Below are 233,899 nucleotides of genomic sequence, written 5' to 3' on the forward strand. Positions count from 1 at the left end.
TCCCAGAAAGCCCCCCAAAAATATCCCCATTTGCTAAGCTGTGCTGGTGGCTGCTGTGCGCTAATACCGACCCAACCCATTCGCTTTGAACATTTTTCCTGCTCTCCACTGTTCTCGATACCCATTGCTCCATTTCTCCACAGATAGACGTTACCTACAATTGTTGATTGTTATTTCTACACACTCCCTTCCTGAAAAAGAATTGAGTCAGTACAGGAGGTCTAAACCACTAAGGGGGCCCTTATTATTAAGATGTACTAAGAAATGAGCTTAGCGTTTCCTAACACGGGACATTCCTGCACACTAAGCCCATTCTTACTGATCAAGAAAAAGGGCTTAAAAAAAAAAGTGCAGATCCCATATTAATTTGTCCATTGGTGCGCAGGACGTTAAAAATATTAGCACAGGAGTGCTAACTGCTTTCTATTTAGGAGGAGCTAAGGTGCTGTGCTCCTGTGTTAACCTGCAGCAATGTGGAAGCACTAGCCAGTTAGCACAGACATGCCCTCTCTCCGCTCATGATGCACCCCCTCAAAAAATATGGAAAAAAAACTGACTTCCTATCCGTTTCCACATACAGTTCAAACTCCTCTTATTGACCTATAAGTGCATTCACTCTGCAGCTCCTCAGTACCTCTCCACTCTCATCTCTCCCTACATTCCTCCACGGGAACTCCATTCACTGGGTAAATCTCTCTTATCTGCACACTTCTCCTCCACTGCTAACTCCAGACTCCGTTCCTTTTATCTTGCTGCACCATATGCCTGGAATAGACTTACTGAGCCGGTACGTCAAGCTCCATCTCTGGCCGTCTTCAAATCTAAGCTAAAAGCCCACCTTTTTGATGCTGCTTTTAACTCCTAACCCTTACTCACTAGTTCAGAACCCTTATTTCATCATCCTCACTTTAATATTCCCTTATCTCTTGTTTGTCCTGTTTGTCTGTCCTAATTAGATTGTAAGCTCTGTCGAGCAGGGACTGTCTCTTCATGTTCAAGTGTACAGCGCTGCGTACGTCTAGTAGCACTATAGAAATGATAAGTAGTAGTAGTAGTAGCATGCTTAGCATGTGCAAACAGGAAAATTACCACAGGATGTTTTAGCCACGTACTGTAGTAAGCATTTTTCCGCATGCTAAGACCACGTTAGGGTTTAGCGCACCATAGTAAAAGAGCCCCTAAGTAACGTGCTGGCAAGACCTTCACTAGTTCAGTGTCAAATGAGTTAAAAGCTCACTATATAATGCAAATCATTGACTCCCAGGCCTAGCCCTCCACTGCTGCAATGAATTTCCCATTTATTGCACACATACCCCCAAAAGTTGTGTATGCGTGCACAATTTAATTGGTTAAGAAGCAAATCGGTACCAATAACTGGCCACTAACAAGCAATTATCGGCACTAATTGGCACTAAGTAGAATTTATGCATGCAACTTTCTAAGCATATTCTATAACGTGGTGTGTATAAATTCTAATGTGCACATCTCAGAAGGGGAAGTGGCCATGGGAGGGGTCATAGGCATTCCTAAAACACACTGTTATAGAATAAGCCCAATCCTCACCTAAGTTAGATGCAGGCAATTTACACCTGGGTTAAGTAGGCGTAAATGGTCGTACTTAAAATTTTAGTCACAGGAACAGGCGCTATGCATATTCCATAAACTGTGCCTAACTTTAGGTGAGGTTTATAGAATAGCGCCGTGAGGTTTTTTTTTGGTGATAATCTTTTTTGGCAGCATATTTACAATTCATCCCATATAGAGTGAAGTTCATTTATCAGTTATCAAAGGATTATTACTACCATTATCGCAAGCTACACCACCATACCTGGCCCTTTAAGCTAGAAGGCTGGTAAAGGAACACAGCACAGCCAGACAAAACGCATCTGTCGGCAAGAATGCAGCGGTGTAGCACGCCTGTATTTTTTTTAAAGTGGATCCTCCAAAAGTATTTTTAAATGCATTCTACTACTATTTCTATAAATAGGGGCAGAAAACACCAGAACTGTTTGTATGTCTTAGCAAAAGGAACTTGAAAATCATTGCATGCCGTACGGAAATCAAATCAAAACCAGGCAACCAGCGTAGCACTATGGTTTTCACCTTTACATGTGGCACTCATAAGACATCGGCAAATGTTTACAAACAGGATTGAGCTGTGCGAATTTCAGAGGTCATAAAGTTAAGATATTGATGCTTCTCTTCACTTTGCAATTCATCTCAATTCAGCTTTGACAATGCAACCGGTTTTTAGCAAAAATGCAAAATTAGCGAATCCACAGCTGTTGATGTGGAACAGAGACAATGCCAGTGGGATTTGCTTTCACTGCATTCAGCAGTTTCTGCATTCATCACTTAGGGCTTGTCATTCCAGGAAATATTTTATAAAATGGTTTATTTGCTACAGAAAAAAAAATACAGTTGCTACCATTTTACTCATAAATTTCTTGAGGGCTGGAGAAAGGTGCCAGGACAGAGCAGGTGAAGCACAGACAATAGCTGCATGAGCTGTCCTCTCTGCTACAGCCCTACAAACATATGTGCATTAACTCCAGAGTTACCACTGCTAGTGGTAAGAAAATCATTTCACTTTTTGATCTTCGGTCTTTCTACCAAGACTGCCAATGAGAACAAAGTAAAGTCCATTAAGGTGTATGTTTCTCTGACTTGAATCCCGAGCCAAAAAGGCTGCCCAAAAGCTGGCAGATAGAAAAGGCTTTCAAACTTGAGCTTACAGTGCTCACAGGTAATCTACAAGTGAGCAGGCTCTGCGCTGTTGCACAGCGATAATGAACTTCCCTTTGTGAATATAGCTGCTAACAGTCAATGGTTCAAATGCAAGTCTAATTTTTATACAATTTATTCTTTTCTGTCACTGACAGATACTTTAAAAAATTTTAGGGGTCCTTTTACTAAACCTCATAAGCATCTAAGCGCACCCAACGTGCACCAAAATGGAGTTACCGCTCGACTACTGTGGTAATTTCATTTTTGGCACGCGTCCAATACGCGCATCTGAAAAATATTGTTTTATTTTCGGGCGTGTGTAACAGACGCACATCAAGTGGCATTTGGTGTGTGTCGGTCATTACCGCCCAGTTTCCACATGAGTCTTTACCGTTAGGTCAATGGCTGGTGGTAAGGTCTCAGACCCAAAATGGACGCGTGGCAATTTTAATTTTGCCACATGTCCATATTAGGCAAAAATTTTAAAAAGGCCTTTTTTTACAGGTGCGCTAAAAAAAGGATCGGAGCGCACCCAAAACTCAAGCCTACACTACCGCAAGCCATCTTTCAGCATGCCTTTGTAAAAGGACCCCTTAGTAATATTGTTCAGATGATATCCAAGACCATCTCTCTAACTCAGGGGAGAGCAACCTTGGTCTTCGAGGGCTGCAATTCAGTTGGGTTTCCATGATTTTCCCAATGATAAGCAAGGGATCTATTTGCATAAAATGGAGGCAGCTCATGCAAATAGAACTCATGCATATTCATTGGGGAAATCCTGAGAACCCAACTAGATTGTGGCCCTCAAAGACCAGGGTCCTGAGAACCCGACTAGATTGCAGCCCTCAAGGACTGAGGTTACCCACCCCTGCTCTAACAGGAGCTTAATGGAGGAAGAATAGGGATGGTCAGGAGCAGAATCAGTGTTAGAAACAATGGGCTCGATATTCAAAACAATTTAACCAGGAAGGAGAGGCTCTTGCCCAGTTAAATCATCATCGGCTGGCTGTATGCTGCTATTTAGTAGCACTTAATCAGACAGCTCAGCAAAAAAACAAGCATGCCCTGGTGAGGGGAAGGGGCTGGAGTGGCAGCCCATAGAAAGTGCCACCAACTCCCTGGCCACCAGAAGAGGAACCCCAGGCAGTGCCACAATTTTGGGGGCCTGAACCAAAAGTGGGGAGGTCCAGGCTCCCAGGTTCCCTGGCTATGCCACAGGTGCCTGTATAGCCAACTGGGCAAGTAGGACTGCTTAAATATCAGTACTAACTTTGCCCAGTTATCTACGTGGGCATGGCACTGAATATTGACCATACCCACATAACTTCTGAGCACTGCTGAGAACACAAAGATTCAGTAACACTGCCCAGAGCTGGCCTGACACTGAACCTCCAGGTTTAGTCTAGCTGGTGGTGGTCAACGTTTTAAAAAATGCTCACCGGCTGAATATAAACCCATATGATTTGATGTCTAGAAAAATCATAAAAGACCTACAGCTACTGCTCCTGAAGGATGATGAGTCACTATTAGAGAGATTCATTGCTCTGCCAGGACTTGCCTTCTGACAACTATCTAATATGAAGCAAAACTTAGTAAAAATCAGGCTGCTAACAGAAGTTGAAAAGAAGAAAACAGCACAAGTCTCTACAATATACTGTGCTGGCACATATTGTAAGACCTCACATTCATCTGAAAGATATTCAGCATAAGGGGATCTAGAGGCTGAATCCCTGGCCTAAATTTGCTGCTTGGCTTCGGCTGGAACCAGAACCAAAACTGAAAATGACACCTCGTGGGTCATCCTGTGCCAGCCGCCGTCGCCACATTCACCCTCACCCCTGGAAGAGGGCCGGCCTTCCAATCCCTCCGCTCTCCATCACCAAAAGGCCCTCCATGGGCCTACTTTCATTTAAATGGCCTGGTGGTCTAGTGGTTTCTTCATGGCAAGAGCAATCCCCAGTCACGTTTGCCCCCACAGTTTCCTCAGCCAAAATAGCTGCCGGGACTTCCCAATGCAGCTTCACAAGTTTACTGCGGGAGGTCCTGGCAGACATTTTGGGACTGGAAGCAGCATAAGCAAAGCAGGAGCAACTGGAGATTGCTCTTGCTTATGCTGCTTCCATTCCCAAGATGGCTCTGGGACGTCTAGTGGCAGCCTCGCGAGACTTGGGATTAGAAGCAGCATAAGCAGGAGCAATCTTCAGTCACTTCTGCTTATGCTGCTTCCAATCCCAAAATGGCCACCAGAACTTCCTGTGGCAGTCTCACGAGGCTGCCACAGGAAGTTCCAACAACCATCCTCTGCTATCATGGGCATGATTGTTCCTTTGAATCATTTGGGCCTCCCTTCTATACAGGTGAGAAATTCTGTGCAAATTCCGCATTGTGCAGCTGCACAGAATTCCCCCAGGAGTAAGGTGCATTAGACTGATCCAACACTTTGGAAGAGACAAGAGGGCTTGTGAACAAATGAATGATAAAAATTCTACCTTTGGAGCAATAATTACGTCCCCCACCCTTACCCCTTCAGGCAATCACTGGAATGCTTTTTTTATAATTCACTTATATTTTCTAGTATGGTAACCAGATGTCCTATATTTTGGGAGTTTCTTCACACATTTAAGAGCTTACTTCTGAAAACTCAGCCTCTGGGGAGGTGCAAGTGAGGAAGAGGAGAACAGTGGGTAAAAGAATGAGCAAGGAGGGATGAGGCAGGTGAGAGAATGAAGAGGGAAAAAGCAATCTGATCTCATCTCTCCAGTTTTGAAAATTTTACATTGGTTACATTCAAAATGATTGGGGGTGATAAACACAATACAAACTACCACCTCCCTGGACAAACTGAAAGAGTCTACTCAATATTGGGGGGGGGGGGTGATCAGCACCCACTGAGCTGGTTCCTATGAAATAGTGACCCCTTTGTTTAGTCATTTGAACTGGCTACTGGTAGAAGCAAAATCAATGTTTAAACTATGTGTTTTTATTTTGTTTATAATTAATAGTGAGATTCCAGAATATATGGTGAATTTGATTGTATAGTCATATAACAGACAAGGACTGCAAGGCGCTACCAAGCGTTATCGTATCCTAGCATGAAAGTACTATATAAATCAATGTTATCGGGTGCTTTTCAGTATCAAACGGCTAAAAGCTGGAATCAATTACCTGTTAAAATTAGGATGATCTCTAAATATTTTATTTTTCATAAAATTCTGAAGTCTTTTTTTTTTGTTACTTTCAAAGTATGTACTAGTTAAATACTGATGATTAGTGTAAACATTTATTGCTCCTAGGTATGCTTAATTTTATCTTTTTGTAAACAGTATAGAATCCTGATTGGGATAATTGCAGGATATAAGACAACTGAACGGAAAGGAATTGTTGATTCCATATGTATCTCCCTCAAAGGCAGCTCTGTTCTTCTCAGTGGACTTCTGTGAAAACTTCAGATTTCAGAAAATGAATAAAACATGTTTTTAAAATCTATTTATTATTATATGACCAGTTAATGATTTTAAGGGGTGGAGAGGGTCAGGATAAATATGGTAGTGGGGGAGGGGTAATGTAAAGTTATTGATTTTTGTACCATCCATGAAGTAAATTTTTATAGCAAAGCATGTAATTAAATGGAATGAATGAATGCATAGGGGGGCTGGTGTAACCATAATATGAGCAAAGGAGATTGGGGGTGAAAGAATGAGCAAGGGGGTTTAGAGGGCTGGGAAAATAAAACAATGAGTAAGGGGGCTGGGAATGAGAAAATAAACCAAGGGGAATAAGCAAGTGAGAGAACAGCAAGGGGAGACAGGAGCTGAGAGAGAAATAACAAGACTGCTGCCTGCTGGCAGAAGAGATGGCAAAATGTGCAGAGACCCAGAAAACTGGGAAGAACAGCAGCAGAGACCAGTAAATATATTAGCTGTTCTGGAAGGACAATAGAGCCAGGTGGGGGAAAGGGAGAGGGCACTGGGAGTATGGGGCGGATGCAAGGTGTTATACAAACTAATTTTCAAAGGATGTATTTATAAGCTTTTTGTATTTGATCCTAAACATTATTGTAGTAAATAATTTAAACAATATGCCTTTAGATATCTGAGAATTACATATTTTGATAGTACAGCTGAACAAAGCAGCTCCCTCTTCCATAGATGGGCCACTGGCTCAGAAAAGGGTACCAGGGGAAATAAGTGTCCCAGATTCACTCATCAAAAATCTGGTAGCCTTATTTTCTGGTCATTTTGTTCTGACTGGAAGGAGGCACAGACTCCTCAGCACTAATCAAGAAAAAGAAAGTAATGTTAGTCCAAAAAGTATTACCTTATACTATTTTGTTTTCTACTTGTTTATTTCTGTGCATTCAAGTGGACTAATATAGCATCCACAGGACTTGGTATTAAAAAAATAAATAAAAAGTTCTTACCAAAATCAGAACATTGTGTTACTCTGCTATGGGTTCCAGGACTACTTCTTGACACAAGTATCCTTGGCTATTTCAGTCAACCTATCATGGGGAAGAATTCAATGTCATTTCAACCAAACGTCTTGGGAAGTGTGTGTTGGGAAGGGGGAGGGGGGAATCTTACATCATTTGAAATTGCCAAAATACTCAGGTCCCCGCTGATTATGTATGCAAACCATTTCAAATACTAATACATTATAGATTCTGATCCTAAAGCATATCCTTTATAAGAACATTCATTCTGTATATGTTCTATATTAGTTAACTTATAGTTAACCTGTTCAGTCAATAAAGACAAAGCCTGAAAGAAAATAAATCCCAGCTAAGCCCTGCAGGACTGCCATAGTGCCTCCCCTCCCTTCAAGGTTAATCCTTTTCACATTAATGTGTGTCACAACTTACGCCACAACAGAAAACAGCTGAGAACAGAGACATGCAGTGTGGAAAAGGGCAACAGGCAGCAGTGATGCAAGAGCACCCCTCAGAGTCACGTCTGAACACAGCAAACGAGCTGCATATTAGTTTTACTACTAAATGAAGAGAGATGTCCTGAGATTCTCATTGAAAACCAGTGACTGGCTGGTTCCAGTCACCTTTACCCGGTAAGATTACCATATAGCTCCAGAAAAAAAAGAGGACAGATTGAGCCAGTCCGGATTTTGCTTTCAATGGAATTAAAATCTGGACTAGCTCAATCTGTCCTCTTTTTTACCTTGGTATAACTTGGTGTTCCTCTGATCAATCCAAAGTAAACACAATTGTCTACAGATAGGCACAGGGGTTAAAAAAACCCCCCAAAAAAACTATATTAAAGTTACTTACCTGTAATAGGGGTTCTCTGTGGACAGCAGGATGTCAACCACACACTAGGTGACATCATCCGATGAACCCGGAAGCGGAAAAAGGTCTCCCAGAGCTCAGAGGGAAGCCTTTGAAGAGACCCCCCTCTAAGCATGTTTAGGTTGCCCTCTATATGTCCCAGTGTGATCCCTTCCCTCTCAGGAGTCCCCAGCTAGACTTATGGGTTCATCCGTAGGGGAGGAGAGAGGGTTTGTGTGGCTGACTTATCCTGCTGTCCACGGAGAACCCCCATTACTGGTAACTTCATTTTCTCCATGGACAAGCAGGATGAGTCAGCCACACACTGGTGACTCTCCAGCTGAGGGGTGAGAAGGGGCCTGGTGAATGGATTTGCGGGGGCCCCTTCAAGTTGCACTACCCCACAAACACGGCCAATCGGCAGATAGTGCAAAGACTAGAATGTGATTAGTTTGGACAGGGCAATGTAACACAATAATGTGAACAAACTGTACCCATGCTGTTCAGTGACAGAATTTCTCACTTCACGGTTGGGTCTTTGCAGGTTCCACGTCCTTGCGCCCCACGGGCTCAGCATCCGTGGGTGTCATGGGTTCCCCTGGTGTGGTTGCCACCTGGAGGAGTGCTACGATGAACCTAATTGTGGTCTGTACCGGGCAGTCTAGGCAGTAGTGTCTCGTGAAGATGTGCACAGAGGACCAAGTTGCCACTTTGCAGGTGTCTTCTACTGAGGCTAAGTGAAGGTTGGCCAGTGTTGCAGCCATGGCCAGATCACGCCCTCTTCCGCATAGCAGAAGGCAATGCAGTCAGATATCCAGGTGGATAAAGTGTGCTTGCCAACAGGGGCTCCAGGTTTGTTGGTGTTGGAGACGAAAAGCTGTGAGGCTTTCCACCATGACTGCATGTGGCTGAGATAAAGGCACAGGGCATGGGTGCAGTCCAAGGTGTGGAGTAGTTGTTCCTTCTGGCTGGCATGTGGTGCCGGGTGGAAGGAGGGAAACATAATGACTTGGTTGATATGAAAAGGGGAGACCACCTTGGGCAGAAATTTGGGGTGAGTTCTGAGGAGTGCATGGTCATGGTAGAGCTGTTGTATGGTGAGTAAGTCATGAGGGTTTGAAGCTCATGGATAAGCCTAACTGATGTTATGGCAATGAGGAAGATGGTCTCCCAAGTGAGGAACTTGGCATCCGTGGTTTCCATTGGTTCAAAAAGATGGAGTAGGAGGCGGATGAGGACAATGTTAAGGTCCCAAGCTGGAGGTGGGCATCGGACTGGGGGATGAAGGTTTCTCAGTCCCTTCATTAACCTGCTCAAAAGGTGATAGGATGACACAGGTCCACTGTCCAGCCAGTCATAGAAGGCGGATATAACACTGATGTGGACTTTGATTGAAGCTGTCTCGAGACCTGCGTGTGACAGGCTGAGTAAGTACTGTAGGACATCTGGGATGGGACACGAAAAGAGGTCCACATGTACCCTGGAACACCAGGTCTGGAATCTTTTCCACTTGACAGCATAGGATTTTCTGGTAGATGGGTGCCTGGCCGCAAGTAAGATGTCTGTGACTTCTGGGGTCATTTGGAGTGGGGCTAAATCAGCCTTTGAACATCCACACTGATAGGGCAAGGGTCCTCAGGTTGGGGTGCAGTGATGAGGTCTGTCGGTTTGTTAGACGAACTGGCGGTATTGTTGCTAGACACTGTAGGAAGGGGAACCACAGTTGCCTGGGCCAGTATGGTGCAATGAGGATGACTGTGGCTTTGTCTTGGATGATTTTCAGCTGTGGTTTGTGGAGGCGTGGCATGGGGGGATATGCATAGAGCCCTCAGTGAATTGCAAAGGCATCGTGGCTCTGCCTGAGTTGTGAAGGCTGCTTGGAGCAGAACTGTGTGAACTTCACATTGGCTTTGCTGGTGAAAAGGTCTACCGCTATTGTGCCCCATCAGTGGAATAACTCCTGTATGACCTCCAGATGGAGGGACCATTCGTGGGGTTCAGCTTTCGGCTGAGGCTGTCCGCAAGTGTGTTGTGGAGTCCTGGCAGGTAGGTTGCCTGTAGGAGGCATCGCTTGGAGAGGGTGAACGCTCATATCTTGCTTGCCTCTCTGGAAAGGGAGCCTGTGAAGCCCTGTTTGTTGATGTAAAACATGGCGACTTGGTTGTCTGTTTGTATCAGGATGATTTTGTTGGAGATCCAGGGAGTGAAGGCTTGTAGTGCATTTCCAATGGCTCTGAGCTCCAGAAGGCTGATGTGGTGTTTGGTCTCACAGAGGGACCAAGTGCCCTTGTTTCTTACATGAAAGAGGTGTACTCCCCACCCAGTCGAGCTGGGAGGCGTCAGTGTTGACTGTAAGCTAGTGTTGAGATGGCTGGAGGGATTTCCCTTTGTAGATTTTGTGGTGACTCTGCCACCACCATGGGCAACCTGAGTAATGGGGATTTTTACGGACAGTGGTTGGCTGTGCTGGTTCCATCTTCTCCTTAGGTACTACTGGAGTGGCCACATGTGCAGCTTGGCAAAGGGGACAACATGGACCGAAGCAGCAAAGTGTTCCAGGAAGCACAGGAAGGTCCGTGCGGAAACCCTGTTCGTTTGTGGATGTGATGTACTGCACCAGGTGAGATATTGTGTGTCCACTCGGGAGCAAAGGAAGGCTTTGTAACGTTTCATGGAGATGTTGGCTCCGATGAACTCCAGAGATTGGGTCGGTCGTAGTAGGATTTCTTCTCGTTGATAAGAAAGCCGAGTGACTAAAGGACAGAGACTGTGGTGTTGACTGCAGCCACCGTCTCCAGGGAGGAAGGGCCAATGAGCAGTCAGTCATTGAGATAAGGGAAGACACATATCCTGGTCTTGCAAAGGTGGGCTGCTGCCGCTGCTATGCACTTGGCAAAAACCCTTGATGAAGAGGAGAGTCCGAATGGGAGGACCCGATACTAGTCTTGTTGGCCCAGAATGGAGAATTGTAGGAATTTCTTGTGAGACTTGTGAATTGGAATGTGAGTTTATGTATCCTGGAGGTCCAGAGAAGCTAGCCAGTCATTTCTCTGAATGAGAGGACGGATGGTTCCCAGCCAGTACATTTGTTGAGATGCCTGAGGTCCAGGATGGGTCGGAATCCCCCTGACGTCTTGGGGACTAGAAGTACTGAAAGTAGAACCCTTGGTTGAGTTCTGTTGGGGGGACAGGCTCTATGGCCCTCATCTGGAGGAGAGTCTGGATCTCTTGGCAAATGTGGTGGGTTAGAGGGTTCGGAATATTGTGCTTGAGGGGTGTCCTGGGTGATGGAAGGATGTGAAATTTGATGCAGTAACGGTGCTGGATAATCTCGAGGACCCATTTGTCTGTCATTATCTGTCTCCAGGAGTTGATAAAGGAGGAGAGGTGACCCACCACAGGTGGAGAGACTGGGGAGTTGGAGTCAAAAACTGCTGCCCGCCTGAAGTAGTGGCAGAGGGTTTTTTTTTGTGGTTTTGTTTCCTTAGGCGCTGCCTATGCTGGTAGGCTGTGCCATATGGTTGGGTCTTTTGACAATGGGGTTGCCACTTTGAGGGGCCATTGTACCACCTTAAGCCATGATGCTGTCTGCAGTAGTGGTTGGTCTGTTGTCTTCTAGATGAGGTGGGCCACACCATGCCATCAGTGGAAATTTGCAAGGTGGTGCAGTGGTCCTTCAGGGTGTTAACTGTCTCTTTAACTTTGTCTCTGAATAGGTGGAGGAGTGGCCTAATGCTTAGTGCAGCGGGCTTTGATCCTGGCAACCTTGGGCAAGTCACTTAACCCTCCACTGCCCCAGGTACAAAAAAAACAACAACCCAACTTGTGAGCCCTCTAGTGGCAGAAAAAGTACCTGCATGTAATGTGTACAGCGCTGCGTACATCTAGTAGTGCTATAGAAATGATTAGTAGTAATAGCAGGTTCTCCCCAGAGCAAGGGGCATCAGCAAGGCGTTCATGTGTGTCTTCATGAAGTTCCAAGGCCCTCAGCCATGCCATGCATCTTGCTGCTATGGTGACACTGGCTGTGTGGACAGAGGTATCGAAGACCGCTCTGATCATGTGTTTACTGCATTCTTCTTTGTCCCAGAGGACGGAAGTAATGAGGGGTATATTGTCCAGTGGCAGGAAGGACAGGAGCTCCTCAGTCTTCTTCCTGAGAGCATAATTCCTTTCCAGTGGTATCCAGGGATTTTAGTTCTTTTCCCCGGGGGGGGGGGGGGGAGTTATTGGCATGGGTCTTGGAGCTCTAGTCTTCCTTAGGGCAGATTCCACAATGATGGATTGGTGGGGAAGCTGCAGCTTGTCAAAACCAGGGCAGGCAAGGACTTGGTATTTGAGGTCCAGTCATTTTGAAATGGCCAATCCAGAGAGTGGTGTCTGCTAAATTTTTCACTACAGTCCAGGAGGAGCTTGTGGACTGGCATCGCCATGATGGATTTTGGCATGTCTATATATTTGAGAATGCTTCGCAACGCTGGTTAGGAATCTCAATTGGGGTGAGTCCGAGATAGGTTGAGACCTTTTGCAGGAACTCTGAGTAGGTCAAGTCCTCAAAGGGAGGTCTATAGAGGTGCTGATGGACTTGAGTCCGTGAGGATGCCCGATGAGTCTTGGGGTGTTGTAGAATGGAGGTCTCCGTTCAACACTATGTGGTCTGGGGTGGGTTCACTCTCCTGGTCTGAGGGATAGTCTTTCGAGGTAGATGGTAGGGATACCCCTCCCCCCCAACTGAGGGTCTTGGTGGAGCTGATGAGAGGTTTGGTAAGTTAGTGTCTCCCAAGTGAGTTGGTGGTGCTGTGGATGATATGGAGGAGCTGTGTAATGAGCTGACTGAAGAGGTCCAGAAGCTGCTTGTGTAGTGGCACCATCAAGGCCCCTTGGGAGCTGGTGCTTGATCTCGCAGTGCATGAAGGGGAAGGTTTCCGGGGAGCTTGCAGTGACGAGGTGACTTTCTTTCCCATTGAGGTGATTAGGAGGAGGAGGCAGTTGAGGAGGTTGTTCTGTAACATTTTCTGCATGCCTGGGGGGGGGGGGGGGCTTCTGTGGTCCGAGGGGGTTCGCTTCCTCTTTCCTCCATAGGTTTTAGCTGTGCAGATAGCCCGGATGTTTTCAGTGCACTGGCCTTTTTTAGGGGGTGGGGTCCATGGTGATCACAGCTCTGAAGGATATAGCAGAGCAGCAGGCAGTGTCCGGTAGTGGAGGGGAGTCGTGCAGCCTCAGAAACAGATTGTCTCTGGGTCTGCTTACCGTCACAGGAGCAAGATCTGCAGCGCCACTGATTTGTATCACCTCTGGCATGGGCACTGGTGTCGGGGCAGTATCTTGCCAGCTCAAAGCTGGAATCAGGGTCAGTGAGGGCATGAAGACTGTGGCCTGCATACCGGTCACAGGAGTCGCTGCCTGTGCCAGAGCTGCCTTAAGAGGGTGAAGAGCAGAAGTCGGAGGAGCCACTGCAGCATTCACATTTTCCTCCAGGTGAGCTCAGGTCAGGCACGGAGCATTCTGGGAGGGGTCTGAGCAGGCCTAAGTCCCAATTTTAGTCAGGGTGGGCGCCATGGCGGCTGCGGAGGTGGAAGGTTGCTGCTGGCCATGAGAGAGCGCCAGAGAGCTTTTCCCCTTCTTTTGATTTTTCACCGACAGTTCTTTAGTCTTCTGCAAGAGGAAATCCTTTAGTGCATGCAGGCATTTTTTCTGGCTGTCAGGGACATCTAGAGGCACAGGGGGCAGGTAGCCATGAGGTGAGCTATGCCCTGGCATCGGACGAACACCTCATGCGTGTCTACTATGCTCATCTTTTTCCTGCAGCTTGGGCATTTTTTAAAGCCCAGTTTAGATGCGTCTAGCGCTTTCAGTGCAGGGTCAGTCATGCTGGTTGCTGGTGATGAAGAGGAGAGCAAAAATCCATCTGTTGTGCAGGGCGGTTGAGATAAACTGAGGGGGAAGGGGTCACAATGGGACATATAGAGGGCAACCTATGCATGCTCAAGGGGGGGGGGGTCTCTTCAAAGGCTTCCCTGAGTTCTGGGAGAGCTTTATCCGCTTCCAGGTTTGTTGGATGATGTCACCAGGGTGTGGCTGACTCATCCTGCTTGTCCACGGAGAACCACCCCAAGTTCTCTAATTGCCAATGCTGTATTGGACATAATATAGAGCTACGGGCTCGGTGGCCCACCTGGTTCTACTGCCTATGTACAGGCAGCTTGAAGGAGATAGTAAATGAAGCGGGCTGGTACCCGCTTTCAGCTAGACTCTACCAGGAAAGATGCATGCCATGCTGTATCTTGCCTTAGGGAAGCAGCATGTACTGAAACTGGTTTCTAAGGCCTGAAAGTCCATTCATGAACCCAAATATAAGGACCTAAATTGAGGTTAAGAATGCCCAGCTCCCCTTAATGTGTTTATAGCAATGGCTCTTTCACAGACTTGTGGAGTCAGCTATTCTAAAGTCATTTTATAACTGGGGGGGAAATGTGCAATCTCATGCTATTCTACTTCCTCTCAGTTTTCTTTTTAAAATATATAGTTTGTAATCCATATAATTGTATATTGTAGCCCACCTTGAGCAAATACTGAGGATTGGTGGGCTATAAATTCAATAAAGATGCCAAAATCTGAAAGAATTTCACCCCCCCCCCCCCCCCCCCCCCCATCCGCATGTGATCCCTGTCATAGAGAAACAAACCTCCTCCATTTGGACAACCTAGGTTTCTAATGATGCATGGAGCCTGAATGACCCAGATTTAACACAAGGGAAAGGGCAATTTATTCTGGGACAAAGTATTTTTAAAAATGGGGATAGATATTCATGAAAAATATTTTGTAAATCTAAGAATTATGTATAAAGTTAAGGACTTCTTCTGCCTCTAGACCAGGAGGTTGATGCCAAACAGATCCTGCAGTGCTTCCCGAATTATTACGTTGCTTTCTGATTTGGTAACTCATAAATAGAAATAAACAAATCAATAACAAAATAAGGAAAATAAGGTGATCGTTTTTTGTTTTTTTTTAATTAGGGCTAAAGCAAGTCAGGTTGGTAACATTAGCAGAGGTACCTTTTCCCTTCAAGCACCTGCCAGCTAACTCCCCCTGGTGTCTCACTGGCAAATGAACAGATTTCTTTTTCCATAATGAGATTAACCTCTCCTCTCCAGCTACTGGAAGATGCCTAAGCCTTTATTAAATGCACCAAGGAGAACTCATGTGACAGTTCAGACATGTGGCAACAGCCACTCAATAGAGAACCATGCGGACAACAGTACTGAAAGGTGAAACAGAAGAGCATCAGATTCGCTGGCAGGCAGAGGAGTTTATTTATATCCTACCAAAGGACAAAGCATGAAAAGAAAGCATAAGTAATTCTCTTTATCCTTACCTTTTGTTAACTCTTAAGGGTGAAGGTCTCATGAGGACTAAAACATATTAAGGCTGCAAAATGAAGGTAGTCTTTGATTCACAATCTCAAGGAGACATCATGAAGATGTCATATTTTGGATATGCCCCCTATTGATATTCCTATATGCCACACACATATAACCCTGTGCAGTCCAGCAATGAAGTGTGTACTGTGTATACATAGGACACATATATCTGTGTAAGGGATAAGCTATGGAACGAAGCCTAAACCGGAGCACTGGGTAAGGGCGGGATGCACTACCCAGTGCTCCGGTTTAGCACATAAACTGGATTAGCTGCCTCTTTAATTGTGGGCAATGCAAAGGCAACTAGTGTTGCCTTTAACCCTGCCAACAAGGTCCTAGAACCTGCATATGACAAGCCCAGATATACATTATGTTCCCATTTATAGCGCAAACAACTGGCATAAGATCCATTGAACAGAAAGCTGTACTCTCTGTGCTGTTTCAAAAGTCCCCAGCATGACAAGCAATTAACTTTTTTGACGCATCATTTATTTTTGAAATTCTACAAGCAGCTTCCTTGTCATTTCCCAGAGGGAACAGCCAGAAGCCACAGCACACACAGCCCACCACTACTCCATTAGATGAGATAGGCAGCAAACTGGGGCGCTGGCTCCTTGGTGACTGCTCCCAGTTCAGTATAGATGACTTGAGACACCAAAGAAAATGAAAGAAGAGGTCCAGAAGAACAAGACCTGGCAGTAAAACATGAGCCTAAGCCAGGAAAAAGCAGCACGTGGCTGAGTTTGAACATGCCACCGCAGATGAAAGAAGGGATTTATAAAGTGACACTGGCCCCAATACAGAAAGAGAATGATATCACAGCATGTGACTCGTAAGTCTCTCACAGGTGGATAACTCGAGCCCAGGAGACAGATGATTGTGCACATTTTCCAGGACTTCGTACATCACCCTTTATAAATTTAAACAAATCTTTCATGTTAGGTTTCTAAGCTTTGAGAGAAAGGTCTCCTGCCTCTGTTATTTTACTGTTCCTAGACAAGATGCACACAGGTTTTTATTTATGCATTGAGCTGGACACAACACATCTTTGCCAGGCTTAGTAGCATTAAAAAAATAAAGTCACCTTTTCTCTTTTTTCCCCATGACTGTGCTTGCATAAGGGTGAACTAGGACCACTTTCTATTGCAGCTTTGTAAAAGGACTCCTAAGAGCACACACCATTAAGAATGTACGAGTACAAATGGTCTATCCAAATACAAGGGGCAGCCTGGTTGTGACAATGAAAAGGAAAATATACGCAACCTTCATTGTACTTACCCAACATACAAGACAAACCAGGGGAGGGGTGAAACAGTACATAAGAATAGCTATACTGGGTCAGACCAATGGTCCATCTAGCCCAGTATCCTGTTTCTAACAGTGGCCAATCCAGATCACAAGTACTTGGCAGAAACCCAAATCGTGGCAACATTTCATGCTTCCGAACCCAGGACAAGCAGTAGCTTCCCCATGTCTGTTTCAATAGCAGACTATGGTCTTTTCCTCCAAGAACTTGTGCAAGCCTTTTTTTTTAAACCTAGATATGCTGTCATTACTACATCCTCTAGCAAAGAGTTCCAGAGCTTAACTATTCACTGAGTGAAAAAATATTTCCTCCTATTTGTTTTAAAAGTATTTCCATGTAACTTCCTTGAGTGTCCCCTAGTCTTTGTACTTTTAGAACAAGTAAAAAAAAAAAAAATCGATTCACTTCTACTCATTCTACACCACTCAGGATTTTGTACACCTCAATCTTTTCTCCCCTCATCTGTCTCTTTTCCAAATTGAACAGCCCTAACCTCTTTAGCCTTTCCTCATATGAGAGGAGTTCCATCTCCTTTATCATTTTGGTCACTCTTCTTTGAACCTTCGCTGTATCTCAAAAAGATGTAGCAGAATTAGCAACCAGAACTGAATGCAATACTCAAGGTGAGGTTGCACCATGGAGCATTACAGAGGCATTATAGTACTTTCGGTCTTATTCACCATCCCTTTCCTAATAATTTGTAGCATCCTGTTTGCTTTTTTGGTCACCGCCGAACACTGAGCAGAAGATTTCAGAGTATTATCTATGATGACACCTAGATCTTTTCCTTGCGTGCTGATCCTCAAGGTGGACCCTAGCATCAGGTAAATTATTAGGGGAATAGTGTTTCAAGTGTTTATCCAATGATCACCTTCTTTTTCACTTTTTGTTTTTGCATGGGGGTTTTATCAATTACCATCTAAAATCAGAAGTCCTATGTATAAAGAATGCAGAGACTCCTGGTGTATAATAAGCACAGGGACCCAGTTCCCCTGGGCCTCCTGCTGAGTAAGTATAAGGATTTTGCTCCTGCTGCATAATAAGAGGAGAGCCTCAGCTCCCATGGATTTCTGTTTTACGTTAAGTACAGAGATTCAGCTCCTGTTCTATAATAATTAATGGAAAGGAGTACCGTGAGTATGAAGGAATGCAGTGAAGTTGCAGAACAATTCTAAGATGCAACATGCAAAATGATATGTGACCTGTATCCTTCTCAAAGCTATGGAACCCTGCCAAGGTTTAGACTGTGCAAATCTGTCTTTAATCAGGTCCCTGGAGGAGCAGGGAAGTACACTGAAGGCGGGTATAGTGGATCATTACAGGAAGCAGAGTTTCTAAGACTTTAAATCACACATAGAAAGCTCACAGATAGACAAAGACTAGGCAATAAACTATTACTAAACTTGTACAAATGGTCCAGCACAGCTAGTCACCACACCTAAACTCCAAAATTGAAAGAGTGAGGATCATTCTCCTCCTGCCATGCTGCAGGGAAAAGTCAGTGGGGAGTAGTTAACCTTCTACTTTTGTTGGTGAAATAGGTGGTCAATAGATGCAGAAAGTATTTGAAAATACACACACACTTCATTTAAGCAAAAACATACCAGAGCAGAAACGGAGTACCTTCAGAGATCCTTAACATTAAAGGCACAAATTGAAAAGAGAGAAAGTTAAGGCAAAATATATTTATTTTAAATGCATTCAAAAGAGAGATGCAGATTTTGCAATCCATGCATTAGACTTATTATATTTGTTTGCAATATAAAGGGTAAACATTATTAAGTTTGCAAGATGTCTCCCATCTCCTATTTGGGTAGACATGAAATGCTGCTGGACTGACTCTACTGAATGCTGAAATTATTTGCTTTATTGTTCTTCTCTGCCTGAGGGAGAGGATTTTTTTTTTCATGTTTCCCCAACATGTTTACCGTTATGCTTTGTGAGCTAAACATAACCTCATGCACGTTTCGACCTATGTATTGAGGATTCCTGACGCAGGCACTCCAGCTGAAACAAGGCCCATGTTGATTCCCTGTTGTTTGCCACTTTCTTTTCTAAATTAAATTTTGTCAAGAGACTCTTTTGGTTATCTCTGCTGTGTTTTGCTTATAGATCTTCTGTTTTTCTTCCCATCTCTTATTCCATGTAAAGGTCTCCTTGTACATGGCAAAAGACGTTTCCAAAACAGCCTGTTGATATGCAAAGTTCTGAAGACTTTGTACACATTTTCAAAGAGAAAGTTTGTGCATATTTTCCCTCTAAAAATAGCCCATGGTTATAAGCGGTTCACGGACTGTGATCCTGCTTTTTGTGTGAGCTGAATTTGGATGGGAATCAGCACACACACATTTGGAAAATGAAAGCGTAGTATTTCCTAATACTGTCCAAAATATCCCCCCCACACACACCCTTTAACCAGGCTTAAAGCTCATAGTTATAAAACTCTATGCTGAATTTTAGCTGCATATAAAAAACCATTTTATAAAGAATACAGAGAGTAGAATTGAAATGTTCAGATTGGGACATGCTCAATTCTGGCAGTATTTTACAAAAGGCTCTGCAGAATCTGGAACTTTTGTAAAATACACAAGGATACAGAGTGTCTGTTAAAACAATTTGCCATCACGCCAAGTCAGAGCAGCTATTTTATGAATATACATGTGCAAAAAGTGAGCAGCAGGAATTCAGCAGCTTCCAAGCAAAAGCAGTGAATTTGCAACTTCATGTGTAAACTGGTGCCACTTTCGTGTATACTTGTCCTATTTTACAAACCTATGTATAAATGCTGCCAATTAAGTAATGATACCACAGTATTTCTTTTCCATTTAGGAGGCAGAAATAAACAATGGAGAATTAAGCAGAATTATTTTCTTAATCCCCTGTAAAGCCTTGGTGAAAATGAGCACTTAAAAAAAATCGTCGCATGCTTCTGAGCTGATGCAAAAACCCGATCATGAATTTTCCCATATGCCTTTATTGCTTTTGAAAAATGGAGGACACCTATGTAGATTTCTGGCATGCCCAAACCATGCCCCCTCAACATCTGTGTGTTGTGGAACTCCATGTGCAAAACTGGCTTTCTGAAATCATCACTTACACATGTATGCAATCTTACATGGGTAAAATGCCATTGTTTACACAAGGAGATGGTTATGAAAGTAAACTTCTAACTGGAAATGTTCAGAAAAATCTTCTATCCCGATAAAAGACGTTTAAGACCTGACCGTTCTAAGAGTATCCAACTGCTATTGTGTTCACCATCAGAACTTCTTTTACCTCTTTGCTAAAATAAATGAGAAAACTAATTCCTGCTCCTCTCAAACAAAAATTTTATAAGATGGATGGGTTGATGCTAATGTGCATCTGGTTCTGTAGAAAGTATTATTTTCCCATAGAATTCAGTTTGTTTTGCATTTTATGCAAAAGGTTGCATATTAATCTCCTTGTAGAAGAAAGCTCTCGTGAAATGTGGTAATTTTTATTCCAAAAAACTGTTTCCAAAGCAAAGCTTGGAATTATCATGCCTAGTGCTTTTTAATTATTTTAAAAATGTAATGACAATTTACAGCATAAATACTGCAACAGGCGGAATGTGGCAGGAATATATACTGCATGGCTATTATGCCAAAAAAATCATACTGTATTTATAACCATTCAAAAAATATCAATTTACTATCTTGGAGTGAGACTAAAAGATAACAGAAAAACAATACAAAAAAGAAACAGAATACAACAGGATTTTTGCTTTTCCATAGAACCTCCTAAAAAGTTTAGGAACTTAGGGAAAACTAAGTGTCTGGTTAGTAATAAAAAGGGGTTTGGAGGGCCTTTATTGTGGTGTAGATCAATTGTACTTGCTCTTTGGCAGGGTAAGAACAGGTTGAAGAGGTAATTAACATTCAATCGGTGACAGACAGCATTTTATTTTAAACACTGGCCACTACTGGCTGAATTGTGCCTACATCAGAGGTTCCCAAACCTGGTCCTTGAGGCACCCCAGCCAGTCAGGTTTTCAGGATACCCACAATGAATATTCATGAAAGAGATCTGCATGCAGTGGAATGCAGTGCGTGGAAATCTCTCATGAATATTCATTGTGGGTATCCTGAAAATCTGACTGGCTGGGGTGCCTCAAGGACCAGGTTTGGGAACCTCTGATCTAGATCATTGGTGCTGGCATTGAGTATTCAGGCAGCCAGTGACCTGCTGGGAGTTAACCAGGCACCGTTAATATTCAACAGTGCTACTCAGATAGCTACCTGGTTAACTTAAAGCAGACTTTTTGCCATCCTAGGTTAAGCGGATAGTTATCCAGGTACCACCAGTGAACATCGGCACTGCCCGGTAACTCCCAGCTCTGCCCCTGGCCTGCACTGGCACTACCCAGATGTTTGATTGTTATTATTTATATATATCATCCTCATTCTCCATAACTGATGACCTAACATAGGTTACAATCCAATCTATTACTCAGGAACTTATATGCAATACCGTAACATATTCTTCACCACCATGTATGTATGCACCTTAATGCAATACCATTTGAAATTCTGTAAACCGGAAATGGCAACTGCCACTACGGCAAATGTAAGCCACATTGAGCCTGCAAATTGGTGGGAAAATGTGGGATACAAATGCTACAAATAAATATTTATTATTTTTTGGATTGTATATTTTAGATTATGTTGCTTATGTGACTTTCTTTCACCAAATTGGAACACAGAAGACTATTACATAGAGTTTTCTTACATGATTTTCCATCCATATTGTATTATCTCAGTGGGTTATTTATTATTATTGTTTTGTTAAATGCATGCTCTTAGGGCCCTATTTACTAAGCAGCCTTATAGGTGCATTAACGTTTAATGCATGTTAACCATGTATGTGCCTACAATATCCCTATAGGAGCCCACATGGTTAGCGCACACGCTAAGTGTAGGCGCACTAAAAACACTAATGCACCTTAGTAAACTGGACCCTTATATATATTTAATATGTATTTGGATACAATTTTATATATATATATGTTTGTTTAACGTATGTCCATTGTTTGTAGAGCCCTGATGTGTAGGTTTTACACCGAACCACAGTGCTGTGTCGGGTCCTGAAGAACAAAAGTTTTCATTTTTTAATATATTCCTCATCCTTCTGTTTCTTCACAGGAGAGCCTTACTGATCACACTACTCCTTTGCTGGTACTATGCGGATGGTGAAGAAGAGTAGAGACTGACCACAGACTGAATCAACTCGGGAGATAATGCTGAGAAAACGCTTTATTGATTATTCAAGGGACCTGACACGGTCCGTGTTTCGGTGCGATGAAACGCCTGCTTCAGGGGTCACAATAGTATTCATACAGTATGTCAACTAATAATATTACCACCGAGCATACACTCTATGAAGTTAAAAATCAACAAACTTCTCCACCGAACATAGACACGAGGGGTGCTAAAAAGACTGCGTTGCAAGTATACATTTACTAATCTTTTTAGCGCCCCTCGAGTCTATGCTCGGTGGGGAAATTTGTTGATTTCAACTTCATAAAGTGTATGCTCAGTGGTAATATTATTAGTTAATATACTCTATGAATACTGTTTGTGACGCCTGAAGCAGGCGTTTCATCGTGCCGAAACACGGACCGTGTCGAGTCCCTTGAATAATCAAAACGTTTTCTCAGCATTATCTTCCAAGCTGGTTCAGTCTGTGACCTCTACTCCTCTTGTGCTCTGTGGATTCGACATAGAGGTTCTTTCCCTGTTTGGTGTTTCTGACCACTACCCGGATGGTGCCATGGTGGTCTCCCTGGATTTTCAGTGGTGCTATCCAGTTATGTGCCACAGAAAATTTGGGGATCACCTGGTCAGCAGGAGATAACCAGGAAGAAGCCTCTTCTACTTAACTATCTCCTGCTGAAAAGGATGGGCTCCACCTTAACCAGGTGGGACCAGGCTGCTGGCATCGGCCTTTAAAAAGGAGATAGAGCAGCTTTTAAACTAGAGACTGGGGGAAGGCCGACATTGCTCAAAAGCACATGGTTCGGAATAAGGTATCTTTCAAAGATATCACCAAAACAGGGAAGATAGGGTATCCCGATAATGAGGTTGCAAAAGAGACCGTAGTAGATCAGCAAGCTTATTTTCAAAAGAGAAGGGCGCCCATCTTGTGACACAAATCGCACGATGGACGTCCTTCTCACAGGGTCACCCAAATCGACATAATCGAAAGCCGATTTTGGGCGTCCTCAACTGCTTTCCCTCACGGGGATGACCAAAGTTCACAGGGGCGTGTTGGAGGTGTAGCAAAAGCCGGACTGGGGCGTGCCTAACACATGGGCGTCCTCGACCGATAATGGAAAAAAGGACGTCCCTGACGAACACATGGACGGCTTTACCTGGTCCTTTTTTTCTTATGACCAAGTCACAAAAATGTGCCCTAAATGACCAGATGACCACTGGAGGGAATCGAGGATGACCTCCCGTTACTCCCCCAGTGGTCAGTAACCCCCTCCCACCCTCAAAAAAAATTTTTTTAATATTTTTTCCAGCCGCTATGCCAGCCTCAAATATCATACCCAGCTCCATAACAGCAGTATGCACACCCCTGGAGCAGTTTTACTGGGTGCAGTGCACTTCGGGCAGGCAGACCCAGGCCCATCCCCAGCCTACCTTTTACACTTGTGGTGGTAAATGTTAGCCCTTCAAAACCCACCACAAACCCATTGTACCCACATGCAGGTGCACCCCTTCACCCATAAGGATTATGGTAGTGGTATACAGTTGTGGGGAGTGGGATTTGGGGGGCTCAGCACACAAGGTAAGGGAGCTATGCACCTGGGAGCAATTTCTGAAGTCCACTGCAGTGCCCCCTAGGGTGCCCGGTTGGTGTCTTGGCATGTCAGGGGGACCAGTGCACTACGAATGCTGGCTCCTCCCACGACCAAAGGGCTTGGATTTGGTCTTATCTGAGATGGGCGTCCTCGTTTTCCATTATCGCCGAAAATCGGGGATGACCATCTCTAAGGATGACCTAAATTTCACGATTTGGGCATTTCTGACCGTATTATCGAAACGAAAGCTGGACACCCATCTTGTTTCGATAATACGGGTTTCCCCGCCACTTCACCGGAATGTCCTGCGAGGACATCCTCAGGAAAACGTGGGCGCCCCTTTCGATTATGCCCCTCCAGATGTCCATAAATAAAAATAAAAATCAGACAAAAGATTGCAATTTAATACAGTCAAGTACTGAGCATGATGTAAATAGGAACAACAAACACAGTTTGAAATGTCTATATGCAAATGCCAAAAGCCTAAAAAATTATAGATGGGAGAGTTAGACTATTTCAATTACCCCGATATTGACTGGGAAAATGTAACATCAGGGCACGCTAGGGAGGTAAAATTCCTTGACAAAATCAAGGATTGCTTTATGGAGCAGCTGGTACAGGAGCCGACAAGAGAAGGAAAAATTCTAGACCTAGTCCTTAGTGGATCGCATGTCTGGTGCGGGAGGTAATGGTGATGCGGCCCCTTGATAACAACGATCATAATATCATCAAATTTGATATTAGCTTTGAAGTATACATAGGAAATCAAATACGTTAGCATTTAACTTTAAAAAAGGAGACTATGATAAAATGAGAGGAAAGGTGAACAAAAAAACTTAGAGAAGCGGCTGGGAGGGTCAAAAATTTACATCATGTATGGGATGCTGTTCATAAATACCATCCTGGAAGCCCAGGCCAAATATATTTCGTGTATTAAAAAAGGAGGGAGGAAGACCAAACGACAGCCGGCATGGTTAAAAAGTGAGGTGAAGGAAGCTATTAGAGTTAAAAGAAAATCCTTCAGAAAATGGAAGTAGGAACCAACTGAAAATAATAAGAAACAGCATAAGGAATGTTAAGTCAAATGCAAAGCGCTGATAAGGAAGGCAAAGAGGGACGTTGAAAAAAAGATTGCGTTGGAGGCAAAAACACATATTAAGAATTTTTTTAGGTATATTAAAAGCAAGAAGCCGGCAAAAGAAGCAGTTGGACCACTAGATGACCAAGGGGTAAAAGGGGCGATCAGGGAAGCCAAAGCCACAGCGGAGAGATTAAATGAATTATTTGCTTCGGTCTTCACCGAGGAACATTTGGGAGTTATACCGGTGCCAGAAATGGTATTCGAAGCTGACGAGTAAGAAAAACTAAATGAAATCTCTATAAACATAGAGGATGTAATGGGGCAATTTGACAAATTGAAGAGTAGCGAATCTCTTGGACCGGATGGTATTCATCCCAGAGTACTGATAGAATTGAAAAATGAACTGGCGGAATTACTAATCAGGTAGAGACAATGTTTCAAGCAAACTATCCCAGAAAGGTAAAGGAGTTATTTGAAGAGTTAGACAGGTGGGAAGGTCTAAACATATCATGGATGGGCAGAGTTCATGCAATAAAAATGATGATACTCCCCAAACTACTATACCTGTTCTTGGCCCTTCCAATACCAATTCCCCGCTCATTTTTTCAACAATTAAATAGGAAAATGTTTGCGTACATTTGGCGGAAGAGGCCGCCCAGGGTGCGCAGGTCGGTGATGTTCCAGCTCCCGGCCATGGGAGGCATGGGTGTACCAAATTTCTATCTATATTATCAGGCTGCACAGCTGAGGATACTAGCGGAATGGTACCCTGAAAATAATAAGAAATGGTTACACTGGGAGAGAGCATGGCTAGGAACCCGATATTTAGGAGCTATATTATGGGCCCCGGGGAAGGACCTCTGGGCAGCTATCAGACGGGCACCGGAGGGGATAAGCCATCTCTTACACACCTGGCACCATATCCGAACGCAGACATTCCCAGACAGGAAATACTTCCTACAAATGGCTATTTGTGAAGCTCCGGGATTCCCACTGGGAAAGTCAGAGAGTGTGTATCAAAGGTGGGCTAAGCAGGGACTGCATAAAATAGATCAAATATGGGATAAGGGGACAATACGAGAATTTCAGGACATGCAGGAGGAGTATGGATTGGAGGAGAAGGATTTGGTATACTACCATTGCTTGAGAAATTATATACACAGACGAGCGAGGGAAGAGCTAGAGTTGGCTGAAACAGTGCTCGAAAGAGCGATCAGGGGGGGAGGTGGCAGGGGCGCTGTGACTAGGCTTTATGGGGCCCTGCTGCTGCTCTCAACTCCCCAGGAATATTATGTGAGGAGATGGGAGTCGGTGCTACAAACTAGCTTTACGGATGAGAGTTGGCGGAATGTGTATAGATATTTGTTAAAGCCATCTATAGCACAACCCCTAATTGAAAATGGGTATAAGATACTGTATTGGTGGTACTACACGCCGGACAAACTCCAGAGAATTTATACACACATGACTGCAGACTGTTGGAGAGGTTGTGGGATAAGAGGGACGTTTATGCATATTTGGTGGGAATGTCCAAAGGTCAAGGTATATTGGGCACAGGTGCTGGAGATGATTCATACAATGATCAAGGTGACATACCCTAGTCAGGCAGGATATTGCTTATTACACCTTCGGCCCCTGAAAGTTAGGATACGCTGGCATAAATTAGCGATCCAGTGTCTTGTAGCAGCTAAAATTATGCTAGCGAAGGCCTGGAAGCAGGTCGAACTACCTGGCATGCAGCTGGTGGCACGTAAATTAGATTATATATACCAGATGTCCAAGTTGACAGCAATTAGAAAAGGCCATGTTAATTTGTTTCAGAAGATATGGCTCCCATACGAACAGAAAAGAGAAGTGCTTTTGTCACCACCATAGTGCGGGAGGGATGGGGGGGGGGGGGGGGGGGAGGTTGCTTTATCCGTATGAGAAACCGTATGGTATGAGAAATCCTATGTATGAGACTTGGCAAATGTTGCTGTTTTTGTTTCTCTGTTTGTTGAAATTGAAAAAGCAATAAAAATATTTGGAAAAAAAAAAAAAATGAACTGGCGGAACTATTGTTAGTAATATGTAAATTATCTTTAAAATCAAGCGTGGTACCGGAAGATTGGCGGGTAGCCCATGTAACACCGATATTTAAAAAAAGTTCCAGAGGGGATCCGGGAAATTATAGACTGGTGAGTCTGACGTCAGTGCTGGGCAAAATGGTAGAGACTATTATAAAGAACAAAATTACAGAGCATATTCAAAAGAACAGATTAATGAGACAAAGCTAGCATGGATTTAGTGAAGGGATATCTTGCCTCACCAATCTATTACATTTCTTTGAAGGGGTGAACAAATGTGGATAAAAGCGAGACGGTTGATATTGTGTATCTGGATTTTCAAAAGGCGTTTGACAAAGTACATCATGAAAGACTCCAGCGGAAATTGGAGAGTCATGCGATAGGAGGTAGTGTACTATTGTGGATTAAAAACTGGTTAAAAGATAGAAAACAGTGTAGGGTTAAATGGTCAGTATTCTCAATGGAGAAGGGTAGATAGTGGGGTTCCTCAGGGGTCTGTGCTGGGACCACTGCTTTTTAATATATTTAAAATGATTTAGAGATGGGAGTAACTAATGAGGTAATTAAATTTGCTGATGACACAAAGTTATTCAAAGTTGTTAAATCACGAGAGGATTGTGAAAAATTACAGGAGGACCTTACGAGACTGGGCATCTAAATGGCAGATGACGTTTAATGTGAGCAAGTGCAAAGTGATGCACGTGGGAAAGAGGAACCCGAACTATAGCTACGTAATGCAAGGTTCCACATTAGGAGTCACCGACCAAGAAAGGGATCTCGGCGTCACTGTTGATGATACGTTGAAACGCTCTGCTCAGTGTGCTGCTGTGGCTAAGAAAGCAAATAAATCGGTTCATGGTGCAAATATTGTGTTCAATTCTGGTCGCCACATCTCAAAAAAGATATAGTGGAATTAGAAAAGGTGCAGAGGACGACGAAAATGATAAAGGGGATGGGACAACTTCCCTATGAGGAAAGGCTGAAGAATCTAGGGCTCTTCAGCTTGGAGAAGAGACGGCTGAGGGGAGATATGATAGAGGTCTATAAAATAATGAGTGGAATGGAACAGGTAGACGTGAATCGTCTGTTTACTCTTTCCAAAAATAGTAGGACTAGGGGACATACGATGAAGCTACAAAGTAGTAAATTTAATACGAATCGGAGAAAATGTTTCTTCACTTAACATGTAATTAAACTCTGGAATTTGTTGCCAGAGAATATGGTAAAGGTGGTTAAGCTTAGTGGGGTTTAAAAAGGGTCTGGATGGCTTCCTAAATGAAAAGTCCATAGACCATTATTAAATTGACTTGGAAAAATCCACTGCTCGTTTCTGGGATAAGCATCATAAAATGTATTGAGCTTTTCTGGAATCTTGCCAGGTATCTGTGACCTGGATTGACCACAATTGGAAACAGGATACTAGGCTTGATGAACCCTTGGTCTGTCCCAGTGTGGCAATACTTATGTACTTATGAATAAACAGCCCCGGAGTTTTCAAACATGGTTCTGCAAGCAATATCCTCAGTTCCAGCCTCTCTCTGTATATGTTGTTAGTTTAATAAAAACATACCACCTTATATTTCATTTGTTTATTTGTATTCCTCTCCCATAATTAACACTTATTTTCTGCCTGGGAGTTAGACAAATAGGGAAAAAAAATAAACAGTTTAATCAATATACTGATCTCCACCAATAAATATATAAAACAGATTCCTGAACAGGAGAAGATGTAAAAGATGCTGAAAACTCATGATTAAAAAACAAACAAACAGATATCAAAGATCCTTTAGGGCACACAAGGAATTCAGAGTGTACAACATGTCTCCAGGTACTCATGTCATTTTAGAATATACAATTGTAAACTTAAGTCCCATAAATAGAGGTTGGGGTAGCATGGATGGGACAGCATGGAAAGGGAGTACAAAACACATGACAGTTAATATCTTTGCTTTCTCTTTTTAAGGTCCCCAATATGCCAGTTTGCAACACTGAAGCAGAAAAAAAAACCCTGAGGGGTAAACAGATTCAATACAAAGTCAGTGGAGTCTGCTATATCTCGGCACCATTCAGGGTCACTTAAGGATTTAAAGCCAGGGCAGGGAATTCTAGGAGCAGGATTACTGAGCCTCAAATGCATCATCGAAATGTCAACTGGCAAACAAAGATTCTTTGCACAGCCCCAGAGATCCTTTTCAAGTGTATTTTTCCAAAGTAAGTACTTCAACCCTTCTTTCAGATTCCTTTAATGCAGAACTTTGGTCTGGTTGGACACAGTAATTGGTGGTGTAAATAGAACAAACCAAAGTAGCTAAGTAACTCTAGAGGAAAAGTTTCACCACTCAAAGGGTGGCATGACAGGTTCCAGGGAACTGTGCAGAGAACTCTATCGGGAATCAGGAAGGAATTTCTTTTTCACTTTCCTGCTGTATGAGCCATATAGATCCACAGTGATGTTTTTGTTTGCCTTCCTGGCAAACAGAGGTAATTGTAAAGTAAAGCAGGAGTTCAGTAGACCTCTGGGTCTTCTCTTGCCTGAACACATAATCCAGTCTGTTGACCTATTATTTGTAATCATTCATCACTAAACAGTTATCAAGTGCTTTGAGCTGAAAATACTTCTGCTTTCGCTGCTAGCTGCCATTAGAATCCAGAAGATGCAGCTGCAAAGAGAGAAGCTCTCGTAATTGAACATAATAAGGTTTGTGCCTCCCACCTTGCTGCTCACACTACCATGCTCTCCTATAAGAGGGATTTGAATTCAGAGGTTTGATTCAACTGTCAGTTCTGGAAAATTCTACAGGCTTCCATTTGCAAAAGGGTTTCTTTCTTTTGGATCGGAGTCCCAGAGTAAAATCAGAAAAGCTCCCAAATAAGTAGTGATACTGGAGATGGAAAGACAACTGTCCCCATTTCGGTCTCCTTGGGAAGTTCTAAGCTCTTTTCAATTACAATAATTTGCTCCACGGAAGAATGGGTATCATTATGTTATCAACACGGTGTGCGTGAAGAGCTGCTTCAACAACGGGACCCTATAAAGCAAGACTGGCCAACTTGGGTCCATGACTGCCACAACATGTACGATCTGACCAGGACTCTCAGCTCAAATTTATGCCAAATACTGTAAATATACTGAGAACCACATCCATCGCTGGTTTAGGAAGAATGGAGAAGGCCACCGCTGCTCTGAATTCAAGACAACTGCTCAGGTAAAGTTTTCCTCACGAAATCTGACAAAAGGCGGAAGGCATGAAGAAAGAGTGACTTCAGTAAGGAAGAACTTTGCAAATCAGTTTCAAGCTCAACTAGCTGCAAAGTTGCAGAACAGGAAGACAAGCAGTGTCATTCATGCTAACCCCCAAGGACACACAGATACACACACCAAGAGAAATACAAAGTGCAATTTATGTTTCAATTGCTTTCTAAATGGGATGCCTACAAAAATGAAGCTGCCAAAATGACTGATCAGCGATTGCAAGTTAAGTGTAGTATATATCCTAGCACTATTTTCACACCAACCTTGTGTTTTCTTTAGGTAACGGTAATCAGCTGTTATAGAATTTTAGGAACTAAAATGCAAAGTACAGATGGGTATGACTTGAAGAATCAGTGTACACAAAACCAGTGCCAGGATATCAGATGCTCTAGGTGAACCTTCAGGCTTGTACTCCCTCCTCGCCTCATTAACTGTCACACCTCTAGCCCCCACCCTAAGGGGCCCTTTTACTAAAAGGGTTGGCACGTGGCCACAGGCTTGCCGTGCACCAATCCATAACTACCCCCTAGTGTGCCATTTCTGGTGCTTCAAAAATATTTTCAATTCTGTAACGCTGGTGGCTTACTGCCTGGATAACGCGGGAGCCTGTACCGCCACTTCAATGTGCGGTGGTAAGTGCTCCCCCCTGAAATGGCCGCGCAGCAAGTAATTCATTTACTGCACAGTCATTTCTTTTCCTGAAAGAAAGACAGCTGCAGTAAAAGGGGGCCTCAGCATATGTCAAAAACACACGCTGACACTAGCGCAAGCGCCCTTTTACTGCAGCTTTGTAAAAGGACCCCTAAGCGTTTGATAATTAATGATCCTGATCAGATCCATCACTACCCCTCCCAAAACGATCCTATAAAAATGCCCAACTGAACACCACGTTTTTAAATATAAACCTTTTGTTTCGTGTATGTAGCGCACATGCATTTGAAAATACACATGTATATTTACATACATAAAACAAGTGCAATTTCCAAAACTTTCTATGAGTAAATGGGGCTATTTAAAAACTGCTCAACCTTCTGACAGTCAGTGTAGGAGCTAACGGTTCTTTCAGCTTGTGTGGCTATCAGGACCAACTGGAGTTTCTATTTGGCAACCTCCTAGTTTGCCTGAGTCCAACTATAATTTATTTGATATACTGCTTATATAATAAAAGTTTAAGCAGTTTACATAATCATCAATAACTATCATTAAAATGGGGAGGAAATACAAAATTACAAAATAAAACAGTAGACGTCAGACAACGATGAATGTATAAGAGAGGGGAGGGAGGAGAGAAAGGTTACAATCTAAAAGCAAGGCAAGATTGGGAGGGGAGAGGGGAATATAGGAAAGGGATAAATCACAAAAATCAGTTCTGTATCAACAGTTATGGGCCTGATTCTGTTAACCAAGGGAACCCTATTGCCCACATTATAAAGTATTGCCATGCAAAGGGAACAACTCTGTGGAAACTCTGTGCTCATAATTCAAGGAGAAGAGGGATGGAGCAATAAAAAACACTTCCATTCGTTCACTATTCAAACACTAATGTGGGACTCCCTCTTTCAGATTTATGATAGTAGATTTCTGGTGAATGTCTGTATAACAGGCATTAAAATCACATTTCCTTTGCTGACTAAGTTTTGCGGCGCTCTCCAATTAAAGTTGAAAGGCAGATACACAAGGGCAAGGTCAGAGCAGGTAAAGGACCCAAAGCAACACAAAGAATTTTCTCAACAGATTCCAGACAATCTGGAAGGGGATTCAGCCTTGGATACACCAAGCAGGATTGGGAAGAGCTGGGGCAGCACAGAGAGTGGAAGTGGATACAACCTGTAGCTGTAACATTGACATGTGCGTCAAAGATCTTGTATCACTTTTTTTTTTTTTAACTTTTTTTCAAAAAGGTCTGGAAGCATCTTTGGTTAGCAAGGAAGTCACAATTGGCATCAGGCAGCATGATACCCCAGTGGTTCACCAGATGTGAAGTCACATGGCTACTCCCATGAAACTGAAAGATTTGGGAATCAAGTTCAAAGGCAGCGGACAACATCTCTGTATATTTTTGCACATCTCTTGAATCAGCAAGTTAAAAAAAAAACCCAAAGTCATTCTGAAAATGCTGGCGATATAATTTCTAGTTACTTAATTTGGATTCAAACTGCTTTAAAAAAAGAAAAAAAAAACTCTGGTCAGTATCACCCATGGGTGCAGGATGATTTTTTTTTTTTTCTTTTTTAGTAAATCCTTTCAGCTTCCTGAGCTTGGTTTGCAGTTTCCTGCTTTGACAGTTCCTGATGCTCTGTCTCTGCCAAACCTGATGATGATGTTGCCATAGAGACAAACAAATCTACATAATTATGTCTTTAATCAGTGAAGTGTTCTATCACATCCTGTTACAGTAAGTTAAAAAATGCACTATTCTTGCATTTACAGATGAATATTTATCAGACGTGGCTTGCTGGGCACATCCAGCAAGTTGTTTACACTTGTGAGGGTTGATCTTTGTATAGATTTAGGAGTTAGCAGGCTAAATCAGCCAGTGTGAAGGACTCACTCCACCCGGCACAGCAGCTAACTATCCCTCCCTTTTACAACGCCGTGTTAGCGGCTGCCGGTGCGGAAATGCCGACACAGCCCATTCAAAGTGAATGGGCTATGTCGGCATTACCATGCGGTTTTGTAAAAGAAGGGGTATATATATCAGTATAGTTTCTATGGGTGACCAAGTGACTCTATTTACCTGCTCAAATTCTGGATGGCTTTGTGGAGGGGAAGGAAGTAACTTGAAGGCCTTTTTTTTTTTTTTAGGGCTAGCCTGCTCCTTTGAATGACCACTCCTATTCCAGTGGAATAGCTGGCTAGATGCAAGAATACTTTTCAGCCACAAATTTGTCAGCTAGGTTACTACGGCTTAGACCTTCTTAAAATTTAAACAACCACTCTGTGGCTTTCTGAACATCAGCCCCATGGTGTTTTGCTGGGAGCTGTGAATATCAATATGTGACCAACCGAAACAGGACTATGCCAAAAAAAATAAAAAAAACCTTGTTTTTTCTTTGTTGTAACTCAGGAACTTGGCAAGAAAAGAGCTGGAATTTGGTACTGGCTTCAAGCATTAAAGCCACACTTCAGTTAATTACACAAGATGATTTCCACCACATTTTTCTTAAGTACAATTACAGCGACTTGCAGAAGTTGCTATAGGAAAGGGGGTTTGGATTAGAGAGCTGTACGGGTACGGGGATAGCAGGGATCCCCTCCAGGTTCACAGGGAGGGATTCCATGGGGATGGCCCCGGTCCTGCGGTGTTCCCATGGAACTGTGCTTTGCTTTCCCTCCCCTGAGCCACAGGGTGCCCTCCACGCACATACCTCTAAGGTGCCCAGGTGATCCTCATCTCGCTGCTGCTGCTTGTTTAAAATGACCACTGAGACTTCAAGCGGCAGACTTGCGAGACAGGCTTAACAAACAATCAAAAAAAGAGCAGTTCTACCAAGTATTCACATTATTCTCTACTGCAAACACAGACAGCTTCATGGTACTGTATACTCTTAAGTAGGTGCTTGTCATAGTAATATATCTGCAGGAAGAACATTAAAAAAAAAATAAGCAGCACAAGAAAGACACAAAGGTTCACAAGGAATGACAGATTTGGAGGCACCTCTGAGCATGTTGATATCAAAGGATCTTGACTGCATAATCCTATCAGCATTTTAGTAAAGTCATAAAGGGGCCTGCCAGTTCGTTCTGCCTCCCTTTTGGCAGGCAGGTGTGCAGCTAAACTTTGTTTTTTTTCTTGGCTTGCTTCACTCTCCAGGGTTTTTGGATAGTGTAGTTTGAATACACTGTGTACCAATCAGACAGAAAGGGTACATAAAATGCACGGAACAGCTTTGATGATCTGAAACAGAAAGAAAAGGGGAAAAAACTATTTCAATCTCTTCCATCAATTTTTGGTGATAATTAACCCATCTGCTTGAAGTGACACCATCAGGAGGAGTCATGTGGACAAAACAGAACAGCAATGATGCACACATACCTGCTTTTCTTAGCAACACTGAACTTAATGGTTTACATATCAAGTTTCCAGCTACAGAACTGAATGCTAATAGAGCTGTCATGTGATATCACCATAATTCCTATATTGATACTACTGCAATGCTTTATACCTGGGTATGGCTACAACACGGTGTAAAGCTTTGCAGATAGTTCAGAACTCTGCAGCTAAATTGATTTTGGGGAATGGGAAATTTGAGCATGTCACTCCGAGGTTGAAGCAGCTCCACTGGCTAATCAATATAATATGGCCCAGAGTACTTGAAGAACAGGATCTCCCTCTACACACCTCCAATGTCACCAAGGTCTTCCCAAAGGAGTATCCCTAACCACAACCTCTCCAAAAGACATCACACAATGTGATACCCGAAAGCGAACCTTCTCCGGAGTAGCCTCCACACTCTGGAATGCGCTCCCTGAAAGGCTTTGCTTAACACAAGACTATCTCTACTTCAGGAAGCAGGTGAAAGCTTGGGTCTTCAACCAGACCTTTAATGGAAGAAGTAAATGACACGAGCTGCACAGACTGGACACTCCTACCCTAGCTAAGATAATGCTCAAGCACCTTTCTGACCACATCTGCAACTTTCTTTAATCACCTTATTTTCTTACTCCTGTTACTCTATCTTATCTATCCATATGTTCCATCTTGCTTACACCCTATGCTGTCTATGAAAATGTTTGTGTACTGTGTTGACATTGTAATATAGTATACTATGCCATACTTTGTACTGTTCTTTCAATATTTTTACTGCTATAATTGTCTATTGCTTATGTTTGACTTATTTTTGCTGTGCACCACCTTGAGTGAATTCCTTCAAATAAGGTGGTAAATAAATCTTAAAACCACTGGTATGTTTTTTTATTTCCACATTACTTTTTTAAATTATGCTTTCCAGTTTGCTCCTTAAAGACATTTTCTAATGATGCCTTCTGTAGTGTTTGCTTTGACACCACGCTATGTACGTACATCATCTTATGGGAAAATATGCAGAGCTTGGGCTGATTCTCATTCTGTTTTCAATTATCCAACTCCCATCATGCCCCTCCCAATGAACACAGCATTAAGTTTGCAGCTGGTGACTTGCAAGGTGCTTCCTTGAGCAGACTGTACAAATACAACTTTGGTTCACTTAATTATTTAATATAAAGAAGGCATCAAGACCAGCATCTTTCCCATCTGTAGATATAGTGGTTGACAGATCACATTATCCGACTTTATGGCTTGATGTCCTGCATAATTACATTACAATTGACACTTATAGGTCACACATATCACAAATTAGTTCAGTGCAGCTTACAGTCAAGTACAGCACAACCCTAGAACATACAATATGTTATCATCATAATACATTAACCATTTATGATCATACAAACTTCTCGAATAACCAACTCCCCTGTTTACTAAGCCGCGCTAGCAGCTGACATGCAGCAATGCCGACATAGCCATTCAAAGTGAATGGGCTGCACCGGCATTAGTGGATAGCAGCCACTAGCGCAGCTTAGTAAACGGGGGGGGGGGGGGGGGGGGGGCAAATGTATATTCCTTGGAAGCAAATTCCAACACTTTGCTGCCTGATATGGAATTGTCGAAGAGTAATTTGATTTATAGACCAACCCATTGAAATGAAGGCGGCTGAATCATCAAGTAACGTATGGATCTACTAACATAGTTTTTACTAAGTACAGAAATTAATGCTATCACATTGTGGAACTTGACCATATAGAATCAAAAACATAAAACAGCACTGTTTAAAAATTGCACGAGCTTCGGTGGAATTAACTATTTTATCTGTTGAAACTGTCCCCTATGATTTCCAAAGTGAAATCATAGGGGACAGCCATAGGGAAGCTAAGTAAGCTGCAGGAGAAAGGTAGAGCCAGCATCAGAGCACAGCAGGGGAAAGGAGGACACTAGAGACAGCAAGTACTGCAGGAGAAGGGCGAGAATACCACAGCGGGATTCCTGGGCATGCGCAGAACATGGACACTTACCAAGAGTCTGTTCTGTACATGTGTAGGTGCTTTCCCTACCGAGCTGCTTGCTGAATTCACATGAATCTCATTTGCATGCATTTTTCTTTGAGAATCACTCACTATTTCAAAAATCAGTAACTTCTACCATGGATATAAATGTACATGGTTTTTAACGGGGACTTTTGAGCACTGGCCTCTTAGTTTTGGGGGAAAACTTCCCCTAGACATCTCAACCAGCAAGGGAACAAGTGTGCTAAGGCACTAGCCCTTGGGACAGGAAGAGATTATAGGAAAGGGAAAGAAAAATAAACTCCCCCACCCCCCACACAAAGGACTGATATAGAGAATGGTGCAAGATTGGCAATTTCTGCTGTCCAGTTCATTTTAGAATCGTAATGACCTGCTTTAACCTGTAAATTAAAATGCTGGGTTAATCTAGTCACCTGGTGGCTTTTGTAATAAGACTCTGCATGTGTTCCACGTTGTATGTGCTATTTTTGTATTTTGTGAATACAATGGGCATGAAGTGCAACTGCAGGACTTTTCTCTCATGTGCTAAATCTATTCAGTGAAGACAATTATTTAAAACAGGGATTCAACACAGTCCTAGCTGGTCATTCTTTTTCTTCTAATTAGTCACACCTTCCTAACCTGATTTTGGCCATCCTGCACAGACTACCACATTTTCCTGTTTCCTCACATATACCTACCATAAATTATGCTACTGGTGTTCAAGCAACTCAGGAGTCTCAGAAAGTCCTGAAGGTGTCTCTCCAGGAACTACCCATCCAAGAAATTCACTTGTTTATAACTTTAGAAGTTTTAGGGAAGGGAGGGGGGATGTTGGCTTGGTAATTGTTGAATCTCAATGTAAAAGTTATTGTGAAGTGTTTACGGCTTACATCACTGGAACATCGCTGATTGTATGTATTGATAATAATAAAGAGGACTCAAACATAACTTTAGAAACTGGTTTTCAAAGTCAACTACAGATACTCATTTATCTAACAGCAAGAAAACCTAGTCATTAAAACACCAGGTCGCCTTCTACAGGCAGCTTTGCCCAACTGAAGCAGGATGATGGCAACAAAAAACTGTGCATAGCTGATAGATCCTTTATCCTTTGCAGGCGTCCTCGAGACTCAGACCACATCTGTGCAACTGGCCAATAACAGAATACAGCTTTATTAAATGTTCTCAGGCAGAAGCACCATTTGCCAACTAAAACACTAGCGAGTCTATTATCAAAGGTGAGTCAGGCTTCTCTTTGACTGTCTATAGCTTTCAAATAAGACACTTCAAGCAGACTCTTTAAAGGAGCAATGAGTAGTTTATAAACCCAGACCCACAGTAGCTAATTCAGTTAAAGGCTGTGCAATAGCAATCCAGTGGTCAAATGGACCACACTAATTATAACAACTGAAAAATAGGCCACATTGTGCGCTACTGCATGAGAAACCCGTATGTATGTTTGGGCTAAGACGACCCCATAACATCAGGAAGATGAAAGGAAGAGCAGCTGCTCTTGCTGCGATGAACCCCCTAATGCTACCATCAAACCAGCGCTGACAGGTCAGCCTTGTATAAAACCTTCCCACCAGCCCTTGGTAATGTCTTCCACTGCACTTAGCCTGTAATTCAAGCTGGATGAATACTGGGAGAGGGCTTTGGTTTTGAAAATGTGTATTTCTAAAACAAAGAAAACATTAAAAAAAATAACATTTTGATTTTTCTCAACTGCATCCTGGACAGAATCATCTTGATCTTAGTCATCCTGTGCCAATGAGCCAAGTGCCACATGCTGCTGCTGCAAGACAAAAAGAAGCACGTCCTACAGTCCAACTATGGCTTTAATACATCAATGAAAGCACTTTAATACATCAATGAAAGCATGGGTAAAAAGGGAGAAGGAAAGGCAGGAAGGCATTAAAAAGGAATGGCCATCACCATAAAGCAGAAATCCTGCAAGAGAAAACAGGAAATGCCCTGATACGAGGAGCAAAAGAAACTCCAACTGAGCTATATCCACATGCAGGGCCGAGGGGGTACAAACAGGGCAACTGTTATCTTATCTTTATCTTGCTGCACCTCAAACCTGGAATAAACTTCCCGAGCCTGTACATCTAGCCCCCTCTTTGGCCATTTTCAAGTCCAAACTTAAAGCTCACCTCTTTACCACTGCTTTTGACTCCTAACCACTGCTCACTGGCCCTGTCCTTTTATCCTCACCGCTTTATTCCCTTACCCTTAATTGTTCTGTCTGCCTGCCTGCCTGTCTTATCTAGATTGTAAGCTCTTTGAGCAGAGACTGTCTTTTTTGTGTATGGTGTACAGCATGGGCGTAGACTGGGGGGGGGGCGAGGGGGGGCAATGCCCCCCCAAACGCAGGGCCGGCAACAGGCAGCTCTCCCTTCACCCCACCCTCTCCCCGTTCCTTCTCCTCCCCCCCTGGCCCCCCCGTGAGCCAGCTCTCCTCCCTCCCTCCGTATCCGTCCCTCACCGACCTGATCTTCGAATCCTTTGCCTGCCCGCTAGGCGCTAGCGCTCTCTCCCCTGCTGGTTCGCGCTTTAAAAATGGCCGCCGAGACTTTCAGAGGCGGCCTCGCGAGAAGTCTCGGCGGCCATTTTGAAGCGTGAACCGGCAGTGGAGAGTCAGCGCTAGCGGGCCGGGCAGGTGAAAAATTCGAAGATCGTTGGTGAGGGACGGATCCGGAGGGAGGGAGGAGAACTGGCTCACTGGGGGAGGGGGGGAGAAGGAACGGGGAGAGGGCGGAATGAAGGGAGGGGAGAGGAGGGTCACTGCTGGACTAAGTGGATGGAGGGCAGGGGCAAGGAGGGCCACTGGGTATGGGGGCAGGGGAGAGGAGGGTCACTGCTGGACTGGGTGGATGGAGGGCAGGGGAAAGGAGGGCCACTGGGCATGGGGGCAGGGGAGAGGAGGGTCACTGCTGGACTGAGTGGATGGAGGGCAGGGGAAAAAAGGGCCACTGGGCATGGGGGCAGGGGAGAGGAGGGTCACTGTTGGACTGGGTGGATGGAGGGCAGGGGAGAGAAAAGAAATGCTGGACATGGATGGAGGGAAGGAAAGAGTGAGGAAGGAGATGAGATGAGGGAAAAGGAAGAGAGGAGAAAAACTGCACATGGATGAAGAAAATAGGCAGAAGCTGAGGACCAGAAATGAAGAAGAAAGGAAGAAAGAAATAAATGGAAAGGAAGCCCTGGAAACGGAGTTAAGAGGACAGATAGCAGCAGAATCGGATACTGCACCAGCATGATCAGAAAAACAGTCACCAGACAACAAAGGTAGAAAAAAATCATTTTATTTTCATTATAGTGTTTGCAATATGTTCACTTTGAGAATCAGGTGCTCAACATTAAAAGTTTATATTTACTTATTTATACCCCCCCAGGCTCTCTCCCCAGCTATAGCCAGCTCTGCAATTTGGGGGGGGGGGGCGCAGAGGGGGACTGGGGGGAGAGCCTGTTGTTAAACATTTGCCAGCACACCACTGCCTGTCGCCAAACCCGCTGCCTCTCTGATTCAGTGGCTATCCGTTGGCAAACGAACACTGGTTATTCCCAAAAAAGTCAGCTCTTGCTCCCTTCCTTCCTCCATATTAGCATAATTTGCATATACATATATGCAAATGAATATGCTAATATGCCCCGCCCCTTCCTTTGCCCCCCCAGATGAAACAGTCAAACTACGCCTATGGTGTACAGTGCTGCGTATGCCTTGTAGCGCTATAGAAATGATAAGTAGTAGTAGTAGTAACTGTAGGTTTGGGTGATCCCAAGCCTGCATGCAGATGCAGGAGATTCAATTTTCTGCTCTGGGCCCCAGCAGGTTTAACACCAGTCCTGTGTACTTACCTAAAAGAAAGTCATGTTGCCTGGTCAATACTGCAGGCGGTCAAGATTGTGTCTTTTTTTAAAACCACAAAACACAAGGCTACAGTACTGAGCTCCATTTCATTTTCCCTTTGCTGTAAGAAAGAAAATGTTGGCAAACATTTCTAAACACCTCCAGGAAAAATTGTTCCTAAATAGGGCAAAAGTTTCTCTCTCCCTTGTACGTCAAATCACAGCTCTGAAAATGTTAGCACAGAGCTTGTCACATGGCAGCTCCTGTGTTAAGAGCTTCTTTGAAACTGCCAGACCAAAGAACAAGGAGCAAGGCTACTCCTTATCCGGCAATCAGGTGGCATGGCATTAAAGGCTGTCAAATAAAAGTGCCTCAGCTGGGAGCTGTAATATTTCCCCTTAATACTCCAGAATCATTACACTCAGCGTATATATAATGAAATGGACCTTGACAAAGAAGCTGCCCGAGTGCAATAATTACTTGGAGACTTGGAGTGCTTTCTAATTCAATTAGCAGCACCATTTATCAGAGCTGGGGAGAATTCCACAGCTGAGATTCAAACCTGCACTTCCTGACGTCAGTGGGAGACTGTGAGTCTCAGAAGTCTTGGAATCAGCAGGACTGAATCTTGCTTGCTGAGGTACCTTTTCTTTTCTTCCCCCCCCCCCCCCCCCCCCCCCCCTTTCTCATACACAATAGGAATCTGTATGGTGTATCATGACATTCTCGGCTCTTTTAACATAGAGGCTATGGCATTTCTTTTTCTGTAGTTGAGGTTTGGTATGATTTTTCACACCTGCTTTGCTCATTAACTGAAAGCTCTCAGGAATCACTTGTGTGGAAATAGCTGCTAGGTTCTCTTAGGGGTCACTATGGTTTATGTTACAAAACATAATGAATTAGCATATACTGATACGGTTCTCATTAATATATTTAACAGGGACTAGGCGGCTCTAGGGGATTAACAAAGAGTTTCATTTTTGTCATATAGAGTCTAAAGGACACAAAAGATCACTCTTCTTTTCACTTAATAACCCCCCCCCCCCCCCCCAAAAACAAAACAAAAAAAACAACAACCTTTAAAGTCATGACAGCAGGAGCAATGAGTGAAGGAGTAACCTAGTGGCTAATGCAACGGACTTTGATCCTGGGGAACTGGGTTCGATTCCCACTGCAGCTCCTTGTGACTCTGGGCAAGTCACTTAACCCTCCATTGCCCCTGGTACAAAAATAAGTACCTGTATATATGTAAACCCTCACCTTATCCTCACTGCAACTGTCTCTTATCCCTTACCTGTCCTGTCTGTCCTAATTAGATTGTAAGCTCTGTCGAGCAGGGACTGTATCTCCATGTTCAAGTGTAAAGCGCTGCGTACGTCCAGTAGCGTTATAGAAATGATAAGTAGTAGTAGTAGTAAACCGCTTTGAATGCAGTTGCAAAATACCACAGAAAGGTGGTATATCAAGTCCCATTTCCCTTCCCTTAAGAAATTCTCTAATATCTGTACCAGGGTTTCGCAAACCTGTCAGGAGGACCCAACACCTAGTTAGATTTTAAAGATATCCACTGAAGACTGATGTTTGCAAACTGGTTTCAGGCATATATTCATTGTGGATATCCTGAAAACTTGACTAGCTGTGGGGTCCCCCCCCGCAATGATAGATTTGAGAAGCCCTTTATCTAGGTGATAATTTAAGCCTGTCCTGCTTTTTTTCAGGCTCATGTTGTCCTATTTTTCTCCCTTTCAAACAGGACTATATCTCCCTGCATACAAAGGGGGAAAATAGATCTAACTCTGCCAGACACCCTCCTCCCATAGAGCTCTCTGATCACTTTACCAATGTTCCATAAAGGAGAAGGCGCCAGCTGTGACATCAGCTCCTTCAAAAAGATTGCTGTGTGCTGGACAATGATCACGCAGGCTAAATAATTGAAAACCTACAGACTGTTCTGTTAAGTATGCAACATTCAAAGTCCCCTATAAATAGGAAAACATTGAGCGGCAAATGAAGTGGCCTGTTTAGTGACTGTTTTCTTCTGACGCAGCTCAATTAGCTTGCAAGGGCTTCCATTACAAAACTATACTGTTCATCAGTACATCTTTTCACAGTGCCAGTACGTTCCCTTTCTAACGCAGGCTGCACTTCCCTTTTTTACAGAACATTCAGCTGATAAAGAGTGCCATTAACCTAGTTCCCGATGACGTTTATAGATATGAAATCCAAGTAAGAGATGCCTCACCAACAGCCAACTCATTTGCTGTTTGGTGTGTTGTTGACAACATGTGGGTCACCTCCTAAGAACATCTGAAATTATCACTGCAATATCAAACATATCATGACTTCCTGTGACTAGTGTAATATATGCACAATTCAACCACAATAAATGACGCCAAACAGGAGAGAGTACAGTCAATCTGATTTTCAGAGATCTGTGAAGACGGAAAGAACAGAGAGGTCAAGCTATTTCTACTTAAGGGGTAAAAGGTACAAGCATTTCAAGAACCACAGTGCACTATGTACAAGTCCAGAGCAATTGCCCCTCTAATTCAGGAGTGGGCAACCATGGCCCTCAAGGGCCACAACCCAGTCAGGTTTTCAAGATTTCCACAATGAATATGCATGGCATTAATGTGCATTTACTGCTTCCATTGTATGCAAATACATCTCATGCATATTCATTGTGGAAACCTTGAACTCCCTGAATGTGAGTTTTAGCTGGATACAAATAAAAAGAAAAAAAATGTATCAGTAAATACGGAGTACAGCAGTGTTTCCCAAGTCCAGTCCTGGAGTACCCCTTGCCAGTCAGGTTTTCAGGATATCCACAATGAATATGCATGATATTGATTTGTAAACACTGCCTCCATTATATGCAAATCTTTCTCATGCATATTCATTGTGGATATCCTTAAAACCTGACTGGAAGGGGTACTTGTACTCAGGGGCGTATCTGCGTGGGGCCTCAGGGGCCTGGGCCCCGCAGATTTCGCCCTGGACCCCCCTACCACTGCCAACCCTCCCCCTCCGTTGCTGTCGCCTACCTTCGCTGGCGGGGGACCCCAACCCCCGCCAGCCGAGGTCCGCGTCCTCCTGCTGCTGCCGGCTGCCTTTAAAAGAATTCCGTCAGCTGGCGGGGGACCCCCAACCCCCGCCAGCCAAGCCGAGGTCCTTTCATTTCTTCCACTAAAGCTGGCGCCGAAAGTTTCTTCTGAGTCTGACGTCGCTGAAGAAACTTTCGGCGCCAGCTTTAGTAGAAGAAATGAAAGGATCTCGGCTTGGCTGGCGGGGGTTGGGGGTCCCCCGCCAGCTGACGGAATTCTTTTACAGGCAGCGGCAGGAGGACGCGGACCTCGGCTGGCGGGGGTTGGGGTCCCCCGCCAGCGAAGGTAGGCGACAGCAACGGCGGGGGGAGATTGGCAATGGCGGCGGCGGGGGGGGCTATAATGTGCCCCCTCACTCTGGCCCTGGCCCCCCCTACCGCCGCAGTTCAGATACGCCCCTGCTTGTACTCCAGGACCGGACTTGGGGAAACACTGGAGTTTAGTCCCCCGACTGTCCTTATAAATGCTGGTAAACGTATGATTTTCAATGGCACTATTTTTCTAGTCCAGTGGTTCCCAAACCTGTCCTGGGGGCTCCCCAGCCAGTCGGAATTTCAGGATATCGACAATGAATATTCATCAGAGAGATTTGCATGCAGTGGAGGCATGAATATTTATTGTGGGTATCCTGAAAACCTGACTGGAAGGACAGGTTTGGAAACCACTGCTCTAGTCACAATGAATGCAAGATTATATAACTAAGCTGTTTACTTGGCTCTATGTCCAGCTTCTGGCAGTCAGCAGCAAAGCCATATATTCAGTGCCACAACTATCCCTATAGTGGTGCTGAATATACAGATTTGTTTTAAATAGCACAACTAGCATTTAAATAACCCACCAACCATGGGAACCAAATACTGACCTGAAATTCTATATCATCATTTCTGGCTTATGAAGGTGATTAGAGCCACTGCCTGACCACATCAAGGTATACACTGTAACCTCATTAGACTAACCTGGGCTCAAAACATCACTATATACAGAAACTCCAACTTCCTCAAATCTCATCTCTCTTTAAAACAAAAAAAAATAATAAATATATATAAATATATATATGAAAGCAACTACATCAGCCCAATGTAATAAAGTGTTTTATGTTTTATAGAAAATAAAGAGTGCATATTCTAAGTAAGAAAGCACACACATACCATAGGTAATGGAATGGAGTGGGCCACAGGGGATATGGTCCTACCAATTTTTGTCCCCCACAAAACCAGATGCAGAGAGGGAGGGAGGTGGCAAGAGAGAACTTATTTTATTTGGCCCTCTCAAACAAAAACATGCTCCACTGCTCCTGACATACTCACACTCAGTGGCGTACCAAGTGGGGGCGGTCCGCCCCGGGTGCACGCCGCTGGGGGGGTGCCGCGCGCCTGTTGGCTCCGAGTCCGCTCATACCCTCCCTGCTGTTCCCTCTGCGTGGAACAGGTTACTTCCTGTTCCGGGGCAGAGGGAGCAGCAGGGAGGGAACGAGCGGACTCGGAGCTAACAGGCGCACGGCACCCCCCCAGCAGGTAAAAATACACCCGGGGGGGTCGCGCTGCACCCGTGGGGGGGGGGGGCACATCGACGATCCGCCCCGAGTGTCAGCCAGTCTAGGAACGCCACTGCTCACACTCATACCATATACCTTCATATTAATCACACAAAACCACAATACCCACATAAACACATATACAAAGAAAGTCCAACAGTAAATATATACTAGCCCAGACAGATATCAGGCAAATCCCCTTTCTGAACCCTTTCCCCCTTACCAACACAGGAGAAGAATGAAGATGCTTCATGAGACATCTGCCTCCTCTTCCAGTCCAGCCTAAAGTGAGGATCTGAACCACATGGAACCCTGTACATATGTACAGTGTCCTGGGTTCAGACCTTGAGTTGGGGAGAGTGGCTGCAGAAATATATGTGATCTGAAGTGTTGCCGTTCTCTTCCTGCTGGTGAGAGGGAAGGAGGGTACAGGGCAGAGAACACAACGTTCATGTGCAAAGGAGGAGGAAGAAAAGGGTCCTTATGTGAATACAAGGTGTTCCTTTTCTTACTTTCTCTGGTCAGTCCCTTGGCTTCCTATGATTTAACAGAAAACAGAAAATCTTGCAAGAAGAATTTGTGGCCCTTGCAGCAGAATGACAGAAAACCAGGAGCTGTGACTATACTTAACATATCACAATGATTTATCTTATAAAATGAAACAGGATAGACATTTAGGGGTATATTCAAGAAAGTGCACCAAAAGTTAGACATGAAAAATAAGAGAGCTAATTGCTAATTCTGTAACAGCAACTGCACACAAAATTGCGGTTACAGAATACAGCATGCGCATGCCTAACTTTAGACGCAAGCACTTATGCAATGTCAAAGGCGGATGTAAATAATCACGCCTAAAGTTATCAGTTGTGCGTATGATAGTATTCTACAACTTAAGTGAGCAAGTGCAAAACACGCCCCTGATCCACCCATGTGCATGCTCTCTTTGTAGTTGCAAGCTTAGGTACTAAGTTTATAGAACAGAGCCTAAATAAGAGCCAAATAATGCCATTTAAGGGGTATTATAGGTACTTAAGGCCAACTGGAGGAATCAAGGGAGTTGAGATTGTCCGTTTTTGTTTAGCGTGAAATGTGACCTTCAGAATCTATTCACATCCCAATGTCTATACGGATTAAAGGGACTGGGACCCCCTAGCCAATAGTGGGAAGAGGTAGTCATGGTTATTTCTGCAAGAGAAGTACTACGTTTTCTCCCTTTCCAGGGAAGAGCAGTAAGGTACCTTGGTCTTCTGTCCATTGCTAGGAGTTACAGAAGGTTTAGAATCACACTACCTCTGGTACACCATCACATTCTCTGACCATCATTTGTGACAACTATGCTGCCTTTCTTCTTACATTGAGAAAGCAAATATTATCCCATTTGAGCATGCCATGATATCATCAAGACTGGATTACTGTAATGCACTCTACACTTGTTTGACTAAAAAGGGTCTGTACACTGACGCAAGACTAACAGAAGGTTGCAAATGATGTGACCACATCACACCATTTTTGCAAAAACTTCACTGGCTACCAGTACAATACAGAGCTAAATTTAAAACTCTGTTTGATCTTCAGAGCCTTTAAAGGAAATGGCCCAGAGTACTTGAAGAACAGGATCACCCTCTACATACCTCCAAGGACACTAAAGTCCTCCCAAGGAGTATCCCTAACACCACCCTCTCCAAAAGACATTACATGATGTGATACCTACAAGCGATCCTTCTCTGCAGTAGCCCCCACACTCTGGAATGCACTCCCTGGAAGGCTCTGCATAACACAAGTCTATCTCTACTTCAGGAAGCAGGTGAAAGCTTGGCTCCTCAACCATTAATGGAAGAAGTAACTAACTTGTTTGTCTCAACCACACACACACAAGGAGTGACATGGGTTGCACATACTGAAACAGGACATGTTTATCCACTCCTACCCTAGCTGAGATTAAATATCACCTCTCTGACCTCATGTGCAACTTTCTTTAAATTAGTCCCCTTATTTTCTAACTCATCTTACTCTCTTACCTATCTATATGTTCCATCTTTGTGTATATCCTAAGCTGTCTATGAAAATGTTTTATTACATATTGTGTTTACATTGTAAGTAGTACATAATGCCATACATTGTACTGTTATTTAAATATATTTACTGCTGTAATTGTCTATTGCTTATGCTTGATTTATTCTTACTGTACACCGCTTTAAGTGAACTCCTTCAAAACAGCAGTAAATAAATCCTAATAAATAAATAAATGCATACATATTAATAATACATACAGAATGAAAATATACAGGGGTCTAAAATGCTGACTGGACTGGTACTTAACTACATGTTAAATACAGATACTCTCTACAATCTAGTTTTCAATCCACTGTAAAGCAGATTTTGCATTTGAATACCCTGCTCAAACTCAGCATTATGGTCTAAGGAAGCCATGTCTTCCAATGAAATATAAGCATGTGAAAAAAAACATCCAAATGCAAGAGAAGTGTGTGAATCACAGGACATTAAGGACTGCTCCTATGGATTAACAGAGCTATTTTAGTCAACCCAGGCATATGCACTTACTTGCAAAGCTGGCTAGTGATTCATAGTATATATCCAGAACTGAATTCAAGAAACCTGCCCTATGTGCTTTCAATGGGAAGCAGACTGCTAAAGCATCTAAAATCAGTGTTTTAGAGAAATGTGCATCTTCTACCCACATTTAATGCAGGTGACCTCGGGGGCAGGGTTAGGAGAGGGATTGCAACAATCCATAAACTGTACCTTTTAGATTTTCAAAGTAGACATGGTCAGAAAAAGCACCTGCAGGAAAAGGAAGTCCAGGTGGCTACAGGTCCTTTTTCCTTAGGTGACTTTTAGAAGAAAAGCATATAAAGAACTTCCCTTTGAAAACCGGAGCAAAGTGCAGAGGTAACAAAATACCCACGGAGTTTGCAATTATGAGGTGGTATGTTTTATATTACTAGTCTTTTTACTACCTCCCCAAATTAGTACTCACCAACCACCCGCAATTTAGAGAGATAAAAGACTAGGAAGGCCACGCGTATGAGAAAAGCAATTTTTTAATTTACTTACCAAGAGAAAGTTACAATTACAAATGCTAGTTTCTCATGAGGAGAGCAGGGGACACAAACATGTGGTCTGCCACTGCCTCTCCAATGTAATGCTCTGGTTCAATTGTTTATATACCTTTTGTGTTAAGCAATGCTTCACATTACTTCAGCACTTATCTTCCTCAGAGATCATTCTGTTGTCTGTTCTCATCATCTATTTTCCCTTAAGTTGCTAAATCACATTCTTCTGTCCATCCATAACTGCACCTTTCCCACGCCAGCTTGCCCGTAAGGGTATCATAATAGATCATAAATTCCTGAGTTTACACAGGCTCATGTTCTTTAATAAATTACAGGCTTCTCAATCTCTGATAGATTCCAGAGTCGCACCGGCTTGTTAGCCTCTGCCCTTTTTGACCTGTGCTCATGATTCTACAGGTATGAACATTGCCCTCTTCTCCTCTTACTACTTTTGCTACATTGCAGCCAAGCTTTTTCTTTAACATTTATTCCACCACTATTATTTACAAAAGAAAAACTACATAACTAGGGATGCAAGTTACTGAAAGTGAAATGTGGAAAACACAGTAAAGCTTTGTGGTTTGTTTCATTTTCTAGTCAAAATGACATAAAACAAACAAAATTTTGTTTGGTTTCACAGGAACACCCTCCTTCACGTGAGTATGTGCTGACACTCCGCCCTCCGATCTTCCTTCCCACAAGCCCCCCCACCCCCAACATCCCGAGCAGGAGAAGCTATCCCTTACTTCCTCCCAATCCAGATACTGGTTCCGATGGATGTAAACTTTCTCCTGTAGTGATCGCCAGTGGTGCCAGTAATTATAGCAGCCTATTACCATCATTATACATCAATACGGGAGCAAGAACTGCATCTAGAAGGACTAGATTACACGCAAGTAGGACTTAAGGATAACTCCTCTGGTTTGGGGAATAGGGGACTTGTGGTAAAAGTGTGATTGGCTGCCCGGCCCATGGGACTTATTCCTCCAATGATACTATACAACTAAACTCAAGAAACAAAATGACATGAAAATGGATTAAAAGAAAACAAGTGAGCAATAAAATGACAAAACATTTTTTTTATGCAGCTCCTTAACAACAACTTGATTTGATACCATGAGGATCAATACATGTCCATGGACATATTCTCAGATCCATGGCAACCGCTGGTGATAGAAGGACCACTGGGAAGGCCCACTCCCCAGTACTCAAGTCCTGCCTAGTGCTGTCGAATTCACGATTCGAATCTATTCATTGGTTCATTTTTGGCAAACTGATTCATTTTAAAAATCAATTTTTTAATAACTCACTATTAGCTGCTTCCTCTGCCACCAGCCACCTTCCTCTGCGGCTTCCATCTTCTTTGCGTAGGATGTGTGTCCTGTCCCCCCTCCATGCCACCACTTTCCCCCACAGCGCCCCCTCCTCCATCCTAAGCCTAAAATGTGGTGGCTCTCTGTGTGTAGAATTTTGACACACCGCTTCTTCAAAAGTCTGCAAACATCAATGAGTTTTTTTTGCCAAATCATAGTTATGTTCCCTGAGCCTAAGAGACACACTCTGCTGAAGGGAAACAGGGAAGAGTGCAGTTCACCGCACTCAGCTCTCAGTGTATGGCCAAGATGTGGCGGTGAGCAGACTGATGATTATATATATACGTAAACTCAGTACAAGCACATGGTGCATTTCTGTTGCTGAAGGCATGAGTCTCATCAAAAATTGAACTGCAAATCTTGACCACAGCAGGACAAAAGAGATTAAGGGCAGTAACATTTATGGTGTTTAGGGCAGTAACATGAAGCCACTACAGAAGAGCTGAAGGAGCACTTATTGTGTATTTCTGTTGCTGGAGGAACATGTCTCATCAAGTTGTTAAGAAGGTAAGCCCGAGAGTGAGAACAAGGCATGTTTTGGCTTTATTCAGATGTGGATGGCTAAACTAGGCTAAAAGTGGGGGAACTGTGTGATGAATGAGGTTGATTGAGGCACAGTGTGGTTGCAAGGGGAGAGCTAATTTCTAAAAATAATGTTTTTACTTTTTTACTCTCAGTTTAGCGGACAATGGATTTGACGGAGAAAGAGAAAAAAAATCCAAGCTCGGCATGCCCAGTTGGCCAGCGGTCACTAATATGGTCTGTATTTGCACAGTTGGATGATGAAACCATACAGAGTGGAGAATTTGTGAAATGTACACTTTGCAAAGTTAAACATAGTGGTGGCAGCATGTTGAAAGACATCATAAAGCAAAATTTGTTGATCGGCAAGCAGAAGACATTATAAGAAATCTGTTACGTCTTGACACTTTTGTAGCCACAAAGCCTAAAACAACAGTAGCCTCTTCTCAAGCCAAGGTTTCATGCTTTTTCCTGAAGCCACTTCCACCAGCAGATAAGAAAAAAATTGACACTGCCCTCATGTATTTTATTGTTAAAGATATGCAACCATTTAGTGTTATACAAATGAAGGCTTTTTGGCCTATTCTCAGTCTCTCAAAGGATGTTATGCCGTGCCATCGCGTCAAACTTTAGGTAGAATGATCAAAGCTAAATATGATATGTCCATCTACATTTTGAATCAGATTCAAAGTCTGAGATATGCAAGCATTACCACAGATCTCTGAACTAGTAGAATCATGGCGGCTTATATTACAATGACTGCATATGGCATAGATGATGACTTTCATACAATGAATATTGTGCTGGATAAGGTGACAATATGGCAGATGCCGTGGAAAGCGCAGTGAAGAAATGGTAGCTAGAAGGCAAAGTTTTTGCAGTTGTTACCAATAATGCTGCATCAATTAAAAAAGCTGTAGGGAAACTAACATTTGAAAAGGAATCTGTACCCACTCACCGTTGGTGCTTCGGACACACTCTGTAGTTATATTTGGAAAATGGGCTGTGGTCTCATCCAGAAATCTCCAATGTCATCAATAATTTCCGTGATATCATCAGAACTTTCCATCACAGTACTATACTTACAGAAAGCTTGAAAACTACTCAAAAAATGCTGGGAATGCCAGTGAAAAAACTGATTGGTGATGTGAAAACACGCTGGAACAGTACTTGCATTATGTTGCGATGTGCAGCTGAATTGAAGCAACCCATTGGTTTAGCTTTAAGCAGCAGCAGCAATAAAATCACAAAGAAAGGTGCACCTGCCGAACGTGACTATGATCTTGCTCAAAAACTTGTTGATGTTTTGCAGGTTTTGAGGAAGCCACAACAATTGCATCTGGAGAACAGTATATTACTGTGTCTATTGTTCATCCACTGGTTGAACACCTGATTAATTCAGTCGACACAACATAAGGGGAAGATTCAGGAAAGGAAGTTGGTATCAATGATGAAGATACAGAATCCGCAAACCTAAAAGTTATCTCTCGCTTGAAAGAAGAGCTAAAGAAAAGTTTACTCCACAGATTTCAAGATATATTATATGATATATTAAATGAGAACAAGTATTTACTTCAGTATGGCAACTACATGCACTAATAGAGGAAAAGACTTCAGACTCCCGGTCACAGCTGTTTGTATTCAATTTTAAACTAGCTGACCACTCTGCTCTGCGTGTCTGACCTTCAGTACACGCTGGCGAGAATCTTCATCAGTCATAAAAACCTCTAGTTCATTAATACATTTATTTGTTATGCAACTATTGCTCAAATAGTACTTAGCTGTGGTTTGTGCTAGGGCAAATTTAACTAGTCCAAGCCCGACGGAGAGCTCCCGCTTCACTCGTAGCTTCTAACGGAGCCGGAGAGAGTAGCCCTTCTTCGCACCTACAACCATATAACAGATAAACATTAAATCAGTTGTCATCTGAAAAAAGTAAATGGAAAAACTCACATTTTCACAGAACGAAGGAATACCTTAACAGACCACCAGCTTGCAACTACATAATTGTTTCTGCTGAACTGGAAGTATTTATATTCCTTCCCGTGCTTTCTACTTCCTGCTCCATACGGCAAGAATTTGAAGATCTGAGATGTTTAATATTGGATCATATTCCAATAAATGTTAGAGGAGGGGATCGTAATCACCAATTAATACAGAGAGAACAACGTTGGATCTATAGATTAAGATCCTTAATGCCAGAAGGTTTAAACAATCGAGTAGAGTGGAAAGCGTTTCTTTAAGATTAACAAGAACACAGAGAGAGCGCTGCCCTTTAAATTCTTGCCGTATGGAGCGAAGAAGGGCTACTCTGTCCGGCTCCGTTAGAAGCTACGAGCGAAGCGGGAGCTCGCCGTCGGGCTTGGACTAGTTAAATTTGCCCTAGCACAAACCACAGCTAAGTACTATTTGAGCAATAGTTGCATAACAAATAAATGTATTAATGAACTAGAGGTTTTTATGACTGATGAAGATTCTCGCCAGCGTGTACTGAAGGTCAGACACGCAGAGCAGAGCGGTCAGCTAGTTTAAAATTGAATACAAACAGCTGTGACCGGGAGTCTGAAGTCTTTTCCTCTATTAGTGCATGTAGTTGCCATACTGAAGTAAATACTTGTTCTCATTTAATATATTGTAGTAGTACATTGTAAGAATAAGTACCAAAGAGATTGAAGATATATTATATGATAATTTATATAGATTAAGCAGCTTCCTGGATCCGAGATTCAAGTCAACCTATGCTGAAATATCAGATGCCATTGCAGTTGCAACTCAAGAGATCGTAAAAATGCAAACCCACTGATGTACCATTGCCAGACAGCAGCAGCAACACAGCCATGGAGATTATTCAGAAATTACCAGCTGTTCCAGAGTTTGGAACACAGGATGTGGATAAGTCTAGACAGAAACACAGTTTCTTAGACACAGTGGGATATACAAATTTTTCAGCTAAGAAAGCCAGACTTCCATCACAATCAGACTATGACAGTGATATTCGAATCAGATGCCGTGCAGAAGTTGCTTGCTATAAACACGAAGATCCTTTGGAAAGTGGTGGTGATGTTTTTAGTTCTGGCAGCAAAGTCAAATGAAACTGCCACTACTGAACCAGCTTGCACAGAAGTTTCTGTGTAATACGCCAGCCAACTCTGTGCCCTCAGAAAGAATTTTTTCTGCTGCTGGACAAATTATAGCTGCAAGGCGCAGTTGTCTGAAGCCAGCCAAAGTGGACAAAATGATTTTTCTTAATAAAAACTGCTGCGTACAACTGGTAGCGCTATACAAGTGATTTATAGTAGTAGTAGTAAGATGTAGGACCTGACCAAACTTCACTTTTCACATGATGTTAACACTGCGTGGCGTGCTCACACTAAAACGTGCCTTTGTTCAATTGCTGCTGCTTGTTTTTTGTTGTTTTCTTTTTTACCTTGTGTTTTATATTATTAGCATGTGGGCCTCACTACTTCAATCAAGTCAAATCAAAAAACCAAATTTTTTGAATGAATCAAATCACATCGAAAAATTTGAAACTGAATCAGACAGCACTAGTACTGCCTTCTTAGCTCTACTTACTTCAAGTAACTAGTGTGATGGTTTGTTTAAAGAAGCTTACAAAAAATGCTCTGGGAAGACCATGAGATAAGGTGTTACAATGAATGGATGCTTAGGGCTGTACGTCTATCAGAGTTGTCATAGGAACCACGTTTTTTGCCACTGACAATTTGTTTCTGGTGGCAACTGCTTTCTTCTCCAGATCCCATTTTCTGACATCTCCTGTACCTTAATCACATCTCCTACAATTCCCTTAGGAAAGCAAGCTTTAAGAAAATGGTATTTAAAGACGGAAATGCTTTGTTCTAAATTACGAACAACCAGTTCATGGAAGACGAGGGGAAAAAAAGTTAATAATTAGAGGTGACCTTATAATAAAACTCCGAGGAGACGATGCTCAAAGCCGTGTGCAGATAGGCCAACACAACAACAACAAAAAAATTGACGCTCCAAGCAAATGATATGCAAATTTATGCAAAAGTAAAATTGTGCTATTAAACTGAAAGTGAGGGGAGGAATGTGCGCGGTGCATGCACACAAAGGTTTTCCTGTAAGCGCTGCTCTTGTACGCATGCTTGGACAAAAAAAAACATAAGTGTCAGCAGACCGGCGCTTTTTCTTCAGCGCATAAATATGGAACCTCTCATTACAAGCACATGGAATTTTTACGCTGCAGAACAGACACGGAGTTTGCTTTTACTTTTGGTTTTGCCCGGACATGCGCACATGCTTGTTACTTCTCATCTGCCTTTAAAACTTGCAAGAGCCTCCTTCTGCTTGTGAAAGAAGACAAAACTGGCAGTTCAGTCTGAAAAAATTGGCAAGAAATCCTCTTCTCAGAACCTTCAATGCTGCCCCTGACCTGGCAAAAACTATCCAGTGTTATAAGCCATCATTTCCTTTGCCCACTGCAGCGGAATACTTACTGACTTCAATAACATCCATTTAAATACATTTCAATACAATGTGTAGCCACACATGTTAACACCTGCATTTGAGCCCTCTGGGCATTTGGCGCACAACAACAACATGCAAACCAGGAGTTAATCGTACACTTACGTTCATGGCAGTTTTCAGCATCAGCCCCTGAGTAATTTATTCGGCAGGTATTTGGAAGCTATTACAGCCCACTTTTTTGATGCTGCTTTTAACTCCTAACCCTTATTCACTTGTTCAGAACCCTTATTTTATCATCCTCGCCTTAATATTCCCTTATCTCTTGTTTGTCCTGTTTGTCCTAATTAGATTGTAAGCTCTGTTAAGCAGGGACTGTCTCTTCATGTTCAAGTGTACAGCGCTGCGTACATCTAGTAGCACTTTAGAAATGATAAGTAGTAGTAGTAGTATAAACATAAAAGGATCATGGAGCATACTTTTCAGACTCAAACCTTGTTTTATTATGTTAAGTGATAACAGTTGTTCCTGAAAAATCACAATAGGGAAAAACAGTGAATCTACAAAACTAACAGCATCCTACAAAGTAGTTTTAAGGTTCTAAAAGAAACCCTGCCCTGAAAGAGCTAAACATGCTCTTTGAGTTGAAACAGCGGAAAAACTAGAAAACACAATGTTCCTACCTCACTGGGCATCAAGCCTGGAGTTCAGTGAGACAGAGAACATTTTATTCCCCTTAAGTGACACCCAACAGTGAAAAATAATACAAGAACACGGAGGTGCTAAGTGGCTCTGGCAGACCTAGGAAGATGGGCCTAACAAAGAGGCCTCCTCCATAAAAGTCCCAAGTAAGTTTAAATCGGTGGCCTAGCAATTCACACACACAAATTTAATTAGAAAGGAGTTGAGCTTCAGTTGATTTCTGGAGCATGGTAGTCAATCAAGTGTCCTGGACAGCATAATGCCTCAGCTAGCTTCCTGCAACCTTCAAATACTATCACTTTAGCAAGTACCTTTGGAGTGAGTTAATAATTTATTACTGCATGACTCTTTTGTTCCTCCTTGGGGAATTTCAGTCTGTTCTACGTCCACCCACTTGTCATGTTATTTAGTGCAACTAGCAATTATGTTAAGCTTCAATAAAATCTGGAGTCTTATTTTAGAAAAGATTTAATATTTTCTTCAAACCATGACAGCTGAAGAGCGACAAAGATAGTTTTCATGTTCTTTTTTTGGGGTAGCTTAGTACTACTCAGCATCAGCTATAGAGATCTCCTCCCACAATGGGTGTCTAAACATATCACCATCTGTATATTGAAATCTTTAATAAGAGGAAGCAATCAGCAATTACTTTGCCAATTGTTAGTCTAAATACATGTAAATCAAGAACTGCTGCAAATCTTCTCATAGCAACCCCCTGCGCTTCAGTCCCACCTGAATTCTACCCAGGCTTCTGTATATTGCTTCCCCTTTGTCAATCATTCCTTCCCTAATACTTTTAGCAGTTTCCTCTTCCCTGTTCCTGCTTTCTCCCACAATCCAGGCTCTCATCATTATTCACCCCTCAACACCCTAACATTCAAAATTCTTCACATCATAATAAAGGTCCTTGGTCTTCACACCCAGTCTCCTTCCAATGGGTCATGTTTTCAAGATATCCCTAATAAACATCCATTATTAAATACGACAAGTAACTGCTGGCACCGTGTGTGGCGACTGGCATTGGGAGCAGTGCCATCTTTTGAAGGGCCGGTGTGATCTCTAACCTGGCAGAGTCAAAAAAAAATGTTAAATTTGCTGTTTGAGAGTCAACGCCCCTGAAGACGCATGGTACGAAACACAACAGTGTTGAGCTTTGACAAATTCGCAAAAGAAATCAAACATTGAAAAGGATACAATTCTTTATAGAAGAAGATATCATTGAAAGTTTGGTGCTATGAAAGAGTAGGCGTCTCAGTTGTTTGTATGATAGTGGAACGATAGGAAGAAACATCACGATAAGCATAAAGGAATCCTGTTCAGAAGGAAAGGATCCTCAGGAGCTTAGTCAAGATCGGGAGGTGGGGCTGGTGATTGGGAGGCGGGGATAGTGCTGGGCAGACTTATGCGGTCTGTGCCAGAGCCGGTGGTGGGAAGCGGGACTGGTGGTTGGGAGGCAAGGATAGTGCTGGGCAGACTTATGCGGTCTGTGCCAGAGCCGGTGGTGGGAAGCGGGACTGGTGGTTGGGAGGCAAGGATAGTGCTGGGCAGACTTATGCGGTCTGTGCCAGAGCCAGTGGTGGGAAGCGGGACTGGTGGTTGGGAGGCAAGGATAGTGCTGGGCAGACTTATGCGGTCTGTGCCAGAGCCGGTGGTGGGAAGCGGGACTGGTGGTTGGGAGGCAAGGATAGTGCTGGCCAGACTTATACGGTCTGTGCCAGAGCCGGTGGTGGGAAGCGGGACTGGTGGTTGGGAGGCAAGGATAGTGCTGGGCAGACTTATGCGGTCTGTGCCAGAGCCGGTGGTGGGAAGCGGGACTGGTGGTTGGGAGGCAAGGATAGTGCTGGGCAGACTTATGCGGTCTGTGCCAGAGCCGGTGGTGGGAGGCAGGGATAGTGCTGGGCAGACTTATACAGTGTGTGTCAGAGCCGGTGGTGGGAGGCGGGGCTGGTGGTTGGGAGGCGGGGATAGTGCTGGGCAGACTTATACGGTCTGTGCCCTGAAGAATACAGGTACAAATCAAAGTAGGGTATACACAAAAAGTAGCACACATGAGTTATCTTGTTGGGCAGACTGGATGGACCGTGCAGGTCTTTTTCTGCCGTCATCTACTATGTTACTATGTAAACATTGGAATATTTTGTTATAGCCTATATAGTGGGCGGAGTCCCGGTTTAGGGAAAAGTTATGGACTATTTGAATGCATATTACATTTTGGGATAATGATATCTCTGTGCTTGAAGAAGGATTGCTATAAATATGTTCAACAATAGTCCTAATTTTTAGATTGAAGGAAAACCAGAAATAAGAGAAGGATAATTGTATTTAGAAATTAGGTAAGTTTTTTAAATTGATAGGTATGGTACATGGGAACATGTTTTGATTGACAGTGCAGGGTATGAATGAATTGAATGAGGAAGAATGAGGGGTGAGAGATGGTTTTTAAAAGAAATATTTTGCACATTTGTCATTTAAATTGTAATGAATAAAAGTTTGTAGAATAAATGATAATTGATAAAAACAATTTTCAGCAGTTACTTGTAGTATTTAATAAGAGAGGTTTGTAACTAGATAAAAAGACAATTTGTGATTACTAAATATCCATGAGAGAGATTTGCATGTCTACCAACTTCACTGTATGCAAGATCATGGATACTCATTAGGGATGTCCTGAAAACCTGACCCGTTGGTGACCCTCCAGGACTGGGAATGAAGACCAAGGCTTTACACTAATCTTTAAGTCCATCTAAGTAGTCTTTCACTGTCCTGAATAGCTTTCAATAGAAATGATCAAATCAGGGTATTTTTTTTTTAAAAATATCATATTAGGCCTTAAGTAATGAGTAGTTTGTTCTCCCTAGGCTCCAGATGGATTTGTGGCAGCAGAAGGATTTGACCAGCTTCAGTTTGGACATGCACAGATCCCTAAAGATACAGTTTTAAGCAAGGAAAGATTGTCACACAGGAAATAATTTTATAATGGCTTTTTTGCATATATATAACCATATTAAAGAGAGTAGTTTGTGCAGAGCCATGCATCACATGTGTACCCCATACTAATGTGAATACAGTGGCACCTACTCTGAAGCAGGTGTAAATGTACACGGGTTTATTTTATCCTCAAGGTTTTGTGCTGATATTTTATAAAGATGCATAGGTGCCAATCTTGCCTTCTCACCTAAGGTAACATATTATACAATTACCCTCACTGGGCCTTATTCTATAAAAGTTATGCTCCTAAATTTAAGCTCCTAAAATTGACACTCCTAAATTTATGAGCATAATTTATGCTCCTAAATATACGCAGGAACATAGATTGTGCTTGTAATTTAGGAGCATAACCTTTATAAAAGGCCCATTGTGAATAAATCATGTTTTACGTATACAACATGTTTTATATAAATCTGTGGGTGTATATGCACTTACAAATACACATGCTGATAAGAGAATGCCCAAAACTGGGCATGCAAATTTAGGTGTGAATCATAGACCTGCACATAAACTACTTAACTAATTGGGCGCTATCAATAATTGGTATTAACAAGCACTTAACTGGCAGTAATTAGGAGTTACAAGCAGATCTGTCCTACATCCTATCCTACAATATGCACACCTAAATTTCATAGTGCAGAATTCCAAATGGGGTGTGGCCATGGGAGGGGCTAGTCTGGGGCACTCCCAGAAATTAGGCAAGATGTTACAGAATACCTGCATTTGCGTGCCTAACTGCTAACAGTTGGGCACGAGCATTTATACAGCTTTTGGCAGGCGTAAATGCTCACTGCCAATGGTGTGCCTTGGCAATTACGAGCAGCCATTGGCGGGATCATCAGACTGGGAGAATCCTTTCTGCTCAGTCTAATACCACACACACTTCTTCCAATGTGGGTTATATAATCATTTGTCCATGTGAGTTAGTTTATGTGAGGTGGATGAGTTGAGCAGTAAAATTATGCTTGAATGAACACAAGTCACGTATATTAAATAAAAACCAACAGGCACCACTAGTTGATCATTGGTTGATGTGCTCATTCTGTTCAAGAACTTAAATGGTGGATTACAGATCAGATTAGAGTTGAGAGGGAGGGTGGCCATGCAACTATATGGAACAGAGGTGGATTTTTTCTTTAAATACAGTAAGTCCGCATGTGCTGAATGCTGAGACTGAGTGGAATTCTTTACTATAACTGTGCCATTCTACTACTACTACTACTACTATTTAGCATTTCTATAGCGCTACAAAGCATACGCAGCACTGCACAAACATAGAAGAAAGACAGTCCCTGCTCAAAGAGCTTACAATCTAATAGACAAAAAATAAATAAAGTAAGCAAATCAAATCAATTAACGTGAACGGGAAGGAAGAGAGGAGGGTAGGTGGAGGCGAGTGGTTACAAGTGGTTACGAGTCAAAAGCAATGTTAAAGAGGTGGGCTTTCAGTCTAGATTTAAAGGTGGCCAAGGATGGGGCAAGACATAGGGGCTCAGGAAGTTTATTCCAGGCGTAGGGTGCAGCGACACAAATGGCGCGGAGTCTGGAGTTGGCAGTAGTGGAGAAGGGAACAGATAAGAAGGATTTATCCATGGAGCGGAGTGCACGGGAAGGGGTGTAGGGATGGACGAGTGTGGAGAGATACTGGGGAGCAGCAGAGTGAGTACATTTATAGGTTAGTAGAAGAAGTTTGAACAGGATGCGAAAATGGATAGGGAGCCAGTGAAGGGTCTTGAGGAGAGGGGTAGTATGAGTAAAGCGACCCTGACGGAAGATGAGACGGGCAGCAGAGTTTTGAACCGACTGGAGAGGGGAGAGGTGACTAAGTGGGAGGCCAGCAAGAAGCAGATTGCAGTAGTCTAAACGAGAGGTGACAAGGGTGTGGATGAGGGTTTTGGTAGAGTGCTCGGAAAGAAAGGGGCGGATTTTACGGATGTTGTAAAGAAAGAAACGACAGGTCTTGGCAATCTGCTGGATATGAGCAGAGAAGGAGAGAGAAGAGTCAAAGATGACCCCAAGGTTTCGAGCTGAGGAGACAGGGAGAATGAGAGAGCCATTAACAGAAATAGAAAACGGGGAGAGCGGGGAGGTGGGTTTGGGGGGGAAAATGAGAAGCTAGGCAGCCATTCTGTGATTGGCTGCCACATGATAAGCTGATTCTGAACAGGTTTCTATAAAAGTACTTTCGATGACAACGCCATCTTGGTCATGAGAATACAGCGGCGACTTTGATGGCTGTGGCATAAGGTATTATTTTTTTTATTTATAATTTGATAAAGATAGTAGGTGATATTATTTTAGCAAGCTTTATAATGCAAGTTTTTTTGCAAGGGCATATCCCTGAAAAAGTCATGAGGCGAAACACGGTGCGTGTTGGATAACACAGCCCCCTTGCTGATTCGTTCTTCAGGAATGCTTTTTGAAAGCTAAGTGTATTATACCTAAAAGTTTATCATATCATATTATAGAAATATTATTGAATTTATTTGAACTCAATGAATATAACCTATACCTTTAAGAGCAATGAACATTTGAGAGCTTGGAGTGGTGTTGCTGAGGTCTGATAGTTAAGAGGTCAACAACTGATACAATGTATGTTTGAGACTTGCTATGTTAACTATTTAGGATTAGCAGTTGCTAATGTTAGGATTAGTTGCTATGTTAACTATTTAGGATTATGACATTGCACACTAAACTAGCATTCTGTTTACAGAATACTAGTTTAGTGCATCTATCTTTAGGTGTCAGAATCCAGCCCTACGCTTTATTCAGCACAAGTCATACATTAAAACGTTAATGCGCATTAATAAATTTAACTAAATTTAACGGAAGACAATGCCAGGAGATGCAGAAGCTGAAAACCAGGGGAACCCAGTTCAAATCCCATTGCAGCTCCTTATGATTCTGGGCAAGTCACTTAACCCATCCCATCGCTTCAACTATAAACTAAGGGGAACTTTTACAAAGCGGCGGTAAGCCCAACGCAGGCTTACTGAACGCTAAAACAGAACTACCACTGGCCGAATGCAGCCACTGGCGTTAGGTCCGGCTGGCGTACGCGCCATTTCCAGTGCTCCAGAACATTTTTTTCCCCTAGCTAACTGGGTATCACCATGCACTGCCCAGTTACCGCCAGGTTACTGTGGGACCACTTACCGCTACCTCAATGGGTGGCGGTAAGTGCATCCTGCCCCATGGCCACGCAGTAAGTTATCTTACCGCATGGACATTTTTTTTTTTGGGGGGGGGGGGGGGCATTTTACCAGCTGCAGTAAAAAGGCTCCTGCCGCTACTGCAGCCCTTTCCCCCAACAGCTTAGTAAAAGAACCCCTTAGATTGTGGAGGAGTGGCCTAGTGGTTAGGGTGGTGGACTTTGGTCCTGGGGAACTGAGGAACTGAGTTTGATTCCCACTTCAGGCACAGGCAGCTCCTTATGACTCTGGGCAAGTCACTTAACCCTCCATTGCCCCATGTATGCCGCATTGAGCCTGCCATGAGTGGGAAAGCACGGGATACAAATGTAATAAAATAAAAAAAAACTCTCTAGGAGCAGCAAAATACTTACTTGTACCTGAAAGTTTTAACATTTGTGCTTGCAATATTCTTATTTATCAACAGCAATTGAGGATACAGTCTCAAGACACTGGCATGCAATAGAGTTGTTACATGTTTTTCCAGATAAATCTATTTTTTAATTACAGAGGAGCAAGATTATTAGACAGTATGTGTCACAGAATAAATAGTTGTGCATTAAAAGAGACTTTTGAGGTTGGTCATGTCAAACGTGGTCTCTGCCAGGAGTGTGCTTCTACTCTGGAAAGAGTAGACTAGAAATCATTCAATATTCCAGAAGAGATATTTGGCTCATTCACTTATATCTTGCAGTGCTGTTTATGCTATTTATCTGATTAAATGCCTGAGTAGACTTATATGTGTAGGTAGAACTATCTGACATGTCAAGTTACGTTTAAATGACCTGAAGACAAGTCCAGAATCCACCAGGCAATGAGTCTGCACAATGGCGATTAAAACAGCATTTGATTTCACAGATGAACTGGCGTAACACTGATACTGTACTCAGAGGGTAAGAGGGGGTGATTATAAGCTAAGGTGATAGTATCTGAGGATCTGAAGGCGACGAAACAGTGCGACAAGGCGGTGGCCGTAGCTAGAAGATTGCTAGGCTGTATAGAGAGAGGTGTGACCAGCAGAAGAAAAGAGGTTTTAATACCCCTGTATAAGACGTTGGTGAGGCCCCACCTAGAGTATTGTGTTCAGTTTTGGAGGCCGTACCTTACGAAGGATGTTAAAAAAATGGAAGCAGTGCAAAGAAAAGCTACAAGAATGGTATGGGATTTGCATTCCAAGACGTATGAAGAGAGACTTGCCGACCTGAACATGTATACCCTGGAGGAAAGGAGGAACAGGGGTGATATGATACAGACGTTCAAATATTTGAAAGGTATTAATCCGCAAAAAAATCTTTTCCGGAGATGGGAAGGTGGTAGAACGAGAGGACATGAAATGAGATTGAAGGGGGGCAGACTCAGGAAAGGTGTCAGGAAGTATTTTTTCACAGAGAGGGTGGTGGATGCTTGGAATGCCCTCCCGCGGGAGGTGGTGGAGATGAAAACGGTAAAGGAATTCAAACATGCGTGGGATATACATAAAGGAATCCTGTGCAGAAGAAATAGATCCTCAGAAGCTTAGCCAAAATTGGATTGAGGAGCAGGTGGGGGGAAGAGGGGTTTGGTGGTTGGGAGGCGAGGATAGTAGATGGCAGACTTATACGGTCTGTACCAGAGCCAATGATGGGAGGCGGGTCTGGTGGTTGGGAGGCAGGGAATACTGCTGGGCAGATTATACGGTCTGAGATGGAGATGGGAGGCGGGACCAGTGGTTGGGAGGCGGGGAATACCGCTGGGCAGACTTATACGGTCTGTGCCCTGAAATAAAATAAAACAGGTACAAATCAAGGTAAGGTACAAATCAAGGGCAGACTTATACGGTCTATGCCCTGAAAAAGACAGGTACAAATCAAGGGCCGACTTATACGGTCTGTGAAGGAGAAGGGAGGTGGGACTGGTGGTTGGGAGGCGGGGAATACTGCTGGGAAGATTTATACGGTCTGTGCCCTGAAAAAGACAGGTACAAATCAAGGTAAGGTATACACATATGAGTTTATCTTGTTGGGCAGACTAGATGGACCGTGTGGGTCTTTTTCTGCCGTCATCTACTATGTTACTATGTTTTGGGCTTGATTCTGTAGCACCAAGGGGCTGAAAGAAGAATTGGAATGAATGACACTGGTCTGAATGGGCTGAAAATATGAGATCAGCCCATTCAGAATTGAGTATGAATAGAACAGACGCTGCCACCATTTTGAAATAAGAAAATATGAAGGAGAAACAAACTGTGAAATGGCCTGGATTGGCCGCTGTCGTGGACAGGATGCTGGGCTTGATGGACCCTTGGTCTTTTCCCAGTGTAGCATTACTTATGAGTACCCACAGAATGAGAAATGTTGAGCACTGTCAGATATCAACTGGCTTGTTGAATTATTGCGGGAGCCTTTACCCTTTAGAGTGAAACACAACATCTCACGGGTGAGCCTGAATTTAACCAAACTGGACTATGCTATTCAGATAAGTAATTTATGAGCTGCTTCTCATTTTGGTAACTAAAGTAAAAAAAAAAAAAAAAATAGTGCAAAAATAAGCACATAAGCTCTGCCATACTGGGAAAAGACCAAGGGTACACCAAGCCCAGCATCCTGTCTCCGACAGCAACCAATCCAGGCTTCAAGAACACGGCAAAACCCATTTAAAAAAAAAAAAAAACAGAACTGTAAAAAAAATGGATCTATGAGGGATTTATGTTGAAAATATCCACTGAATTATATTGCCAGATTCACCTTCCGATGATCAGACTGACTTCAAATAAAATTAGGTGGAAGGTTATTTACCGGATTGGCCTTTATAAAACAGGCACGTTTTTGGAAATGTTTATTAGTTGTCCTGAGTCTCACAATGGCTGCAACCATGATATGGTTGTGTTCGGGCAGACCTAAATGCTAACAGAAATGACTTAGAAAAATTACACGTAGACAAATGCTCATTTTCATGCAACTTCAGTATTATGCAATCCAGTCAAAATAAGGTCCCCTTGAATTCATCCATGCCCACAAACTTTGCTTTGTAGCACTTTGATTTCATGGCACAATCTCTAACATTATCTTGTGTCACTGTCATTAAGTGCAGGAACAGGTGAAAGCATAGTGCTATATTGTGACACCTTAAGTGAGTGTAGGTTCTTCAGCAGTGTGAACACTGCAAATAATTCCACATGATTATCTTGATTAGCAAGAAGCACTTGCCGCAAACACACTCTGACAGCGAAGGTCCACTCTAATTGATCCGGTGACAGAGAAAGTACGTCCCTGGCAGCTCAAGCTGTCTAGGTGCGCAGCAGGCGCGTGACTGAGCCTCGTTGCTACGGAAACCTGGTGCCCTCCTGCTGCGAGTCCTTTCTGCTTAAGCTACGGAAGGGTATAAAGAATTCCAGCATGGAAAGAGCTCACGGAAAAGCTTTTCAATTTATTTAAAAAGACAAAACAAACAAAACAATAAGGAAGGGGGTGGGGCATGCAAGGAAAGGCAAATCAAGATATAAAATCACTCAGGTTTGTTTGTTTTTTTGGGTTTTTACTCTTTGCTGTCACCTAAGACATAGTAAGACTGTCATGCCACCCCCCTCCCATGAGTTTTAAAAGCAAAGGCTACTCAGAGGAGTTTAGTGCATCTCACTAGACATCATATAATAGCAGAATAACCTTTCAATTTTATTTTCTCTGTGGATTATTGGGGCTTGCCGGGGGTTCTACCAAGTCTGCTCCCTGAGGCAAGAGATAAGATGGGGTTCCCTTCCCAAGCACCCAAAAGGGAGGGCAAGCTCAGAACTCCATTCAGAGAGCAAGGTGGGGAAGTCCTCAAGAAAAAAAAATTCCCAAACTAAAAAAAAAAAAAAAATGAAAACTTTGCAAACGCTGGTTATACTCCGCAAAGATTGTTACAATTAAATTATGTAGCTTCAGTGCTTTTTTTTGTGTCGGTACACGGCAGTACAGTGTACCGCCAACTTTTCTTTTTAACCTCCCTTTGCTGTCCCCGTTTCTTCTCGCTGCCTGACAGCCCAGACCCACAATCACTCAGTACAAGCAAGGCCTGGCACCAGCACACTCAGCCTTAGTTCCAGCCCATCCGTTCGTGGCAGGCCCTGTTGGTATCGCCCCTCTCATGCATACGTGTCAGAGAGGGCGGAACAGGGCCTTCCCGAGTGCATGGCATTGGGCTCAAAGGATCCTCGATGCTGGGCCTTGTATTGACTGATTACTGGCGGCCCAGACTCTCAAGCAAGCAAGCAGTGGGAAAAGGAGAAGGGCAGGGGGGAGAGGGAGAATCGCTGGACATGGATAGGAGGGTAGGGGAGAATCGCTGGACATGGATACAAAAGGAGGGCAGGAGAGAGAGGAGAATCGTTGGACATGGTTGGGGGAGGTCAGGGGAGAGAGGAAAATCGCTGGACATGGATGGAAACAAGAGGAGAGCAGGGGATAGAGGACAATCGCTGGACATGGATGGAAACAAGAGGAGAGCAGGGGATAGAGGACAATCGCTGGACATGGATGGAAACAAGAGGAGAGCAGGGGATAGAGGACAATCGCTGGACATAGATGGAAACAAGAGGAGAGCAGGGGAGAGAGGACAATTGCTAGACATGGATGAAGGGGAGGGCAGGGGAGAGGAGAACTGCTGGACATGGATAGATGGAGGGGAGGGCAGGAAAGAGGAGAACTGCTGGACATGGATAGATGGAGGGGAGGGCAGGGGAGAGGAGAACTGCTGGACATGGATAGATGGAGGGGAGGGCAGGGAAGAGAGGAGATGTATGGATGGATGGATGGGATGGAGGGGGAGAGAGGAGAACTGCTGGACATGGATAGAGAGGAGAGCAGGGGAGAGGAGAACTGCTGGACATGGATGGATGCAGGGGAGGATTTCTGGACATGGGTAGAGATAAGAGGAGAGAGAGGAGAATTTCTGGGCATGGATGGCAGGGAGGGCAGGGAAGAGAGGAAAATTGCTGGATATGGATGGAGGAGAGGGCAGGGCAGGGGAGAGAGGAGAATTGCTGGACATGGATGAAGGGGAGGGCAGGGGAGAGAGGAGAATTGCTGCAGATGGATGGAGGGGAGGGCAGGGGAGAGAGGAGAATTGCTGGGCTTGGTATGATAAAGATGATTTAAACAGTCTACACAATTTGGAAAATCAAGGAGCATCTGATCTCTAGTAGTGTGTGATGCATTACCCCTTAAGAACTGAAAGAATTTAGATAAGCAGGAGCACTGCCATAAAGTGATTTAAACATTAGGATACAAAGCTTGAACTGAACTCCTATTTCAATAGGCAGTCAGCATAATTTAAGAAAGAAAGGGGTAATAGATTCATATTTAAATGCTGAAAAGATCAGCCAAACAGCCACATTCTGAACCAAATGCAACCTATTCTTTAGACCCTTTGAAAAATCAGTATACATCACATTACAATAGTCAAGCTGCAGTAACAAAAGAGACAGAACAAGAAGACTAACCACCACTCGATCAAAATATTTTCACACAATTCTGAGTTTTTTCAGTATTGCTAAAAGCAATTCTTAACTCCAATCTCTAAACATAGGTTGTTATGTAAAATATCTGAGGGGCCAATCCTCAAAAACTTGGTTCTCTCTTTAATATTAGATTTGTGATGATAAACTCATGATTCTATTAAGTCCTAACAATCTTGAATACCAACTGGCCCATCACTACTGCTCGGAGGAAATGGAAAGAACACAGTGATGTCATCTGTGTAAATGAATGCTTTCACACTCACTTTATTCAGAGTCACAGGTAAAGACTGCATAAGAACATTGAAAAAACTGTAGGTGAAAGTGGCGAGCCTTGAGGACCAAATATCAAAGAAAAGCACCAGGAGCCTTCAAAATCGGGACACAATTTCTTTATTCATACACCTTGAACATCAATTCCTTCCTAAATGAGCCTTGAGGACCACCACATAATACCTTCCCAAAATTCTGATAGAGATCCCTGAATCTTCACAATATATGATCTGTTACACAGAAAACTCTAAAACCAGCTAAGAACCTTTCATCTCATTAACAGCAACATAAATCTTCTTCAGTATCTGGCATACTATGAAGTAATATAAAACCCTATAAAAGTCACTCAGGATAGAACAAATCTACCCATTCCATAACAGCATCAACAAGGACCTACCTAGGAAAAAGCAACAACACAAGCACTGAAGTAAGCCATAGAACATCAGTACATCTATTTACAAAAGTGAACAAGCCAGATTACTACAGATCCCTACAAAGACATTCAGTCCTATCAGAACACCTGGACTCAGTCACACTTGCTGAACAAAGACAGATCCTCGCCAAGTGCAGAATAAATTACCACAAACTAAGAATACAAGTACATAGACAAAAATGACACTGAAACACCACAAAGCCAGACTATGAATGTAATATAAAAACAGAGAAATAGTGAAGCAGTTCCTCCTGTACTAAGCAAAATATAAAGACAGCAGATGTAAATTACCAAAACTGATATGTTCCAATCACTATATTGAAAATAAACTTATTTTTTCTACCTTTTCTGTCTGGTGGTTTTATTTGTCTGATCATGCTATTCCTGGCCTCTGGTTCTGCTTTCCTTCATTTCTCCTCTAAATTTCATTTCCAGGGTCTCCAGTCCATTAACCATTTTTTCTCTCCTCCTGTCTTTTTCACTTCTTTCCCCTACATCTATCTCTGCCACTGACCCTTTTTCTTTTAGCTTTCTTCCATTTATTTTTCTGGTTCTCTATCTTCAGTTTTCACCATCCAGTATTCTTTTTGAACTTGGTCAGTTTGACTGCATCCCTGTTCGCGGACCCAGCACCCTTAGACTCGTGCTTTCCTAGCACTCAAAGTTTGGTCTGATATTCAGCAGAAGATTTATTGACCCCTGAAGAAGGCACTTCTGCCGAAACACGGACCGTGTAGGGTCCTAATAAAACTTTGTTTGGAGCTCTTACTCCTGTGTTTTGGCTGGTCACTTGGACTTAGTTTTCTTCCACCTTTTGTTTGGTGTGCTCGCGTTTTTGTGAAAGGAGTGGACCCCCTTTTTCTCTTAACAGGCAGTAGACTCAAAACACAAGTCTGCCATGTCACAGAGTGTACCACCATGATGTTAGCCTTGCCAAAAATAAATTTAAAAGTCTATTTCCTCCTTGTGAGACTCAACTAGCTATGTACTTTCGGGTAGCAGCATTACAACCTAGCTGATGTTTTAAATCAGGTAGGCTGACTTGCCAGTTTAATTTCAAAATTGTTAATTAAGTCACTTAATATTAGGCTTGCCTGATGCCACCAAGGTAACAGACTCCCGTGTCTAACATATTATGCAGCGTAATATAGATAACACCAGAGGATATAGTCTGAAATTTTTAAAAAGGAGTTTATTTATAGCATGATAAATCATGCAAGTTCCATCTCACTCTCCTACTACATAGACTAGGCAAGTCTAGATGTACTGCAAGAGTTCCTAAATGGGTTACAAATTCCAAGTTCTTAGCATAATATGACATGGTGCTGTAGCCCAAATCTCATTCTGATCACATCAGTCCACAGCTGTGGTGTCTGTGACATTGCAAGGTAGCCTGACTATCCACTATCAGTTCCTTGATATAATGCAGCTGTTTCAAACTTGCTCCAAATTGGCCACAAAGGGCTTGCCTGGTAAAATTGGACACTAATACAATCAAGGGCTCAGCTAAATAGTGCTTCTTAAATCAGTTCCAACTGCTATACCATTTATATATTTTACTAAGAAACAAGCTACTTTGCATATGTTGGTTACCCTGAAAACCACACAAGGGACTGTAGTGAATACCACTAAACAGAACATTTACATCAGGAGTGAGACAAAGTCCTTATTACACGAATCACAGTCAGGCTTTCGCCCTCTCCACAGCACGGAAACAGTATTACTCACTCTTCTAGCCAAATTCAAGCAGGAAATAGCAATAGGCAAAAACATCTTTCTCCTCCAATTCGACATGTCTAGTGCATTCGATATGGTAAACCATAATATATTAACAAGATTACTAGATAAGTTTGGGATTGGTGGAAACGTACTTAACTGGACCAAGGGCTTCCTAACCACAAGCACATATCAAGTAAAATCAAATTCAAACATATCATCATCGTGGAATGCAGACTGTGGAGTACCGCAAGAATCACCGCTATCACCGATCCTATTCAACTTAATGATGACCCCACTTGCCAAGTCCTTATCCAACCATGGCCTTAACCCTTTCATATATGCAGACGATGTCATAATATACATTCCTTACAAAACCAAACTGACAGAAATCACCAACAAAATCAAGCTTGGCCTGAACATCATGGATTCATGGGCAAATGCATTTCAACTAAACTCAATAAAGAAAAAAACTCATTGTCTCATCCTCTCATCCCAACACAGCGCAGACATCCCCACAAGTATCAACACCCCAGATCACACCCTTCCTATCTCAGACAGCTTGAAAATCCTCGGTGTTACAATGGACCGTAACTTAACACTAGAGAGCCAAGAGGCATCCACAACAAAGAAAATGTTCCACTCAATGTGGAAACTCAAACGTGTGAAGCAATTCTTCCCGAGGGAAACATTTCGCAACCTGATACAATCAATGGTACTAAGCCACTTAGATTACTGCAATGGAATTTATGCGGGATGTAAAGAACAAACCTTAAAGAAACTTCAGACCGCTCAAAACACGGCAGCTAGGTTTATATTTGGTAAAATGCGATTTGAAAGCACAAAACCCCTCCGCGAAAAACTACACTGGCTCCCAATCAAAGAACGCATCGCCTTCAAAATCTGCACCCTGGTTCACAAAATCATGTACGTAGTAGCCCCGAGTTACATGATAGACTTGATCGACTTACCAATTAGAAATACATCCCAATCAACATGATCTAAATCTGCACTACCCAAGCTGCAAAGGACTTAAATACAAAAGAACGTACGCATCTAGTTTTTCCTACGTAAGCACACAACTGTGGAACGCATTACCAAAAGTCTTGAAAACGACATACAACCACCTAAACTTCCGGAAATCACTAAAAACCAACCTGTTTAAAAAGGCATACCCTACCGATCCAACTTAAAAGCCTAATCTCTGCAACACAACCAAACTAAAGCACGTAATGGACATAACACAACTATTCCATTTTCCGATTCCCTAATGTGGCTGTGACACATCAACTTGATCTTACATCACCAACCTGTATTTGTTCACACCGGAGCCTGCAAAGGCCTCTCCAGTACTATGTAAGCCACATTGAGCCTACAAATAGGTGGGAAAATGTGGGATACAAATGTAACAAATAAATAAAAATAAATAAATAAATAAAGGTGAGTTCATATCTTCTCCATTATGGATGCTCTGTGGGAGCTTGGAAGAATGTTTCAGATCCCCTGGGTAAGAGTAGTACTAAGTTTGCTGACTCATAAGTACGTAAGTATTGTCACACTGGGGCAGACCAAAGGTCCATCAAGCCTAGTATCCTGTTTCCAAAAGTGGCCAATCCAGGTCACAAATACCTGGCAAGATCCCAAAAAAGTTCAATACATTTTATGCTGCTTATCCCAGAAATACAAAAAAACAAAACTGCAGAGGAGACGCTTCCGGGTTAGAAGCAGGAGGCAGCGTGTTTGAATCGCGACGCTACCGCTGCTGTTGAGAGTGAGACAGAGGGAGGAGGTAGATCGTGGCGGCGGAGGCAGCGTCTGGGAAGCGCTGCCGTCAGAGAGAAGGAGGCAGATGCAGGATCAGCGCTGCCTGCTCCCTCCGCTCCGCTGCTGGGTGGGCCTGAACCTAAACTGGGTGGGCCTAGGCCCACCCGTGGCTACGCCCCTGCTACCAACACCCATCCTGTTAGAGTATCAATGAAATGCTTTGATGTCCCCATGCATACCCCCACCCTCCCACTCTGTCAGACTGTCAAAGTAATGCTTTGATGTTTCTCTTATATATACTGTCTGCTACCACATTTGCTTATTTCCGATCTGACGAAGAAGGGCAACCTTCGAAAGCTAATCAAGAAATGTATTAAGTTATGTCCAATAAAAAAGGTATCAACTTATTTTCTTTTCCATGTTTTATTTTGTTTGATTTCTATTGATAACCAATCCCACCCGGAACATGCCTCCCTCAATTGTGATTAAAGTTTATACGTTGTAAAAAACACGTGCACTTTTCACCTAACTGAGGGAGGGCAATTTTCAGCCAGCCAATTTACAAACAAATGGTTTTAAAATCAAAAGCAGCCTGAAATGTTGGTATTGCAGCTTTCTGGAAAAAGCCAGTAGGAATGAGAGTTGCTCCATTTCATTTTGAACACCAATTGTAAGCCCTGGCATGCTGATATGCTACTCTAACTGGTTTCAAGCAGTAGATAAAACAGTAAACAGACCCCATCAGATTTCCTGGAGGATGGAGTTCTGTTATCACTGCAGGTCTTGTGTGTTACACCCTCAGCAAATACACACCAGGTCTCCTCATTGTCTGTTCAAACCTGGAAGGAGTTTAAGCCCAACAGTGTGAAAGAAAGAGCAATCCACAATATAATGGGATATCTAAGACCTGGGATCTATAACGACACTGACTGACGTCAATAGGGACTTACACAAGCCTCACGGATGCCTGCGCCCATTTGAAGGTAATCACAATACACTAAAGCCCTTGTTTCCCAGAAATTTAAACTGGAAATTACATTGGCTTTTATCTGTGAAATACAGGGGATGGTAGAGAGCAGTATTTGCTGGGAGTACTCCTGTGCAATGAATTTTAATGGGATGACCCACACCTATCAGGCAGTGAACAGTCAAGGCAGGCAAGTCAAACATTTCTCTCTCTGCCTCAGGGGCCCCCTGGGAGGTCTTGAATGACGCAAAAGTGCCATGAAAGAGGGGGGCAGAGAGGAAAGAAAACATAGAAAAGCTCTCACTTTATTAATTTCTCTCAGTGGTTACTTGTTTCAGCATGAAAACAGCATGCAAAGGTTTTCTCATCTATTACTGCATTGAACAAGAGGCTCTGCAAAACCACTAGGGCCTGGCAGCTAAGGTTGCCAGCTGCCTCCATTCTTTCCCCCTAGAAAGGCTGATAATAAGCCCTAGTTTTCCTCCTTCTACAGACACAAACATATAATTGGATGGGAGTTAAGGGTTGTAAGGCCTATCTGGTCTGTCCAATATCATTCTTGAGGCATAGCTTTTCCCTGTGCTTTGCATCCAGAGATTCCCTGTTCTGATTCCACTCTTCCTTCAATTATGTTAGCATTTTTTGTCTCCAGCACCTCCACGGACAGTCCATTCTCTGAATTCAACTTCCTTTCCACGAAGGTTTTGTAATGCAGCTTTTGAGCTCGTCCCTTACAGCCTCATGCCATGTCCCCATGTTCTAGACCATTTTCCTCCAAAAATGATTTTGATTCTTGCACATTATTACCACCTTTTAGGTATCTGAATGCCTAGCATAGTGAGTACATTTATAGGTTAGTAGAAGAAGTTTGAACAGGATGCGAAAACGGATAGGGAGCCAGTGAAGCGACTTGAGGAGAGGGGTAGTATGAGTAAAGCGACCCTGGCGGAAGACGAGACGAGCAGCTGAGTTTTGAACCGATTGGAGAGGGGAGAGGTGACTAAGTGGGAGGCCAGCAAGAAGCAGATTGCAGTAGTCTAAATGAGAGGTGACAAGGGTGTGAATGAGGGTTTTGGTAGAGTGCTCGGAAAGAAAGGGGCGGATTTTATGGATGTTGTAAAGAAAGAAACGACAGGTCTTGGCGATCTGCTGGATATGAGCAGAGAAGGAGAGAGGAGTCAAAGATGACCCCAAGGTTTCGAGCTGAGGAGTCAGGGAGAATGAGAGAGTCATCAACAGAAATAGAAAACGGGGGGAGTGGGGAGGTGGGTTTGGAGGGAAAAATGAGAAGCTCGGTTTTGGTCATGTTTAATTTCAGGTGGCGTTGAGACATCCAGACAGCAATGTCAGACAAGCACGCTGAAACTTTGGTTTGGATGCAAGGTGAGATATCAGGGTTAGAAAGGTAGATTTGGGAGTTATCAGCATAGAGATGGTAGGAAAAGCCATGGGATGAGATTAATGAACCAAGGGAAGAAGTGTAGATAGAAAAGAGGAGGGGACCAAGAACAGAACCCTGAGGTACGCCGACAGGCAGAGGGATAGAAGTAGAAGAGGATCCACCAGAGTGAACACTGAAGGTGTGGAGGGAGAGGTAGGAAGAGAACCAGGAAAGGACAGAGCCCTGGAATCCAAGTGAGGACAGGGTATCGAGGAGTATGCTGTGATCGACAGTGTCAAAAGCAGCGGAAAGATCAAGAAGAATGAGGATGGAATAGAGACCTCTGGATTTAGCCAGTAATAGGTCATTGGAGACTTTAGTAAGCACAGTTTCGGTTGAGTGGAGAGGGCGAAAACCAGATTGTAGTGGGTCAAGAATAGCATGTGAGGAGAGAAAATCAAGGCAGCGGTGGTGAATAGCACACTCAAGTAATTTGGAGAGAAAAGGGAGGAGGGAGATGGGTCGGTAATTAGAGGGACAAGTAGGGTCGAGTGAAGGCTTCTTAAGGAAAGGTGTGACCACAGCATGTTTAAAGGCAGTAGGGACAGTTGCAGTGGAAAGTGAGAGGTTGAGAATGTGACAGAGGAATAAGAGCAGGTGAGATGGCATTAAGAAGGTGGGTGGGAATGGGATCAGAGGAACAGGTGGTACATTTTGAGGAAGAAAGGAGAAGTGTAGTTTCCTCTATAGTAAATTCAGGAAAGGAGGAATAGAAATGAGGGGAAGGAGAGAGAGGGGAACGGACTAGTGGAGGGAGAGGTGGCGAGGTAGAGAATTCAAGGTTTATCTTTTGAACCTTGTCGTGAAAGAATTCAGCAAGGGTCTGAGGAGATAATGAAGGGGGAGTTGGGGGAGGGGCACCTTGAGGAGAGAGTTCAATGTGGTGAAGAGAAGTCGAGGGTTAGAGCCAAGAGAGTTGCTCAGTTGGATATAATAATCCTGTTTGGCGCGTAAAAGAGCAGTTTGGAAGGAGGTCAGCATGAACTTAAAGTGTAAGAAATCAGCAAGGGCCCGAGATTTCCGAGGCGTTCGGTGGAGCGGGTACAGGAACGTAGCTATCCCAGTATGTTTATGATATTGTATTGTAAAATTGGATTCTTACAACAAATTACTTTCTTATGCATTATTCTTTGTTTTGTATCCTATACTGTTTATTGTAAGCCACAATGAACTCAAACATGTTTGGGATAATGTGGGATATAAATGGCACAAATAAATAAATTTGTTTGGTCTGTGATGGTCCAATCTCTGAGCACATATAAAAATATTTTTATTCTGTGTAAATATAGCAGACGTTAAAGGCTTGAGATTTATGTTCACGATATGAGGATTATATGTTTTTGTTATATTATATAGAAACAGAGAAATATGACAGCAGATAAAAAGGCCCATCCAGTCTGCTCATCCTCAGTAACCACCAACTCTTTCTTTCCTAAGGGATCCCACATGCCTGTCCTGTGCTTTCTTAAACTCTGACACAGTCGTTGTCTCCACGATCTCCACCGGGAGACCATTCCACACATCCACCACCCTTTCCGTGAAAGAATATTTTCTTAGATTCCTCCTAAGCCACAACAGGCGCATAAATGTGAGTGCCTATTTTATAGAATTCTTTCATGATACTAACTGAGGCCTTCCCAATGCCCCATACAGAGACATCATTATCTCTTTTTCCCTATTGGTTATGTCTCTCTCTATATATTTTTACATCCCTCTGACTCTGGCCTCTGCCATAGCAGTGTTTCTTTACCTCGAGATCATCAGACATGAAATCTCTAGGTCCTCTCTTGGTTGATGTACATCAATTTCTCCATCGAGTAGTATTTCCCTGATCAACAATTAATTACATAGTAACGTAGTAAATGTCGGCAAACAGAGACTTGAACAGTCCATCCAGACTGCTCAACAGTCACACTCATTATCAATTCATGATTAAACCAACAATCAATGTGATATAAGATTCTTCATTATGGTCTTTATTTGCCATTTATGGGACACAGACCACAGAAGTCTGCCCAGCACCGTCCTCCTGTTCCAGCTATTGAAGTTGCTGTCAAAGCCCTCTCCAGCCCATCCTAAATAAGACTTGCACATATGGAACACAGACCATACAAGTCTGCCCAGCACTGGCCTTAGATCTTCACAGCCTGAGTTGCCATCTAAGCCCTGCTTGACACACCCACACACATGCAGCCATTTAAGTTTTATTATTTTTATATACCATCCATTTTCTAATTAGAGATCCTCTGTATTCATCCCATGCCTTTTTTGAATTCCATCGCCATTTTTGTCTCTACCAGCTACCTTGGGAGGGCATTCCAGGTATCGACCTCCCTCTCCGTGAAAAATCATTTCCTGACATTACTCCTATGTCTACCACCCAGCAACCTCAATTCATGTCATCTACTTTTAACATTTCCCCTTCTCTGGACAAGATTTTTTTCTATATTAATACTTTTCAAATGTTTAAATGTCTGTATCATATCTCCCTTGTCCCTTCCTTTCTCTAGGGAATACATATTAAAGTCTTCCAGTCTCTTCTGATATTTCTTTTGGCGCAAGCCCCATACCATTTTTGTTGCCTTCCTCTGGACGACTTTGAGTCTTTTTACATCCATTTATAATTAATTGTAATTAATTTTATCCATTTAAAACCTGCCCATCTAGAATTCTGAGGGACTAAAAACAGAACATATGAAATAATACAATCAAAATGCACTACATTTTCTATAATAAAACAAAACAATCAGTGGCGTAGGAAGGGGGGGCGGGAGGGGCGATCCGCCCCGCGTGCACGCGCTCGGGGGGTGCCGGCCCCGCTGGTTCCCTGCTCCCTCTGCCTCGGAACAGGTTACTTCCTGTTCCGGGGCAGAGAGAGCAGGGAACCAGCGGGGCCGACGCAGCTCCGAGTGACGTGCACTCGGGCCGGATCGGCCCTCCCGCAGGTAAGAATGCGGTCCGGGGGGGGGGGGGGGGCGCTGCAGCGACCCGCCCCGGGTGCCATTAGCCCTCACTACGGCACTGAAAACAATATATCATGTTTAAAATAAAAACACAGGAGAAATCCTTTAGACCAACAAAGTCATTTAAGTTGCAGCAGAGAAACTGCATACACAGAAAGGTATCAGATCTGTTTCTAAGGAGAGATCATGGGGCAGAGTGTTCCAACAACCTTGATCCAGGTATTGAAAAGGAAAGCGTAAGCCAGGGATTTGGTCAAACATTTGCCAAATAAAACTTTCAGCAGTTCCTGTGTCGCTAAGCACAGTCTACACACAAGGCTAGGTCAGCAGGAACTTCAGTGTCAACAAGGTCATATTATGCAGCAATTCTAACAGAAATATCAACATCTTGAATGGTGCATGTGCAGAAACAGGAAGCCAATGAAGAGCAATCAAATGGAGTAATATGATCTGTGCATTTACAATCAGTTAAAAGATGCATAGTAGCAACTTGCAACAGCTGAAGTGCCCACAGCGTTGCAGCAGGCAGACCATGGTATATGAAACTTCAAAGGTTTGAACTAGAGAGCTGCACAGGAACGGAGTTAGCAGGAATCCCACAAGGGATCCCCTCCAGGTCTGCGGGGATCCCACAGGGATGGACCCAGGTACTGAGGGGGTTCCTGCGAAAGTGAAGGTGAGCCTTCCCTCCCCGAACGTACCTCAATGCACCCTGGTAGTTTAGTGGCCTCTGTGGGGCAGGAAAGATCCCTACTCTTTCCTGTCCGCTTCCGCTGATCCACTCGCTACCACTGCTTCATCAAAATGGCTGCCAAGACTTCAAGCGGCGGCCTCGTGAGACTTCCACGGATAGAAGGGGATGGAGAGGAGATGAAAGGGGACATGCTGCGCATGGATGTTCGCTTTTTTTGAAAAATGTACAGCTTTTTAAATTTTGTATTTAGCAGCGTATGGAAGAAAATGCATATATGTTACTTTTATCAGTGTTTTTACTGCTTATAGAATCTGGCTTTCTTTGGGGGGGGGGGGAGGGTCAAGGTGACTCTGCGGCAGGGTGTGATGCAGCGTGGCAGGGCTGGGTGGGCCAGGGATGGAGGAGATTACTTGCGGTGGGGAAAGGTTTGATTCCCACGGGGACGGGTTACATTTCTGTCCCCATGCAACTCTCTATTTTGAACCCCAGCAAAACACAGGTTATAAAAAAAATCATCAATTTCATTACGAATCAAATATTGAGCTTAAAGGTCAACTGTGCATTAAGCACCACACCAAACTAGTACAATTGCAGTCTATCAAGGGGACTAGAAAGCACAGTCTTGTTAATGATCAAGGTCTCTGTTTTACGCAAATTAAGTGCCAGCTTGTTGTCAAAGCCTCCATGCAGCTAGACACTGCTGACACAGCCAACCCATTGGTCTCTATTGATGTATATATTTTTAAGTCGTGCTTTTGTTATATATATATGTGCAATTATTTTGGCATTCATCCATGGACTCAAATAATTGGATTAGTTGAATTAGTTGAATTAATATTTTATATGTTCATTTTCTTTACATATGTATTGATTCTTTATATATGTTTTTAACTCTTACATGTTTTCCTTTCAAAGATATGTTTTTTTTTATGGCATTGGCGATTTTCATTGATTTTCTTGTATGTTTTCAAACGCTTTGTTTCATAGACTCCTGAGGAAGGCGCATGATAGCGCCGAAACACAGCTGTGTTGAGTCGCATCTTTCTTGTTCTTGCAATAAAGAATTGATTCTCAACAGACGTCTCCTCCAGTTTTTCAGAAGAGCCTACCTTTCCTACTTCTTGCTTCCGCATCTTTTCATGTAGGAACCAGTATACCTCCACCCTCCTGGTGGTATCTTCTATTTTCATTAATTATGTACCCAAGTTCCTTTATTCTGGTTACTTTAATTACATTGACATTATTGAACGTTTTACATTGTCCTTGCTCTTATATACCTGTTATGAATTATTTATTTACTTCTAATTCACTTGATATTTTATCTTTAACATCTAATTTGCTTGATATTCTTATATACCTTAATTGTAACTCTTCTCTATACTTATCATTCTGTTAATGGTTATCGCCACTGCGGCATAATGTAAGCCACATTGAGCCTGCAAATGTGTGGGAAAATGTGGGATAAAAATGCAGCAAATAAATAAATAAATAAATAGTTACCTAAGGCCCAGTATAATGTTAACCTGGCCCTAGCCCTGACTTTGGAAAGAACTGGATTTATTGAAGGCCCCAAACACCTTTTCTTTTTAGATCAACATAGATCAGTCAACATACTATCGGTGTCTGCGTTTCATTTCAAAGAAGATGGCTTGGCTTACCTTGATGAGTCTAAAAATGGCTTGTAAGCTATGACTTTCCACTCATCTTTCTTGGCAGAATATCTCGGTTCTCGGAGAGTTTCAGTTGCACTGTCCAAATCAACTAAATAATGGCATTTGGAAAGATCTACCTGGAAAAAAATTAATTGGAACCTTTAAATTCTTTCCTGGCTTTCCCTTCAGTCTCCAAAACATTCCATAATTAACACTTTCCATATAACTGATGTTAACAGTTTGAAAAAACTAATGCAATTCAAGGAACCAGACAAGGACAGAGGACCCTTAACTCAGCGCTGCGTAACCCTAGTAGCGCTCTAGAAATGTTAAGTAGTAGTAGTAGTTATTCATTTCCACCATCCTTCCTTTATCATAGCAAAACAGGTTTAAAGGCAAACATCAGAGGCCGCATAGATTAAGATACAATGGAATTATACACATTTTACAAAGTACAATATAACAACAATGATAACAAAGATCACACTATGGCCAGCCCAGCTGTCAAGGAAATCTAGGCAAAAGCCTGAATCTTCCTCACTCTGCATTATCTGCCAAATGTTGACACGGCTTACAGTAGACACCTACCGAATTTTGGTTTCAGCACTGAAACCAGCTTCAAGCATTTTCAGCCAACCCCGCCCCCCCCCCCCCCCCCCCCCAATGATTACTCAATAAAGCCCACTCATTCTTACTCAATGTCACTCCTCTTTCAAAATAGCTTCCGGGACTTCCAGTGGCAGTCTTGCGAGACAGCCGTGGGTGATCCCGGCAACCATACCATGATTGGAACCAGCACAGGCAGGCCCTGGAGCGCTCATAATCTGTCACTCCTCCTTATGCTTGCTCCCATCTCAATATGGCCACTGGGACCTTGTGCAGTAGTCTCATGAGACCACATTGGGAGGTCTTGGTGGCCACCTTAAAATTGGAAGAAGCACAAGCATGAGTGACAGGAGACTGGAACCAGCATAAGCACGAGTAATCTCAACATGGCTGCCGTTGGAAGACCTGGAAGCCATTTTGAAGGAATAGCTGGCCGTGAGCAGGAGTGAGTGGGAATCGTTCCTGTGCCTGCTACCAAACAATATAGTAGACTGTTTATTTTCTCTGAATCTGCCTTTGCTAATCAAGCAGCGGAAGCAGTGGCCCGTCTCATCTCTCTCTGGGCAAAGTTACATATGCCCTCCAAATATCTAGCTTTCCCAACCTTGAATCTGCTCATGACAGGCTTACACCGTCAGGCAGTATGGACTCTTGTAATTAGAAAGGAACCCAGTATGCAGTAGATATAATAAGATAGTTTATTACAATCTTACCAATGGTAATACAGGTAGGTTAAGCATTCACATAATGGAACCGCATATCATGGCACGTCCTCTCTCTCTAGCCTTCTGGAGTCTCCCTTCTCTGTTCGTCTTCTCCTCTCATCTCCTTCTCGTCTCGTCTGACCTAATACTCCTCAAACTGCTGCTTATATACAATTTTGGCCCTATTCATTTCAATGGACCCCAGCTGTCTCAACAGGGCTCCTAGTCCTTATCAGTTGATCAGAATGACTTCACATGTTCCCAAACCTTCCTGTAGCCCCCCCTTTGGATGTTCTCACCCGGGGTGCAGCTGACCCAGCACTATCTCTACGTAACCATAGCAACTCTTGCTTATGACGTCTTGCAGGTGCCAATCTCAGGATTGTTTATTGAGTAGATTGCCCCCACCCTTGCCAGTTCAGCACTTGCCACAGTGAAATGTAACTGTGTCAAAGGTGATCTCTGATTTTTACAAGCTAGCTCTCTTTTGTATCAGAGATGATTCTGATTTTAAGAAGCCTAGCTCTTATTATGAGCCATTGGCCTGTACTTTACTGAGAGCAAGGGCTAGCATAACTCTTCAAGACCCAGGAAGGAGCTGCTCTCAGGTTGGGAGGGGGGGGACGCAAGTGGGGCTGCTGCCGAGGGTTGGGTTTAGAAGGGGACTGCTGCCAGCAGGTGGGTCCAGTTTTGATTTTATCTTCAGTTTTGGCTGAAACCAAGCAGCCAATTTCAGTCACAGATTTGATTTTGTCACCATGGAAACCAGGCTGTGGCGTACCGCAAGGATCACCACTATCACCGATCCTTTTCAACCTCATGATGACTCCACTAGCCAAGACCCTATCCACCCAAGGCCTCAACCCATTTATCTACGCTGATGACTTTATATTATACATCCCATACAAACATGATCTGGCGGAAATCACCAACAAAATCAAGTTAAGCCTAAACATCATGAACTCATGGGCAAATGCATTCCAACTAAAACTCAAATCAGAAAAAAAACAATGTCAAATCATCCCATCCCAATATAATACATACAAAACCACAAACATTAACACACCAGGATACACCCTCCCTGTCTCAGACAGCCTGAAAATTCTCGGAGTAACAATCGACCGTAACCTATCACTAGAGACCCAAGCGAAATCCACCATAAAGAAAATGTTTCTCTCAATGTGGAAACTCAAATGCATAAAACTGTTCTTCCCGAGGGAAATATTTCGTAGCCTGGTACAGTCCATTGTACTAAGCCACGCAGATGGATTCCACGTAATGGAATCTATGCGAGATGCAAGGATCAAATCATGAAGAAACTTCCAACCGCCCAAAACACAGCAGCCAGGCTTATATTTGGAAAAACACGTTTTGACAGCACCAAACCACTCGGAGAAAAACTGCACTGGCTACCAATCAAAGAATGTATCACTTTCAAAATCTGCACGACTGTTCGTAAAATTATTTACGGCGAGTCACAGGGATACATGACAGACCTTATCGACCTGCCAACCAGGAACACCACAAAATCTACACGATCATACCTAAACCTCCACTACCCAAACAGCAAAGGACTCAAATATAAATCCACCTATGCAACCAGCTTTTCCTACCTAAGCACACAACTATGGAACGCATTGCCAAAAGCAATAAAAACTACGCTCGACCACCTAAATTTTCGGAAAGCACTAAAGACAGACCTGTTCAGAAGAGCATACCCCACCAACCCAACATAAAAATGCCTGTTCACCTGCGACACAATGCAACCAAAGACAGTAACAAACATTACCCGACTCTTCTTCCCCCTTTTCCTCTCTAAGTTCCCCCAACTGTACCTACCATACATGTACCTCATTCTACTAAAATATCACTTTGTATTCATTCATACCATGTATTTGTTCAGACCGTAATCGGTAACGCCATTAACGGTTATATGTAAGCCACATTGAGCCTGCAAAAGGTGAGAAAATGTGGGATATAAATGTAACAGATAATAATAATTAGTGCTTTCTCTACATTTTTTCCTCTTCTCCTTTGAGTTTCAATTGGAATCAGCCTCAAAATGGTTCTATGCGCCTTTTGTTTGCAACTGCCCAAGAAAACTTCTACATTTTAAACATCTCCCCATTAATCCAGCCATTGTGATAGTCTGTGTGTAGCACTCTCCAGAACCTGGTACACATGCATTCTGAGAACAGCCATTAGGTGATGCGATTGTGAAGTGGCAGGGCTACCTTCCCCCCCCCCCCCCCTTTCTCCATAAAAGCTGTTAACACTAATTGCCCTGCAACCCCTGCCCCCCCCCCCCCCCCGAACGTCCCAAGAAAGGGAAACCAGGCTTAGGAATCTCAGGCCACTGCAATAACCATTAGGCTACTCCTTGGAGCTGAGTCAAACCAAGGTTCTTGTCTCGAACTGTGGCCAGTCCAGGTCACAAGTAAACAGCAGATCCCAAAAAGTTTCTCACAGCTCATTTCTGGGGATAAGTGATGGCTTCCAAAGTCTACTTGAGTAATAATTTTTATGGACTTTTCCTACAGGAACTTGGCCAAACCTCTTTTGAACTCAACCATGTAGGCCACACCTTGAACACATCCTCCAGTAAAGATTTTATAGCTTAATTACATAATGTGTGAAAAAATATTTTCTAACATTTGTTTTCAGTCTATTGGTTATTAATTTCATGGATTGCCTTCTTGTTTTACTGTTAGTTTTTATCCACTCCTACCCTAGCTGTGATAATATTTAACTATCTCTCTGACCTCATGTGCAACTTTCTTTAAATCAGTCACCTTACTTTCTAACTCTTCTTACTCTCTTACCTATCTGTATGTTCCATCTTTGCTTTACCCTTCACTATCAATTAAAATGTTCTACTACGTATTGTGTTGACATTGTAAGTAGTATACCATGCCATACTTTGTATTGTTATTTGAATATTTTTACTGCTGTAATTGCCTATTGCTCATGTTTGATCTATTATTACTGTATACCGCCTTGAGTGAATTTCTTCAAAAAGGCGGTAAATGAATCCTAATAAATAAATAAGCAACCGTCCTCACAACTTTATAAACTTATCATGGCTTCCCTTGGCAGTCTCTTTTCCAAGCTGAAGAGTCCTAACCTCTCTTTATAAGAAAAATGTTCCATGCCCTTTACCATTTTTGTCATTCTTCTATGAACTTTTTCTAGTTTTGATGTTATCTTTTTTTGAGATGAAGTGACCAGAAGTGCACACACTACTCAAGCTTCAGTCACACCATGGACCCACACAGAGGCATAGTGATATTCTCAGTTTTGTTCTCCATTCCCTAACATTCTACCTGACCTTTTACCAGTAGAGGCACACTGGGTTGGTGATTTCAAAGTATTGTCTACAATGACTCTTTCTTGGGTGGTGACACTAACTCAGAATCCAGATTATTTTTCCCTGTGCGCATCATTTTGCACTTGTACATATTAAACTTCACTTGTCATTTAGATGCCCAGTCTCCTGCTCTGCAGGATCCTTCTGCAATTCTTCATAACCCTCTGCTATTTTAACAACTTTGAATAATTATATGCTATCTGCAAACTGGTCACCTCACTCACTGCTTCTTTCCACGATCATTTGTGAATATCTTAAAGGTATTATCCTGCTCAGCAAATAATACCATCACATGAATTTTCTGCAGTCTTTAGCACTAATCAGCATGACTTGCTCCCGCTAATTATATTTGTCTTAAAAAATTTCAAAACCAATAGAAATAACAAAAAGATTGCATGGTACAGGATATCAACTATACACCGCACTCGAGAGCTGTTGTTAAGGCATAGTTATACATGTTTTCCTTTTTATGAGTCATTCTATTCACCTGTTGAGTAGGATGGTGCATACTAGACTGGCAGCAGAGGAGCAGAACTATTTCACTTAAATGAAATTCATTTAATTAAATAAAAAACATTTCTAAATGTTTCATGTGAGTAGCTCAAAATGGGAACATCAACAGATGCCTGCATGAGCCTTTAAATGGCACAAGCTTTCTTTGTCGGCATAGCCTAAGACACAGAAGGACCTCTGTTTCCTATCAAAGGAAGCATAATTAAAGGCTTATTAAGATTTCTTTCACTAACCAAATACTTGCAGAAAACAGCGACATTGAATCTCAAATGTTATCAGAAGTGAGAAAGTCTGATGAAAGAGTCTCCTTGTTTGTGCCTACAATAAACATCCTTTATTGAATAGGGTACTAATATAGTAAACTGAGCTTCATAGAAACAATAATTATCACTAACCTACTGAACTATTGCTCTGGGAGCACCAGATGTGCCAAACTGCCAATTAACAAAGCCTGCAATTTAGAAATATCTTTTAGTCATGCATTTGCTGTCAGATAATTGTATTTTAGCTATATATGCACTCAAGGAACATTGACAAGTTCAGTTTCATACAGACCTGCGAATCCCTGGAAATTCATATTATATCTTTATTTCAAGTGACTAAATAGGCTAGCAAGGGGAAACACAGGAACGGGACATCTCATTTACCTTTGTATGCTACAGTTCTTGAAGCCTGTATTTTTGAGTCATTGACTTCATAGAGGTAATCTGAAGATGATGCAAGAAAGATGGACATTCCTGATCTGTTTGATCTTTGAAATATTTTGATCATTGACTTTTGGCTTTTTTAATCATCGTCAACCTTTTGGTGATTCAATTTTTTTTCTGAGGGGCCACTGTTCGTGCTACCATTAACTTGACAGTAACATAGAAGAAAGGAAGAGTTTTAGATCTGGAAAATCTCTCTACCATTTATGCAAATTCTTCATAGATGTTTTGGCCTTTGATTACACACATTTCTTCAATAAGTATTCTTGAAGAGGGCTCCTAAACGTATTGAAAACAGTCTTCTACTCTGATTAGTCACAAAATCTTATCTGATCTTTTCTCCTAAATGTGGGAAATTATCAGCCATATGGTGCTCAGTGATCAGAGAAGACAACAGCATGTTTCATTTACTTCTATTACAAGTTTATGCAGAAATTCATTCCCAGATTGGCTTTATTTATATGTAAATGGGGTTAGCACTAGGCCATAACTGCAAATCTGTTTGTGCACATGGGATAGTTCTCCTGGGAAATTAAACTCACTGGGGATTGACGTCATTAGTCCTGCTCAGAAAATTTTTTTTTCAATAATATGTTTGTAAAAGTCAGAATGTCATTATTCGGAAACACATCTCAGATTCCTGGGATTTTTACCAAGCACTGCTTGTCTAATTAAATGCAAAGAGCCATTTTAATTGTAGTCTTCTTGCTGCTGAGAGCATTCACGCCATTGAAGGCTTTTGCCAAGCAAAAATTCCAGCCCCACACCTCCATAATCTAGCCATCCCACAATACACTTGCATCTTAAAGCCTTTGTAAGGAGTGTTGATGTACTAAGGTTCAGAACCTAACCTACAAGACCACTAAGTAGCACATATAACCAGAAGCCCTAATTGGTCACAAGAAACAAAACCTTTACCTCATTTTCAGCCAGCAGAACACTTTGAAGTTAGCAATTGATATTTAAGTGGATTGGTCTGAGATAATCCACCCTGAACATGAGATCACAGAAGGGTTTACTGCTTGTCTCTCACTGGCAGTAACATTTATTTATTTTAATTATTTATTTAGATTTTGCTCACACCTTTTTCAGTAGTAGCTCAAGGTGAGTTACATTCAGGTACACTGGATATTTCTCTGTCCCAGGAGGGCTCACAATCAAAGTTTGTACCTGGGGCAATGGAGGGTTAAGTGACTTGCCCAAGATCACAAAGAGCAGCAGCAGCGGAGATTTGAACTGGCCACCTCTGGATCGCAAGACCGGTGCTCTAACCACTAGGTCATCCCTCCACATGTCAGCTGTCGCAGTGGTGATTTTTAGGCCTGTAGCCCACCCATGTTGCATTTCCACATATGTGCATGTCACTTGTGGGTATGCTGAGATAAAGTTCTAGGAGGAACCTTAACAGTGTATGTGTGGAGGAACAGAAAACTGCACTGCAGCACTAACATTACATTAATTTATAGCACGATTACATCCACAAATGAACTACATAAACCAGGACTGCCATTAATTTGCAGAACTCTCATATACACAACTGCACTTTAGGACTAACGAAAATAATATTTATTATCCTAATTGACCAACAACTAACATACTACATAGTGATTATTATATTAATGCAGGACACTATTTTATCCACAAATGTACTGTATCACTAATGAATATTACAAAAATTTATAGAACTACCATAGTATAGTCCAACAGTATATTACATTAAGCACTGCTGCACCCACAGATACACAGTTATTGCTCAATTTTTTTAATCCATCTACATCACAGAAATTCTAGTGTAGATGCACTGAAGCACACACCACAGCCAGTACAAATCAGAGTGAAAACGCAGGAGGATTAAGAGAAAAACATTCGAAGCAAGAGAATAGGATGTGACAGCCTCCAATATTATTAGTCACAAAACTTGAAAGCAGGTTACGACAGCTTTGGATCCGGCTGACATCAAGTTAGTTTAATGAAAAAGTTTCACCTACACCTTGTTTAATGGCTTTAAGTTCTATTTAACTAAAGAACTGTCTCTAGCAAAAAATGAAGCACATTCAGGATCGAGATGGTAACATCTATTAATTATATATCTCACACCACTTTAAATTTGACTCTGAAGTAGATATCAAAATGAAGAAAGTATTACCCATGAATATCCAATTTTAAGTTTCCATGCTGCAGTTATAATTTTGTGGAGAATAACTTTTAAAAAGTCTTTCCTGCCTCATTTCGTGGTAGAATCTGTGAAATACAATATTTTTTCCAGGGTAAACTTGTAATAGAGTGGGAAAATTTTAGGAATCTGCTTGATCACTAGGTCACTGTCCAAGGATAAACCTGTCTAAATAATGTGCTGGTATGGTATTCTCTAATAAGTCCATTATATACATTTCAAATACTGTGGAAGTGTTCCACAACCTATACTCCAGGTGGCCCTAAGCAACTCAAATGTTTTAATTCCACCTTCTCCTCCCATGGGTCCGGGACAGGAGAGGGTCCGTCCATCCACTAGATCAAAGCTAATCTGAGGTGAAGTGCCTCAAAGCAAGCTGTAGGCCTCTTCAAACTTGACGTTACAGCCCCAACATTACACTCAGCCTGTCTTTCTATCAGCACAGTTTAGTTAATTAACCACATTTCCATTAAATTTAAATATTGTGGGCGCTAATCTTTAAGTAGGCTTTGTGCAGCATTATCTTCTGTGTAAAATTCTTCTCTGCATTGCACAGCTAAAAAAATGCATGCAAACGTCTCGCTAACTGCACGCTACCTTTCTGTATTGGCCTCATAGTTTGAAACAGTAGAGGGAGGGAAAAGCAAAACCTCCAGACAGACAGCCTCCTGTACAGAGGGAGACGAGACTGCCTGATAAATGATAATGATAATGATAATGAAGACAGAAAAAGCTGAAGATTAACCTAAAATATACAGACTGCCACAGCACAGCTAACTGAATCCACAAACAGGCCAGATTTTTGGAATACCCCTAATGTATATGCATGAGATAGCATCTTATTTTTGTACAAAAGTAGAGGATTTACACTCCTTTTTCTCTTTTTGTAACCCCTCACCATACCTTATTTTGATAGCAGTTCAATAACCCCCTAAGGGTTTATTGGCACTACTATATGGACATCTTTTGAGTTACCTTCACTTACCTCGCTGTCTAAATCTCTTAGTTCAATGAGAACAACTATTCCATCATAACAGTTACAAGTTTCTAAACACTGACTTTTACCTTTAGCTGTTTCAGTGGTATCTACTAGTCTTGTTTCAGCTCAAGCTCCATCAGTTTGGAAGACAGCTCTAATTAAGCCTATTTTGGGGGGGGGGGGGGGGGAAGAACCTTCTTTAGATCCTACTGTACCAGCTCATTATCGTCCAGTAGCTCAATTATGTTTTCTGTCTAAACTTATTGAAAAGGTTGGGTTTACTCAATTATATTTCCATATCCTACAATCAAGACAATCTGAGTTTAGGAAGGGTCACAGTACTGCAGCACTACTCAATGAAGTCCATATTTACTTGCTGTGGGAAAATGGTCCTTGCAGTTTCCTTAGATCTTAGTGCAGCATTCGACTTCGTTGAACATCCACTTTTCACTCCTAACGGTTATACAACATCGGCATTTGAGGTCAGGTTTTTCAGTGGTTTCAATCATTTCTAACTGATAGACCTTTCAAAGTTGACTGCTTTGGACAGCAGTTCAACATCTGTAAAGTTATCTGTGGGGTCCCACAAGGCTTGATTTTATCACCAATCCTATTTAAAAAGTCCTTTTATAAGTCCTTTAGCTGAGTTGATCCAAGAATGTAGTATAAGTGCCTATTTCTATGCAGACTATATCATACTTGTTTTTCCAACCTCTTCTACTGTGATAGATCTGAGTTCTCTTTGGAAGTGTTTGAACAAAACAGCAGAATGGTTGAAAGAGCATAGGCTTGTTCTTAATACCACTAAGACCACTGCCTGTTGGCTATCAGGACATTTAAAGCCTCCTACTTTACCTTTGGGACTCCCCTGTACAGCCTGTGAATTCTTTTCAGTACTTGGGGGGGTTATGTTTGACTCAAGGTTATCTTTAACGATCATGTACCCTCAGTGATGCAGATGGGCTTTTCAGTCCTTAGGCAGCTTTGCAGAGTCCGGTTTTTGTTCAGTTTCAAGACTCTACATACTATTGTGATTGTTCTTATTTTTTCACAGATTACTGTAACATCATTTACACTGGTGTTCCTTTATATCAAATTAAGCATTTATAATTGTTGCAAAACACAGCTGCTAGATTTCTTTATAGAGTAAAAGGTTTGATCACGTCACTCCTATTCTCCAGAAACTGCGTTGGCTTTCAGTTCAATTTCATCTTCAGTGTAAGGTTCTTATGCTAACTCATCGTGCATTTTATGAAGGTACTCCCTCTTATTTGTCTGATTTGATTTTTTTATTGAGTTGTCCAATATTTTTTACATTCCAGTTTTGAGCAATGTTTAATTCTTCCCCCATCATCTCAGGCACATCTTGAATCTACAGATCAATCAGCTTTCTTTTTTTATTAACATAGTAACATAGTAGATGACAGCACAAAAAGACCTGCACGGTCCATCCAGTCTGCCCAACAAGACAAACAAATGTGTATACCTTACCTTGATTTGTACCTGCCTTATTCAGGGCACAGACCGTACAAGTCTGCCCAGCAGTACTTCCCGCCTCCCAACCACCAGCCCCGCCTCCCATCACTGGCTCTGGCACAGACCGTATAAGTCTGCCCTCCACTATCCTCGCCTCCCAACCACCAACCCCTCTTCCCCCCACCTGCTCCGCCACCCAATTTCGGCTAAACTTCTGAGGATCCATTCCTTCTGCACAGGATTCCTTTATGCATATCTCCCTTATGGTGGAATGCTCTACCTATACCCCTTCACAAGGAGTTATCATTGAGGAAATTTAACATTTTATTTAAAAACCATTGTACGTGCTTTTGAAATAGAGACAATAGGAAGGTGGGGGGGGGGGGGGGAGGTTTTGAGAACCAGTGATTATTAGCTGTTTTTATGTTGTAGTATGGTTGCTCTTTTCAGAAAAGGCAGTATAACAAGTTCTAATTAAATATTTGCATCTAGTGTAGGTCGTATGCATGCAAATCTATATCAGGCATATTTATTAGGGACATCAATCTGGCCTGTTTATGGTCTTCGAGGACTAAACCTGGACAAGCTTGCTTTAAAGTAATCATCTTTGTAACTCGTCTAGTCAGCGAAGTTCTAGTTCTTTTATGGAGGGAAGGCAACTTTGGTCTTCCAGGGTTCTAGAGCACTCAAGTACTCTTCAATCTGCAAAATAATCAATCTGCAAACAGTGAACATACACAGAGTTAAAAATAAGAAAAGTGCACCTGCAAAATTGGTCTTAAAAGCTGAAGGTTTTAATAAGACTTCTTGAGTAGAATTAAAGCAGTCCTAATCCTTTATTTGCCTTGTATTGTTTATGACTACAGCTTGAACACCCGATGTCTACTAGTAGTTGAAGTCTCCTTCTTGTGGGTTAACATACCGGAGGTCCCAGAATTTAATGCTAATTGAGAAAGCATCAGGCAATCACAGTCGAGCTGATTCTATGTTAAAAACATGCAGGCTAGATTTATACGTGTATGCATGTGAGTAAAAGGGAGGAAGGGTCATGCAAGTGAACAGCTATGATTGGACTGAATCAAGACAGTGAATTAAACTGAAGGGTAAAAGTCCTGTGGTTGAGGTGGCAGAGGGAAAATGCCAAGCTGGCAACTGAAGCACCTTATACAAACAGAAAAAAAAAGAGAATATATTTAAAATAATAACTTTAAACAACCCAGCTATTTGTGACTGGAAGGGGGGCACATGGGAGCTTCCAATGTGAAGGGGGAAATAAGAGAATCATCAGAAAGCCATTCAGGAAAAATTGGCATTTTCCACCAAAATATCAACAGCTCCTTTGTGTACTTCCACTATAATCAGCCCATGGGCGTGGAGACAGAAGAGAGACAGAGAAGAAGAGAGAGAGAAAAGAAACTAAAATGCTTCTTTCCCCCCTTTTTTTTTGTTCCATCGGATCTGTGCTGGGATTATATTAGCGAGACACAATGGCGTTGACAAGCTCTTCACAAAACGCAGCACGCAGGCAGCTGATTTCTGTTGAATGCCCCACTGATAGCTGTGCACTGCTCTTGCTGATCTCACAAAATTACATGAATAGACTGGGTAATAAGCAACAGGGATTTTTTTTCTCTTCCTCTAAATGAGGGCTCTTCTTCCATAGAATTTAAGCAATGTTATTACGCTTACAATGGGGAATGGCACAAAGGAGACAAAGTGTTTTTATAAGCTGATACTGGGAGGCCAAAATCTAAATTGGTACAAAGAGGCTAAGTACTTATTATCGCTACAACTTGTTAGAAGTCATTTAAAAAAAAAAAAAGTACACAAAACTTCAATCTTATCACCATAAAGTTCTCACTACTCTTGCCAGAGAAATAAGTGTTATTCTTCACGAGAGGATGCCTGGCTTAAAATCAGATAAGGATTGCCATGAGTAATTTTGAATATTTATACCAGTTTCACCTACAGACTCCAGAGCTTGAAGATGCATGGGGCAAACTATCTCATTCTTACACTTCCGAGCCAACAAAATTTAACAATTCACAAACTGGGCTATGGTTTATTAAATGTGATACACTGCTTTTCTTGGTGCACCCAGTAAAGCAGTTTAAAAATCAACACCACAAGGATTGTACCACTCTGTACACAGTAACCAAACTATTTGGACCCCTAATGCCACCAAGGGTTCCATGCCTTCAGGAAGGATCAGCTGATTGGTCATTTTCTGTCATCATCTACAGTGTCACTTTTGTTGCATTAAATCTATGGATTTGCATTTTCTGTAAACTACAAAAAATTGAAACTACACATCCACAGATGGAATGGGACAATATTAAGACAGCTCAGCCTGTTCTCCTGATCACATGCAGCACTTGAGTACAGGGTTTCCCCATAGCTATCTTGATGACTCCACAGTCAATGGATTTATGGAATATACACAATAAATATGCATGAGATAATCTACATGTACTTCAACCCTAGTGCATGCATATTCATTGTGGATATCCTTAAAACCTGCCAGACTATAGGATTTACCACTTTACCTGCTTTAGTACATACATGCTTTTCTCGTATTGTACGTCGTAGTTCTTTAACCCCTCTTTGCTTTTTGCTCTCTCTGTCCTGTCAAATTATTGGAGTTACTTTCAACCCATTTCCATTTTTAGATTGCAAAACACTTTTGTTATGCCTACATGAAAGGTGATATAGCAAATTCTAATAACGTCTTCATTTATAAAATGAGCTGTACTACATGGATAGTGCAAAATATACATGTTCATTGGTGGCGCTCTATATATTCTATAACATAACATAGTAGATGACGACAGAAAAAGGCCTGCACGGTCCATCCAGTCTGCCCAACAAGATAAACTCATATGTGCTACTTTTTGTGTATACCTTACCTTGATATGTATTTGCCATTTTCAGGTCACAGACCGTAGAAGTCTGCCCAGCACTAGCCCCGCCTCCCAACCACTAGCTTTGCCACCCAATCTCGGCTAAGCTTCTGAGGATCCATTCCTTCTGAAAAGGATTCCTTTATGTTTATCCCACGAATGTTTGAATTCCGTTACCGTTTTCATCTCCACCACCTCCCGCGGGAGGGCATTCCAAGTATCCACCACTCTCTCTGTGAAAAAATACTTCCTGACATTTTTCTTGAGTCTGCCCCCCTTCAATCTCATTTCATGTCCTCTAGTTCTACCGCCTTCCCATCTACGGAAAAGGTTCGTTTGCGGATTAATACCTTTCAAATATTTGAACGTCTGTATCATATCACCCCTGTTTCTCCTTTCCTCCAGTGTATACATGTTCAGGTCAGCAAGTCTCTCCTCATACGTCTTGTAACGCAAATCCCATACCATTCTCGTAGCTTTTCTTTGCACCGCTTCAATTCTTTTTACATCCTTAGCAAGATACAGCCTCCAAAACTGAACACAATACTCCAGGTGGGGCCTCACCAACGACTTATACAAGGCTGAGTTGTCAACTGTGCTTTTCATAAAATACTCAGATACGTGTGTGTCCATTTATAACTATGCATTTCCCCACCTAGTCAGTCTATACAAAATTAACCCCTTTACTGCTTGTTACTACCACCTATGTGTACTTCTGAAATACTGCACAGTACATGATGGATAGAAACTGTATACAAAATGGTGACCAAAGAACTTCTGAAATATCTGTTCACATGAAAACAAATAACTTAGCCATGATATCAAGCAGAAGTGAATGTATCAACAACTCAACTCTGAACCACTACTGACATCTTTAGGCAGTCCTTGTTTTTCAACGCTCAGTATGATACATATACTTACAGGAATAGGTAAACCATGTGCCTAAATGTCTTAACACTACCCTTAAACTTCCTATTATCTCCTCCCAAAGTCTCCCTGTTGATGTCCCATTGTGATATTCCTAATGATAATTTGATTATCATAACTTGTACAATGTAACCCATAACCAATTTGTATCAACTGTATTCTCTGTATTCATATCTTATTGTAAGCCACACTGAGCCCGCAAAGAGGTGGGAAAATGTGGGATACAAATGCAAACAATAAATAAATAAATAAATAAATAAACTGAGGTTTGATCCCCTTTGTTTAGTGTTCACAAAACTAAATTTAAAAAAAACAAACAAACCTAGAACATGATGAGAGCAGAGGTTTGAAATCCAGGATTGGAGCAACGTATTTCTGAAAGACTGAATTTAGTTGAGAAGCTTGGTTGTGAAAAAGGATGGAATCATTAATTGTCAGGCACACAGAGGCATATTTTCAAAGCACTTTGGGAGGCTAAGTTCCATAGGTTTCTATGGAACTTTGGGAGGCTAAGTGCTTTGAAAATGAGCTTGAAAGGCTTCAAAGCCTGACTTGTTTACGAGAGATCTTCCTTCCAAATTAAGGCAAAAAGCAACATACTTAAGAGAATTAAAACAAAGAAATGGAAACGAAGCCGAGAAAGAATCCAGAAGAAAGATGAATGCAGAACAGAAATCCTGCCTGCTTCTAACTCATTTGTCTGTATAATTGCCTGCTAGATTTAATACCTGGCGCTTAGTATAACAATGCCAATTTATTATGAAGAGGTAATTCAGTTTGGGGCTTTTAATGGCACAACCTACAAATGTGGTTTATAAATGCAAGAACAGCCTCAGAAACCAGATACTATCTTAGGATTCAGTTTCGGACCATGCACTGTTATGTATAATACATAAGAAATAATTATTGCCATTTTCTAGGTGATAAAGCAAAATTATAGACTCCAATTACAGAACATCTGTGATGCAGGACAAGCAAGTTAATCTCCGTAAATGGGAAAAATATTCTAATTGGTGTGTTGCCCTAGTAAAATAATGAATTGTTTCAATACTACAGCGCAGAATACAGAGAGCAGGTACGGGGGTGTAAATATATGTATTTTGTTTCAATTCAATCAATCTTCAGATTAATTTGCCATCAATTTATATAGTGGTTGCAGTTTAATCCAAGCACAGTGTCCCATAAAAGCCAAAGTTAGTGCCTGCAGTGTTAAAGGCAGCAGAACGAACAGCAGCTATTGGTCCATAACAGGACACCACATTGTGCCAACGAATTGATGCATCACAGTTTTAAGGGGCCAACTTTCACTCAGCTCACCTGGTTCCAAACTGTACAGACACACTTAAGGCTCCTTTTACCAAGCTGTGGTAAAAGGGCCCTGCGGCAGGGGCTTAGTCAGACTTCGGCGGGAGGGGGGTCCAAGACTAACAGAAACCAAATTCAGATCAGCAACGCGCCGGAGACTGGCGCTGAAGAGGACTTCGGCTGGCAGGGGTTGGGGACCCCCGCCAGCAAAGGTACCTGGCTGCGGCGGTGGCGGGAGGGGGGCGAATGTGGCGGGGAGGGTCAGCGGCAGGGGGGTTGAAAGCAGGAGGGCCAGGGCTAAATCTGCGGGGGCCCATGCCCCCGTGGCCCCACCTAGCTACGCCCCTGTCCTGCGGTAGTGTCAGTAAGTGGATTTGCTGCGCACCAAGGCCCCTTTTACCACAGCGGGTAAAAAGCCAAAAACAAGGAAATGGATGTGCGGTAAGTAAACACTTGCTGCTTGGCCATTTCCGAGGGGAGCCCTTACTGCCTCCTATTTAGGCAACGGTAAGGGTGGTAAAAATAAATAAATAATTTATTTTAAGTTTACAGATAACTTCAAGATACAACCTGAAAAAATAAATAAATAAATAAATAAATAAATAAATATTCCAATCGTACTGGAAATGGCAAGCGCTGGGGGGCAGCATTAGGCTGACAGCAGTGCCAGATTGGCATGCAACAAAGCGGTGGTAGCTCTACTAACGCATTGTAAAAAAGGGGCCCCTTAACGCGCTCACCTTCTGCGTATTTTCAAAGAGAAATTGTGTCTGTCCTTGAAAATTAGTAGATATAAATTATGCACTTTAAGAGCACCCAAGCACTAGGCACCTGCAGGAATGGCAGCATGATAGCTCATGCATTATTTTATTTACTTCTTGGAAAATATAATGCACATATTGGACCAGATTCAGTAAATGGTGCTCAAAAATCAGCGCTCAGAGCTATTCTATAAAAGATGCTCTGGGCTGAGCACCCTTTATAGAATACTGTGTGGTGCCAATTCCCACGCTAACTTTGGGCACTAAGTCACTTACTAAAACCTGGCACACATCCCTAGTATTCTGTAGCGGTGCTGCCAAAGTCCAGGCCTGGAGTACCCCCCCTCCCCTTGCCAGTCAGATTTTCCAGACATTTGCATACACGGCCTCCATTATAGGCAAATTTCGTTCAAGCATATTCATTGTGGATATTCTGGACTTGGGAAACACTATCTATACTACTGCATCCACATTTTCGGAACATACCTGACCCACTCATTCGCCTCCCGTGGCCACAACCCCTTGTGGGTTGCACGCTATGGGATTTAGGTGCCCAGTGTTATAGAACAGTGAGCAGGCAGATGCACATGCAAATCCTAATTAGTGCCAATTAATGTCAATAATTAACATCCAATTATTGATTTGTTAATGGCTTGTTGGAAACAAAGAAACATGACGATAGATAGATAAGGGCCATATGGCCCATCCAGTCTGCCCATCCTCAGTAACCACTAATTTCTCCTAATTAATTTGCAAGGGCATCTCAGGAACATGCCCACATTTATAGAATCCAGGGGATGATGTTTTACTCTCTCACCCCATCCCAAACATGCCCCCTTTTAATGCAGCAATGGAAGTCACATTATCCAACAGGCTATTTCACCCAGGTAAAAGTTATTATTCTATTATTTATTTTAGCGATGAGAGACTGCGGGGTGAGGATAAGCACCCAATCGGTAGATCAAACAAGACAAATTATTATTATTGCTTTGCTAAGTGGATTGTCTCCCTGGTTGAAACTGTTTTATAAAAATGGTGCCTACCTTTAAGCAATCTTCACAAAGGCATTTGTTCCCAGGGCAGAGTATGGGAACAGCTGCCATAATAAAATATACACCTACACAACACAGGGTAGAAGATTACATTTGCACCTTTTCCAGACTTGGTGTAAGAAAAGTTTTGCATTGAGGCCCCCTTTTACCACAGAGGGTAAAAGGCTGTCTTTTTTTTTTTCTTTTTAAAGAAATAGCTGTGCAGTAAGTGAACTGCTTACCAAGTGGTCATTTCAAGGGAAGCACTTACCGCCACCCATTGAGGTGGCGGCAAGGGCTCCTGTGCTAACCCAGTGGTACAAAAATAGAAAATATTTTTGTAGCACCAGAAATGGCATACTCTGGGGGTAGTTCCTGTTTGACGTGCAGTAAGCCAGCAGTGGGCTTACCGCTGCTTAGTAAAAGGGCCCCTGAAATATCTGATTTTATACGAAGGTACCTATGGTGCCTTTGTATAATTCTCACCAACAATGATGAACAAGGTTACTATGAATCGGCTGAAAAAATAAAAACCTACCTACCTAATTCCTCACTTATAGACCCTTCAACGGGGAGCAGAAATCTCACTATTTATTCAACAGACAAGAACAGCTCCTTCCAATTCCCCAAATCTACTTTTCTCATTGGTCCAACAACAATCAATGTTATACTTAATGCGCTATACAAAAAACATTTTGATTTTTAAAAACAACTTATCTGAATTGTATGTGACCATCTTCCACAGAGTTGGAAAATAAATCCACCAGACAGACTATGTTTCGAGCCTACGAATAACTTCAGGAACACATCATATAACCATAAGGATGCAACGATAAGATGACAGAGTTTACTGAATTGTTTACAGAATTTTTTTCCCCCCAAAATAAAAAAAAAACATTTTTTGATATATGGGGAAACATATATATATTTTCCTTTTCAAAGAGATTGTAGCTTGGTTCTCAATTTGCTATAAGTTGTTGGTAGTGAGGATAGTAAAATATCTGCTATCATGCCTTTTGTGGGGGGATTTTGAGTGCTGTATTTTAATCCTAGTTTATATTGTGATGGGTTATTAATAAAACAGAAACATGCTTCAGTTATTTCTACACAACAGCTATGCAGTATCAGTCTACTTGATACAAGAACCAAACACTCCAAAACTAACAAAAAAGTGGAGAAAAAATGTCTCAGCTATCAGAAAAGTGCACACAAAGCTCACTTCACAATCAAATGCCATCATAGGTCAGAAAAAAAACACCTCCACTTCAAAATATAATCTCAAACATATCCACGGAATCTTAGCAGAGATTGGATGGCAACACCGGTGACTGGGAAGCAAAACCAGTGCTGGGCAGACTTCTATGGTCTACGCCCTGATCGTGACTGAACAGATACGGATGGGCTGGAGTGTAAATTTTAAGGGGCTTCGACATTAACTACAAGAACAGTGCTGGGCAGACTTCTATGGTCTGTGCCCGGAGAATGGCAAGGACAAATCAAACCAAGGTATACATATAATGTATCGCACACCATGTAAATTGAGTTTATCTTGTTGGGCAGACTGGATGGACCATACAGGTCTTCATCTGCCGTTATTTACTATGTTAGTACGATATCTAAAAGAGTGAGAATTGCAATAGTATCCAAATGAACAGAACTCTAACACTCACAGCCCGATGCACAAAAGTCCCCGTTAAAAACCGCATGCGTTTACTTCCTCAGTAGAGCTGACCAATTCGGAAATAGCGAGCGATGCTCAAAGGAAATTGCATGCAAATGAGCTGCTCGCAATTTCAGCAAGCAGCTCGGTAGGGAAAGCGCTGTATAATTATATTACCATTGTTATTTGATCATCTCTTCGTAATGATTACCAATCTGTCTTGCACATTATGCAAGCCAGAAGTGGGGATATATTATGCAAATCCCAATTCCTAGTATTAAGAGGGTTGAAGTTGAAGCTCTGACCCCTACCAATCAGGAGATATAATTTCATATATACTATTGCTATTTATGTAAATTGGCTTTTCATTATTGAACCCTTATGGTTTCGCTTTTGCTTTTGCACTTAATTAGCACTGTTTTCTCCATGTTTACATTGTCTTTTATGTCTCTTGACATCTATATATTATTTTTGCTTATTCAATTCCCACTGATTATGCCCACCAAGATATAGCAATGTATCATTCAGGCATACAGTTATTTTGCTTATTCCTTTGCCAGCCTCTGACTCTTGATGGACTGATTATGATGGTGCATGCCTAGAATAAAGACATGGAAAGATCCAAGTTTGTACACCACAAGTACGTCTTCAAGATCTATCTAGGCCCAAATGATGTTAGATCCCCCAAGGTTGTGGCAATAATCTTTACACCTTGCAAACTACTGGACCACAAGTTTTGGGTCCATGTGAAAGATATACGGGTTTACTCAGCCGCAGAACCAGATGTTACCAGCCTAACCATCTCAAGACCGGCCACTTCCTTCAGCAGGCCAGCTTGCAAACCCAGCCCTGTTAGATCTTCCAGATCTCCGTCCAGATTCTTCAGCGCTTCCACCGCCTCAACCATGATCGATGAAAGAGAATTCAGAACTGATACTTCACTTGAGATTTACTGTTGCTGTTTATGGACATTATAGATTCATATTTTGTTTTATTTTCAGTTTAGCAGTAATCCTGTCTATATATTGAAAAGGTTTTATTTTTATTTTCCCTATTATTTCCTTTATTGTTCTAATTGTTTTTCTAAGAGTTTCCCCGTTATTTCTGTTTATGTAATTTAAATTGAAGTTGATATTGCTCAGACACAGGGGTAACATCAAACCCTAATACTGGCTATGATATCATAATGTAGGTGTAAACTCTGTTAGTATCAACCAGTTATGCAATTGTTTAACTTTGGTGTAGGCTTACTTGAGCTTACTTAAGCCGCATGTCTTTCTGTAGGTTTGACTAAGCTCCAAGTGGGGTAACGGATATATAAAATACTTCCCATACTTCCAGGTCATTATGCATATGTCAAAATCCATGCATGACCTTTGTTAATATAAATATTCCTAGGATTGACCATTTTTTTGCTGTATAAGGCAACCACATACTTGCTATCCACTTTTTAGTGCTCATGATTGGATGCCAATGATGAGTAATAGTAAGGTCCAGGAATTCCGACCTGTTTAAGGATTCTGAATACCTACGACCTAAAACAGCCTGCAATCTGAGTACCAACCATATATTTGTTGAGCCACCATAACAATGCTTAATCAAAACCACTATTCCTTCCGAGGACCACTGAGATAGATACATTAGATTATCTCTCCATGCGCTATGCAACAGATATAATAGACGCCATAGAAAGACCTGAAAGTGTTTATTAGTATGATCCACCTGAAATTGCTAGTACCCGCATACCTATACTTCATGAGATTTTGTAGATGAACTCATGGATTTGTCCCATTCATAAAACCTCAAGAGAGAGGACATCAGGATTAAGCCCAAGGGGTGGGGTAATATAAAGGGAATTCCATATGCCCAAAAATATACCACCTAAGAATGAAGTTTCCTGTCTTGCACCATACCTTCTAGCAATTTGTAAGACCAAAACTCCCCCTCTAGTTTGATAGCTTGCCACCTTCTGGAATGGATGATGACAAGCTTGACGAGCTTTGTGTCACCCCTCCTCAGAGGGGGTGACAAGTGGGGAATGTATAATTATACTACAGCAAGAGGCCCTCACTGGATGCCCACCGGAAGGGTGGTAGGCCAGATTTTAGGACTCAGGCTGTAAAAATACCAGCTAGGTTTAAAAATCTATGACTGGCTGAGCAAGGACTTGCTTTTCCTGCAGGTTAATATGTGTTCTACTTTGAGACCTATCCACTGGAATAGTGGTGGGCCAAGCTACATAGCTTTAAACAGCTGAAAAGCACTGACTAGGCCTGATAACAAGATGATGGCCTTATAGCAGAGAGCCTGCAAGAGCAAGGACTGCTTGGTGAGTTCTAATGAAACCTGGTGCTACTTCCAAATTGAGTGTAACACACATGATGTAGAAATTAAAGACAGAAATGATAAGAAGTTTGGTTCATAACACGGAGTCTGTCTTTAATAAGTTGGCACCCAGATCACAAGATGTTATGAAATTGATATATCCATATTTAGATATCTTCATAAGAACAAAGTGTTTACAAAAAAGGAAATTACACAATAGCTTGCAATAGCTAATGTTTGGATGTTTGGATGTCCGTATCTAGGGAAGTGTTTACAAAAAGGGAAATTGCACAATAACTTGCAATAGCTAAAACGGAAAGAGGGGCACCTGACCGGAGGGCATGACTCAAAGATTAAGCAAGATTAGAGAAAAAAAATCCCTCTCCATAGACTTGTATAGTGACCAAATTGTATAAAAGCAGGGTGCATGCAAGCCCTCGTTGGAACGATTTCCCCAACGCGTCCTAGAGGGCAGGGCTCTGGCCAGTTGAACTCAGAATCTATCTGCTGAATGTACCTGATTAAAGTCTGATTTGCAAATAAACTCTTCATTCCAAATGATGATTTGTGGGCTTCACTTAATGATGAAAGGCTGTAAGTATAAATGCTTTTGCTACATCAGGCTATCATTCGCTGCATTGTATAACCTGTAGTCTAAATCCAGTTTGTCATAAGGCTGATATCTTTTCCTTAGACCTAACGTCTCCCTTAGAGGCAATAACTCCTTGATTACCCCAGTACTAGTGTTATTTAGAGATGGAGTCAGATTAAGGTCACTCTAGCCTTCTTGGGGGGGGCTCGGGACCCCTAAATTCTCAACAGCGCCTAGCACATGCATAGAACAGTCTCTCGGTAAGTGTCTCGGTTCTGCGCATGTGCTAGGGCTGGTGTACTCTTTATTTTTCCCTGCAGTACTTGCTGGCTCCACAGTCCTCCTCTCCTTTTCCTTGCAGGGCGCTGGTGCTGGCTCCACCTTTCTCCTGCAGTTTACTTGCCTTCCCTCTGCCCCTGATGATTTTGCATGGGGATTTCCTCCTTGCTGAAAGCTCACACCCCCCCCCCCCCCCAGCTATCACAGGGGTTTTACCCATTGGCTGTCTACTTGTTTCTCCATCCTAAGCTGTTCTCTGCTCTTGGACACTGTTTGCCATTGAAAAAAAAAATCTCTTCCTTGCTGAAAGCCCCCCTCCTCCCCTAAGCTGTTTCTCTGCCCTTCTAAAGCTGTTCTCTGCTCGTCGAGAAGTTTTGATATTGAAAAATGCAAGCAGACTCTTCTTTCCAGAAGTCTCCCTCACACGATGACAGTTCCAGACCTGACGGAAAATTTTGCATATTAAAGGAAGACACTTCTTTCCCTGCATTGCTCAGAATGCTCATTTTAATACTAATCAGCTCTTTGCAATACATTTGCATATGATTATCGTTAGCTGCTACCCAAAACGGTAAAAACCATGCAAAACCCCTTTGTGCATTAGACGCTGAATAACATGATCACTAGACTGGCTAGAACCAGTTTTGAGCATCGGTTCCTCAGTCCGCTATGCTGGTAAATCACTTTCAACTTTCAACGAAGTGTAGCAACTCTGTATTGTACTTATCTCCAACAGGTATTCAGAGCCCAACGAATGCAGAACACAAGGAATCCCTGTTTCGCCACTGCTGCATCAGGGGAATTGTTGCTGTTCCATAACCACCACAAACTTCTCAAAGCCAAAAAATTGTGCAATTACATTCATCTATATTCCAAGACATTAGCTGCAAGAACAGTGAAAAAAATGTTGCTCCAGCTCCACGGTCTCAGAACAATATTTCGGTACACTGCAAACCACAGTTTTTCTTCCTTCCATGCCACCATTATTGTGTGCTCAAGTCTCTGCCAATGTGGAAGGCAGCTTTGCAAGGAAGCCCCTGGCCTCCTCCACATGATCATAAAAGCTAGGTTTGGCTGTCATGGCTGATCCTTAGTTTAGCTGGGTAGAGAAGGGCAAACAGTGTTGAACAAATCAGAGCAAGAGCTCTCCTCTGGACCTGAACCAGTGGGGAATAATCCTGAAAGAACAATACTTCTTTTGTACACAAGAAAACATACCATACAGGGACAGACCGAAGGTCCATCAAGACCAGTATCCTGTTTCCAACAGTGGCCAATCCAGGTCACAAGTACCTGGCAAGATCTCAGAACAGTAAAACAGATTTTATGCTGCTTATCCTACTCACCCCGATAACAAAAGACACCAAGAAAAAAACAAATGAAATCGCTAACTACCGTCCAGTAGCATCTATCCCGCTGGTAGTCAAACTGATGGAAAGCATGGTAACCAAACAACTTGAAGATTATATAAGCAAATTCTCAATATTACACGAATCACAGTCAGGATTTCGCCCCCTCCATAGCACCAAAACAGTACTACTCACTCTCCTAGCCAAATTCAAGTAGGAAATAGCAAAAACATCCTTCTCCTCCAATTCGACATGTCCAGCGCATTCGACATGGTAAACCATAATATACTAATAAGACTACTAGATAAGTTTGGGACTGGCGGAAACATATTTAGCTGGATCAAGGGTTTCCTAACCACAAGAACATATCAAGTAAAATCAAACTCAAACGTATCGTCACCGTGGAAAGCAGACTGTGGAGTACCAGAAGGATCACCGCTATCACCGATCCTCTTCAACTTAATAATGATCCCTCTAGCCAAGTCCTTATCCAACCAAGGCCTCAACTCTTTCATCTATGCAGACGATGTCACAATACACATTCCTTACAAAACTAAACTGACAGAAATCACCAACGAAATCAAGCTCTGCTTGAACATCATGGACTCATGGGCGAATGCATTTCAACTAAAACTCAATAAAGAAAAAACACACTGTCTCATCCTCTTATCCCAACATAGTGTGGACAACCCCACAAGTATCGACACCCCAGATCACACCCTTCCTATCTCAGACAGCCTGAAAATCCTTGGTGTTACAATGGACCGCAACTTAAAACTGGAGAGTCAAATGAAATCCAAAAAAAAAGAAAATGTTCCACTCAATGTACAAACTCAAACGCGTGAAACAATTCTTCCCAAGGGAAACATTTCGCAACCTGATACAATCAATGGTACCAAGCCACTTAGATTACTGCAATGGAATTTATGCGGGATGCAAAGAACAAACTCTAAACAAACTCCAGACTGCTCAAAACACGGCAGCTAGACTTATATTTGGAAAAACGTGATTCGAAAGTGCAAAACACCTCCGCAAAAAACTACACTGGCTCCCAATCAAAGAACGCATTGCTTTCAAAATCTGCACCCTGGTTCACAAAATTATCTACGGTGAAGCCCCAGAATACATGACAGACTTAATCGACCTACCAACTAGAAATCTGCACTACCCAAGCTGCAAAAATACAAATCAACCTATGCATCCAGCTTCTCCTACATAAGCACACAACTGTGGAACGCATTACCAAAAGCTTTGAAAACAATGTACAACCACCTAAACTTCCGGAAAACACTAAAAACTAACCTGTTTAAAAAGGCATACCCTACCGATCCAACTTAAATACCTGATCTCGGCAACACAACAATACTAAAGTACGTAATGGACATAACACCACTCTCCCACTGTTTTGATTCCCTAATGTGGCCGTGCCACATGAACTTTATCTTACCACAACATCACTTTGTATTTGTTAACACCGGAGTCTGCAAACGCCTCTCCGTACTATGTAAGCCACATCGAGCCTGCAAATAGGTGGGGAAATGTGGGATACAAATGTAACAAATAAATAAAATAAAATAATCTTAGAAATAAGCAGTGGACTTTCCCCAAGTCCACCTTAACAATGACTTATAGACTTTTCATTTAGGAAATTAGTCAAACCTTTTTTTAACCCTGCTAAGCTAACTGCTTTTACCACATTCTCTGGCAACGAATTCCAGAGTTTAATTACACATTGAGTGAAGAAATATTTTCTCCGGTTTGTTTTAAATTTATTATTTAGTAGCTTCGTTGCGTGCCCCCTAGTATTTTTGGCAAGAGCAAACAAGTGATTCACCTCTACCTGATCCACTCCTCTCAGTATTTTATAGACCTCTATCATATCACCCCTCAGCCGTCTCTTCTCCAAGCTGACGAGCCATAGCCACTTTAGTCTTTCATTATAGGGAAAGACTATCATTTTAGTCTCTCTTCTTTGTGCCTTTCCTAATTTGCTTTATCTTTTTCGAGATGCGGTCACCAGAACTGAACACAGTATTCGAGGAGCGGTCGGATCATGGAGCAATACAAAGGCATGATAACATTCTCATTTTTGGTTTTCCATTCCCTTCCTAATAATACCTAACATTCTATTGGCTTTCTTAGCCGCCATTGCACACTGAGTAGAGGGTTTCAATGTATTATCAACGATGGCACATAGATCCTTTTCCTGGTCAGTGACTCCTAATGTGGAACCTTGCAACATGCAGTTATCGTTCCTCTTTCCCACATGCATCACTTTGCACTTGCTCTCATTAAACGTCATCCACCATTTGGATGCCCAGTCTCAGAAGGAACAGCAGGGAGGATTTGAACCTGGTTCTCAACCTACTGCTCTAGCCATTAAGCAGCTACTTCACTGATGCAATGCATGCGCGAGGTGAAACAAAAGATAAATGCCCAAAAATTGGGGAAAATGTCATTTAAAATGATCAGAAAACAAACTTTTCTTAGCTGTATACACATCTATCACTTATAAATTTTTATCATTATTTTTGTCTCTTCTCCAGGCTGTTTAACCTTCCTTTACGAGGCCCATATTAGATAAACTCACCTGCACGTAACAAAAATACTTACTACTTCAATGAAGAAATGTAAATATTACTGCTGATTCTACCCTACTGTTCTATACCCAAAGAATATCTTCTGATTTCTCATTGGCTTCAGTGTTTAGCACTAATTTGCATTCTTGCCATCTGCTAAAAGCCAAATTTAAACATGAATCAAACTAACAAGCTAACATATTTTAAAGATAATTTTGCCAGGCAGTAGTCTGTTCTCTCTCTCTCTCGCTTTGTATATTACCTTCGTTCTGGCAACTGTTAATAAACAAGTGGGATGGCTCAATGGTCCTGTATCAACACTATCTAGCCATGTGAGAGTTACAGGTCTCATTCCTAGACCCGGTTCCTTGGGCTGCCAGGGCCCAGGGGTTCTATAAAGAAAGCACCCACAGTCTTTGGGAGAAAGGGAGAGGGATTTTAGCCCTATCACAGTTACAGCACCTACTGGCTGAGCTCAGAGTGCAAACATACCGTATTTTTCGGACTATAAGACGCACTTTTTTCCCCCAAAATTTGGGAGGAAAATGGGGGGTGCGTCTAGTCCGAAGGTAGCGTTTTTGGACCGCCATCCCGTACTTACACGATTCCATGTTCCCTGGTGGTCTAGTGACGTCGGGGCAGGAAAGAACCCCCTCTTTCCTGCCCATCGCGCTGCTCTCTGTGCTCCTCACTGCTTTCTGACGGTCTCGGCGATATTCAAAATGGCCGCCGAGAATTTTGAATCTCGCCGAGACCGTCAGAAAGCAGTGAGGAGCACGGAGAGCAGCGCGATGGGCAGGAAAGAGGGGGCTCTTTCCTGCCCCGACGTCACTAGACCACCAGGGAACATGGAATCGTGTAAGTACGGGACGGCGGTCCAAAACTCGGACAAGACGCACCGGAGCACCTAGGTTTTAGAGGAGGGAAAAAGGAAAATTTTTTTTTTCCTATTTCCCTCCTCTAAAACCTAGGTGCGTCTTATGGTCCGGTGCGTCTTATAGTCCGAAAAATACGGTACCAGATTTTAATAGAAGCTGCAGCCTGTGGTCTCTGGTCTGAAAGGGCTGAACTTGGGACCGAAAGTGGTGAACTGGATAAGTAACTGGTTGGCCGGCAGGTGGCAGAGGGTAGTGGTAAATGGAATCCGCTCGGATAGGAAGGCGAGCAGTGGAGTTCCTCAGGGGTCGGTGCTGGGGCCTATTCTGTTTAATATATTTGTGAGAGATATTGCTGAAGGGTTGGAAGGAAAGGTTTGCCTTTTTGTGGATGTCACGAAGATAGCCAATAGAGTGAATACCCTGGAGGGAGTAGAAACAATGAGAAGGGATCTCCAAAGGTTAGAAGAATGGTCGAGGGTCTGGCAGTTAACATTTAATGCCAAGAAGTGCAGAGTGATATACTTGAGGTGTAGAAACCCAAAAGAGAGATACCGAATAGGAGGAGAGAGATTAGTAAAATCGACTCAGGAGAGAGACCTTGGGGTGTTGGTGTCAGAGGATATGAAGGTGAAGAAACAATGTGACAACCGCGGAGGTGGTGGAAATGAAAACGGTAACGAAATTCAAACATGCATGGGATAAACATAAAGGAATCCTGTTCAGAAGGAATGGATCCTAAGGAGCTTAGCCGAGATTGGGTGGCAGACCCAGTGGCGGGAGGTGGGGATGGTGCTGGGCAGACTTATACGGTCTGTGCCAGAGCCGGTGGTGGGAGGCGGGACTGGTGGTTGGGAGGTGGGGATGGTGCTGGGCAGACTTATACGGTCTGTGCCAGAACCGGTGGTGGGAGGCGGGGCTGGTGGTTGGGAGGCAGAGATAGTGCTGGGCAGACTTATACGGTCTGTGCCCTGAAAAGGACAGGTACAAATCAAGGTAAGGTATACACAAAAAGTAGTATGAGTTTATCTTGTTGGGCAGACTGGATGGACCGTGCAGGTCTTTTCTGCCGTCATCTACTATGTTACTATGAGGCACATTTTCAAAGCACTTAGCCTTCCAAGTTCATTAGAAACCTATGGAACTTTGGAAGGCTAAGTGCTTTGAAAATATGCCTCTATGTAAGGCGACGGCCGTGGCCAGAAGGATGCTAGCCTGCACAGAGAGGGGTAATACCAGCAGAAGAAAGGAGGTGTTGATGCCCCTCTACAAGTCGTTGGTGAGGCCCCACTTAGAGTATTGTGTTCAGTTTTGGAGGCCGTATCTTGCAAAAGATGTAAAAAGACTGGAAGCGGTGCAAAGAAAAGCTACAAAAATGGTATGGGATTTGCATTGCAAACCGCACGAGGAGAGACTTTCCGACCAGAACATGTATACCTTGGAGGAAAGGAGAAACAGGGGTGACATGATACAGATGTTCAAATATTTGAAAGTCATTAATCTGCAAACAAACCTTTTCCGCAGATGGGAAGGCGTTAGAACTAGAGGACATGAATTCAGGTTGAGGGGGGGGGGGGGGGCAGACTCCGGAGTAATGTCAGGAAGTATTTTTTCATGGAAAGGGTGGTAGATACGTGGAATGCCCTCCCGCGGGGGGTGGTGAGATGCGTGGGATAAACACAAAGGAATCCTGTTCAGAAGGAATGGATCTACAAAATCATAGCAGAGATTGGGTGGTGATGCCGATAACTGGGAAGCAAAATTGGTGCTGGGCAGACTTCTACGGTCTACGCCCTGATCGTAACTGAATAGATATGGAAAGTTCAATAACAGTGCTGGGTAGACTTTTATGGTCTGTGCCCTGAGAAAGGCAATGAAAAATCAAACTCGGGTATACATATAAAGTATCACATACCATGTAAAATGAGTTTATGTTGTTGGGCAGACTGGATGGACTGTACTGGTCTTTATCTGCCGTCATTTACTATGCTATTATGTCTGAAGGGAAGTATGAAAAATTGGTGAAAAAATCTGGGTACAAATAGAAACATCATTAGAAAAAAATGTGTCTATAATAGTTATTCTAAAAATATAGTACACAGTGTTAATTTTAGACATCTTGATTTATCTGAGACATTAACAATTCCTGGAAAAAATAGGTCCTTTCATTACCTGTGTAGTTGCCTATTAATTGTCTGCCAGGAAAATCAAAGGCAATATAAGGCCTGAAAACAGGGCTGGCCCAACTATCAGGTTAGACTAGGTAGTTGCCTAGGGCAGCAGCTTCTTGGGAGCAGCAAACATCAGCTGCCCTCAAAGCAATAAAACACAAATTCAAACAGCCAGAGGCACATATTTTAACCTGGAGTTTTTTTGTGTGACGACTATGACTGGCGAGTTTAATTATCAAAATTTGTGGGGTGGCTGCAGGCTAAACACATGAAAGTTAATGGAAAAGGGTGTAGGTTGAAGGTTTGCCAAGGGCACCCACTACCCTTGTACTGGCTCTGCTTAGAAGGGGACGATCTCCCTTAAAATTCACAGCAAGGCTGTAGAAAAAAAAAACATTAGCACTTGAGAAATGAATCCAAATGAAAAACCTTTTTGTAAATATACTGTTTTGAAACATTCATTGTATATCCAGCAAACAATGGGCTCCTTTTACAACGCGGCGCTACCGATTAGCAGAGCACTGAATGCGAACAAGTCCATTCAATTTCCATAGGCTTCTTTACATTCAGTGCACGCTAATCGGTAGTGCTGCTTTGTAAAAGGAGCCCAAGATGAGTAGTTATAAGACAGTCATGCTTCAACCCTAAAGCAAATTTGTAATGCCATCTCTCTCATTGCTGAGAGCCTTACATAACAGATGAAGTGGACCATGAACAGAAAAAAAAAAAAGTCCCTTTTGCTTCAAGGATAAATAAGAAGAGATAGAAAGAAAAGGATCATTCTGTGATCTGAGATCGCCTAAAGGGGGATGACCTTGATACTGGCCATCATTTATTTATTTATGACATTTATATCCCACATTATCCCAAACAAGTTTGAGTTCAATGTGGCTTACAAGAAACAGTATAGGATACATAACAAAGAACAATGCATAAGAAAGTAATTTGTTGTAAGAATCCAATTTTGCAATACAATATCATAAACATACTGGGATAGCTATGGATATTTAACATTTAGAAAATCTATTACGAATGAGAAATTGTACATGAAGCGAAGAGAAAGTTAATGGTAAATAGAGTAATAACCAATTCAGGTAATAATTAATTGTTTGAGATATGGTTGTTCTTTGTGAGGGTTTGTTTGAATAGGAACGATTTTGAGGATTTTGTACCAGATCAGAAATAAGCAAATTTCTTGTTTCTTATACACTTATTTCTGATCTGACAAAGATGGGCTACCTTCGAAAGCTAATCAAAAAATGTATTGTTAGTCCAATAAAAAAGGTATCATCTTATTTTCTTTTCTATGTTTTATTTTATTCTATTTCTATTGACTGGCTTTAAAAGTGGACTAACATGGCTACCACATCTCTCTACTGAGGATTTTGCGGAATCTAGTATATTCCTGTACACTTCTTATTTTGGGTGGTAAGGAGTTCCACCATTTGGTTCCTAGGTAAGTGAAGTCTGCAGAGTGGACAGTTTTGTAGAATACGTTTTTGCAATTTGGGAGGTGTAGTAGTAGTAGTAGTTGAAAGATAGAAGAAAACATTTTTAAAACATGAATACAGCATGAAAAGCCCAGGATAATTCTACAGAATAGCGACTCATTCGGTGGTGTGAAACTGTAGGAATAGGCAACAAGGAGAGAAGGGAAAAGCGTCACCAACTTCATTAGAAAGGAAAATCCAAACAGGCCTTATGGTTCATGAGGAACACCTGGGTTTAATTCACAAGTCAGGTGTGGCCACTCTGAATGTAAGTAGTGAGGACCAGCAGTTAAATAATCTGGTTTCCAGGGCTGAAATTAAATGAAAACAAATTACAAAAATATGTTAGCTGTAACTGTCCCAAGCAAGTAGTTCTTTGGTGAGGGGCAATCACCAAGGTTCTCTCAGACTGAAGTCTACCTTTGAGCTACAAATTACAGATTCGAGGACATCCACACAAATGAATTTCAAGGAAATTCACTCAGGCAGAACTAGAGCCTAGGAAATTCTGAAATTTGCAGCTTATAGTATGCACCAAACCAACCCATACTTCAGAAGAATGCCTCTCCAACTCATGTTGCTATTAGGTTAGTTTAATTTAGTTTATTAATTTATATTCCACATAATTAACCAAGCACATAAAAGTCACATACACAGTCCTAAATCACATCCTATACAATAAAAACAAAACAATAAAACAAAAAACAATTCATCTTACACATTAAAATGAACCTTCTTAACAGAAATTCTGCCACTTGACTCATCTGTTCAATAAGCTGAAAAGACTTTACAAAGACCAACTCTAAAATGTTTCACAAGGTGTCTTCAACAGTTTTTTTTTTGAGTGGTATATTTCATTGTCCTAATTTGCACCAGTAAATTGTTCCACAAGATTGGGCCTGCTATAGAAAAAGTCCGTTGCCTAGTGTCTTCAAAATGAATCTCTCTCAATGCTGGAATAGTTAACTGAAAAGTACCTGCAGATCTTAAAGTTCTAGTAGGCTGATCTTAAATTGTCCCTAAATAAAAATTAGAATCTTGTTTCCAGGCTTTATGAATAAAGAGCAGGATCTTAAAATGGATTCTTTTTTCCCCAAAGGCAACCACTGAAAATGCTTCAATACCAGACTAATATGCTGAAAGCGCAAGTGACTGGAAATAGGTCATGCCACTGTATTCTGAACAATCTGCAATGCACTAATACTGGTTTTAGGTAAACCCAGGTGTAAGGCGTTGCAGTAATCCAAGCCACTCATAACCAAACTGTGAACTGTCAACCTAAAATTTTCTATCGAGATACACCCCTTCAGTCTACTCAACATTCTCAAAACATGAGCTCTGAACTACCTTTCTAATACATGATTTGAAATTTAAGTGAACATCTAAAATGGCACCTAAATTGTGAATCTGTTGGGTCAAGTGAACTTCAATCACAGAGCTTGATTGTATCTGGAATCTGTTCTCCATAAACCTCTCCAATAAGCATAATTTCTGTCTTACCACGTCCAAAGCTAACTTATTAATCTGTTAACCACTTTGCTATAACAGCAAAAATTGATTGCAACTGTACAACTGCATCTTTCACAGACGAATCCAAGGGAAAAAGAACTGGATATCATCTGCATATATTCAACAGTGTACATTCGGTGAACTCAAACAGCAAAATGGTAATCGATATTAAATAAAACCTTAGACAGTGATGAGCCCTGTGGCACTCCTGTTGTCAGCTACCTCTTTTCAGAAAATCAGTCTCCAATTCGCACCTTTAATTTTCGATTACTCAAAAATAAGGTGAACCATGTAAGGCCAGACCCTGTAATACTACAAGCTATAAGTTTATTTATCAAGATAGAATAGTTCACTGTATCAAATCTAACATAAGAAGAAAATAGCAAGATGAATTATCCAGACCCTGTCTTAAAATATCTAATGTTGTATAAGTAAAAATTCTGTACTATGGGCCCTATGGAACCCACTGAAAAGGGTCTAAAATCTTTGCTTCCTCTAAATAACTTTCTAGTTGTTTTAAAACTATTTTCTCCAAAATCTTCGTCATCATAGGTAAGGAAGCAACTGGTCTAAAATTATTCAAATGAGATTATTCAAAGAGGCCTTTTTAAATAACTGTCAAACTGTGGCAACTTTCAATGCATCCAGAACTTCCTCTTTAGCTAATGAAACATTTAACACTAATGAAACTACAGTCCCCAAACTTTCATCTGTAGCTTTAAGCACTATTACCCAAAGTAGGTTTCAGACCTTTAACAATTGACCAAACCTCAGAATCCTGTGATAACTCAAAACAAGACCAACTACTCAACAGTTGCCAACAGTCTCCTCTGGTAATTGAGAACCGAAACCGCTACCTAATTTCTCCACCTTTCCAAAAAATAAAAAAATCTCCAAATTGATCAGTTGTTATAGAATTGAAATTATCATTCAAAGGTACTTCTGGAGTCAGAATCCTAACCACACTAAACAATTATTTAGGTCTATTTAAAGCCCCATGAATTTTCCCTTAATAGTACAAATCCCTTGGTTGAGACATGGACTCCTTATATTCCTCCAAATTCAAATTAAACATTTGTTTAATGTCATCATTACTGAATCCAACTCCTCTCAATTTTCCTGAATTCTCTTCTCAAATTCCTACGTGAATTTTTCTATGACCAACCCCTCCTTTCATAACACTTTCTTTTTCAAAGGAGAAATCTCAACTGTTTGATCTAACATTTTATTCCACTGTCTCAAGGCTTCTGAGGCACTCATATCAGCTTCAACCCTAACTAAAGAAGTTAGTTTAGAAGATAACAATGGTGTGTCAATTTTAGGTCTAACCCTTTGAACAGATAAACCCTTTATAGTCTTCAGACTATCAATCAAAGGATAATCAAATTTAACCACAGAATGATCAGACTATGGTATTGAAATAATTTCACAATCCATAATTAAATAATATATTACTTGATTATTACATTAGCAAGAGGAAGCAGATTTCTATCCAATTCTGGTTAGCTGAACGGGTACAGACAGGGTCATCAAAAGGAGAAAATATTACATTTCTTTACAATGAAGGTACAGCAGAATAAGGCACAAGCAAATTAAGCATTCACCTAGGGCTCACATATTTAACAAAGGCCTTCTCAGATGTCCTAAGTCAATGGATCCTCAGGCAGATTTTTGCCTTGCTAAGTCACCAGCTGGCAGAAAGAAAGAAGTGTGAGGGCGGGGACCAGAGCTCCTTCTGACAGCATACATTTGCCTATTCTCCCTCCCCAAGTATGGTCCTCCAATCTATTCTATTCTCCCCACCCTCCTGTGCATTGTCCTCCACTTAGCTCTATTCCTCCCCATGCACTGTGCTGAAGTCAATTCTTTTCTCTTCTGCCTTTTCACCTTTGTCTTCTTCTGTGATGCAGTAGAAAAAAAAAAAGACAGTGATGACTTTTTGACAGGTCACTAAGATGGATTATCTCTGAACTCAGCGATAAGAAAAAAAAATTCAAGTCATCCCTGAAATCCTAGAATAGTACTCCACTAAGGTAAACAGCTCTTCTACAACGTCATAGATATATCGGGCCTCAGCTGGGAACAATGATAAGTGACTTGATTACTGGTGGACCACCATAGGCCATGGTTGTGATATTTAAAATTTCGCTATGGTTTTACTTTTATGGAGACTCCCTTCCTAGCTGTTTCAGTGACAAAGACATACTACAGAAACTGAGCCCTTAATGCCATAATTTATGAATAATTTAACTATCTAGAATAGTGGTCATCAGCTACAGGCCAAACAGCACTCATCTTCCACCTGAGGTGCTGCATGTCTCAATATTATGCCCCATTAACCTCTGTGTGCAGCTTGATAAATCTGTTCCCCGTCAACTTTCTCAGAAAGCCATGGTAGGACCATCTACATTGCAGCTGTGAAAATCCTTACTATTTAAAATAAGCATTCTCAGAAAAGGGTTTTCAGTTTGTTGTCGTCTGCCTGAGAAATAATGGCAAGCTTCTGTGCTATTCGCTATAGCAGGGTTCACCGCGAGAGGATTGTGCCGTATCATTAAGAACAATTACCGAGATGCTTTAATGAGATATGATTAACAAGACACAGCTGTATTTCTTTTTCTCTGAATAGAATATCAAAACAGCTCACCAAGATGGCAACTCACCAAAAACTCCCTGCAGGAAAAAGTACTGCAAACTTCTCAAGCATTTTGGAAGTCAGCAGGCACTGAAAGTGATCTTCTTTATGGCACAAAATTCTTATCTCACGTTGGATGGTCAAGAGAATTACAAAACGATTGGCTGTCTTGCTTACTCGAGCAGTAAGAGATGATGCATTTTTTTCCCCTCAAACCGGGCGTCTTCTCGATTGGTCTTATACAGCTGTAACAATTGGGCTTTCTGCAAATACTTGTGGAACTTTGCGATTAATACCCTCGGCCTCTCCACATTCAGCCTCGCTGGGCCCACTCTATGTACTCTATCCATGCAGATTTTCCCATGGTTAGCCACCTCAGGGTAGCGCGCCACCAACCATGTCTCCAGCGTGGCTGCCAATGTTGCCTCCGAAACTGATTCTGGAAAGCCCACAAATCTTAGGTTCTCACGCCTCGCTCTGTTCTCCAGGTCCTCCAGTTTTTCATGCTGAGACTGAGCCAGCGCTTCTAGGCACTCTATTTTCTCATTTTGGGCCTGTATCGTGTCTTCTGTGTCCGAGACTCTGACCTCCAATTCTCCTGTGCGGCGGTGCAACTCTGCTGTGTTCTGTGCGATTCCCGCTATTTGTTCCGAGAGTTGCTGAAAACGCGAGTCCAGAGCACTGACTACTGCCTCTGTTATCTCGGCCAGGAACTCCGCAGAAGCTGCTCGAGGCGGAGGGCTGGGCGCCATTTTGTCCTCGCTGGACTTGTTGCGGTCTGCTCCTTTGCGCGGCACTTTTACCGACATTCGGGTCGTCGGGGCAGATAAATATTTGTCCATGCGATGCTGCACACTTTCACCCCTTTTTTCCCCTGCGGGTAGTGCCGAGTTTCAGGTCTCACAGGCGTTAAAGTGGATCGGGTTCCCTCAGCGAGCTGACTTGCGTCCGCTGTCGTTCACAGCATCACGTGACAACCCTATGATGCATTTTTTTTAAATTGAGATTTTGAAAACCACATCAGAAAATAAGAAGAAAATTCACAATCAATATAAAATGTCATTAGCTACAAGCCCCTGTAATGAGAGGAAGGTCATCTAAGTAAGAACTGTGACGATGTATTTCATATGCAAAACGTCATTACTACAACAGATTTATCTTTCAAGCATCAGTTACCGCAGTGGCGTGTGCGTATGATAACATTACTGCGGGTAGAGAAGGTGGGAATTACAGATTTTAAAACGAAGACTGGAGTGCATTTCCAACTCACTTGGACTCCCTTTTGGAATACTCTGACTCCAACTGCCAGGAGTAGACTGTTAAACTTCTAGATATTGCCCTGTACCCTGCGTTATTATGTTCATTTGATGCCATAGCAAAGGAAAAAAAAGGGGGGGGGGGAGGTTAAGTTCTATTTGTTGGGGTAGAAGTACTATGTGTGTTTAGCCACATTGGGGGGAAAATATCAGACGTTCATACATGATGATGTTAACTTTTCTTCTTAAGTTTTGAATAAAAATGATTGAAACATCAAGCATCAGTTACTTTGTCAAAAACACTTCCGTGTGAATACCAGGACCATTCTTGGGTAAAGATGTAAGCACTGTGAGCTGGGGGGGGGGGGGGGGGGGAATGTCCTTTTCTAATCAAGCGGCTGGTCCAAAGTGGAGTACCCCCACTCTGATGATGTTCTTATTCCAGTCATGCAGCAACTCATGTTTGCTCCTTCCTACTCTCTATTTCCTCCTCCTTTTCTTATTCCCCCCCTTAGTCCATCTCCCCCCCACACATACTGTTTCACCAGATCACCTCCCCCAAAATACATTCTCTCCAGATCCTCTTTTCCTAATCCTATTCCAGTGAGTCTCAACCCCTTCTGCCTCTCCTACCAATCTGCCTTTAACATCGTGTCTCCACTTCCAGCCAACCCTTCCCCCTACTCAATTTATTAATCCCCCATCATCTTCTCTGAAGGCTTGCTGCTGGTAACTGCCCCTGGAATGGCAGCTCAGTTTTCCTGTGGCACTGTGCCACGCCCAGATTCCTGCACTGTTCTCACAGATTCAGGAGCAACGTTAGAGTTCAGGTATCACATGGTTCAAATGTACTGAGAGCCACACAATGTGGGAAGAAAGCAGAATAACTGGTCCAGAGAGATGGGGGGGGGGGGGGGGAAATCATATAAAATCATCAAGGAGCTGCATTTAGGGTCGATGGGGGCTGTTACTTGATCCTGAGCCTTACAAATAAAAAACACAGCTACAGAGAAATCCTACCTACAGATGAAATACTCAGAATTCCTTGCAGTCCACTCTAACTATGCAGCCCTGACAACTGCCACAGAATTCACCCCTTCCCCTGGAGTTGCTGCAAACTGCTTTCTTGCCCTTCACCGAGGCCTACTTGCTGCCACCACACCTAAGAACAGTTCTTTCTCTCCTCACCTCACTGTATGTATACAAGTTGCATCCAATCTGTTTTCTAATGGCTTTCAGCTGACTCAGAGCAGATTCTATAGACAACGCAGGCAGGTGATTGTAGCTGCCAGATGACATGTAGAAATCCTGATAACCCAAATACATTTTCATCTGCTAAATATCTGCAAGACAGGCTTGCTCACCAAACCCACATTTCAAATCAACTCCCCTTAGTTTCAGAATAATGTCTTGTCATTTCAAAGTGGGCCTTCATCAAAGCTAAAACCTTTGACTTAAAAAAAAAAAAAAAACCATCTGAATGCTGTGTGTGTGTGTCAGATTCCCTGTGAGCTGAAAGAAAAACCCCATACGAAAAGAACGACCCAAGGCCAAGTCATTAGCTCCTGAGGTAAAGAAATTGGTTTATTCCTTTTAAATTATTCTCTGGTTAATCCCCAGAGTCAACTAACACAATAAAATAAACTCTTCCACTGCTGAGGGGCAGCTATCACAGATTTATTTTTTGTGGTTGGGAGGGTGGGAAGGAGGCAGAGGTGGATTTGCACTGGTTTTCTTAAATTCAACAATGATGTTTACCAGCTTGGAACAGTTTGCTTCTTGTTAGAGGATCAAAGGGGAGAGGATATATATTTTTATTTATTCATTTATTAAGATTTATTTACCATCTTTTTGAAGGAATGCACTCAAGGTGGTGTACAGCAAGAATAAGTCAAACATAAGCAATGGACAATTACTGGCTAAATCCAGAGGTCAATATTCCATCCTCATTCTTCTTGATCTTTCCGCTGCTTTTGACACTGTCAATCACAGCATACTTCTCGATACCCTGTCCTCACTTGGATTCCAGGGCTCTGTCCTTTCCTGGTTCTCTTCCTACCTCTCCCTCCGCACCTTTAGTGTTCACTCTGGTGGATCCTCTTCTACTTCTATCCCTCTGCCTGTCGGCGTACTTCAGGGTTCTGTTCTTGGTCCCCTCCTCTTTTCTATCTACACTTCTTCCCTTGGTTCATTAATCTCATCCCATGGCTTTTCCTACCATCTCTATGCTGATAACTCCCAAATCTACCTTTCTACCCCTGATATCTCACCTTGCATCCAAACCAAAGTTTCAGCGTGCTTGTCTGACATTGCTGCCTGGATGTCTCAACGCCACCTGAAATTAAATATGACCAAAACCGAGCTTCTCATTTTCCCCCCCAAACCCACCTCCCCGCTCCCCCCGTTTTCTATTTCTGTTGATGGCTCTCTCATTCTCCCTGTCTCCTCAGCTCGAAACCTTGGGGTCATCTTTGACTCTTCTCTCTCCTTCTCTACTCATATCCAGCAGATTGCCAAGACCTGTCGTTTCTTTCTTTACAACATCCGTAAAATCCGCCCCTTTCTTTCCGAGCACTCTACCAAAACCCTCATCCACACCCTTATCACCTCTTGTTTAGACTACTGCAATCTGCTTCTTGCTGGCCTCCCACTTAGTCACCTCTCCCCTCTCCAGTCGGTTCAAAACTCTGCTGCCCGTCTCATCTTCCGCCAGGGTCGCTTTACTCATACTACCCCTCTCCTCAAGACCCTTCACTGGCTCCCTATTCATTTTCGCATCCTGTTCAAACTTCTTCTACTAACCTATAAATGTACTCACTCTGCTGCTCCCCAGTATCTCTCCACACTCGTCCTTCCCTACACCCCTTCCCGTGCACTCCGCTCCATGGATAAATCCTTCTTATCTGTTCCCTTCTCCACTACTGCCAACTCCAGACTTCGCGCCTTCTGTCTCGCTGCACCCTACGCCTGGAATAAACTTCCTGAGCCCCTACGTCTTGCCCCATCCTTGGCCACCTTTAAATCTAGACTGAAAGCCCACCTCTTTAACATTGCTTTTGACTCGTAACCACTCGCCTCCACCTACCCTCCTCTCTTCCTTCCCGTTCACATTAATTGATTTGATTTGCTTACTTTATTTATTTTTTGTCTATTAGATTGTAAGCTCTTTGAGCAGGGACTGTCTTTCTTCTATGTTTGTGCAGCGCTGCGTATGCCTTGTAGCGCTATAGAAATGCTAAATAGTAGTAGTAGTAGTACAGCAGTAAAATATTCAAACAATACAAAGTATGGCATAGTATGCTACATTATGTCAACACAGTACACAATAAAACATTTTTATAGACAGTACAAGTAAAGATGGAATACATAGATAGATAAGAGTAGCAGGACTAAGAAAATAAGGGGATTAATTTAAAGAAAGTTGCAAATGAGGTCAGAAAGGTGCTTGAGCATTATTTTAGCTAGGGTAGGAGTGGGTAAACATGTCCTGCTATAGTATATGCAGCCAGTGTCATTTACTTCTTCCATTAAAGGCCTGGCTGAAGAGTGAAGTCAAGTCTTGTGTTAAACGAAGTCTTTCAGGGAAAGGGAAATGGGACTTGATATACCGCCTTTCTGTGTTTTTTGCAACTACATTCAAAACGGTTTACATAGTATATACAGGTATTTATTTGTACCCGGGGCAATGGAGGGTTAAGTGACTTGCCCAGAGTCACAAGGAGCTGCAGTGGGAATATGCTTCAATTTTCATGCGGAAATTAAGGCGCGATAGAATTTCATGGAATGTGTGTGCCTAATGTTTGTGATCTGTGCTAAGGTGTTGCTGGGGTGTAGTTTCTTTTGTCACCCCAAACTGGATCTCCAGGGGCTATAGGAGGAGTAGCCTAGTAGTTAGTGCAGTGGACTTTGATCCTGGGGAACGGAGTTCGATTCCCACTGCAGCTCCTTGTCACTCTGGGCAAGTCACCTAACCCTCCATTGCCCCTGGTACAAAATAAGTACTTGAATATATGTAAACCGCTTTGAATGTAGTTGCAAAAACCTCAGAAAGGCAGTATATCAAGTCCCATTTCCCTATATTCAGGAACTATCCATGGTTTCCCCCAGAATTCCAAGGATACGTCCTCATTATTGTGCACATGTGTGAATGAGTCACACATGTCACCTGAGGATGAGTAACAGTGGGACAGTCATCCTTGTGCCCACATAAGTACAGTCTCCTATTAATCTTTATATGCACACACAATGCTTCTTAACAAATGACAGGTAACACTTTCTGCATTTCTACCACAAGCAGATTTTATAATTTTATCATGCCTTTGCTTATGCTCATTTATTTTATGGTTATTGCATTCTTATCACACTGGGGATTTATTAGAAAATAAAATATTTAGTGCTGGTGAATCAGCAACCCAGGCACCAGATGCTACATGACAATAAAAAAAATAGAACAACTTTAAAAATTAATAAAATTCAAACTGGTCTTTTTGTTGCATTTTCTACTAGCAGTAGTGCCCTGGACAACAGGCGTTATCAAATAATTGTTGCCCTGGCTTTTGTCTGAAGTCATCTAATTTCAGACACACACGACTATTTCCCGGTAACACCCAATGCTGTGGACTCCATTCTGGTCAAGTTATGGCTCTGGTTACATCACATGGTGTGATACCCGCAAGCGAGCCTTCCTCCGGAGTAGGCCCCACACTGGAGTAGAGGAGCAACCTAGTGGTTAGTGAAGCGGATTTTGATCCTGGGGAACTGGATTTGATTCCCACTTAAAAACATCATCAACTAATATTAATGAGCAGAAACTCCTCCCACAAACCTCCCTCTAAACTAACGTCATCCATTCCACTTCCTGATTCAAACCCCTAGGGACAACAGAGTTAAGAGAGAAAATCCATTTCTGCTCCCTAAAGTTCAACAACTTCTCAGCAGAACCACCATCCCACCCTACAGTAATAGTCTCAATCACACACCATTTTAAATCATAAATAGAATGAGATTTCTCTTCCCAGTGAACTACCAAAGGAGCCTGTTGGTTATGAGTCAGAACACAAGATTTGTGTTCAGTCAGTCTGGTTTTCACCGGACGACTACTGAACCCGATGTAAACCAAGCCACGTGGAAAGGTAATCACATATACTACATTTGCACTAAGGCTTTGCTCTGGCTCGAATCCTATAGTTGGTTTGAGGATCTCTCCATTCAGTGCCAGCTAACGTAGTCTGGCACCACTGACAGTGGCTACAAGGTTCATGAGAAAAACATGTCTGAGAATTGATGTCATTTTTAAGTGGGCGGTTTAAATAGTTTCCAAAAAACGACGAAGCTATCTTCTTTGATGTTTAAAATGGATGCCATCAGATAGCTGGCGGTTATCTATTAGGTATGACTCTTGAAAGGGTTTTTTTTTTTTGTATACTTATTGTAAGTATTTTAGGAGAATTTAGCATTCTTTCTCCTCTTCTTTTGTTTCAGGGGACATATCCTTGATACAGCAATAGCGAAACATGTCAGATGGTTAAGTCCTCGACCCGACACTTTCTTATTATTCAGATGAGTATATACAGGAAATACTTTAAGGACATTACCTAAATACTTAAAAAGTTTAAATATTTGAGTGAATACATGAATGGAACTTTAGGATCTTTTGGTTAGTGACGAGTGATGTGTTGTAAGTCTTTCGGTATGAATACATGATACTGAAACCTGAACTACTGAGACCATCTTGATCTAAATTTATTTTATGCTGATGAACACCAGCCTTTAAAAATAGCCTTAAACTAGGCAACCTTTTCCAACTTCAGCACAGAAATATGGAGGCTGGGGAGGCACAGGGGGAGGAAGGCAACAGTATTTATTATAAAAGTCTAAAAGCAAAATCTTAAGAAAAGTGAAAACTTAAAAGTGATCTTTTATACTCTAATCCAAGAGTGGGAGTAATACACAAGTGCACTAGTGTTCAAGGCATGCACTTGTGTCAGGTTCTGGACAGTGGCCACCTCTGAGCTCCTCTAAGTCACAGGTTGATGCAGTGATCTGAAGGTAGGTTGACGGTGGGGGTGGGGTGGGGTCATGCTGAGCTAAAAACACTGAAAAAGAATGCATATGAATATCAATGGCACCTCCAGTGCTGATGGCAGAATTAACAGTGCAAGATTACATTATCTGGTTCCAAATCCCTCTTAGCATGAGTTCAGCAGAGAAGAGCTTGTAGGTGTTTAACTTTCTTCACAAGCTTCCCAATAACCACCCACAAGACGACAAAAGAAATGTCAGATCCCAATGGAAGACCTGCTTTCCTGTTCGCCAAAACAGCATCTTCACAAACAGCAATTAAAGTTCATCCCAAACACTTGTCTTTTCCAGGATCTCATACAGCTTCCTTTTGGTCGTATGCTGAGTCTATGTGAACCCATCATTAAACCCTGGCAGAAACATTCTGGTTTATGATCAAAAAACTCAGAATAAGCATCCAGGATTCAACATTTGAAATAATACAATAAAAATAAGAACAAGACTGTGCCAAATCAAAGCAGAGCAACTGGAGGGAAATGTACAGATTTTTCATGGTCTAGGAACAGTTGAATGAGTGCAGGTATTTCTGAGTAACCACCAAAAGGCAAGCAAATTAAAGCACTATCAGAAGGGATGTACTTACATATCTGGACGGCTCTTCTCTGTTTTGGTCATTCATGTCTGCAGGAGTTATTCGAGTTGCCATTGGTCCTTTTGCAAAAGGCTTCGGAAGCTGACCTCTGAACTCTGACTGAATGAACTGGAGGTACCAACTGCAAAGGTAAACGAATGAGAAGTTTTAGAACTGGGGAACCTGTAACACTGTTTAATCACTTTATCAGCTAATATACTATGCCTCAATTTTGTAGACTTGTGCTTATTGGATAGATATTGCTAATGTGGAGGAGCATTTTCGAACGGGGACGACCATCTCTAAGGGCGCCCAACTCTAAGGACGGTGCCGTGAAGGGGCGGGGCAACGCGTATTATCGAAACAAGATGGACGTCCATATTTTGTTTCGATAATACAGTCGGGGACGCCCAAATCTTGACATTTAGGTTGACCTTAGAGATGGTTGTCCTCTGTTTTTGGCGATAAAGGAAACCAAAGACATCTATCTCAAAAACGTCCAAATCCAAGCCCTTTGGTCGTGGAAGGAGCCAGCATTTGTAGTGCACTGGTCCCCCTCACATGCCAGGACACCAACCGGGCACCCTAGGGGGCACTGCAGTGGACTTCAGAAATTGCTCCCAGGTACATAGCTCCCTTACCTTGGGTGCTGAGCCCCCCAACCCCCCCCCCCCCAGGTCCACCTGCCTGAAGTACATTGCACCCACTACAACTGCTCCAGGGACCTGTATATTGCTGCGATGGACCTGAGTATGGCACTTGAGGCTGGCATAGAGGCTGGCAAAGAAGTATTTTTAAACTTGTTTTTTATGGTGGGAGGGGGTTAATGACCACTGGGGGAGTAAGGGGAGGTCATCCCTGATTCCCTCTTGTGGTCATCTGGTCAGTTGGGGCACCTTTTTGAGTCTTGGCCGTGAAAAAAAATGGACCTAGTAAAGTCAGCCAAGTGCTCATCAGGGATGCCCTTCTTTTTTCTATTATCGGCCGAGGACGACCATCTCCTAATCACACCCCAGTCCCGCCTTCGCTACCCTGCCGACACGCCCCCGTGAACTTTGGTCGTCCCCGCAACAGAAAAGCAGTCAAGGGTGTCAAAAAATCCTCTTTCGATTATGCCGATTTGGAAGACCTTGCAAGAAGGACGCCCATCTCCCGATTTGTGTCAAAAGATGAGCGTCCTTCTCTTTCGAAAATAAGCGTGATTACTATAATACAAAAATCTCAAATGAGAAAAATAAAAATAAAAATATTTGAACCAAGACACTTCTAAACAAAACCTAACTGTGAAAGAAGTGGTCTATTTTAGGTAATAAATTCTTCAACTGCACAAATTTACAATATGGTCCTGTTTTTATTTGAACTTCTATAACTGGGAACATGTCATGCTCCACAATGCCCGAGGAAGTAGAATCCACAAGTTACTAGAGCAAACGTCAAATGGTAAACAGCAAACGCAAATGAAACAGACCCTCTGAGGGAAAAACAGCACACACAAAAAAAAAAGCAAATTCCAAAAAATATAACTTTTATAATAAATAGTTCTCTAGACTCAAGTAATTTGACACTGATGGAGTAAAGAATGCTATAGAACAATGTGCACTGAGGTGTAGCATTACAAAGTAGCATCTGTACGAGGTAATCACTTATAGGCTAATATTTAGCAAGAAAATATCCAGTTAAATGGATAAATATCCAGTGAACTTTAACCAGACAATCAGCTAACTTATCTGGTTAAGTTAAATGGGGTAGAGATTGGGGTTTGCTCCTGCCCCCTGATGGGTGCCACTTGACCTACGGTACAGGGTGAGGAGGAGAAGTGATAACATGTACAAGAGCTGGGGTGGAATGTGATTACCATCTGGGGATGGAGGAAGAAAACAAAAGGCATATTATTGGATAAAAGTTATTTGATTAACTTTAAGATGGCAATTTTTCTGACCACACTTAGACAGCTAAAATTAACCGAACCACACTAGATATTAATGCTCTCCAGAGAGAGGGCAATTTTATAATAGATTGCAAGGTCAAGTAGGCACCTCTTTTGAGGTTGTCACAGAAAAGCCTCATAAGTCCTGCAGAAGTCACACCTGAGATGTGGCTCGGGAGAAGGGAAATGTATGCAGTTTAGTACATGGCTAGGTGCATAATTTTAAACTATGGCTTCTGTTTTTAGGTGTTTATATATTACAAATTTGAGTGCTTATTGCCTGGTATGTTTCCAGTGAAATAAAAAAATGTACACTATCACTTAGAAGCCGAGTGCAAGATATGAGACAAGCTACAGAACCGGTCACAAAGTACAGGAGTAACTGGTGTTTTGCCAGAGTTTATCCAATAAAATCTATTTTAACTCTTTTGCAGTGGGGGTGCTTAATTCAGAAACAGAACGTGATGGTCTGGAAAATCTGTCTGAGAATAGAGACCCCCGGGTCCGAGTTGAAAACGATTATGATTAATGTAACAATTAAATCAGGGGAGACGAAAAGCTTGCAGCTAGATGATTCTGCTTACGACTGCTGAATAACAATTTACTGGACATTGAGCTAATGTTGAAATAACTTGAGATAGATGCTACACAACACCTATTTATCATTCTGCTAGCTTAGAAATAGGTGTTGAACCATGCCGTGTCCATGATCCCATTGCTTTTGGGAAACCATAGCTTTATCAGCATTAAGTGACTTGACATGAATTAAAAAGATAAAACATAGGTCAACTTGTTACTAATATGCTGGATGGACAACTGCTGGCATATTCTGATATTACAACAATTTTCCATGATTCTGCTGAACTTTCATAAGAAAGATAATGATGAGTGAGTAATGTTATCCATATGATGCTGATAACATGATTCCTGAATCTAATGATGATGTGGCTTTGATTGCTTACTAATAAAAAGAAGAGGGCTGAAGTATATCTCTGAGCTAGTCCTGTAGAATCTCTGCGGTTTAAGAGACTCAGGAGTTTGCTCCGCATTGGCCTTTGCTTTTATTTATATACATATAAATTTTGTGTATGTGCTTTATTTCAATTTCACTTGACCTCTTCAGAGGAATCTAGGATAAAGAACTGATAGGTCCCCTGGTGGGGAAAGGCATATAAAGATCAGCTTAGCCCTACACACTTTCAGCTTGTGCCGTGACTCGGATTCTAATTCCCCAGGAGACGTCAACAGAAGAAAGAAGACTCAGGTAATATCACTATCCCATATAATAAAACGCACCTCCAACATTCTGAAGCTGACTGCATGGCTGAGGCATTCCTGCTCTCTGTATCCATCTCCTGAATTGACATCACGTACTTCCGGGTTCGTCACAAGCAGAAGTGACCAACCACACAAGGTTTCTTGGCTTCAGAATGTTGGAGGTGCATTCTATTAAATAGGATTGGTCAGTTCCTTGAAGCACAGCCAGAGCTCAGCGTCCTGCACAGTAACGCTCAGACACCAGAGAGAGGGGGAGGGGCCTGACACCAGAGAGAGGGAGGGAGGGGGGGCAGTATCTCTGTCACACACACTCTCTCTCTGACAATCAATGTCTTTCTCTCTCTCACTCTCACACACTCTATGTCTCACACTGTACCACATTCACTCTCTATGTGTCACACAGTTACTCACACACTCTCTTGGTCTCATACACTAAGTCTCACAGAGAGTCTGTGTCTCACACACACTCTCTCTCTCTCACACACACTATCTGTGTGAAACACACTCTCTCTCTCACACTGTGTCTCACATACGCACTCGCACACACTCTCATTCTCACACACACACTTGCACCCAGACTCACTCTCTCACACACACACACTCGCACATTCACTCTCTCTCTCACACACAGTCACTCTCACATACACTCTCTCAAACATACACACTCCGAGGAAAACCTTGCTAGCGCCCGTTTGTGTCAGAAATGGGCCTTTTTTACTAGTACTTTAATATTATGGGGTCTAAGACATCTAATGATAAGGAAGTTCTGCAGAATATTATGGTATTATGTTAAAAAGTCATGGTAGAGCAGTTCACATTCCTATCCCTAGGTGGCACCGTATTACTGCCAGTCTACAAAGACTGCAGGTCCCCTTACAGAATTTTTGGTTTCTTCTGAAACTGAGTCTACGACTGCAACGGGCTGCCCTAGGAAGCTCTGGTGGTCTAGAGTGTCTTGGGGGGGGCGCAAGAACTCTACTTGTTCCTGCCTCGTGCCACTGCTCTAATAAAAATTGCTACCAAGACTGCCATGGGAGGTCCTGACAGCTATTTTGCAAGTGGAACCAGCCAGACAAGGGCGTTCCTGCCCGTGCTGGTTCCATCCACAAAATGGCTACCAGGACCTTCCACAGCAGTCTCACAAGGCTGCAAAGGGAAGTCTCAGCAACCATTTCCATTGGAGCAGCACGGGAAAGGAACAAATGGGGTTCGTTCCTACCCCAAAGAAGCCACTAGACCACCAGGGCTTCCTAAGATAGGCCCAAGGAGGGCCTAATGGGGGGGGGGGGGGGGGAGCAGGAGAGGCACTTTGTTTACAGTTTAGGTTTCTGCCAAAACCAAGCAGCCAATTTCAGTCACAAATTCAGTTTCGGCAGAAACCAAAAATTCTAGGTTTCTTCTGGCTCTGAATAAAGCACCCCCATTGCAAAAAAAGTTAAAATAGGTGTTTACTGGATAAACACTGGCAAATCACCACTTTCTCCCGGTTAAGCAGTTAACATGAGAAATAGCTCATTCTAATTGCTACTATAGCGGCTTGATATTTAGGGGGAAAGTCTATACATGGCGCCAATAAACATTGGCGCTTGACATTATTCTATAAAGGGCGCCATTCTGTAAAGACAGAATAGCACTGAGTGCCGAATTCCGTACTCAGCTTTGGGCGCGAGGACGTACGCCAGATGGAACCTGGCGTAAATCCTGGTGAGGAAGTTGGGCACACAGCCCCACTATCTTAACACTTCGTTCATCTTCTGTGAATGCCCCTGACCCGCCCATGCCCCTCCAATGGCCATGCTCCCTTTTGAGTTGCATGCGATCCAATTTAGATGCCAACTGTTGCAGAATAGTGCACAGGCAGCTAAATCATAATTAGTGCCAATTAAGTGATTAACTCCAATAACTGAATCATTGGAGCCAATTATTTTATAGAATCCAGGGGTTAGTGCATTGCAATTCCGATGTTAACTGACAAATGCGGAGAAGGTTGAGGGACTGGACTTTAAACTTGCAGTACAATACCACAAATTTACTATTAATACAGCAGGTACTGCAGAGCTGTTAACGCCAGCTCAAACAGGTAGCATTCAATGCATCCATATATTCTGTAATGCACTTACCCCTGGATTCTATATAGTGCGCCTAGAGATCCATGCCAAAATCCAGGCATATTTTATAACATGCGTAACTTAATTGACTTAACAAGTCAATCAGCATTTTTAACAGCTCCTAACAAGCACTAATGAGCACTAATTGGCAATAATTATAATTTACGAACACAATTCGATAAGCATATTCTGTAATGAACTGCGCCTAAATTCTAATGCAAGCAGTTCAAAAGGGGGCGTGGCTATGGGAGGAAAAGTGGGTTTTCCCAAATTTATGCGCATTGTTATAAAATATGGCCCAGTGCGTGTAAATCTACGCATACGGATTTACGCCACATTTTTCTTGGTGTAAATGGAGGTGCGTAGTTTTAGGCGCTGGGATATCAACTAAGCGTATTCTACACTCTGCGCCTAAATCTAGGCACCGCTTATAGAATACGCTTAGGTGGAAATGTTTACTCTGCGGATTTTTTAAGCGCCTTACATAGAATCGGGCCCTTAATGTGCAGTGAGTGTATGTCTCTTTTTAACTGCATAAGGTAATGCAGGGCACACCACCAACAGCTATCCCAGAGGCTTTACAATTACCATACATTGATTTTGGCCATTACCACAGCTGGAAGGAGTGGAGCTAGGAGGAGGCTATAAAACAGTCCAAGCCTCCCTCCCTTATTGAAAATGGATACTTCCTGACTTACTTGAAGGGAACCTTGTTCATATTTGTGAATTGCTATTTGTGGTTTTTATGTTTTGTTTTTATTTATTTTTTTAGTTTTATAGAGAACCCCAGAGAGGAGAAGGAAAAAAAAAAAACATAGCATACCAAGTTGTATTTTCATTGCTCAGTATTCTATCTCAAAAAACAACAACAACAAAAAACCCCTTTGCTTCCATTTGCTGTCTCTTTTTATCATCTTTATGTATTTTGCTTCAAAGAAAATATTTTACATCTGAGGTAACTATTCAGAAATGTCTACAAAATTCATTAAGGTATAAAATACAGGTTAGCCTTTCCTGGAACGATGGCTCTCATGATTTTGAATAAAACTGCTAAATACTGGGCATGAATAGCTATTAAATCCCAGCTCTCTTGCACTCATAGAAGCAGTTCTAATTCGATACTGGGTTATTACCTTAACCACATGGGGTAATTTTAAATGCTCTTTCTGTTGGTTAAAAAAACAAAACAGTGCTATATTCACAGAAACAGCCTTTCATAAAATTGCTTGGCATATATACATGTTGAATTATCAATATCAATATAATTCTTGTTGACCATAATTTTCCCACAATGGGTTCAATGTGGTGTACAAATGATAATATATATATATATATATATATATATATATACACATACACAAAATACAAAGAACAATAAAATACAGTAAAATATAAAATCTACATCAATTATGCACATACATGCCACATAAGTTATATTGTTTGTTATAGAATTACTCTTCCTATGCAGTACTTGCAAAATTAGCGCACACAGAAAAATCAAAACCATCGCAGACTTGGAGACACACAGAGAACAGCGAAGATGACTCAAAAAAATACACTGATGTCTCAAAGTTTATTGTACAACTCAAAGACTCGACACAGCCGTGTTTTGGCCCACTTGGCCTGCCTCAGGACTCTCCTAATGTTGTCTGTATCATCAAAACAGAATGCTGCTGGATAATATACTATGGAATCTTATTATCCGTCGCTAGTGTTAAACTTGGCGGGAAGAATCTTATTATCCGTCGCTAGTGTTAAACTTGGCGGGAACCACTGCACACCAGAGAATACACAACTATATCATCCATTGTTCACTTCACAAGATTAACAGCAAGATTCCATAATATATTACCCAGCAGCATTCTGTTTTGATGATACAGACAACATTAGGAGACTCCTGAGGCAGGCCAAGTGGGCCAAAACACAGCTGTGCTGAGTCTTTCTGTTGGACAATACATTTGCAAAAATGTCATAACAATAAAGTAATTTGAATCTTGTTAAGATTAAAGGGAGAAAAAAAGATCTATCAGCCCCATCACTGAACCGAATGTCTGTTAGGTTGCTGCTTTACCCTAATACTGTACAGAGAACTTCTCAGGTACTCTTTTTCAATGATTCTCAAAAAATTAAAAGCCCACAATTTTTATAACAGGTCCTGCAATGGACACGTATTGAAATAGTACTTCTATCACTGCATGGAGCAATGAACAACTTACTTGTCTGGCAGAAGAAAGCTGCTGGGAAACCTGTACCATTCCTTCCCTACACAGACATTCACTGGTCTCCCCTCGGGTACTGTGTGTATGGAAGGGTCAACAGCAATGTGGTGAAACTCTGGGTAAAGGTCTAGAGGCCCATGGTACCCTAAAATAAACAACAAAAAAAAAACACTGTCAGGGAAGCCTCCCCTCCATGTCCAGCGATTCTCCTCTGCACTCCCCTCCCCCATCCATGTCCAGCAATTCTCCTTTGCCCCTTTGCTCCCCTCCCATCCATGTCCAGTGATTTGCCCCAGCCCCCACCTGCCCCCCTTTTCAGCCCCCCGAGTTCCAGCCTTAACCACCTTCTCAGCTGCTGCTAGTTCCAGTTCCAATCCTAGCCTCCCCATCTGCCCGCCCTCTGCTCCCACGACAGCCCCCTTTTTGTTCCTGCTGCCCTCTGTTTAAATCTGTTTTACCTCAAAACGGCAGCTGAGGGCGGGCAGGTGTGGACTGGGGGCTGCGGCTGGAACTGTAAGCCGCCAGCAGCAGTAAGCATGGCTTGTCGTGCCTTCCAGAGGTCCGCACCCCCCTGCTATGCTTACCACACTTACCAGGTTGCGCCATGTCTATGGTCTTTGAAGCAGACCATTCGAAGCACTTGTTAAAACTGAGCATGCAATCTTAAAAGATCAGAGTTTTGGTACAGGCAGCTATTTACAGATTCAAACAAAACCTTTGAAATGAGACACCACCAACCTTTGAACAGTGCAATGGAACGGGAGAGTGAGAGGAGACCAAAGAGTGCCACTATGCCCAAAGCCAACCAGTTGGACGAGACTGTGTAATGCTCGAGGCGGTATCGCTGGAACAGGAAGTGGTAGCATTTCTGTGGAAAATCAAAGCGCTAAACTGAATTCAGGTCACAAGTGATTAAAAAGGTTCACTGTCCTCACCTCACATTTCTTTTCCTACCTCGTCAACCCAGCAGAATGAAGAGTGCACTCTTATTTGATTAACCAATATAATCCAAAACTAATAGACTAATTATAATTAAATCACTAAGAAAAAAAAAAAAAGACAGAAATAGCCCTCTGGGTTCTGTTCCCCAGTCAGGTCTTCCACTTTCCAAGCTGACTGGACCAGAAGATCTCGCAGCCTTAGGGGAGGAGGAGGAAGAGGGAGAAATCACTTTAGTTATCATACAACAGTGACCCCTAGTGGCCATATGCAGGCTCCATGAACTCTGTGTTCTGTTAGTAGCCCTGGCATGTGTTCGTTGCTGGCCTAAGGAAATTGGTAAGAAATATAAAATATGGGAAAAAAACTCCTTGGATGGTTGCAAATGAAAGCTTATGGCACCGTATCCTAATATACATAGATGCTAACTGAGCTGGAAGCACCAAGGAGCAGAAAACGTGCCCTATCCAAAAAAAAAAAAACCTCACTAACCCAGGTAAAAATCAATTCACTTTTATATTTGTGAATCTATATTTAGTATAGTAGTGAAGGAGTAATCTGCAACATCTGGAGCATGAGCACTACCAACCTGAGCTTGAAATATGGAGTTTCTGCTGTGGAAGCCTTATCTAGAGAACAGCTCCCCCCACCCCACCAGAGTAATCTTCCCCTCTCAGGAAGTGAGGACAATTCTAGCTGAAAAGGAGAAATTAAGTCTTATCTGATAATTTGCTTTCCATTAGTTCATCCCACTATTCCAGAACCTGTGGGACTGTTGTGCCCATCAACCAGTAGGTGGAGATAGAGAACTGAAAACTGAGCTGAGACATCTCTCTCTCTCTCTCTCTCTTGGAATCCAGTCCAGTCCCTCAATATTTACGTAGACAAGCAGTAAGGATAACTCAAAATAAACACAACCTTAAACAACTTGCTAACTACCACTAACCAGACGAACAAAAATGTGTGGACCTCTTATCTCTGGACAACTTGTTGAGAACAAGAGATACGAAGCACCATCAAGGTCACTGCCATTATATGGCACATTACTTTGCACAAACTAAACATCTCAGAAACCTTGTGCAAGCCTCGAATACTGGGAAGGACAAATGGAAAGAAAATCATCATGTAAGACCATTTCTCCTTCCATTATGTAGCTTACCACTATTCCAGAACCTATGGGCTGTATGAAAACAATCCCTACAGTAAGTGGGATCGTGGTGTCATTGTTCTGAGAACTGAAGCCCCAAAACAGGCTTCTGAGCGATGCTGCTGGCAACATTCTTCCTTTAGTGCTTGGCAAAGGTATGCAGCATCAACCATGTTGCCGCCTTGCAAATATTCACCGGACACAGTAAGTTAGTCACCGACCAGCATGTCGCTGTAAGCCTTGTAGAATGAGCCTGCAAGGACTGAGGAGGCTGCTTCCCTGCAAGAAAATAAGCTGACACAATAGTTTATCCATCTAGAAATTGTGGGCTTGGAAACCATGAGGCCAAGCCTCTTTACCAAAAAGCACTTTTAGAGAACCCAATGCCAATCCTTTCTGAAGGCCTTCCAGGAGAAATGCTAGGATGTACTTGATCAGAGCAAAAAAGGGAGAAAGTCTGCACTCAGAACACCAGCCTCAAACACCCTCCACACCCTTGCATATGCCATGGATGTAGAGCATTTCTGAACCTGAAGCAAGGTAGCAATGACCGAATCAGAATAACCTTTTCATCTCAACCAAGCCTTTTCAATGGGCAAGCTTTAAAACCAAAGGGGCACAAATACTCCGCGAGCACTGGACCTTGCTCCAGCAATCAAATCAGATCAGCGAACCACAGCATCTGTGGCCAATCTGGGGCTACAAGAATTATTTGACCCCGATGCAATGCAACACGCAGCCTACCATGGGCCAATGAGGGAAGACATACAGTACACATGTGTCTCCAGCCAGGACTGAGGTAAGGCACTGATACCCACTGAGCCCAGTTCTTTCCAACAGCTGAAGAATTTGGACACTTTGGCATTCCCTTTCATTGTCATCAAGTCCAGAAGCGGAGAACCCCTTCAGGCCACCATCAGTTAAAGGGTTTCCATTCTCCCAGGTCCAAGGGGTGCCTGCTAAAAAAGTACACATCCACATTCACAGACCTAACGATGTGAGCTGCTGACAAGCAGCAAAGATTTTTCTATACCCAACTCATGAGGGATGCCGCCTCCACAGCCATTGGATGGCTGCAGGTCCCATCTTGTTTGTTGATGTAAGTCATCACCATCGCACTGTCGGAAAAACCATGGATCGGGGCCCCCGCCATCCACCTGCTGGAAATACAAAATAACGAAGAGCTGGACTGGATGCTAAGAGAGATATGTCTCAGTTCAGTCTTCAGTTCTCTATCTCCACCTGCTGGTTGATGGACACAAGTATCTCACAGGTTCTGGAATAGTGGGAAGCTATGTAATGGAATGAAACATTTAAGGTCTTCACCCAAGAAGCAGAAGCTAGACTTTGGAATTGAACTCACATCTTACACATAGCAGCAAACAGTACAGAAATTTAACTATAGCAAACTAAAACCTGATCCAAATTAACAGATATCTGAAAATGCTCCCACCCCCGAAAAGCTAGAACAACATGGCAGCAGTTTCACAGATCTCAGAGAGAAGAAAATTTTAATAGCACTCCAGCAAACAAGAGAACACACACGTCACGTTTACTGGCTAATACATTTAACAGATGTTAAACCCTGCTGTTCAGCACAACCTTCACACTCACAATACAGCTGCTGCCTTAATACAAATAACTGTTAGGCAAGAGAAAAATTAAAGGGGAAATTTTCAAAAAGCTCACATAGTTGCAAAATACATACGGGTGGAGGGTGAGGTAATTCTCTACAGGTCACCTAAGCATAAATTCTGTATCTGTAATTATTCGTGTAACTGTCATTATAAATTACTAGCATAAGTCTGCATTTCTGCATGGGGGAGCATCTCAGCCCTGCCTCAGGTTGCATCTTGCCTTGGGCCACCCCCTGGGATAGATGCATAAATGCTAGTATTCTATAACAAAGTTTTCCAAGTCCAGTCCTGGAGTGCCCCTTGCCAGTCAGGTTTTCAGGATATCCACAATGAATATGCATGAACTAGATTTGCATACACTGCCTCTATTAGATGCATATCTCTGTCATGCATATTCATTGTGGATATCCTGAAAATCTGACTGGCAAGAATGAAGAGCATACTGGCAAGCAGTTTTAGAATGTTCTTAAAGTTTTTAGTATGGTTTTATATTTGTAAATTGAATATTATGCATGTGAAATCGTAAACCGCCAAGAAGTAGGATTGTGCAGTATAGAAAAGATTGAAATAAATATAATAAAAATACTCCAGGACCGGACTTAGGAAACACTGTCTTAGAAGTGGCCTAATGGTTAGTGTAGTGGGCTTTGATCCTGGTGACCTGGGTTCAATTCCCACTGCAGCTCCCTGTGGCCTTGGGCAAGCCACTAAATCTTCCTTTGCCCTAGGTACAAAAACTTGATTGTGAACCTTCTAGGGATAAAGAAACGTACCTACATATAATGTGTACAGCGCTGTGTACATCTAATAGCGATATAGAAATGATTAGTAATAGTAATATAATATGTGCCCATAAGTGCAAGGCACACCTCTGACCCACCCACACCCTCTTGCAGTTGTGCACTATGGTTTTTGCATGCTCAAATTGTAGAATACTGATTAACGGTAGTCAGGATTTCGGTCTAACCACAGTACAGAAACAGTACTAGTTACTCTCATGACCAAATTCAAACAAACGATTGCATTTGGAAAGAACATACTTCTCTTACAATTTGACATGTCAAGTGCTTTCGACATGGTTGATCATGGAATACTACTACATATCCTTGATTACTTTGGAATTGGAGGTAACGTTCTCAACTGGTTTAAGGGATTCCTAACCACACGTTCATACCAAGTGACATCTAACTCGACTACCTCAGCCCCATGGATACCTGAATGCGGAGTCCCACAGGGATCTCCCCTCTCGCCGACTCTATTCAATTTAATGATGATACCCTTGGCCAAGCTATTATCAAACCAAAACCTCAACCCATACATATATGCAGACGACGTAACGATCTACATCCCATTCAAACAAGATCTAAAGGAAATTTCCAACGACATCAACCAAAGCCTCCAGATCATGCATTCATGGGCGGATGCATTTCGGCTGAAACTTAATGCAGATAAAACTCAATGCCTAATACTCACATCTCAACATAACAAGAATAAATTCACCGCCATTAACACACCAAACTTGAACCTTCCAATTTCGGATACCCTAAAAATTCTCGGAGTTACCATCGATCAACACCTAACACTCGAGAGCCACGCAAAAAACACAACCTACTACTACTACTACTATTTAGCATTTCTATAGCGCTACAAGGCATACGCAGCGCTGCACAAACATAGAAGAAAGACAGTCCCTGCTCAAAGAGCTTACAATCTAATAGACAAAAAATAAATAAAGTAAGCAAATCAAATCAATTAATGTGAACGGAAAGGAAGAGAGGAGGGTAGGTGGAGGCGAGTGGTTACGAGTCAAAAGCAATGTTAAAGAGGTGGCCTTTCAGTCTAGATTTAAAGGTGGCCACGGATGGGGCAAGACGAAGGGGCTCAGGAAGTTTATTCCAGGCATAGGGTGCAGCGAGACAGAAGGCGCAAGGTCTGGAGTTGGCAGTAGTGGAGAAGGGAACAGATAAGAAGGATTTATCCATGGAGCGGAGTGCACGGGAAGGGGTGTAGGGAAGGACGAGTGTGGAGAGATACTGGGGAGCAGCAGAATGAGTACATTTATAGGTTAGTAGAAGAAGTTTGAACAGGATGCGAAAACGGATAGGGAGCCAGTGAAGGGTCTTGAGGAGAGGGGTAGTATGAGTAAAGCGACCCTGGCGGAAGATGAGACGGGCAGCAGAGTTTTGAACTGACTGGAGAGGGGAGAGGTGACTAAGTGGGAGGCCAGCAAAAAGCAGATTGCAGTAGTCTAAACGAGAGGTGACAAGGGTGTGGATGAGGGTTTTGGTAGAGTGCTCAGAAAGAAAAGGGCGGATTTTACGGATGTTGTAAAGAAAGAAACGACAGGTCTTGGCAATCTGCTGGATATGAGCAGAGAAGGAGAGAGAAGAGTTAAAGATGACCCCAAGGTTTCGAGCTGAGGAGACAGGGAGAATGAGAGAGCCATCAACAGAAATAGAAAACGGGGGGAGCGGGGAGGTGGGTTTGGGGGGGAAAATGAGAAGCTCGGTTTTGGTCATATTTAATTTCAGGTGGCGTTGAGACATCCAGACAGCAATGTCAGACAAGCACACTGAAACTTTGGTTTGGTTGCAAGGTGAGATATCAGTGGTAGAAAGGTAGATTTGGGAGTCATCAGCATAGAGATGGTAGGAAAAACCATGGGATGAGATTAATGAACCAAGGGAAGAAGTGTAGATAGAAAAGAGGAGGGGACCAAGAACAGAACCCTGAGGTACGCCGACAGGCAGAGGGATAGAAGTAGAAGAGGATCCACCAGAGTGAACACTAAAGGTGCGGAGGGAGAGGTAGGAAGAGAACCAGGAAAGGACAGAGCCCTGGAATCCAAGTGAGGCCAGGGTATCGTGAAGTATGCTGTGATCGACAGTGTCAAAAGCAGCGGAAAGATCAAGAAGAATGAGGATGGAATATTGACCTCTGGATTTAGCCAGTAATAGGTCATTGGAGACTTTAGTAAGCGCAGTTTCGGTTGAGTGGAGAGGGCGAAAACCAGATTGTAGTGGGTCAAGAATAGCATGTGAGGAGAAAAAATCAAGGCAGCGGCGGTGAACAGCACGCTCAAGTAATTTGGAGAGAAAAGGAAGGAGGGAGATGGGTCGGTAATTAGAGGGACAAGTAGGGTCGAGTGAAGGCTTCTTAAGGAGAGGTGTGACCACAGCATGTTTAAAGGCAGCAGGGACAGTCGCAGTGGAAAGTGAGAGGTTGAGAATGTGACAGATAAAAGGAATAAGAGCAGGAGAGATGGCATTAAGAAGGTGGGTGGGAATGGGATCAGAGGAACAGGTGGTACATTTTGAGGAAGAAAGGAGATGTTCTACTCAATGTGGAAATTAAAGAGTAAGACCCTTCTTCCCAAGGACTGTTTTCCGTAACCTGGTACAATCAATGGTGCTCAGTCATCTAGATTATTGCAACGCACTCTACGCCGGCTGTAAAGAGCAAATAATCAAGAAACTTCAGACAGCCCAGAACACTGCAGCTAGACTCATATTCGGTAAAACAAAATATGAAAATGCTAAACCCCTATGAGAAAAACTACACTGGCTCCCTCTTAAAGAACGCATCACGTTCAAAATATGCTCCCTAGTTCACAAAATCATTCACAGAAATGCACAAGCCTACATGGCAGATCTGATAGACTTACCACTCAGGAATGCCAAAAGATCATCCCGCACATTCCTCAATCTACACTTCCCTAACTGCAAAGGTCTAAAATACAAACTAATGCACGAGTCAAACTTTACCTACTTGAGCACACAGTTATGGAACGCATTGCCGCGCAACTTAAAAACGATCCACGAACTAACAAGCTTCCACAAACAACTGAAGACCCATCTCTTTAACAAGGCATACCACAAAAATCAACCAATGTGAATACACACAACTCCTCCACAGATATTCAGGACCGTCTTACAATATCTTCTTGTAATACTACTTTCATGTTTTATCATTATCATGTTGACCAAGACCCTCCTATAACACTAAATATGTATTTTCTAATATATTACCGCTATTCATGATGTATTGTAAGCCACATTGAGCCTGCAAAGAGGTGGGAAAATGTGGGATACAAATGCAATAAATAAATAAATAAAATACAGCAAATTTGTTCCAAACGGTGCTAACACCAATTACAGCCAATTATTGATTTTTAAATCCAATTAGCAGCTAATTTAACAATTAAGTTATGGACATAACCAATAGTATTCTATAACTTGTGTGTACATCTTTGCACACTAAGAATCAAAATTGTGTGCACAAGTTTATAGAATTGGGAGGACACTGGAGACTCAATCCAGACAGTTTCTCTTAAAAATGAACTCGTAAAATGAGTAAACGGAGTTCCACGTAATTTGCACCTATTTCGGAAGGCAAAGAAGAGGCGTATTGGGAAAGAAATAGTATGTTTTAAGCCTATAAAATGTATTAGATATTTTCCTGTTTTGATTGTCCTGAAGTGTATTTCTCCTATTTGGCCAACAGGTGGTATTTCTTTGAGGTAAAGCTGTTATAGGGAACTGAATGTTCCTTTCCTTAACACAAGCAGGAAGCAAGCAGCAGTATACTTTTAAAACTTGTTGACTGGGCTCTGATTGGCCTGGAGTTTGAAAAAATAACCCAGTAGTACTGGGTGTTGCTTCAGTCTTAGCCTGGGAGAAGAGAGAGACAGATCTCTGATCTCTTTGCTGAAACTCAACAGTTATATATCCTGATCTTCCCAGGTACTGTTGAGACAATATACAAATGTTTAGTTAATGTTATAATTGATCCATATTTCAGTAACCTGTTATTGTTCTGCTGATTGCACATTGTCCATTGTTCAATTTTTAAGACAATAATTTAGTTTATTGTCTCTCTGTCTGGACTGATAAAGAATCCTAGTGGTTTGTGTGTTGGTCTGTGAGTGCTTTCTGGGAACTGTGGGACCACTGACCATTGGCCAGATCTAAAGGTCTTTATTCTATCCTCATCCTTCTCGATCTAGCTGCTGCTTTTGACACTGTTGATCACAGCCTACTCCTTGATAAGCTGTCCTCACTTGGATTTCAGGGCTCTGTTCTTTCCTGGTTGTCTTCTTATCTCTCCCAGCGTACCTTTAGTGTATACTCTAGTGGATCCTCCTCTACTTCTATCCCACTGTCAGTTGGTGTACCTCTGGGATCTGTCCTGGGACCTCTTCTTTTCTACATCTATACTTCTTCCCTTGGTAGTCTGATCTCATCCCATAGTTTTCAGTATCAGCTTTACGCTGACGACACCCAGATCTACCTCTCAGCCTAAATCCAGGCCAAAGTATCAGCCTGCCTGTCTGACATTGCTGCCTGATGTCTCAGCGCCATCTGAAGTGTACAGCACTGGGTACGTCTAGTAGAGCTTTAGAAATGTTAAGTAGTAGTAGTGTGACCCCAGTTATCTAGAAATCACTAGGGATAATTCGAGAGTGGGAGACTCGCCCAAAGGCGGTTGTGACCCAGTCAGTGGGAGGAAGGTGCCAGTGTAGAGTACAAGCTGCAGGTGCAGGCAGACCTGAGTTGTGCTGGGGATAGACCCTCTAAGTGACCGCAGGGTAACCCCAGGCGAGTGGGCTAGGCATTTCGTGACAAGTATAACAGGGCAGATCTTGTGGGTGCAGGCCACTTTTTCCTCCCCCTTCCTCTGAACACGTTCCACTTTTAACACAGATAAATGCACATGCTAGAGATGCAAATAGGACAAAAATTTAGTTCACTTGTTCCTTTTAACTGATTTGGGGCCAGTTTTCTGTTAGTTTCACACATTTGTTTTGATTAAAAAAAAATTAACATGCACTAAAACCTTTTTTTTGTTTTTTTTAAACACATACGCTGACTTCATAGGTTAATGCACATTAAACTTGATTTTGCATGCACTAACTTTTTTTAAAAGGATGGCAACAAAATGGACATGGATCCCTAGTATATGTGCTGTTGAGATCTGTGCATATTTTTAGCTGTGCAGAGGAGGATGGTGTTCAGACAGGCCAGCCTTCCCAGCTTTGAAAATTACTTTTTACAAGCAATGCGAGTGTGTAGACCATCATTTTACATGATCAGGTAGGCACTTATAAAATTCCCCTGGGGTATACACACATAAAAGTTGGCACTGGGGTCCCATGGAGGACAATTTTGTAACAGGAATGAAGGATCACTCTATGATCTTGAGCAAGTCACAACCATCCCCTGCCTCAGATACAAATTTAGGGGTTCTTTTACAAAAGTCCATTAAATACTTAACACATGGTTAACGCCTGGAAACAGGCTTCCGCACAGCTGTGTTGCTTCTTTTTTGATGCTGCCGGCAGCCCACAGAAACACTGCTGAGGGGAAGGGGGAAAGACAAGAGAGATATTGAACCGGGCGAGAAGGCAGCGCCAGTTGAAGCAAGTGAGGGTGCGGTGGCAGAAGCATTGTTTGCCCCAGGCCCAGCTTTGTATCTCAGCGGCCCTGTGTACTTGTACAGCCCACATAGCATTCAATCCTCTAACTCTGGACCAGCATGAGAAGAGGTAGGGAGTAGTAGCGGACAGAAGCAGGGAAGGAAGGGGGTAGGAGTAGGAAAAAGAAAATGAGATGCAACTTGATGGGGTGTAGAGAGGAAGGGGAGATGCTAGCCCACTGGGGTAAGGGGATGCTGAATTATGAGGGGGGTGGGCGCACAGTTGAAGATCATCCTAGGGTATCCAATACCCTTCAGTTGTTTTCAGGGACCCAATTTTATAAAAGCTCATAGGAAAATCAGAGTACATTATACCAGAACTATTACTGCTACTATTTATCATTTCTATAGCGCTACAAGGAATACACAGCGCTGTACACCATACACAAAAAAGACAGGCCCTGCTCAAACAGCTTACAATCTAGAGCTTCAACCTTTTTGGTGGCTGGTCCACTGTTATGGAACATGCCAGGACAGTTGCACTTATGTGCAAGTAAGCCTGAATTTAAAAAGCTGTTAAAAACATATTCCTTTGTGCAGGCTTTTATTTAAAGGGTGTAATTTATGTTAATTAAGGCAAGGCAGCTTTATTTATGTGGGAAAGATCATTATTTAAGAAGTTATTAAATCTGCTTCTGAGGATTAGCATTTGAATGTCAGAAAATAGATTAACAAAGAATGATGTATTAGTAGCACCACTGATCGTGTTTGATATTTGTGTATTGTGTATGATTGTTTATTTTTAATGTGAATGTATTTGCTGTGAACCACTTAGGTTTTAAGCGGGTTATAACATAAATATGTGCTTATTGGTATTTTCTGCTTAAGCACTCTGGTGTAAAATTGCTTTCTATGCGTAGCATAAAATAAAGAGGTGGGGGGGGGGAGAATGGAAAGTAGTTCATCAAAAACATCCATAAAAGAAACGACCTTACACTGAACTAGGCTAAACAGCTTGTTCTGTTGTCAAGGTCACATGGATCAGGAAGAAGAGGAACAGAAGCAGAGCTACTGTGCTCAGAACAAAAAGGGGGGTTCCCTGCTGTTGACTGTGATGAAATGGCTCCTTTTTGTTTGAATTATCAGTGCATTTATGAGGGCTTCTAACCTTGAAGCAAACACCTAGGAAAGATCATAAATGGTCTAGATACATTTCTGTTAAATGTTATCACTACTGGGTTTACTCTTACCAGATAAAATGTTAATTTATACATCTCATGGTGTAGCCAGGACCAAGCACGGGCTGTGGCAATAGAGCTCTCCCCAGGGTATCTGGTGCCCTAGGCTGGGGCGAACTAACCATACAGGCAACTAGGCAGGGCCCAGAGGGTCTGGGGGCCCAGTGCTTCCCCCGCCTCCGCCCGTGCACACAAGAGCGCCTCCCTGGGCTTATTTTGAAGGGCCTTGGTGGTCTATAGGTCTCTCTTCGGGGCAGCAAAAAAGCTTACTCTTTCCTGCCCACTGTGCTGCTCTGTCCGACACAGCTGCATTTTCAAAATGGCTGCCGAGACCCGCAAGACAGCCACAGGAAGTCTCAGCAGCCATTAAGAAGTGGCGGTGCCGAGTAGAAAAGTGTGGGGTTCTTTCCTGCCCCCCCCAAAGAGGTCACTAGACCATCAAGGCCCTTCAAATTAAGCCCAGGGGGCTCCAGTGTGCGGGGGGGGGGGGGGGGGGGAGAGGCAGTGGACCCTCAGACCCAAGGTAGGCCCAGGGGGATATAGTGTACAGGGGGGGTGCTAGAAATAAGGGGGGGGCAGCAACTCGGGAGGGGCAATGACCCTTTCTGCCCAAGGCCCAGATCACTGTCAGTCTGCCCCTATCCTAGGCTAATGGTTCCTAAACCTGTCCTGGGGGAACCCCAGCCAGTAAAGTTTTCAGGATATCTACAATGAATATTCATGAGTTAGATTTGTATGCAATGGGGACAGTGCATACAAACCTAACTCATGAATATTCATTGTGGATATCTTGAAAATCTGACTGGCTGGGTTGCCCTAAAACAGGTTTGGGCCCCACTGCCCTAGGTGAAATCCTCACCCATGCTCAACCCCCCATCCCCCCCAGTTGACTCAAGGCCTGACACACTCTTCTGTAGGCCAGCATTTCCCCTTTCCTCCCCCTGGGTCCAGCACCTGCACTTCCCCCCTCCCCTAACAGCAACCCTTCTCTACCCACCCTCCCTTCCACAAGATTCAGCATCTCACGTCCCCTTTCCTATCATGTGTCAAGCATTTCCTCCCTACCCCTGCTGTGCTACTTCTTCTCATGCCAAAGGTATTGGCCTTTCAGTAGACACCTGCACTTGTGCTGCTGGGTCCTGCCTGCCTACAATGCAGGAATCTGTCGGCTGGGAGGGAGGGATATGGCAGTGCTTCAGTATGGAAGTCTACTGAAAATCTTTGTGCTAGCACAGAGTACCCTTTTGAGCTTTGGCCCTAGAAGAGAAAGGGTAACAGTAGCCATAATGCTCCAGAGTAGGGCATGCTTAGCCCCTTTCAGAAGCTGCACCAGGTGCTCCTTTGTAAGTATGAAGTAAGGCAAGACAAGCATTAGCTAATTTCTAGGCACATAACTACTATCTGCTGAGGCATGTAGGGCCTGATGCAGAGAACACTTGTTTGGAGCCGTGGGGAGGGGGGGAGTGCATTTAATTTGGACATCAATGTCAAACATGCACTACAGATTGAAGCTTGAGGGAGGTATCTTATCAATACCATCCAGGCTGGCTTCTAGGTTACTCAAACAAGTGCAATAGGGTGAGGTTGGGGGGGGGGGGGGGGGGGCTTGCAGGAAACATGGTTAAAAAAGCTCCGCACACAACCAGTTGAAAATGGATGGTTGCGATTTCATGTTTAATAAACTGAAGTCCGAGAAATAGCACATTCGAAAAAATGAAGCTACAATTTGCCAATACTACTGAGCATACAGAAAGAGAAAAAAAATAAACTATTGGGGGAGGGGGTACAAACCCTTAATTTTTTAAAGTGACAAATCTGTTTATATACTAGGTTATCAAAATGTTTCATTTTCTCTCCCCTGACCCTAGCTGGCTCATTTGTTCAGGCATGTGCAGCACCAATGATCCCTAGAAAACTTCCCCAAGAGCACATGGTACAAGCATCAGTGCCAGGTAGGTGGCAAGTCACATGAGCTCCCCCAGGAGGTTCTATTCCCACACCTGTTGGCTTTAAAATAAATTACCTTCTCTGTTTTTAATTGGCGAACAAGAGGCTCATTTCAGCTGGGAATCCAAGCGCGTGGAATTCATTCGGCTTTGCCTCATTGCCCACAATTACCATGTAAATTGCATAGATCCTGACAGTGAGTGACGCAGAGAGATGTCGGGGCTTGACAGTTACATGTTTAAAACCGTACAGAGTAATTTAAAGCAAATTCCAGTGCTCTGCAGAACAGAATGTCTCCAGCATTTCTTTCAGAGCAGAAGGGGCTGGGATTTGCACTCTGGAGCTGAAATGTATGGGGGTTTTTTTAATTCCTTTCACCAGACAGAAACCCTACTGTGCTCAACATTAGATGCATTGGAAGATATTGCTCCAGTTCATTTGGTCAACCTGCTGGCTGATGATAAAGGAAGATTCAATGTTATTGCAGACAACCTTGTGTGGAGGACTGGCCTAGTGGTTAGAGCACCGGTCTTGAAATCCAGAGGTGACCGGTTCAAATCCCACTGCTGCTCCTTGTGATCTTGGGCAAGTCACTTACCCCTCCATTGCCTCAGGTACAAACCTGGATTGTGAGCCCTCCTGGGACAGAGAAATATCCAGAGTACCTCAATGAAACTCACCTAGAGCTACTACTGAAAAAGGTGTGAGCTAAATCTAAATAATAAATAAATAAATAAAACAAACCTCTACAATAGGTAGAAATTATGTCGGTGACTGTGGGTGCCTGGGAATTGGAACACACTGAGGGAGTTAACAAGAGTTATGTGAGCTGACCTAGTGAAAGGTGAATCGTAAATAACAAATATATAAATAAAGTGATGGAGAAGATCATAAAAGTCAACACACCTGCTTTACAACAATGACGTTAGCCATAGAAGCACTAAGTTCCCCTAATTAGCACACAATGGACTATTGTTCTGGGCTTCACCTTGGGCATGTTGACCCCCACCTACTGGCCAATAGAGGATGACTGAATTTCGGTTTAGGCCAAAACAAAAAGGTGGTGACCACTCTCTGCCTCCCCCAACCCCTGATCAAAAGCATCGCCCTGTGGTCTAGTGGCCTAGTCAGGGCAGAAGCAATCTCCTGTCGTTTCTGTCCATGCCAAAAAGGCTGCCACTGGAAGTCTTAGCAGCCAGTTTGAGATTGGAGCCGACATGGACAGGAGCCACTGGGGATCACCTCTGCCCATGTCGTTTCCAATCTCGAAATCGTTGCCACAACCTCCAACAGGTGTCTTGTTTCAGCCAAAAATGAATAAACCCTGTTTTAGTCAACCTCTACTGGCCACTAACAACCCAGGAGACATCAGTGACCTATTATTTCCAGTACCATTACTGCAGGTTCTAGGTAGTATGAAACTCCAATGCCTCAAGCAGGCCTGTTTCAAATCAACTCTTAGCCAGGTCTACCTTTCAGGATACTCAAAATGAATAATCATGAGCTACTTTTATATACATTACGAATATGAGCTGGGGAACCTTGCATCTTCTACTTACTTTTATATTGTTTTATGTTATCTTTAACTATATGCTTATCTATTTATTTCACACATTCTTTATACAGCTGATCCAAATAATTTTTACACTCGGGGAGTAACTATCAAGATGGGTTACCAAGCTAACAGTAAAATAACGTCTTAACAGTAGCCCGTGTTGATAACTATGTCCTTCAGTGGTGCACAACGTTAATACCTAGTCTATTCACACTTTAAACAAGACATTCGTATACTGTTTTATTTTATGCCATACATTACCTTCAGCTTTGAATATATGACTTAAAATTAGAATTAGTAAATAAAATAAGATGTGGCTCAGGTTCTCTCAGACTAAGTTTAACAAATCCTGGTCTAGGTGAGACCTACCTGTAGTGCAGAAAGTGCAACAGCCCCGCAGAGGCAGATGAGGGGGTATATGGGAAACAAGAATCTTTCCTCTTTGTGGGGCTGAGTAAAGAAAATCAGGACCCAGATATACATAGGAGCCAGTGTCAGCCAGAAAGGCCTGCCCAGGTTCTGAACTGAAAGGAGAACAAACAACCTGTCAGGAATTTTTCTTTTCAGAAACTGCTGTGTAATACGTACATAGAGTTTTCCCACCTCTTTGAATGTTCCACTCTGGATGGCAGGCTCTGGTTTTAAACTCAGACCTTCTTTGTCTATGATCCTGTCACTAGAGAGTCCTTGCATATGAACAGCATTACTCTGACGCAAATGCTTCCAGGCTCCTATTGCCATCTGAATACTGTGGAGTGGTACCAGCACAGTCATAGCTATGTAAATACTGGGGCAGTGAATGGCAAAGAAGCTGATTTTTTTTTTCAAAAACATGCCAATTTTACCAGCAGCATTTTATATCTCTTCCATCCTAATAGGATCCTGTCTTCCAGGATAAGGAAAACGAATGGACCTTTCAAATTACAAGACTGAGACATATTGACACCATCATAGAAACATGACAGCAGATAAGAGCCAAATGGTCCATCCAGTCTGCCCATCCATGGCAACCACTATCTCCTCCTTTTCCTGAGAGATCCAGGTGCCTGTCCCATGCTTTCTTAAATTCAGACACAGTCCTCGAATCCACCACTTTCACTGGGAGACAGGCGATTCCACACATCCTCCACCCTTTTCCTTGAAAAGTACTTCCTTAGATTACTCCTGAGCCTATAGAAACATGACAGCATGGCATTTCAATGCAACATATGCTTCTTGCTCCAAATCTTATACCCTATGGCTCTGATTTTATAACAGAATACCCGTGTGAAAAATCTGCAAAGGCACTAAATTTTACGCCTATTTTATACTGGCACCCAGAACCAGCCCTAATAGCCTGCAATTGCCAATGTACACAGTTACATCTGCGCCAAAGCTAGTGTAAATATGAGTGGAAACTCTATCCCCCTAATTATATATTTTCGTGGGTGTACTTTTTGCATGCAAATGTGGTCAGAAAATTTTATAAAAACCCTTTTCTGCATTAAAAACAGCCTTCAGATGCTGAAAAACCTTTCAAAAATCCGCAATATTTATTTATTTATTTATTTGTTGCATTTGTATCCCACATTTTCCTACCTATTTGCAGGCTCAATGTGGCTTACATTACGCCGTAGTGGCGATCGCCATTACCGGAGTGAGAAATACAAAGTGGTAATGCATTACAGTTCATAAGTGATAGAGTAATTTAAGCAGTCAAGTATAGAGAGTTCATTTCCGGAATGAGAGATAAAGTGGTATTGCGTTAAAGTTCATTAAAATCAAAGTAGTTGAGGTAGTCAAGAGTAGAACTTCGGTTTCGTCCAGGTCTGGTATAAGTTTCAGTATTTAGGATGGATCATTGTGGTATGCCTTTTTAAGCAGGTGAGGTTTTAGTGATTTTCTGAAGATTGTTAGGTCGTGCATTGTTTTTATGACATTTGGTAGTGCATTCCATATTTGCGTGCTTATGTAAGAGAAGCTGGATGCATATGTTGATTTATATTTCAGTCCTTTGCAGCTGGTGTAGTGGAGATTCAGGAATGTGCGTGATGACCTTTTTGTGTTTCTGGTTGGTAGTTCTATGAGGTCTGACATGTAGACCGGGGCCTCGCTGTAAATGATTTTATGAACCAGGGTGCAAATTTTGAACACAATGCGTTAAGTGGGAGCCAGTGTAAGTTTTCTCTTAGGGGTTTGGCACTCTCATATTTCATTTTTCCAAATATGAGTCTAGCTGCTGTATTTTGGGCAGTTTGGAGTTTCTTCATGATTTGTTCTTTGCATCCAGAAAAGATTGCATTGCAGTAGTCTAAATGACTTAGTACCACTGATTGTACCAGGCTGCGGAATATTGCCCTTGGAAAAAAAGGTTTTAGTTTTTTGAGTTTCCACATTGAATGGAACATTTTCTTCATTGTATTTTTCACATGGCTTTCTAGTGTAAGATTTCGGTCAATTGTAACTCCAAGAATTTTCAGGCTATCTTAAACAGGAAGAATGTAGTCTGGGGTTTGTAGGTGTTATATTGTGATGAGAGGATGAGACGACGTGTTTTTTTCTGCGTTGAGTTTTAATTGAAATGCATCCGCCCAGGAATTCATGATATGGAGGCTGTGTTTGATTTCATTTGTGATTTCTGTTAGATTATATTTGAACGGGATGTAAATCGTGATGTCGTCTGCGTAGATGTAGGGGTTGAGGCCTTGGTTAGATAATGATTTGGCTAGGGGTGTCATCATTAGGTTGAAAAGGGTCGGTGAAAGCGGTGATTCTTGGGGTACTCCACAATTAGGTTTCCATGGTGCTGATGTGTTCGAATTTGATGTAACTTGGTATGCTCTTGCTGTTAGGAAGCCTTTGATCCAACTAAGTACACTTCCTCCGATCCCGAAGTATTCTAAGATATTTAATAGTATTTTATGGTTTACCATGTCGAACGCGCTGGACATGTCGAATTGTAAGAGAAGTATATTGTTGCCAGTTGCAATTGCTTGTTTGAATTTGGTTAGTAGAGTGATTAGTACTGTTTCGATGCTGTGATTGGATCAGAATCCTGATTATGATTTTTAGGTTATTGGGACATATGTCCAGTTTGCAATGGGATTTGGCGAACCTGTTGATTGCTTGGGAGACTGTTACGTCAGTTAGTAGAGCAAAGTTTGTCCAGAGTCGGTCTACTGGGTATTCATCGGGTTTTGGGTCCAAACAGACCAAGAATTTTTCGTGGTCAGAGCATTAGTTGGCAACGTGATTTGTAATTTTATAATTTTCTCTTTGAAGTATTTAGCAAGGTTGTCTGCTGATGGGGTGTCTGTGTTGGTTTTGGTTACCGGTGTGGTATCCATTAGTTTGTTCACGAGTTGGAATAGTTTATGCGTGTCTTTGTAGTCTGGCCCTATTTTGGTTTTGTAATATGATCTTTTAGTTTGTCTTATTGCATATTTGTATTTTCTTTGCAGTTGTTTCCAAACGTTCAGTGTGGGTTCGTCTTTTATTTTGTTCCATGCTCGTTCAAGTCTCCTAACTTGTGTTTTTAGTTTTTTCAGTTCTTCGTTAAACCATGGTATCGAATTATATCTTCGTGAGGTTCTAGTTTGTAGTGGTGCTATTTTGTCTAGTATGCTTCTGCATCTATTGTCCCAATGTTGGAGATAGTGTTTCAAGTCCGTATGTGCTATCCATTCGTTCTTGTAGATCTGTTGCCAGAATGTTGCTTGTGGTATGATCCTTTTTTTCGCCATTGTAGGGGAAGGTTTAATTTGTGGTGGTATGACCCTGGTACGTCTGTCCATTTTGTATTTGTTAGTGTTAGGTTTAAGTCTGAGGACAGTTTGTGTGTGATAAGGTCGAGCGTGTGTCCTTTGACATGGGTTGCTTGCACGTTTGGCCAGTTGAGGTCCCATAGTTGGAGGCAATCTTTGCATTCACATGCGTTGGTTGAGTTAGATACACAAGTGTTCAATATGAAGTCCATGAAGTGTGGTTGGGATTCATGCCAGTTGCCTGGTGGTCTGTAAAACGGGATAAAATTTAGGTTGTCAAGTAAGGTTGTATGATGGATTCTAACTGAGGCGATTTCAAGTTGGGGTGTTATGGATTCGGCTGTTGTTACAGTGAAGTTGGATCTATGAATGAGTGCTATACCTCCCCCTCTTTTTTCTTTCCTTGTCCAGTGAGTGATTTTGTAGCCTGGGGGGCATAGATCTAAAATTATAGGATCCTTGTGATCATGGATCCAGGTTTCACTGATAAACAATAAGTCGAGGTTTTCTATCGTGATCCAATCTGTTATTATTGTTGTTTTGTTGACTACAGATCTGGTGTTTATGTATCCCATTAGAATTGTTTGGTAGGGTTCAGTTGAGTTTGGGGGTGTGCTGATTTTTGTTAATTGTCTATTCTCTTGTGGTATGGAATGGATTATTGTGTCCTCTCTTTCCTTTGTGTTGATTTTGTTCGCGTAGAGTAATTCTTCCATAATTTTGATTATTGTTCTTTTGGTGAGGTGTATTGTATCTGGGTAGTCTGTTGAGGATGTGTATTGTGGGTATTTTGTTGATATCTGTGAGAGGGCTGATCAGTGTATGGTGAATTAAGGATAAAGAGTAGATTAGGAGTTCAGTGAAGTTCCGCCCTCGTCTGATGTAACATCCTGTTTCCACAAGAGCAGACACAGGGAGGGGCCCGAAGGGAGGCGATCTGCCGCTGTGCTTTCACATGGAGGCGAGTGCTGCTGATCTGAATGAAGGGGACCCGGTGGCGGACGAATGGGGGCTGTCGACGGGGCTGGGGTGGGGAAGTGGAGACTGGAGACTGCGGCACCGGCGGCCTGAATAGTGATGTGGGGGGTCGGAAACGGCGGCCTCGGGCCCGGCTCAGTCTCTCGGCGTCCCTGCACAGGCAAACTTTGACCCCACAAGCATCCTACTTCTATTTCACAGCAATGACATCACTTCCAGCAGCCTGAAGGGGAGGAAGGAATATCCCATGCACAAGATGAAGTAATGCCACTATTATACACTACTATCCATATGCCCACCACTCCTCAGCTGAAGCTCTCAGGGGACTCCACCACCACAGCAGCTTACTGTTTAGGCTGACCAAAGCCATCCAATGTGGCCTTCATGCCAAAACATTTAGCTGCTCTTGCTCTAAATGATACAGTAGCACTCAAAGGAGTGGAGGAGTGGCCTAGTGGTTAGGGTGGTGGACTTTGGTCCTGGGAAACTGAGGAACTGAGTTCGATTCCCGACACAGGCAGCTCCTTGTGACTCTGGGCAAGTCACTTAACCCTCCATTGCCTACCGCATTGAGCCTGCCATGAGTGGGAAAGCGCGGGGTACAAATGTAACAACAAAAAAAAAGTCATATTATAACCAGAATATACTGTTCTAAGTGGGAGGGGGGGGGGGTTATGAGGGGTTGGACTTTTTTTTTTTAGTCTGTTGGTTTCGGTTTGGTTCTCTCCCTTTTGTTCCTAATTTTAGTTGAAGGGTAGGGGTGAGGAAGGGATGGGGTATAGTGGGACTTTCATCTGTCTGAAGTCAGCATATGTACCCTCTCGTGGTTTCTCTGCTGTTTCTTATCTTCAACAAAACAATGATTTATACTAAAATTGCTAAACAGTTAAGATGCAAAGGGGGTTGGTGTGATAGGGCTGGAAGGTAATAAGTTAGAGATTGGAATTAAAAAATAAAGTAAAAAATGCAACACTGTATTGTTTCCTTGAATGTTTACTGACTTCTTCAATAAAAAAAAGATGTAATAGAATGTGCTGTTCTAATCCTTTTAATACATTTCTTTTCTTGCAGCTACTCAATCAGATTTGAGGCACAAACACAGTGCTCATTCACTGGTGTACTTCACCTTAAAAATAAATCTATCACAATTGCTCTGCCTTCATTTGTCTACACAGGAGATGAGGAAGCAAGGGACATGTCCATTTTTGATGGCTGAAAAGACATTTACCACCTCTATATATTTACAATACAAAAAGTGAATGGAGCACTGGACTTTGGCATTTGTATGTTACAAAACTAAAGTCTATGTCACAACCATTTGGCTGTCACTGCCAGTGGCTGGAATGATTAAGAATTGCTTCTACCCTACCAAGGAGCGCTATGTGCCCAGGGAAGAGAAAACAGTGGTGGATCGGTCAGGAAGTGATATGGAACCCTGGTGGAAGGGCAACGGGAAAAAAGACCACCAAAGTCATTCTTGTACATCATTATTTGACATGCCTTTCCTTTCAGAATTTAAGGGGAAATGATCAACATGTGATACTTTACTGTTAACCCCATCATCAATAAACTAAGTCTCATTGCATAAAATGAGACCTGTGCTGAAATAACACGAGTTAGTGGTAAAATAACACGTCTTAACCATAGGCCACATTGATAACCTCCCACCTTAGTGTGAAGACTCTCAGTAACCACAACTGATATTGTGATGTCATCATGCTTCATTCTACCAATGCCCAAGAGCCAACCTCATCAGTGATGTCATAATGGCTTGACTGCCCTATAATTGGTTCAGTTTTATTCCATATAGCAGTGATTTTGATTTCTAGAACCATTTCTTTTTTTTTCTTTAATTAAGGGGGAAGTTATCAATGTGGGCTACAGTTAAGACGTTATTTTACTGTTAATTCCAGTTATTAGTAACTAGTTTTCAGAGCATAAAATGGGGCAGTCAGTTAACAAAATGTCAAACATTTACTGTATTAAATCTAACTTCAGGTCAATGTACAATGGCCAAACATCCTTCAAATGACCCAATATTCTTCAATTTGGTTACACCCTATGCTATCTATGAAAATGTTTTATTGTGTATTGTGTTGACATTGTAATGTAGCATACTCTGTATCGTATGCCGTACTCTGTATTATATTTTGAATATTTTTACTACTGTAATTGTCTATTGCTTATGTTCAACTTATTCTTGCTGTTCACCGCCTTGAGTGAATTCCTTCAAGAAAACGATAAATAAATCAAGGAATAAATTTGGAAGTGTAGCCTGTTTTGAAGACATTACAAATTTACCCACTCCTTTCCCTTCTTCACAACAAAAAATATGCAACAATTCTTACAAGAAAAATACACAAGTTTGAAACCGTCTGTTTTATCACCTTTCCAGACCTGTTGACTTACCATTAAATTTCTGCAACAGGCTCTCCATGAGAGACGTCAGAGGCAGGGCTAGGAGTGCCAATATGAAAGCCACGTTAAAATTCAGAAAACCGTTAATGAAATAGAAAGGCCAGGGTTCAGTACCTAAAGGAGTAACAAAAAAGAGATACAAAAGGTAATTAAAACTATTAATAATAGTTTAGCACCCAGACAACATACCTAAGATGAAAGAGAGAAAAAAAACTTACTATATAGAATTAACAGGATATTTGTAGAATATTTTGATCTACAATTTAATACAATAAAATTTAACATATGTTGTACACTTTTACCTGAAAGATCAACCACCGGAGTACAGGAACGTGCAACACTAAGAATGGTGAACAGTAGAAGAGGACAGTTCCAAGGAAACACGAGGGATATTTAGATAATCAAACGCAAGATCGAGTCTTTTTTTTTTTTTATAAACCTTGAGTTTTGATTATCTACGTCTCCCTCATGTTTCCTTGAAAGTGTCCTGATGGCTACTCTACTCCTCTGCTACTGTACAATTTTACCTAGCATGTTTGTTTTCTATTAATGTTAGAAGTTTTACTATTACCCACCTAGCCATGTTTTGATACATAAACACCAAAAATAAATAGATGTGAATTAGCACTCATATACAAGAGAAAAGAAGGGTTTCCTTCCAGCTCAATTGGAATTGGCTTTGGTGACGTACCCTTTCATTTGCAAAGACAAAGGGGTTTTCTGTCATTTTTTTAGCCTCCTCCCAACTCAGTCCACCTATCAGTGACCGTCAAGGGCCACAAACTCTAGCTCCCTCCAAAACTAGAAAATTAAGGCGACAAAAATGGTAAAGGAGATGGGATGACTTCCCTATAAAAAAAATAAAAAGGATAAAGAGGTTGGAGCTCTCCAGCACGTCATGAAGTTACTAAGTAGTAAATTTAAAATAAATTGGAGAAAATATTTCCTCACTCAATGTGCAATTAATCTCTGGAATTCTTAGCAGGGTTTAAAAATGTTTGGCCAAGTTCCTAAAATAAAAGTCCATAAACCATTAAGATGGAATTGGGAAATCCATTGTTTACACATGGGATAAACAGCAGAAAACCTGTTTTACTCTTTTGGGATCTTGCCAGATGCTTGTAACCTCAATTGGCCACTGTTGGAAACAGGATACTGGGCTTGATGGACCTGGTCTGTCCCAGTATGGCAATTCTTATGCTTACGAAACTTAGCTAATACTAAATTACACATGTTCTTATATTCCGCTAAATTCAAAAAGATTCTAAGTGGATAACAACTTAAATTCCTTCAGTCAAAGAAAAGTACAAGGCTACTGAGTGAAATTCTAACTCTAATCTTATTAACTTTTATAGATGTCAATCTCACTAAACAGTAATGTTTTTAATGCTCTTCTAAAAGTATAGTAAAGCGTAATCTCCTAATCATTAATTGTAAATTATTCTACAGTTTAACACCTTGATGCGAAAAAGATGATTCCAGTATTGATTTTTTAAAAACACCTTTCAAAGTAAGATAGTTCAACTTCAAACAGAGCTCAGATCTTACTAAGGCAAAAGAAGAAGGGAAATCCAAACAATTAATCAACTTATTGGAGAACTCACCATATAATGATTTATACCCCATACAAATGTTAACCTGTATTCTAAGATTAACTGGAAGCCATTGTAATTCCTTCAATCAACGTGACACCCTATTACATTTTCCCCAGACCGTATAGCAGCCTAGCGGCCTTATTTTGCAAAAACGGTGTCCTGTATAGAAAGAAGCTTTTTACTACAACCCCCGAGCAATGAGTTACAGCAGTCAAGATATGGGAACAAAACTGCTTGCACTACTGCTCTAAAGCTATTAAAATGAAGCATAGAGCGAAAAAAGAATCTCTTGGACAAGGCCTTAACATGTAGCACAAGTTAAGGCAGAATCTATTATAACTCCTAAAACTTTAGAATAATTCTCTATTACTATTATCTGTCCTATATGGGCGTCACTATTGAGCAATAGTCAACTATCTCCCTGGGTCTCTGCACACTACCTATGCAGCATTCCCAACTGTATAGAGCCTGAGGAACAGAAGCCTGACCTGGGAATCATACCCAGGTCTCTTACACTGCAATATGCAGCACTACCACTGAGCCACATGGAAAAGGTGAGTCTTAATGTTGCTCTGAGTGAGACTATTAACTATATGAAGCCTCATTCTGAATAAAATGTTGAGATAGGAATCTGGATGTTCAGGTGAGGATGTTCACAATTTCCATAATATTCTATAAAAGGCTCTGCTGAATGCAGAACCTTTTGTAAAATACATGTGTCATTTGCCAGCATGTGCGGAAAGAATGGCATCTATTGGCAGGTTCTACTTATAAATGCTGGCATTTATATGTGGAAATTCCAAATCTTGCTACTTCCATGTGTAAATGCCAGCAACTACACATATGTGACCATGCCTGGGTAAAGGTGACTATTGTAGCGCTGCAGAAGTAGTAGTAGTAAGTTGTCCAGAAACAAAAAATGAGGTTTTAACGAATCCTGTTAGAGCAAACAATTTGTAATACAACAGTCCAAACCCCATCCTTGTATTTGAAAAAAAAAAACTTGTTTAAAAAAGTTACAGAAGTTCAAACACGTAACTGCTGCAGATTCTTTATGGACCCATGACATGAAAAAGTCAGTCAGTCTCAACATTTTGGATCCACTACTTCAGCCATCTTTTCCCAGAGATGGTCACATATAAGAATAATTTTCCAGAAACTTGTACAAATAAAGTAGACAATTAGGGAGTAAAGCTCCACAACATAACATTTTATATCACAAAGGACTGAACAATATACCGGAGGACAGGCCTGGATTTAAGCATGGGAAACAGAGGAGTAGAGTTGCTCACCTCGGGACTGGAACATAGACAGAAGGGGCCACCTCTCCCCCGTAGATCACCATAAGTTTTGAGAACCTTTTGCTCAATCATTCGCAGATAATCTAGGATGCCAAATACCCAAGCCAAAGAGAAGCCTGTTCCTGCTTACTTAGGTCCAAACACAAACAGGGAAATCTTCTACGTCAAAAAGACCAAACAAGAAGAAGTAGAGGCTGATTCAAGGACGAGTCCATCACCGGAGATGTTTATGGAGAAACACTATTGATGCAACTGTAAAAGCACCCGACACGGTCCATGTTTCGGCGTACAGCCCACATCGGGGGTCATATGGATAGTTCATCCAAAAGAGCCTATATATCACTTTTAAGCAAAAGTCGAACCAAGTGTCCGAGATAAAGACGGGCTAGTCGAAAAACATACGCGAATGAATCCCCACTGACAAGCTCCGTGAGGTCTGCTCATATACAGAAAAACTTACTTTAGGGCCATGTGCATGTGTTGCTTAAAGTGGTGGAGTGAAGGAGTAGCCTAGTGGTTAGTGCAGCAGGCTTTGCTCCTGAGGAACTGGGTTCGATTCCCACTGCAGTTCATTGTGACTTTGGGCAAGTCACCTAACCCTTCATTACCCCGAGGTACAAAATAAGTACATGTATATAATATGTAAACTGCTTTAATTGTAACCACAGAAAGGCGGTATATCAAGTCCCATCCCAAAGAGGCGCTACTGTGGCATTATGGCCTTCCTCTTATGGCACTCCCGTCTTTGACACTCTCTTGGCTCCTCACTCTCTAGGATCTGGTCTTGTCTTGCCTTCTGGACATCAAAATATTAAATCCAGTGTACATAATTACCCCCTCAATCACACATTTTAAACCCTGGCTAAAATGAGAACTTTGGAGAGTTTTATGCATGCCTGGAGGTGATGCAAAAGCAGAGGGGAAAATATTTTGACCCCCCCCCCCTCCCCCCAGTTCCTAAGCCATTTTCACCCAGTAGCACTTGGAAGTCCTATGAGAGGAGGTATGGCACTCAAGCATCATATTTTTACTAAGTGATTTTAATAGAATAAAAGATATTTCAAAGGCACCTATCTGCATTTTAATGAAACACGTGCTTCTCCTGTCTTGCAAGCCAGTGCTCTAAACACCAGATCACAACAACAACTTTCACCTCTTAAGGGCTGCCATTTGTATGACTTAAACTCCTTCTCCAGGAGGAGTACTCTGTAATTTAAGATCACTTCACACTTGTCAATTCCGGACCCCCCAATCACACTGGAAGAAAAATGCTCAGGCTGTAAAAATCCCTGAGGCATTCTGAACCACTTTAAGTTGCATGTGCTGGGACCCAGCTTGCCTGTAAATTAATGTCCTTTTAACCATTTACAGCTTTTCATTAACTTTAAATGGCTTGGCCCTGAATTCTACAGCTCTTCATGACACTTTCAGTAAGTGCTGGAAGTTAGCTGGCATTTTAGTGAGGAACATTAAATAAGCCAATTCAAACACACGGTGCTACAAACCAAAATCTTCCCCTCCAAAGAAGCAGTACCTGTTTTTTTTTTTTTAGCTAGGTCTATGAACCAAAACACTTTTAGAAACGTATACACCAAAATAAATAAATAAACAAATACCAGCCACAATAAAAATCAATATTATTTTCCTACTAGGAATTTTGCATATTATATAGGAATGTGTAGTCTTAAGTGCTGCCCCAGAGAAGGGAGGTATGATAATGTCTTACTGCTGTAATTACTGCAGTTTGATACTTACAAAACAGAAGTGCACAGAACCCCAGAACCCTGTGTTATTTCACACTGTATTTCTGCCTAAAATAGCATAGCAACATCTCTTTTCCTGGTTGTGCTTTTTTTTTTTTCCCCTGAGCTCCAGCAATACATTCTAAGGTAAACCTAGCTGACAACAGATTTTGTTATTTGCAGATCACTGTGTATGTTTCAGTGCCAGAGAGAATTGTTTTCAATGAAAGGCACTTTCATGGGATCATGTCTGGCACTTATCACTATGGATTGTGAATGTTGCAAAACTGATACCCAGGATCTGTTGCAGACATTAGCTAAGCCTTCAAACAAAAGGCAGAACTCTAAGATGGGGTCTGCAAAATATTGTGTGTGTGTCTTTTTTTTTCTTTTTTTTTTTTAACCTAAGCCAGTGTTTCCCAAATCGGTAAGTAACCCCTTGCCAGTCTGGTTTTCAGGATATCCACGACGAATGTGCATGAAAGATTTGCATACAGAGGAGGCAGTGTATGTAAATCAATCTCATGCAGATTCATTGTGGATATCCTGAAAACCTGACTGGCAAGGGGTATTCTAGGACCAACTTGAGAAACACTGATTTAAGCCTCTTCTACAATCTTAATCTTGCATTCTGTCCTGTTCCTTTCGTTTTTCTCTCACCATTCCTTCTACTATTTCTTCTGCTCTCTGCATCTCCCTTCCTTACTCTCTGATCAATCAGTGCACGGCAAACACAGTTGTCACAACACAACCACAATTAAAAACAATTAATGTATTTATTTTGTTGTATTTGTATCCCACGTTTTCCCACCTCTTTGCAGGCTCAATGTGGCTTACAATACATCATGAGTAACAGAAATACATGAGAAAGTATACATGTAGTGATAACGGCAGGATTTTGGGTATTATGATAATGATAAAACATGATATTGTTTCAACAACTAACATATTAAGAAGTATCTAAGAAATATATAAGACTTGTATAAGAAAGTATACATTTAGTAGTAGTTACAGGGTCTTGGGTATCATGATAGTGAAAAACATGGTAGTGTTTCGGCAATTTGATATAGTAAAGGTAATTTTGGATGTGCGTATAGGAGTTTATATTTGTTGATCATTGTTGTATGCCTTGTTAAAGAGATGAGTCTTCAGTAGAATTCGGAAGTCAGATAGTTCATATATCGTTTTTAATTTGCGCGGGAAGTGAGCCTTTTTCAACTGAAGGAAAACTCTGGAACGAGGCGGCATACGATGAAGTTAAGAGGGAGTAGGCTTAGGATTAATCTAGGAAATATTATTTCACGGAAAGGGTGCTGGAAGCGTGGAATGGCATCCCGGTGAAGGTTGTAGAGTCGAGAACTGTGTCAGAATTTAAAAAAGGCACAGGATGCGAATGTGGGATCACTTAGGAAAAGGAAGAGTTAGGGGTTACAGAGGATGGGCAGACTGGATGGGCTATTTGGACTTTATCTGCCGTCATGTTTCTATGTTTCTATTTATTTACCACCTTTAGGGGTATTTTTGATATGACACCCAAATCCGATTTTGGAAGTTTTACTGTTGGGAATGTAATTTTAGAGTACTGCAAAGGGCCTACGTCACCCAAGTACAGCTATTTAAAGCAGGCAGAACAATTATCCCCAGTGTGTGTTAAATGTAGCAGAGCAGAGAATACATTTCATCATTCATTGTGGGAACACTCAAAGATCAGGGGATTCTAGACAACAATAATACATTATGAGCTAGATTCTATATATGGCACCTGAAAATTCTGTGTGGGGAAAAAAAATACGCCTAGCCGTATCCGGTAAAGTACACCTAAAGTTCCACATGGTTTACAGAAAAACCTAAATTTAGTCGCAGCCAGTTACGTCAAGTAAAACTTGGTGTAAATGCAGATGCCTAAATTATACGCAGATCAGGGGTATGCTATAACAATACACACAGATTTTAGAAACGCCCACAACAAGCCTACTTTTCAACTATGCGACTCAGGATTTAGGGGAAGGGAAAATGGGACTTGATATACCGCCTTTCTGAGGTTTTTGCAACTACATTCAAAGCAGTTTACATATATTCAAGTACTTATTTTGGAGGGTTAAGTGACTTGCCCAGAGTCACAAGGAGCTGCAGTGGGAATTGAACTCAGTTCCCCAGGATCAAGGTCCACTGCACTAAGCACTAGGCTACTCCTCCACTAGCAACATTCTATGTAGAAGCCTGCCCTTGCAGATCAGCAATGCTTTTGCACAGGCTTCTGTTTCTGTGAGTCTGACAAAACAGGCCCTTTTCATGGGTTAGATAAAATGGGGAATATCATTGTTTTGTAAAATGATCCTCGTAACACACATGGTCGCTTGGGAGATGAGGGATGCCCAAGGTTCAACCAAATGTAAGTGTCATTTTTTGACTTATCTGCAAATCTTGACCCCCAAATCAGAAGAAGTTTAATTTTGAATAACTTATGATAAAAATTGGACAGAATTATATATTACTCAGATATACCTAGAAGCCATATTTCTGGAGGTAGAAGGAAGGGTTCTGTAGGAATCTTGGAAGCAGGGCCGGTCAAACCCGGTAAGCGGGGTAAGCACCGCAGGGGGGGGCGCCTGCCTTCAAGGGCGTCGCTGTGGCGCTGCACCGCCATACTGCGCCACCCTTGGGGGTTAAAAACCTTTAATTTACTTCCGTCCCAGTGGCCGCATCATTTCAAAGCCCTGCCCGTCTCTAGCCTTCCCTCCCTTTGTGAGTTCATTCCGCAGAGTCCCGCCTTCTGATGTCATTTCCTCGAGGGCGGGACTCTGAGGGAACGAACTCACGAAGGGAGGGAAGGCTAGAGACGGCAGGGCTTTGAAATGACGCAGCCGCTGGGACAGAGGTAAATTAAAAAAGACTTAAACCACGCAGGGTGGCAAGAAGAAAAAGGGGGATGTTGGGGGGAGAAGAAGGCGGGCAGGTGGCCATAAATGGGAGGGGGATGGGGGCGAAGGAGAATCGCTGGACGGGGGCGCCAACTCATAGTCTGCAGGGGGCACCAGAGACCCTAGGACCGGCCCTGCTTGGAAGGCTATCAGAGAAGGGTAGATGCCTTCTGAAATGTTGTTGTTCTGCTCTCTAAGGAAGGGGCTTGTGGGATGAGAGAAGGGAAAAGAGGGAGGAGGAAAGTAGGGGGTTTTATTGTTTCTCTGTGTTTGCAATATATGTTTCATGTCAGTTGTAAAAAAAAAACTTAATTAAAAATGCTGAAATACAGAAAAACCAACCAATTACTATTATTACAATAGAGGTTGTCTCACAAAGGTATGCTACATGCCAAAACATCACAAACGTTCAGGAAAGAACAGAAATGCTGACAACGCCACAGTCTCTACAACAACATTAAAAGCAAGGCTCATAATATCAAAGAAAGAACAGTATTTTACCAAAAAAACCAAGTTTCTAGCTAAGAAAAATGCATTACTACTTCTTTCTAATCCTACAGCTGCTGTGCCTAGGAGGTAAGGAGAAATGTACAAAAAACAGCTGTGTATACAACAGCCTGGTTTTGCCAATGTGGTATAAATTATCACCTTTGCTAGCAGATCTATTCAAAAAGTCTGAGCAGCATGAATCTGTATCGGTCTTTGCTAGACAATCTTGGCAAAATTTCTGCACATTTCTCACTCAGTACTGTCTTCTTCAGATGTCCCCTAGCACTTGTAAAAGTACTGTCCATTGCCAGGACCCCGCAGGAGGCGTCACTAGCAATGTCCAAAGTGGAGATGCACATTTCATATATGGCGTTCATAAAAAGCTGTGCAGGATAGCATTTCAAATAGTGCTTTAAAAATATGTATACATTTTTGGTTCAATTTCTAAGAGCTCCATGTTTGTAGCTACTACTCTTGACCTTGATGAAGGTTGCGGGCAACTATTTCACAGCAGATGACCATCAGTGCAATAGTGTAATAAGATTACACAGGCAAATAGATAGACCTATGGCTAGATCAGCCCTCTCAACTTCCTGTACTAGTGAGGTCAGCCTCATGTGACTATCACTCTTGATAAATTCCCTGTATGTTGAGTAATTAACATGTAGAGATGAGATTTCTTTCACCAGTGATAATTGGTTAAACTGTAGCAGATACAAGTAAAGTTCCAGAAGTAGATTGATTCAAATACTTGGCATGGATTGAGGCTGAGGCACTTAGCATGGAAGTTATGATCAATGCACCAAACACAATTAAGAAAAACGTTTTTGCTAGCAAAAAAAAATGAAGCTCCTGCCATTCTCAATTTTCTGTGGGATAGGTTCTGTGCTAAAACCCCATATGCAAAGAACTGGGTTAAGCATTTTTAAGTCTCACAGTGCACTAAGGCTACTTATTAATTTTACATTTCAGGTGAAGTTCCGCACAGCAGACTATTAATGTTCACTTGAATAAGCCTTCTAGCCAAGAAAAGATGAACCTTTTGTCTCGATCCAGGGACATAATCAGCACTCATTCTGGGAAGATGTCAAAGCAATGCCTGCAGGAACAATGCGTCACAGGGACAAGATAAGTGACCCAAGTGACGCAAGGTTTAGGTAAAAGCAAGCTTTGAGTGAGCTCTCCAAAGTGACTCACCCGGGCACAGGCATTTCTGGAACCTTACTCACTGGCAAAGCAGCCTAATTTTTCTTCAGTTACACAAGCTAAAGGCAGTTTAAAAATAAAAAAATAAAAAGGAAAAATATTCCCACAACTGCTTTTTCTGTAGTTATTCTAAACACAGCACGGGCTGTCAGTCTAGCACCATGTCTCAGCTCTGCATTCTTCCTAAAAATTCTAGAGGCGAGAGAAGCTTAGTTTTCAAGATAATGACACTGTTTCTTTTTCAGTCTTATATCAGTTCGGAAAGCTCTGATGGAGAGTTTAGTAGAATATTTAAAAAAGAAAAACCCAGACCTCCCACAGTACCACACATTGGCAAGCCAGGAGACCAGCATTATATTCAACTTTTAAACATTCTCACTAGATAGAGAAGCTCATGCACTAGTGGGGATACTGTTTTATAATCTTACTCATGATCTTATAATTAGTGGCCTCAGCACCTAATTATTCAAAGGAAATATTAGTTGACGACACTCTGTGTGTGTTTGTGTATATTTTCTAAATGGCTGCTCTCATTCTATATGCCGTGTTCTACTGCATGTCTTTGTATGTGTTTTGCGTACTGCTTATGTTCATCAGAGCCTTTTGTAAAATATAGGAGCAGTTTAGCACATCCTGACCTAGATGTCTCGGTTCTGATCGCAATGGCCTATGTAAAATGGGCCTCCATGGGTAGACTTTCCAACTACAACTTAGCTGGCTCAGTGGTGGGTCCAACTTCACTTAAATGTCCGTTACCTTTGAGTGACTTTTTCACAACTCATTTACAATATTTCCTTTGAAAAATTAGGTGCCGGGGCCACTAATTATAAGATCATGAGTAAGATTATAAAACAGGTGCTTCTGTCACAAAACGCCTAGCACCCACCTGGGGATAAACCTGAGGCCACTTGGAGGATCTGTCCCCAGTACTGCTCAGGCCCGCCTGCACCTGGGCACGTTCTCTATACTAGCACCCTCCTCCCACCAACTGGGTCCCACTCGTCTCTGGGCTGGTCTCCCACTCTCAGGTTTTTTACCAGTGCTTTCTAGAACACTAGGGCCACACTCCAGGGGTGTCACAGTTCCTAGAAAGCACCCACAGACCCCAAAACAGGATTCTTAGTCCAGGACAGCAGAGTCAATAAACTAATAATGTTTATTGTCACAGAACTTGAATAGTGAACAGAAAAAGGTGAAATCAGCAAGTAATAACAGGTAACTGAATATGGATCAATTATAAAACTATCTAAACATCTGTTTACTACCTGGGTAGTTCAGGAAATGTAGCTGCTCACAGGTTATAAAATATAACTGTTCACAGGGCCTCAGTAAAGAGATCTTTCTCTCTCCACTCCCTGGCTGAGACTGGGGAAAATCCAGTACCTTCAAGCTAGATTTGAAATCCAGGGCCAATCAGAGCCCAGGGCATCAATTTTGAAAGTACCTGCCCAATGGTACTGCAGATTGCCTTTCCATAAGCTGAAACTTGAGAAGAGAAATTTTCTGCAACAGCTATAAAACTCAAAACAAGTGCCACCTGCTGGCCAATTAGGAGAAATACACTTCATGAACTAATACAGTCTTCAGGCTCAGAAACCCACTGTTTTGTCACAGCTTCCAATTAACTAATGAGGATGCTTTAAAAAAAATGTTTAACATTTGGAGGCAGAAATAAAAAATCTTAAGGAGAATGATGCCCTTAATCCCTTCTATAAAACATTTTTTACAAATCTGTGAGTGCTTTGAACTGGTGCAAAACCTAATGGTGAATCAGTTTGCACATATGTGTATGCTCATTGCAAGATGGGGAATATACATATACAATTTTGGTCCACCTTATCCATGCCCATAACAGGCCCTCTTGAAATCGCTGCATCATAGGGATCGCCATGTGCAAACAGCAGCTTACTGAAATTGCCATCTACATATGCATATAATCTCCACATGTAAATGCTGTCATTTACATGTGGAAATGTTTCTAAAATTACCTTCTTAGCCAGCTACAATGCACATTACTCTAGTTCTACCTGCTATTTGTGCTCCCAACCCCAGCCAGCTAGAGCTGAAAACAAACTGGCCAGCTACGCTTTTCCTCTGGAAATGCCCACATTTCAAGTAAAATATGTGGCTATCATTTTGCCACTCTGTAGGACAAAACTTTCCATGGCCTTCCAGAGTTGGACCAACGTTCTCAGCTATATACTCTAGACAGTGTGTGTCCCAGTCTCTGGAAGCCGTGGCCTTTTGTTCCTACTTTTCCTCTCCTCTTGGACTAAATTTTCAGCCAGTCAGATCCAGCCACCCATCTCCACAGTTAAGTAGCAAAATTCTTTTGAAATTTTGACCTCTTCAATGCTTAATAAGCAACATGATCTTATAAAATCAAAGCATTCAAAATTGTCAATATTAAAAATACTTCCCAAGCGGCACAGTCCAGGTTTGTTAAGAATGCTCCATACTCCCAGCGAGGCATTAGCTGCTAGGACATGATAACTGTTACTTATATGAAAAGGAAGGGCTAGTAGAGAGCAGGGATGTGGAGTCAATAAAAATGTACAGACTCCAGTTGCATGGGGACAGAAATTTTACCCATTCCATTCATCCCCAATGGAATCTAACCCATACCCGCTAAGATCCAATCCATCTCCACAATAAATCTCCTCCATCCCCACCCGTACTCGCAAGAGTCAATGCTATTATTTACTTGCTTTCACCCCTCTGTTTCTTCCCAACCTCGCCTCCCGTGGTTTTTTGGATTGTAATCACTATTCAACCAATGAGTGTTCCAAGTGTCAGTACGGTGTTACAGCTACCTCTCTGGGCATTCCAAGCCTCATTCTGGCACTCCAATTGCCTGTCTCCATACGTTAAAAGCTTCATTCTGGTGCTCCAATTGCCTCTTTCAGTTCATTCCAAGCCTCATTCTAGAGTCAGCAGAGATTTTGACTACACTCCCATGGGAAACCCATGGCAACTTTTTCCAACCCCATAGGGACCCCCGTGGGTTCCATGAGATTCCCGTAATCCCCATTCCCATATAGCTCTCTTGACTCGAGCTTCAAAATAAAAGCTTACATTATAATATATAGTAACTTTATCATGGCATACTTACATTTTCTCGTTTAGGTTCTTTGCACAAACTTCAAATAAATATACTTTGTGGCCTATTAGCCCTAATTTTGTACATAAAAATATATCCTATGTTTCTGTAACTAAGCCAATCTCTCTTAGATTTACTATACATAATAGGAGTCGGAGTCGAAGGTTTGGTGTACCAACTCTACAGTCCTAGTAGAGAGGCAGAGCTGTGATTATGAAGGCTCAGCCTGATTCCCTTTATCAGCACCTGGGGCACTTTTACTAAAGTGCAGTATGGGGTAGATTCTGTAAAGAGCACCTAAAGTTAGTGCCCTGTGTCCTGCCGTCTCAGTGCAAGTTCCGCATGGAACTGCTGTTATAGAATACTAGCTTAAATCTATATTGTCACATTAAAATTTTGGTACAAGCATTTATGCCAGACAAATTCTGGTGTAAATGCTTGTGCCTAACTAGTGGCATTTAAAACTGTGCCTAAATGCTGGGCACAACCCTGACCCGCCCATGCTGCTCCCTTGGCCACGCCCCCTTTGGAGTTGCATTTTTTTTCTTTATAGAATAGAGGCACAGAACAGTTATATGCGTAACTGCTAATTATTACCAATTAGCGCTTAAGGCCAATTATTTATTAGTTATCACCAAGCAAGCACCAATTAGTTTATGCATGCAAATGACCTTATTCTATAATAATGAACACAACTGCACACCTACCTTTGGGCATCATTTATAGAACATGGGGGTAAGTGCCCAAATTATCACATCATGAATGCAAAGCCTGTGTAGTAATTGTTGGGGATTTTCCCAGCATCTTCCTATACAGTTACTGCACAGTAAATGCAGCGACAAATAGAAGGCAAGAAGTGCATCCATGTTTTCTACATTGGTGGTTGTTAGCATATGGGACCTTATCACATGTTAACAGCAAGGCACAATATATCCTTTCCATTCTATTCCAGGATATTTAGTAAATGTGTGAATTAGTGTCATGCCAGCACAGAACTGTTGCAGCATGCTAGTTCATATTATAACTGCTCACTGTGTGTTAGTCAAAGGCCACCTTAGTTATGCAACCTCCTTACAGTTTATAGTTTATTAAAATTTACCATACTGTCTTTACTGACAAAAACAGGTTAAGGCAGTATACAGTGAAAAATAAAATACAGAAGATCTACATCAACTTAAGATAGGACAGAATATCCGATCCAGATAACATTTACAACGGGAACAGAACAATCACACTTTGCACATCACAGGCTGATTTATCAGTGATGTTCATTCCTATCATGGTACGCGCAAAACTAACCCATTTGGAGAGATTGCCCCTGAGACAACCAGACAAAATGTACAAGTCAAATTCAGACCGCAGGAAAGTTAATAGACCCTAAAACTCACTAACTTTCCATAAGCTTGTTTAAAAAGTAGCGTCTTAATTAAGATTTTGACATTTTTAAAAGACAACTCTGCTGTAATAAAACTAGGAAGATTATTCCATTGAGTAGGCGCCACACAAAAAAAAAAAGAAAGTAGAATGGCAGATAAACTCAAACTGTGCATTCCTAGGGCCAGGAAGGACAGGTCGATGATTATCCAATGACAATAACCAAACAGGCAATATGGAATAGTCAAATTCGCTAAATACTGAGGACATACAAATTGCAAGACTTTAAAGGTGAGAACCAAAACTTAAAATTGTATCCTATACAGAATGGACAACCAACAAAATCTTTTCAACAGAAGAGTTACACAATCAAACTTCCGGGCTTTACATAAAAGATGTACAGCTGTGATCTGAAGAGTCTGACTCTGGAGTCTTCTCCAATTGCTACAAGAAGTTCCAACATAAATTTTATTACAATAGTCCAACCAAGAAATTAATAGTGTATGCAAGAGAGAATAAAATGTAGATTTAAAGAAGAGAGGAAAGTAGCGAGTCCAGTGTCACAGGCCACACATTCTGAAGAATACAACGAGGAATAAAAGGAATGGAATGCCTCTAGAATGTGAGAGGAGGAGGTCAGAGAAGCTCCTGTTGGCGCCCAAATCAGCGCTATGCGTTGCTTAATTCTCTTGCCCTTAAGATAGGATGCAAGCAACTTGCCAGCTTTATTGGACTCAGTATAATAGACAGCATTTTGCCGGAATGCGATGGCATTAGTGATGTTGGACAAGATGGAGTTATACTGCATTTTGAGAGCTCTGAGCTGTTGAGTTAAAACTCTAGATGAATCTGTATATAGAGGTGGTTAGCTTAGCAGAGTTTAAAAAGGGGTTGGACGGTTTCCTAAAGGACAAGTCCATAAACCGCTACTAAATGGACTTGGGAAAATCCACAATTCCAGGAATAACATGTATAGAATGTTTGTACGTTTGGGAAGCTTGCCAGGTGCCCTTGGCCTGGATTGGCCGCTGTCGTGGACAGGATGCTGGGCTCGATGGACCCTTGGTCTTTTCCCAGTATGGCATTACTTATGTACTTATATATCTGGTGGGGGGGGGGGGAAGCTTCATATTGAACAAAATTGTTGTAAATTGAAAAAACCTGTTTTCAGCAAAGATGATACTTGTGGATCAAAATAAAGTTGTAAATCCACCACCACTCTGAAATAGCAAAACAAATCCAGAGGCATGATCCGTGTAGCAAAGAAAAACAGATCTACTGAAGGTCAATAGGGTCACCTAGAGAGGCATAATCGAAAGGGACGCCCAAGTTTTGCTGGGAACCTCTTCGCAAAACGTCCCAGTGGAGGGGCAGGGAAACCCATATTATCGAAACAAGATGGACGTCCATCTTTCATTCGATAATACGGTCGGGGGCGCCCAAATCTTGAAATTTAGGTCGTCCTTAGAGATGGTCACCCCTAGACTTAGTCGTTTCTGATTTTCAGTGATAATGGAAACCAAGGACACCCATCTCAGAAACGACCAATGCAAGCCCTTTGGTTGTGGGAGGAGCCAGCATTCGTAGTGCACTGGTCCCCCTCACATGCCAGGACACCAACCGGGCACCCTAGGGGGCACTGCAGTGGACTTCACAAACTGCTCCCAGGTACATAGCTCCCTTACCTTGTGTGCTGAGCCCCCAACCCCCCCCCCCAAACCCACTACCCACAACTTTACACCACTACCATAGCCCTTACAGGTGAAGGAGGGCACCTACATGTGGGTACAGTGGGTTTCTAGTGGGTTTTGGAGGGCTCACATTTACCACCACAAGTGTAACAGGTAGGTGGGGATGGGGCTGGGTCCGCCTGCCTGAAGTGCACTGCACCCACTAAAACTGCTCCAGGGACCTGCATACTGCTGTGATGGACCTGAGTATGACATTTGAGGCTGGCACAAAATATTTTGAAAGATAATTTTTGAGGGTGGGAGGGAGTTAGTGACCACTAGGGAAGTAAGGGGAGGTCATCCCTGATTCTCTCCGGTGGGTATCTGGTCAGTTCGGGCACTTTTTTGTGCCTTGGTTGTAGGAAAAACAGGACCAGGAAAGTCGTCCAAGTGTTCGCCAGGGACGCCCTTTTTTTCCCCATTATGGGTCGAGGACGTCCATGTGTTAGGCACGCCCAAGTCCCGCCTTCGCTACGCCTCCGACACGCCCCCATGAACTTTGGTCGTCTCTGCGACGGAAAGCAGTTGGGGATGCCCAAAATCGGCTTTCGATTATACCCGATTTGGGTGACCCTGTGAGAAGGACACCCATCTTCCGATTTGTGTCGAAATATGGGCGTCCTTCTCTTTCGAAAATGAGCCTGCTAGTCAACCAATCTGCATCCTTCTGGCCACACTACAGACTGTAAACACTGTGAGAGGGACACAATAACCCCCTGAATTATCATGTAAGGTCTTAGGCGCACTAGTCTTGCCATATATTATCCTTACTGGTTCCACCAGCCAATCTTATTGGCAGATTTACAACCAGAATCCCTTATCAACCAGCCAAGAGAAGCTCTACATCAGCCATGAGTAGCTACGAGCCTTGGTTCCAGCTAGCCTGCCAGCCAGACAATAATTACTCAATTGGCTAGTCTCACTGACCAGTCAAAAGTATGAATTCTGTAACCTCTTACTCAAATGAGGTCACAGCTTTCAGTACAGCATGTTAACCAATCAGTCCTTTTTTAAAAAGTACAGAATGAATGGAATTCCTGCAGGGATATTACTCCAATGATGAAATCAAAAGCAACATTCCCACCAGTTCTGTACTAAATTAAAAGTGCATTTTGAAAATATACTGACTTTCAAAACAGGCACAGCTTCCAAGCTCAGACTCCTGTGGTAAGGGATTACAGTGTTCAATCAGTCCAGTTGTATTCTTGCCAAAAACATGTGTTAACTCACCTTTATTTTAAAGGTGAAAAAGTCATTACACTGCATTTATAAACCAGCTGACAAACCTTATGTATAGTACAGGTGTACATGCCAACAAGCAAGACATAGTGAGCAGCTGACGTGAATGGGATACTGCGTGCTGGTCAATCGCAATACATTTCACATCAGCATCTCAGCCTGCTCCCAGAAGGTTGCTAATAGAGGAAGTTAACGCTCAACACTATCCCCAAAAGCTAGCTGCACATCTCAAAGTCATCTCCCCACCCCCTCCTTTGTCCTCTGTAGCAAAAATGCATACTCAATCTTTGCAATTGTGGATGTACTGCACAGACTATTCCTTGCAGGATCATTAGGACAGATGTTAAGGCAATTGCTTCATAATGTAGTCACTCCTTACTCAAGAGAGACATCTGGTGGCTGAAGACCCAAACCATTCTCTTCTATGCCAAAATTAGGTAGCTACTGATTTATTCAAACGTGTAACAAAATCCATAGCAAGCCGTAGATAATATAACTGAAAGACTCAGGAGGTGATTTTAGAAGGGTTAGGTCATTTACAAGTGTAAAAAGCTGATTTACATATCACATATGGCACTTCCCTGTTCTTGATGGATACATTCACTCTCATAACTTGATGCCATGCTGGTTGCAGGAAAGCACATATCCTTTATGAAAGCCTGAACATCCGATAACTCTGCACCTTCCAGAACTCCGAAAATTCTCAGATTGGACATACCATCTATTTTCTTGATCGTCTGCCTTATCACAACCACAATTCACCAGCTTTTGCATCCTATTAAGTTCTCTGACCTCTGTCTGAGCATCTTCCACTGGATCAGTCCTTTCCTCCTTCTCAAACCATCTGTACGTCACTCCTTCACACTTCTCTTCCAAGCATTCCAGTACTTAAACTTCTGAATTTCTTTCAACAAGTGTTTGGGTCCACTTTTGCAGCCGAGACACCACAATATTGCCTGTGGCAATTCTACAAAAGGCCCTATTTTACATGCAAGAGGCAGAACACAGAAATTTTAAGGGAATGTGTCCTGCCTGTGTTATGGGTGGTCGTTCAATATATACACACTGCAGCAAGTAGGTTTCCTTCACCAATTCAGGTCCAGGCAGTAGTACAACATAAGGGCTCAACACTCCACCAAGAAAAGAATCTGCAACCCAAAACAAGCTATACCCTAATGACTGCTCCCAAGTCATGATTCTGGGCCGCTCTCCCACTCAAGGTGAGCAAACATGTTCAGCATCCAGTCAGATACAAGACATTGTACACTTTAAGATTAGTTTGTAAAGTCCACAAGATAAGTTCCAATCCTGGACTCCTTTCCCTAGCAACTTATAATATCGGGATTTTAATTGTCCACAAGTTGTATGCAAATCAGGTCTGGAAAAAATCCAGTATCTTCTTTAGTCTCTTCCCTGGTTTGGGCTCTCCCAGCTATGAGTTCTGGGGACCCCTGACAGCTCCTCCCCTTGGGATAGTTTTCTTACATAATAGGAACTAAATTGAAAGTTGTAGCAGGTATCTGGGAATCTCCTTTTCTCACTCACAATTCCATACATGGGATTCTACCCAACTGGCTGCGTTGGATCAGTGCATAAACTCTGCTTCTGACATTTGATCCTCCCCTTGTATCTCAGGTGGGTGTGGCTCTGGCCGCTTTGTTGGGCAGACTGGATGAATCGTGTGGGTCTTTATCTGCTGTCATTTACTGTGTTACCTGATGTGTGTGCCAAACACATATGTTCGTTTAGCATGGCGGCATTATATTATCTTATAAAAGGCTCCACGTTCTGGGACACAGAATTCCCTCTGTCCTAAATGCAGGCGGGACGCCATTTCTTTTTAACATTCATTTTGGATTTGCCCCAAGATTCAGTTTTCGGGAAAAATTAAAAGATATATTCTATCTGTTTTGGGTGGAGGTGTGACTGATACAGAAGAATAGATTTTATTAGATAAACTAGGGGTGTACCGAAGCTGGCATAAGGGTAACACTTTGCTATGCGTTCTACAATATTGGATTTCCCCTGAGCCTCCAAATTTCTGGCACTGGAGAAACCAGTTACACTTGTTGGCGGCATGGGAGGCTAGAGATGCAAGAGGATCACATAAGTGAAGGAAGCAATTTTTGCTGATTTGGGAACCTTACTTGCAAAATCTACATCACGGTGTCAAGGTTTGATCCTTAATAGCCTATAAGAATATGATTTGTCCAGTTTCTGCCTGTTCATGCAGTTCTGTTTTGGGGTTTTTTTGGTTGGTATGGGGGGGGGTTAGTAAGGTGTCTTAGTTCTTTTGATATTGGCTCAGAGAGTCATAAGAGTACAGGCCTTCTGATGCTGCTATGGTTACGCTAATGTGCATGGAGTAAGGGGGGTTGGGGAGAGAGGGGGTAATGGAAGGGTGGCTCTGTATTAGGGACTGTATCAATGATTGTAAGTTAACACAAAAACTCAATTACCATTTTTGTGTGTTCTCATTTGTTTATTTTTTTCAATAAAAAATTGTTTAAACATAAAAAGGCTCCACATTCAGTTAACATTTTATAAAATACTAGAGGTTATTTTGAGCACATGGACCTAATGTCTGAGTTCTCACCTAGATGCTCTACACAAAAAAGTTATCCTCTTAGGGCCCAATATTCAAAGCTACTTAGAGGCATATTTTCAAAGCACTTTGGGAGGCTAAGTTCCATAGGTTTCTATGGAACTTTGGGAGGCTAAGTGCTTTGAAAATGAGCTTGTTAGCCAAGCATCAGCACCTATTGTCCAGATAAGTATAGCTGACTAGGGCCATCCATGGATTGTCAGTGGCATTACGTGGATAATACCACTGAAAATCGCTACAAATAGTGCTGGAGCAGTCAGAGGACGAAACCTGGGAAAAGCCAGGATTTATCCAAAACCCAGCAATATTCACCAGTATCCAGCTAACTTTTCAGATAACAGAACACACAAACATGATTTAATTGGACAGAGTCAGCATGGGTTCAGCCAAGCAAAGTCTTGCCTAACCACATGAGGATAAAGGTGAGTCAGTTGATGTAGTGTATCTAGATTTTCAGAAAGCTTTTGATAAAGCTCCTCATGAGAGACTCCTGAGAAAATTAAAGAGCCATGGGATAGGAGGCAAGGTTCTGGTGTGGATGAGGAATTGGTTATTGGACAGAAAACAGAGGGTAGGGTTAAATGGTCATTTCTCTCAATGGAGGAGGGTGAACAGTAGAGTGCTGCAGGGATCAGTACTGGTGCTATTGATTGGTATTAAGCACTAATTAGTACTAATTTGCCACTGTGTGCCTAACAGACTTGTGCCCGTATTCTATAAACGTCTCTCGCATGTAAATGCAAAGGGGGTGTTAATGTGGGAGGGGCATGGGCGTGTCAGGGGCGTTCTATTCTTGCACTCACTTCACAGAATAGTTTCATTTAGGAATCACCATTTATGCCAGCCATAGACATGGTGTAAGTGGTTGTGCCTAAGGTTTGGCGCAAATCCGCGGACTTACGTTAGCTTTCTATATCAAATCTGGCGCTCAACTCTGCCATTACGGAACACTCGTTTTTTGGCACCTTTTAGTGACCTTTATTGAATTTGTCTCGTACTGTCCACCAATGTTACTAAGCCCATACAGACCCTCTTCTCAGGTCACTAGATCGAATAGCTTGCAGAAGAAGGTACTTCTCTCTCTAAACCCTTTATTGTGAATACGACCACCCTTATCTATGAATAAAATAGATTCACTGAGCTTTGGGGTTTCTTTTTTGTTTGTTTTTTAATTGGCTTTAGCTTACACATTTCAGTAGGAGCTCAAGGTAAGTTACATTCAGGTACACTAGATATCTGCCTGTCCTCAGAGGGCTTACAATCTAAGGGCTAAAATTATTAAAGTGAATTAATGTGTTAACATGCATTAATTCGATTTAATGCACATTATTTAACATAAGCACCGTTGTTGTCAATCAGACCTATTTACTATATGCATAACTTGCATCACTGCATGTTAATATCTGTTAACGCAAGTGAGTAAATCAGTACCTGCATTTGTTTTTGAGGCTACAGTGGTGAAGTGGCTTTCCCAGGCTTCTCTGGTTCTTTGTGCTCCACTCTAACCACCACACTATGCTTACAAAATGGTCTTCTTCAAAACAAGCCTAAAAATGAGGCTGCTTCTAAATCTTAACCCCTGGTTCTCCTAATCACAGCCCTGATGGTTATAATCATTCTCTTTATCAGTTACATTTTCAGAGTCTCTTATTTTTTTTGTATGCTTGTCTTGACTAGACTAGAGAGAAGGGACTTTATCTACAGAGCACTGTGTGTGTCTAGTATAGAAATAAGCAGTCACATTTTGTCACAGTTAAAACTCAGACTTACCATAAAGATCAGGTCCGTGAGGTGTGAAAACATTATACAGAACAATGTTGAGAGGAGCTATTACCAGCTTCCCATAATAGTAACTGTCAATAGCCACCTGAGGGATCTGAAAGAAAGCATTTCTATTTCAGAAAGTTTCTTGTATGATCTCACTACCTTTTTGAAAATGTTCCAAGTTTCTGGCACTGATATGGCTACTGCACCATTTTCATATTTATTTGATTCTTTTATATACTGCCCTTCTGTAGTACAATCAAAGCAGTTTTACATATTGCATTCAGACATTTTCTCTATCCCTAGGGAGCTCACAAAAGTTTTGTACCTAGGGCAACGGAGGGTTAAGTGACTTGCAATGGGAAAAATTGAACCCAGCTACCCAGGTTCTCAATCCACTCCACTCTGAGCTGTCTCTACTATGTCTATATCCCTTAAGAGTAATGAGTTCCAGAATTGGACACAGGGCTCTGGAAAAGGTCTCACCAAAGACCTGCATAGAATCATTGTCACCTCATTTTTTTCTCCTGCTAATAACTCAATGTACTCTAGCTGGCCCTTGGCACTGCCCTGTCACAATGGTTTGCAAAAATTGAATCATATGATCATACTGAAGACTATAGTTACAGTCTCCACTCACGTGATAAATCTCCCTAACATGAAACAGCACTCAAAACAAACAGAGCAAGACGGGGGGGGGGGGGGGGGGGGGGGGGGTTAAAAATGGAATGGAGGAGTAGTGGAGGAGAACAGCTGGCTGAGAACCAGAGGAACATAGTTCAAATCCCACTGTTGCTCCTTGTGATCTTGGGCAACTCACTTATCCCTCTATTGTTTGAGGTACAAACTCAGATTGTGAATCCTCTGGCAACAGAAAAATACCCACTTTACTTGAACGTACACTGCTTCAATAGCTTTTTGTAGGTGGTATATAAGAAATTAAAAAATAAAGGCTATAACAGGTAGAACAGTGTTTTATGTACTCAAGTAAGATCTTATAAAATTGCCAGGGACAGCCATGCACAGAAAGTAAGCATTAAGAAACAGTGCCCAGTTTTACGCAATATGGAAAAGCATGCAAATCTCTCTCATGAATATTCATCGTGAATATCCTGAAAACCTGTCCGTCTCCAGGACCAGGTTAAGGAATCACTGGAATATGGCAACAGGTGCTCTCAGTGGGATTAGCACTTCTGCGCCTATTCATATCAGAACATATATGCATACAATTATCCCATCTCGGAAAGGTGTGTTGTCTTCTTTCATTGGGGTGATTTTATAAAGGCAATAGGCAAATAGGTTGCCTTTATAAAATGGGCACAACAATATAATCCCAGAAACCTTGCATGTAACTTATATACAAAGTAAACTGCTCATATAAATAAGTACTATGTCCACCCCACATTAGCACAGTGGCGCTCCACAATGATTCATATGTGCTCGCTGGAGAGAAGAGCTTCCCTACATCCCTACACTCGTCCTTCCCTACACCCCTTCCCGTGCACTCCGCTCCATGGATAAATCCTTCTTATCTCTTCCCTTCTCCACTACTGCCAACTCCAGACTTCGCGCCTTCTGTCTCGCTGCACCCTACGCCTGGAATAAACTTCCTGAGCCCCTACGTCTTGCCCCATCCTTGGCCACCTTTAAATCTAGACTGAAAGCCCACCTCTTTAACATTGCTTTTGACTCGTAACCACTCGCCTCCACCTACCCTCCTCTCTTCCTTCCCGTTCACATTAATTGATTTGATTACTTTATTTTTTGTCTATTAGATTGTAAGCTCTTTGAGCAGGGACTGTCTTTCTTCTATGTTTGTGCAGCGCTGCGTACACCTTGTAGCGCTATAGAAATGCTAAATAGTAGTAGTAGTAGTAGTGATCTAGCTGCTAAGAAAGGAGACATTTTTTTGTAAAACATGGGCACCATTCTGGGACACATTAACTCCAGTGGCTCGGAGTAGAGTACTAAATTCCTGAAGGGAGGAGGGGAGGGGAAGGGGAGGGAGAAAATGTATGGAAAAATGACACAATCGAATCTGAATACGGATCTAGTAGCAAATGTATGTTAAAGAAATAATTGTTCAAGAACTGTTCCCATATTAATGTCATGTATTAATAAAGAAGAATTAAAAAAAATAAGTACTATGTTCACAAAACCTAATTTCACTATTTAAGGATTTTTTTGGATGACCTCAGCAGTGCCACTCATCAGATTATTTTTTTTTTACTGAAGAACTTTATGCACTTAATTCGTCATAGGTCAACATTTTAACACTTTAACACTTTGTATCTTCTCTTTCAATTCAAAAAAACCTCATAAAATTATAAACTCATCTGATTCAAAGAAGAAATCAGCTAGGGGACACTGTTCCAACATGACACGTTTCACAATAGCTGTATGAAGGAACCCCCTTATATAGCCGAACAGACAGAAGAAGGCTACATAAGGGGGTTCCTTCAAACAGCTATTGCAAACATGGGTCTATTTCTTCTTTGAATCAGATGAGTATATAATTGCATGAAGAATGTTTTTTTTTAATGTTTTTATTAACCATAACACAAGTAGAACAGCATTTGTCAATGCAGCCATCAGACTGCTCAATTTCACCAAACAAATACCAACTGAACTTCAATACCCAGTTTTTGAGAATTTTCTCCCTACCCACCCCCCTCCCCCCCATTCCAAACCCCCCCCCCCCCTCCCCTGCTCATATCATTCACCATCATGGCTGAATCCCCTGAATGTCCACAGCACTAGTCCATAGTCGCTCTAGTTGTGTCCACTCTTTCGCATCAGGCTTATATCTGCCCAATCTCCTATCAGTCAACTGTTCAAGGCCCACAATTCTCTTGATTCTCAATTTCCAGTCTATGATAGTGGGACCTATTCTCTGTTTCCACCCTCCCCAACACCCACCCACCCCTAGGACAACTCCTCATTTATAGTCAGTTATTGTAATTAGGGAAACAAGCAAGGAGTGCTCTTATAGGGTTTTAAATACATTTCATTACCATCTAAGAAGGAAATACTAAAATCATACAATACACTATATAAAGTAAAAGACACTTTTATATTAGGCTAATATCCTTAATACTGTAGCAAGTTTTAAAATATTGGAAAACTCAAAAACACTAAGATGGAGTCAGCAGTCCAGCAGCGAGAGGGGTGCTATCCAGTCTTTTGCATTGAGTGTCACATGTATGATTATCTCCCAGTTGGTGAGATGTCATATGTTTGCGCCCGATGCAAAGAGCTCCTAGCTCTTAGAGAACATGTCCGTTCTCTTGAGGCTAGAGTAGCAGACTACCTTGGAGGAGGGAGGTCTCCTAGAAGGAGAGCATCACCCTGGTGAAGTAGGAAGTACTCCTTTAGCCAGGACCTGCCCACCAGGGGATGTACTATCCTCTCGCACTGAGGATATGTCTCCAAGTGCTGCCCGGGAGGGAAAGGTTAGGACAGCTGTTGTAGTTGGTGATTCGATCATTAGGCATATAGATAGCTGGGTGGCTGGTGGACGTGAGGATCGCCTGGTGACTTGCCTGCCTGGTGCGAAGGTGGCGGACCTCACGCGTCACCTAGATAGGATTTTAGATAGTGCTGGGGAGGAGTCAGCTGTCTTGGTACATGTGGGTACCAATGACATAGGAAAATGTGGGAGAGAGGTTCTGGAAGCCAAATTTAGGCTCTTAGGTAGAAAGCTCAAATCCAGATCCTCTAGGGTAGCATTTTCTGAAATGCTACCTGTTCCACGTGCAGGGCCCAAGAGACAGGCAGAGCTCCAGAGTCTCAATGCGTGGATGAGACGATGGTGCAGGGAGGAGGGTTTTAGATTTATTAGGAACTGGGCAACATTCTGGGGAAGGGGGAGCCTATTCCGAAAGGATGGGCTCCACCTTAACCAGGGTGGGACCAGGCTGCTGGCGTTGGCATTTAAAAAGGAGATAGAGCAGCTTTTAAAATAGAAATGGGGGGAAGGCCGACAGTCGCTCAAAAGCGCATGGTTCGGGAAAAGGTATCTTGCAAAGATACCTCACAAACAGGGAAGATAGGGTTTCTGGATAGTGAGGTTGCACAACAGACCATGGTAGGCCAGGTGCCCTTAAATACAACTAAAGATCAGACAAAAGATGTTAAATCAATAGTGTCAGGTACTAAGCATCATGCAAAAAAGAACAACAAACATACTCTGAAATGTCTATATGCAAATGCTAGGAGTCTAAGAAATAAGATGGGAGAGTTGGAATATATTGCACTAAATGAAAAATTGGATATAATAGGCATTACTGAGACCTGGTGGAAGGAGGATAACCAGTGGGATACTGTCATACCGGGGTACAAAGTATATCGTAATGATAGGGTAGACCGGACTGGTGGAGGGGTAGCATTGTATATTAAAGAGAGCCTTGACTCAGATAGATTACAAATTCAGCAGGACACAAATCACACCTTTGAATCACTGTGGGTTGAAATTCCATGTATAAAAGGGAAAAAAATGGTGATAGGAGTGTACTACCATCCGCCTCGCCAGGATGAGCAGGTAGACACAGAAATGATAAAAGAAATCAGAGACGCGAACAAAATGGGCAATGTGATAATAATGGGTGACTTCAATTATCCAAATATAGACTGGGTAAATGTAACATCGGGACACGCTACAGAGATACAATTCCTTGATGAAATCAAGGACAGCTTTATAGAGCAACTGGTGCAGGAGCCGACGAGAGAAGGAAAATTCTAGACTTGGTCCTTAGTGGAGCGCATGATCTGGTGAGGGACGTTATGGTACTGGGGCCGCTTGATAACAGTGACCATAATATGATCAGTTTTGACATCAACCTTGAAGTAACTGTACACAGAAAGTCAAATACGTTAGCGTTTAACTTTAAAAAAGGAGACTATGATAAAATGAGAAGAACGGTAAAAAAAAAACTTAGGGGGGCAACTGAGAGAGTAAAAACTGTACAACAGGCGTGGACGCTGTTCAAAAATACCATCCTGGAGGCCCAGGCCATACATATTCCGCGAATTAGAAAAGAAAGACGGAAGTCCAAAAGACACCCGGCCTGGTTGAAAAGTGAGGTGAAGGAAGCTATTAGGGCTAAAAGAAACGCCTTCAGAAAATGGAAGAAGGAACCGTCTGAAAATAACAAGAAACAGCATAAGGAGTGTCAAAGCAAATGCAAGGCGCAGATTAAGAAGGCCAAGAGGGAGTATGAAAAAAAGATAGCATTAGAGGCAAAAAAACATAGTAAAAAATTTTTTCGGTATATTAAAAGCAGGAAGCCGGCAAAAGAATCGGTTGGGCCGCTGGATGACCGAGGGGTAAAAGGGGCGATCAAGGAAGACAAAGACGTAGCGGAGAGACTGAATGAATTCTTTGCTTCGGTCTTCACCGAGGAAGATTTGGGTGGGATACCGGTGTCGGAAATGGTATTTCAAGCGGACAAGTCGGAGAAACTTACTGACTTCACGGTAAACCTGGAGGACGTAAATGGGCAGTTCGGCAAACTGAAGAGTAGCAAATCTCCTGGACCGGATGGTATTCATCCTAGAGTACTGATAGAACTGAAAAACGAGCTTGTGGAGCTACTGCTAGTGATATGCAACTTATCCTTAAAATCGAGCGTGGTACCGGAAGATTGGAGGGTGGCCAATGTAACGCCCATTTTTAAAAAAGGCTCCAGGGGAGATCCGGGAAATTATAGACCGGTGAGTCTGACGTCGGTGCCGGGGAAAATGGTAGAGGCTATTATTAAAAACAAAATTACAGAGCACATCCGAGGACATGGATTACTGAGACCGAGTCAGCATGGCTTTTGTGTGGGGAAATCTTGCCTGACCAATTTACTTCAATTCTTTGAAGGAGTGAACAAACATGTGGACAAATGGGAGTCGGTTGATATTGTGTATCTGGATTTTCAAAAGGCGTTTGACAAGGTATCTCATGAAAGGCTACAGAGGAAATTGAAGGGTCATGGGATAGGAGGAAATGTCCTATTGTGGATTAAAAACTGGTTGAAGGATAGGAAACAGAGAGTGGGGTTAAATGGGCAGTATTCACAATGGAGAAGGGTAGTTAGTGGGGTTCCTCAGGAGTCCGTGCTAGGACCGCTGCTTTTTAATATATTTATAAATGATTTAGAGATGGGAGTAACTAGCGAGGTAATTAAATTTGCTGATGACACAAAGTTATTCAAAGTCGTTAAATCGCGACAGGATTGTGAAAAATTACAAGAGGACCTTACGAGACTGGGAGACTGGGCGGCTAAATGGCAGATGATGTTTAATGTGAGCAAGTGCAAGGTGATGCATGTGGGAAAAAAGAACCCGAATTATAGCTACGTCATGCAAGGTTCCACGTTAGGAGTTACAGACCAAGAAAGGGATCTGGGTGTCGTCGTCGATAACACACTGAAACCTTCTGCTCAGTGTGCTGCTGCGGCTAAGAAAGCAAATAGAATGTTGGGTATTATCAGGAAAGGTATGGAAAACAGGTGTGAGGATGTTATAATGCCGTTGTATCGCTCCATGGTGCGACCGCACCTTGAGTATTGTGTTCAATTCTGGTCACCGCATCTCAAGAAAGATATAGTAGAATTGGAAAAGGTGCAGCGAAGGGCGACTAAAATGATAGCGGGGATGGGACGACTTCCCTATGAAGAAAGACTAAGGAGGCTAGGGCTATACAGCTTGGAGAAGAGACGGCTGAGGGGAGACATGATAGAGGTATATAAAATAATGAGTGGAGTGGAACAGGTGGATGTGAAGCGTCTGTTCACGCTTTCCAAAAATACTAGGACTAGGGGGCATGCGATGAAACTACAGTGTAGTAAATTTAAAACAAATCGGAGAAAATTTTTCTTCACCCAACGTGTAATTAAACTCTGGAATTCGTTGCCGGAGAAAGTGGTGAAGGCGGTTAGCTTAGCAGAGTTTAAAAAGGGGTTGGATGGTTTCCTAAAGGACAAGTCCATAAACCGCTACTAAACGGACTTGGAAAACTCCAAAATTCCAGGAATAACATGTATAGAATGTTTGTACGTTTGGGAAGCTTGCCAGGTGCCCTTGGCCTGGATTGGCCGCTGTCGTGGACAGGATGCTGGGCTCGATGGACCCTTGGTCTTTTCCCAGTATGGCATTACTTATATACTTATGTACTTATGTAATGAGCCGCAATCTCCAACTTTGCAGCTGCCAGCCTCAGTCTTTTAAGCCGCTTTTGCCATTTCTGGCCCCTTTTATTTCCCTACCCTAACAAACACCATTTCGGTTCCGCCGGAAACTGAGTGTCCAGAATGCTTGTCCGATGTCTAGCAACATCCACCCAAAAAGATTGAACTAGTGAACATGCCCACCATACATGCATAAAATTTCCCTCTTCTGCTTCACACCGCCAGCATTGATCTGAAACCATAGGATACATTCATTCTAACCTGTCTGGGGTGTAATACCATCTGCTTAAAACTTTATAAGCATTTTCTTTAATTAACACACATACAGATGCCTTTTTCACCTCCAGACATACCCACTCCCACTCTTTCACACTCATTTCAATATTTAAATCTCTCTCCTACGCTGTCATATAGAGTAGTTTATGCATTTTGTCTCCCCTGATGTACTTGTATAATCTGGAAACACCTCTCCTCCCTCCTTCCAGAGTTTCCCATATGTTTTCCAATGTCTCCCGTTCCCTCGGGTCAGATTGTAGCCACCCCTGCCTCCTCATGTAATGCCTGACTTGCATGTATGCATAATAATCCGAATCTGGCAAGTCAAACTTCCTCTGTAAAGTTACAAACTCTCTTAATACCCCTTCGGACATAAGATTCCGGAATCTCCGCAGGCCTTTCCAATTCCATTCCCTAAATACCCCCCCCCCCCCCTCTTGTCCTGCAGGAAACTCTGCTTCGTGGGTAATATAAGCCAGGGTAGAGGTTTTCACTCCCTTCCTAAATTTGCCTTTTAATAAATCCCATGTACGTTGCAAGTGCGCTATAAAAAAGCTAATATTCCTCTGATGTGTAGAGTACATCCGTTCAGACCCCCACACCCCTTTCTCCAGACAGCACCAGGGCGCCAGATTTTGCTGATTTTACTCCATTCAGTCACCTGCTTTAGCTGTACTGCCTGATAATACCATGTTATGTTGGGTAGCCTTTCTCCCCCCTCCTCCACACTCCCCCACATAACTCTTTTCGAAATTCTCGCCCACCTTCCCCCCCCCAAGCAAAACGAGAATTTCTGATTGCAATTTATGCAGAGCCACTGGAGGGACTTCCACTGGTAGTGTTTGAAAGAGAAATAACATCCGCGGGATCAGGTTCATCTTGACCACCGCTATCCTGCCCCACCAGGACAACAGACCATTCTTCCACCTACTCATATCTGTGTGCAATTCCCTAAATAGAGGGGCATAATTTAATCCATATAGTTGTGCTAATGAAGAATGTTTTTTAATTGAAAGAGAAGATACAAAGTGTTAAAGTGTTGACCTATGACAAATTAAGTGAATACTACTACTACTACTACTACTATTTAGCATTTCTATAGCGCTGCTAGGGTTACGCAGCGCTGTACAAGTTTAGCATGGGGAAGGACAGTCCCTGCTCAAGAGAGCTTACAATCTAAAGGTTACAAACTATGTAGTCAGTGTAGGTAACTTACAACTTAGGTAGTCAATGTAGGTAGCTTACAATCTAAAGGTTATAAACTATGTAGTCAGTGGAGGTGACATGAATGGGGAAGCTCTTTACTAAAAAATAATCTGATGAGTGGCACTGCTGAAGTCATTAAAAAAAAAAATCCTTAAATAGGTGAAATAAGATTTTGTGAACATAGTACCTTATTTATATGGGCAGTTTACCTTGTATATAAGTCACATGCAAGGTTTCTGGGATTATATTGCTGTGCTTATTTTTAAAATATATTTTAAGTGCTATGAATGGCCTTATAAAACGGGCACGATACATGTGCTTAAGTGCCTTTCCTCGCTTGATGACCTGTAATAAAATTATACTCAAACTGTAAAGACGAACTAAGGGCTCTGTTTACTAAGGCTCGCTAGTGTTTTTAGCATGCGCTAATGCTAGACACACCCATATATTCCTGTGTCTCTAGCGTTAGCGCACGCTAAAAACATTAGCACGTCTATAGCGCAGCTCAGTAAACAGGGCCCTCATTTCATTAATCCCTTTTGGATTCCTTGGAGGCTGTGATAACGCTTATGGTGCCTCAGTAAGAACTATCCAGGTGACGCAGATAAGCTTTCGAGACCACACAGATATTTTCAGGTCTAGTTTTGTTTAGACCAACACGGCTACTAAAACACCACATTACTGAATAGCTAATCTCCACCTACGTGGGCAGTATGACTTCAAAGTCCACAACAGTCATTATTAAGTTTCAATTGAGCAGCAAAAATATATGTAATCTTACCAAAAATATTATTATTGCCAGAACAGACCAGCTGATGAAGCTTTTCCACCTCCGTTTCACTAGTAATAGATCATAAGCAATAGGAAGCCTAGAAAATATAAATCACCACAAGACTCATTAAAGCATGAGAATTCATTCTGCTGGCTAAGGCACCAGTCTGCAACATCTGTATCATCCTGGGGATTTCAAGTTCTTTTCCCTATAACGGTTAACTCAGCATTTCATCCTTTCAGGTTGACAAAACAACTGCCAACCAGAACTGGATAATGATAATTATTCAGCATACCTGAGGTAAGTGCAAAAATCAGACTACAGGAAAATATGAACCCCCCTCGGCAGTGTTAATGTTCAAAATGGCAAGATGGTGACAAAGGTTGCTGAGTTACCCTGAAACCGTGAGTGCTGCTGTACTGTGGCTTCTGGCTCAAATGGCTCAGTTTATTGACTAAAATAGTTTTAAACTTGGGTACTGCACAGATAAACTGGAATTCAAAGCACGGGATGTGTTATTCTATAGTAGAAGCAGACGTGATCAGTCAATAAGACTGAAAACCATGAGAATACAAGAACTGCCATGCTAAATCAGACCAAGATCTATAGACCACAGCATCCTGTCCAGGCGACATAAGGTCACAAGTACCCATCAGCTTCCAAAAAATAGATCTGTTTCTCATCTCACCCCCAGCAACAGATGGTGGCTCTCCCAAGTTTAATTCGTTAATAATCTTATATGGACTTTTCCTTCAGTAACTTGTCCAAACCTCATCTGCACTGCGCTGTTTTAATCACCTTGACCATATCATCCAACAGATTTCACATCTTAAATTATGGGTCACATGAAAAAAAAAAACTTCTACAATTTGTTTTCAATCTGCTGGATGCTAATTTCATGGAGTGCCCTCTAGTTTTACTGTTAAGAGTGGACTAACACGGCTACCACACTCCTCTACTGTTAAAACAAAAATCTCTGGTGCACCACCATCTATTATTTTTTTCATTTTTATCCATTAACAAATGATCTCTATTGTTATATTTGGCTTCGTATATTGCTCTTTTCACAACGTTTGGATGATGCCCTCGTGTCTTCAAATCTTTTGCCAATTCTTTTGCTTGTGATGTGAAGTCTTCCTTCTCCGTGCAAATTCTCCTGAACCTTAAGAATTGTGAGTATGGCGAGCTGTTTTTTAAAAATCGGGGATGACAACTCTGGTATTGTAACAAGGTATTTCTATCTGTAGGTTTCTTAAATACTTTAGTTCTCCATATATTATGATTGTATTGTATCTCAACAATCAAAAAAATGGATGGTAGATTTCGAGTATTCATAAGAAAATTGTATAACCTTGTTGCAGGTGTACAACCAGAAAACAAACTGTGTCAATGATGTCTTGTCTCCTTCCCAGATCATAAATACATCATCGATAAATCTCAACCATGTTAATATACTTTCTTTTTGAGGACAATTTTGTAACCATTTTACTTCTTATTCAGCCATAAATAAATTTGCCACTAATGAGGCAAAAGTGGCTCCCACGGCAATTCCCTCAGTTTGAAAAAATAATTTGTTTTGAAAAAGAAAATAATAATCTTTCAGGGCTAGAGTAGCTAATTGAATCAGAAATTCCGTGGGGGCTTCTAAAGGATAAGGTCTCTTATTTAATACTTTTTGTATTACTTGAAGGGCTTCCTCTTGTGGTATCGAGACATATAAAGCTTTGATATCCAAAGTTACCATTAAAATCTGCTTTGTAGACGGAATGCGTATATTTTCCAACTAGGTGAGAAAATGAATGGTGTCTTAAATACGAAGGAGTTTTAACCACCCATGGTTTGAAAAAATAATCAATGAATATAGATAGGGGTTCAAAAATTGATCCTCGTGAAGACAATATGGGTTGTTCCAGGGGTTTGTTTAATCGTTTATGAATCTTCGGTAAACTGTACATAACTGGAATTCGAGGATGTTCTGTATTCAAAAATATGAATTCTTTTTTGGTCAAAAACCCATTTTCTATTCCAGATATTGTAATTTCTTTGATTTTTGACTGTAAACCAGGAGTAGGATCACAATGTAATTCTTTATACACTCCCTCTTCTGTCAATTGTGATTCCAGTCTCTTGTACATAGTCATTTCGATTCTGTATAGTAACTGTCCCCCCCCCCCTTTGTTGGCCCGTTTTATAATAATTTGATCATTCTTCTGTAACGATCGTAAAGAGTCTCGCTCATCTTTGGATAACTTATCAATAAACCGTTGTCCTTGACATACGGCTAACACACCTCTCTTTACAACTTCTTTAAATATCCTCACTATAAGATCTAAGGGGGCCTGGATTGGCCACTGCTGGAAACAGGATAGTGGGCTAGGTGGACCACTGGTCTGAACCAGTATGGCTAGTCTTATGTTCTTAACCAATCTGAGCAGAGGCTCTCTCGGGGGTGGGGTTCAGGAGAGGTTAGTGTTTATACATATTATGGGTCATTTTTCAAATATCTGGCACACAGATAGCATCTGTACATCTATACTAATAATTTAGGACAGCCTTTCCAGTCCAGTGTGGAGAGCAGCCTAATGGTTAGCACAAAAGGCTAAGAACTGGGTTCCCCACTGTGGCTCCTTGTGACGCTGGTCAAGTCACTTAACCCTCCACTGCCTCAGGTACAAAACAAATTGAGGGACAGGGAAATTATCTACTGTGTGTGTATGTAATACGTAAACCACTTTGATTGCATTACAGAAAGGTGGTATATCTAACCCAAATTTATTCATATAGCTATCCAAAGGCAACCTCACTCCACCCTGGCAGTATCTGGATTGTGCCGGGGCAGTCTTGGAATTTTAAGCAGCAATAGATGGTTCATAAGTGACCACCACTAAATTTATAAACCATTTTGAATACTGGGCCAATACTTTCTAACACGCACATTCTTATATGTGTATAAAATAAATCTGAAAAGCTGGGCTTATTAAATATAAGGTATATACATGTGCACCTACTTCCCATGGGGTAATTTTCAAAGTATATGCACGCTTCTTCTTAGAAAACAGGCACAAATTACGTGCATAGATATCATACGTTATGTTGCTGTTTATAATATTCTTCATACATCTACTGCTTCCTTCAAGAGGAAATATGTCAAATAAGAAGCTGAATAGAGAAGAAAAAAAAATTACTTCTTTCATTAAACCTTACCCGAGAGCTGCACTGAATGGCCAGCCCCAGATGGCTCCAGCTGCGATGCCTAACACAGCCACAGAGGTTTTGTCCATGTACCAGCCTGTCATTGCTACAACTGTGGTGTACATACAAAAACTGCTGGGTAGGTAAGCTTGAAATAAAAAACAAGGAACATATGCAAAAAAATAAGACATATGATTTTATTTGAAAATACTTTAGATTTTTTTTTTATTTATACAAGGTGAAGTGATTATAGATCTAACAAAAAAAGAAATCAATTGAAAACACAAGTTGATCCCGTCACATAGAATATCTAATGACTAACACAAACCTAGAGGTTAAAGATAACCTAATACAAACTTCTATTTTTTTTCACAGTATCCTGGTGTGGACAGGATGCTTTTTGTGTGTATATTATTATCACATACCACCCCACCCCCCAGCAGTAAACAAAAAAAAAAGTGTACTTCAGATTTTTATCATCAAAACCTTTTCATTCTGGTCCAGCAGTGTCATCCTGCTCTTTGGACTTCCAGGCAACCAAAATAAAACCTATACATGGGTTACAACAATTCATACTTAGCCAAGGTTTTGCCCCCACTATTTTCAGTCCTCCTCCCATTTAGCTCAACCATAAAAGTGACTCAGTTACAGACATAGGCGGTCGGTGGCCCAACTGTTTGGGGAGGCTAAAGGGGGCGGGGTTAGGGGTGGGGCTTAAATCCATAATTGTCTGATAACACAGAAAAAAAAAAATAAAAGTCACAATACCTTTTATTAAATTTAGATATTAGATATGTATCATATGTCAAAGAATAAAGTGGTTGCTCAAAGCATATACTAACCACAATCGCTCAACTGCAAAACACTATGCACAACTTTGTGCAAAAACACACTCAGAATCTTACTGTACCATAAATATTACACTGGGCAGAACCTAATACACCAATATACCACCCACACAGAAAATGCAGACCATCAACAATATGAAACAAGGGATCATAATATCACAATTCTCATGTAGAGCCACAAAACACCCTAATTCATGTTTAATGTGGGATAAAATGCCATAAATAAGTAAATAAATTTAAACTTTTAATGTTGAGCACCTAATTCTCAAAGTGGACATACTCCAAACACTGCCCTCCCCTCCATCCACCCATGTCCAGCAACCCTCCTCTCCCCCCTGCCCTCCCCTCCATCCACCTATGTCCAGCAACCTTCCTCTCCCCTCCCCTCCATCCACCCTTATCCAGCCAGCAACTCTCCTCTCCCCTGCCCTTCCCTCCATCCACCCATGTCGAGCCAATAACTCTTCTCTCCCCTGCCCTCCCCTCCATCCTCCCATCTGTCCAGCAACCCTCCTCTCACCCCTGCCCTCCCCTCCAGCAATGTTAACTTCCAGCCCCCCACCCCAATTCCCGATCCCCCGCTCGTCCATCCCTTCTGCCCTCAGCTCCCCCCTAGCCCTCGTTTGCTTCCTGCCGCTGCCCTACCTTTAAATATTGCATTTTTCTTCCAGTCGCTGCGCCATTATTAAAAGCAGAAGCAGGCTCGGCTCCAGCCTTCCCTCGCATGGCTCCGCCTTCGCGCAAACAGGAAATACCTTCATCTATGCCCCCTCGTTCCAGAGCTTCCTTTCAATTTAAAGAGACTCGCTTCCTGTGCGTTTATGCCATTTAGGTATTTAAATATCTCTATCATTTCCCCCCCCCCCCCCAACTTTCTTCCAAAGTATATACATATTGAGATCTTTAAGTCTGTCCCCATACACTTTATGACAAAGACCACTGACCATTTTAGTAGCCACCCTCTGGACTGACTTCATCCTATTTATATCTCCAGAAACGAACAAAATATTCTAAATAAAGTCTCAACAAAGTCTTCTATATAGGCATCATCACCTCCTTTTCCCCCACTGACCATCCTTCTCCCTATGCACTCTTCTAGCTTTCGACTTTACCTTTTCTACCTGTTTGGCCACTTTAAGATCATCACATACGATCACAACCAAGTCCCGTTCTTTACCCCCTAAACTGTACCGTTCCCTCAGGTTTTTGAAGCCCAAATACATGATCCTGTTTTTTGTTAGCATTAAATCTTAGCTGCCAAATTCTAGACCATTCTTCAAGTTTTGCTAGGTTCTTCTTCATGTTATCCACACCATCAGGGGTGTCTACCCTATTGCAAATTTTGGAATCATCCACAAAGAGGCAAACCATAGAAACATGCAGAGCTTGACGAAAAAGGCATGTCTTGTTCTGAAGTTTGGTCCAAACAATAATGTGCAGCAAAGGTATAAAGAGAGCACCAGGTAGTTGCTTTGGAGATGGCACTCAGGGACGACAACTTTAAGAGGGCTACTGTCACTGTAGTATCTCTAATTTGATGAGACTTGACCTGGGAGCTGATAGGAATATCTGTTCTAGAAGTAAGACTTAAGCACTTGTATAAAAGTATAGTCAGCAGCCCTCCATCATACAATAGATTGGTATTAATTCAGTTTCAAAAGAGATCAGTGTTCTTAGACCACCAGTTGCATGTAAATGACTAGGTTTGAATTCCTTTGTCGTTTTCATCTCCACCACCTCCCGCAGGAATGCCCTCCCGCGGGAGGTGATGGAGATGAAGACGGTAACGGAATTCAAACATGCGTGGGATAAACATAAAGGAATCCTGTTCAGAAGGAAGGGATCCTCAGGAGCTTAGCGGAGATTGGATGGCAGAGCCTGTGCTGGGAGGCGGGGCTAGTGCTGGACAGACTTATACGGTCTGTGCCCTGAAAAAGACAGATACAAATCAAGGTAAGGTATACACAAAAAGTAGCACATATGAGTTATCTTGTTGGGCAGACTGGATGGACCGTGTAGGCCTTTTTCTACCGTCATCTACTATGAATATCTGCCTGTTCATAACAAAATTTTATAGAGAAGCCTGCTCGTTTGCTGGATCTGCCTTTGTAACTGGCGAGGAAAGGTTGAGTTGTTTTCTTGCACGATTCAGTTTTAAGTAACAAATGAGCCCCCATTTATATTCTAGAAAATGGAAGTCTCTCTTGCAAAGACCTGTTGGTGACTCCGGAGAAGGTGGAAGATACTATCTCAATATTCAAGTGAAACAGGTGGCACCACTTTAGGGAAGAACCTAGGATGTGTCCGAAAAACAGCCTTGTAATGATGGAATTGCATGTAGGGTTCCATATGTTACCAAAGCCTGATGTTCACTTATTGTCTTACATGAAGCGGAGTTTACTAGGAAGAGCAGTCTCCAAGCAGAAATGTCAAAGGCTCAAAGGAAAAAAATGCAAACGTGGATTTGTTTAGTCCTTAGAAAATGTAGCCATTACTACAGAAATACCACTGGTTATCTGTTCACCAACATATTTTTAAGCTCCTAACCCTCACATTTAAAGCTCAACAGACTTGGCTTCCCAGTATCTCTTTTCACTTACCATCCCGTATTCACCAACCCATCTACTTCGCTCTTTAAACAAATCATCGATTGGTCTTACGGCTCCCAAATTCGCCTAATTCGAGTCTACCAGACATCATGCTCTCTTATTCTACAGCTCCATCTTTCTGAAATTCACTCTTTACATATCCGTGCTGAGCCCTCATTTCAAAGTTTCAAAGCCAATCTAAAGGCTTGGTTTTTTTTACTCGAGCCTTTAATCCCTCATATGTTTCACCTGAGGAAGGTTTGTCGTTCCTGGTTCCCTTCTTCTATTCTCTTCTTCAATCTGTCCTCCCCTCTTCTACCTGCTTGACTTGATCCTTTCCTTTTTCTTCACCTATCTCCATTCCTACTCCCTTTAATCTTCTGGCCTTTTCCCTCCTCGCTTGTGTGTTGCTTCGGTATGACACATACTCTTTCCTGCCAAATTTTATTGTAGTTCCTTTCCTTTTCTGATGCTTCTTTTTTTTTCCCTAGATCTGCAAGTTAGGTATGGTGGTATACCAAGTTTTTATAAACTATAACTATAAACTGAAGCAAATACCAAATTTAGGTCTCAAAGCCCAGAGAGCTTCCAGTATGGAGGCTGTAGGTGAAGCAAGCCTTTCAAGAAATTAACCACCCATGCAATTGTGATGTTGGAAGGCTATCAAAAGGAGCATAAATCAACAGAACACAGAGATGTGTTTGCAGCAAAGAGGTACTAAAGTCAAGACATTATAAATGGAATATATACGGTAGTATCATAGTAGAAGGACCCTTGATAAGGTGACAACTGTTGATAAAGCGTCAGAATGAAAACTCTTTGCTTTGTATCAGAAATGCCCTGGATGGGCTGTGGAGCACCAAAAGCAGAAGTACAGACTTATCAATTACCAAGCTGTAAGGGCTAGAGACATTAGGGCAGAAATTAGGGCTGAATGAAGAACACAGCCCTCCAGTTAATCTGCTAGTGCTGTGAAGTAGTACTGCCTCATTCTTTTAAAGAAGGAACTAGTTCTATCAAGACGAGTAAGGAGGCAATGTCCTCAAATGGATGCATACCAAGATAGTAATGAACCTCATGTCTAAGCCAAGATATGTAAAGTATAACCTCAAGTTTACTACTAAGGCTTGCCATAGTACGTGCATCATGCCAAAGACAGCTTTCTTCTGGACTTTATAAGATGTAACATTTACATGCAACCTATCCAAGTGTGCTTGAAAATTCTTCTTAATCAAGCTTGCGGCTCCCAATAGAATGGGAAATATTTTTGTACCCGTCTGCCACATTTTCTTGGTCTGTGATTGCATTATCCAGAGTACTGAAAGAACTCAAAACATTAAATTGCTGATCCGTTATTAGTGATCTGTAACCTGTCAATAAAATGATCCGTAGCACCTGAAAATTGGATGGTGGCCAATGTAACGCCAATTTTTAAAAAGGGTTCCATGGGTGATCTGGGAAATTACAGACCGGTAAGCCTGATTTTAGTGCCAGGGAAAATAGTGGAAACCATTATAAAGAATAAAATTAAGGAGCACATAGTTTAATGGGACAGAGTCAAGTCTTGCCTCACCAATTTGCTTCATTTTTTGGAATTCATAAATAAAACATGTAGATAAAGGTGAGCCGGTTGAGGTAATGTATCAAGATTTTCAGAAATCTTTTCACAATGTTCCTCATGAGAGACTCCTGAGAAAATTAAAAAGTCTTGGGATAGGCAATATCTTTCTGAGGATTAGGAACTGGCTATTGGACAGAAAACAGAGGATAGGCTTAAATGGCCATTTTTCTCAATGGAGGAGGGTGAATGGTGGAGTGCCGCGGGGATCTCTACTGGGACCAGTGCTATTTAACATATATATAAATCAGTATATGGCACTTCTGATAAAAAACCTTTTGCTTATTTCTTAGTAAGGCTTATGATTTAGGGAAGAAGTGCATACTTAATCACTGGATGCAGAATGAGCCTCTCTCTTTTTGGGATTGGAGAAATGGATTACATGCCTTAATGTTATGGGAGGCTCAGGCTGCTCAAACTTCCCAAAGAAGGAAAAAGGCTTTTGTGTCTGTCTGGAACTGTTATTTACAAAATATATCAAACAAACCTAGAAGTGCAGTATTGAATAGGTTACAGAGGGGCTCATTTTCAAAGCACTTAGTCTCCCAAGGTTCCATAGAAACCTATGGAACTTAGCCTCCCAAAGTGCTTTGAAAATATGCCTCAGAGTGTATCATAATTTGGTTAGTGTTTCCCGGTCCTCTACCTGGGTTGTGTGTGTGGTGGGGAGGGGATTAGGAAATACTGGACATATCTATGTCAAAGATGGCCTAGGGTCATAAGAGTCCAGACAACGGGCCATCTCAGTTGTAGTTTTAAGAAAATGGGTTAAGGAGGCAATGTGGTTAAAAGGGGGGGGGGGAGGGTTCATAAACTGGGATCATAAGTTTTTCAGTTCTATATTGTAAGGTGTTTGTTTATTCTTCTCTTTTTCTTTGCTTATTCCTATGTAACACATTGATGCCTTGTATAGACTTGCTGCTCAGTGGTTTGATGTCTGGTCCTTTTCATCCTGAATAAAAGCCGCTACACCTTAACATATTTAAAATTATCTAGAAAATGGAATAATGAGTGAGGTGATTAAAATTTACAGATGATACAAAACTATTCAAAGTTGTCAAAATGTATGCGGATTGTAAAAAATTGCAGGAAGACCTTAGGAAACTGGAAGGCCTGGTCATCCAAATGGCAGATGAAATTTAATATGGACAAATACAAAGTGATGCATATTGGGAAGAATAATCCAAATCACAGTTATCCGATGTTAGGGTCCGCCTTAGGAATCGGCACTCAAGAAAAAGACATACAGTGGGGGAAATAAGTATTTGATCCCTTGCTGATTTTGTAAGTTTGCCCACTGACAAAGACATGAGCAGCCCATAATTGAAGGGTAGGTTATTGGTAACAGTGAGAGATAGCACATCACAAATTAAATCCGGAAAATCACATTGTGGAAAGTATATGAATTTATTTGCATTCTGCAGAGGGAAATAAGTATTTGATCCCCCACCAACCAGTAAGAGATCTGGCCCCTACAGACCAGGTAGATGCTCCAAATCAACTCGTTACCTACATGACAGACAGCTGTCGGCAATGGTCACCTGTATGAAAGACACCTGTCCACAGACTCAGTGAATCAGTCAGACTCTAACCTCTACAAAATGGCCAAGAGCAAGGAGCTGTCTAAGGATGTCAGGGACAAGATCATACACCTGCACAAGGCTGGAATGGGCTACAAAACCATCAGTAAGACGCTGGGCGAGAAGGAGACAACTGTTGGTGCCATAGTAAGAAAATGGAAGAAGTACAAAATGACTGTCAATCGACAAAGATCTGGGGCTCCACGCAAAATCTCACCTCGTGGGGTATCCTTGATCATGAGGAAGGTTAGAAATCAGCCTACAACTACAAGGGGGGAACTTGTCAATGATCTCAAGGCAGCTGGGACCACTGTCACCACGAAAACCATTGGTAACACATTACGACATAACGGATTGCAATCCTGCAGTGCCCGCAAGGTCCCCCTGCTCCGGAAGGCACATGTGACGGCCCGTCTGAAGTTTGCCAGTGAACACCTGGATGATGCCGAGAGTGATTGGGAGAAGGTGCTGTGGTCAGATGAGACAAAAATTGAGCTCTTTGGCATGAACTCAACTCGCCGTGTTTGGAGGAAGAGAAATGCTGCCTATGACCCAAAGAACACCGTCCCCACTGTCAAGCATGGAGGTGGAAATGTTATGTTTTGGGGGTGTTTCTCTGCTAAGGGCACAGGACTACTTCACCGCATCAATGGGAGAATGGATGGGGCCATGTACCGTACAATTCTGAGTGACAACCTCCTTCCCTCCGCCAGGGCCTTAAAAATGGGTCGTGGCTGGGTCTTCCAGCACGACAATGACCCAAAACATACAGCCAAGGCAACAAAGGAGTGGCTCAGGAAGAAGCACATTAGGGTCATGGAGTGGCCTAGCCAGTCACCAGACCTTAATCCCATTGAAAACTTATGGAGGGAGCTGAAGCTGCGAGTTGCCAAGCGACAGCCCAGAACTCTTAATGATTTAGAGATGATCTGCAAAGAGGAGTGGACCAAAATTCCTCCTGACATGTGTGCAAACCTCATCATCAACTACAGAAGACGTCTGACCGCTGTGCTTGCCAACAAGGGTTTTGCCACCAAGTATTAGGTCTTGTTTGCCAGAGGGATTAAATACTTATTTCCCTCTGCAGAATGCAAATAAATTCATATACTTTCCACAATGTGATTTTCCGGATTTAATTTGTGATGTGCTATCTCTCACTGTTACCAATAACCTACCCTTCAATTATGGGCTGCTCATGTCTTTGTCAGTGGGCAAACTTACAAAATCAGCAAGGGATCAAATACTTATTTCCCCCACTGTAGTTGTAGACAATATGCTGAAATCTTCTGCCCAATGTGCGGAGATGAAAGAAAAAGCAAACAGGATGCATATTTGTGAAGCCCCACCCAGCGTATCCCAAGGATGCGGCGCTGCTGGAAGAGGAGGGAGTGTACTACCTCCCTCCTGTAACAAAGTAACAGGGGGAGAGCTGGGAAGAGGACCGCTAGACCACCTGGTTGGGGGGGGCTTGATTTGCAGCCCACTGGGCCACCAGGGCTTTTTTGGGGAGGCAAGGGGGGTGTTGGGGGGGGGGGGCTGAAGATCCACTGGATCTCAAGCCCCCCCCCCCCCGTGAACTTGTGTTGGGGGGGACTGGAGGTCCAGTCCCATGTTGTTAGCTTGAGGTGGGGGAAGTTGGGGGTTCCTGCTCCTGCAGGGGGGCTGTATTGGGAGGCATGGGGGGCCTGCCAGCATGCTGGACAGGGCTCACCATCTCCTCCCCAATGGTCTGCTGATGTAGGGTTTGGCGATGCTCACTGATCTTTGGAGAAGGAATATGTTTAGCATGCATTTGAATGCTACTTGCGCTAAGAGCTCTGTTTAGCATGCATTTGCATGCTAGTTGCGATCAGAGCCCGTGAGTGCGTTGTTTCACATGCTCGGGGCTCTGATCATGGGGCGGTAGCAAACGCAGGCACTAGTATGGCACCAACAGCCTCTAGTGCCTGCGTTTCCTTCTCACCATTAGCCCATAAATACTGAGATGCCAGCACCAACTGATTTTTAGCGCAAACTAAAAATGCTAGTCCACCTTAGTAAAAGATCCCCCCTTTATGTATTCTATGTCAAAGCAGAAAAACATAAGAAAAAAAGTGACTTTTGTTTACAACTGTGATGCACAAGCAAAGATATGCAAATGAAAGCAAAAAGATTGGCCTATTCTGTTGTTTCCTGTTGCGCTGTACCAGCTCACTGTTGCCTCAGGACGCAAGATTTTGTTGCTGTCCCACATCCCTTCCCCAATGTAGGCTACAAGAAAAAAAAAGTCACAACTATATAAGCAAATGCTTCATCACTGAATTTCTGCCTGACCTGTTAAATGGCTTTTATGACACTTTCATGGGGATCCTTCCATTCAAATCAGTCAACAGAATTGTCACAGCATTACAGAGACGTCTGCCTCTGGAAATGTATTCAAATCCTGCTTAGGTCACTAGCTAATGTGGCCAATGTGAAATGAACTGTTTGCTTCTGTTGTACTCTCTAGGACTGGGCAGACACCTTCATAGTGTGGTTTCTGTCAGAATTCTACAAAATCTGAACTCTGATTTGATAATAACAGTCACTGTGCATGTCATTTCCACCCCCCCCCCCCAAAAAAAAAACCCCACTATCACCTACCAGCTGCTGAACAGAACATTCCAGTGCCGAGAACCAAGAAGGCCAGCATCAGGCGACCCACATGCAATCCAAACTTTTTGCACACTGCCCTAGAAAATCAGACAAGGTGCTGTAACAGAGGTATACAAAGAACTGATGTGTTAGCATTACAGAAAGACTCATATGGGTCACTTGTGGCGATTACATGCCGAGAGCTTCCAACCCAATTTAGCCAAACAACACAGGCCAAGAGGAACAGTGTCAGCAGCAGAAGGGCAGAGAAGGTTCTTTTCAAAGCAGCAAATTCCCCTTTTAAAGCTGCAGAGGCACACTTCTTACATGGATAACCTGTGAATGGGGGATTTGGTAAGCTGTACTTACTGACTGCAAACATACCCCCTCCCCCCTTTTTTGCAAAGCTGTGCTAGTGGCTGCCGCACGGCAATGCTGACGCAGCCCATTCAAAGCGAATGGACTGTGTCGACATTAACACACCGCAGCCGCCAGCGTGGCTTTGTAAGAGAGGAGGCTAATTTTTAATACTGCACAGTAAGGAAATTTTTTTTTAAACCTAGAACTAGAGAAAATCAGAATGAAACCACTTATACAAAGAGATATATGTCAATTATATTCAGCCTTTTTCTGAATGCACCCACTGTTTATACTGTGTGGCTCCTGGACACCTATATCCAACATTTCAGCACTAAACGTTTTGAGCAGTTAAAAGAAATGTGGCACAACAGCATTTGGCTGGTACCAGAAATCTAAAAAGGATATCATTCAAAAGCTGAATGCAGATATATTTAAAAAAAAAAAATAACTGGTATTTTCCCCACAGTCCATAAGGGTTAAGAGCCTACAGATCATATAGAAAACATTTTTTTTTCTTTTGGAAGACTGTGGCCGAGCTTATATCCAAACTTCCTAATGTAAAAATGAGACACTGGGTTTGAAAGTTGACCTTTCTGTACTTACTTATAAAAATATAGCTCACAAATACAGCTCAGGGAGGCCAAAAGACACCGCAGAAAGTAAAAGACAAGAACCTGACAAGGAAAACAGAAAAGAACAATTTATAAAAGTGTATCAAGGATGCAGTGCCACTGAATCTTTCTTCATCTCTTTTCTTAGATCAACCAGTAAGGCAACTGAGATCGATGGATACGACTTTTTTTATTTTTAACATGTTCTACCATTTCAACAGGTTTATTTGTCAGACTTGTAAGCAAGACTCTTCAGTTGAGAGGCCTAAATTATGTAATAATAATACTTCATGACACTTGTTTCCCACACTTACCACAAAAGTTCAGTGTAGCTCACAAAACTGGACCAAATCCAGGAATATTACACTTAAAGGTGTATTTTCAAAGCACAGACTTACAAAGTTGCATAGTAATCTAAGGAATTTTTTGTCTAAGTGCTTTGAAAATGAGACCCATGATGGTCAACTAACTGTCAAGAAAAATAACACAAGTCACATTAAATTTGCTTAAACAAGAAGATTTTCAACAGTTTTCAAAAAAACCATATAATCAGATTGCCACCTTAGATCAATAAGTAATTCATTCGAGTGGCTAGCTGCCAAACATGCATATGTGTCAGAGAAAACCTATTTATAAACCACCTGTTTTGGATCTGGATATTGTAAAAGTAGAAAACATCTAGATTCAGGCATAATATTTCTATGCGATATCAGACTTACCATATACTCCAGTACTTCACCATGCACAATTCGAAAACAAGGCAACAAAGCTTAAAGGCAACTCACACTTGCATTGGCAATCAATGCAACTGTATCAACAATGGGGAACATCTATTAAATCTAGAACCCCTAAATATTAACCGCGCAGTGGTATTTAATACAGTTTGAAGGTTTTTTTTTTTAAACACTACATCCTTACAACTCAGGTAAATGTTGTTACAACAATTATTATTACTATGTTCTGATGATATTATTATATAAGAATAGCCACACTGGGTCAAACCAATGGTCCATCTATCCCAGTATCCTTTTTTCCCAAACAGTGGACAAAGCCAGGTCACAAATACTTGGCAGAAACCCAAATAGTGGCAACACTCCATACTACAAATCCCGCAAGAACTGTGGGACCACTGGGAGTGTGACCCCAGTAACCTAGAAATCACCAGGGATAACTTGAGAGCGGGAGACTCGCCCAAAGGCAGTTGGAACCCAGTCAGTGGGAGGAGGGTACTACTGTACAGCACATGCCCATGTGCAGGCAGACCTGAGGTCTGCTAGGGATAGACCCTCTAAGTGGCCATAGGGTTAGCCCCAGGCGAGTAGCTAGGCGTTTCGTGACAGACCCCTGCCTTTTTTTGGTGGCAGCATGGTGGGATTGTCAGACTCAGTGCATGGAGTGAGGGTCCCACCCACTGGGTGGTTCAGAGTTTTTATCCGTAACCTCCAGAAACAGAGTATAATGAACAAGTGCAGCAGTAACAGGGTCCCTACCCCGTTCAGTTTTTTTTTGGTAGTGTTAGGAGATTAGCAGCATGCTGATGGTGAGACGCAGGACTGGCCTACGCAAAGTTCTCCTGAGGGGAGGCCAGACTCCTTGTGGACAACGGGGGAGGTTTTTGACTCATGATGTGCTATATGGTAGTTACGTTAAAACTGTAGCACTGTTTTTACTGAAGTCTTTCCTCCACCTAAAAGAGATTTTAAATAGGTGCAATTTGACAGTACACTTGGTGTTGATACATACATTGATCTGCAAGCCAGACAGAATTGAGGGTAATTTTATTACAAAATATCTATGTGAAAAATCTAAAAAGGCAACTCTGTTAAGCCTATTTTTATAAAACTCTCTCAATAAACAAGACAATCTGAGTATAACGTATCATATCATATAGTCTTAGGTCTTATTAATTCTTCGGACCTCAGTGGAGAAAGTCAACAGCTGTAAATTTCTCATTCCATCGAGAATCAATCTCTATTATAGTCATTGGTCTTGCGATAAAAAGAGAGCTTGTCAGCATGACAGGTTTGGCAAAAACAATGGGGCGCTTTCCTTGAAACAGCAGATCGCGAAACACGATTTCATATCGGAAGAGTGATCCCCCAGCCAACACGAACAGATAACTTTTATTAAAATTTATGAGATACAAGCGTTGAAGTAGAAAATATAGTGTTGTTGCACTAATTATGCACAAATTATGTACCAGTTACAAAAAGAGGGCCAATGGTGATAATGGAGATTGATTCTCAATGGAATGAGAAATTTACAGCTATTTTCTCCAGTGACGTCTGAAGAAATAATAAGACCTATGTGATATATGTTATATGGTGTTATATATATGTTATAAGACTATATGATATATGGTGGATATGTGGAATGCCCTCCCACGGGAGGTGGTGAAAATGAAAACGGTAATGGAATTCAAACGTGCCTGGGATAAACACAAAGGAATCCTGTTTAGAAGGAATGGATCCACAGAATCTTAGCGGAGATTGGGTGGCAACGCCGGTAATTGGGCAGCAAAACCGGTGTTGGGCAGAATTCTACAGTCTACACCCTGATTGTGACTGAATAGATATGGATGGGCACGAGTGTAAATTTTAAGGGGCTTTTGACGTTAGCTTCAGAACTTTTAGTACAAGAACAATGCTGGGCAGACTTTTATGGTCTGTGCCCTGAGAATTGCAAGGATAAATCAAACTCGGGTATAAAGTATCACATACCATGTAAAATGAGTTTATCTTGTTGGGCAGACTGGATGGACCGTACAGGTCTTTACCTGTCATCATTTACTATGTTAAGTTGTCTTGTTTATTGAGAGGGTTTTGAATTTTGACGCCTGTAAGAAACAGCTTATTGCCAGAATTATTTGTTATTTTATAAAAGACAACACAGGCACAAATATGCCTTTTATTTTCAATAATTTTTATTGATGATTAACAGTTTAAACAAAAACTGAACATTCTTTTTGCAGCTATTTAAACATTCTACCATAATTATATGCTTAAATACAAATCATTCAACTGTGTCATCAAGATTTTACATTCCCCCCTCCACCTCCCTTCCTATTATGCAACAATTTATAGTAATAACCAATCAGCATAACAAAATTAGCAAGAAATGAACACTGATTCCGAAATCCCAAACAAATATGCCTTTTATAAAATAGACAAGGCACCCCGAACTAGCCCAGTTGCACACAAATTTACATCTATTCTGAACATAAATGTAAATTTGTGTATTTGATGCATGTAGTCAATACGTTTTATAAAACACTCACGTACATTTCAACTGTGCCTCCACAATGCACAAAATTCACCTCTGGGAACACCTACATGCAGGTTGCGTAAAATGAAATGCACTCTTTCGGTGCACCTATTTTTCACACACGTAGGCAACTGTGCAGTTCTGTAAAAGCATGTTTCTGTGTGTAAAAATAAATTTTACACAGAGAAAATGTTTCATAAATTACTCCTGTAGGTCAAATAGATTAGAAGCAGCAGCAGCAACTCGGTCCTCATTTTTAAAAACCATTGTTGTAATTAATCAAAACATGAGCTCCCAGATTATTTTTGCAAACTAATGTCAAAAGTTGGAACACACTGTGTGCAAGTTCTGTTTTTTTTTTTACCTTATTGGTCTGCAAGACTTTAGCATGAAATAAAGCGGGCAAGGCGTGCAACCAGAGGTAGGCATAGGAGCGGACAGCGTGAGCAGGAGAGTATTCCCAGGTCTGAAATCCTTTCCCATAGACGAGGTAGTGAGTCTAGACAGCCCAGAAAGATATATTACTGATTAAAAGGTGGTTTCTTCCAGTGCTAGATACAAGTCATAAAACCATAATACAGGCCTCAACAAATTTAGCCAACCCAAAAACTTAGGAGCCAGCATCTAAGACCTTTCTCACTTTTCCTTTCCCACCCTTTCAACATTGTCCCCAGTGAAGCTGGGGGAAGGGCGGTTGGAATCCCCTCCCAGGTTAACAGTAGCTCTTTTAGAAATTGACTAAGATTTTTTTTCCTTATTTTGTGCCTGTGGGCTAAGACATTTTAATAAATCAGTTCCTTAAGATGTCTCTGCTAATCAACTGCAGAAGTCAATAGTCTCCCTTCCCAAAGCACGCTGTCAGCTGTGTGACAGCACCCTTTAGATAGGTGAGAAGTATGAGAGAGAGAGAGATAAACTTGGGTGAAAGCTTTGGGAAGAGGGTATGAAAGAGAAACTGGTGGGGACCCAGGCTATGATGATAGGTGAAACAAAGAGGTAATTGCCTCTTTGCTTCACCTATCATCATAGCCTGGGTCCCCACCAGTTTCTCTTTCATACCCTCTTCCCAAAGCTTTCACCCAAGTTTATCTCTCTCTCTCATATACTTCCTATATTCTTCACTCACTTCATCTTATTCACACCCCCTCCCACGTCCTTCACTCACTCCATCTTACACCCCCTCCCACGTCCTTCACTCACTCCATCTTACTCACACCCCCTCCCACGTCCTTCACTCACACCCCCTCCCATGTCCTTCACCCACTCCATCTTACACCCCCTCCCACGTCCTTCACTCACTCCATCTTACTCACACCCCCTCCCACGTCCTTCACCCACTCCATCTTACACACACCCCCCTCCCACATCCTTCATTGTCTGCCTCTTGTGCCCCGCTCCAAGCTTCCCCCAGTCTCTGCCCTCTCCAGTCTTCACTCGTTACTCACAGCGCATGGTGCAGGAAGTTGGGGAAGTTTGGCAGTTTCAAGTCCTGTGAGACTTCTCAAACCCCCTGCACCACGTGGCTCAAGTATATGGAGAGCCCGAGTGCCGTGCAGAGTGGAGAGAAACAGTTTCACGTTGCACTGCAGTAGGAAAAATATAAAGCTTTCGGTGGTATGAAATCCTGGATACCAGGATGCAATTTCTAGGTGCCATGGTGACCTGGTGTCCAAGATTTCTCGAGCCCTGCCATAATATTCAATGTAAACCCTTGGAAAGCAGAAGAGACCATAATATTATGCAAAACATTGTGAAGCAGCTGTCTTCAAGCATTAAAGTACCTAATATGTGAGGAAAACCATAGACAAATTATCTGCCGCAGTAAAGCTATTATAAAATTAGCATCTTCTTTATCATGAAAGCTTTATCTTGTAATATTAGAATAGCCTGATATGAAAAAAATGAAATTCAAAAAACTACACTAATGTGTACTCTAACATGAGTAAGACATACAATGTGGTCACAAAAACAGAAATATCAGATTACCTCAACAATACCAGAATAGAAAAATTGGTACCTCTGAATCTAATTATAAAATGACCATCTGAACATAAGCACAAACATCAATTTAGATCAACCAAACGGCTTACAGTAATGGCATAAATAAGGTTATGCCTTCATTACTCATCGGTCCAAAATGTAGAATTTTTAAAGTATTTATTATATATAAAACTCTTCAGGCCTCTTCTTCTTCTCAAAATACTAAATTACCAATTTTTTCTTTTTTTTCTTTTATAAAATGAATGAAACTTAACTGCAGTTTATGCTTTCCTGACGCTGCTTGAAGCGAAACATGGCACTATATCAGAGGCTCTATTGGGCTTGACCTGCATTAGACTGATAGTCCTTTTACCTATTTTTCTATACTCTAAAATGAGATCAGAAATTCTAGGTTTTGGATGAAATATAGACTTCTTCCCCCCTCTTACACACAGTTTGCTTGGAGGTGAAGTTTTCCCCATGTTTTTACTGCAGTTTTATGTTTCAAAAAAACGATTTATTCATGACCTGCTTCAAAAAGAGAAGTGCTCTCAAGACTCCCAGGTGCCAAAGGAAACAAAGCCTAAAGGTTAAGAAAAAGGGCTGGGAGAATGTCAGCCCTTCATAAATACTCACTGGTTCCTCATTGCTCTAAACTGTAAGCATCATCCCATGTCTTGGGAATATTTTGGCCAGAATGAGCAAGAACAAGATTTTTGGTCAGAGCTTAATTATTGCTGGGCCCACTCAGGAACTGAGAGCCAATCCTTCACCTTTGGACGATTCTGCTTCTTCTAATACTGAGTTCTTAATAGAAACAGTAGCTGCTTACAGCAACTGCCATTTTTGTCAACCCTCTTACAAGTAGGAGATTTTTGAGAATATTTTAAATCTGCAATCATAACAAAATTTTTTAAAAAGTAAAATATCTGTGCGCTTGTGGAGACCAGAATGATATGTTAATATATTTTACTTTTATGTACCAGATAGTCTCCTTTTTTCATATTTTTTTGGTTTGTCTTTCTGATTAGAATTCAATATTAGGAATTTGTAGGAAAAAAATCCAAAATGTAAAGTAGAGAAAGCTAGGTTTGATTCACAGGTCAGGGACTCCCCCTTCCCTAGCTCAGTTGGGACTCAGAAGTCACAGCTAATGTGACAGCAGGGTTCCAGAAGGCATTCTATTTCATGGCTCTTCAAGACTGTCATCATGACTAGAATAACATTGGAAGGGAATATAAAATAGGGGGGAAAACTCCAGGAAACTGAGAATGAAGGCTCTAATATACCTAATAAACTTAAGGTGCTTTATATTAGTTTAAGTATCCCTACTTCCTTAGCAACTGTAAACAACTCACCATTACTGAGATGCAGGCAACAGGTGAACAGCAACACAGAGACTAACCACATGTATGACTATATACCAGTTGATGACAGATTGAATTGTATTTGAATTTTGAGTGATATTGAATTGTCAGCTGATAGAAGAATGTTTGTGAGCTCATTGAAGAGTTCTTTTCTTTCTAAGTTATTGAGTATTGGACCTCATAAGAATACAAGCATTGCCATACTGGGACAGACTGAAGGTCCATCAGTAGCCAATCCAGGTCACAAGTACCTGGCAAGATCCCAAAACAATAAAACAGATTTTATGCTGCTTATCCTAGAAATAAACAGTGCATTTTCCTAAGTCCATCTTAATAATGGCTTATGGACTTTTCTTTTAGGAAATTATCCAAACCTTTTTTAAACATCACTAAGCTAACTGCTTTTACCACATTCCCTGGCAAAAAATTCCAGAGTTTAATTTTTCTTTGATTTGTTTTAAATGTACTACATAGTAGCTTCATTGCATGCTCCCTAGTCCTAGTATTTTTGGAAATAGTAAACAAGCGATTCATGTCTATCCATTACACTCCACTCAATATTTTATAGACCTCTATCATATCTCTTCCTCAGCTGTCTCTTCTCCAAGCTGAAGAGCCCTAGTCACGTTAGCCTTTCCTCATAGGACTTTAAGAATTGCTAGGGAGAAGCCTGCTGTCCTGGTATATTGGAAAGTAAGTGAGGAAGGTTCTGAAACCCAAATTTAGACTTTGGGGGTAGAAAGTTGAAATCCAGAACCTACAGGGTGGCATTCTCAGAAATGTTTCCTATTCTACACACAGGACCAAAGAGGTAGGCAGAGCTCGAACCTCAATGTGCAGATAAGACAATAGTGAGAAGAGGAGGCATTTACATTTAAGAACTAGGCAACATTTAGAGAGTGAGACAATTCTCAAAAGATGGGTTACACCTAAACCAAGGTGAAGTCAGGTTACTGGTGCTAACCTTGCACTACCCAAGCTGCAAAGGACTAAAACACAAATCAACATACGCATCCAGCTTCTCCTACTTAAGCACGCAGCTATGGAATGCATTACCACTCGCCGTGAAGAAAATACCTGACCTAACTAACTTTCGGAGATCACTGAAGACCAGCTTGTTCAACAAGGCATACCACAATGATCCATCCTAACTACCAGACAATGAAACCCAAGCCAGAACTGGATAAAACCTAACTCTCTATTCCTGACTACCAAGGTCTCCTCTACCACGAATGTACTTTAATGCAATACCACCCTACCTCTTATTCCGAATATTAACTCCTTATACTTGACTGCTAATCTACTATGTTAATCAAGTTCCCTAATGTAATACCACTTGCATCTCTCACTCCGGAAATGTCGATCGCCATGACAGAACAATGTAAGCCACATTGAGCCTGCAAATAGGTGGAAAAATGTGGGATACAAATACAGTAAGTAAAAAGGAGGGAAAGTGGCTTTTAAACTAGTACCTGGTGGAACGCTAACAATGACCCTGGGGTGCATGGTTTGGAGTAAGGTATCTTCAAAGATATTGGAAAAACACAATAAAAGCGGAAGTAGTCAGGTGTGTTTAAAGAACAGAGACAATCAATTTCAAATTACCCCTGAACTGCTATGCAGATTGTAAATATTTTCCTTAACTTGTCTAAAGATGGGAGAGCTAGAATGTATGACCATTATATGAAGAATTAGATACAACGGGCATCTCAGAGACCACATGGAGACACTAATACCAAATTGCAAATTATATCAAAACAACAGGATGGATCACACTGGTGGAGCTATATGGTAAAATAGTAAATGACAGCAGATCTGCACAGTCCATCCAGTCTGCCAATAAGGTGGCTGAAGCCACACCACCACTCCAAGCAGGTTTCAGTCCTTCATAATTCAACACTGGTATCACAACACAGGGCAGGTGCAATTTGCCACCATGTCAACCACATGCAATCTTGGAATCCAATACCACAACACCATGCCAATAGCCCGAAAAGTAGTTTTATTATGTTAATATGGCTTGGAGCCAAACAGGATAAAAATTCTGCAAGAAACAAAATGCAATGTGGAATCTTTTTAAAAAAATTATTCATTTATTTGGGGGCAGACTCAAGAAAAATGTCAGGAAGTATTTTTTCACAGAGAGAGTGGTGGATGCTTGGAATGCCCTGCCGCGGGAGGTGGTGGAGAGGAAAACGGTAACGGAATTCAAACATGCGTGGCATAAACATAAAGGAATCCTGCTCAGAAGGAAGGGATCTCCAGAAGCTTAGCCGGTGGTGGGAGGCAGGGCTGGTGGTTGGGAGGCGGGGATAGTGCTGGGCAGACTTATACGGTCTGTGCCAGAGCCGGTGGTGGGAGGCGGGGCAGACTTATACAGTCTGTGCCCTGAAAAAGACAGGTACAAATCAAGGTAAGGTATACACAAAAAATGGCACATGTGAGTTTATCTTGTTGGGCAGACTGGGTGGACCATGCAGGTCTTTTTCTGCCATCATCTACTATGTTACTATGTTTTTTTTTTTTTATCTGGCCCATGCCTTTCAGTTACATAAGTACATATAAGCTCTGTTGAACAGGGACTCTCTCTTCATGTTCAGGTGTACAGCGCTGCGTAAGTCTAGTAGCGCTATAGAAATGATGAGTAGTAGTAGTAATATAAGTACATAAGTATTGCCATACTGGGACAGACCAAAGGTCCATCAAGCCCCGCAACCTGTTTCCAACAGTGGCCAATCCAGGTCACAAATACCTGGCAAGATCCCCAAAAAAGTAAAAAACATTTTATGCTGCTAATCCCAGAAATATTTTTCCCAAGTCCAATTTAATAATGATCTATTGGCTTTTCCTTTAGGAAGCCGTCCAAACCTTTTTTTTAAACTCTGCTAGGCTAACTGCCTTTACTAAATTTTCTGGCAACGAATTCCAGAGTTAAATTACACGTTGAGTGAAGAAAAACCTTCTCCATTTGTTTTAAATTTACTACTTTGTAAATTCATCGCATGCCCCCTAGTCCTAGTATTTTTGGAAAGCGTAAACAGATGCTTCACGTCTACCCATTCCACTTCACTCATTATTTTATAGCCCTCTATCATATCTCCCCCCTCAGCCGTCTTTTTTCCAAGATGAAGAGCCCCAGCTCAAGGTAAGCTACTTTCAGGGCTCCCAACCTAAACTGAAACAACGGAGGGTTAATTAACTTGCCCAAGGTCACAATAAGCCACAGTGGGATTTAAACTGAGTTTCTCTGGTTCTCAGCCCACTGCTCTAACCATTAAGCTACTCCTCAATTCTATGTGTGATGGGAAAATAATTCTAGGGTAAGGTGGTAAGGGTGATGGGGTTACTAGACAGTAGTGATCACACTATGATAAAATCAGCATTTTCAATGTGGATGCAAATGGAACCGAAGAAATGTCTACTAGGACTACCCTCGAGGAAGGGGAAAAATGGGAAAGGATATTATGGAGGTTAGATATTAGCAGCTGCCTACTGCAAGATAAGAACAAAATGGAATAGAGCAGAAGAGCCTACTATAGACGATTAGAAAAACAGGTTGGGATGGATGGTGGGGGGGGGGGGGGAGATGAAAAAGCCGAGAGATGTGTAGAAGGTAAATATGACGGGAGAAGGGGGAAGAGTGGGAAAAACTAGGCATACAGGATTTATACCACCTGAAAGATTATGGGAGGAAGGTTGGTGACCTTCCAAACGCTGGAAGGATATCGATAAAAAGGGTCACATTTGGGTAGGGAAGTGAGAGAATAAAGGAGAAAGGAGTTGGTAAATTTTATGGGATACATATTGGTGTCCTGAAGGAACAATAATAGGTGAGAAAGAAAGAGAAGATTAATAGTATGAGTTGCTGTGTATACGGAATTGGGTTGAGAGGTGAGAGATGAAGAATGGGTTGGAGAAGAGTCTTATTAAAGAATTTACATGTTCACAGAAAAAAAAACAGAACCTCAGCTGTATGTTGAGAAATTATTAAACTGTGCATTTTCAACAAATAGAGAGAGAGATAAATAAGCACTTTGAAACATATAGACAAACTTACTGGCTCCCAATAGTTGAACGTCTCATCACAATCAGAGATATTACTCAGCAAAGCTGCACAGAAGCGAGCAGAAATGAGACACTTGAAAGCAGTGGATCCTTCAGGTGCCCAGACCTGACCTGCTTTACTGTTTGAGGGCCTGAAAAAAGGAGAGAGGCACCCAAAATTAGATTAGATTTATAGAAGAGGACAGGCATACATAAGTGAGGCAAAGTACTAATACCTTTAAAAGTTATTGTTTGAGCACTCTTCTTATAAATGATTAAATAAAGGCCAAGTGGCACATGTTTGGTGAACTAACCTAATATATTTTTCTAATACAAAAAAAAAGGTTGACAAGTAAAAAAATACATATATACAAGCCAGGTGGTTATCAATTGAACCAATGTAATATGAGTTTACAAAGGTGCGCAGGCGCGTTAGCATTTTTAATGTGTGTTAAATGCTAACATGCATCAAACACTAATGCGCCTATAGGAATGTATTGGCACATTAGCGTTTAACGAGCCTTAACTTTAAAGGTGCAATAAAAACGCTAACATACCTTAGTAAACATACCCCATAAGTTTTTTTTTTTTAACTCACTTAACACCTAAATCAGTATCTGATTTACCCCATAATGATACTGTATGGCACTGGACCCTACAAAACTTTAACCAAAAGCTGAAAAGAGAAATTGCACAGTAGCTGTAGTGAATGATCAGGACACAGGACTCTTAAAACAATGTAGTTAGCAAAAGGTACATACAGATATTAAATGTGTGTATTAGGGCTGTCCCACAGCTCAGTTCTAGTTTTGTGTCCCCCTTCCCCTTGTTTTTATTTTTCCACTGAGCACAAAGAAAATTGTAACTGTAAAACGGCCCATGCAATACGGCAAAATCCATGAGCAGACCAGCCTGCTACGTTGTCCAGAGGTTGGCAACTGTATAGGGGCATATTCACAGCATCATTCCAGAGACCGAGGACAGTAAACAAGACAACTACTGCTTTGTATCTCGGATGAATGCAGATGCAAGTTATGAAGCACAAGCGTGCCACTTTTCTCCTGTTCTCTGCCGAGCTGTCCCAAAATGCTGTAAAAGCCGATGTGACAGCGCACGGAACCCTGCACTCTGGCGCCGAACTTGAAAGCCGGAGCGTCAGGATAAAGCAGCCAAATGAGCGGTTCTCTTTCTTTTTTTTGCCTTTTACCTCGCTGCCGTTGCCGACGAGCCCCGGCTCCCCTCCTTTTTCCCTCCTTGTTTCTGCATTCAGCTCCCACTACCACCAGAACAAGAGAACGTGAGGCGCATGCAGCCTTCTTCCGCGCATGCGCCTCAAAACAGTAACGTCACACTGCAAAGCTACGACTGCTGCTTCCGCATCCGCAGTTCAGCTATTAGCCTATTATTCATACCAAGGAGGTTTAATAAGCAGGAGTGGAAGTGTGAGCCTATCTAGTCCACTGTAAGCAAGGAAGCCAATTAGGACAATCTATGTTTCCTCTTGCCAGCGCAGCCGTTATCCCCGTTCACTCAAAACAAAGCAAGCAAATGAGCTGCTGCATCTACATTGTCGTTTTTTTTTATTGTTGGTCCATCTGTAACAAGTCTAAAGCTGTTTCAATTGGATAGGCAGTGCCTTAAAAGGTAGAGGACAAAAGTTTGGGTTTTTTTTTTTTACTTATTAGACAGCTTTTTAATTTATTTGAAAGCTTCCCATATGTAGATATAAATATCATGAAATAACAATTGAATATCACTAAAACAGCAATTGCTGGTAGAAACAGCAATTTTAACCTCTGTATTTTGTGCTAATTTTTCTACACTAAAAACTAAATAAATACACAATACAGATGGCCAAATTTCAGTGAGGATATCCTGTTTCCTGATGGGCTTATCTTAAATGTTGCTGTAATTTGCCTTGGGAAGCCTGGTGTTATAAAGATGATGGAATATATTGAAATTAAATGGAAGTTGAATTAAACTCTCCTTTCATTGGGGTACACGTAATCATATCTTCATCTGTTTTGTAGAAGTTTACCTTTTAGATACACAAATGGATTATTCTGTTGTTTGAGCATGTTTCAGGGTCAAGTAGTTTATAAGTCAAAATAATAAGAATATTTTCTATCAAACAGCTCTCTCATTTGTTGAAACATAACTAAGAGCCCTGTTTACTAAGCCACGTCATAGTTGCGACTTGATCTGGGGCACTTAGAGGGGCATAATCGAACAGGGGCGCCCATCTATAAGGGCGGCCATCTCTAATGACGGCCCCGTTAAGCGGCATACCCGACTGTATTATCGAAACAAGATGACCGGCCATCTTTCATTTCAATAATACAGTCGGGATGGCCAAATCTCAACATTCAGGCCGCCCTTAGAGATTGCCAGCGTTAGAGATGGCCGCCATTGGTTTTCGCCGATAATAGAAACTAATGGCGGCCATCTCAAACCCGGCCAAATCCAAGCCATTTGGTCATGGGAGGAGCCAACATTTGTAGTGCACTGGTCCCCCTCACATGCCAGGATACCAACCGGGCACCCTAGGGGGCACTGCAGTGGACTTCACTAATTGATCCCAGGTGCATAGCTCCCTTACCTTGGGTGCTGAGCCCCCCAAAACCTACTACCCACAACTGTACAACACGGTGGGTTTTGGAGGGCTCCCATTTACCACCACAAGTGTAACAGGTAGGGGGGATGGGCCTGGGTCCGCCTGCCTAAAGTGCACTGCAGTACTCACTAAAAACTGCTCCAGCGACCTGCATAATGCTGTGATGGAACTGGGTATGACATTTGAGGCTGGCATAAAGGCTGGCAAAAAATGTTTTTTATTTTATTTTTTTGGATGGGAGGGGGTTGGTGACCACTGGGGGAGTAAGGGGAGGTGATCTCTGATTCCCTCCGGTGGTCATCTGGTCAGTTCGGGCACCTTTTCAAGGCTTGATCATGAACAAAAAGGGACCAAGTTGGCCAAATGTTCGTCAGCGCCGGCCTTCTTTTTTCCATTATCGGCCGAGGATGGCAATCTCTTAACCACACCCCCTTCCCACCTTCGGTACACTGCCGACATGCCCCCTTGAACTTTGGCCAGCCCTGCGATGGAAAGCAGTTGAAGCCAGCCAAAATTGGCTTTCGATTATAACGATTTGGCCGGCCTTATCTCCTGATTTGTGTCGGAAGATGGCCGCCCTTCTCCTTCGAAAATAAGCAGGTTAGTATTTTTCCAATCTCCTCAGCAGATGGTAGGTAGGGAAGTGTTTATGCAATCCTGCCCCTCCCCCCTTTGATTGGCATTTTCAAAAAAAACAATCTTCACGTGGTGCTTACTGAAGAATACAATTCGTCACTATTAAAGCAAGCTATACTCTCCAAAGTGCAGTTGTACTGCGTTATATTTACAGAGGAAAAGACTTCAGATGCTCCACATTCACTTTTGATTTTATCGGAGTGAAAGCTTCGCTTTCCACAATTCACAGCTTGAAGACAAATTTCTGAAATGTGAGCTTCTCCGTAAGTCAAAAAACCTCTTTTTATATTTAAATTTTATCTTATAAAGTATATTCTGTTTTAATTTATCCTTGATCAAACTCAAGATACAGAACACAAGGTACTTATCTTTTTTACTAGCATGGACTGTTGGGTACGCTCTACAGAGAGCCCTTGTTTCACCAGTGTTTCGTTAGGAACATTACCCCCTGTTTTCTGCGAGTATCCTTGTGTTGGGCCAATCTGACTGGGCTCAACACAAGGGTACTCGCAGAAAATGTCAGAGGTTTTGCGACTTATGAAGAAGCTCACCAGAAGTTCACATTTCAGAAAATTTGTCTTCAAGCTGTGAATTCTAGAAAGCGAAGCTTTCACTCTAATAAAATCAAAAGTGAATGTTGTGCATCGGAGTCTTTTCCTCTGCAAATATAACGCAGTATAACTGCACTTTGGAGAGTATAGCTTGCTTCAATAGTGACTTGAATCATTTAAAAAAAAAACACTAACTAAATAAATGTGCTAATTTTGTCTTTCTTTAAAAAAAAAAGGAAGATTAAAGGCACTGCCTTTTATTATCTAGTGGCAGAGCTGCTCGATTTGTTAACTCCTATATTCTAGCTTTTCCAAGTTTTATTCTTCTTTTAAATATCTTGCTGCCAAGATCCGGAATAAAATACCAAGTTGTATTAGGTCTGTGGACTCTTATTTTTTTTGTTTAGAAAATAATTTGAAGACTCTTTTGCTCTCAGGTATAGATACTGCTTGATTGACGAAAGGTTTTAAAATATATGTTTAAAGTCAAAAGATTTGATCTGTCCTATTTCATTTCATCCGGCTGGGATGTTTCACTTTTCTGTAAACTGCACTGAATCTGTACGGAGATACAAGGCATGTATAGTATAGTATGATGCTGGTTTTTAGTCCCAGGGGTGCACATTCCATTCTCAGGTCCCTTCACCCGACTTACAGTGTTGGAATTGTGCCTTGGCCTTCTCCTGTTATCCACTGGCAGGGGTTCCTAGAGTCCCTCTTCCCCTCAGGGAATGAAACAGTCCTTATCTGTTTCAGTTTAAAAAAAAAAAAAAGGAAGAAAACACCTGCAGCCTAGTTCTGTGCTGCTGCTGGTACCGCACTTTGGAGAGGGAGTGATTGACATCTTTGTCCTGGAGGAAGGCCATCGGCTGGGCTCTGCAGCAGGTGCACTATAAAGGATTGCTAGACATCATCAAATCTGGCTGCTTGTCCAAGGAAAGTGAAAATGTTATTTTAAACAAATAAGAAGACAAATTGTGGTAATTTTTTTATTATTAGGAATTATTTTGCAATGCTGTCTGCTGTTCCCTGACCCACTTACATCTTCATTCTTGTTTAATCTGCCTATTTTCTATGCATTTGAATATAGTGATTTTCCAGGAACCTGCTGCTGTTCTAGCAACTTTTATTTTTGATGGGAAGTACTAAGGAGTGAATTCTATATATGACGCCAAAAAAGCGCTATTCTATAAAAGCACCCAGGAATCGCGTCCAACTTCAGGCGTAACCATTTGCACCAACTGACATGTGGTGCAAATGTACACACCTAAATTAGGCACACATCCCCCCTTATTCTATAACATCACGTGTAAATGCTAGGAACGTCCCTATTCCACCCATGACCCTCCCATTTCTGTGCCCCTTACCTTACACACGTATATTCCAATTCAATCTAATTAGTACCAGTAATTACTTGTTAAAAAGCCAATTATTGGTGCTAATTATCTCGTTATTTAATTGCACACACAATTTTTGGCAACTTTTATAGAATTTGGGTGTAAGTGGCTTTAGTTCCCCAGTAACATGAAATGGACTAAAAGTTTGACCAATAAAAGTGAAATATAAGTCAGCTTCTTTTCAGCACAGTTGCTGGGGATCCCCTTAATTCAGAAAGCAAGCAAAAGCATTTGGGACAGACCAGAGCAAGAACTAATAGGGAACAGGCTAAGATAGAAAACAGATGACATGCTGCTTGTCAATGTAAAAATTACAGGTGATGTTTCAAGCAGAAAAACCTACAAAAGGAAAGCATTTATTTATTTAGATTTTGCTCACACCTTTTTCAGTAGTAGCTCAAGGTGAGTTACACTCAGGTATGGTGGATATTTCTCTGTCCCAAAAGGGCTCACAATCTAAGTTTGTACCTGAGGCAATGGACGGTTAAGTGACTGGCCCAAGAGCACAAGGAGCAGCAGTGGGATTTGAACCGGCCACCTATGGATTGCAAGACCGGTGCTCTAACCACTAGGCCATTCCTCCACTCCTGTTTACCATCCCTTCTTGATGTTTTCCAGGGGTACTTATCAAAATAAAATATTTATACATGTATTTTTGCTCTGATTATTGGTGCAAATCGCATGGGCAAAAAAAAAAACCCCAAACAAAAACCAGGGTTTACCCTCATCCTGGTGTCATATTTAACATTAAACACTACAGCCTACCGCAGAATGACCGGCAAGTGCTTTGGTAGCTCCACCCTGAGCTGCAGCTGCAGCTCTGCTGCTTGCTTACTAGACAGAGCTTTGTCACAAGAGTGATAGGTCATGCTATAGCAGAGGCCGCAGCGACCAGTTTCAGGCTGCTGGAAACTATCAAGCAACTGAATAGATGTCACCATTTCTTTACACACTTCTCGGACAACAGTATGAAACTCCACCTCATCAAATGACGTCTGCTCCTTCACCCAGAAACTGATATCATGGGTGTAGGATGGTGGGTAAATAGAAAAGTTGCGACAGTGTCTTAATTCTCCATGGCTGAACTGATTAAAGAAACGCTCATCAAATGTCCACAACAAGCGCCAGTCAGACACACCCAAAATGATCATGGTTAACAGATCTAAATTGAGGGTCAGCATTAGGAGGTCAAGCTCGCTGGAAAGATATCCATCTGGAGCTTCAGCAAAGGCAGCCACACGCAAATTGTTGCCATCACCCACATCAATGTGCATGAAATACAGTCCTTTACTGGGGTGCTGTTGAAAAGAGATAGAACAGGACTGCCAGTTACTCTCACGGTTCTCTGGCTCCTTATGTGAAGAGTTCAATACGTCCTTGAAATACAGTTCAATAACAGAGACCACAGCATTTTCAAAAGCCTTCATAAACAGCTGAGCAGGATTACCACTTATACCTTTAATCAACCCATAAAGTATAAAGGTCTCATGAAAAGCTGGCATTGAATAAGGAGAAATCAAACATTTTCTGAATACAGGACCACTGAGAGCATAGAGTGTACCGGGTATGAAATCTGACCTTTGTGAGATTTCTTGGCAGCAAACTGTATGTGAGGGCCGAAGATAATATTTGCTTGCTCTCTGCCCCTGTGCCCAGCAGCTCTTCTCCGTGACCTCACAGGAAGGAAGATCAGAACATAAGGCTGAAACATGGGACACTTCCACTGCTTCAGTAGCTCCAGGTTTTACCCTGGAGGTTCCATCTCTGGTGGGAATAATCCAAAACAGATCTGCTGTAGAGACATCAGAAGCCCAAGACAGGACTGCAGAGGAGCTGATATGATGCAGAAGGGGACAGGCATTCTCCAGCCTCTGCAGTGGAAACCTCTTGCCAATCTCTGCCATGAGCCTCTCATTGACCAGTCTTACTGGATGGGGAGCATCTGGAGCTAGAAAACCCCTGTTCAATAAAAAAGAGAAATCTTGCTATAACTTAAATTGGTCAGTCAAGTTTCTATGTATTTATTTAAAACCACATAATTATTTATTTCTCTAGGCTCTAGGATTTTATGAATTTATACAAAGTAAACGTCACACAAGGGAAAGGTGTCATCAGCATTTTTACTGAACCCACAAAACTACTAATAAAGTCCCCCCCCCCCCCCACTGCTAAAGAGCTCCTGTTTTATGTCTATGAGATAAAACCCTTTAATAAGTCAAGTCCACAGTCATAGTTTATGGCCTGCTATTCAAGAGGGTGTGTGTGTGCGCATAAATAGGTCAGTTTTTTTTCAGGATATCCCTACTGAATATGCATGAGAGAGCATGTAATGGATACAATATGCAAGATTTCTCAATACATACTACATCCACTGCATGCAGATGTCTCTCATGCGTATTCAGTAGGGATATCCTGAAAACCTGATGCCTGTGGCTCTTGAGGGATTGGACTTGTGCACTCTCTTCTAGAAAACTAGCATTACAAAATCATCATGTCTGTCTTATCCACATTCTGCGTCCCCCTCCATAATTTTCAAATTGTTCATCCAATCAGATTTCTGCCACAGGGAACAAAGCACCATGATCCCCAACCCAACTCATACTTTTCATATGCTTCCAACTTTCCTTCCGTACACATACTTAGAATGTCTTATTCCTTTTATGACCAACTGGGAAACAGGTTTGTTCTGTCTGGTACAAATATCAGAAAATCTAAGCACACTGTGATGTCATCGAGCATTTTTAAAACTGCCCTATCATAGCCCAGTACCTAAAACCATATGCAAATTTCTGTACCCAAGAAGAAAACCAGACGTCATGAAATGTTCACACACAGTTCCTTTATTAAGAAGAAAAAAAAACAAACAAACAAAACAGCACTGGGAACGTTTTCTCTTTTTCTGAAATGCATGTGTGGGTGCAGTTTGTGTTTATGCCCAATTTACTCAAACTAAAAGGTTACTGGTTCCTCTGCAGAATATCAATTTGTTCTTTAAAATTTATTCAGGAATATAGAGGCAGACATCTGCATGGCTCAATGCTATATTATGAACATTGGCAGGTACCATTCACAGCTTCTGATCTCTGAAATTAATTTGGTCATCATTTTTCTTTCATCTGGAAAAAAAAACAGCTACTCTGCCGAGTGCTGTACTTACTGGCCAGTGGTGAAACACTGACACAGGTGGCTTAACAATATCGTTTCTGGTTTGTCAGTTCTTTCTACTAGCCATCCAACACTTACCTGCCGTCGTTTCTTATTTATTGTCAGAGGCACAGCAGACTGGAGAGTATCAATGACATTTGTGGAGAATTCAACAAAGCTTTTAGTCAATGGGTACTGCATTTCCTAGTCGGATAAGAAGCTCTTACCTGTTCATTTTATCTGCCAATACCTCTGGAACCTGAAAGCATACAAATTTGTCTTCTAATTTTGTCTGGACGTCCAAAAGCCTGGGACACTGGAAAGGTAGACTCCTTGTAAAAACATGGGTCAAGGCACCTTCCACATGAAAGGGCTTCTCCTGGCTCCTGCCAAAATCAGAGTTGGAAAGTACAGAGGTCATCACCCTTGGCTTTCTTTATACAAACATGCAGTTATACAATATATGGTATACCATGATAAAGATGTTAGTGCAGCCTTGATTAGCAAGCAGAGTGAGCACTAAAGTCTGTTATATTTACAGGGTCATGCCTGTTAGCACAGGCCCCTCCCTGAACTACAGTGGTGTTCAATATCACCACCCTCTTCTCCATGTTCCCTGCCTCCATCTCCACCACCGATATAAAGTGTCTGAGAGCTACCCATCCCATTAAAGCGCTGTTTCAATAGAATTAACCTAAAAGTTCAAGAAAATTCTTAGGGTCTGTCAATTTCATGACTTCTGGTCTCTGTTGGGACTCTACAAGGAAACAGCTCTTGGACTGCGTGTGCCCCGGCAGGGCAGAAGCACATAACTTTAAAAATACAAAAAGTTTATGAATGTCTCAGTGGCACTGATATGAGAAAAAATTATATTCCATTCTTGGGCCAACCAGGGAAGCTGCAGAAATCGCATTCACAGCCCCTAAGGGCAGGGTATCTCAAACAGTGCATCAGTGACACTTAATAGCTGGATGTGTACACATGTAAGACAGCATCACAGTCTGTGGTCCCTGGTTAAAGACTGTTGTTGCAAAGCTTGAGTGGGAGTTGGGGGGAGGGGAGGACATAGAGGAAAACCCTGCCAGGTAGTAGTGAATGAAAGTTCATAGCATCACAGCATCCTGTTCTGATTGAGACAAAAGAAGTGATAGGAAACCACTGCTGGGGGGGGGGGGGGGGGAAGGAAATACAAAAAGAGAGCAATTCTGACATGCTACTTTACAAACAAAATCTGTAATCAGTTGCCTGTATCCGGTGCACTTATATCCAATGAAGTCCTTGGAGCAGAAGGGCTGCACATCACTCAGAATAAATCCTGCCCTAGCTGCCATATCCACCACTTGCCAACTATTCTGCCAGTCTCTCACTGGCTGATCAGCAGCAGTTCCACCCTGCCCCTTGCACAGTGTCACATGAATGTCTCCTCCATCTGCAAGAACCTCTGCAGCACTGAAAAGAGAATGTAGGACAATCAACACTGTCCCATGTTAAACAAACACCTTGTTATTTGCATATGAGAGTATCATGTGGCAAATAAGACATTTTCACAGAGGAACCTGCTTTCTCCTAAAACACACATGCCTGATTGTAGATAACCTAGCAGTTCCCCCTCTTTTCTAAATACTAGATTTACTAAAAGGTGCTACCACTTTACCATGCGCTAACATGTATTAACACATATTATTTACTGTGAGTCTCTCTTTATACAATTAGGTCTATTTACTAATAATGCACATTAATGCTCATTAACCTGGTAATGTGCTTTAGTACATCTAGCCCTAAGTTCTGTCCTTCCTAAATTTGCAGCAAGTTTGAATTTTGCTTCCACGAGAAATAGCGCTGAACTAAAGCCTCACCCACCCAGCTCCCTTCAAGTACAGGTGATTTGTTTTTCTTGTTATCATGACAATTTTCATTTTGTGTAGCATTCAGGAAATACTGTGCATGAACAGAAAATAGCAAGTGCTAAAATAAAAATGGCCATAGAAACAAAATGAAATAAAACAGGATTTTCTCCCTGTATATGCCTAATTTGCCCACCTGCAGAAAACGTTTGCGAGTAACTCCCGGTTCTTCTTCACACCGGCCTTCCTACCACAGTGTGGGAAATTGAAGATCACACGATCAAACTGTTTGCTTGCAGGCGCAAAGAAGTCTCTCAGTTTTGTGCAGTCTACCTGGAAATGGATGGCAGCCCCTGAGAAATACATACAACAAGTAACATATAAATGAACATGGCCTGCATGTTCTGATGGCCTTAAGGCCCATGGCCCATTGACCACCAGTGCTTCAGCATTTCAACAATCTGTCAGTAACTTTGGATCCTTATTGTAATTGATTTCTGGAGGACTGATGTAAAGTACAAACAAAAGTCCATATAGCAAAAAACAGTACCAGCAGCCTTCAAAAAAGGGGACACAGTTCCCTTAATAATACACTTTTGTTTTGTGATACTGCCTTGCTTCATTTACTTCCTGTCTTTTTTGCTAGTTCTTTCAAATCTGTGGCAGCTCTTCTTACTCAGCCTTATTCCCATCCACCTGTGGTGTCCCCCAAGGCTAGCTCTCTTTGTTTTTCTTGCCCCCTTCCTCTGCTGATTAAGTCCCTAGGATGTAGCCCATATCCTTTAAGTGACAACATCCAAATTTTGTTTATTGTTCCTTCATCCTTGTTTGGTATCTTTCTTCTGGACACCTCCCTCCAAGCTGTAGTGGGTTGGCTTCAGGAAAACTGGCTGTTCCTCAAGTCAACTAAATATGAATCCATGCACATCCACTCCCCTCCCATGACTCATTGTACATATTTTTGGCGTCACCTTTCAGGGTGGTTGGGGGGCGGGGATAGTGCTGGGCAGACTCATACGGTCTGTGCCCTGAAAAGGACAGGTACAAATCAAGGTAGGGTATACACAGAAAGTAGCACATATGAGTTTATCTTGTTGGGCAGACTGGATGGACCGTGCAGGTCTTTTTCTGCCGTCATCTACTATGTTACTTTGGTAAAACAATCCTCAAACAAACCCGACACGGGCCGTGTTTCGGCGCTCAACGCCTGCGACAGGGGTCGCAAAGAGTAGCAGGAACAACATGCGGCAGTGTTGTTTGACTCAACAGGAATGTTGGAGGCAAAATGCTGCAACAGTGTGTATTCCCTCTTCGCACACGGTCAAATGAAGAAACGCTCTCCCTCATTTATGGAGTCCGTAAAATTCTGTGAAGCAGCCATCTCAGACACAATATCGTTTGCTTCCAAGTTCAGGTTTTCTTACAAATCTACGGGGTCCTTTGACTACAGTGTGTTAGATTTTGCAGTTACCATGGCTTAAAGCAGAAAATTAACGTGGTAGCTGCAAATCTAACACAGTAACTCTTCAGGGTGTGCGTACCATTTCCCACTGCAGGTTGTGCGTTCAAATTTGCCTTCGCACATGGTAAGAGTTGCAGTTAGCATAGCAGCACTTAGAGCTTCCTACTGAGGCAGTAAGTTCTCCCATGCTAACTGCGAGATAGTCCGTTAGCACACAGCGAGTGCAGCGTGTTAATTGCTATACACTATCCAAGCCCGTTCTCCACCCATGCCCCACCTGGTTCTACCCTTTAATACAAAATCCCATAATGTGTGACTTAAACATGTGGTAACACTAAAAATATCACAACAGCAGTTAATGTACTTGGTCGTTAACTGTTAACGCACGCTAAGGGCTCATTTTCGAAACAGAAAAATTTCCAAAAAAGTGGCACAAAGCAGCATTTGGACTTTTTCCCCCTAAAACATCCAAATCACTAGTTTTGAAACCCATTTTAAGATATATTTCTCTGCAGTTCGTCTGAAGTGCGTCCAAAGGAATGCTGGAGGCAGGATTTGGGTGATCCTAACACTTGGACCTTTTTTTTTTTTTTTGCCATAATGGGACAAAACAAAAACGTCAAGGGTGTCCCAAGTGACCACTAGAGGGATTAAAGCATGACCCCCCCCCCTTACTCCCCCAGTGGTCAATGACCCCCATCCACCCACCAAAGATGTGAAAGAAACAGTACATGCCAAGCTCTATAACAGCTTCAAATGTTATAGTCTGTTCTGTTAGAGCAGAAAGCAGGTCCATGGAGTAGCGTAGTGGTTGGTGCAGTGCACTGTAGAGAAGGGGACCCAGGCCTATATCCCAATCTAACTGTGACACTTGTAGTGGAAAGTGTGAGCCCTCCAAAACCCACCAAACACTTACTGTACCTACATATAAGTGACACTTGCAGGCAGTGGCGTTCCTAGGGGGGGGCGGTGGGTGCGGTACGCCACGGATGCACGCCGCTGGGGGGGTGCCGCGCGCCTGTCTGCTCCGCTCGTTCCGTGCACCCTCTGCCCCGGAACAAGTTACTTCCTGTTCCGGGGCAGAGGGATCATGGAACGAACGAAACCGACAGGCGCGCGGGCACCCCCCCCCCCCCCCCAGCAGGTAAAAATGCACCCGGGGGGGAACGCCACTGCTTGCAGGCATAAGGGCTCTTGTAGTGCTGTACAGTTGGGTACAGTAGATGTTTGGTGGGTTTTGGAGGGCTCACCACAGAATATAAGGGAGTAACAGTGAGATGTGCACCTGGGACCTATTACGTGAAGTCCACTGCAGTGCTCCCTAGGGTGCGCTCTGTTGGTGTGTATGGCCAGTCTACCAGCTACGCTGGCTCCTCCTTCATTCCAATGGCTTGATTTTGAACATTTTTCACTCGGATGTTTCTTTTTAGAAAATGGTCCAAAAACATAGATGCACTGAGCACAACAAGGTTTAGCAAATGGCCATTTTTGGGAGAGAAAAAACAAAAACAGGTAAGACTTTTTCAGGTTGAAAAATGTTTGCTACTGGATTTTTGAATATTTTCCACAAAACATCCAAAGTTGGATTTAGATGTCATATCGAAAATGCCCCTCTACACCACACATTAACAGTCTAATAATGCACTTTACTAGAAGGGCCCCTATGTTTCCCAGTTGCCTCTCAGCATCTACTCAAAGAACTGACTTTGGCAACACCGAAACGGATGTGCATCATTTTTTAATATTGTTAAATGCATTTTCTTCAAAAATGGGAGAAATCCCTTTTAGAATACAGCCCTGTGCCTACAGGTACGTTTAGTTATTTCAGTCTGATCATAGCTTCTGAAATATCACCAGAGAAAAGTCCTACCTTTATCTTTCAGACGCTCTATGTTGGTTCTAGCAAATATCTGCTTCCGTATGTCTTCCTCGCTTTCGTAGCAGGTGGCAGTGATGTGAGTGTCACTGTTGCTTGAATCACAAAGAGCAGCAGAAAAGGAAAAATTCCCTTCTCCTACCAACAAAATGTTCCGTCTTTGCCTCATAATATTCAAACTTTAAAAAAAAAAAAATTAAAATACAGAATCAGGTACAGACATACGTGAAAGCTCATTTTACTTAGTATGCTGAGACTAGAATTGAAAAACAAAATTGTGTATCCTTTAATCTCTGGTAAATAGATGCAAACCTCTCACATAAACCAGGAAAACTATTGCCAACAAGTGGTCTGTTTCTTCATAAATTATTTTGTTAATTTTCTCTTGGCGCGCGTTGTTTGCATTCCCCGAAGTGACGTCACAGAAGGGAGGTCCCAGAATGTAGCCATTGAACAGGCGCCTTTAAAAGCCATACAAGTGGAATATTTGAATGACTGCAGTTGGTGTCTTGATTTCTTGATGAAAGCGAACCCGCCTTAACCCTAGTCCCTGAGGAAAGAAGAGTGAAACCCGCGGCGCCGGGTGTCTTCAGGGGAAGGCGTTGGATTAAATGTGAATTTTAGTCATGAAGAGGAAAGCGGATGATTTACCATAATAATGCAGTCGGGCACAACTCAGATACATGACCCAGATAAGTGATTAGTTATATTTAGTAGCAGTTACTTTGCATGTTTAAGTATGTTGAGATATTAGTGAAATAAGGAATTTAAGACTAGTTGGGCACACATATACATATATAAAAAAAAAAAACAAAAGAAAAAAACAGAGAAATTTGTTGCACCAGTCTGCTAGCACTTGTTCTGGGATATAATGTTTTCAAAAGATAAATAGGAGCAATCTGATGAATGAAGTGCTACACCACTAAGCCACAGAGATTGTCTGGGCGTTATTTATAGTGGGAATATCTGAGGGTGCTCCTTAAAGAGAAAATTACCAAAATAATTTATGAAGAAACAGACCACTTGTTGGCAATAATTTTCCTGGTTTATGTGAGAGACTGGAATTGAGACATCCAGATACCCGTCAGCGAACTTTCTCCGGAATAGCCTCCACACTCTACAACGCACTCTCTGAAAGGCTTCGCTTAACACAAGACTATCTTTACTTCAGGAAGCAGGTGAAAGTGTGAAAGCTTCTTTAACTTGCAAGTCACATACAAGGAGATACACCAGCTGCACATACTGTAGCAGGATATGTTTATCCACTCCTACCGTAACTGAGATTATATTTTCATGCACCTTTCTGACTTCACCTGCAACTTTCTTTAAGTTATTCTCCTCATTTTCTAACTCCTGTTACTCCTCTTATCTATCTGTATGTTTCAACTTTGCTTACACACCCTATGCTAGTAAAATATTTTATTGTGTATTGTGTTAAACACTGTAACGCTTGGAAGCCAACTTTTCAAAATTATTGGAGGTGCTAACCTTAATGGAAATAACCCCTCCCTGGGCACATACAAGGACTTTTAGCAATATTGGGGGTGCTCAAGCACCCACAGCACCGGCTCCTATGCTGTAACGTAGCATATAGTATGCCATATTTTGTATTGTTATTTTAATATTTTTACTGCTTATTCTTGCTGTACACCGCCTTGAGTGAATTCCTTCAAGAAGGCGGTAAATAAAACCAAATAAAAATAACGAATTGTAGGTTATCTTGTACAAATCACCAAAACCCTGACAGCCTCCTTTACAGGATACTGTATATATTTTTTTTTAGGAGGGAACAAGAGAAAGGGTGGGGAAGATAGGTTCTATCCAAACAATGGGGAGACGTATAATTTAATTAAACAATGATATTTATTGCAAATGGTCGACCATTTGCAATAAATATCATTAATAATTAAATTATACGTCTCCCCCACTGTTTGGATAGAGCCTATCTTCCCCACCCTTTCTCTGTTCTCTCCTATGTATCTCGTGGGGTTAAGTGCACCTCCACACTTTGTGTGGTGTTTCTCTGCCTCCTATTTTTTTTTTTTTTTAAACACCCACACACATGAAGCCTTTCTATAGTACGTCTGTGCTGACAAGGCACTCGAGCACACACTAATCTTCGGCTCTGCATTTCACGGCAGAATTACAATTAACCGCCGTTGATCTGGTCGATAGGTAAACACTGACAAATGCAAACCGAGCTGCAGCCCTTCCCTACCTGAGAGCGAGCAATAAATGCACCGATGGTGCCGGAACGCCGATTCGGACAGGCTGGCACAGCTCCAAAGGGTTTGTTTTATTTTTGCTATTACCGTGAAATAAAACACACTTTTCGGAAATCAGCCTCGCACGGGCTCTCTCACTACGGTCTACTCTGGTCCCTCTTGCATTTCCCTTCCGCCTCCCTCAGCCTCGAGGTGCCCCGCGCGGCCATCCGGGCAGCAACACTTAGCACCAATAGAACCGATCCGCGCGTGCCGCCTAGGAGGAGGTTATAAGGAAGCATTTTGGGTCGATTTGGCTGGAGGCGGTGCTGCGCGTTGTCCAAAGGGAGGGAGAGGAGCAGGTCCAAGGTATAATGAGGGATCACCGTCCCTTTATCCACCTGACAGATGACGTCGCGCGGAAAGCGTCCCGTTTCCATGGCGACGCCGGGAGCCTGGGCTCGCGAGCCGGCAAGACCCAGGACTGGTTGCAGGTGAGGGACGCGGTCTTGAACAGGGGGTTCCCTTCTGCCGTTTGTCTTTCAGCTAATGCAGCGAGGGACCGGGGGAAGGCGAGGTGAGAATGTCCTCTCTCCGGGGCTCATGGTGTACGTGCAGCCGGGATTTTGCTGGAGTTTCTTGCAGTTGAAATCCCGCTTGCATCCTTCTCTTATTTTACTTGTGTTCTTATTGTATGCCATACGTGCAATATATGCCCGGATATTTTTTTGGATTTCTTTCATTTTAAATCCAAAATTTTGCACTTTTCTGGGTGTTCTTCAGTCCCGCTGGTTTTTGCACGTTGCTGGAGTTACTTGTAAACCTAGCCTACCTATTGCTTGTATATTTTGCTGAACTCTCATACACTGTTATCTCCTAATTTTATTTCTTGCATTTTAAATCCCAGCTTTTACATTAGGCTAAAGTTTCTTCAATATAGAGCCCAAGCTTCTGTTGGTGTCTAGTATACTGTACCCTTTATTTTTAGTTTTTGGCTTACGTTCCCAACATACATGTGTTTAGAGCTCCTGGCCTTTTGTAACTTGTTTAATATCTATTATATTCAACCCATGGTGTAGCTGGGGTGCCTTTTTTCAGGTATGTAGGTCTATCTGATGTACCCAAGTTATCAAGGAAAAAAAGCAGATCAGCAGAATTGCAGACAGTATGCAACGTTAAATGAGCAATGATCCCTGGCTTCTGCTCCTCAATCACTAGGGATGCTATTGTATTGTACTCATAGCACCTCTGGTGCAAGTGAAGGAGTCACAGCAATTACACAATGGTGGCACCTACAGGCCAGATGTGGTGGTGCATGCATAACAGATTCTATAGAGAGCCATGACCAATTGTTCCCCATCAGGACTGTTGCTACAATGGCTGAGCTAGATGTGGGGCGGGGCCTTAAAAGGTAAAGGGAAAATACGAAAAATCATAGGTGCATAACTGTTGTTTAGGAGGGGTTAGCTCTGATTGTTCTTGAGAGAGTGATTGTTGATATGACAGTAATCTTCCACTACATAGACAATGAACATGTCCTTTTTATATTTTTCTTATCCTACAGAATGACTATCTGGATGCATTCGGGGCCTCTCAGCAGCGCTATAGCTCATGCTGCCTCATATGGGGAATAGATGGCTTGGGCAAACAAAAGTGGGAAGCTTCTGCACGACAGCAAAACATGCGTCGTTGCCGAAGAGTCTTACTCCCCTAAGACACTCCAGGGGAACTGGTATGAAGAGAGGTGTGACACCAAAACAGTACTAGAGCCCAAACCGCTCCCATCTCAGGTACCTATTGAGCTGTGATTTGGCAAAAAAAAAAAAAATAGCACGTGATTGTATGTATGGCAAACATGACTTGATTTAGAGGAACAAGAGTACTGGGGAGGAAGATGTAATGCAATGGCAACACCTTTTGAAACCACGCAAACATACATCCCTAAAGCCAGTGGGATCCGGCTTTTCTTTGGTTGGTAAAGGATGATTTGGTGGCATGCAGAATGCTGCCAGTTGGTTCTGCGTTAGTATTGCACTGCCTCATTCACTTCAATGTGAACGGTATTGTTTCTTCCTTGTTTGCTATATTCATTGTACTGTTTATATCAAGGCTCCCGACGAAGGCACACCAGCGGAAACACAGCCACGATGAGTCTTTTGACTATAGGATTGCAGTACTTTGGAAGCAATAAAGAAGCTCTGTGCTATTGTGCTTGGACTTCCTCATTTTTTTAACACCCCACTTTTTTTTTCCCTTGCTTGTGTTCGTAAGGTTTTGCGTTCTCCTTTGTGTTTGTTTTGGCACCCTTTTGAAATCATGCAAGCATACTTCCCTAAAGCCAATGGGATCTGGCTTTTCTTTGTTTTGGGAAAGGAGGATTTGGTGCCCTAGTGAGTTGCCTAAGGAGCAGAGGAGTAGCCTAATGGTTAGGGCAGCAGGCTGGGCACCTGAGGGTGCAGGTTCAAATCAACATCTAGTGGCCTTTGACAAGTCACCTGACCCACATTGCCTTGGGATGGCCACCTAGGGCATGCCATGGAAACCATCATGCCATTGCCACATCCACCTAGGGCGTGCCATGGAAACCATCATGGCAACTCCCATTAGCCATTCCCAGCTTAGTATATGCATACAAGGGACAGAGAGAGGGAGTCAGTTGCCTATATCTAAATATATTGCAACACAACAAGTAACATACATAGTAACATACACAGTAACATAGTAGATGACGGCAGAAAAAGACCTGCACGGTCCATCCAGTCTGCCCAACAAGATAAACTCATATGTGTATACCTTACCTTGATTTGTACCTGCCTTTTTCAGGGCACAGACCGTATAAGTCTGCCCAGCACTATCCCCTCCTCCCAACCACCAGCCCCGCCTCCCACCATTGCACACTGCAACACAACAAATACATTGCAACACAACAAAACCAAAGGACATAACACAACTCTTCCATTGTACGATTCCCTAGTGTGGCTGTGCCACATGAACTTTATCTTACCACATCACTTTATATTTGTTTCCACCGGAGTCTGTAACGCCTCTCCGGTACTATGTAAGCCACATTGAGCCTACAAATAGGTGGGAAAATGTGGGATATAAATGTAACAAATAAAAATAAATAAATAAAATACTGCTTGGCAGCAAAACATGGAAAGCAGTGACTAGAACATATTAAATTATATTATTTTACATCACCAGGAGGTGGTCAGTCAAACAAATTGCCCATTTGATTTTCAATAAAACCAGCAGCTGGGCAGTGTCAGTGCAAGTAGCAGGAATGCTTTCCTTGTGCCATTTTTTTAATTCAAATATTATTAAGCATGCTCTAATGAGAAATCAATGCATGTTTTATTATAAGTTTGTAATGGTATCCATCATTTAATTATTCTCTTGCTACATTATATATAATATAATATTTCTACAATAACAGGTGCACAGCACACACAAATGTGGTGCTCCTTGCTCTATTGAAACAGTTCAGTGTGGTTTTGCTGCAGCAGAGTATACATGGACTATGATAGTCTGGAACAGTCGTCCAGTCCAGCAATCTGACTGGCCCTGCATCAGCTGACACTAGGTCCTTTTATGCTCATTCCATATTTTGAGGATTTCAACCAGTGAGGGTAGAGGAAATTAGTGGCCTCTTTTCTCTGCTGTGGGGAACTCATTTGAAGCAGTAATTTATAAGACATACCACAGATGGGCCATAATGTGTATTATAGAATGCTTTGCTGTTGATAGAGAATGGGAGAAAGATGCACTATTTATGTAAGAAATATTTATTTCAGGGAAATATAACTGTAAATATGTGACTTCCTTTACAGCGTGCTCACTATTACCAGACAACCTATGCAGCAGCTTACAACCGAGAAGAGAAAGTGCCTACGAGAACAAGTAAGTGAATGGGCCAGAAACGTAATGCTACATTGTTTCTGTCCTGTGCTGCTCCTTTATGTAGTGCAAAGCAGATCATAGCATCATTTTGTGCATAACTATATATGCAGCAGAATACAGCATTAGACTGACTGGGGGGAAAATGACCCTCATGTTGCAGTATTACAGTGACTGTATGAGAGCAAATGATCCACAGGGTGCAATGAGTGGAGAAGTAGCCTCATGGCTAGAGCAGTGGACTGAGGGTTCAAATTATGCTTCTTCCACTGATGCCGTCTGTGACCTTGGACAGGCAACTTCAGCTTCTGTTGGCTGAGATACAACTTATGCGCCCTTGGGCAGGGAAATAACTATGGTGTCTGAAGTTTGCCTTGAGTTTGGAAAAGGAGGTGATTAAATCCCAACGAGGCAAGTTACAGTGACTGGCTCTGAGGGAAAATTACCCCTATGACGCAGTGTTACAGAGATCTCTGAGGGAAATAATTCCCAAGATGCAACATTACTGTGATTGGCTGTGGTGGAAATGATCCCATAATGCAGTGTTACAGCAAATGACCTAACTTATTTTGATTTCCCCAAGCACAAAATGGGCAAATTCCACTGGATAAACCAGACCCTTGGTGCAGGGGGAAGAAGAATGAATAGCTGGTGTTTCCCACCAGTACAGAGTGGGCAGTGGGCTTAGTCAACAAAGTATCTGCAAGAGACTGAAATTAATGCTCCCATTTTCTCCTTTTTTTATTCAGCACTTGAAAGAGAGCCTCACATCTACCCTGGACACCAGCCAGAACTGGATCCACCGGAGACCAAGTTCATTCCCAAGACCTGCTATATGATAGACTATGTAGCCCCGAAACAAAAGCACAGGGCCCTCCTGGCAGCTATGAGGGGGCGTGCTGAGGAAACTGTGGAGCCAGAAGAGCGGGGATTCACAAAAGCATCTGCAATGGCTGCCTTCCGCGCTGGCAGTGCTGTTCCCCAGCCAAAGTGGGGACCAGCCGGAAACAGAAACATTCCCCAGACCACCTACATGGTGGACTATGTGGCCCCAAGTGAACGTCGCAAAGCCCTGCGTGCTTTCCTAGACAAAACAGAAGGGGGCACCAAAGATCCACAGGCAGAGGACAAATTAAGTAAATCAGCTGCAGTTTCACCCTTCAAAGTTCCACCAGTTTTTAAAAAAGAACCTCCGATCTTCTCCAGGTACCGGCCCGAGCCAGGCCCGCCGAAAATCCAGTTCGTTCATAAGTCCTGCTATATGCAAGATTATGTGGCACCTAACCTAAGGATCTGAAGCACAAGCTGGACAGGACAATAGGAATAAAACATCCATTCTTAGTGCTACCAAAAGAAGGGGCTATCACATCTGCTCGCTTCTTTTTGTAATGAAAGGTCTCTTCCTTAGAATTATAATGCAAGGCTGAATATTCTGGTCATCTGCAAGTCTTTAGATAACACATGACAGGAGCTAGTTATATGCTTTGAACCATGTGCTGTGGATGACTGGGGAGTGTCTGGCCCTTGGAGAGAAGCCACAACCCCTGCTGGTGCAAAAGCAGACCTATGGGTTTTAAGCTTGAGAAGAGAGGGACTTTCTCAAGTTGTTATTGGCCAGGAAGGGATCTAGCTGTTCAGGAATGATTGAGATATACCGTATTTTTCGGACTATAAGACGCACCGGACCATAAGACGCACCTAGGTTTTAGAGGAGGGAAATAGGAAAAAAAAATTTTGCTTTTTCCCTCCTCTAAAACCTAGGTGCTCCGGTGCGTCTTGTCCGAATCCCTCCCTCCAAGTTCGGGATCGCCCTCAGGGTTACCTCCGAAGGTAGAGATTTGGCTGGCTGGCCGGCTGGCAGGCCACCCACCCGCCCTCCCTCCCTCTGAGTTCGGGATCGCCCTCCCCCCGGCCCTGTCACCACTTCTCCCTACTCACGTGATCTTCCCTGGTGGTCTAGTGATGTCGGGGCAGGAAAGAGCCCCCTCTTTCCTGCCCAGCGCGCTGCTCTCCATCCTCCTGTAAGCATTGCTGCCTGACGGTCTCGGCGAGATTCAAAATGGCCGCCGAGAATTGAAGTCTCGGCGGCCATTTTGAATCTCGCCGAGACCGTCAGGCTGCATACAGGAGGATGGAGAGCAGCGCGCTGGGCAGGAAAGAGGGGGCTCTTTCCTGCCCCGATGTCACTAGACCACCAGGGAAGATCGCGTGAGTAGGGAGAAGTGGTGACAGGGCCGGGGGGAGGGCGATCCCAAACTCGGAGGGAGGGAGGGAGGGCGGGCAGGTGGCCTGCCAGCCGGCCAGCCAGCCAGCCAGCCAGCTGGCCAGCCAAATCTCTACCTTCGGACTATAAGACGCACCCCCCATTTTCCTCCCAAATTTTGGGGGAAAAAAGTGTGTCTTATAGTCCGAAAAATACGGTAAACCCCTAAATTCTATAAAGATCACCCAAATTTGGGTGCCCAAAATTGGGCATAGATCTCAGATCTGTGCACAAAATTAATTAATGGGCTCCAATGATTTAATTATTGGAGTTAACAAGCACTTAATTGGCATGAATTATAATTCATACTTAGATCTGCTTGCATGCTATTCTGTAACATTGGGCTCCTAAATTGGATCACATGCAGCTCAAATAGGGAAGATTGTATTGTGGAGGACTGGAAGGTGAGCCTAAGGGAGAAGTCTGGAGGGAAGATTGATGGAAGGATAGGTTATGAACTGGCTTCATTTTTGTTTTTCAGGACAGACTAATTCATTCCATGTTTTCCCCTTTGTATACATAGTGCCTCAGGCCTCTGTGCTGGGGCCAATTCTGTTTAATATATTTCTGCGAGACATTGCTGAAGGGTTAGAAGGAAAAGTTTGCCTTTTTGCAGATGACACAAAGCATCTGGATACCCTGGAGGGAGTAGAAACCATGAGAAGGGATCTCCAAACATTAGAAGAATGGTTGAGGGTCTGGCAGTTAAAATTTAATGTTATCAACCAGAAACCTTATAATTATATTACTAAAAATGACTAAATATAGTGAATAGTGCTCAGACTGAGTGCATATCACTGATTAGGATCCATCTCCTCTATATTGCACTGTGTTCTACCATCATTGCACTAGTGTCCACCTGCCTACCACTCTGGGTTTTTTTTTTTTTAATCTCTAGTTCAATAGTGTTTAGCAAGAGCCTGCTGTAACATCTGTGGTCAGTAAATGTCAGTATAACAGCTTAATCAGAGGCTGTAGGAGCCAACATTTCTAAATAATTGGGCGTGCTAAACCCAATGGAAATGACCCTTCCCTGGACCCAAATAAGTTTGGTAGCACTTTCATCTCTCTTCCCTTTACCTAATCTTTAAACATTACTAATTGTAACTGATATAATGGAATGATTATGTCATAACCAAACCCTGTAAGCCACACTGAGCCTGCAAATAGGTGGGAAAATGTGGGATACAAATGCAATAAATAAATAAATTATGGGTGCTCAAGTACCCACAGCGCTGGCTCCTATGGGCTGCAATACTAGCAGTGGCCACAAGGTGTCAGCATCCTAACAGGCACATTGCATCAGTGCAAAGCACCCTGCCTACTTTTCTGTTTGTCTCAGTGGCATAGCCAGAAGGCAAATTTTAGGTGGACCGACAGGTTGGATGGGTGGGCACTAGAGTTGCCAACTTTTTAAAAGAGAAAAAAAAAGTCACCTGATGCACCCATGCTCTGGGTAGTTACCATATGGCTCCAGAAAAAGGAGGACGGATTGAGCCAGCCGGGTTTTACTTCCATTGCTTGAAAGCAATGGAAGTAAAACCTGGCTGGCTCAATTACTTCCATTGAAAGCAATGGAAGTAAAACCCGGCTGGCTCAATCCGTCCTCCTTTTTCTGGAGCCATATGGTAACCCTACCCTACCCCAACCCCATGCTCCACCTCTACCTCACTCCCAATTACTTCAATGAGGGTAGCACTGTAGGCTTCAGTGGCCAATTGAGAACTAAGGGAAGTACAAGAGATTGCACTCTTCTTCAGCCCCCATTGAGCCACAGTCCTCCAACACACATATGGTATTGAAGCCAGATACATTCCGCAACCAGAGAACCTCCTGGCCTTCCGCCAACAATGGATGCAGAGCAGAGCAAGGACATTTCCCCATAAAACTCACCATACAAAAAATTTTTGGTAATCTCAATAATAGACATATTGTAAAGTAATTTAAAAAAATCAATAAACAAAATGTCACTCAGAATCTAGAGCAAATCTACCATGCCAGCACTAACTTCCAAAACAAGGATCCTACCTATGAAAAGGTAGTGCCCTAAATATTACAGTGGGGCCCTAAAATATCGATATATCTATGGAGAAAACTGAACAAGCCAGATTACTACAGAATGCTACATAGAAACTTCATGGTGACAGAATACCTCGGAGTCACACACACAGTACACAAATGCCAAATACAGAATAAGTGACCACAAACTCTATAAATATAAATTAAACTGAAACCCCAAGAAGCCAAACCTTGCATGTAGTACAACACTAGAGAAACAAAAAAGAAAGGCATTTCCTCCTGTGCAAAATATAAAGATAGCACATGCCATGGATGGTGTTTGGGGGGGGGGGTGCAACTAGGGCACTTGCGCTTGGCTCTCTGACCAGAGAGAGTCCCAAGCCTGTCAGAAGCTGAAGGTGGTGCAGGCTGGTATTGGGCTTTGGGGTCCTCTCCCAGATTTGTGCCCTGGGCCCCAGCCATGTCTAACACCAGCTCTGGCAAGCTGTACATGCCAAATCTGCTATATTCTAATCACAAAATAGAAAATAAAAATATTTTTGTACCTTTTTGTTGTCTGGTCATTTTATTTTTCAAATCATATTTTTCCTAGACTCTGTTTTCTGCTTTCCTCTGTCTTTCCTTTCTATTTGACATTTCTTCTCTCTCCATGTCCACCATCCATCTCCCATCTCTGTGGCCATATATTTCCTTGTCCAGCATCTCCCCTGTGTTCATATCCCCGCATCCATCAACATTCCTTTGTACACCCATGTACCCCATGCCCAGCATCTCCCTTCTGTGTTCTTATTCTCCCCCTTGTCTGGTATCTCCCCTGTGTCCATTGTATCTCTATTCCCATTTCTCCCTCCCCCATGTCCACTGTATTTCTTCCCATATCTTCCTCCACCCCCACCCCCCATGTCAGGCATTGCCCCTCTGTGCCCATATACCGTCCCAATACAGCATCTTACCTGTGTCCCTGTCCCAATGCTCCCACCCAATGCCCATCATGTCCCTTCTGTTTCTCTATACCTCCCTATGTCCCCTTTCTCCCTGCCCCACACCAATGTGTCCCTCTCCTCTCTGACCCCACCCCCAACCAGCTCCTCTCCTTCTCTCTTCCCTCCCCCTTATGCATCTGGTTAATTCTCCCACTGTGAGTTCAGCATTTGATCCCCTCTTCCTTTATCTCCTTGGTCTGGGACATGAGTAGGGTTTCCACTTTTCACCAGTTTTCTTACTTCTGCCTCTTTCACTTGCCCTGACCTCTTCTATCCCTCCCTCTACATTTACGCATGAAACCCTGCACTGGGCAGGGCTGGGTGCCACCATTTTTGAGACGTCACCAATGGAAGAGGAGGGAGGTCACCTCCCTCCAACAAACGTAGGAGGTAGGTTTGAGGGCCGCTAGACCAGGTTGGGGGGGGGGGGTTGACTCATGGCCCACTGAGCCACCAGGGCTCTATTTGAGGAGATGCTAGGGGGGTTAGGGGGCTGGAGACCCACCAGATCTGCAGCCCCCCCTGACCGTGTCTGGGGGACTGAAGATCCACAGGACCTCCAGCCCCATGTCACTGGGGGGGTCGGGTCAGGTTTCCTGATCCTGTGAGGGGGGGCTGCTGCTGCATTGGGGCAAATAGGGGGCCTGCTAGCATGCAAATGCATGCTGGACAGGGCTCACCATCCCTCCCCAATGATCTGCTCGCTGAGTCATTAGGGAGGAATACGTTTAGCATGCATTTGCATGCTACTTGCGCTGAGCCCTGTTTTGCATGTATTTGCATGCTAGTTGCGCTCAGGGGCTCTGATCATGGGGAGGCAGCAAGCGCAGACGATAGTATGGCGCTAACAGCCTTTAGCACCTGCGTTTGCCTCTGATCATCGGCCCATTAAAGCCCTCCTGAAATCTCTTCTTTTTCCTCCTTATTAATCACTTCTAGATTTTGTTCCTGCCTTCTGCTGCTCTTTCTTTTTGGTGCTTTTTCTCCCTCCCTTTCCCCTTCCCTCCCTCCTCCACCCACAGCTCAGAAATTGCTGTTTTACCTTGTTGAAAACCACTTAGTTGCCTGTATATGCTACATTTGTGGTATATCAAATGCCTGGAAATAAATAAATAAGAGAAATTTTGCCTGAGCTACAGATGAAATAATTTTCTATAAAGTTTTCTCCATCTGGAATCTTGATCTGAGTCATCGAGTAGTAGGGTCAGTTCTGCTTTTTTATTTATTTGGATTATGACTGCCCTCAGGACACACTTTACCACTGGTTTGAGCCGACCAGTGGGTTCTTAACTCATAGGGTCTGCCTGATCAGTCTGTTTTTCAGGATATCTGTGATGAATATTCATGAGATAGGTTTGCAAGCATTCCTTCATTGAATGCAAACATAGCTGAGGCATTTTTATGATTGCATTACCATATGGGTGCCCTTAGCTTTCAGTGAGTTACAGCCGTGCAAGACCAACTCTAAGAGAAGGGTAGAAACGGTGTCCACATATGATTCCAACACGAGCCACAAAATGCCACGGCCAATCTGATTAGACCATGGATTTGTTAATGTACAGTGGTGCTACTATAGAGGACACCAGTAACTCTTTTCCTCACAGGTGATGGGAATGGTGCGCTCAGGCCTGACTGCCATAAACCACTACTAAATGGACTTGGGAAAAATCCACAATTCCAGGAATAACATGTATAGAATGTTTGTACGTTTGGGAAGCTTGCCAGGTGCCCTTGGCCTGGATTGGCTGCTGTCGTGGACAGGATGCTGGGCTCGATGGACCCTTGGTCTTTTCCCAGTGAGGCATTACTTATGTACTTATGTACTGAGTCTTTCACTGTATAAAAGTAAAAGAGCTGCAGTCTTGGGCATAGGCGTAGGGGGGGCGAGGGGGGGCAATGCCCTCCCAAATGACGATGACTCGCTAGAAGTGAAAAAAAAAAAAACAAGCAGGCACGCGCTCGTCTCCGTCCGCTTCGCTGCTTCCCTGCCCTCTCTGTCTGCGTCCCGCCCGAAAGGAAATGACATCAGAGGAAGGCGGGACGCAGACAGAGAGGGCAGGGAAGCAGCGAAGCGGACGGAGACGAGCGTGTCTATCTACCTCCTCTCTTCCTACCCTCCGGCGCAGGCAGCACCAATCTTCTCTAAGTCTTTCTTGTTCCTGGCAGCGGTAGCGATGTACACGCTGCCTTCAGCTCTGCCCCGAAGCCTTCTCTTCAAGTTCCTGTTCCCGCATAGGTGGGAGCAGGAACTTGAAGAGAAGGCTTCCGGGGCAGACCGAAGGCAGCGTGTACGTCGCTACCGCTGCCAGGAACACAGAAAGGCTGAAGAAGACTGCTGCCTGCACCGGAGGGAGGGAGGAAGAGAGGGGGTAAACGGAGTCACGATCCTGGACCTCGCGGGGGGGGGGGGGCAGCAGAGGGAAGATGAATGGGACTGGGGGGTGGAGAGCAGAGGGAAGGAGTAAGAGATGGATGGGACTGGGAGGGGTGGGTGGGGAGCAGAGGGAAGGACCAGGAATTGGATGGGACTGGGAGGGTGGGAAGCAGTGGGAAGGAGCAGGAGATGGATGGGACTGGGAGGGGTGGGAAGCAGAAGGAAGGAGCAAGAGATGGATGGGACTGGGAGGGGTGGGTGGGGAGCAGAGGGAAGGACCAGGAATTGGATGGGACTGGGAGGGTGGGAAGCAGTGGGAAGGAGCAGGAGATGGATGGGACTGGGAGGGGTGGGTGGGGAGCAGAGGGAAGGACCAGGAATTGGATTGGACTGGACTGGGAAAGGAGGTCAGAGGGAAGGAGCAGGAGATGGATGGGACTGGGAGGGGTGGGAAGCAGAGGGAAGGAGCAAGAGATGGATGGGACTGGGAGGGGTGGGTGGGGAGCAGAGGGAAGGACCAGGAATTGGATTGGACTGGGAAATGAGGTGAGCAGAGGGAAGGAGCAGGAGATGGATGGGACTGGGAGGGGTGGTGAGCAGAGGGAAGGAGCAGGAGATGGATGGGACTGGGAGGGTGGGAAGCAGAGGGAAGGAGCAGGAGATGGATGGGACTGGGAGGGGTGGGAAGCAGAGGGAAGGAGCAAGAGATGGATGGGACTGGGAGGGGTGGGTGGGGAGCAGAGGGAAGGACCAGGAATTGGATGGGACTGGGAGGGTGGGAAGCAGTGGGAAGGAGCAGGAGATGGATGGGACTGGGAGGGGTGGGAAGCAGAGGGAAGGAGCAAGAGATGGATGGGACTGGGAGGGGTGGGTGGGGAGCAGAGGGAAGGACCAGGAATTGGATTGGACTGGGAAATGAGGTGAGCAGAGGGAAGGAGCAGGAGATGGATGGGACTGGGAGGGGTGGGGAGCAGAGGGAAGCCTACTGGAAAGAAGACACTGCATAAAACAGAAGACACTGGGACCAAAGCGAATAGAAAAACTAAATGATCAACAAAGGTAAAAAAGTATTTTATTCAGAATATATTAATTGAAATATGTCAGCTTTTTGAAATGTGCATCTGTGATATTTTGCCTGTAAATTTCAATTCCTTCCTCCATATTAGCATATTCATTTGCATATGTATATATGCAAATGAATATGCTAATATGCTCTGCCCCATCCTTTGCCCCCCCAAATGAAACAGTCAAACTACGCCTATGGTCTTGGGGAACATTGTTAAGGTTAAAAGCACTTATAAATGTAACAGTCATAATTCACAAGTGTATCTAATACGTACTGTAAATTATGATTCTTTTTATGGCATGAGGTGTCACCTTGAGGAGCTTGGTACATGTGGGAGATATCACTAATTTCACCTTAGGGCATCCCCTGGATTGTGTCATGGTAGCACGAAAGATAAAGCATAGGACAAATGAGTGCAAGTTCAAGGGTTTATTCAGGGGATTTACCTTAGTTTCAGCCCAGCATCACCCCACAGTG

The 233,899-nt window shown here is 42.4% G+C and overlaps 3 protein-coding genes across 5 annotated transcripts; 1 reads left to right on the forward strand and 2 right to left on the reverse strand.

Annotated features, from left to right (window-relative positions):
- Positions 1-28,279: 28,279 nt before the first annotated feature.
- On the reverse strand, positions 28,280-206,445 carry ALG9 (ALG9 alpha-1,2-mannosyltransferase). 2 transcript variants are annotated; one of them, XM_030220748.1, is made up of 15 exons: positions 206,300-206,445; positions 205,106-205,244; positions 198,066-198,200; positions 194,430-194,500; positions 193,476-193,564; positions 184,232-184,367; positions 181,037-181,124; positions 171,605-171,710; positions 150,524-150,646; positions 143,763-143,917; positions 129,255-129,384; positions 128,514-128,661; positions 120,997-121,126; positions 78,170-78,300; positions 28,280-33,856 (listed from the first exon to the last, which is right to left on the reverse strand). In XM_030220748.1, the coding sequence occupies exons 1-15, from the start codon at positions 206,356-206,358 to the stop codon at positions 33,733-33,735; spliced, it is 1,764 nt and encodes a 587-aa protein (XP_030076608.1). In that variant the 5' UTR covers positions 206,359-206,445; the 3' UTR covers positions 28,280-33,732. The 2 variants fall into 2 exon arrangements, with proteins under 2 accessions (XP_030076608.1, XP_030076609.1); XM_030220749.1 differs by lacking the exons at positions 171,605-171,710; positions 181,037-181,124; positions 184,232-184,367.
- A 4,365-nt stretch (positions 206,446-210,810) lies between these two features.
- Positions 210,811-221,171, reverse strand: FDXACB1 (ferredoxin-fold anticodon binding domain containing 1). 2 transcript variants are annotated; one of them, XM_030220745.1, is made up of 6 exons: positions 220,929-221,171; positions 218,611-218,795; positions 215,475-215,631; positions 214,680-214,883; positions 213,662-213,820; positions 210,811-212,249 (listed from the first exon to the last, which is right to left on the reverse strand). In XM_030220745.1, exons 2-6 carry the CDS (start codon positions 218,783-218,785, stop codon positions 211,052-211,054), a joined length of 1,893 nt encoding a protein of 630 aa, XP_030076605.1. In that variant the 5' UTR covers positions 218,786-218,795; positions 220,929-221,171; the 3' UTR covers positions 210,811-211,051. The 2 variants fall into 2 exon arrangements, with proteins under 2 accessions (XP_030076605.1, XP_030076606.1); XM_030220746.1 differs by having other exon boundaries at positions 220,835-221,021.
- A 141-nt stretch (positions 221,172-221,312) lies between these two features.
- On the forward strand, positions 221,313-226,403 carry C12H11orf1 (chromosome 12 C11orf1 homolog). The gene is made up of 4 exons (XM_030220752.1): positions 221,313-221,397; positions 222,385-222,610; positions 224,651-224,720; positions 225,467-226,403. The coding sequence occupies exons 2-4, from the start codon at positions 222,455-222,457 to the stop codon at positions 226,012-226,014; spliced, it is 774 nt and encodes a 257-aa protein (XP_030076612.1). The 5' UTR covers positions 221,313-221,397; positions 222,385-222,454; the 3' UTR covers positions 226,015-226,403.
- Positions 226,404-233,899: the final 7,496 nt, after the last annotated feature.

The sequence above is a fragment of the Microcaecilia unicolor genome, chromosome 12, assembly GCF_901765095.1.
Source record: "Microcaecilia unicolor chromosome 12, aMicUni1.1, whole genome shotgun sequence".
Lineage (NCBI taxonomy): Eukaryota > Metazoa > Chordata > Amphibia > Gymnophiona > Siphonopidae > Microcaecilia > Microcaecilia unicolor.

What these genes read in the sequence shown, in the direction of transcription:
- C12H11orf1 (XM_030220752.1), top strand. Translation starts at nt 222,455, where the DNA reads ATGGCTTGGGCAAACAAAAGTGGGAAGCTTCTGCACGACAGCAAAACA. An exon ending in CCAAACCGCTCCCATCTCAG is followed by an intron (nt 222,611 to 224,650) that starts GTACCTATTGAG and finishes CTTCCTTTACAG; the next exon opens with CGTGCTCACTATTACCAGAC. An exon ending in GAAAGTGCCTACGAGAACAA is followed by an intron (nt 224,721 to 225,466) that starts GTAAGTGAATGG and finishes TTTTTTATTCAG; the next exon opens with CACTTGAAAGAGAGCCTCAC.
- ALG9 (XM_030220748.1), bottom strand. Translation starts at nt 206,358, where the DNA reads ATGCAGAAACAAGGAGGGAAAAAGGAGGGGAGCCGGGGCTCGTCGGCA. An exon ending in CCATTCAGTGCAGCTCTCGG is followed by an intron (nt 181,125 to 184,231) that starts GTAAGGTTTAAT and finishes TATATTTTCTAG; the next exon opens with GCTTCCTATTGCTTATGATC. An exon ending in AGCTTTCTTCTGCCAGACAA is followed by an intron (nt 121,127 to 128,513) that starts GTAAGTTGTTCA and finishes TTACCTTTGCAG; the next exon opens with TTGGTACCTCCAGTTCATTC.
- FDXACB1 (XM_030220745.1), bottom strand. Translation starts at nt 218,785, where the DNA reads ATGAGGCAAAGACGGAACATTTTGTTGGTAGGAGAAGGGAATTTTTCC. An exon ending in TATAAGTGCACCGGATACAG is followed by an intron (nt 213,821 to 214,679) that starts GCAACTGATTAC and finishes TGATTTTGGCAG; the next exon opens with GAGCCAGGAGAAGCCCTTTC. An exon ending in TTGGCAGATAAAATGAACAG is followed by an intron (nt 212,250 to 213,661) that starts GTAAGAGCTTCT and finishes TTTATTGAACAG; the next exon opens with GGGTTTTCTAGCTCCAGATG.